Source organism: Pelobates fuscus, chromosome 10, assembly GCF_036172605.1.
Source record: "Pelobates fuscus isolate aPelFus1 chromosome 10, aPelFus1.pri, whole genome shotgun sequence".
Classification (NCBI taxonomy): domain Eukaryota; kingdom Metazoa; phylum Chordata; class Amphibia; order Anura; family Pelobatidae; genus Pelobates; species Pelobates fuscus.
This window is the reverse complement of record NC_086326.1, coordinates 122,281,807-122,570,164: the sequence shown is the minus strand read 5'-3', so window position 1 is coordinate 122,570,164 and position 288,358 is coordinate 122,281,807. Positions and strand designations below refer to the sequence as shown.

The 288,358-nt window shown below is 43.8% G+C and overlaps 1 protein-coding gene across 4 annotated transcripts; it reads left to right on the top strand.

The window, feature by feature from the left end:
* The first annotated feature begins 90,655 nt into the window (after positions 1-90,655).
* On the top strand, positions 90,656-285,685 carry LOC134575744 (rap1 GTPase-GDP dissociation stimulator 1-like). Of its 4 annotated transcripts, none has more exons than XM_063435133.1 (14): positions 90,656-90,745; positions 203,515-203,625; positions 206,933-207,050; positions 215,100-215,225; positions 237,971-238,099; positions 249,746-249,871; positions 252,581-252,724; positions 256,063-256,194; positions 259,583-259,717; positions 266,177-266,302; positions 273,285-273,424; positions 279,065-279,191; positions 281,064-281,192; positions 283,902-285,685. In XM_063435133.1, the coding sequence occupies exons 2-14, from the start codon at positions 203,566-203,568 to the stop codon at positions 284,051-284,053; spliced, it is 1,644 nt and encodes a 547-aa protein (XP_063291203.1). In that variant the 5' UTR covers positions 90,656-90,745; positions 203,515-203,565; the 3' UTR covers positions 284,054-285,685. The 4 variants fall into 4 exon arrangements, with proteins under 4 accessions (XP_063291203.1, XP_063291202.1, XP_063291205.1 ...); XM_063435132.1 differs by having other exon boundaries at positions 206,928-207,050; XM_063435134.1 differs by lacking the exon at positions 90,656-90,745 and adding an exon at positions 190,516-190,535.
* The last annotated feature ends 2,673 nt before the right edge of the window (positions 285,686-288,358 follow it).

Below are 288,358 nucleotides of genomic sequence, written 5' to 3'. Positions count from 1 at the left end.
GAGTATTATTGTGGATGAATAAAAGTAAAGTAGATGGTCATGTGATCGCGGGCTGCCGCGATCACATGGTACATCCCAATACCTATTGGGAAATGTAGTTAGGCAGTAAACGTTCAGGGAGACCGGAAGAGGGAGGAGAGGTGGAGAGCACGTGACCGCGATCGCCCGCGCCCACGTGACACGGCATAGAGCTAATGGGTGGACGGAGGCCGGCCTTGAAAGGCACGCCTCCGTCTAGTGTCAGCAAATGGGCGTGGAAAATACGTGAGCGCGGACACGCGCGATCACGTGACGCGGCAGAAAGCATCTTGGGAAATGTAGTGACTTGATTGCGGCCGGCTACAAGGGCACGCACCCCATCTAAGCGTAGTGAATGCGATCACTACGTAAAGAAAGGGTATAATAAAGGCATAAAGCCAGATATAAAAAATGAAAGAAAAATAAAGGGAAAGTAATATCGAAATAGTATGAAAACCAATAGGGGGGAAATCTCATCTTAAATATAAATAAAAAATAAAAGAAAGAAAAAGAATGAATGGGAAGTAAATATGAATAGCATATGAATAGTATGTTATGACAGATGTCATAGTAGAAGAAGAGAAATGTATTTATTATATAAGTATGTAAATGGCTGAGAGTACAGATGGAAAGGTGTAGGACAAAAGAGATATTAAAGGTATAGAACAGGAAAAGATATTTGTAAACACAAACATTTTATATTTGAATATAATAAATTGGTTAATGAAAAAGAAAAAAGTATATAATTATATAAAAAGACAAAAAATAGTAAACTTTACAAAAAAATGTAATGAATAAAAAATACAATGGTTATAAAAAATTAAAAAGGTCAAATTCGGCATTGAGTCCTTCTGGAGAGAGAGTTTTAATTTGGAATACCCAATACATTTCCCTTTTGCCTAAAATGTTAGTAATGTCTCCACCTCTCCAAGGAAGGGTAACCTGTTCAATCCCAATAGCTTTTAAAAGTGTCGGATCTTTATTGTGTCTTATGAAGTGTTTAGAGACTGAGTGATTATCATAGCCCCTCTTGATGTTATGGCAGTGTTCTGCCAGTCTTACTTTAAAGCGGCACTGTCATGCCGAATCCCGTTTTTTTTTTAACCCCCCTCCCGCCTCCACTACATCCAATCGACCCCCTAGTCAACCCCAAATGCCCCTAAGCCCCCCACATTACCTCTTTTTAATTCTTTATCTTCTGCCCCGATCTTTATTCAGGGCGCCGCCATCTTTGTGTGGGTAGGTGAAGTCCCTGTGGGACACGTCATCTACCCACACTACACAGACTGTGAGATTCCCGCACATGCCCAGTGAAACACCTGGACATGCGAACGGGAATTTCATCTATTCATTCATTCATCAGACAGACGAATGAATGAATAGAAAAAATCAGATGAACAAACTAACACTGAGTATCAGTGTTAGTTTGTTCGTTCAGTTTATTACAAGGAGGGAGCTACCGGCGTGCAGCTCCCTCCTTGTAATATGTAAAGACAGAAGCGGTGGGGAGCTGTGCTCCCCACCACTTCATAAGCCCCCAAGGTCCCCCCCTCACTCTATGGGGGTCAATATGACCCCCATAATAGCACAAGGGAGATTAAAATCTCCCCAATACCCCTACTCGCTATACCGCGAGTAGGGGCATGTCCACTAAGCAGTGAGCAGCCTGTGGCTGCTCACTGTAAAAAACAAAACAAAATGGTAATAAAGGGGGGACCTACTGTCCCCCCCCGGCCCCCACCCCTGCGCGGTGGGTGGGGGCCCTAATAAAACAATAAGGGGGGGGACCTTCTGTCCTCCCCCCCGGCCCCCACCCCTGAGCGGTGGGTGGGGGCCCTAATAAAACAATAAGGGGGGGGACCTATTGTCCTCCCCCCCTGGCCCCCACCCCTGCGCGGTGGGTGGGGGCCCTAATAAAACAATAAGGGGGGGGGGACCTATTGTCCTCCCCCCTGGCCCCCACCCATGCGCGGTGGGTGGGGACCCTAATAAAACAATAAGGGGGGGGACCTACTGTCCTCCCCCCCGGCCCCCACCCCTGAGCGGTGGGTGGGGGCCCTAATAAAACAATAAGGGGGGGGACCTATTGTCCTTCCCCCCCTGGCCCCCACCCCTGCGCGGTGGGTGGGGGCCCTAATCAAACAATAAGGGGGGGGGACCTATTGTCCTTCCCCCCCTGGCCCCCACCCCTGCGCGGTGGGTGGGGGCCCTAATAAAACAATAAGGGGGGGACCTATTGTCCTCCCCCCCGGCCCCCACCCCTGCGCGGTGGGTGGGGGCCCTAATAAAACAATAAGGGGGGGGGGACCTACTGTCCTCCCCCCCTGGCCCCCACCCCTGCACGGTGGGTGGGGGCCCTAATAAAACAATAAGGGGGGGGACCTACTGTCCTCCCCCCCTGGCCCCCACCCCTGCGCGGTGGGTGGGGGCCCTAATAAAACAATAAGGGGGGGGGACCTACTGTGAACCCCCCCATAAAGGTGACTAGGGGTCCCAAGCCCCTAGTCACCCCCCACCCAAAACATTCTATCCCCTACCTACACCCCTCACCCTAAAAATAGTGAGGGGGGAATAAAATAACTAACCTGTAAAAAAAAAAAAAAATTAAACTTACCATTTGACGTCTTCTTTTTTCTAAATTCTTCTTACTTCAGCCCCCCAAAAGGCCAAATAAAAATCCATAAACCCGTCGAACAAAATGGTAATAAAGGGGGGACCTACTGTCCCCCCCCGGCCCCCACCCCTGCGCGGTGGGTGGGGGCCCTAATAAAACAATAAGGGGGGGACCTTCTGTCCTCCCCCCCCGGCCCCCACCCCTGAGCGGTGGGTGGGGGCCCTAATAAAACAATAAGGGGGGGGACCTATTGTCCTCCCCCCCTGGCCCCCACCCCTGTGCGGTGGGTGGGGGCCCTAATAAAACAATAAGGGGGGGGACCTATTGTCCTCCCCCTGGCCCCCACCCATGCGCGGTGGGTGGGGACCCTAATAAAACAATAAGGGGGGGGACCTACTGTCCTCCCCCCCGGCCCCCACCCCTGAGCGGTGGGTGGGGGCCCTAATAAAACAATAAGGGGGGGGGACCTATTGTCCTTCCCCCCCTGGCCCCCACCCCTGCGCGGTGGGTGGGGGCCCTAATCAAACAATAAGGGGGGGGGACCTATTGTCCTTCCCCCCCTGGCCCCCACCCCTGCGCGGTGGGTGGGGGCCCTAATAAAACAATAAGGGGGGGACCTATTGTCCTCCCCCCTGGCCCCCACCCCTGCGCGGTGGGTGGGGGCCCTAATAAAACAATAAGGGGGGGGACCTACTGTCCTCCCCCCCTGGCCCCCACCCCTGTACGGTGGGTGGGGGCCCTAATAAAACAATAAGGGGGGGGACCTACTGTCCTCCCCCCCTAGCCCCCACCCCTGCGCGGTGGGTGGGGGCCCTAAATGAACCCCCCCATAAAGGTGACTAGGGGTCCCAAGCCCCTAGTCACCCCCCACCCAAAACATTCTATCCCCTACCTACACCCCTCACCCTAAAAATAGTGAGGGGGGAATAAAATAACTAACCTGTAAAAAAAAAAAAAAATTAAACTTACCATTTGACGTCTTCTTTTTTCTAAATTCTTCTTACTTCAGCCCCCCAAAAGGCCAAATAAAAATCCATAAACCCGTCGCACTTTAAAAAAAAAAAAAAAAAAAAAAACGAGCGCAAACAAAAATTAATCCATCTTCACCCATGGAGGGCACGCCGCGTACTGAGATCCGCAGGGCGGGTCAAGGCTTATAAAGCCTTGCCCCGCCCTGCAATTAGGCTTAGAACACAATGATTGGTTGGTGTTACAAAAACCTTATTGAACTATGTGCCTTTAAATGTTAGTTTCACTTGTCTGACTTATTTGCAGTCGTTGGTATGGTTCAGCACGAATCCTTTGTGTAAACGTATAGGTGGCCGCCATTTCAGGACTTTGCACGTGTTCGCGGCCATCTTACGCACGACCAGCGGTGTTTGCCAGCAATCGTCTGGAACTAAAAACGGAGACGCACCCAGGCGAACACCGCTGAGACCTCCAGGATAGTATAACTTCGTGCTGGACCTACCGAGCAGCTCACCGTTCGGTAGGACGATTAACCTTCGCAGGGGGAGTACAGCGACCCCCAGGATACCTATGGATGGCAATGGGTTCGTGGAGTTTCACCGTACGAACGGAGACCGACCGCAAGGCCTAAACGTGTGGAACCATTTTCGGCCAGGAAGTCTGTGCGGTCGGTCAAAACTTTGAAAACCCATAACTCTCGAACCCTTCATCCGAACGGGTTGGTTTTCGGATATGTTGCTCCCCTGAACAAGATCTGTACAGCGGTGTAGGATTTAAAGGGGTACCCCCTGGTTTTGGGGTACATCCAGAACTTGGTTAGAAATATGTACTGCATAATTATGTTAACTGTTTATCTGAGGGGAGGAGATGTGTGGGAGGTATCCAATATGTGATTGGTGATTTTATGCCTCCCCCTGGGAGTATCCTTTTTGTATGTAACCACAATAAAAAGCAGGCTGGTCAGCCCAGTCCTCAGTTCTTACTTGACCCTCAAATCGCAGCCTCGACTCGTTTTGTTGGGCAGAAAGGTATCCTAGCTATACTATAGCTAGTGGGATTGTTCTACACTTACAGGACTTACAGGATGGAATATTAAGGAAAGCCTCTCTCTCCTCTTCAGCAAATAGGAATCCAGACGACTAAGCGGTCCAGCTCTCAGCAAGCCTAAGGGTAACCGTAACATTTGGTGGCAGCGGTGGGATTATCCTGGATTTCCTAGGAGAGGTACGGAACGGATGGAGAGCACCTACACAAAATTGAAGCGTACCACCCTAAAAGATTTACTGGAAAGCAGAGGAGGGTACGCCAGCAACCGGCCAAGGAGAGAACTGATCGCAGAACTGACCGAACTGGATCAAAGCTTCACAATGGCGGAAGCACCAACCACGAATGGTGATGAAAAGGCAAGGATTGTTCGGGAGAGGCTCTCCCTATACGGGCCAAACCCACCTATAGAACTAGTACAGCAGTTGATGGCGGAGGCAGACGAGGATATACGAAAGGCCCGAGCCCACGCACTTGACCTAGTAAACGCACAACGCAATGCTGAAGCCCCGCAGGTAATCGTTCCTGTCGAAAACGCTGGGAAGCCCAAGATACCCTTTGCGGCATTTAGATCCTTCCTAGAGAGCGAGACGGGAATTGATGAATACTTGGCGGACTTCGAAAGGCAATGCGCCCTGCACCAGATTCCCATCAGAGAGTGGCCCACGATCCTGTCTGGGAAACTATCCGGGCGAGCCCTGGAAGCTTTTCGTACCTTGGGTACTGAGGAAGTGACACAGTATGAGCGAGTTAAAGAGACACTGCTAAGACGGTACGCTGTAACTCCAGACACGTATCGCCGGCAGTTTCGAGGCACGAAAAAGAAGCCTAACGATACCCATATGGAATGGGCGCACCGAATGCGGAGAGCGGCAAATCACTGGATGAGCGGGAGTAAAGCTGTGACTGGTGAGGAAATCTTACAATTGTTTCTCTTAGAACATTTTTATAATGGCATGGAACAGCAGGGGAAGGAGTGGCTGCGAGACAGGCGACCTTCCACCCTAGAAGAAGCAGCCAAATTAGCGGATGAACATTATGACTCACGTCTTCACGAGCCAACGAGCTACCGGGCTCCAGCACGGGTTGAGCCCAGAGAGGTTTACCGTGCACCTCCTCGTACGGAGTTCCGAGCCCCGGTACCCGCAGGGCCCACCCGACACTCAGGGCCACCCAATAACAACTCTGATCGTCCCAGACCAACTTGCCACCGGTGCAAGCAACCAGGGCATTTCATGGCTAACTGCCCTCTTAACACGCACCAGACACCCAGGAATTACAATTACCCCGCGGGGCCATACCGTTCTGCCTGCGCCCTCTGTGTTAACCAAGAGGCCTCGATGGAGGAATATTTGGGGCCGCTTCACGAGGCAGACCCTGTATATGCTGCTTCTGATAACCGCCAACACCATCGGCAGAAGGTATGGCTCGAAGGGCGATCTACCGAGGGGTTAAGGGACACAGGGGCTACCATCACACTGGTGCAGAGTCATTTGGTGCCAGAACACAAGCGGTCAGGGCAGACCGTGGCCGTTAGAGTGGCGGGGGGGGATGTGTACAAAATTCCGACCGCTAAAGTACACCTTGATTGGGGAGCGGGAAAGGGGGCTGTGAACGTGGGCATAATGGATAATTTACCTGCGGAAGTACTACTGGGTAACGATTTGGGCCCCATGACTTCTGCCTATGCTCCAGCGTACAACAACGAGGCGAACCCAGTGACTACCCGAGCACAAGCCCGGACGGACCGAGAACCCTCACCAGTGCGGGAGACCCAGGTAAGACCGACCCCGACTGTTCCTGACATGTTAGGTCCCATACCCTGGGACACCCCAGATACTTTCGAGACCGAGTCTAGGAATGATCCGACTTTACAAAAATACCGGGAACGAGCAGAGACCGGGGGGAGCGGGGCAGATAACGAAACTTTTCTATGGGAAAAAGGCAAACTATACCGCTTGACGGAGAAAAAGGGGCAACGTAGGCGACAGCTGGTAGTGCCCCACAAATACCGTCGAGAAATCCTCAAGATAGGACACGACATCCCCTTGGCAGGTCATCTAGCTGTGACCCGTACGCTACACCGCATTACCCACACATTCTTTTGGCCAGGAGTACACGCTGATGTTAGGACTTATTGTAATACTTGCGATGTGTGTCAACGAGTAGGAAGGCGAGGCGATCACCCTAAAGCCCATCTAGTCAATATGCCCATCGTAGAGGAACCCTTTAGCAGAGTTGCTATTGACATAGTAGGACCATTGGCCACCCCTAGTCCCTCCGGTAAGCGCTACATCCTTACCGTAGTAGACTACGCTACCAGGTACCCCGAGGCTGTCGCCCTGTCCAACATCCAAGCGGATACGGTAGCGAATGCACTGGTACAAGTGTTCTCCCGGGTAGGATTTCCAAAGGAAATCCTGTCTGACCGAGGCACCCAATTCACAGCCGAATTGACCCAACAACTCTGGCAGGTCTGCAAAATTAAATCCCTTCTGAGCTCCCCCTACCATCCCCAGACGAACGGACTTTGTGAGAGGTTCAACGGAACCCTCAAACAAATGCTCAAAACGTTCACTCAAGAATACCGAGATTGGGAACGCTTCCTGCCGCACCTCCTGTTTGCCTATCGGGAGGTGCCCCAGGAAACGACAGGGTTCTCTCCCTTTGAGTTGCTCTACGGAAGAAAGGTACGGGGCCCCCTAAACCTGATCCGGGAGCACTGGGAGGGAGAGACAGAAACTGACGGTGTCCCCATTGTGCCATACGTGCTGGAACTCAGAGACCGAATGGAGCAGCTAGCCAGATCCGTGCAGGCTAACCTCCAGTCGGCCCAGAGAAGACAGAGGGTATGGTACGATCGGGGGGCCCGAAGGAGAATCTTTACCATAGGACAAAAGGTGTTGGTACTTAAGCCGGTAAAGACAGACAAATTGCAAGCATCATGGCAGGGCCCCTACCAGATTGTAGAGAAACGGGGCGATACAACTTATGTCATAGCCAGTTGCCACGACAACAACCTTAGGAGGACGTTCCATGTAAACATGCTCAAAGAATACTTGGAGCGACCCGAGAACGTGACAGCCGTATGTTGTCCTCCCCAGGAAGACCCCGACAGTCTACCCATCCCCGACCTATTAGAAAAGAGTCCCCCCACAGGGATAGTACCCCAGGTTCAGATAGGAGACCGACTTAACCCCACTGAAAGGGAGCAGCTCAATACACTCCTCCAGGCCAAACACCTCACCTTCTCCCAGAAGCCAGGGTACACTACCCTAACTACCCACCAGGTCGACACCCCCGGGCAAACACCCTTACGCCAGCCCCCGTATCGCATCCCCGAGGCAGTTAGAACAGGAATGAAGCAGGAGATAGATGAGATGCTCCAACTCGGGGTGATTGAGCCCTCCGATAGTCCCTGGGCCTCCCCGGTTGTCCTGGTACCCAAGAAAGATGGGACGACCCGGTTCTGTGTAGATTACCGGAGGCTCAATGAAAAAACAGTGACGGACGCGTACCCGATGCCCAGGGTAGACGAGCTACTCGATCGTATAGCCAGGGGAAATTACCTGACCACTATCGACCTCTGCAAGGGTTACTGGCAGATTCCCCTGGCCCCGGAGGCTATCCCCAAGTCGGCATTCGTCACCCCATTCGGCTTATACCAGTTTAAGGTGATGCCGTTTGGGATGAAGAATGCCCCAGCTACATTCCAGCGCTTGGTGGATAGGCTCCTGGATGGCTTCCAGAGTTTTGCCTGTGCATACCTGGACGACATAGCGATTCACAGTGAGTCCTGGGAGGACCACTTAGCTCATGTAGGAATGGTTCTGGATCAGATCCGGGCTGCTGGCCTGACTCTGAAACCAGAAAAATGTCACTTTGGGATGGCCGAGGTACAGTACCTGGGTCACCGGGTGGGGTGCGGAAAACAGCGACCAGAGCCAGCCAAGATAGAAGCTGTTGCCAATTGGCCCACCCCCATCACTAAAACCCAGGTTCTGGCCTTTCTGGGCACGGCAGGGTACTACAGACGATTTGTACCCGACTACAGCACACTTGCCAAACCCCTGACTGACTTGACCAAGAAAAACTTACCTCGACAGGTCCTGTGGTCTCCCCACTGTGAAAAGGCTTTCCAGGCCCTCAAAAACGCTTTGGTTAATGCTCCTGTCTTGGCGGCTCCAGCTCTTAATAAACGTTTTATCGTCCATACAGACGCTTCCATGTTCGGGCTGGGAGCCGTCCTCAGCCAAGTAGGTGAAGATGGAGGGGAGCATCCAGTTGCCTACATCAGCCGGAAGCTCCTACCCCGCGAAGTCAGCTATGCAGCGGTCGAAAAGGAGTGTTTGGCCTTGGTGTGGGCATTAAAGAAATTGACTCCCTATTTATATGGACAAGAGTTCACTCTGGTCACCGACCATAACCCGTTGGTGTGGCTAAACCGGGTCTCTGGAGATAACGGCAGGTTATTACGTTGGAGTTTATCATTGCAACCCTTCAATTTTACCATTACCTACCGACCCGGGAAACAGAATGGCAACGCGGACGGGTTGTCCAGACAAACGGACCTCAGCCCAGCATAACCAGCGGTCTGGACAGCCTTAGTCTGCCCCGAAAAGGGGTCAGACGGTGTCTGCCAGAGTGTTCCACAAAAAGGGAGCACTGTTACAAAAACCTTATTGAACTATGTGCCTTTAAATGTTAGTTTCACTTGTCTGACTTATTTGCAGTCGTTGGTATGGTTCAGCACGAATCCTTTGTGTAAACGTATAGGTGGCCGCCATTTCAGGACTTTGCACGTGTTCGCGGCCATCTTACGCACGACCAGCGGTGTTTGCCAGCAATCGTCTGGAACTAAAAACGGAGACGCACCCAGGCGAACACCGCTGAGACCTCCAGGATAGTATAACTTCGTGCTGGACCTACCGAGCAGCTCACCGTTCGGTAGGACGATTAACCTTCGCAGGGGGAGTACAGCGACCCCCAGGATACCTATGGATGGCAATGGGTTCGTGGAGTTTCACCGTACGAACGGAGACCGACCGCAAGGCCTAAACGTGTGGAACCATTTTCGGCCAGGAAGTCTGTGCGGTCGGTCAAAACTTTGAAAACCCATAACTCTCGAACCCTTCATCCGAACGGGTTGGTTTTCGGATATGTTGCTCCCCTGAACAAGATCTGTACAGCGGTGTAGGATTTAAAGGGGTACCCCCTGGTTTTGGGGTACATCCAGAACTTGGTTAGAAATATGTACTGCATAATTATGTTAACTGTTTATCTGAGGGGAGGAGATGTGTGGGAGGTATCCAATATGTGATTGGTGATTTTATGCCTCCCCCTGGGAGTATCCTTTTTGTATGTAACCACAATAAAAAGCAGGCTGGTCAGCCCAGTCCTCAGTTCTTACTTGACCCTCAAATCGCAGCCTCGACTCGTTTTGTTGGGCAGAAAGGTATCCTAGCTATACTATAGCTAGTGGGATTGTTCTACACTTACAGGACTCTGATGGAATATTAAGGAAAGCCTCTCTCTCCTCTTCAGCAAATAGGAATCCAGACGACTAAGCGGTCCAGCTCTCAGCAAGCCTAAGGGTAACCGTAACAGTTGGTTTAAGCCAATCAGAGTGCTCTGTGTCATTTTACACAGCGTGGGAAAATTCAAAAGAACTTTCCCACGCTTGTAAAATGACACAGAGCAGTGTGATTGGATGGATTTCAAGCCATCCAATCACAGTGCTCTGTGTCATTTTACACAGCGTGGGAAAATTGAACTTTCCCACGCTGTGTAAAATGACACAGAGCACTGTGATTGGATGGTTTGAAATCCATCCAATCACAGTGCTCTGTGTCATTTTACAAGCGTGGGAAAGTTCTTTGGAATTTTCCCACGCTTGTAAAATGACACAGAGCACTGTGATTGGATGGTTTGAAAACCATCCAATCACAGTGATCTGTCATTTTACACAGCGTGGGAAAGTTCTTTTGAATTTTCCCACGCTGTGTAAAATGACACAGAGCACTCTGATTGGCTTAAACCAACCAATCATTGTGTTCTAAGCCTAATTGCAGGGCGGGGCAAGGCTTTATAAGCCGTGACCCGCCCTGCGGAGCTCAGTACACGGCGTGCCCTCCATGGGTGAAGATGGATTAATTTTTGTTTGCGCTCGGTTTTTTCTTTTTTTTTTTTTTTTTTTTAAAGTGCGACGGGTTTATGGATTTTTATTTGGCCTTTTGGGGGGCTGAAGTAAGAAGAATTTAGAAAAAAGAAGACGTCAAATGGCAAGTTTAATTTTTTTTTTTTTTACAGGTTAGTTATTTTATTCCCCCCTCACTATTTTTAGGGTGAGGGGGGTAGGTAGGGGATAGAATGTTTTGGGTGGGGGGTGACTAGGGGCTTGGGACCCCTAGTCACCTTGATGGGGGGGGGGTTCATTTAGGGCCCCCACCCACCGCGCAGGGGTGGGGGCTAGGGGGGGAGGACAGTAGGTCCCCCCCCCTTATTGTTTTATTAGGGCCCCCACCCACCGCGCAGGGGTGGGGGCCAGGGGGGGAGGACAGTAGGTCCCCCCCCCCTTATTGTTTTATTAGGGCCCCCACCCACCGCTCAGGGGTGGGGGCCGGGGGGGGGGACAGTAGGTCCCCCCCCCCTTATTGTTTTTATTAGGGCCCCCACCCACCGCGCAGGGGTGGGGGCCAGGGGGGGGAGGACAATAGGTCCCCCCCCTTATTGTTTTATTAGGGCCCCCACCCACCACTCAGGGGTGGGGGCCGGGGGGGAGGACAGTAGGTCCCCCCCCCTTATTGTTTTTATTAGGGCCCCCACCCACCGCGCAGGGGTGGGGGCCAGGGGGGGGAAGGACTATAGGTCCCCCCCCCTTATTGTTTTATTAGGGCCCCCACCCACCGCTCAGGGGTGGGGGCCGGGGGGGAGGACAATAGGTCCCCATCCTTATTGTTTTATTAGGGCCCCCACCCACCGCTCAGGGGTGGGGGCCGGGGGGGAGGACAGTAGGTCCCCCCCCCTTATTGTTTTATTAGGGCCCCCACCCACCGCGCAGGGGTGGGGGCCGGGGGGAGGACAGTAGGTCCCCCCCCTTATTGTTTTATTAGGGCCCCCACCCACCGCGCAGGGGTGGGGGCCAGGAGGGAAGGCAGTAGGTCCCCCCCCCCCAATCTTTAACCCCCGCGCAGGGGAGGGGGGGTGTTTATTAGTTTTTTTTTTGTTTGTTTTTTTTTTACAGTGAGCAGCCACAGGCTGCTCACTGCTTACTAGACATGCCCCTACTCGCGGTATAGCGAGTAGGGGCATATTATTTACTAATACTAAGTAATCTTTACTTAGTATTAGTAAAGTTGGCTGAAAGACCAATTTAGGTCTTTCAGCCTTTTAGTAGATAGCTCCCTGATACCGTGGGAATTAGGGAGTTATCTACTAAGCGGCTGCAAGATGCAGCCGCGGCAATGAATAGGATCGGAGTTTCATTCATTAGAATGAAATTCCGATACGATCAAAGTACCGAATTGCATCCTAACACGAATGGAGACACTCTTCTCATTCTGTTAGGATGCAATTCGGCAGTTTTGCCGGCGTTCTGTCTAAGTGACAGGACGTTCGGCAATACTGACAGGAAGCATTGTGGGAACAGGGAGGAAAGCTAGGGATCATGGGAAAATTGCTCTGACCAGCGGAAATGAAGCACACTTTGCTCCTCCGCTGGTCAGAGCTGGTCAAGCGGAGGAATCCCATAAGACAAAGAGTCCCTACTTTGTCTTATGGTTTTAAAGAAAACTAAAGAAGACAGGAAGAAAAGAAGAACAGATCCTGAGAGAGGGGGAGAAGAGGAAGAGATTGAGGAAAGGTAAGTTCGGCATGACAGTGCCGCTTTAAGGCATCTTTTTGTCATGCCCACGTACTGAAATCCACATGGGCATTCTAAAAGATATATGACACCTTTAGTATTACATCCAATGAAATCTTTGATCGGGTAAGAGGTTTTGGTTGTGGTAGAAGAAAAATGAGTAGATTTTGAATTTGTAATACCTTTTGTGGTTCTACAAACAATACAATTATTACACTTAAAAAACCCTTAAGGCCTAGATAAAAAATGTTCTTTTTGTTGTACATTGTTTTAAGTGTAATTTTTAGTTAGGATTGATCTAAAGTTGGGGGCTCCTCTAAATATAACATTAGGTTTGTCTGGAACTTGATCCTTAAGAAGGTCGTCCTGTTTCAGAATGTGCCAGTGTTTGTTTATGATTTTTCTTAAAGTTTTGTTCTTATTGTTAAAGTCTAAAATAATAGGGAGTTGTGGAGGGTCTGTTTTCTTAGCTTTATATTTTAAAACTGGTTTTATAGTTTGCTATTCACTTTTTACTAATTTGTAATAAAGTATATATATTTTTAAAACATATCCAGTCATCTCTTTTGTCCTCCTTCCTATTCATCATTGTTTTGCTGCTATACCTGGGTCCATTATATCCCAAGGTAGGGATTGTTCCACCTGAAACTCTTCAAACTAGAGCAGGTCCTTGCTCTAGTAAATGTAAGTAGGATTATCCACTTTACTATATTATTTTACATTTACATACTATACCATGTGGTGCATTCTATTTCTGTTTTACATATAACGAACATTTACACCTATAAGCCCACCAACGGTCCTGAACTCCAAGAAATCCATAGACGGGGATTATTCCATCCAGGCTTTTAACACCGAGCTGATATAGCTCTTAAAAGTGTGAGTGTGAATACAACACCTCTATTTTGTCTAGTTATATTGTTCATACATACTGTACCATTATTGTATTTCTGTTCCTTTTTTTAAGCTACTTCGTTGGCCAGTATTTCACTATACGTATGTATATTATCTGATTATTAGCGCTGTTCACCTTAATATTTTATCTGCTCTGGAAAAAGACGGTGTGGTTGTTGCAATTAGCACAATACGACGAACAAAAATGAGCTGCATGGTCGAGTTGCCAGAAACCAGCCTTTAATGCGCAATTACCACAAAAAAGCCTGGTTACAATATACCCATCAAATCCTTGACCCGCCTCACAGCTTCTGGCACACTGTAATTTGAAGTGACGAGACCAAAATAGGGCTTTATGGTCACAACCATAAGTGCTATGTTTGGAGAGGGGTCAACAAGGCCTATAATCAAAATAATGCCATCACCACTGTAAAGCATTTTTTTTGTTCAGGGGGATGTGAGTTCTAAAGGCATGGGGAATCTTGTGGAAATTGATAACAAGATGAATGCAGCATGTTATCAGAAAATACTGGCATACAATTTGCATTCTTCTGCACGAAAGGTGCGCATGCAACGCTCTTGCACTTTCCAGCATAACAATAACCCTAAGCACAAGGCAAAGTTAACCCTCCAGTGGTTACAGCAGGAAAAGGTGAAGGTTCTGGAGTGGCCATTACAGTCTCCTGACCTTAATATAATTGAGCCACTCTGGGGAGATCTCAAGCGTGCGGTTAATGCAAGACAACCAAAGACTTTGCATGACCTGGAGGCATTTTTCCAACACAAATTGGCAGCAATACCACCTGCAAGAATTAGAGGCCTCATAGACAATTACAAAAGACTGTACACTGTCATTAATACAGCAATCTCTTAACACACAAAGTGCAAGTGAGATGAGGTGTTCTGCGTAACTCTCCTTATAAGTGCGACATCCCCAGTGTACATTTGCGACCAGGCCGCTTTTTACACTTTTGTGGTGTTTGTGTTTAGCTGTAATTTTCCGCGCTCTCATTTACTGTTCCTATACAATTTATATATTGTTTTCAGGACAAAAAAGGCTTTCTTTACATACCATTATTTATATAATCTCATGTAATTTAATTTAAAAAAAAATAAAAATGATGAAAAATTGAAAAAAATACATGTTTTTTTACTTTTACTTGAAAAATCTTTTACTCATCTACAAAAGCAAGTAAAAAAAACTACTAAATAGATTCAAAATTTTGTCCTGCGTTTAAAAATACCCAGTGTTTACCTGCTTTTTTTTTGCAAGTTATAGGGCTATAGGTACAAGTAGGATATTGCGGTTTCAAAACATTTTTTTCAAATTTATCAATAGTGACATTGCAACACTATTATCTGTCATAAATCTCTGAATAACACCCAACATGTACATATTTTTTTTAAAGTAGACAGCCCAGGGTATTCAATATGGGGTATGTCCAGTTTTTTTTAGTAGCCACCTAGTCGCAAACACTGGCCAAAGTTAGCGTTCATATTTGTTTGTGTGTGAAAAAAGTAAAAAACTAAATTGAATGCTAATTTTGGCCAGTGTTTGTGACTAAGTGGCTACTAAAAAAGACTGGACATACCCCATTTGCAATACCTTGGATTGTCTTCTTTTGCAAATGGTATGCCATCATGGGGGTAATTCTCATTCCTGGGCTACCATACGCTCTCAAATACAACGTGACCAGCCTGGCCATTATAATGTAAAAATATTTGACCCATATATTTGACCCTGTAACTTTCAAAAACTCTATAAAATCTGTACATGGGGGGTACTGTTATACTCAGGAGACTTTGCTGAGCACAAATATTAGTGTTTCAAAACAGGAAAACGTATCAACAATTATATCATGAGTAAAAGTGCTGTTTGTCAGTGAAAAATGCGAAAAAAAAGTCACTTTCACCGACAATATCATCGCTGTGATATGTTTTACTGTTTTGAATCACTAATATTTGTATTCAGTGAAGTCTCCAGAGTAAAACGGTACCCCCCATGTACAGTTTTAGGGTGTCATAGAAAGTTACAGGGTAAAATACAGTGCTAGCAGATTAAATTATCTGGACTTTCGGCCTGGGTTGGCAGGCAGGTCCCTCAAATTGCAATTAATAAAATTACTTAATTATGTAATATTACATAAATACGTATGTAGAATTTAAATATATATGCATATTATATATTTGAAGTCTACGTGTATATTTATATAATTATTTATGTAATTGTGTATATGGACATATGTATATTTCATATTATTTTTATTTATTTATATATACATAGATATATATATACAATTTTATTCTAAGTGTATTTTGATATAAATATATATATTTATATCAAAATACAGTTAGAATAAAATTTCATATATATATATATATATATATATAATTTTTTTACATTTTTATTATTAGTTTGATTTTTTTTAATTTAATCTACTTATTATTTGTATTTTATAATAATATATATATAGTTATTATATATATATATATATATATATACACGTGTGTAATTTAACTATAAGTTTATTTTTATATTAATATATGTACATATTAATATAAAAATACACTTAGTATGACAATATATATATGGTATATAGACATATATTATATATATATATATATATATATATATATATATATATATATATATAAAAAATATGTCTATATATCATATATATATATATATATATAAACATATAGTTTTTTTTTTTATTAACATTAACTTTAATTTTTTTTATGATTTTACACTAGCAGGGAGACTGCCTGTCAGCACAGGCAGTCCCCCTGCAGGCAGACACATGGACACCTATTGTGACCATGTGACCGCTCTGTTTGGGCTGCAGGCAGTCTCCCCACACCGGGACCAACGCCAATCGCCGCCGGGGAAATGACGGTGATCGGGTAAGTACATAAGACCGTTAGGACGGTTCAGGACCATCACCGGTCGGCAAGGCAAAAATGCCGATGGCGGTCCTGAACCATCCTCTGTCGTTAAGGGGTTAAAAAACACTTTAAAAAACACAGTAATTCAAATGAATACAGATAGGGGGCGCTCTACAATATGTGTGTTACCAAAAGAGTAACAAAATTTATACTTATTCACACTCGTTCTTCATATTACTCCACCTAGATATAAAAGATAATGCATCGCATAATACTGTATGGCGCGTACACTCTTATTAGTGGTTTCAAATTTCCAACTCACAATTTTCAGAGCCACGTATAGTAGGCTCTGACTATGACAGCATATTCAAATATCCTTTCGGATGTACGTCCACTCCTTCGCTAATGCAATTATCCCGACTGGTACCAGGAATCAGCAAGAAAATAATTTGCAGGTCCGGAGTTTAAAGTGCTTAAAATTAGCTTTAATCAAACATGATAAAAAAAAAAAATGGATATAACAATAAAAAAGGTAACAATAACACTAACGCGTTTCGACCCGATGGTCTTTCAAAGTGGGGGGTACTGGGATTTAGTAGAGGGGGTGCTGTGGTTTAGTAGAGGGGAATGCTGTTTTTTTGTTTATACTGTACTTTTCAAAATAAACTTTTTTTTTGCGGCCCACATAAACTTAAACCTTGTTTATGTGGCCCATGCTAGACTTTGAATTTGACATGCTTGCTTTACACCCATATAGGCAGATTTTATGGTAACACCAGGGCACTCCCCCTAGAACTAGAATGCACAAGGACAATGCAATCGGTCAGGTCATACCTGTAAAATACTACAGCTATATAACTAACACCCTTACCATAGTAGAGGTTTAAAAAAAAACTAACCAGGTGTTTCTTCACCAATGCTGACCTTTAGCAAGTTTAGTCCTCCAAACATTTTTTTAATAAAGTTCCACATGTCTCCAATGCCACCACATATCTAGGCTATGGGGCTGTTATACGAAGATCTTTTATTAAATGGGCTGCTTACCATACAAATTGGCAGGGAGTAAAGAACGTACCCATCTAAACTAATTTAAAAAAAGATAATTCAAAAGATAGCCTGCTATATCACAAATGTTCACTCCACAATACATGAACTTGATTAACATAAAACATAAACGAAATGCATTATACAAAAGGAAATAAGTAAAATAATCTATGGCATAAAGAAATGGCATCTCAGCCTGAATCACTTTGGTTAAAGGTAAAAAAATAAAATCAATAGAAAATCCCCAAAAGATTGCTGTGGAATTGTCCAAACATTATTGATCTATACATAATCTTAATATAGACACGTCCACTGCATAATCAGTAGAGTCCATACCAATCTTTCTTAGAAGTAATAGAGGCTCAAACAATGTCACAACACTGGCCAATTTCCTGGAAGAAGAGGACCAAATCATATCAGATTTCTCAAAAAGGCAGGTTGCCTTGGCCTTGGCAGCCTTTAAAATTGCTACTATAAGAAATATTAAGATTACCTATTCACACTTGCATTGTATAACACTATGCTTTCCAACCAGGTAGTCTTCCATAATATGTTTAAGTTGTTATTATGATCACACTAAACCTGACAATCCTGATAGCTCTTGCAAAATGTTAAGACAGATGGCACTCCTCAACACTGATTGTTGAATTCAGCCTGTTGTTGAAACATTTGTACATACTCTGATAAAACCACTTATCCAGGCAGACATACGCATTGTTTTTACTGTAAATACCCTTTCCTTTGCAACCTCCTTTCTTCTAGTCTAAATGTGTGACCTTGTGTCCCAAGTATAGTCCCGTTTATGAATAGATTGATGAATAGAATAAATGGTTTGTGGGGGCGTGGCTTGCCGTGCATGGAGTGAGTCGCACACCACAGGAGCTCCGCCGCCTCGGACCACAAAGCCCCATATCAATGCCACACTACACCACAACGATGGGCAGAACGAAGCGCCAGGGCACCCCGGGACCATCTGGGTCCAGCCCGCAAAGAAAAACCGCAGGTCCGCTAGATGAATTCCTCTCCTTTTCTGATAGCACGAGACCCGCGAGACACGCGGACAAGATGGCGGCCGCTTCCCCAGGGGCGGAGAGTAACGCAAGCTCGGAGCCAGGGGCGACCGGCGGAGACCCTCTTGCGAGGATCACTGCCGAACTGGCAACCATCTCAGCTAACATGCTCTCAAAGTCCGATAAGACTGCCCTAGTAGCGGAGCTGCGGTCGGCGATACGAGAGGAGATACAGGAGGTACGGAGAGACCTTTCAGCACTAGAGGAGAGAGTCTCAGAACTAGAAGGGGAGAACCTCAGGGCCATACAACACTCCCAATCGGCAGACCATGCCACAGCGAGGCAAGGCTCTGTGCTGCTTGACCTCCGAAGACAAGTGGAGGACCTGGACAACAGGGGGAGACGCAATAATATTAGAATTGGAGGCCTACCAGAAACTGACCAAGAAAACCTGACCTCAGCCCTCACACAGTTATTTACCCACATCCTGGGCGAAAACGCCCCAGAGGACTTTCAAATAGAACGTGCTCACAGGGCCCTGCGCCCCCCCAGGAGTGACGGCCTACCGCGAGATGTGATCTGCTGCCTCCTGTCCTTTCAACTCAAGGACGCCATTATGAGAGCGGCGCGCCCTCAGACCATCACCTTCCAAGAGGCCACTATCTCGCTATATCAGGACCTATCCACCCTCACTCTAGATGCACGAAGGGCTCTGAGGCCTCTCACGCATGCACTCCAAGAAAAACGTATTCCCTATAAGTGGGGCTTTCCCTTCAGCCTCCAGGCCAAGCGAGGGAACACGTGGTGCACACTGAGGTGGCCCAACGACATACCCAGTTTCCTGAGGACAATGGACTTGCCACCGGTTTCCATCCGCAACTGGATCTTGGACCAACCTCCGGCCCGCCCGGACCATCCTGAAGTACCGGCTCCGCTACGTAACCAGGCACGGAGCGACACACAGCCCACGCGATGGGGAGGCCCTGATGAACCCGAAGAATAGACTGACCCACACAGGCCCCGGAGCTTCCCTGCCCTCCTGCACTGACTTAACCTGCTGAGGTTACCCCATGGCTTCGCGATACCAGATAAGTACTCACACTTTCATCCACTGGGGTGCTGCCACATTCCCCATCCTGCCAAGGGTAGGGGGGCCTGGGGCCTATAGTTCTAAACGCCACGGGTTATTGGGGTGGGCCTGCACTTCTTACGATCTGACTGTCTCTTGGGTGGGGTACGGGCGTGGGATTCACCGATGCCTCCCGGGTCAGCCGGGTAGCGGAACTCACCTTACCGGGGTTCCTGAGATGAGGTACCCTGGCTTTGCTTTCCCCTCATGACATGCCGTTGCCCTGGACCCTTCTCGCGGACCGACTTAATGGAGGTCTGCCTCCCCTCCTGCCCCGCCGACCACCTCACCAGTAACTGTCGACCCGCATGATAACCCATAAACTGGGGCCGAGTAGACACACACTGAACCAGGCTTGGGTGGTGGGGGCTTGGGAATATTGGGGGTTCTTTGCTTAGGCTGGAGTGTCACATGTTTTGTGAAATGTAACCTGCCCTGTTTATCACGCATGCTATCGGTTGATCTTATTGTTTGGGGCTCTTGGCACTTTGAGCAGATTTGATGGCCACACCGCTACGACACTCTAGCCAACGGGCACCAACTGCCCCCCACCCATACGATGGGACGCTCATATGATTCCTTAGCAGGGGGGGGGGGGGCTCCCTGGGGTGATCTGATCTAATCACGGTATTGTGTTGAACATGCTCGTCCCCCAGTCCTGTTATATGTCAGTTCACATGCCTCCACGCACCCATAAAGTTTGTTTTCCGTTAATTGCTTTTATGTTATGCTTGCCATGCTGCTGTCGTATTTTCGCTCCCGGGGCTGAGCGGGCCGCCCGTGCTGGTCACGGGACGGCCCGCGCTGCCTCGGGACGGGGGGTTCTGGGGGCGAGGGGACCTGGGCATGGTTTCATCTAATGGGAATGTCGAGAGCAACGTATGACTTTGCATGATAAGTACTGTTTGTGAAAACCCGAATAATCCTGCCTGTGTGTGAGACGATCCCTGGACTGGCTTGACTGACGTACCCTCCGGATCCCCTTGGCTGGGACGGTACCGGGTCGCCCCCCCCCCCGCCCTCCCCTCTTCTACTACCACCCCGGATGGCCCGGAGACGGCTCATGAACCGGGAAACGAATTCATTCACTACACCCGACCCCCACGGCATGGCTGGACAGCCCCTACCGTTGCTACCCCCCTAGAGACATAGCATAGGACATAGTGCCCCCTCCCCGGTGCCCGTCGCCCGGATGCTCTGACAAACCTGACGGTTTACGGTAGGACGCCCCTGGGGATACACGTTAATCCCGCCCGGACTAAATTCCCAGCCCGCCCACACCAGATTACTAACGAGACCCCCAGAAGACTTGCTGAACGATAACGTGGTCCGAGGGACCGCGGTCCCTGGTATATCCTGACAGACCACACCCGCTAGACTTCCTCTACGTCTCTTGGTTTGTCCGAATTAATGCCGTGAAGATGAATATACTCCCGCGCCTCCTGTACTTGTTTCAAGCCATCCCCATTACGATACCCAGGTCATTCTTCCAAACACTAGACACAGCGATACGGCAGTTTGTCTGGAACGGTAAGGCAAGCAGAATAAGCAGGAAGCTCCTAGATCGCCCTAAAAGTAAAGGAGGCGCGGGACTCCCATCCCTCCGGGGATACTATCATGCGGCACACTTACTCAGGGTTGTTGACTGGCACGCACGTCCCACGGCCAAACTGTGGGTCCCCATGGAGCGGACGCAGGCGGGAGGAACACTCCCCTCCCTCCTGTGGCTCAGTTCACTCACTCTAACAGCGCTACGAACAGGTAATCCCCTGACCGACGCCACACTGCGAGTCTGGTGTAAGTTACGGTTCCCACACCAACTCACCACCACCGACGGCCCCCTTACACCCATCACACATAACCCACGGGTGGGAGGGGGACTCACGCCTTCAGACTTACGCGCTTTCACAGACACTGGCTGGCTCAGCTTTCGGCAGTTGCTGCGGGGTACCCACCTCAGACCTCTCACCGATATACTGGGGGACAAGACACCAACTGGAGTAGATCACTTTCACTACGCCCAAATTCGAGCTTACTACGCGACCTTCCCTAATAAACATTGCCTGACCAGACCGCCCACGCAGTTCGAATCCCTTTGTATAGCACAAATCCATCCGGAAAGGGGGGTCTCGCAGCTATATGCGACCCTGCTCAACGGCGAACATCAGCCCCATCCAAGGTACATCGCGAGGTGGGAATCAGAGACAGGGTCCACGCTCACAGAGCAGGAATGGGACAAGATCCTAATACTGACTCACAAATGCTCCATCAGCTCTAAGCTTCAGGAGACTAGCTTTAAAATCCTCACACACTGGTATAGAACCCCGGACATCATACACCGTATAGACCCGAGTATACCAAACGAATGCTGGAGGTGCGGGGCCCCTGATGGCTCTTTTATTCATATCTGGTGGAGTTGCCCTGATATCACTCCCTTCTGGTCAGAGATCAGGGAGACCATCCGTCTCATAACGGATATTACCGTTCCTCTCCAACCCCTCGCTATGCTCCTTCACCACACAGACATGTCCATCTCCGCATACAAAAAATCACTACTCAAACACCTGTTGTCCGCGGCAGCGGCAATAATCCCAACTAGGTGGAAACAGAAGGATGCGCCTACCCTCTGGCAGTGGCTGGACAAGGTGGGAGAGATACACCATATGGAATCACTCACGGCAGCGCTTTACGGGAGGCTGGAGAAATGCGATCGTACCTGGGCGCCATGGTTGTGGTACCTTATGATGGATGGAGCGGGAAGCCGGAGGCCTCCACCCCCTTCCCCCCCCCCCTCTCCTCCCTCCCCCTCCTCCCCTGTCATGCCCCCCCTGACCGAACAATGGACACATAACCAGTCGACTGAGTAAGGACTAACCCTACCTTATAAACGCCCACCCTCACTAGACGTCCCCTGTGTTCATATGTTCCAATCTCCACCGTACCCCATGCCTACTGCTACATACTTGTATGGCCTTGAGATGACCGGACACTGACAATGTCAATGCTTACAATGCACGGGTCCAATGCCTGAGTGCCTCCCGCACAGATCCAGACGTGCGACTTGCTCCCAGACATGACCAGGTACCCGAAAAACGGACCTAAGAGACCGGAACTACCGATATAGTATACCCACACGTACTAACCTCAGACAGGAGGATAGCAATAACTTGACAAACAAGACGGTTCTCACTTACCATCTGACTGAAAAATTAATCTCACTGGTTATATGCAACTGGATAACCGTGCAACCCTCCTGCGGTACTGACCTCCTCATCTCGCCCGCGGACCGTCCTACCCGCTAGCGGGGGATAGCATCCTAAAGCGCCCCCTCTGGTAGAGACGCCCCGAGCTCCCGTTTCCCTGTACAATTGCTGTCACCCATATTTGATAGGAAGCAATCCCTGTTACAAGTTTTACCTTCTTTAGATGTTACTGTGCATATATAACAAATGAATAGTTGACTCTGTTGTCACTAAACCGATGTTAACTTTTTCATCCAATTAACCTGTTTTCAATGTCCATTGATATATGTACACTTGTATCACCCTTTTGATGTATGTCAAATATAAAACGAAAATAAAGATTGTCTAAAAAAAAAAAAAGAATAAATGGTTTGTATTGGCCCCAAACATATTTGCATAATGCTATCATATCCATTCTGAGGAGCCTTTTTTTTTCGAAGCAAAATATAATCTTTTATTTATTTTATTAGTTTGTAGCCTAACTCAGGCAAAATTATATTTTCATCCTAAAAATGAATGCCTCTTTTTATGCATGACAATACCTCACTGGCATTAGCAACTGCTGACTGAGATTGCACAATGTTCCATAATTTTTGTTGATAACAATTCCTAAATTGTTATTCCTAATTCAATACTGTTTAGGGTGTAAATTGTTTGTGTTTAGCTACATTAAATCCCATTTGCCAATTGAGTGCAACAAAGTAATGTCCTGCTAACATTGTATTACCTTACCTAGTTTTGTGTCACCTGCAAACACTCACACATGACTTTGGTCCCAGAACAGAACCCTGAGAGACATCACTTACTAATTTTGTCTAGCTTGAAAATGAAAATATTATTATTCATTTTCAATATGTATCTTTTCATTAAAGCTGTAATGACGTCATTTTGCCAGAAACATTCAGATTTTAATACAATCATTGTACCCTATATAAGGCCATATATGTCAGGTTCATGTTTGTACTATTTTCTACTTGAAGAAGCCTGTTGTATGCGAAACGCGTCTAGAAATAGTTTTTATTTTGTTATGATGAAGGAATTTCGGCTCTAAATACTTTGGTTGCCATATTCCTTTCCTATTTTAATCTATTTTATTATTTTATTTGTATTATTTTACTTTTAACCTGTCTACATTGATTTTTACCATCCATAGAGAAGCTCAAAGAATGCTTACGTGGGGATTGTACCACTCATACGCTGTACATCGAGCAGTGAGCCTGCTCAACACACTGTGAGTACATTTCATACTTTTTATTCCTCTACTACAGTAAGATACAGTGAGCAATATATATTTTATTCTTTTTACTTTCGGTTGGAATCATACCGCCGCTGGACCACTGCATTACGAGATACACTCCTTGTTTCTTTGAGTGGGGATTATTCAACTTCACACAATTCATACCAGAGCTGGATTTTGGCACTGGAAATTATGAGTAGTACCTACTTATAATTTTTAATATCCAAGTACATTTGCTTACTGCACCATTGAATTTTCGTATTTCTGCTTCTTTTCCATATGTTCTACTGAAATTACAAGCCTGCACCTGTGACGAATCACTGCTGCTCTACAAGAATTTTCCCTACCACTGTGGACTATACTACTTTGGACTAGTGTTAAGTTATTTGGACCATACTATTTTACTTGTACACAATATCTACATTAAAGGCGCATCCTTCTCCTGTTTTTTGCTCTATTTCTGTATATTTAGACAAATGGAGGTCATTTAGTTGCTCCAATGGCCATTGGAGGGAATGCCCGCCCATCCCATGTGTTCCCTATTAAGGGTTAATAAGTATAGGGGTGTATATATAAAAAATACCCCTTTCTGTCTCATTAGAGATATCTTTGCCAGAAAATCAAGGAAGCAAGGTGAAGGGTCAGTGTTAGGACCCGCTTAGGGGGGTCTGCCTTGACGTTGGCAGGCGGGCATTCCCTCCAATGGCCATTGGAGCAACTAAATGACCTCCATTTGTCTAAATATACATAGGGATTAAGGAGAAAGCGCAAGTAACATTTTCTTTTCTGTGGTTTTTACTATATATTGGGGCTGATGTGTATTGTAGTCGTTGCTGCTGGCCCAGCAGTAATGGGACTAAGCGCAGGACTTCTCTTTTTGTATTTGTATTTACTTTGTATCACACAGCCTGGTTACAATGCTGCTGCCCATCCCATGTGTTCCCTATTAAGGGTTAATAAGTATAGGGGTGTATATATAAAAAATACCCCTTTCTGTCTCATTAGAGATATCTTTGCCAGAAGCTCAAGGAAGCAAGGTGAAGGGTCAGTGTTAGGACCCGCTTAGGGGGGTCTGCCTTGACGTTGGCAAGCAGGCATTCCCTCCAATGGCCATTGGAGCAACTAAATGACCTCCATTTGTCTAAATATACATAGGGATTAAGGAGAAAGCGCAAGTAACATTTTCTTTTCTGTGGTTTTTACTATATATTGGGGCTGATGTGTATTGTAGTCGTTGCTGCTGGCCCAGCAGTAATGGGACTAAGCGCAGGACTTCTCTTTTTGTATTTCTATTTCTGTATATGTCTGAGCCTGTGTATGTGTGTATCTGTATTAGTGATGTCGCGAACATAGAATTTTCGGTTCGCGGACGGCAAACGCGAACTTCTGCAAACGTTCGCGTACCGGCGAACCGGGCAAACCGCCATAGACTTCAATGGGCAGGCGAATTTTAAAACCCACAGGGACTCTTTCGGCCACGATAGTGATGGAAAAGTTGTTTCAAGGGGACTAACACCTGGACTGTGGCATGCCGGAGGGGGATCCATGGCAAAACTCCCATGGAAAATTACACAGTTGATGCAGAGTCTGGTTTTAATCCATAAAGGGCATAAATCACCTAACATTCCTAAATCACAATGGATATGGATTGACACCTGACATATGACATATTGACACCTTGACATATGGATTGACACCTTGACATATGGATTGACACCTGTCCTCAGAGACCCTGATACACACTGACACAGAGCAGAATAGGGACTGTTCCCCCTACATAGGGCCACTTGGCAGATATGGATTGGCACCTGTCCTCAGGGACCCTGATACACACTAACACAGAGCAGAATAGGGACTGTCCCCCCTACATAGGGTCACTTGGCAGATATGGATTGACACCTATCCTAAGGAACCCTGAAACACACTGACACAGAGCAGAATAGGGACTGTTCCCCCTACATAGGGTCACTTGGCAGATATGGATTGACACCTGTCCTCAGAGACCCTGATACACACTGACACAGAGCAGAATAGGGACTGTTCCCCCTACACAGGGTCACTTGGCAAATATGGATTGACACCTGTCCTCAGAGACCCTGATACACACTGACACATAGCAGAATAGGGACTGTTCCCCCTACATAGGGTCACTTGGCAGATATGGATTGACACCTGTCCTCAGGGACCCTGATACACACTGACACAGAGCAGAATAGGGACTGTTCCTCCTACATAGCGTCACATGGCAGATATGGATTGACACCTGTCCTCAGAGACCCTGATACACACTGACACAGAGCAGAATAGTGACTGTTCCCCCTACATAGGGTCACTTGGCAGATATGTATTGACACCTGTCCTCAGAGACCCTGGTACACACTGACACAGAGCAGAATAGTGACTGTTCCCACTACATAGGGTCACTTGGCAGATATGGATTGACACCTGTCCTCAGGGACCCTGATACACACTGACACAGAGCAGAATAGGAACTGTTCCCACTACATAGGAACACTTGGCAGATATGGATTGACACCTATCCTAAGGATCCCTGGTACACACTGACACAGAGCAGAATAAGGACTGTTCCCCCTACATAGGGTCACTTGGCAGATATTTATTGACACCTGTCCTCAGAGACCCTGATACACTCTGACACAAAGCAGAATAGGGACTGTTCCCCCTACATAGGGTCACTTGGCAGATATGGATTGACACCTGTCCTCAGGGACCCTGATACACACTGACACAGAGCAGAATAGGGACTGTTCCTCCTACACAGGGTCACCATTTGTAGCCCAAGGCAGCTCATCTCATCAGGCCTTTTTTAGTCGAATGTATCGCCCAGTGTCAGTCCCTTCGGGATCCATCCCTCATTCATCTTAATAAAGGTGAGGTAATCTAGACTTTTTTGACCTAGGCGACTTCTCTTCTTAGTGACAATACCTCCTGCTGCACTGAAGGTCCTTTCTGACAGGACACTTGAAGCGGGGCAGGCCAGAAGTTCTATCGCAAATTGGGATAGCTCAGGCCACAGGTCAAGCCTGCACACCCAGTAGTCAAGGGGTTCATCGCTCCTCAGAGTGTTGATATCTGCAGTTGAGGCGAGGTAGTCTGCTTCCTGTCAGTCGAGTCGTTCTCTGAGGGTGGATCCCGAAGGGCTGTGGCGATGCATAGGACTTAAAAAGCTCAACATGTCCTCCATCAACAACATGTCTTTAAAGCGTCCAGGCCTTGCCGGTGTGGTCGTGGAAGGAGGAGGATTACTTTCACCTCTTCCCCTGTTAGATTCCCGTTGTGCTGTGACATCACCCTTATACGCTGTGTAAAGCATACTTTTACATTTATTTTGCAAACGCTGCATCCTTTCCGACTTGTTGTAATTTGGTAACATTTCAGCCACTTTCTGCTTATACCGGGGGTCTAGTAGCGTGGACACCCAGTACAGGTCGTTCTCCTTCAGCCTTTTTATACGAGGGTCCCTCAACAGGCACGACAGCATGAAAGACCCCATTTGCACAGGGTTGGATGCCGAGCTACTCATTTCCCGTTCCTCCTCCTCAGTGATCTCAATTAAGGTATGTTCTTCCCCCGAGCCACGTACAACAACACGGGTGAAAACAATCACCCTGGGATGCCTGTTGTGGTTAGTCTTCCTCCTCCTCCTCAAAGCCACATTCCTCCTCTGACTCATCTTCCTCACAATCCTCTTCCAGCGTTGCCGCAGGTCCAGCAAGCGATGCTGATAAGGCTGTTTCTGGTGGTGATGGTGACCACAACTCTTCCTCTTCACGCTCATCTACGGCCTGATCCAGCACTCTTCGCAGGGCATGCTACAGGAAGAAAACAAATGGTATGAAGTCGCTGATGGTGCCTTCGGTGCGACTGACTAGGTTTGTCACCTCCTCAAAAGGACGCATGAGCCTCCAGGCATTGCGCATGAGCGTCCAGTAACGTGGCAAAAAAATTCCCAGCTCCCCAGAGGCTGTCCTAGCACCCCGGTCATACAAATATTCATTAACGGCTTTTTCTTGTTGGAGCAGGCGGTCGAACATTAGGAGTGTTGAATTCCAACGTGTCGGGATGTCGCAAATCAAGCGCCTCACTGGCATGTTGTTTCACCGCTGGATATCTGCAAAGTGCACCATGGCCGTGTGGAATGCCTGAAATGGCCACACACCTTCCTGGCCTGCTTCAGGACGTCCTGTAAGCCTGTGTACTTATGCACAAAGCGTTGTACGATCAGATTACACACATGTGCCATGCACGGCACATGTGTCAACTTGCCCAACTTCAATGCCGCCAACAAAATGGTTCCGTTGTCACAAACCACTTTGCCGATATCCAGTTGCTGCGGAGTCAGACACTTTTCCACCTGTGCATTCAGGGCGGACAGGAGTGCTTGTCCGGTGTGACTCTCTGCTTTCAAGCAAGTCAAACCCAAGACGGCGTGACACTGCAATATCCGGGATTTGGAATAGTACCTGGGGAGCTGGGGGGGTGTCGTTGATGTGGAGCAAGACACAGCAGCAGAAGAGGACTCAGCCGAGGAGGTTATGGAAGAGGATGGAGTAGGAGGAGTAGAGGAGGTGGCAGCAGGCCTGCCTGCAAGTCGTTGGTGGCGGTGTCACCAACTCCTCTGCAGAGCCACGCATTCCATGCTTGGCAGCCGTCAGCAGGTTTACCCAATGTAGGTGATATACCTGCACTGACCATGCTTTGCAGACCAGGTATCAGTGGTCAGATGGACCCTTGCTCCAATACTGTGTGCCAGACATGCCATTACTTCCTTTTGCACAATTGAGTACAGGTTGGGGATTGCCTTTTGTGAAAAGAAATTTCGTCCGGGTACCTTCCACTGCGGTGTCCCAATAGCTACACATTTTTTGAACGCCTCAGACTCCACCAGCTTGTATGGTAAAAGCTGGCGGGCTAATAGTTCAGACAAGCCAGCTGTCAGACGTTGGGCAAGGGGGTGACTTTCTGACATTGGCTTCTTACGCTCAAACATGTCCTTGACAGACACCCGACTGTGGGCAGATGAGCGGGAACTGCTCAAGGCGAGAGACGGAGTGGCGGATGGTTGAGAGGGGGCAAGGAGGACAGCAGTGGTTGACGTGGCTGAAGATGCTGGACCAGGAGGAGGATGGCGGTTTTGAGTTTGTGTGCTGCTTGTACTCATGTGTTGATCCCATAGGCGTTTGTGATGTGAGATCATGTGCCTACGCAAAGCAGTTGTACCTAGGTGGGTGTTGGACTTCCCACGACTCAGTTTCTTTTGACACAGGTTGCAAATGGCATCGCTGTTGTGGTGGTGGACACAGCATGCGTTGATTGGCGTGCTGTCGGGCTGACCCCGGGTGCCGATGCATGCTGTCCACTAGCTCCTTGCGATGACCTCCCCCTGCTTCCAACTTGTCTCCTCCTCCTCTCTGTCTCCCCATCTGAACTTTCGCCCTGTTCTTCTTCTTGCCGAGCGGGCACCCACGTGACATCCATGGACGCATCGTCATCATCAACCGCTTCAATTGTATCTGACAACTCAGCAAAGGAAGCAGCAGCGGGTACAACATCATCATCATCACACCATACGTCTATGTGTGTAATGCTGCCTGACTGAGACATATCCCTGTTATCTACATCCTCTGGCAATAATGGTTGCGCATCACTCATTTCTTCAAACGGATGTGTAAATAACTCCTCTGACAGATAAAGTGAAGCGGCTGTGGTGCTAGTGTTGGTGGTGGCGGCAGGCGGGTGAGTGGTATCTTGAGAGGTGCCCGAAGCTAAGCTGGAGGAGGATGGTGCGTCAAGGTTCCGAGCGGAAGCTGTAGAAGATTGGGTGTCCTGTGTTAGCCAGTCAACTATGTCCTCTGATGTGGCCTCTGAAAATTGGGCATTATTCTAGGGCAAAAGGGAATCACAGCACCACGACCTGTGGGGTGGCCTGCCTCTGCCTGTCATTTTTTTTGGATTAGTGGTACTATGCGTGCAAGCTACTGTGAGACCAGATATGAGTGGCACTGTGCAGTGGCAGAGGTTGGCACAGAACACGCTGTAGGCCTGACACCCGCTTGAAGACAACTAACTGCTATTCAATCTATGACAGTGAAAAAAGTTTTTTGGTTTTAAATGCACGCTATTGTGACACCAGATATGAGTGGCAATGTGCACTGGCAGAGGTTGGCAGAATACACGCTGTAGGCCTGACACCCGCTTGCAGACAACTAACTGCTATTCAATCTATAACAGTGAAAAAACGTTTTTTGGTTTTAAAATGTACGCTATTGTGACACCAGATATGAGTGGCAGTGTGCACTGGCAGAGGTTGGCAGAGTACATGCTGTAGGCCTGAAACCCGCTTGCAAACAACTAACTGCTATTCAATCTATTACAGTAATTGTTTTTAAATGCAAGCTATTGTGACACCAGATATGAGTGGTGGCACTGGGCAACTGCAATTAGATTACACAGGAAAAAAAAGCAGACTGATGTTCTAGCCCTAAAAAGGGCTTTTTGGGGTGCTGTCCTTACAGCAGAGATCAGATGAGTCCTTCAGGATTGTAGTGGACACTGAATACCCTAGCCTAGCTATCAATTTCCCTATCTAATCAGCAGCAGCTAAACTTTCCCTCCTCTATCTAAGAATGCAGCTTCAGAATGCAACTGAAACGGAGTGCACTTGGCAAATAGGTAGTTGCTGCTGGATATAAATAGCCTCCATAATCATGTAAAACCTATCTGGAATTAAATTTAAATATGGCGCCTGAAAAAGAGTTGGAATGCAAGTGCAGACCAGGGAACAGAGCCTCCAGAGCCATAGCTCACTAACCCTGGTCCTGAAAGAAAAATAACAATGGGTAAACCCTGCTCTATCCACTCCAGAATTTACCCAAATGGTGACTAACCTGTGGTCTGCCTTTAGGGAAGTGTAGTCCCCTGCCAAAGTGCCTTCATTCTCTCAATATAAGTCATCCAAAACAGTGCCTCTTGTGAGATCACTCACCAACCATTTACCAGCCTCTCAGGAGGATTGGCAAAGACGTAGATGCACTGCTAGGGAGAGATGCTATGTCAGGAACATTGACAAACAGGTCTTGAAAGTAACATTGTGTATCTGCCCCAGATGATAAAGTGCAAGGTCTGCCATTCTGGAAAGTAATCTTGAATGGGTGCTGCCAAACATAACAAATATTATTTGCTTTTAATAGGTTCAATGGGTTTCCATTCTCTTTGGTGCTAAGGTGCTGTGGGTAAAAGTTCTTGGTAGACGATAATCTTTGTATCTTGATGTTGTATAGGCCCTTTTCTGCTGCGCCTTATCACTGCCTTCTTAGTCTGGAAATAATGAAACCTCACCTTGGCAGGTCTGAGTCAGTTTTGCAGACTTTAAGTGCCCTGTGCACTCGATCAGTTAGCCATAATTGGTCCAGAATGTCCGGCAGCAATGAGCAATGGATAGGTACTATGGCCTCACCTAGAGGTCCTTCCCTTTGCTCTTTCTGAGAGATCCACTAAGTTGTATGTTTTTTCTGTGAGACCAGTTAGCCAAATCTTCTAACGTAGCTTCTGCCATCTCCAGCTGGTTAATCAGGGTGTCATTGTGCTCTGTATTCACATAATGAACCATTATCACCTTTTAAAGCCTCTGCTCCAACTGTGCTGTTTCAACTGTGCTAAGGCCTGGATTTCAGTTGTGACTTACTCCTTGCGCCTCTCAATCTACTTTGCTAGGTAGGTTATAACATCAGATAGTTCACGAGGCTGTGAACAAGTCAGCCAAGGATCCTGCATCAGGCTATTTTTTTCTGCGGTTTACGGGATATTCTTTTGTTAATGTACTGCTTGCATAGCTTTTCGGTCAGTTTTAACTCATTGTAAATTATTTTGTAGGCTGTTAGCTAAGTGGCAGGAGCAAAGCTCTACTTACAAGTGTCCAGCTCACTCCAAAGTCAAGAAAAAAGAAAGAAAACCAAAGGTACAAATAATGTGAATCACCAAAGTGATAATATATAAATGAATATAATACAAACTGCAGATATGTAGAATTATACGAATTCGAAATAGTATCTGCAAAAGATATATAAACACTACATAGGGTAATATTGTAAGAGACCACTGAGAAATATGGGTGGTAGGTGGTAATACCACCCATATTTCTCAGTGGTCTCTTACAATATTACCCTATGTAGTGTTTATATATCTTTTGCAGATACTATTTCGAATTCGTATAATTCTACATATCTGCAGTTTGTATTATATTCATTTATATATTATCACTTTGGTGATTCGCATTATTTGTACCTTTGGTTTTCTTTCTTTTTTCTTGTCACTGTTTTTTGAATGTTTATAAGGGTACACTTGTAAACCTAGGGTACTGTGTGCTATACAGATACTGACGGTTAACCTTTTTGTTCTTTCACTCCAAAGTCAAGCCCCATGCAGTTGTGTTAATGGCAGATAGTCTTTTGGTGTCTGCAAGAATGGGAAAGAAGAATGAGTAAGGACATATTCTCATCACCACTTACCATCTGTTATCCATCCTGGGCTTTCACTTCATCCATTCTTGTTCATGTACTTACAGACACATATTACACCAAGCATGTCAAACTCGGGGCCCGCGGACCGCATGTGGCCCACAAGGACCATCTTTGCGGCCCAGCGAGCCGCGAGTGCATGCTCAGTGTTATAGCAGAGTAGTCACCTGCTTTCCCCATATTGCAGGTGCCTACTCTGCTTACATTTACCCGACCGGGGAGGAGGACCGCGAGGGAGCTCAGTGTTACAGCTCCTCACTGCTCCCGCGCACCTGCCATCTGAAGTGAAGCCAGGCGGCGGAATATGACATCATATTCCGGCACCCGGCATCACTAAACCACGCGAGGGAGCAGTGAGAAGCAGGAAGTAGATGTCCCACATCGGTTCCATAAGGTAAGGAGCAATAAAGAAAATAATGTGTGTGCCAGAATGTATAAGTGTGTGTGTGTGTCTGTTAGTGAGTATGTGTGTGTGTCTGTTGGTGAGTATATGTGTGTGTGTGTGTCTGTCAGTGTGTCTGATGTATGTGTCTGTCTGTGAGTATGTGTGTGTGTGTGTCTGTCAGTGTGTGTGTCTGTATGTATGTGTCTGTTAGTGAGTATGTGTGTGTGTCTGTGTCTGTATGTATGTGTCTGTTAATGAGTATGTGTGTGTGTGTGTCTCTGTTAGTGAGTATGTTAGTGAGTATGGTGAGTATATGTGTGTGTGTGTGTGTGTGTCTGTCAGTGTGCCTGGTGTGTGTGTGTCTGTCAGTGAGTATGTGTGTGTGTGTCTGTCAGTGTGTGTGTCTGTATGTATGTGTCTGTTAGTGAGTATGTGTGTGTGTCTGTCAATGAGTATGTGTGTGTGTGTGTCTCTGTTAGTGAGTATGTGTGTGTGTCTGTCAGTGTCTGTATGTGTGTGTCTGTCTGTGAGTATGTGTGTGTGTGTGTGTCTGTCAGTGAGTATGTGTGTCTGTCTGTCTGTGAGTATGTGTGTGTCTGTCTGTCTGTGAGTATGTGTGTGTCTGTGTGTTTGTGTCTCGGTCTGTGAGTGTGTGTCTGTCTGTGTGTATGTCTGTCTGTCAGGGTGTGTGTGTGTTTGTGAGTATGTGTGTGTATGTGTGTGTATGTGTGTGTCTGTCTGTGAGTATGTGTGTGTCTGTCTGTGAGTATGTGTGTGTCTATCTGTGATTATGTGTGTGTGTGTGTATGTGTATGTCTGCCAGTGAATATGTGTGTGTGTCAGCGCGAGGATCAGATTTGTCACAGGGTGGTAGTTTAGTTAACAGTATTAATAATTCACTTTAAAAAAAAAGTTAAATATCAATGCACATGTAATTCGAGCTTGGTTAATTAACCTATATAAATAGGATGTCATTACTTAAGTTATTGTTCAATTAAATAACACAATAAGATGCAAACAATAAGCAGTTTTTTTTTCATAAAGATGATAAACTCAATAGATACTTGATATGAATGATTGTTAAACAATTTAAACCTGATACAGCCATTTTGTGACATAAGAATGATTGATTGGTGTAATGAAATCATTTGTTTTAAATAACTTAATATACCTTTACAATCAGCTATCTTTGCATACAAGGTTATTATACAAATTCAATCAAATGTACCCATCTTAATATTAGTCTTACCGGTATCTATAAAGTGTTGGGAGAAAAAGACAATACAATATACGCAGACAAATACAAAAGGTAAAGTGGGCCATGACCGTGAGCTGATATATAGCCATTAAATCTATTTGATACAAAGTTCCTAACTAGATAGTCCCTGAGCTTACAATTTATAGGTCGGGGCATTGAGACAAGAGGTAGCAAGGGAAATTTGGACGTGATGATGGGAGATAATTAAAGCATAATGCAGCCGCTGGTAATAAGTAAAGGGAATGAGTGTGATTTCAAGCAGTTGGAGAAGGTACCAGAATGTTCAGGTGGGTAGTGCATAGTGAACAGTAGTAAAGATAAACACAATTATATGAAGGAGTTTATTACTAGGAAGAGTTAGGGATGGTGAAGGTAGAGCAAAAATTTTTGTACACATTTGAAACATTTGGCAAATTTCATCAGTCAAAATATTAATTACAGTATGCACATGAAATATTAGTGAAATACAATCACTAAAAATAATGAAAAACTGCATGTACAGAAATTTACAGTGGTCAACTACAGTTATAAATGATAACATGTGTTATAGTGAAAATTATAATATGGAGACAAAGGTAGTATAACTGAGGTGGACTATCTTCCAAGCTTCAGTCAGTACTTTAACCCCTTAAGGACCAAACTTCTGGAATAAAAGGGAATCTCGACATGTCACACATGTCATGTGTCCTTAAGGGGTTAAAGTTTCAGGGAGAGGTGGAAATTAACTGCTGTTGTTTCTTGAGGCATGCTGTAGAGTCTCTGAATACATCGACACCCTGTTGCAGCCCATAGTTGTGAAAAACCCATCACACCTTAAAGACACGATCCACATATTGCAAGTTTTAGACACAATCCAATGGGACATAAACTATCATTTAGTTACTAGCGATGTCACATCTCTGTATAGTATTATCCTTCATGACATAGGAATCAAAGCTGTTAAATATTTTTTAGCTAAAGCCGATTTTAAAGAAGAACAAATAGAGTTTATTTTAGAAGGAATTCATCTTATTTTAACCAATAATTTTTTCTAGTTCCACAACACTTTTTATCTCCAGATTAGAGGAAAGTCGATGGGCACCAAATTCGCACCTAGTTATGCGAACTTGTTCATGGCATATTGGTAGGAACATTTCATATACTCGGAACATCCCTGGTGTCCTATCGCTGTTACATATATATTTTTAATCTGGAATGGCACTACCAACCTTTTACAGATGTTCGAATCCTTTTTAAATGATAACGATTGGGGTATTATCCTTACCACAACTCACAGTCAAACAGACATAAATTTTTTAGACCTTCAAATTTTTATACAAAACAAACAGATTAAAACAAAAAATTTCTTTAAAGCAGTGTATGCAAACGGGTACATTCAGAAGAACAGCTGTCACTATAAACCATGGCTTAGCAATGCACCCAAAGGTAAATTCCTGAGGATTAGACGAAACTGTACTAACGATGAAGACTATATGCAACAAGCAATGAGAATAGAAGAACAGTTCCAAGAAAAGGGATATGAAGAGAGGAAATTTATTACAGCTATGATAGAAGTCAAAAGCACATCAAGAAGAGAATTATTGACCTATTAACCTGAGAATACTCAGCAAATACATACTAAGAAAGTACCTTTTGTATGTAATTTAAATGGGAATAATAAAAAAAATTAACAGAGCTATAAAAAAAAGTATTGGCATGTCATACAAGATGATCCAGTTTTAAAAGATATTCTACCAACACAACCACAAATTATATACAGAGGTGCTGCGAACCTCAAGAAGTCTCTAATTCAGAGTAGTGAAGGCCCAGCAATAACTACACATTTTTTAAATCAGAAGAGTGGCTTTTATGGTTGTGGTACCGGTCTTGCATGTAGGTCTACTAGAAGTAAAAAGAGGCATCTAACCAATATCCAGGGATACATTAATAGAGATTATACCGTTAGAGACCAATTAACATGTTTTTCGAAAGGGGTCATCTATGTATTAAAATGCCCTTGCAATTTGTTCTATATAGGTAGAACCATCAGATGTGTACACATTAGGATCTCAGAGCATGTACGCAATATCAAAAAAAGATTGGAGACCCACAGTGTCTCCAATCATTTTAAGATCCACCATAATCAGAATCCAGACAACTTGTTCTTTTGTCCTTTAAAGCGTATAAAAAGAGATTGGAGAGGGGGAGATTGATTATATTAAAAAAATAGGAACAGAAGAAATTAAGTGTATTTACAATATGAATACAATTATACCCCACGGCTTAAACTCAGATTTTGAGATTTGCCACTTTTTTTCAATAATCAAGAACACCTTCTATTATACCTCCATCCATATGCACTTATACCTATTTTCTTTCCCTCTCCTATTCACTAGTTTAGGAGGTTGGGATTCACAACTATTCATCCACCTATAATGAAAAGTCAATGCATATCTGTCTAGAAAGCCTATTGTTTGTATATCAAAGGTTTTATATTGTGGTTTTTATAAAAATGTATGGGAAAGTGCAATGCAGGACATTTTTAGATAACGTTTTTAAAAGCTCTCCCAATTTATGCTAATACTAATCAGCCCACCCTTATTCCTTTAAAAAAAAAATTCTTTATATTCAATAATTAGTTTTACCATCTGCAAAATCTATAAGATGGTTATTATATATTTATATATATATATATATATATATATATATATATATATATATATATATAGTTCTCCTATATTTGATTTAAAGGATTTATTATTTACTATGACTACACTAGCAGGATGAAGGCATTACTCATCACTCACAAAACATCATCTGTTTAAATAAACCATAGATTTTGCTCTAATGGTGATTTATACCACCTATTCAGATGGTTGAAAAGGACGCCAAGAAGCCTCTACATACCATTACCGACTGAGGAAGCCCCTGGCATGGGTCGAAACGCATTTCGAACACTATAGCCATTTGGCAGGACTTTACTTTTTTACTGATTCAGTCCTATTGTCAATTTTTATTCATTTATATTTTTATTGCACCTGATACACTTTACATTCATCTTGGATTAATAAAGTTCTTTCTGAAGAAAATCTGCTTGTGCAGCTCATCTCTATCATATTCATCCTGACAAGGCACAGGAACATCTGGAAGAAGGACAGGGACATCCTATTGAAAAGTCCCACTGCATCACTCATGATAGCCATATGTTATTATTTGGCTCCAGGCTTGTGAGTACTTAATCTCCATATCATCCATACATTATATATATTGGCAATATTGCACTATATTATTTTGTGTTTCTTTTAGATGCATCAAGATCCATCTATTGTGGGGGCGTGGTTTGACCGCCAAACGAGATGGCCGCCTAAAAACAGAGCTCTGCTCCTGAGACTCATAATATTGCCCTGCAAACAGCTACAACCACCGAGACACAACCTAAAACCTGATCCTGACACAACCCGAGCGGGACCCTAGTACCTATGCCGGATGCCCGGCTGTAAATCGGCCAAACACAGCCAAAGGGAGGCCATCTCAGTAGCAGACATGCAGACCTCTAAACTGCCGTTGGCAGATGACCAGTCAGGGATGAAAGGGACCCTGCCTGACACCTCTAACGACACCATACTGCAATCGCTAACGGAGGTGAAGGGATTCCTAGTGGCAGAAATAGCGCGCACAGCAGCGGAAGTCAAGGCCAAAATAGCCGCCATCGGGGCCCGCACCACGGTGGTCGAGCAGCGCGTGGCCCGCCTAGTCGCAACACAGAACAGTTCCGAGACTCTTCCTAACACCCTGAGGCACCGGATCACAGATCTGGAAATATAACTTGAGGACATCTCCAATAGAGCACGCCGCAACAACCTGCGTGTCCGCGGCCTACCTAAGACGGTAAGCGACGCAGACCTGGAAACTACCCTCGTGGACTGCCTCCGCCAAGATCTGCCCGATGTAGCTGCACACCTCTGGATGATCGACAGAGCCCACAGAGCTCTCCGGGCCAAGGGCCCTAATCACAGCCCTCCCAGAGATGTCATTATAAAATGGCACTATTTCAGGACAAAAGAAGCCATCCTCAGGCGCAGCAGGCTGCAACCCTATAAATGGGAAGGAAAGGAACTACAACTGTACCAAGATATCACCCCGGCAACACTGCAACGACAAAAAGATTGGAAACTGATTACAGACTCCTGCGTGAGAAAGGCCTTTGCTTTGCATGGGGCTATCCATTCAAAATCATCATAGTCAATGGTCCCAAACCCTCGATCCTGCTACCTTCGATGGACATAAAGGCTTTCCTTACAGGCCTTGACATCACGACTCCAGCAGATCTACAATTGCCCCCAGCTAACCATGAGGGACTAGCTCTACTACCTGAGGCCTGGGCAGACCATCCCTACAGCACAACCTGAGCCAGGTGATGGGGACCTGAGGCTGGGAACTGGCCGGGACTTGGACCTAGTTTCACAAGTTTTAATATGGTTTATGGTAACTGACTCCGCCGGCTAAACAGACACTCAGTACAGCTAGACTGGGGAAGGGTTCTAAAAGGGGCATGTAATATTGCAAATGGTGGGGGGGTGGGGGGGGAAGGTATCTATAAAAACCTGATGTACGTTAGTGTGTGTGTGGCGGCTGGGGGTGACGGGTCGTAAGCCGACTGAGGTTTGAGTACAGAATTGTTCACACAACGAGCCTGCAATTGACGATTGCCGCAGCTCTTGACATGCGCAGGCCCTGACTTTTTAACAAAGCACCGTCACCAAAGCACCAAGCGTGCAAACAGAGAATGTGCGCCGGGGGTGCTCCCCCGACTTCCAAAGGCCCTGACCCCGACCCGTGGCACCTACACAAAGCCTAAATGAGATTTGCTGACCCCACGATAGATGAACCTGACATACTGGACAGTGACACCTAGAAAAAAGACATACCGTGAGTCTAAAATTCCCAACAAACACCTATAACAAACAAAAAATAAAAAAACATAAAAAAAAATATATATATATATATATAAACAAAAAAATATATATAAATACTAAAAAAAAAAAAAAAAAAAAGGGAAGGTATTCATAAGAACCCGATGTATGTTAATGTATGTGTGATGGCGGGGTAGTGGCGGGTCGTGCCCCGAGTGAGGTTTGAGCACAGAATTGTACACATAAGGAGCACGCAGCTGACAATTGCTACAGCCCTTGACATGCACAGGCCCTGACTTCTTAACAAAGTGCCCGTCACCAAAGGGCCAAGCGTGCTAACAGAGAATGCGCGCCTGGGGGACACCCCCCCCTCGCACAGATCGTGGACCCGACCCATGACCCCCACGCGAAAGCCTAAATGAGATATACTGACCCCACATTAGCTGAACCCGACATACTGGACGGTGTACCCTGGAAAAGACATACCGCGAGACCACAATTTCTAAAAAGCACCTAATAAAAAAACAAACAAAAAAAACACTTGTAACAAACCCTCAGGACGCGGTAGCACGACAAGACGAGAGCCTTTCTTGGCTCCTCCCCCCTCCCCCCCACCCACAGATCAGCAAAGTCACAGTGTGAGTGTCTTTGAGATGGTTGTTTAGAAATGGTTGTTTTAAAATAAATCTGAGTCTTGTCAGGGTGCTTGGCAGCCGAGCCTCCGCCCCACTAGAGGAGATCCCCTCAGCGTGGTGGACGAGCGCCTCCATAGCTCCTGGCGACTAGTAAGACCCGGAATTATTGTCAAATAGACCCTCCACGGAGGTGCTCATTTTATTCACCTGTTCATTAGCACAGTACTAACTTGTATATTTGTACCTTGTCTTCTCTTAGGTAGTAGACAATCACCTCTCTTCCTCCCTCCTGCCCCCCCACCCTTCTCCCCCTCCCTCCAGCTCCCCTTGGAGGAACTGCTACACCACAGAAGAGGCGAACGAGGCAGACGCCAGTGACTGCACTTCAGACCCCTAACAGACAACACGAGTACAGTGTAAGTATATCTACAAACTATACAACAACGCAACATGTTCCTCCACTTGACTTCGCTGAACGTTAACGGACTCAATGCCATCAACAAACGTAGGCTTCTCCTACGGGAAATACACAGACAAAACGTTGATATAGCATTCATACAGGAATCCCACATCCCACACACCTCTAAGATGCAACTAACAAACCACATGTACACGAGAACATACGCTTCAAGAGCACCCTATTAAAAAAACGGAGTAGAAATACTCATACACAAAAGATGCCCCATCCAAATCACGGGGGTATCACGGGGGTTCAAACAGACACAGAAGGCCGGTATATGGCACTCTCGGGCACAATGCACCTTAACACTTACCACCTTATCAATGTGTACGCCCCAAACACCCCGTCCCCACAGTTCTGGCTGGACTTGGAGACTCTGATCGGGTCCCTTCCAAGGGGGATACTCATACTGGGGGGCAGATCTAAATGCCACACCCTGCCCAGTGTCAGACCGCAGCAGGGGACAACATCTCCCCCGCTCACACAATAGAGGGGGACAAGACAAATTATTTCACAAATTCATCCAAAACACGGGTCTATTGGATCCCTTGAGACTCCAGCACCCAGGAGAAAGGGACTACACATTTTTCTCAGCAGCACACAAAACTTACTCACGCATAGAATTATTCCTAACTACCAAACTTGGCATGACCTGGATAAGAACCTTGGTGATCCCTAGCAACCACACCCCCTGGAGATGAAGACTGAATGCCTCCCTCCTCAGGGATCCGCAGATCAAAGGGGATCTCCGGGAAGGAATCATACACTACTTCCAAACCAATAACACACCCGACATATCCCCAACGACCCTCTGGGCGGCCCATAAAACAGTGATACACGGACTCCTCATAAGGATAGCGTCCCAACAAAAACAAAAAAATACGAACAACAAGCAGACTTGCAAAAACAACTATGAAAAACAGAGCTACAACACAAACAGATGGTCACCCAGACCACGACTAGAGAATTAACAGAAATCAGACGACTACTGAGGGAACTAATGATAGACGACATCAGCAAAGAACTAGTGAGAACGAAACGGCTTTTCTACGAAAAGTCTAATAAAATGGACATGCTCCTTGCGAGAGCCCTTAGACCCAAAACTAATGCCCCATCACTGGCCGCGATAAGGAACAAACAGGGACAGATCCTCACAAGCCCCAAGGACATCAACGATGAATTCACAAACTTCTTTAGGGCGGTATACAACCACTCCCCCACACTTACCGAAGATAACACAGCATACGTGTCAGCAGTGACAACATTCTTGGATAGAACCCAGCTCCCAATACTTAAGGCAGACCTGACGGCACCCCTAGGAGACAGTATAGGTGCAGAGGAGGTGGACAGGGCGATAGCAGGACTCAAAGGGAACAAAGCCCCGGGCCCTGACGGCTTTGATGGGGCATATTATAAGACCTTTAAAGAAGACCTTACAACCCACCTGACCAACATGTATGCACGCTGGACGGCAGGAGAAGCCCCGACACCAGACCTTACGACTGCAAACATCATGCTCATCCCCAAACCAGATAGAGACGCAACCCTAATGGCCCATATCCCTCATAAACTTCGACATGAAGGTATATGCCAAGTTATTGGCAAATAGACTGAACCCCCTCCTTACGAAATACATACATGCAGACCAAGTGAGCTTTGTGCCCACCAGACAACTGTACGAAAACACGCAGAGGGCGACAGACCTCATGTGGTGGGCGGGACAGACCCGAGCGCCTTCTCTGGTCCTTTCCCTGGACGCGGAGAAGGCGTTTGATAGGGTCCAGTGGCACTACATGTTCGCCCTACTACGAAAACTACAAATGCCAGACCTCTTTATAACAGCAGTGAAAGCCCTATACACCGCCTGCGCCCCTATGAACACACAAACTGAACACGACAGGGCTGCCCCCTGTTGCCTCTTCTGTTCATACTGGCCCTAGAACCACTATTACACCTAATAATATCCCATCCGCAGATAACAGGTATAAAGATAGCAACAGAAGAATTCAAAGTCTCTGCGAACGCGGATGACATCCTGCTCATTCTCACTAACCCAACCCTCTCGATCCCGAACCTACTTACACTACTAGAAACGTACAACCAGGTCTTGGGTTTCAAGATTAACCTGGACAAATCGGTGGGCATGCCGATACATGGCTAAAACACAAGACTAACTTACACTTGGGCCCCCGACCCATCAAATATCTAGGCGTTAAACTGACAATAGACCCCAAAGATCTATACATGGAAAATAACCAACGCATCATAAATATCCTTTTGAAAGACTTGGACAAATGGCACGAAAAACCGATATCATGGATAGGGAGGTTACATAGCGTTAAAATGAACCTCCTTCCACGCCTCCTTTTTCTGTTCCAAGCACTACCTATAAAGGTCACTAAAGGAGACCTAAAAGTACTACAAACAGCGATAGACGACTTAATTTGGCCTAGAAAGAGACACAGAATAGCACGACAGACTCTATACACCCTGAAGTGCAGGGGAGGACTGGGACTCCCCAACCTTTACCTTTACTACCTCTCAGCCCAACTTGCCAAAATCATAGAATGGCACTCACCAACAGCCACAGGTGGGCAGACATAGAAACCCTCCTTATGAGCACAGATCTTCCACAATTCTGGATCTGGCTACCAAGAGCCGACCGACCAGAACTCCCCACAAGCTGCCCTGCCATCCTGAACTCGATCAGGATCTGGGACTCCGCAGCACACAAATACGCCCTGACACACCCAATCTCACCCATGGCCCCATATCTCCACAACAAAGCATTCACACCAGGGCTAGCTGCTAGGGACTTCCGAAACATAGAAAACACAGGCATACAACAATACCACCAACTATATCATGCAGGCAAAATCAAAACTTTTGACGACCTAAAATTAATGGCCCCACTAACCACAAAAGACGATTTTCGGCACATGCAACTGCGGGACTTTGCCACAAAACCGCAAATTCGTGCAGCAGCTATGGCCAAACCAACCTTTTACAAAACGCTGTGCGCCACAGAAGGGCCACGTACCGGCCTCATCACAATTCTATACACACAATTAAGCACACCAACAGATAAATCACAGACACCTACATATGTGGCGCAATGGGAGGCAGAACTACAACAATCACTAGAGAGCGGGGAATGGCAAGATATATGGGAAGCAGCAGCTAAAGCCTCCATTTGTGTACTACATCAGGAACAATGCTACAAAACCCTCATGAGGTGGTACACTACACCAGTTAAACAATGTAGGATGGGTAAAACAACTACAGACACCTGCTGGAGAGGATGCGGAGACAAGGGTACATACCTCCACATGTGGTGGACATGCCCTAGGACGAAAAGCTTCTGGGAAAACATAGCCAAACTCCAGTCAGAGATACTTCATAAAAATATCCAACCGGACCCATGGGCATTTCTAAAAGCGAGACCGCTAGACGACTTGATAAACAGAGAACAAAAGCTATTCAATAAGATAAACTTGGCCGCTAGAAGAGCCATGGCACAGACATGGTTACACACAGACATGCCACACATAGACAAGGTGACCCACAACATAATGGACGCTCACATCATGGACAAACTGACTGCACAAATCAGAGACACTTATCCAACGTTCCTTAAAATTTGGGAACCCTGGGAAGACTACACCAACCACTGAAAGAGACGAATCCATAGTGTTGCGACTCAAAAACTCCTGACTCGCTTAGCCCACACGCAACAACGGTCACTACCACCTCTGCAGATCCTCCTCCCTAACAACACCACTACCACCCCTTTCTCAATCCCCTATCTTACTATTATCTATTCTCTCCTTCTCAACTGTCCTTTCACAAAGTGGATAATACATGCAGAAGCTAAAAGCAACTCCTGATAAGATACAGGTGAAGAGAGGCATCTAACAAATGCAGGACACCACGCAATGATGACAGTTAATGCAAAGAAATGCTAATGCAACGGAAACGTCTCTATATAGACGTTCCTGTAATATAATCTGTAACCACTGGTATTGCATGATATGTTAACAGAATATATCCTTGTTTATATAAGTTGTGATGTTCTACGGTTCACTAGACTGTCTATACAGGGTGCTCCTTTCTCTGTGATGTAAATCTGCATTCACCGATACACAAAGAATTAAAAAACAAACAAGAAAACCACTACACGTCACACGACTCGGACAAAAGCAAGCATACAGGATATTTGTTTTGAATATTTTTATTGTTGTCACAATATAAACGCATATATCGAACTGAGTCTTAGTAAAGCAAATATTTGCCCACGCAGGGGCATAAGCATTGGTGAGTAAAGGTGTAAACAGTTTGTCGCTTATGCCGAAGCGAATTAGTCTTAGCCTGTATAACATGACATAACAGATTGGTTCATATTGTCAACTGGTCTATGTACTCAGATTAGTTTTACGGCTGTGTGTTTTAGTTTTTTGGATACTTATTGTTGCCGTAGCATATGTGCGTGTGGCTTCTTCGTGTATGAGTAAGCATGGGTTGCCCACGCAGGGGCGCATATATTCGGTGCATATGTCAGTATGCATTACGTCGCCTATGCAGAGGCCAGCTGGTTCATGTTGGTGTAATACAGTTTGCTTATGCTTGGTCAGTTGTTCGCACTTGACCCTGTTAGTGCTCGCGGCGCACCATTGTCTTGTCTACTCTGGTGATCTTTGGTAGAGTGTTTCTACCCAGTGCCTTCTCTTCTGAGGGGCATATATCTAACTTTTTACCGTGTATTGTGTTGCTCCAGTACGTGTTTTGGTATGTTGCCCGTGCTGCTGAGTATCCATTGCCTTGTGTCTTTTGTCGTGTTGTGGTCGTGTTTGGCTGAACCCTAATCTCGTTTGGTCTTGTAATAGGTGTAGTTTGTGTGTGTGTCTGGCTATGTTGCCCTACCTACGGCTATGAGTGTCTCGGTAGTTTGTGTGTTCTGGGCGCTGCGGGACTCTAGGTCCTGCTTCGTTATAGCTTGTTTGGGTATCTGGTTGTCGTTGCATGCTCTAGCCGAATTGGTATCTCCGCCGCTAAGGGTGGCTGCTTCAGTCCTGGGTGGCAATCTATTGTGGTGCGTCTATCTGTGTGGCTGATTCGGTTCCCGTGTGCTGTTCCCTGTTTGGCTAAGCCGAGGTCTTGTGCCTATTGGTGTTCGGTGAGTGGTGCCCGTTCCCGTATTCTGGAATCTCTCTTAGTTGAGTGTATGTGTGTGTGTATCTGTCAGGGTACCTGTGGTCTCTACCTCCGAAAGAGGTAGAGACTTAGCTGTTCCTCCATCCAGACGGTCTGATGGCTCCCTTCCCCGCGGTCTATCCGGTCATGCTAGGCCGGCCGCGAGGGAGTGACTGCCTTTTACAGCATCTAGGCAGGAAGTAGTCATCAGGACACTCCCCCGGAACGACCTGTCAGTCAATTGCTGCAGGACCAATCAAGACGCCTCGGAGGCGTGGTTACTGCTCTGAACAGGGTATTTAACAGAGCTTCTGTCTTTAGCTCATTGCCCTGTCGTGGTTCTAGCTTGTTCTAGTCACTCAGTGCTTGTGTATTCTATTATTCCCTTTTGGTTTTGACCCGGCTTGTTTACCTTACTCTGCTTATCTCTGTTACCCTTGACTCGGCTTGTCTCTCGCTTACCTGTCTTCTGTTACCCTCGACCTCGGCTTGTCTTTGACCATTCTATACTGTACTACTTACGTTAGTCCGGCCATTCTAAGGTCCGGTATACGTATCTGGCTACTGTTTGTACTCTGCGTGTTGGATCCCTGTCCCGATCCTGACATTACGACAGGGCCAATGGATCCTGCGAGTACAAACAGTCAGCTTGCCTCTCCTGATCCTAGGTTTGAAGCCATGGATCACAGAATGGATCAGATGGCGCTTGCGCTACAGGCTCTATTATCTCGTGCCAATAACCCACCAGAGGAGGGTAATACCCCTGTTTCTCCTGTCGGTTCAGGTCTAGAGGTAGCCACAGTGGGTGCTTCTTCTCACATTACCCCCCCAGTACGCTATGCTGGGGCTCCTGAGAAGTGTCGTGGTTTCTTAAACCAAATTAGTATCCATTTTTAATTGCAACCTCACCTTATCCTACAGATAGGGCAAAGGTAGGATTTATTATCACCCTACTTATTGAGAAAGCTCTGAGATGGGCCAACCCATTATGGGAGAACGATAACCCCTTAGTTTATAACTATAACGCCTTTGTAGTTGCTTTTAGAAGAACATTTGACCCTCCAGGTAGAAAGGTTAATGCAGCCAGATTACTGTTGCGTCTGAAACAGGAGAACCGAACACTGGTGGATTATGCACTAGAGTTCAGGTCTCTGGCGTCAGAGGTCAAGTGGAATGAGCAGGCGTATATGGATGTATTTTTGAATGGCTTATCTTAAGTAATCCTTGATGAGGTTGCTACCAGAGAACTCCCTGAGAATTTAGAGGATTTAATTTCGTTCATCTCTCGTATAGATGAACGTTTAAGAGAGAGACAGAACACTCGAGAGAGGAACCGGAGACCTTCTTTTAGGTTAGCCCCCGCTTTTCCAAGTCCTAACTCCACGGTATCTTTGCTTCCTAAACCTATGCAGATAGGGTATACCCGCCTCTCTGAGGAGGAAAGACAGTACAGGAGAAGAGAGGGTTTGTGTATGTATTGTGGAGTTAAGGGTCATTTACTCTCGAACTGTTCTAACCGCCCGGGAAACGCTCGCACCTAAGTCTCTCTAGAGGACAGGCCTTGGGTGTTTCTATTTTGTCCTCTACTCCTAATTATAAAGATCACAGGCTTCTGCTACCAGTTTCCTTAACTTGCGGGAGGGAAGTAGTAAGGGCTATGGCTTTGATAGATTCCGGTGCTGCTGAGAATTTTATCGACCAAGCCTTTGCTAGTAAAAACAATTTCCCATCCCAGCTAAGGGAGACACCCTTGGCCGTTGAGGCCATAGATGGTAGACCACTACTAGACCCTGTTATCTTTCGTGAGACCATACCCATTGAGTTAAATGTTGGTATCCTACACGTGGAGAATTTATCTCTTCTGCTCATTTCGTCTCCTTCCGTTTCCATAGTTCTGGGGTACCCATGGTTGAGAGAACATAACCCTATTATTGATTGGGAGTTAGGGGAGATACTCTCGTGGGGCCAGGGCTGCCAGGATCGGTGTTTGTGCAAGGTTTCTCCATTAGCTAATATTAACATACAGGAGAATCCTACTCAGTCCACAGAAAGACAAATACCAGATCTTTACCTAGACTTAAGGGCAGTGTTTGACAAGAAGAATGCCGATTCTTTGCCGCCACACAGGTCATTTGACTGTAAAATTAAGCTTCTACCCGGGACTATGCCTCCGAGGGGCCATGTATATCCTTTGTCTGTTCAGGAAAACTCGGTTCTAGAGGAGTATATTCAGGAGAATTTAGAAAAGGGATTCATCAGGAGGTCTTCTTCTCCAGCCGGGGCGGGGTTCTTTTTCATTAAGAAGAAGGATGGCACGCTGAGACCTTGTATCGATTACCGAGGCTTGAATAAAATAACTGTCAGAAATGCCTATCCTATCCCACTGATTACCGAGTTATTTGATCGTCTTAAGGGCTCCAAAGTCTTCACCAAGTTAGATCTCAGAGGGGCTTACAATTTGGTGAGAATCCAGCAAGGTCACGAGTGGATGACGGCATTCAATACTCGGTATGGCCATTACGAATACACTGTTATGCCATTTGGACTATGCAACGCTCCTGCAGTATTTCAAGAGTTGATTAATGAGGTACTTAGGGAGTTTCAGCATGATTGTGTTATTGTTTACCTGGACGACATACTAATACACTCTAAGGAGATTGAGACTCACCATAGACAGGTCAGAAAGATGTTACACAAACTTCTGCAACATGGTTTATACTGCAAATTGGAAAAGTGCAGTTTTGATCAGTCTCAGGTAGACTTTCTTGGGTACGTGATTTCTGGGGAAGGTTTTAAAATGGATCCTGGTAAACTCCAATCTATTTTAGACTGGCCTTTGCCCAAAGGACTCAAGGCTATCCAAAGGTTTATTGGTTTTTCCAACTACTATAGGCGCTTCATTAAGGGTTACTCCTCTATCATTGCACCTATTACCAATATGACCAAACAAGGGGCTGATACTAAGTTCTGGTCTGAGGAAGCTCTTGGTGCTTTTAAGACTCTCAAGGAACTTTTTGCCTCAGCTCCCATTCTAGTTCATCCTGATACGACTCTGCCTTTCTTGCTCGAGGTCGATGCTTCTGAGACAGGAGTTGGGGCTGTTCTGTCTCAAAGGTTAGGGGTGGATAAACCGTTACACCCTTGTGGTTTCTTCTCTAAAAAAATTTCTGGGCCTGAGAGCAGATATGACATCGGGGAGAGGGAACTGTTAGCGGTCATTAAGGCTTTAAAGGAGTGGAGACATTTACTGGAAGGGACACTACACCCTGTTACTATCCTAACGGATCATAAGAACTTGTCTTATATTGGGGAGGCTAAGCGCTTGTCCGCCAGGCAGGCTCGCTGGGCTTTGTTCCTCACTCACTTTAATTATGTACTTACGTATAGACCTGGTTCTAAGAACTCTAAAGCCGATGCTTTGTCTCGTCAATATGAACCATCCACTATAACTGAACCACTTCTGTCCTCCATAGTTCCTAAGGGGAATATCATCGCGAACACGAATCTCAGGATTCACTCTCCATTGCTTTCTGAGATCATGAAGTTTCAGCATTTGGCACCCAAACAGACTCCTGGGGATCGACACTTCGTTCCTGCCGCTCTCCAACTGGAGGTGCTACGCTGTCTCCATAACAGCAAGGTGGCTGGGCATCCTGGCATCCGCAAGACTTATGCGCTGGTCTCTAAAGATTTTTGGTGGCCTGACTTACGCAAGGATATTAAAGAATTCATCGGGGCATGTGAAGTTTGTACCAAGACCAAGCTACCCCATTCGCTTCCATGCGGATTTCTGCACCCTTTAGAGGTTCCTGAAAAGCCTTGGTCCTGCCTGGCAATGGACTTCATTGTTGATTTGCCTATCTCTAAAAAGCAGACTGTCATCCTCACTGTGGTAGACAGATTTACTAAAATGGCTCACTTCATTCCCTTACCTAAACTCCCATCTTCGCCCGAATTAGCGGAGATATTCGCCAGGGAGATTTTCCGTTTGCATGGGATACCTTCCCAAATTGTCTCTGACAGAGGCTCCCAATTTGTTTCCCGTTTTTGGAGATCATTCTGCTCCCAACTAGGCATCAAATTGAATTTCTCCTCTGCCTATCATCCTCAGTCCAATGGAGCTGCTGAACGCACTAACCAAAAAGTTGAACAATATCTACGTTGTTTCGTTTCAGAACACCAGGACGATTGGGTCGGTTTGATTCCTTGGGCGGAGTTTGCACACAACAATCTCGTTTGCGATTCTACTCATTCAAGCCCCTTCTTCATGAATTATGGTTTTCATCCGTCTATTCTTCCTTCGGATTCTCCTTCCCAGGGGGTGCCGTCGGTTGATGTTCATGTTGCCAATTTGAGGAAGTTGTGGGATCAAACTCGACAAATCCTTGTGCACAACTCTATGTTGGTTAAGAAACACGCTGATAAACGTAGAAGGGAGGCTCCGGTCTTTGTTCCAGGTGATAGGGTATGGCTGAGCACGAGGAACATCCGTTTAAAAGTGCCATCCATGAAGTTCGCTCCTCGTTATATTGGACCCTACAGGGTGCTGACCCGTATCAATCCAGTTGCGTATCGTTTAGCTCTTCCTAATACCTTACGCATCCCGAACTCGTTTCACGTTTCATTGCTGAAACCACTCATATGTAACAGATTTTCCTCCACAATAGCCCCTCCTCGCTCCGTTCAGGTGGAGGGTCAGGAGGAGTATGAGGTTAACTCTATTATTGATTCTCGAATCTCCCGGGGGAGAGTACAATATCTGGTTGATTGGAAGGGATATGGTCCTGAGGAGAGGAGTTGGGTACCTCAGGAGGATGTTCATGCTCCCCGTCTCCGCAGGGCGTATCACTCTCGCTTCCCATCTCGTCCCGGTTCATTCCGCCCGGTGGGCGTATCTGAGAGGGGGGGTACTGTCAGGGTACCTGTGGTCTCTACCTCCGAAAGAGGTAGAGACTTAGCTGTTCCTCCATCCAGACGGTCTGATGGCTCCCTTCCCCGCGGTCTATCCGGTCATGCTAGGCCGGCCGCGAGGGAGTGACTGCCTTTTACAGCATCTAGGCAGGAAGTAGTCATCAGGACACTCCCCCGGAACGACCTGTCAGTCAATTGCTGCAGGACCAATCAAGACGCCTCGGAGGCGTGGTTACTGCTCTGAACAGGGTATTTAACAGAGCTTCTGTCTTTAGCTCATTGCCCTGTCGTGGTTCTAGCTTGTTCTAGTCACTCAGTGCTTGTGTATTCTATTATTCCCTTTTGGTTTTGACCTGGCTTGTTTAACTTACTCTGCTTATCTCTGTTACCCTTGACTCGGCTTGTCTCTCGCTTACCTGTCTTCTGTTACCCTCGACCTCGGCTTGTCTTTGACCATTCTATACTGTACTACTTACGTTAGTCCGGCCATTCTAAGGTCCGGTATACGTATCTGGCTACTGTTTGTACTCTGCGTGTTGGATCCCTGTCCCGATCCTGACAGTATCGTTGTGAAGTGTTAGGTTTCTGTTCCCTGTGTGCTTTTTCCTCCCCTGGGTGGCTTACATTGGTGTCCCCCTCTGTGTCTCAGTAGTTTGTGTACTTACGTCGGGTAGGGGTCTTTTTGGCATTATGTAGGGTTGTGTCGTTCGTACGGTTTCTCCCGTCCGCCGTGTTGAGCGGGGGTGTCCTGTTTAGATCTGTCAGTCTAGATTTGCTTCTGTGTCCGTCTTGTGTGGTGCGTTAGCGGGTCTGGTCTGGTGTCGGTATGGGGGGGTAGGTAGTGTGGTTTGGGTGGGGGGGATTATGCGTGTCTCCATCCCCTGCTGCTGCCCCCCTTCGCCACATCTCTCCGCTCCCCGTCTGGTCCCCTGGTCGCCCTCTCCCACCTCTCGACCCGTCCGGCTATTGCGGGGCCAGGTGTCGTTGGAAGTCGTTTGATGTGGTTATTCTCAGCCAGTGGAACCAGCGTTTGGTGTATCTGTCTCTGAGTTTCGGGGTGTTTGCCTTTATATCTTCGTATTTCCTGGTGTTATCCACCTCCTCCGCCCATCTTGATATCGGTGGTATGCTTGCCTGCTTCCAATAGATAGGGATTATCGCTTTGGCTGCGTTCAGCAACCGCGGTATTATGGATCTGCCATATAACTGTGTGGCCATGTTGGTGTGATGGAGGAGAAAGGCTGCCGGGGATCTCTGGAGCATCTCGTATGTTACTTCGTGTATGATGCCTCTGACCGTGTCCCAGAATGGCTGTACCCGTGTGCATGACCACCAGACATGAAGGAATGTGCCCGCTTCCTCCCCGCATCTCCAGCAGGTGTCTGGTATGTCTGGGTTCCTGATGTGTAGTGCCGTTGGTGTCAGATACCATCTGGTAAGTATCTTGTAGGAGTTTTCCTGTAGGCGTGCTGAGCTAGGCGTTTTTTGTATCAGGGTGAGGCATTTGTCCCAGTCAGCTTCTGACATGGCCTCGTCGAGGTCTTCTTCCCAGTTCCTTATGCAGGGCGGTGCCAGTAGGTATCTACTGGTGATCAGTATAGTGTATATCTGTGAAATGGCTCTGGGTGTTTCGGGCGTTCGAATTGTGTCAGTTCCCTCATCAGGGATGGCTTTTGCGGGATCGATCTGGCGTATTGGGAGAGTTGTGCTCTGGCCAGTGTGTGTGAGAACGTGAGTGGTCTGTCCGGGAAGAGGTCTGTTAACTGCCGAATATTAAATGGGTGCACGAGGACGTCCACCATCAGGGGATTGCCGGGTGTCCTGCTGGGCTCGGTGTGGGGCCTAGGTCTCCCGCTGGGAAGTCCGGGTTGCCCCTTAGTGGCAGCAGCGGGCCCGGGTCAGTAGTCAGGTATTGTTTGTGGCCCTGTCTGTGCCAGATCCTCATGGTCGCTGCCACGAAGGGGTTGGTGATGCGTTTGCGTCTGTATGCCGCCGCGGGTATCCAGGGTAGTGTTCGGAGGTCACAGTTAATGGTGTCCGATTCCAGTTGGGTCCATGGCTTTGTGCCGCTGGCTATTGTCCAGCTGGCGACTCTCGTCAGGTGCGTTGCGTGATAGTATTTCTCAAAGTCGGGGAGTGCCAGGCCTCCTCGAAGCTTAGGTAGGATTAACTGGGTGTGTGCTATGCGTGGGGACTTGCCTTTCCAGACAAACGAGCGGACCTCTGCCTTTAGTGCCCTGAAGAATGTTTGTGGGGCATGTATCGGTACTGCTTGGAACACAAACAGCAGCTTGGGCAGTAGTGTCATCTTGACCGCATTTATCCTCCCCAGCCATGAGATGTATAAGGCGTTCCATCTATGTAGTTCCCCCGTCGCTTTTTTCAATATGGGAAGGTAGTTTTGCGTGTACATGTCTGCCGGGTTTGGGGTGAGCCAAACCCCTAGGTATCGCATGCGGTGGTCACACCAGCAGTATGGGTGTTGCCTCTGAAGAGTCAGTCTATCCGCGTGTTTGATGGTTAAGTTCAGTATCTCTGACTTTGAGTAATTAATTTTTACGTTTGACACCAGCGGTATGGGTGTTGCCTCTGAAGAGTCAGTCTATCCGCGTGTTTGATGGTTAAGTTCAGTATCTCTGACTTTGAGTAATTAATTTTTAAGTTTGACACCCGTAGTCCTCAAATTCTTTCTGTATCGCTGGTAGAGAGGTCTGTGGGTTCGTGACCACAAATAGCATGTCATCTGCGTACGCTAGTGTTTTGTGGTGTGTGCTCCCTATCTTGAGCCCCTGGATGTCTGCGTTGCGTCTGATCCTGTTTAGGAATGGCTCCAGCGTCAGCGCGAATAGTAACGGTGAAAGTGGGCAGCCTTGTCTGGTCCCATTGTGGATCCGAAACGCGTCCGTCAGTGCGCCGTTGATCCTGAGTCATGCCGTCGGGCAGGTGTACAGTGCCCTCACCCAAACACCGTATTTCGGCCCTATGCCTATGGTATGGAGGGTTTCTATTAGCATATCCCAGTCCACCCTGTCGAACGCCTTCTCAGCGTCTGTAGACAGGAGGAGGGTTCCGTGCTGTTGGGTTCTGACGTGTGCTATGATGTTTAGGGCCCGTATTGTATTGTCCCTCACCTCCCTGCCTCGGATGAATCCCGTTTGGTCCGGGTGGATCGTGGCTGGTAGTAAGGGCGCCAGTCGCGATGCCAGGACGCTGGCGAGGAGTTTGATGTCCATGTTTAGCACCGATATCGGGCGATAGCTTGGGCACAGTGTCGGGTCTTTTCCCTCCTTTGGGAGTAGGGTGATGTTCACCGAGGTGAACTGGGCTGTCGGCGTGGCCCCTTCTTGAATGGAATTCAGGGCTTGCAGTAGTTTCGGAACGATGTCTTGTGCAAATACTTTGTAGTATTGAAGGGGGAGCCAATCGGGTCCCGGCGCCCTGCCTGTTTTTGCCTTCTTAATTGCGAGTGCCAGTTCTTGCGGCGCGATGGGGGCTTCGAGTGCTTCTCGGTCGGCCTCCTGAATTTCTCGCATATGAGCCGAGTCCAGGTAACTACGTATGGCCCGAAGTTTGTGAGGTCGCGGGTCTCCCGGTTCATCTCGCCGGAGGTGGTATAGACCCTGGTAGTATGTGTTGAATTCCGTCGCAATCTGGTCTGGGAGGTGTTTAAGCCGTTGCTGTGCGTCTTTTATTTTGGGGATGTATAGTTGGGTTTTACGTTGTTTCAGTAGGCTCGCCAGCAATCTCCCGCATTTATCTCCATGTTCGTGTATCATGTGTCTGTAGTGTTGGTATGAGCGTTGGATTGCTCGGTTGAGAGGTGTGGTGAGTTGTGTTCGTTTGGCCGTTAGGTCTCTGTACGTTTGTCAGTCGAGGGTGCGTTTGTGTCTGGCCTCCAGGGCCGCTATGTCTTCGCCGAGTTCAAGCGTCTCCTGCACTGCTGCCTTCTTGCGGGTTGCGCATATGGCCATGATCTGGCCTCTGACCACCGTTTTATGCGCTTCCCAGCACGTCAGCGAGTCACGTCCCCCGTCTCGTTGTTGTGGAAGTAGTCCCTTATGGTGTTGCCTATCTTGTCCGTCTCCACCACGTCTGAAAGGATGAATTCGTTTAGTCTCCATGACATCTGCCTGGGTCTGTACAACGGCGATTTCAGCCGTATTCGTATCGGGTTGTGATCCGACCAAGTCATCGGCAGGATCTCCGCGTTTTTAAGCAGGTTTAGGTTGTAGTGGGACATCAGGAAGTAATCCAATCTCGTGTACGTCGAGTGTGTTTGTGAATAGAAGGTGTAGTCCCTGGTTGTTGGGTGTAGTGCTCGCCAGCAATCCGCTAATTGGTGGAGGTGTAGAAGGCGGAGAGTGTTGGCGTGTCTGTTGTGTGGTGTCGCTTCGTGCGGGGTCGTGGAGTCCTGGTCCGGGTGTAGTGCCAGGTTCAGATCCCCCCTGACGATCAGGGTACCTTCCGCGAATTTCATCAAGGTGCTTAGGGCGTCCCGAAGGAAGTGGTGTTGTTTCGTGTTCGGGGCATATACGTTGGCGAATGTGTAGAGTTGATCTGCAATTGTGCCTTTAGTGAAAATATACCTGCCTTGTTTGCACCTGAGTGTGGCTAGTTCTGTGTATGGGATTCTGCTTGAAAAAAGAATGCACACGCCTTGTGTGCGTTTATCCGGGTTGTTACTGAAGTACCCTGTTCGGAAGTTGCAGTCCTTCAGGGCTGGTGCCCTGCCTTCTTGGAAGTGCGTTTCTTGGATAAACGCCACTGATGCCCTGTAGTGTTTCAGGTCCCTCAGGAGTCTTGTGCGTTTTTCTCTGATGTTGAGGCCATGTACGTTGTAGGAGACTATGCTCAGGTCTTCCCGGGTGAGCCCGCTGGGGCCCGGAGCCGGCATCGTCTGGGCAGCCGCAGGGGGTGGATAGTCGAGTAGGAACAAGGAGGGCTGTGGGTAAGGCTGTGGGTCGTGAGCTTGTATAGCGTGGTGCTGTCCCGTGTCAGGCCTTGTCAGGGGCTAGTGTTGCTCGGGTCTGTGCGTTTTGTAGAGTAACTGTGCACTCTTGGTGAATGGACAATCGTCCCGGTGGATCGACCTGTCAGCCCAACCGATTGGTGGGTTCGGTTTGTTCCCGGGAGTTGTACGTCCCCTTTGTATCGGGGGCTACTGTGTCCTATACCTCTGGGGGTGTCGGGTATCTCGTCCGTGGTGGACTTTCCCTCCGCGTGGCGTAAATAGTAAGTTGTACTATTGGTAGTCTGTGGTCCTTCGTCTCCTAAGTGGCTTTGTAGCTGTAGCTTCCGTTTAGTCTCTCATTCTGTGTTGGGCTTTTGTCCGTGAGTGCGTGATGTGCTAGGCATTATATGTGTTTTCCCTGCCGCATTCCTACTTCTGCTCTGAGTTGAAGTTGTGTTGCCGTGGGCCGGTTGTGCCATGTGGGGTGGGTCTTGTGCACTGTGTGGCGAAACCAACCTCGCCACTGGGCCCTGGAGAAGCCTGTTTGCCCGCCTTCTACCTGCTGACTATGGCCCCTGGATTATTTGGGGCATATTGTAGTTTATTGTGCGACTGCTGTCCCTTTAAGTACAGTGAATGGTATTTTATTGTACTGCTGCTGGCCCTTTAAGAACTGTCTGGGGACATATTGAGACTTCGGGTAACAATACCCTTTAAGACCATGGCCCCTGAAAAGGAATGGACTTTTATTCGGTGTGTATGGCCCTTTAAGAACCGTCTGGGGACATCTTGTAACTTTGGTGAACTATGCCCCTTTAAGACTATGTCCCCAGACCTGTAAAATAACTTGCCCCTGGCTCTCTCCCACTTGGTTCAGTAAATAGGGCTTACTGAACCAAGTATCACACAGGCAGACCACCCAGAAGTTAAAGTGTGCAGGCAATTTACCTCCCAGGCTGTGAGGTTACTGCAGGTTAATTGCACGTGGCGGCGGCCATCTTTGTTCAGTCGAATGCGGTCAGCGGTGTATGCTAAAGATTCTGCGGAACTAAAATCGGCTACACATTTTACCGAACACCGCTGACCCTTACCTTCTTCCATACTGAACTTGCAGCTCCAGAGACTAAGTCCCGTTCGAAATGGGACTTAGTCGTTTTTTCGCATGAAATTGACCGGCCGCACAGCCCAAATCTATGGAACTGTTTTGGGCAGGAAAATGTGCTTGCGGTCGGTCATAAAGGGACCTCCAGCTAACTTTTGATCCACTGGAGGGATTTGTCTGATTTTTGGAAGGGTGTATGTTTAAAGTGTGCTGATTCTAAATATGTGGGATTTTTGGGAAGATTGGATGTATGGATTTAAAGTTATAGCACATGTATAAAAACTGTAGTTTTCCTGGCTGTAATAATTATGTTAACTAGTTATCTGAGGGGAGGGGATGTGTGGGTTGTACCATGTATGTGATTGGTTATTTTATGCCTCCCCCTGGGTGTGGCCTGTAAGTGTACAAGTGTAATAAAAGCCAGGCTGGATGAGCCAGTCCAGAGTTCCTGTTTTACCCTCAAAGTGAAGTGTCGTCTCATTATTGGGGGAAGGATTTATTGCATGCTGTTCCAGTTGACTGCTAGGAGTGCAAGCCTATTCGTATGGTTCCTATTCAGCTGTCTACAGCATTCAGAGGCTTGAGAGCATTCATATGCTTCTCAGATTCGGTGATTGTGGTGTCGGCTGCAGTGCTTGAAGTCCTCAGGAGCATCCATTAACGGAGGTACCAAGTCGGGGTGCCAGGTGATCCGTTACACACTGTTTAGCTGAAAATCAGTCTGGGCTGGGCTAATCATCATCATGGAGTAGGGGTATGTCGCTATTTGGCATTCAATGCTTGTGCGTGTCCTTTAGGGGCTATGGGGTGGGGCGTCATGCGGTGTGGGGGGGGGGCCTAATTAAATCTTTGACCATGTCTTGGCGCTGGCTGCCATTCGGCGTGTGGGTGGTCTGGTATCCCCATGTTGTGCCGCCTGGTATTGGCTTTTCCTCTGTTATAGCTGTGGTTGTGTTAAGTCTGGGCCTCTGAGCTTTGCGTATCATTGTGTTTGTCTCCCTAGACGTGTGTCGTGCTCTGCTATATCGTACGTCTGTGCGAGGCAGGTGCTCTGACTTATCTCAGTTCTGTCAGGGATAAAACATTTTGTGCAGTATATCATATTGCAATGACACATAATAGTTACATATAGTACATATTCAGTTTCTTGTTGCCCTTCTCCCGTTTGTGTATGTCTTGTGGCCCCGATTATACGGGTTGGGTGGCTAACCTGACCCCCTCTTGCCTCGACATGGGATCCCATCCGCTTTGCCTGACTTGTGTACCTTCATCTGGGGGGCTGAGGGTACGTATGTTAACTTCCTGTTTTTTTTTGTTGTTGTTGTGGTTTGTGTCTCCCCCTCCCCTCCCCTTCCCCCTTTTTCCACCCCCCTCTTAACATATATTGTTGTTTGCTCCCTACGCCGGCCCTCCCCCTCCCTCCTCTCTTCCCCCCCCTTTCTCCTCCCCCCCTCCCTCCCTTGCCTATCTGTCTTGAGTGTATCCCATCTGCCTGCCTTTACTGCGTCTCCTTCATTCCTTTCCCATAACTTGTCTCACTCTCTTCCCGGTGTTGCGGGTATGGTACCCCCCTCCCCCCTCCTCCTCAGGTGTCATCCCGTATATTTCACCCTTTCCCCCCACCTCTTTCCGGTTAAGTGTTGAAGCAGGAGTCCGCTTGGGAACTCAATTTCCTGTCCGAATTGCACCTCTGGTGGCAGTTCTGCATGGGTGCTATCGTGTCCGTTTATGCGTCCATTTGCCCCCCACGTTGCCCACCGTGGTGGTCCCCCTCCCCAAAGTTTCTTGTCTGCCCCCCATTCGCCTCAGTTGGCGGTTTATGCGTGTCCCTGGGGTTATCCTTGCGTGGAGTCCCCCGTGGTGTGCGGCTTATATGGCTGGTGTCCCCTGTGCCCCGTAGCCCACCTTCCCCCACCCCAATTCTTGTTGGTGCGTGCGGTATGAGTGGGATAATCCCCACTGTCAGTACTCACGGTTCCGATGTGCTGTGCGGTAGTGCTTAAGTCCCCCATCCCGTGCCCCGGCTGCGCTGCTTGGTGCTTGGTTACTGCTCCCTCCTCACTGGGCCCTGGTGCCCGTCACGTTGTTGCTGTTGCTGCGGTCTTTGCGGGCCAGCATTGGGTCTGCGTGGTTGTTGTGGTCCCGGTGGTTGTTGGAGGAACGATCTCGCCAACCAGTCTGGTACCTGTTGTGGCGGGAGGCCCAGGCTGCATAGGAATCCCGGGACGTCTCCTGGCTTTCTTACGAACAGTTGGTCTTGTCCGTGTCTTGCAGAAAGTGAGAACGGATAGCCCCAGCGGTACTGGATGCCCGCCTGTTGTAAGGCTGATGTCACTGGGCGTAGGGCTCTTCTGGCTTGTAGGGTATATCTGGACAAATCTTGGTATATGGAAATGGCTTGGCCTGCCATGCGGACAGTGCCCATGCGGCGGGCTGTGCGTAGTGTTTCTTCTTTGAGGTGGTGATTGTCTAGGCAGCATATTATATCTCTGGGTTGTTCTTCTGGAGCTGGTATCGGTCTCAGGGCCCTATGTGCTCGAACCAGGCCTATTCTGGGTATTTGTTGGCCGCCCAAGACTTGGGTGAAAATTTGCCTAAGGAGGTCTGGTATGTTCTCCGAGGGGCCACCCTCCCTTACTCCGCGGACCCGCAGGTTCATTCTGCGGCCACGGTTGTCTAGGTCGTCGACCCATGTGGTAAGGTAGGCTATATCTGCCTCCTGGCTCACCACAGCCGTGTTTGTCTGCTCCACGTCTGTCCTCAGTGCCCTGGTCTCAGTTTCCGTCACCGCCATTCGGGCCTCCATGTTTGCCATGTCTATGCGTAGTTGGGCCACTTCCTCGCGGACCACGCGGCCCAGTCGGTCTGAGAGGGCGTCAAAGTCTGACTTGGTAAGTAGGTTAGGTAGGATTTGTCTCCACTCACCATCTTGCTGCCTCTGCTGGGGTTCTGAGAGCATTGGGGAGAATCTGGCAGGTGTGGATGGGAGTGATTCATTGGACTGGCTTGCAGCCTCCATCTCCCGTTGCGGCGACTGTGCACGGGTCGCAGCTTGGAGGTATGACCGGATTGTGTGGTCTCCCCCGTGTCCTGAGGGTCTTGGGGTGCTGGCAGGGTCTGCCTGTCGTTTTGTGTGGCCCATCTGCGGTGTGTGTGAGAGCCGGTTTTGCCGATGTGCGGTTAATTATTGCGGGCGCCACGAGGAGCTCAGGATCTAAGCAGCCATCTTCTCCGGCTGCCGGACACGCCCCCCCCCCCATACAGGATATTTGAATTGTTACGTTGTATTGTTTTATCAGTTAACTCTTGACGACCCACAAGCGTGGTGGGCACAAGAGAAAAACTGCAGGAATGCAAGCCATAAACTGGGAAGCAGAAAGTAATTGGGGGCTACACTAATAACGCATACTACTTTGTAAACACAAAGCCATATGATTGTTTTAACCGATATTCTACCTTTCTGTAACTATTATGACAAAAAACAAATTATAGATGTGATCGGCTTCTGCGAAAGTCAAAATGTCATGCCAATGTGTTCCACGCAGTACAAAAATAAAGAATTTTAAAAAGATCCACCTATTGTATGTATTATACTACTCATTCTGTAAAAATTAGAAAATTGCTCCTGGCTTCATTAAGCGGTGCGTGAGGGAGCTGAGCAGGAAGAGCTCAGGTGAGCATGCTTCCTCACTGCCTGCCGCGATAGAAGCTACCACCTGCCTCAGGGGGCTCAAAAGTGGCCAGCCGGACAGCTCTTGAGCCCCCCCAGGGCACGAGGCAAACAAGGCATCAATCTGGGCATTTGGGGGCTGCTTTTTTTGCCACCCCCTGCAAAGTGCAGCCCAAGGCAAATGCCTTGTTTGCCTTGTGTAAGATACATCGCTGGCTGTAATCACACAGAGTACATGATGCCAGAAACGGATCATTCTTCACATAGTTAAATATTGTTATAGCTTTAGCTTTTGTTATATATGCACCATAGATCCACAATGCTTATCACAAAAAGATATTTAAAAATGGCTATTGCATCCTTTATCACTCTCTGGAATGCTATTGCAATGCTAATATATATATACATACACACTGCCTGGCCAAAAAAAGTGTCACCACCTGGATTTAACTAAGCAAATAGGAAAGAGCCTCCTATTGGATAGTTACTGCATGGGCGATTATCTTTCAGCTGGTAACAAATTATTTAATTCCAACTGATGCAATGAGTAGCTTCTCATTTCTTTAACAACCATGTTGAAAAGACACATCCCGTGGTCGTGGAAAAAATATTAGTTTATTTGATAAGGTTCAAATCAAGGTCATGCATCAAGCAGAGAAAACATCTAAGGATATTGCAGAAATTACTAAAATTGGGTTAATAACTGTCCAACGCATTATTAAAAACTGGAAGTATAGTGGGGAACCATCGTCTTCGAGGAAGAAATGTGGTTGGAAAAAGACCTGATTGATCGATATCGGCGAAAATCGGTGAAATCAAATCGTAGAAGAATAGCAGTAGAACTCAGGACTATGTTTAATAGTGAAAGTAAGTACATTTCCACAGGCACAATGTGAAGGAAACTCAAGGGATTGGGACTGAACAGCTGTGTAGCCTTATGAAAACTAATAATCAGTGAGGCTAATTGGAAAAAAAAGGCTTCAATTTGCTAGAGAGCATAAAGATTGGACTCTGGGGCAATGGAAGAAGGTCATGAGTCCTGATGAGTCCAGATTTACCCTGAGGCAGATAAAGTAATGCACCCATCATGCCTAGTGCCTACTGTACAAGCCTTTGGGGGCAGTGCTATGATCTGAGGTTGCTGCAGTTGGTCAAAGAATGAGGTCAACTGACTACCTGAATATAGTGAATGACCAGGTTACTCCATCAATGCATTCTTTCTTCCCTGATGGTACGGGCATTTTCCAAGAGGACAATGCCAGGATTCATCGGGCTCAAATTGTGAAAGAGTGGTTCAGGGAGCATGAGATATAATTTTCACACATGGATTGGCCACCACAGACCTTAACCCAATTGAGAATCTTTGGGATGTGCTGGAGAAGGCTTTGCGCAGTGGTCCGACTCTCCCATCATCAATATAAGATCTTGGTGAAAAATTAATGCAACACTGGATGGAAATAAATCTTGTAACATTGCAGAAGTTTATCGAAACAATGCCACAGCTAATGCGCTAAAGGCGGTCCAACGAAATATTAGAGTATGTGACCTTTTTTTGGGTGACAACTTCTTTTTTGGCCAGGTAGTGTATTTATACATATATATACACATTTACTTGTATTAGACACCACTAGGTGGCATTGTGCTTTTTTAAAAGTCTAAAAAAAAAGTAACAAGATTTAAAAATATTTGTATAACTTTACTGAATATATTAAGTATTATAATATATAATTCACACATCCATTGTATATATCAACAATATATCAAAATAAGGGGGATAATCGCAGAAAAATTAGCAATGAAAAAAAGGAAATTAATGAAGAATAAAGCTTAAAAGAAATACTATTTGCTTCATGTAGCGATCTAAAAGGTTATTACAGACGGATGCTGGATGTCAGATTTAGTAATTGAATCTATTTAAATCTTGAAGATGACGGGGGGGGGCGTGGCCTGGACGAGCATGGTGCAGGACGCTCAGTGAACCAGCTCCGCACCCCTGGCCGAAATTAAGCTTACATACAGCACTACAACGGGTTCCAATGGTCCGGACAAAGAAGCTCCAAGCCCCGGAGACATCGGGGGTTAACTCCCCGAGACGGTGCACGGGCCCGATGGACGACTTCGTCGCAACACCGTCGGACTTTAGGGAGCCGCAGCATGCAGCCAAGATGGCGCCCGCATCTCCGGGCTTGGAGAGTGCGGAAGACCTGCAGACGGAGGACTCCCAGGCAAGTGAACTCGCCGAAATCAGAACTGAACTCACCCAAATCTCAGCTAACATGCTCTCCAAAGCTGACAAGGGAGCCCTAGTCCTTGAACTACGCACAGCATTACGGGAGGAACTAGCTAGCCTCCGCACAGACCTCACAACGCTAGAGCACCGGGTTGACGAAATGGAGACGGCTGTGCGAGATAGCGATGATCAGCACAGGGCCACAGAAGTTGCAGTGACAAGGCAAGGCAATATGCTCCTCGCCATCCGCAGGCATCCGTAGTGCTCTTACCCAAACTACTCATAGGCCTAAACTCCATACTAGATGGCGGCACCTTACCCAGAGATGCCCTTGCGGCAACAATTGCAGTTATCCATAAGGAGGGTAAGGATCCTTCTAACTGCGCAAGCTACCGGCCAATCTCGCTCCTGAATGCGGATCTAAAACTCTTCACGAAAGTCCTAGCGACTCGAATGAGAGGAGTTGTGCCAGATCTAGTCCACCCGGACCAAGTTGGGTTCATCCCTGGACGGGAGGCGAGAGATAATACCACACGGGCCCTAAATGTCATCCACGCGGCACGACGTTCCACACTGAAGGTCCTCCTCCTTTCCACGGACGCGGAGAAGGCCTTTGACCGCGTGGACTGGCGTTTCATGCTAGCGACACTTCAAGCGATGGGCTTTGGCCCCCACCTCATTACATGGATTTCATCACTATACACGATACCCTCCGCTAGGATACGGATTAATGGCGCTCTTTCTGATCCAGTACAAATTCACAACGGAACGAGACAGGGATGCCCACTGTCCCCCCTCCTGTTTGCCCTCTCCCTGGAACCGTTCCTGGGGGCGGTCAGACGGGATGGGGGCATAAGGGGGTTTACCCTAGGTGGACAGGAGCATAAGGTGGCAGCATATGCGGACGATATGTTGTTCTTCGTCAGCGAACCTCTGGCCACCCTCCCGAACCTCCTGAAGGCCTTTGCTGAGTATGGGCAGGTTTCTAACATGAAGCTGAACACCGATAAATCGGAGGTCCTCCCCGTTACGACTGGTGAGAGAATGACTACACATCTAAAGACCCAATATGCATTCAAGTGGTGCCCCGTCAAAATCAAGTATCTGGGGATCTGGCTGGCTATCGACCTGACCCGGATGTACGCTCACAACTTCGAGCCCATGATGCGCAGACTACGGACGGACCTGGATCACTGGTCGGGTCTGTGCATATCATGGTTTGGCCGGATGAACGCAGTGAAAATGAACCTTCTACCACGACTGCTGTACCTGTTCCAGGCCATCCCCATAGGCATACCAAAGAGTTTCTTCCGCACAATGGACACAGCCATTACCAAGTTTGTGTGGCAATCAAAGACCCCCAGACTGAAAAAGCAACACCTCCGCTTGCCCAAGGCACATGGGGGCGTGGGGCTCCCCTCACTTTTGGATTACTACAGGGCAACACACCTCCAACGAATAGTGGATTGGCATGTACCCAAAACCAATAAGCGATGGATACAAATGGAAAAGTCCCAGATGGCAGGTACGCTCCCGGCCGCAGTATGGCTAGGGGACCCCTTGGCAAATGAACACCTACGTGGTCACCCGCTCGTTGGAGCGACCCTACGAACCTGGTATTACATCAGGATCACCCTCACGCTGACCACCACCCCGGGTCCACTGACGCCGATAACGCACAACCTGGACCTGGCTGGAGGACTCTCCCCACAAGACATTCGGACTCTCGGATTGGACGTACATGCGACAATGGTGCGCAGAGGAAGAGCTGAAACAGCTACTGGATTTGATGCCGGAACGTATCCCCACGGGCCTCGACAGGTTTAGGTACTTTCAGACTAAAACCTACTACCTGGCTCAACAGGGGAGGCACCTGTTCCATAGACCCCTCACAGAATTCGAACAGCTCTGCACGAAACGCATACATCTGAGCAGAGGAATCTCCATCCTCTATGCAATGCTCTTGTCATCGCAACAGCCGATACACCTCAATCATACAACGCGCTGGGAGGTGGGCACGGGAGTAAAGTTGACGGACCCTCAATTGTTGAAAATCCACGTCTTAACGCACCAGAGCTCACTATGTTCCAAACAGCAGGAACTCAATTTTAAACTGCTGACCAACTGGTACAGGACCCCCGCAAGGATCCACAGGATGATACCAACGGTCCCCGCGACTTGCTGGCGCTGCGTAGAAGGTGACGGCACGGATCTACATATATGGTGGTCCTGTAGACACATAGTCCCATACTGGCAACAAATACACCAGCGGATTACAAACATCACCGACTCGGATCTTCCGTTCCAACCGCTCCAGATGCTTCTCCACCACACGCCGATACCCCTATCGAAATACAAAAAATCGCTAACTAAACATCTGCTGAACGCGGCTAAATCACTCATCCCCATAAAGTGGAGAACAACCACAGTACCCACTCAACAGGAATGGATGGCCAAAGTGGAGGAGATCCGCGGGATGGAACAGCTGACGGCCTCCCTGCACGGAACCACAGAACGCTATATACAAACCTGGACACCCTGGTTAATGTACATATCTGGAAGGTAGATAGGTAAAATGAGAACCTACGGCCTACAGCGAAGACAGGCCGAGAGACAATGAGAGATATTAGGACCCCCACGACTGGTTTGGGAGCCTTCGGCTCGCTTGGCCGGACACTCGGGGGGAGCGCGGAGACGAGCTCTCGCCCTTCATCACCACAGATCAGGAAAACCCCTCCCCTCCCCTCCTCCCCCACCCCCTCCCTTTCCCCACCTCTTGCACCTATAAGTTTTCACACGCCACGGTAAGATAGATCCGCTATAGCCCACAACCACACATGATGCTGTGCATCACAAACTCCACAGCCCACATTACCCTCGACCACGACTGAGCCGCTAGCTCAGCCACACGGCAAACATACTCATTTGGACGAGAGCGCACTGGCTGAAACGGAGAGGCATGTCGAGGACTTAGACCTCGAGGACCGCAGACACTCTGCTGACCAATACATATGACTACCCCACAAAGACTCCATACGACCACGGACCTGACAGAAACCTCCCAGACGAACGGCCACCCCCTCGGAAACCAAAACTAGACGACTTCAGTACCAAGAGACGCTATGGCCTAGCTCCTTATACACCCGGGAACTTAGCCGCCAATTAATATATAGAGACTGGAGAAGGAAGAAAAAGTAGCAAGACCTGACTTGACTCTGGCAACTTTGCCAGCGGTAGAAGCTGACCTCTTCAGGCCCCTGAGCTACAGAACCGGTTTATAATATAGGTTTATTAAGTTGTATTTCATGTTGCTCTGTTTAGCAGTACAGATATATAATTAAAATACCTCTAGCTAGATACCGAATCTATGTAATTACCCTGTAAACCCTGACAAACTTATGTGCTAGCATACCACGTATACCTAGACGGAAGGGCTGCCCCAGAAACGTACCCTCCCACCTTTCTGATCAACTACACGCATTCCATGATCAGACGTTATTAACTTTCCTTCGTTACCCCAAACCCTACACAAAGACAGCAGCCCCTGAACGTTAGTATAGGGTTAAGGGTGAATCACTCTAGCAAGTATCCCTAAAAACCGAACTTGACACAACACGATAATCTCGCACGGAGGATGGGGATAGAGATATATACTGTCTAACAAGAATATCAACCATGCCTCCAAGACAAAAATGGCGTAGGAACTAGAGCGAGCAAACTGGGATCTTAAAGGTAACTTACGGAGCATGGACAGACAGGGTAACCCTAGCTACGTTAGATGGACTGAGCCCGATCCAGGGTCGGACATATAAGACTGCAGCCCATAAGATTCATATCAATGGACACATATAGTATAATCTGATGCGTTTCTGTACTGAATATTTACCTGATCAATGTTGGCAATGTTTTGTCTCTATAATGTGTATCGATATGCACCTCCCTCCCTTTATTCTGTACCCCTTAAAACTCTTTAATAAAAGAAAGATTGACTATAAATCTTGAAGATGACGTTTGATTTTGGTGCTTAGACTGTCGCTTTAAAATAGTAGAGTGTTTTTTTTTTTTTTTTAACAAATCCCATCATCTCAATTGATGATCACATCAGTCACAATTTGTCAATTTTACTCTAAATATTGCAATTAGGTTAAGAATTCATTGTTTAATAAATAAATATATTATTTAAACTCTAATCTTCCTTTTCAGTTCAATTAAAGCAATTAAGCATAATTGTAAAAATGGCATCATTTTTATTTTATCACCAGATCAAAATTATACCACATTTCATAATCATAAATCGTACTGTAATTTGTGTACAAACAAAATGACACATTTTGACATTTTTGGAGCAAATACCAAAAGAACGAACAAGTTACAATTGACAAAAAATATATATATATGTTCTCAACTCGTTGGCTAAAACCACATGCACTGTCTCTCCATAATGTATTCGAGTATGCTCAGACATATGATGTTGCCTAATGCCCTGATTCCAATAGGTCAAGTAAAACCCACAATACTGATGAGACTGAGTAGGATTAATGAAAGCAACCGGATTAAGTTACATCCTTAGATTCCAGATGGTCGCAATGCGTATTCATTTCCATTTGGCACAAAAATAACAAATCTGTCAATTCTACAAAATATGATTTCCTAGGAAAGAAACACTTCAATATCATGTTGCCTAATACCTGAAAAGCTTCTACAATGTGCCTTTATATTTTATAATTTATATTATATATTACTTTTTTATTATTTAGTATTAAAGCATCTTCATTAATAAATATAAGCTTAGAAAATGTGAGTGATATTATGGGTTAATATTTGCAATGTTTGCAAATTTCTCAATGCAAACAGTTCCACGGATGTCAGTAAAGCATAAACCATGGGCTGCAGTTGTAAGTGCCGTGATTGCAAATTGATGTTATATGTTAAAAGGTTTTTTTTTAACATAATGGGTATATCAGATGCCTAGGGGCACCATTCATTTATGAAACAATCATATATTATTCAATAATTTTTTTACAATTTCCCAGCCACTTAATCAGTTGAGCATGTAATTACATTTTAGATAGAGCTTTCATGGCCAGTATGTATCAAAACATGCAGTGTTTAAATTTAGTAGCAGACGTAGGCAGGTCACTAGGTACCTGGTCATTGGTAAACCACCAGTACGACAACCAGAAGCATATATTCAAGTGAAATGACTAGATGAGAATGCTTGTGGATCTAGATGGAGACAATTAGAATCATCACAACTGTGGACAGTGATCTCTCTGTACACACAAACATACACAAACACAACTGTGAAATGGATTTCTGCCCACAGATGGCACTGTGCAACACAAAAGTAAAAAAAAAAAAAAAAAACGACATGTAAAATTGATAACACAAAAAATATGCATGTATACTATGCAAACCAAAGTTCAGTGATGTTTAAAGGAACATCAGGCACCATAATACAACCCAATACAACATACAAACATTTTGGAATGATTGATGCTGTAAAAAGTCCTCAATAAAAGTCCTTTAAAAATGGCGTTTCACTCTCAAATAGAGCTTCTTCAGTCAACTGTAATGTTGGTCCTCTGAATCTTCCATTTTAAATGTCTCTTGGGTCTTTCCCTTTAATGAGCTAAATACATTTTGTCCAATCATAGTCAAGTTTACATCTTTTTATGTAGGAGGATATGTGTGTGTGCCTTTAATGGGTTGTGACTATTGCTTAGCTTTTTATATTGATTGTATACCAATACATTTCTTATTTTTACTTAAGACCTCACTCAAGTCCTTTTTTGGAGCCTCTAAGGAATCTTCATAGGGGTAGTGCCATCCCCATCCAAATTGGCACAAAACCTATATACCTAGAGCCGGGATCCATAGGCTCAGAACCAGGTGAGCACCACATTTACTAACACATACCTGTGTTTTTATTGCTACAAATCTACACATTGGTCTGCTCTCTTTTTATATTTTTGAGAATTTCTCCAAGTCGAAGTAGAAGGGTGGTGCTACCATAAAAAGCACACAAGCCTCAATACGGAGCCTGTGTTTTCTATATACAGGCTCCCTGAAATGTGAGTGTACAATCCATCACGATATTATTGTAATCATTGCAAAGCCACTTTAAGTACCATCTGCACTATATTGTATCTCTCTGTATTTTATTTGACATGTACCCCACATTGTACCATTGAATGAGACAACGTTTGGTAAGCTATATATGTGTTTGAGCGCTCCACTTATAGGTGTAGGTCTCCGTCACTTACACCGCACTAATATCTACATTTAATTTTTTATTAAGAAAAATAAAGTTCACCAAAAAAAAAATATATATATATATATATATATATATAAAGTTCACAATTCAAAATAAAATAAAGGGAGAATTCCTTTCTGGAGATCACTGATGCCATTCATAGCCCTCATCAGGAAACACATAGCTTCTGAAAGGTCATGGACCATGTTGTGTTTCCTGAATAACCAAATAAAAATTGCTCCCAGGCACTGGACGGCACTCAGTCCTGGGAACTTAAGTCCTTACCAGGACTTTCCCCATTGCATGCTCCACCAGCTGCAGCAAGCTGGCACAGTGATTCTCTTCCCCCCCAGTAACTGCACGATGACACAATTCTGGGAGTCTAACTCTGACTGTTTTTTTCATCACACAAGGTTTGACATACATGGGGCCTCCAACACAATCCACCAGGGGTTTCAACCCAAGAAGCTGATGGGGGGATGGAAGAGGGACAAAGCAGCCACTGCAAACTGAGCTGGCAGTGTCCCTGTGACCACCTCCTGCTGTGACAAGAAAAGGGAGGGGGACAGGTACAGGCAAACAATACATTCACAAAATGAAGTGGGAGGGGGAGAGGCACAGAGCAATACATTTCACTTAACTCTACTTTACAGAACTGCTGCCCCCCACCCCCTTTGTTGACCCACAGCTGCATATACAGACACATGTAGGACAGTCACAAAAATGGCACCTCAAGCTTGTGGCCTGTGCCAAATAAAGCATGCCATCCATCACGTATCTCTCCCCATAGAAATACACAGCAGGCACATGAGGAAATGGCACTCAGTGACAGTGTTCCGTCACACATCTCCCCCTTGTCCACCTCCGACAGCCACAGCATGATCCACACGGATCAGCTCGCTGCTGTCTGGAGTGGACACAGTCTGTGAGGGCAATGCCCACACAGCAAGTGTCCTCAGCCAGCCCCTACAGTCCTGGGGTCTGGCCGGCTTTGCACCCTGCACCCTCCTAGGTACAGGGTGACTTAAACATAAAGTACCTTTAGCCCTGGAGGCAATCCATCCCAGGAACCCCCCACCCAAACAAGTGTGATCCCCGGCCCTCTGAGCCCGTAGCAACCCCCACCCAAACAATTGTGCCCCCTCTCCCCCGGCCTTTCCATCACTTGGGTCTCTTTGGTTTTCCCGACTGGCCGAGAATGATGGGAGTTGTCGGCTGAGTCCGTTGCGGCTCTGCTTCCCGGGAATCGATGGGGTCGTGGCTGGCCTCTGTGGGGGAGAGCCGGCTGTCCTCTTCCCCTGGATCGCACTCAGCTGCTGGGGAGTGGGAGGGATGTCACCTGCGCCCGGTGACCATCACTTCCTATTTGCCCTCTGCCCGGAGTCCTCCTGCGCCACCATTCTTATCCGCTTTTGGGGCCCTGCACGGCTGCCAGGGCTCAGCTGGGGTATCAGGGGTGGGCAGAGGCTACCTGCCCTCTGCCCGGAGGCCCGCGCCTCCACGCCAACTCACTCCTGGGGAAGGGGAAAGCAGAGGCTGGCTGCGCAGACACATGTAGGACAGTCACAAAAATGGCACCGAAACCCATCCCGATTGTGGGTATACAATGACAGCATGAACCCCCGAAGGAAGAAACCGGACAAGTTTCCCTGCCTGGGAAGGTCTACTCCCTTAACTCCCCCCCTACAAACACCCCACTTCTTTATTACTGAACGTAGAGCGAAGTACTTTGTTACGCATAACGATTTGTGATATGCATAGCTAAAAAAATTGTTCGCCATAGGTTAACTCACAGATGATGTGTGGGTATGACACACTGTCAAACAGGAAAGTTACTAATTATAATGGTCTCCAGTACAACACAGATGTCAACAGGTGTTCGGACAAAGGAGTAATTACTATATGCAACTTTCAAATGTACCATCTGTATACTGCAGATTGCAAAACCTTCAGTTCTAAAATGTATATCTTGTACGCTTTCTGTCAATAAAGAGCTATTAAAAAAAAAAAAAAAGAATCTTAAATAGAGATATAAAAAAAAAAAAAAAAATGGCACCTCAAGCTTGTGGCCCGCGCCAAATAAATCAAGCCATCCATCACGTATCTCTCCCCATAGAAATAGACAGCGGGCACATGAGAATATGAAACTCAGTGATGGCGTTCCATCACATCCCAGATGTATATAGCTTAGCATTATATGCAGGACATAATGAAAAACGAAAAGATAACTCAGTTCATAGCGTGTAAGTAGGTGTAGGCTCTTGACTATTGAGGTGGGTTTTTTTTTTTTTTTTTTTTTATATGAGCTTATCCTTAATCTTATTACAGTGACAAATCTGTACCTATAAATTGACCCAAAAATGAATGTCAAAAAAAAAAAAGGGAGAATTTCTATTAAACACACTTATGTTTCTATAAAGTCTGAACTGCAGTCAGATTCAGCCTGCAAGAGATGAAATCAGTCTTGCAAAACTTTAAATTGTATTAAGACAGCAAATTTATGTTAGCGAATCTCCTCTGCAAGAGAATAAAACTAATCTATCATAACTTTAAATCATGTGTATGTATGTAGAATGTCTCGCTTTTAAATTTGGTCCGTTTTAGTGGTTACTATGGTAACACGATCGTGGACATTTAAATTTCAGGAGACAAATTATTTTGTATCATTCTTAAGGTTATTAACATAATCAAGACTAGTTAAACTCCAAAAGACTGGTTTTATTTTGTTCGTTGGTTTACATTATTTAAATACCTTTGTTTCCACGAATAAATATATACTTAACTCATTTCATGAGTTGCGTATATGTTATTCAAAAGTATGGATGGACATTGAAATTATATCCAAATTGTATGAGACGGTAATAAAATTTAAACATTTATTGTTATGAAAATAATATATGTTATTTAATTTATTTGTAATATAAGTAATATGTCAAGAAAGAAAAACTGAACTTGAAGATTTTGAATGCAAGAGGGATTTGGATCAATATAAAGCACTATATATATATGTGCACAAGCAAACTTTATTGTAAGCACTTTGAAAAAGCCTTATTGCGAAACGCGCCAGTGTTTTAAGATTATTATTTTGTATTGTGGAATAAATCACCACTATACTGTTTAATAGTCTTTTAATAATTGAAAGAAGATCCCATACTTATTGAGCTAGACTGTTTGCTGGGGACAAAAAAAAAAAAAACCCCACACCGAATACCATGTAACCTTGAGCAAGGCTATTTGCACAAAAAACTGTCAGTATATAAACTATGATGTATATCACTTATCACTTACTAGTAAACAGAGTTACACTATTGTAGCCTCTTTTTCTCCCTCTGTAAACTGGATTGAAGTAAGGCACTGCAAAGTAAGGCTCTGACAAAAATCAACTGCAAGGTATCACAAAGCACTACATTTTCCTGCAGGGAGAACTGTATTTTGCAAAGAATCCCGGTACATCTCTAAGATTCATAGCAGGGATTGAAACCGCAGCAGACAGACTGACTAAGAGATTGGCTTAAAAGCTCTTCTTCATGTGAGTTTGATAACTATACATAAGTTTGTATTTAAGTTGTATAAAATGCCGTTAAACTATATTTCTGTTTCTTTCCTTTGAGGAGAGAAAGAACACTACTAGCATCAGTGAAATATTATTAGAACTAATTTGAAACAAAGCTTGAAAAGAACTCAGTTTAGTAATAGGTGGCAACCATTAATAAACAAAGCACTGTATCTTTAATTAACTATGTCCTGGATGGGAATGTTAGCTGATCAGCCACAACAATAAATCCGTACAAATGCAAAAAGTGCTCTGTGCAAATTAAGGCGCTTATAAAATATTTAAAGTCCAAAAGTAAATATATATAGCAACTACGACATAGGTGCAAGTTCCCTCAATCTTCACATGTATACACGTATACATGCAAATAGACCCACTCACAAATGTAGCTCTCCACTGGGATTTTGTGAGTAGGTAACAAACCCACTCTATTTACTCTGTTTTGTACACAACATTAAAACCACCTGCATCATACTGTGTATGCCCACCTCGTGCAGCCAAAACAGCTCTGATGTGTCAACTGCTTGCAGTGTGTTGTTATGTATAGGTTGCTGCTTGTAGTGATGATGTGTATGTCAAACTATACTAAATATTTTTGAAGTTGATTCACTAGAGCGGCTTTAGTGAATATGCCTGAAAATGTTTTATGTAGTTTGAAAATACACCTAATTATATACCTTAATGTCTATTTAAAAGTCACTGTGAATGTAAGTTGAGCCCTATGCTTTTACAGCATAGTTATGCCAAAAACGCTATTTACTAACGGTCATAATTTTACTGCAATGCCAATTAGTAGAGTTCTCCAAATAGAGCACCAGCTCTCGGTAGGAAACCACAGAAACATTGAATGGCCAATGGCGTTGACATTTAAGCCAGACTTCACTCCCTGAAGACCACACAGAAGACCACAGAAAAATCTGTAAATTTTCAAACACTATTGGACCCAAGGTTATGCGAACTAGGCATTCACCTAGGGCTCCGGCCTGCTGGGGGCGCCCACCTGGATGCTTCCTGGTGGGATGCCCCTGTCTGGGGCCGCAGTGCAGAGCAAGTGGCTCTTCAGTGCCGGGCCGATCCTCAAAGGTGGGGGCACCGAGAGGAGCCCTGTCACATGAGGGCCAGGAGATGGCCATCTGGCCACCTTAAGGTGCCCCCAAAAGCTGTGCCAGTTAAGGCAGAGCAGGCACCTGCTTACCTTGATGGCAGGTTCCTGCTCTGCCAACAAATGCCAGTGACTGGAGGAGACGGCTAAGGAGTAGCAAGGCGGCGAGGGGGGCTGTTCTTGCAGCCTCTCACTACTCCCACGTGCGCCCTCTGTGATGCCGGGAGCCGGAATATGACGTCATTCCGTCCCCGGAATACTAAACAGCATGCTGGAGGAGTGAGGAGCTACCCCACGGAGGTAGAGAGGCTACCTTTTAATTCACCCTGAATTCTCACTTTAGTGAATAATCCTGAATAATTTTAATAGCAGTCACATGCTAAACTACCACACCGATGTATTTGTTTTGCTGAATGTTTTAGGGTATTTATCTAAGAGCATTTTGACACTTTTCATTGAGCCTATAACCAACCTCTCCCAGATCTAAAGTTTATTTTTATTACTTTGTATTTTTCCTACATGTTTAATTCTCATGGGGAATTTCATTGACCGTGTTTGTCCTGCTACTTTAAAGACCTCATATTTGAATGCTGCGATTGCTGTTGAGAAAATCAATATACCCCTCATGTGAACATTTGCTGGATTTCTGAGAAGCAATAGGGTTAAATTTCAGATTTGCCAATTTCAGCATTCAAATTTTCAGTTTTCATTTACTAGGTCCATGTGACTATTGTACCTGTACTTTTCCACTAGCAAGGCATCCCATTGCAAGAAGACACTTTGAGCTATTTAATACGGGGGATTCTTGAGTCTTTTCACTTGGCATTTTTCAGCACTAACTCCTGAATATTTTCAGTAAATGTAATTTATTTTCACATACATACCCTGTACATCACCATGTCTCATGCCTACGTTTTCTCTGAATTATTACATGGTGGTTATCCAAGCATGACTACATAGCCCAAACATTCACTCTGCTTTGTAAAACTAGATTTAATAGCATGAGCATTATGAGATATGAACATTTTTCAATTTCTTCATGTATATGCTTAAAGGGACACTCCAGGCACCCAGACCACTTCTGCCCATTGGAGTGGTCTGGGTGCCAACTCACACTACTCTTAACCCTGCAAGTGTAATTAATGCAGTTTTTTATAAACTGCAATAATTACCTTGCAGGGTTAACTCCTTCATAGCACAGAAAACCTGTGCTAGAGCGTCGCTGGACGTCCTCACGCTGTATGAGGACCTCCAGCGTCGCTCAATTCCCCATAGGAAAGCATTGAAAAGCATTTTCAATGCTTTTCTATGGGGAGCTCCAATGCGCATGCGCCGCATTGCCCCGGGATCAGTCTCGCCCACCGGCCGACGTAATGCAGAGGAGAAGCGGCGGCGGAGGGAGAAGCAGCGATGTGGGACATGTTTTCACCCCTTCAGCAACCGGGGATTGGGGGGTGGAAGGGAGAGGGGACCTGCAGTCCCAGGAAAATTGATTGTTTTCCTGGCACGGGAGTTTCCCTTTAAATGCCTTTGTGAATAAGTATATATTGGTGAAACAATACCAAACTTATAAAGGTTTTGTAACATTGTTTAACAAAAGAAATTAAAAGAAATTAAAAAGCTTCAAACTTAAACTTATGAACAGGGCGTGTAATCTATGCCCTTTCTTAGAAAGACTCTAAAATCTTCATAAAATTTAATCCCTGGAACAACAGTTTGCCTTATCATTGTGACTGTGCCGGTCATCCTTGGGAGGTGGGGGGAGAATACATTCTTACTGACAAAAAGTTAATAACAATAAAAGCAATACGTATTTATTTGGAGAATTTTCTCCCGTTCAGCATTGATAATATCCCAATAGCTGCTCCTTTCAAAGTTAGCATATCTATTCATGTTATTTTTTTTAAATATATTGAGTTTATGCAAATGAGAACAGAAGGGCATTAAGGGTCGGACTTTACCCTGCATTTGTTCTATGCGTTGTTGGTCTAGGGTCCACAGACACTGAAATACTGGGCACATGCCATGATTAGTCAGAGGACCCTCAGCAAGAAGAGAGGCAGCAATCCTAAAAAGGCAAAGAATAAAAAAGACAAAATAGACATATTACTAAACCTTACTTAACGGGCTTAACATACAGCAGGAACCAGGAAATAAACGAGGACTAAACTAGATAAAGCTTCAGGGCAGAGAAAAACACAAAAAAATAATGTACAGGACAAAAAAATAATGGCTGGTACAGGAACAGCAAAAATAGTTATGTAAGTCAAAGTCAGGAATATGGACTGGAACAGGTCAATGACCGGGTCTGGTGTACAAATAGGGTAGTCATACAAGCCAGATCTGATTCACAAATAGGAGATCAAGAATAGTCAAAGGATAAGCCGGATTAAAAACAGGGACAATACAGAACAAACAAAATAAAGAGTTCAGAAACCATGCAAAGGCCCAGAGAAGTCAGAAAGCCCCTCGTTGTATAGGAAAGTCCTGATCTTGATTGGCTCTGCTTCCTGGGAGCAATCAGCACAGAACGGTAGTACCAATGTTACCCATAGATGCTCTACAAAAAAAAAAGTTGGATCCAGGAAGTTCAGAATTAACCAGTAAACTTTCTGGATTTGTCCCAGGATAGCAGGTTTCACAGTGGCACCAAAAGCAGTGTGCAGAGGCAGAAAGTGGAAAGCAATGGTCCAAGATCCACCAGAGGTAGGTTTCAGCACTTCAGGGAGTCATACTATGTATATGGAGGAAGCAAACTTTAGGTACGGTAAGTATAATTGCCAGCAGGGGAGGGCTGGCAGCCTTAGGCCTGGGGGGGCAAATCCAGTCAAGTGGCCCATTGCACCAAGAGGAGAGTAAAAACACCTTTCCCATGTGATTGAAAGTGTGTGTGTGGGGTTGGGAGGGGGGTGGGGGTGGTGGGGGGAGCGAGCAGTCACCTAAACAGACAATCAATGACAGGCACATACTGTCGCACACACACACTGACATACTGACTGACACAGACATACTGACACACACAGACATACTCATACACACAGACATACTCATACACACACACCCAAACATTACACTTTTAAAACCAGTGGACAGGGGCTGAGTAAGGGGCCAGGGCTGTTGTGGGGGACAGGGGGTGGTAGTGGAGGGTATAAGCTGTAATTGGGGGTTTAGGAAATGTACGGGGGGATAGGGACTGAAGCAAGTTGATGGCTACAATTTGGAAAAGGGGCTGTGGTGTGGGTAATATGGGTTGCAATTGGGGGAGAGGAGCTGTAGTGGGGATGTTATGGGGCTGTGGTGGGGGGCATGGGGCTGAGGAAGGGGGCAGGAGCTGAGAGGGGGGAAAGGAGCAGGGAAAGGGTGGGACATGGGCTGACCAAGGGGACAGGGGCTGAGGAGGGGAGACAGGGGCTGAGGTAGGGGACAGGGGCTGAGGTAGGAGCTGACTAAGGGGACAGGGGCTGACGAAGGGGAGGTGGGGACAGGGGCTGAGGTGGGGACAGGGGCTGACTAAGGCTGAGGTGGGGACAGGGGCTGAGGTGGGGACAGGGGCTGACTAAGGCTGAGGTGGGGACAGGGGCTGAGGTGGGGACAGGGGCTGAGATGGGGACAGGGGCTGACTAAGGCTGAGGTGGGGACAGGGGCTGACTAAGGGGACAGGGGCTGAAGAGGGGGACAGGGGCTGAAGAGGGGGGACAGGGGCTGAGGAGGGGGGCAGGGGCTGAGGAGGGGACAGGGGCTGAGGAGGGGGCAGGGGCTGACTAAGGGGACAGGGCTGAGGAGGGGGGACAGGGGCTGACTAAGGGGACAGGGGCTGAGGAGGGGGGACAGAGGCTGACTAAGGGGACAGGGCTGAAGAAGGGTGACAGGGGCTGAGGAAGGGTGACAGGGGCTGAAGAAAGGGTGTCAGGGGCTGAGGAGGGGACAGGGGCTGAGGAAGGGGCAGGGGCTGACTAAGGGGACAGGGCTGAGGAGGGAGGACAGGGGCTGACTAAGGGGACTGGGCTGAGGAAGGGTGACAGGGGCTGAGGAGGAGACAGGGGGCTGAGGAGGGGACGGGGGCTGAGGAGGGGACGGGGGCTGAGGAGGGGGCAAATGCTGACTAAGTGGACAGGGGCTGAGGAGGGGGGGCAGGGGCTGACTAAGGAGACTGGGCTGAGGAAGGGTGACAGGGGCTGAAGAAGGGTGACAGGGGCTGAAGAAAGGGTGACAGGGGCTGAGGAGGGGGCAGGGGCTGACTAAGGGGACAGGGCTGAGGAGGGGAATAAAAAAAAACACTAAAGTGTATTTCCCCCTTCCCTGAGTCTTACCTTAGGCCAGGGAGGGGTAGACAGCAGCCAACAAGAGCAGCAAACAGCAGCAGCCAGTGAAGTCGGCCTCTCCTGATGATGTCAGGAGATGGGGCCGTGACTTCCTCTGCTCTTCTCCCAGACTCCCCAGCGGTCCTGTGAGAAGAGCAGTGGAAGTCACGCCCCCTCCTCCTGACATCATCAGGAGAGGCCGGCCGACTCCACTGACTGCAGGAAGAGTGAGGTAAGTTGAAAAATCTGACTCCTCAGCCAGAAGCAGGGGATTCAGATTTTTCCTTTTTTTGCTGGGTGTGGGCAGCCCTGGGTTTAGGGCGGCCTGGGGGGCAATTGCCTCCCTGCCCCCCTTCCCAGCCCGCCCCTGATTGCCAGTGATTTCACTAGTATAGGGTATAGATTGTACATTATGGGTAACCTCCATTCTTTAAACCTTTCCTCCTCTCATAATAATGGCTTGCTTTCAATATTGTTTTTAAGGTTTTGTTAGCTAATCTCTAAAATAATTGTCCCTAATGTTACAGACTATTGATTTATTCTAAACTAGATAATACCAATTGCAGTTCGTAATTCCCAACTATTTGCTGGTACCTTTTCATATGGAAATCTAACGTGGGTACTCTCCAATAATTTGTAGGTCTTAAAGTATGCATGTCCTGTGGCTTATATGTGAGTTTTGCTGCTTTCAGGTGCCAAATGGAAAGGGTGGAGTTTAAGATAGCTACTGAGCCTGGTCTTCCATAGATAAGGGTTAGGTAATATTTAAGCATGGGTGTTTTTTTCTCTTTTAGATGTTTAGAAGAACTATAGTTGTGCTGAGTTGAGGAAGTCTTATTGCTAGATTTAAAGGGAACTTGACACCCCTTACAGTAAGGGGAAAAGTATTTGATCCACTGCTGATTTTGAATGTTTGCCCACTGACAAAGAAATGATCAGTCTATAATTTTAATGGTAGGTGTATTATAAACATTGAGAGACAGAATTTAAAAAAAATTAAAAATCCAGAAAAACACGTCAAAAAAGGTATAAATTGATTTGCATGTCAATAAGTGAAATAAGTAATGATCCCCTATCAATCAGCAAGATTTCTGTCTCCCAGGTGTCTTTTATACAGATAACGAACTATGATTAGGAGCAATCTCTTAAAGGGAGTGCTCCTAATCTCAGCTTGTTAGCTGTATAAAAGACACCTGTCCACAGAAGCAATCTATCAGATTCCAAACTCTCCACCATGGCCAAGATCAAAGAGCTTCCAAGGACGTCAGGGACAAGATTGTAGACCTACACCAGGCTGGAATTGGCTACAAGACTATAACCAAGCAGCTTGGTGAGAAGGTGACAACAATTGGTGCTATTATTCATAAATGGATGAAACACAAAATAACTGTCAGTCTCCCTCAGTCTGGTGCTCCATGCAAGATCTCACCTCGTGGAGTTTCAATGATCATGAGAATAGTGAGGAATCAGCCCAGAACTACACGGGTGGATCTTGTTAATGATCTCAAGGCAGCTGGGACCATAGTCACCAAGAAAACAATTGGTAACACATTACACCGTGAAGGACTGAAATGCTGCAGTGCCCACAAGGCCCTCAAGAAAGCACATGTACAGGCCCGACTGAAGTTTGCCAATGAATATCTGAATGATTCAGAGGAGAACTGGGTGAAAGTGTTCAGATGAGACCAAAATCGAACTCTTTGGCATCAACTCAACTCGCCGTGTTAGGAGGAGGAAGAATACTGCCTATGACCACGAGAACATCATCCCCATCATGAAACATGGAGGTGGAAACATTATGCATTTGGAGTGTTTATCTGCTAAGGGGACAGGACAAATGCACCTCATCAAAGGGACGATGGACTATCAAATCTTCGGTGAGAACCTCCTTCTCTCAGCCAGGTCATTGAAAATGGGTCGTGGATGATATTCCAGCTGACAATGACCCAAAACACAGCAAAGGCAACAAAGGAGTGGCTCAAAAATAAGCACATTAAGGTCCTGAAGTGGCCTAGCCAGTCTTGAGATCCTATAGAAAATCTGTGGAGGGAGCTGAAGGTTAGCGTTGCCAAACGTCAGCCTTGAAATCTTAATGACTTAGAGAGGAAGAGGAGTGGGACAAAATACCTACTGAGATGTGAGCAAACCTGGTGGCCAACTACAAGAAACGTCTGACCTTTGTGATTGCCAAAAAGGGTTTTGCCACCAAGTACTAAGTCGAAGGGATCAAATACTTATTTCACTCATACATGCAAATCAATTTATAACTTTTTTTAAATAAATTTTTCTGGATTTTTTTTTTGTTATTCTGTCTCTCACTGTTAAAATACACCTACCATTGAAATTATAGACTGATCCTTTCTTTGTCAGTGGGCAAACATTCAAAATCAGCAGGGGATCAAATAATTTTTCCCTCACTGTACTTCAACCTCTGCTACTCAAAGCGATCTCATTACAGAGGAGAATGTAACGTCTGTAACACAACTCTGGTTTGCCCTTGTTTCTCCTGCTCTCATCACTTATTTTCCTCGGTTTGGGACATTTCCCCATACAGGGTAAACCTATTTTATGACGCCAATGTACTGTCTTTGTTGCCACCATCTGAAAAGAGTGAAGTCAGCAAGCAACGTCGGCTAGAGAGTTACCATCGGACCACAGCACACGCTATGGATGGAGAGCAGAAGGATCGCCTGTGGATGGTCTCTTCTGCTCTCCTTTAGAAATCAATTCCTTGGTATAGATCCAAAGAATTTAATAACAGGCATGAGAAACTTATTTTTAGCTTTTTCTCACAATCTATACACCTGCTAGCAAAACTGCTAACACAATGTAAAGATGCTCTTTAAAAAGAGCTAATTTAGATTTGAGCATGACAGGTGCCCTTTATAAAGCTGCTAAACTGCGGCAGACATAGAATTGTTCATTCATAGGGATTTGTTGGAGAACAAAATGACTGACAGCAATGTTTAATCCATTACCAGCAATGTGGGGTTAAATTCTGGGGCAGCTTTACTGGGGCTAACTGCAGCTATGCTCACTATTGGCATTATTTAAGTGTTGTGATGAGAATGTACTTTTATGGCCGTTGTGGGCCTCCTGTCCAGTTACCATTTCGGTACCTCTCGCTTTCAATACTGCTATCGAAAACTTCTTCAAATAAAGATTGTCAAAAAAAGAATAGTTCTGTGGCAGGTATTTTTGCAGATTTAATATAATAGCCTAATATGTTGGCATTCATGTTTTTCAGTTTGCCACAATGTATTAATAAATAAACCTCTACGTAACTAGATGTTAGCATTTTGTATTTGCAGACCTGAACTGAAATGTTCTAAAAACCACAGTAAATGGAAAAGTGCAGAACACATTTAGAGAAACACTCTAATAAGAATGATACTCCTCTTTTTCTTAATGAATTATTAAAAAAAAAAAAATACCTAAACATACACATGAAACACACATTTTTTTAAAATTACAAAAACATTTTCTTCGGAGGACAAAGTCCATCAACTTCCATCACATATTTTGTCAGATGCATGATTGCAGTTTGTTGTCTGAATTATCTCTATAAGGATAAACCTAATTGATGGTGAAATAATGTGTTCTACATTACTCATTAAACCTAGAGAGAGAGACTCATTACATTGCCTTCACCAAGTAGGATGTGTATTATAAACTAATATGACCATCAATAAAGAGCCTCTCTAGAGCAAGAGTTCTGCATGTCTCCTCGCAACCGCATATTACTGGTGAAAATCAATTCCACAATTTCTGTGGTTAACTGTTTTTGATTACACCTTAATAAGAAAATATTCCATGGATATGCCAATAATCAGGCCCGTCGCTACCGGACAGGCAAACCAAGCAACTGCTTGGGGCCCCGAGCTGGCCCTGCTGACACCCTCTGGCCCTGCTGACACCCGGCGGGCGCGCGAGAGAGCACTCTCCCTGGCTGAGTGCTTCCTCTTCAGCTCCCTCGCGCACTGTACTGATGCCGGAGCCGGAAGATGACGTCATCTTCCGGCTCCGGCATCAGTACGCGGCGCTCGAGGGAGCTGAAGAGGAAGCACTCAGCCAGGGAGAGTGCTCCCTCGCGCGCGCGCCGGGTGTCAGGGACAGGGAGGACATTTCAGTGAGTGGGGGTGGGGGAGAGGGAGGGAGGAAATTTGAGGGGGGAGGGGGGAAATTTGAGGGGGGAGGGAGGGAGGGAGGAAATTTGAGGGGGAGGGGGGAGGGAGGAAATTTGAGGGGGAGGGGGGGAGGGAGGAAATTTGAGGGGGAGGGGAGGAGGGAGGAAATTTGAGGGAGGAGGGAGGAAATTTGAGGGAGGAGGGAGGAAATTTGAGGGGGGAGGGGGGGGAAATTTGAGGGGGGAGGGGGGAGGGAGGAAATTTGAGGGGGGTGGGGGGAGGGAGGAAATTTGAGGGGGTGGGGGGGAGGGAGGAAATTTGAGGGGGTGGGGGGGAGGGAGGAAATTTGAGGGGGGTGGGGGGAGGGAGGAAATTTGAGGGGGGAGGGGGGAGGGAGGAAATTTGAGGGGGAGGGGAGGAGGGAGGAAATTTGAGGGGGGAGGGGAAGAGGGAGGACATTTTACAGGGAGGGGAGGAAGGAGGAAATTTGAGGGGGGAGGGAGGAAATTTGAGGGGGGAGGGAGGAAATTTGAGGGGGGGAGGGAGGAAATTTGAGGGGGGAGGGGGAGGGAGGAAATTTGAGGGGGAGGGGAGGAGGGAGGAAATTTGAGGGGGGAGGGGAGGAGGGAGGAAATTTGAGGGGGGAGGGGAAGAGGGAGGAAATTTGAGGGGGGAGGGGAGGAGGGAGGAAATTTGAGGGGGGAGGGAGGAAATTTGAGGGGGGAGGGAGGAAATTTGAGGGGGGAGGGAGGAAATTTGAGGGGGGAGGGGAGGAGGGAGGAAATTTGAGGGGGGAGGGGGTAGGGAGGACATTTGAGGGGGAGGGAGGAAATTTGAGGGGGAGGGGGAGGGAGGAAATTTGAGGGGGAAGGGGGAGGGGAGGAGGGAGGAAATTTGAGGGGGGAGGGGGGAGGGAGGACATTTGAGGGGGGAGTGGACGAGGGAGGAAATTTGAGGGGGAGGGGGGAAATTGGAGGGGGAGGGAGGAAATTGGAGGGGGGGGAGGGAGGAAATTTGAGGGGGGAGGGAGGAAATTGGAGGGGGAGGGAGGAAATTTGAGGGGGGAGGGAGGAAATTTGAGTGGGTGGGGGGGAGAGGGAGGAAATTTGAGGGGGGAGGGAGGAAATTTGAGGGGGGAGGGAGGAAATTTGAGGGGGGAGGGGAGGAGGGAGGAAATTTGAGGGGGGAGGGGGGTAGGGAGGACATTTGAGGGGGAGGGAGGAAATTTGAGGGGGAGGGGGAGGGAGGAAATTTGAGGGGGAAGGGGGGAGGGGAGGAGGGAGGAAATTTGAGGGGGGAGGGGGGAGGGAGGACATTTGAGGGGGAGTGGACGAGGGAGGAAATTTGAGGGGGAGGGGGGAAATTGGAGGGAGGAAATTGGAGGGGGGAAATTGGAGGGGGGGAGGGAGGAAATTTGAGGGGGGAGGGAGGAAATTGGAGGGGGAGGGAGGAAATTTGAGGGGGGAGGGAGGAAATTTGAGTGGGTGGGGGGGAGAGGGAGGAAATTTGAGGGAGTGGGGGGAGAGGGAGGGAGGAAATTTGAGGAAGTGGGGGGGAGAGGGAGGGAGGAAATTTGAGGGAGTGGGGGGGAGAGGGAGGGAGGAAATTTGAGGGAGTGGGGGGGAGAGGGATGGAGGAAATTTGGGGGGGAGAGGGAGGGAGGAAATTTGGGGGGGAGAGGAAGGGAGGACATTTGAGGGGGGAGAGGAAGGGAGGAAATTTGAGGGAGGGGGAGAGGAAGGACATTTGAGGGAGGGGGAGAGGAAGGACATTTGAGGGAGGGGGAGAGGAAGGACATTTGAGGGAGGGGGGAGGAAGGAAATTGGAGGGGGAGAGGAAGGAAATTGGAGGGGGGAGAGGAAGGAAATTGGAGGGGGGAGGAAGGAAATTGGAGGGGGGAGGAAGGAAATTGGAGGGGGGAGGAAGGAAATTGGAGGGAGGGGGGAAGGAAATTGGAGGGAGGGGGGAGGAAGGAAATGAGAGGGAGGGGGATAAGAAGGAAATTGGAGAGGGGGGGAGAAGAAGGAAATTGACGGGGGTAGGGGGAGAGATTGACATCCATCACACACACACACAATGCACCCCTTGCACACAGAAAAACACACAATGCATTACACAAGCAATGCATCCCTTACACACAGCAACACACAATGCACCCCTTCCACACACTCAGTGCATCCCTTACAGCAGTGTTTCCCAACCCAGTCCTCAAGGCACACCTACCAGTCCAGGATTTAGGGGTGACCCAGTTGTGTCTAAGGTGTTTTTTCTTTTTTTTCTAAAAACACCTTAGACAAAACTGGGTAATCCTTAAATCCTGGACTGGTAGGTGTGCCTTGAGGACTGGGTTGGGAAACACTGCCTTACAGACACACACACACTGCATCCCATACATACACAAACTCACCTTGCAGCCCTTACACATACAAACACAGATTCACACAATGCATTCCTTACACACATCGGGACATCCCCCCTACCCCCCCCCCCCCCCCCCACACACACCCCTGTGAACAAACTCATTGGTGGAACATGAAGGTGGACCCTGGGACCCAGACCTTGAGCTGTGTAAATGGCCCTCAAAAAATGGAGCTGCTTCCCGTTCTCCCAGAACATTGATTTTTGTGACCACAGTTACAAACCGCCTCCAGAGAGCCTGTTCTACACCAGACCAGTGGAGCCAGACGGCAGCTGAAGCCCATCATCATCCTCATCTGGTTGTAAGTAGGCAATCTAGTATATTATTCATGGCACTAATCTCTAATTTACCTCACATTAACCACTGCAGCTTAATGTAGTGGTTCTGGTGTCTATAGCCTGTCCCTGCAGGCCTTTTATTGTAAACACGGCGGCACTGCAGCACTGTGTTAGTTAACATGGCAGATCATATGGGTGGGGCACTGTGATGTCACATGGGGGGCGGCAAACTTTACTTTTGCCTAGGGCGGCAAAAATCCTTGCACCGGCCCTGCAGACACTGCATCCCTGTGGGCGGACTCGGGGGAAGGACCCGGGTGCAGGCGCCGGGGGGCCCAGACCTTGAGCGTGCATGTGGGGGGTGGGGGGGTTGGAGTTTGGGGGGGCCTCCATGTCCGTTTTGCTTGGGGCCCCCAAATTCCTTCAAACGGCCCTGCCAAAAATTGACTAAAAGAAACACTACAACCATTGGTTTAGATAAGTAAACGAGCATCTCAAAAAGCTCAGAACAGAGGAGGTATGTAATATTGATAATTCACAAAAAGTACAAATGACTGATGATTAAATGTATGCTTACTAATGCAAGGAGCCTATATAACATAATGGGGGAACTAGATGAAATAGCATACACTAAACAATATGATATAATAGGCATAACAGAAACATGGTGGGATGAGACAGATGACTGGGCAGTTAACTTAAATGGGTACACGTTATTTAGGAAGGATAGGAAAAACAAGAAGGGTGGTGGGGTATGTTTGTATGTCAACCATGAGTTAAAGTCAAATCTTAAGCATGTGGAGATTGACGAGGAAAATGTGGAAGCTTTATGGGTAGATATCTGCTTGAGGCAAACAAAGGGAAATCAATTATTGGTTGGGATATGTTATAAACCACCTAATGTAAATATTAATGAGGAAGAACAGCAGTTAGAGCAAATTGGGAAAGCTGCAAATCGGGGTAAGACGTTAATTCTGTGTGTGCACCTTCCTATCACTCCGGCCGGGCACCGTGGACCAGAGAGGAGCTCGGCCACGCTACAGGGGAGGGGAGGTGAGGAGGGGGATTAAGAAGAACAGGGGGGGTTAAGAAGAAGGGGGAGGGGTGGGGGAATTAAGAAGAACAGGGGGGGGCGGGGGGATTAAGAAGAACAGGGGGAGTGGGGAGATTAAGAAGAACAGGGGGAGTGGGGAGATTAAGAAGAACAGGGGGAGTGGGGAGATTAAGAAGAACAGGGGGAGTGGGGAGATTAAGAAGAACAGGGGGGGTGGGGGATTAAGAAGAACAGGGGGGTGGGGGATTAAGAAGAACAGGTGGGGAATTAAGAAAGTATCCTGCAATCCATGAACCAGTTTAGTAGCCCTTCTCTGAACTCTCTCTAAGGTATCAATATCCTTCTGAAGATACAGTCTCCAGTACTGCGTACAATACTCCAAGTGAGGTCTCACCAGTGTTCTGTACAATGGCATGAGCACTTCCCTCTTTCTACTGCTAATACCTCTCCCTATACAACCAAGCATTCTGCTAGCATTTCCTGCTGCTCTATTACATTGCCTGCCTACCTTTAAGTCATCAGAAATAATCACCCCTAAATCCCTTTCCTCAGATGTTGAGGTTAGGACTCTATCAAATATTCTGTACTCTGCCCTTGGGTTTTTACGTCCAAAATGCATTATCTTGCACTTATCCACATTAAATGTCAGTTTTCACAACTCTGACCATTTTTCTAGTTTACCTAAATCATTAGCCATTTGGCTTATCCCTCCTGGAACATCAACCCTGTTACATATCTTAGTATCATCAGCAAAAAGACATACCTTACCATCAAGACCTTCTGCAATATCACTAATAAAAATATTAAAGAGAATGGGTCCAAGTACAGATCCCTGAGGTACCCCACTGGTGACAAGCCCAAGCTTCGAATATACTCCATTGACTACAACCCTCTGTTGCCTGTCACTCAGCCACTGCCTTACCCATTCAACAATATTGGAATCCAAACTCAAAGATTGCAGTTTATTGATAAGCCTTCTATGTGCAACAGTGTCAAAAGCCTTACTGAAATCTAGGTAAGCAATGTCTACTGCACCACCCTGATCTATAATTTTAGTTACCCAATCATCAAAAAAATCAATAAGATTAGTTTGGCATGATCTCCCTGAAGTAAACCCATGTTGTCTCTGATCTTGAAATCCATGTGTTTTTAGATGTTCAACAATCCTATCCTTTAACATGGTTTCCATCACTTTCCCCACTACTGAAGTAAGGCTTACTGGCCTATAGTTGCCCGACTCCTCCCTATTACCTTTCTTGTGAATGGGCACACCATTCACCAACACCAACTTCCAATCTTCTGGGACTACTCCTGTTATCAATGATTGGTTAAATAAATGTGTTAATGGTTTTTCTAGTACACCACTAAGCTCTTTTAATCGCTTTGGGTGTATTCCATCAGGTCCCACTGACTTATTTGTCTTTACTTTTGACAGTTGAAATAGAACCTCTTCCTCTGTAAACTCACGTGTAATAAATGACTCATTTATCCTTTTTCTTAACTGAGGTCCCTTTCCTTCATTTTCATCTGTAAATACCGAACAAAAATATTCATTGAGGCAGTCAGCTAGACCTTTATCCTCTTCTACATACCTTCCGTCTTTTGTTTTTAATCTAACTAATCCTTTTTTTACTTTTCTTTTCTCATTTATTTATCTAAAAAAAGTTTTGTCCCCCTTTTTTACTGACTGTGCTATTTTCTCTTCTGTGTGTGATTTGGAAGCTCTTATAACTTCCTTACCCTCTTTCTGCCTAATCTTATAGATCATTCTGTCTTCCTCACTCTGGGTTTTTTTATAATTACTAAATGCTAACTTTTAGTCTTTTACTATTTTGGCCACATCTGCGGAGTACCACAGTGGTTTCTTGAATTTTTTGCTTTTACTGACAAGCCTAATACAATTTTCTGTTGCCTTCAGTAATGCAACTTTTAAATAATCCCATTTCTCTTGGACTCCATTTAAATTGCCCCAGTCTGATAATGACTCCTTTACACATATTCTAATTTTAGAAAAGTCTGTTTTTCTAAAGTCTAAAACGTTTTTGTGTGGTGTGACTCAGTCACTGTTCCTATAATAAACCACACTGACTGATGATCACTGGATCCTAAACGTTCACCTACAGTAATATCGGATACCAAATCTCCATTTGTTAACACTAAATCTAGTATGGCCTCTTTACGAGTTGGCTCCTCAACGACTTGTTTTAGAGACAATCCCAGTAGGGAGTTTAGAATATGTGTGCTCCTGGCACAAGCAGCTATTTTTGTTTTCCAATTCACATCAGGAAGATTAAAGTCACCCATGATGATAACTTCCCCCTTCATTGTCATTTTAGCTATTTCCTCAACTAGTAGATTATCTAACTCTTCAATTTGTCCTGGGGGCCTATAAATCACACCTACACGAGTTACTGTGTGATTACCAAATTCTAATGTAAACCAAACGGACTCTAGGTTCGCCTCATTAACTTTTATTAGGCTTGATTTTATGCTATCCTTCCCATACAGGGCCACCCCTCCTCCTTTCCTGCCTTCCCTGTCTTTTATATATAAAGAGTTTATATATAAAGAGTTTTTTTTCAACACACTTGCTACAGGCACCTTCTGTCCTTGTTTTGGGGGACAATTGGATTGATGTTTTATCACCCTTTTGCCCCCCCCCTCCCCTCCTAGTTTGAATACATTCTAGCAAAACCTCTGAACTGCTCACTGAGAACATTTGTTCCCTTTTGAGAAAGATGAATTTCCATTCCAAACAGAGCTACCATGAGAAATAAAGCCAAATCCTTGCTCCCAACACCATTCACCAAGCCACAAGTTAGGAGTCCCTAATACGCATCCGCCTGTCATTCTGAGTGTTATGCACAGGCAGAACTTCAGAGAATGACAGTGTGGAAGCAACCTGGCGTATATCATTGGCAAAAACACTAAAAACTTCCTTAACCTCTGAAACCTCATTGCAAGCCAAGTCATTTGTCCCTAGATGGACAAGTACATCCAATTCTCCTTCCTGCTTTGCTCGCTTAACAATATTACAGATACGTCTCCTGTCTCTGTGAGCAGTAGCTCTGGGAAGACACCTCACAAGACCACCATTGTCCATCTCCACACCGCTTATGATGGAATCCCCCAACAACAACTGCTTTCTATTGGGCCTCACCATAGTCTCCAAGCCTCTCTCCACAATACCACTAGCCTCAGTGCCTCTTTCCACAACACCACAAGCCTCAGTGCCTCTCTTCACAACACCACTAGCCTCAATGCCTCTCTCCACAACACCACTAGCCTCAGTGCTTCTCTCCACAACACCACTAGCCTCAGTGCCTCTCTCCACAACACCACTAGCCTCAGTGCCTCTCTCCACAACACCACTAGCCTCAGTGCCTCTCTCCACAACACCACTAGCCTCAGTGCCTCTCTCCACAACACCACTAGCCTCAGTGCCTCTCTCCACAACACCATTACACTCTGAAAGTGCAGAAAATGAATTATGTAGAGCAATAGACTGTGCAATATGCCTTTTATCCACAACTCTAAGTCTACCAAATCCTACAGTAATCCATCTGCCATTCCTAGTATGTCTCTGCGGCAGTGGCTTTGCAGCAGTTCCAGCCTGAGTTTGTTTACCAGATAATTTACAAATCTCAGACTTCAAAAATACAATCTCCTGCCGCAAGATAGAGAACTGTCTACAGATTAGACAACAACCAAACCTCCAAAAAGTGGAACGTGAAAAAAATGCATAGCAACTACTGTATATACTCTAGTATAAGCCGAGGCCCCTAATTCTACCCCCAAAAAACTGGGAAAACTTATTGACTCGAGTATAAGACTAGGGTGGGTAATGCAGCAGCTACTGATAAATTTCTAAATAAAATTAGATCCTAAAAAAATTATATTAATTGAATTTTTATTTACAGTGTGTGGATATAATGAATGCAGTGTGTGTGTGTATGAATGCAGTGTGTATGTATGAGTGCAGTGTGTGTGTGTGTGAATGCAGTGTGTGTGAATGCAGTGTGTGTGAGTGCAGTGTGTATATGAGTGCAGTGTTTATATGAGTGCAGTGTTTATATGAGTGCAGTGTTTATATGAGTGCAGTGTTTATATGAGTGCAGTGTGTGTGATGCAGAGCCTTGGTGGGGGGGTGGGCATTTGTATTATTATTTTTTTAATTATAATAATTTAATTTTTTTATTATTATTTTTATTTATGTTTTAATATTATTATTTTTAATATTTTATTTTATTATTGTTATTTTTTTTCGTCCCCCCTCCCTGCTTGATACATGGCAGGGAGGAGGGCTCTCACTCCCTGGTGGTCCAGTGGCATTGGCAGTTCAGTGGGGGAGGTGGGGGGCTGTCAGAGAGCACTTACCTCTCCTGCAGCTCCTGTCAGCTCCCTTCTCCTCCGCGCCAGTCCGGTCAGCTCCTCTGTCAGCTCACACTGTAAGTCTCGCGAGAGCCGCACTATGACCCCGCGGCTCTCGCGAGACTTACACTGGGAGCTGACAGAGGTGCTGAAAGGACCGGCGCGGAGGAGAAGGGAGCTGACAGGAGCTGCAGGAGAGGTAAGCGCTCGCTGCCAGCCCCCAGTCTGTATTATGGCAATGTAAGTTGCCATAATACAGACTATTGACTCGAGTATAAGCCGAGTTGGGGTTTTTCAGCACAAAAAATGCTCGAGTATATACGGTATTACATTGAACTAAGTCTGCCATTCCAATGAGGTGAATAATTTAAATCAAACGAATCTTAACTTTTTATTTATCCTCCTGAATATCTCAGATTACCTCCAGGTTATGTCCAGAATATCGCCAACCACACACTTAGAAGCAACACTTAGATGAAGCAACCAAGCTTACATTCTATGTTTCTATGTACTGTATATTAAAATAAAACATGCATGGCACAGAATATAGAGAGAACTCAAGAGGTTAAACATCATTGACCAATTCTGAGAATAAAAAAAAGCAATAAAAATAATGTCAAAATCCAATTACTGTGTCATGTTTCTCCCCTTATGTTTATTATTACTCGATTGTAGCAGTCCCCTACTCACCCACATTCAAAAGGATTCTATTTATAGTGCAGTACAAAGAACGAAGTACCAATTCCTCTGTAAATGTGTCTACCTAAATGATATCTCGCCTGCTGAGATCAAAATAGAAAAAAAAAAGCTAGAAAAACCCAGTATCTGTGCTACCCTGTAATTTCAATGTTTGCATTACTGTTTATAATAATTCTAAACTTGTCATGTAAGCTGCTGTGAGGGATTAAGTAATTAGGATGTATTAAATGCATTTGAGGAGCTGGGTCACTGAAAGAGAGAGGGAGGGGGAATAGAAGCAGAGAGAGACAGAGAGTCAGAGAGATATATAAAAAAAAAATCTCTTACTCACAGCCTGATAGCTGTAAGGGACAGACCATCTCTAAAGATATTTCCTATTTTCAGATCGTCCCCTTTGATATTTACAACTGCAATGGGTGAGTAGAGATTGTGCATTGACAGAACGATGTATCAGGCATACGGAGGAGGATGCTCAGAACATATAGCGTATGGTATTCTAAATATACTTTAGAGATTAAAAGGTGGCAGAGGGGCCATTTTTATTTAGGAAGGTTTGTGTCTAACCTACTGGCTTTAGGATGGACTGCACAACAATCACAAAGCATAGAACTATATCCTGCACAATATTGATTGTGAATATTGTCTATATATTGTGATATGTTGTCTGTCCAATTAATGTGTTGTTATAGATTAACACATTAGGTGCTGAGCAGAGATCATTGGTTAAATAAACTCCATGCATTTATAATTATATTACCCTCTAGACTTGTGTTGGTTTATATTAGGGATAGCAAAGTCTTCAAAGGCCACATATACACCATAACACCATTATTTCCAGATATTATGTTGAGCTTGGCTGAGTGACGCAACAATTTCGTTATCTGATTACCTTAAAATTGGAGAAACCCCAAAACGCTGGCAGAACTACAAGCTTCGAAGTTGTGTTTAACGTTTATTTTTAGCTGTAAATAGAAAAATAGGATAAATTGGTAGGCATTGAGGGAAGCGGTCTGTTATTCAGGAAATGTGTTCTTATTTTATTATAGATATTTTGATCAAATATATTTTTGCGAAAGTAGACACTTTGCTGTCATTTATATGACGCCAATAAAATCAAACAGGGTTATTCACTAAAGTGAGATTTGTCAACAATTCAAGTGAATTTACAGTAAATTTTATTCCAAGTTGGCCAAATTGGAAACATAACGGACTTGGAGAATTTTTTCAATTCAGCTATTTTGGCCTTAAATGTGAAATCCAAATCCCTGGCCCTGCTCACTGTCAGGGTTAGTTGGCTAAAGGCTCAACTGTAATTGGAAACAAGGATCGTTTCAGTCAAAGGTCCTTTATGGCACGTTAGGTGAGAGATGGAGATTAAATGTCTTTGGTCAACATCTGACTTTTACACTTTGGCAAAATGACAATAATGTGAGCTATTTTAGGGGTTAGTACAATAATAAATTGTGATAGATTTAAGATCCATTTGTCTTACATTCTATTGTAACAGCTGATTTTCTGTAATACACAAATAAACTGTGCAGTATTTGTATTATAATATATTGTATGACCCTTGTGGATTTACAAAATATGAACTAGCTTTTGGGTCCTTATTTAATTTCCTTTTCATAGCATGTTTTTAATGCTATAATTAAGCTATTCTTGAGTTTCTCTGCCGCATCAAGTTTGACTATAAATAGTATCCAAAACAAGAAATTATCTTGGATGCAGCAGCAAAGTTCTAGGATCATCATGTATGTAGTCTACAATAGCCTATTGAATGCCAAAAAGAAAAAAAAATATTATTTCAAACATGGGATGCACAGTTAGCATATAACAATACAACAAAACAACATTTTGTGCATACATTTCTGTTAAAGTTTATTTTCTTAAAATGTAGTTTAATACTTTTCAGAAGTATACTTGTTCATGAAATATTACAGATGTTATCAAGTCGCTATTTAAAAATATGTAAAGAGTAATCACAATTCTTAGATATCTGTATCTTTAATAAGTGAAAACTACCATATTGACCAAAATGTGAAGCTATGTAGAAGTGCTTTGTCATCACTATATGCTCACGGCATGCTGTCAGATGGCATTGGCTCCATGATGGGCACTCAATTAATCTGTGATTTTATTAGGGGCAAAGCTAAGGAAAACAGCTAAGGAATTCAAGGAAGGATTACATTATCATCCATGCCAGTATAAAGAACTATACAATATTAGCTGTTTACATTATAATGTGGTAGAGGTTAAACAAAATGTATTTCTAATCGTAATTTTAAAGTCAAGAAGATTCTGTTCCCTTCTTGCAGTACAATTGGAAATTGATTGAAGATGCTGTCTTTGTCTTTTGAAATGAACGGTTAAACGTGATAATGTTATGTCTGTTATCAGTCTGTCATACCTTGCAGTACTGTACCTATCAAAAAGGCTTAATTGCATCAGATTCAACATTGTATATATACCTGTTTCTACAATATTCTAAAGAAGCTACATGCCAAAAAAAAGGTTGACCCCCAAAAAGTGGAGAAAAATATTGGTAGTCAGATTTCTCCCTTTTCCTTAAAATCTAAAGGAGCACTATAGGTCAGGAACACAAACATGTATTCCTGATCCTATAGTGTTAAAACCACCATTTAGATGGCTTGCCCACATTAGCCCCTTAGAAAGGGTTAAAACGTACCCTTTTCCCAGCATGACACGGGTCGGCTGGTGCTGCCCCCGCCTCTGACCCATCTCTTTGGCTGATTTCACCACAATTGATGATCTCAGCCAATTCAATGCTTTCCCATATCAATACAATTGATATAATACAATTGAATCAATACATCTCAATAAGGAACGTTCATCGTCTCCATGCAGAGTGTGGAGACACAGAATGGCAGTGCTACACACTGTGCAGCACTGCACCAGGAAGCACATTCTGTGGCCATCTGAGGAGTGGCCAATGGAGGTGTCCTTAGGCTATAATGTAAACACTGCCTTTTCTCTGAAAAGACAGTGTTTGCATAAAATGCCTGCAGGGACTGTCTACACTCACCAGAACAACTACAATAAAATGTAGTTGTTTTCATGAATATAGTGCCCCTTTGAAGTAAGCAGGATAGACTTACACAAAAGGTAAACTTTTTAATGATCAAAGTAAAAAATAATTGCTAGGGATATTAACAATATTGTCCTATAAACATATGATTTAAACAGAAGAGACATAGATGTTAGTAATAGTGTGGAAAGAGAGATGGGTTAACGGAAATAATTTTCCTGGTTAGTTGATATTTTCTAAATAAGTGATTTTTTTAAGCAGCGGTCTTACTTTTGAGAAAGGGTTCTAATTTAATTTAAGAGTGCCATGGAATTCCATTCAAGAGAGCAAAGAGTAGAAACTAGACTAAAGAGAATCAACTCTCAACCACCACTTTTGTTCAAACGCAATGTCCCCCTTCAGAAATTGATTTCTGTCAACTGGTGTGCATTTCTTGAAATATCTCAACTAACTTTCTAGTATGAAAAATAAAATAAAAAACACTTTTTCCAGTGCCACAGGTTCCTTTGATATGTGCCTGTTAGTAACAAGCAGTCAAAATATTGATTTTATCTGCAAATCAGGAATGTTATAATGGCTTATCTGGACGAAGGTGGTGACATTGAGGCAGATTGGTCTGGAGGGGCTCATACAATAAATACATTGTATAAAAAGATAAGACCTTATGGAGCCTGTGATTTATAAGCCATCAGGTAGGAATGTCATAAAGATTGAGAGTAGTGAAGCTAGTTTAATTGCCTTGGAAAGGCCCATAATATGTAGGTTTTTTTCTGTAGGGTCCTAACTGAATGTGACAGTGTGATAAGATTGTTGAGCATTTACAGGGGTTCAGATTTGTATTGGTTTGTCTTGAAGGTTACTGTGTTGTTTTTCAAAGCTAGTTACTCAAGTAGTGTTGGGCTGCAGATGTAAACAGAATGTAGAGACCTTGAGTTCTTGATGATACTGGTATTCCAAAAAGGTGCATAAACAGTCAAATGTCTTTGCCATTGGTGTAGCTTGCCATGAGAACGAAGATGCAGAAAGAGTGAAAAATAAATAAAAGTTCTGAGGAGTGGGCTGGACACATTCCTGTTCTTGTTATCCTTTCCAAATGCTTCACTTTATGTTTTTTTGTGTCATTATTGTATAATAGGAATATAGCCAGCCACCTTGCAGAGTGGGTCCCAATGGTCTAGGCCTCAAATGCGAAGACTTCACTCAGTCGGTCATGTTGATGTGAGCTGTAAAAACAATAAAATCAAGGTAGACAAGTAAATAAAAATAAATAACTAAAAAATAAAACAAGGACTCCAATCCAATGGCACAAAACACCACGGACTCAAATCACTCTTAAATCACCTGTTGAAGGATGGAAGAAGCTCAACAGAACTCTAATCCAGAGAAACTTCAAAAAACCTCTGATTGTGAAGCCTCCAGAAAGAGCATCTGGTGAAATTCTCTTTGGGTCACCTCAGCCTTCAGCCTTGAGATGGCTCCATCAGCCAAAATGGTCCAGGCAGGGTTACTGCCATGGTTTCTCTGCTGTTTTAAACATAAACCATTCCTTTCTCTGTGCCTGGGCTATTCAGCTGCTTTTAACAAACAGCTCCTTCATTACTTTTTCCACGGTTACTCACCTGGTTGTTAGTAGCCAGACCTGTTGCTAATCAGTGCTGCCTATTTAAGCAGCAAGTCCCAGTACCTCCTTACCCTTGCGTGGTTTCCTGTTTCCCAGAATACTTCTGTTTCCTGTGTATTCCTGGTTCCTGACGTTGCTGCTCTCTGTTCTCCTGATTCCGTCTCGCCTGACTACCCGCTTTGGTGCCTGACCCCTGCTTGCCTCCTGGACTTTGCTGTTGTTTTATTTAATTGTTTTACTATTTTTTATTAAAGGTGTTTTGCATCTGTCTGGTTCCTGGTCCCAAACAATTACATAGGATGGAAAAGATGGTGGCTCAACTTTTGATCTATGCTCCCGGTTGGTGGAATTGAAGGCTTCCTGACCTGATTCAGGCATTTATAATGAATAGTAAACTGATGATCTAGTTGTGCATGGATTCCTCATCAATGGCACTATTTGCATCAAATAAAAAGATGATGTGGCCATCTAACCATGAGCCACAACTGCAAGTTGTATTCAACACTACATGCATGGCTGTTCATATATGTTGTTAGCAGTAGTGTAAGTATCGGTAGGGGGAGGGGGGTAACTGAGCGCAAAAATTGGGGGAACTGTGCGGGTCCGGCAAGATACTAAAGCAGTTGCGTGAGTCAATGTCCACATCAAGCCACACACTGGAGTTTTCCCCATCTCTTTTTTCTGCTCAGGTTCTGAGAATATTCACAAGCTCAAGGGGCCCATCGGTGTCCCATGCACTTATGGACACCTGATGGTCATCTTTGATCAGGGGTCCGGTCAGGTATTATGACCCTTTAACAGGGAAGTTACCTTCCTAAATTTGTTTTGCCCCAGGCAACTGTAACTCTAGTGATTCCACTGGTTGCTGGTAGCAAAGAAATTAAAGTTGAACCAAACTTCTCTTCTTTTTATTTATTTAATATATTTTATTCTGTTTGCTGTATTCTGATGGTAAAATTGATAGATACCCATTTTGTGGCCTCCTTAGCTTTATCTGTACATTCTAGCAAAATGTTTTAATGAAATATATATAAACTTAGAATAACTACAAATTAATCTTCTCTGTCTCTATATGTTATATTAATAAACTGAACAGATACCGTATTTTTCGCTCCATAAGACGCACTTTTTTTCCCCTCAAAAGTGAGGGGAAATGTCTGTGCGTCTTATGGAGCGAATATGAAGCTTTACTTACCTGTCTTGCAGCGTTGGCCGGCAGCACAGGGCGCACCGCGGTAGTGGAACTTGAATTTCATGTTCCGGTTTCCGGCGGGACTGAAAGGAAGTGCGCACAAGCTGAGTGCGCACTTCCTTTCAGTCCCGCCGGAAACCGGAACATGAAATTCAAGTTCCACTACCGCGGTGCGCCCTGTGCTGCCGGCCAACGCTGCAAGACAGGTAAGTAATTATAGGACAAGGGGAGGGGGACAGTATGGGAGGGGGATAAAGTCTATGGGGAGGGAGGGGGGGAGATGGAAGTCTGTGGGGAGGGGGGCAGATGGAAGTCTGTGGGGAGGGGGGCAGATGGAAGTCTGTGGGGAGGGGGGCAGATGGAAGTCTGTGGGGAGGGGGGCAGATGGAAGTCTGTGGGGAGGGGGGCAGATGGAAGTCTGTGGGGAGGGGGGCAGATGAAGTCTGTGGGGAGGGGGGCAGATGAAGTCTGTGGGGAGGGGGGCAGATGAAGTCTGTGGGGAGGGGGGGAGATGAAGTCTGTGGGGAGGGGGGAGATGAAGTCTGTGGGAGAGAGGAGAAGACTATGGAAGGGGGGGACACTATGGGACAGGGGAGAAAAAAAATATTCTGTACAAACTGTCCCATAGTAAGAAACACTATGGGACAGTTTGATCAGAATATTTTTTTTCTGGGTTTCTTCCTCTAAAAACTAGGTGCGTCTTATGGTGAGGTGCGTCTTATGGAGCGAAAAATACGGTACTTCTTGTTTTAAAGCCAATTATATTACAAACATGAAAATAAATTCATGCATAAAATCTGAAAAAATGTCTCTGTAGAACTTGGAACTTGTAAAAAAATATGGCATAGTTTGCAGAGATGTCCGTTAGTGGTAAATATCCACTTATTAGTTTTGATCATGTATGAGTGGCTTCTATTGCATAAAAAGATGCAATATTTTCCTGAACATCATCAACAGGTTATGGGCAGTGATAACTCACCCAGACATATATCAAAACGATACCAAATATATTTCACCTTTGAATTACTTAAGTTGATTGCTTACATGACTAGACATTTATTATAGCCTGATTACCAGTAGTCCAAGATTATTACTCATCTTTGCTGATATTTAATCAGAAAGTAAATAAAGTTTTATGCTCTATTTTGGGACACATTACTACAGCAGCACCAATATAAAAAGTTTTACCCAACTGCAGATTATTAAATCTTACAGATAAAAGTAGTATAGTATAAGTGTAAGGTACATGGTGGTTTATAATATTTCTGGACAAAATCGCCAAACTTTTTTCCATTAACATAATTTATTGTTGTGCTTTGCTACTAATGTAATTATTTTAAAGTAACACTATAGTCACATTTAGATTAATTAAGTGGTTTTGGTGTATAGTTCATGCCCCTGCCATCTCACTGCTCAATTCTCTGCCATTCAGCATTTAAATTGCTTTGTTTATACAGCCCTAGTCACACCTCCTTGCATGTGACTTACACAGCCTTCCTAAACACTTCCTGTAAAGAGACATTTAATTTTTACACTTCATTTATTGCAAATTGTGTTTAATTTAGCATTTCTTACCTCCTGCTCTGTTAGTAGCTTACAAGGTCCTGCAAGAGCCTCCTGTGTGTAAGTAAAGTTCAAGTTACAGAGCAGAAGATAAAAATGTTTAAAGTAAGTCACGTCTAATTGAAAATGAAACCATTTTGTTTTCATGCAGGCTGTGTCAGTCACAGCCAGGGGAGGTGTGGCTAGAACTGCATAAACAGAAACAAAAACGTGTTTTCACGCGTAAATGGCAGAGAATTGAGCAGTGAGACTGCAGGGGCATTTTCTATACACAATTACACAAAAACTGCTCCATTAAGATAAAGTTGTTTTGGTGACTAAAATGTCCCTTTAACTCCACATTGTTTTGTATGCATGCAGTATATCACCATTTATCCAACAGCATACTGTAGTGTTGGATAAGTGACAATGATTTAAAGGACAAATCCCCTGATATTTTATTATTCAATATTTTAGTAATAAAATTATTTTATTTTATATTTAAAATAAAATGTTCCATGCACTATAGCTTCTGTGTGTATTAATGTGTGCTGCATACAGATTAGTAAATATCTATTCAATGCATCTCCTGGCCTACCCCTATTCTATAGGCATAGCCATTTTTAAGTCCTCTTTAGCCAGAAGCAGAGCTTATTCAGCCAAACTGTGCAGATTATCAAAAGCTAGTGTGCATTCACAAATACAGGCCAGATGGATCACTTATAAAACAGGATATCAACAAATCTTGCAAAAGAGCAACTAGATGCACCAAACTATAAAATGAAACACAGATAGCCAAAGGGAGCAAGACAAAACACACAGAGTTTTAACCCCTTAAGGACACACGACGTGTGTGACATGTCATGATTCCCTTTTATTCCAGAAGTTTGGTCCTTAAGGGGTTAAAAAAAATATAACATTCTGCTCAATGCAGAATGGCCTGTGTTACAGATACCCATAGATTACATTTTGATGTAGAAAGCGATTTGTTTGAAACAGTATCTGACCTTTTAACTGCACTTTGAGACTGTATTTCTCTTTAAAATGTAATACAATTTTGATTCCCAAAAATATGTATTTGAAAAAAAAAAATGGTTAAAGCATTAAAATCAGATATTGGTGTGTTACTAAATGAGAGCTATGAAAATACAAACATTTTAAATACTTTAAATATTTGTTTATAGCAAAAAATAAATTATGTCTGTAGATATCCAAATCACTACTAAAATAAAGTAAAAAACCTTACAGCAAATATGTGCTTGGATGATGGAGGATAAAATTCTAGCACAGTTAAATATAGTTAATGTAAACAAAGCCCGAGGCCAGATGGTATTTACCCATGGGTACGATAGGAGTTATAGAAATAGCAAAACCACTATTTCAAAAGCTTTCAGGATTCTTTTCTTTCAGGAATTTTACAAAATGATTGCAGAAAAGCAGACATAGTGCTTGCATTTAAAATTGATCAAAATCTCTGCCAGTAATTACAAACATGTGAGCTTAACATATGTAGTTAGGAAATAATTTGATGAGTTATTAATGGATTCATTTATTCCATTATTAATGGAAACATTTATTCTAGTTCAATAACATCCTTGTTTAAAATGTGTTCAAAAACTATTTGGCAAAAAAAAAAATCACTGCACCTTTAAAGCAGTTGTGTTATTTAATTATAATGAGGTTAAATTGTATTTATTATATTTTCATCCGGGGCATTAATACTACTTTTTAGACAAGAAAATGCTCTACTGATCTAGACACGTATCTCTTTTCAGCCTATGTAACTATGTAATGTGCAAACATTACATAGTTACATAGGCTGAAAGGAGATGTGAGAAAGGCTGAACTTTGACACATCTGTTTTTGCTGTTGATCCAAAAGAAGGCAAAACAAAATCAAAAAACAGTTTGAAACACGCAAAAAAAAATTGTAAAAAACATTGCATATGTCCAACTTTAACTATTTTCCTTTTATGGACCACTATAGTGCCAGGAAAAAACACTTGTTTTCCTGGCACTATAGTGCCCTGAGGGTGCCCCCATCCTCAGGGCCCTCCTCCCGCCGGGCTCTAGGGGGTAGAAGGGGTTAAACTTATCTCATCCCCAGCGCCGGGCAAAGAACTCTCCTCCTCCTCGGCTGAATGCGCCTGACGCACGCGCATTCAGCCAGTCCATAGGAAAGCATTCACAATGCTTTCCTATGGACGCTGGCGTCTTCTCACTGTGATTTTCACAGTGAGAAGCGCGGAAGCCCTCTAGCGGCTGTCAATGAGACAGCCACTAGAGGCTGGATTAACCCAAATATAAACATAGCAGTTTCGCTATGTTTATAGAAAAAAGGGTTAACCCTAGCTGGACCTGGCACTCAGACCACTTCATTAAGCTGAAGTGGTCTGGGTGCCTATAGTGGTCCTTTAATCTCTTCACTACCAAGCAGTTTGTAGAAAAAAACACTCCCAGAATTTTGGTTATTATGGAAAGTAATATTTAACCCCTTCAGGACGGAGTCAATAGTGCACGTTCTGATCAAAACAAAATGTAAACAAAAACTGGAATTTGCGCTATATGTCTGTTCAACCGTAGTTCCCCTCTTTCAAATTATATGCACCCACACTTATTATATATCATTTTGTTCAGGAGAAACAGGGCTTTAATCTATCATTAACTATTCATATATGGAACATAATTTATTATGAATAAAATAAAAAAAAAGGTGAGAAAATATTTTTTTTTAATTTGTATTTCCGTCTGCCATTTTAGCTGTGAATGTCATAATACTGTTAGGTTTTACTGCAAAAAAATGCACATATTTGTAATCAGCGATGTCTCACGAGTACAACAGTACCCCCCATTAACAGGTTTTATGGTGTTTTGAAAAGTTACAGGGTCAAATATAGAACATTCCATTTTCAAATTGAAATTTTCCAGATTAGTAATGTTACCTTTGAGACGGTGTGGTAGCCCAGGAAAGCGAATTACCCCCATAATGGCATACCATTTGAAAAATTAGACAAGCCAAGGTATTGAAAGTGGGGTATGTTTAGTCTTTTTTAGTAGCCACTTAGTCACAAACACTGGCCAAAATTAGCGTTCATATTTGTTTTTGTGTGAAAAAAGCAAAAAACTAATATTTGGCCAGTGTTTGTGACTAAGTGGCTACTAAGAAAGACTGGACATACCCCACTTGCAATACCTCGGGTTGTCTACTTTTGCAAATGGTATGCCATCATGGGGGTAATTCTCATTCCTGGGCTACCATACGCTCTCAAAGGCAACATAACCAATCTGGCAAATTTCAATGTGGAAAAAAATGACATGCAAGCCTTATATGTGACTCTCTAACTTTCCAAAACACCATAAAACCTGTACATGGGGGGTACTGTTATTCTCGGGAGACTTCACTAAACACAAATATTAGTGTTTTAAAACCGTAAAACATATTGCAACAATAATATAGACCATAAAAGTGCCGTTCGCTTGTAAAAAATGCGAAAAACGTCACTTTTACTTAAAATATCATTGTTGTAATACAATTTACCAGTTTGAAACACTAATATTTGAGTTCAGTGAAGTCTCCCGAGTAAAACAGTACCCCCTATGTACAGGTTTTATGGTGTCTTGGAGAGTTACAGGGTCAAATATAGTGCTTGCGAATTAAATTCTCTGCACTTTCTCCCTGTGTTGTCAGGCATGTCAATCAAATTTTAATTAATCAAATCACATAATTACGTTAAAAGATTATTTAAATATACACGTAGAATTTTAATATATATGCATTTATAGGTATTTAAATTCTACGTGTATACTAATGTAATCTTTTATGTAATTATATGTATTTATCTATATATATATATTTGCGGTTATTTGTATTTTATACATAGATAGATATATATAGAATGTCATTCTAAGTGTATTTTGTTACCGATATATATATATTAATAACAAAATACAGTTAGAATGAAATTACATATGCATATATAATTTATATTAAATTTTGTTTCAATATTTTATTTATTTATTTTATTATTTTATTTATTTATTATTTTAATTATACGTATTTATATATAATATATATATGTACATCTATTATATATATAATATATATACATATTATATATATGTAACGTCATTCTAAGTGTATTTTAATATTAATTTATATACTTATATTAATATTAAAATACACTTTACATGACGTTACATATATATAATATGTATATATATTATATATATAATATATATACATATTATATATATATTAAAATATATTTAATTTATTTTTAAACATGTTTATTTTATTTTTTTTACACCTCCTACCAGCAGGGGGACTGTCTGATATTTCAAACAGTCCCCCTGCTGGCAGATCCATAGCCAGCTATAGGGGGCCATGTGATCGCTCTTTGAGAGCGATCACATGGCCCCCGGGGGCCTCATTTGCCGGAGGGGGGCTGCCTGGGCTCTCAGGCAGCCCCCCAGAAGAGGATCGCGGCGGAGGTGAGTAGTTGCTGGCTCCTGGGGGCTTAAACCGTTACGGCGTTCCATGCCGCCGCAACGGCTTTAAAGCCCATTTAAAGCGCGACGGCATGGAACGCCGTAACGGCGTTAAGGGGTTAAATGTATTTTTAATTTCAGTATGCCTAGATAGCACATTATTTAATGAAAACAGAAATGGAAATTTTGTCTAGAGAGAATTTTTTTTTTTTTAAATCATTTATCGATAATGACATTACAGAAAGGAAAACAAAGATGTAAATAAAGAACATTTCTCAATATGTAACAGACTTTTTTTTCTAACATAATATATTCCTAACTGCCACAACAGTAATATATAATCCTCTCACCTATTCATTGTCCAATATTCATTCAGTTCTCAGTTGTGTGAGGATAGATAAGACAGATAAGACAGATAAGGCAGATAAGACAGATAAATAGGCTAAATAGGATCCTGGAATGAGACACCTGTGACAGGGAGGGGTGCAAAACCCAGGGGTTGGCCTAGAGTCTAGGCATAGGCAACCTTCGGCTCTGCAGATGTTTTGGACTACACCTCCCATGATGCTTTGCCAGCATTATGTGTGTAAGAGCATTATGGGGGATGTAGTCCACAACATCTGGAGAGCCGAAGGTTGCCTATCCCTGGCCTAGACCCACACAATTCTAAACATATGCATGTTTAGGTGAGTGCAGCCCTCCTGACTTTGTTTATAATTGTGGTCGTCTAGGCCAACCCCTGTGTTTTGCACCCCTCCCTGTCACAGGTGTCTCATTCCAGGATCCTATTTAGCCTTGACTTGCAGAGAGTCCCAGTAAGGAAGCATTTCCCAAGTAAGTGGATTAATCTCATAAGAGCAAGCATTAGGCTGCTAGAGTTGGACCTGCCAAGAATGGGGTACTTTGATGCAGTTGGCAGGCTTATGCAATGTATGATCATATAATGTAACCAAACCCCCATTATTTTTTACCTAGGTGAGGTGTTTTTAAATAGTACTATTTAGGATTTAAAATCACTGTTTAGTTGCTAAGCGAGTGCACTGGTTTGTATATTTTATTTATAGATATGTGTATATTTTACATGTTGTCACATTACCATGATATTACTCATACCATATCACCCTCACATTGCAGCCATATTGCCATATACTGGATACACACACAATACAAATGCTTATGATGGTTACTGTCTGTGGGTTGGTGCCTGCACCTAAGGATGCCTGTGTGTTTATGAGGCTGACTGTGGCAGGGTGGTTGTGGCAGAGTGAGTGTGACAGGGGGACATTGTCAAAGTGACTGTGTGTGAGGGGTAAGTGTTGGGAGTTAATCTGACATGGTGACTGTGCATGAGGGGTTAGTATGGGGGTAATGTGACATTATGACTGTGTGTGAGGAGGTAGCATGGTGGGTGACTTGACATAGTGACTGAGTGTGTGGGGAGTGAATGTGACATGGTTACTGTGGGAGGTGACTGTGGCCTGGTGACTGTGGGAGGGTTTAGTTTGATGTGACATGGTAACTGAGTGGGAGTGGGGGATAGGAGGATGTGACAGGGTGACTAAGTGTATGAGTGGGGGAGCAGTCATGTGACACAATGACAGTGTGTGTTAAGGGGATATTTGACAGTATGAATGAGTGTGTGTTGGGGCAATGATGTGACCGGGTGAGTGTGTGTGGGGGGGGGGTCTATTTTTTTTTATGTGGGCAGGCTGTATTCCCGGTTCATCCTTCCAACACAATGCTCATTTTTTTTAAGTTGCACCCCACACCTACTTACCTTTTAACAGTGAGGGGGCTCTGATCCACATTTCCTTGTAGTGCAGAGGTTCCTTGGTGGTCCAGTGGACAGAGAGCAGACCTCTCGGAATGCCCCCTTCTGGTCTCTAACTGGCAGGGAGCACTTACAGAGAGCTGTTCTGAGTCAGAGGGGTATTAGTGCAGACCCTGGCAATTGTGTGCATGACTGCTGCTTTGAAATGGTTAACAATAACTGTAGTCTCTGTATTTTGAAGCCAATGTGCAGTCTAATAATTAGTCTTTGCATGTAAATCAAATGACTAGTAAAAATCCAAATAAATCACATCAGCTGCGAGACCATGATCTATATTTCTACTGACTGTTTCATAGAATGCAAACTTAATTTGACATGTTCTGTTTTTCATAAAGTCACGTTGATTCCTACTAATAAAGTCCTGAATATTATACCTTAATAACCCTTCAAATAATTTCCCAACCACAAATGTTAAACTCCCAGGTCTGTAATTAATCACTGTTGCACTTTATCCTGTGACATTCAATCACATTAGCTGTAAGGTTTTTATAAATGTGATTTATGCCATCAGACATGGTTTCTTCTTTGTTACTGAAAAATCATATGTAAAATCTCTGCCTTTTCTGGATACACTTTTTCTATACGCATCCATTTCTGGGGTTTAACCGTTCATTATTATTATCATCATTAATTTTCTTACAATTAAAATATACAAAAAACATTTTGTTGACCCACCTGACTTAATACTCATTCTTATTTTTTGTATTTACCTTGCTACTTATCCACATTATTTTTATTTTCTTTTGTATTTTTATGGGTTTTAAAGCATTTGATAATTAGATGTTTGTCTCTTTGAAATATCTCACTTCATAACAATTTCTATTTCCCACAATATTATGATCACAAGTTATTTTTGTCAAATGAATGCAGCATGCGTTATTGAGTGACATGTGAGTGCTATATGTGCCATCATTCAAGTTTGAGCTGTGTTGTGTTATTGTTTATACTGCTTTTTAGAACATGACAGGTGCATAGTCATATGGGCAGGGGAGGGATCATGAACCTAAACCCAGCCAACCCAAGACACCGACACTCATGGGTATGGGTCAAAAATGTCAACAGCTTTAATGAAGAAAAATAATAATAACTTACAAAATACAACTAAAATAAAGGTCATTACCTGCCACACCCCCAACATTATATCCCATATTTAAATCAAAGCAATGACCCACAACATAACACAATTCACAATATATAACAACCATATAAATATAACGTGTAAAGTGTCCAACATTCATCAGTTTCACCTGGTAGGGGTATACACCGAACGTTCTGAGCCACCAACGGACTCGAAACCTACCAAAACTTGTACGAACAGTGTACCCTTTAACCAATAAACTAACTGCCCTTACTCTTATATTAACTAAGGCCCATTTTCCTTAATGCTCCTTACCCAACCCCGCCGCTGTGGCCAAACAGGAAAAAATGGCTACAAAAAAGGGAAGGAGGGACTAACTTTGCAAGGTAAGGAATTAGAATAATGGATCCAAAATGGCTGACCCTTTATCAGCCAACCCCCAAACACTAACCCACCAATCCCCACTATTGCTCCTGCTCCTAGCCCGCCTCCTAGCCCTGTCAGCGGGCCCTATTCCCTAAACTGCACTTTCTCCATGGGCTTTTTAATCATCTAATAAAAACATTACTGTTTCTGCACAGCGCCCCTTTAATATCTCTCTCTATATATAAATGAAAAGATAAAATATACTCTCAGGTGCTAAAAACCAAGCATCCTAAACACAGGTTTTTCCTGTACCCAGATCTTTTTCTGCATCACCAAACCCCTCCCCCCCCCCCCCCCTCCTCCTGCATTTTCTGGACTAAATAAAGTTTGATGGTGATCTGTCATAAATGAAACATGGAGGGTATATTTTTGTGCACATTTGTGAAAAACAAGAAAATGTGTGGCTTAAACTAATTAAGTGATAGTTGTGAAACTATATATATATATATATATATATCTCACATGACCTATTTTTAGATTAGAGCAAATCAATTAGCCATGTTGTTTGGTAGCCATTACTGTAATGATAAAAAATATTAAAATGTGTTTGTCTATAAAAGCTACATTTCTTGACAAACACGCTTAAAAATGGAGTGATGTGCTCTGCCATTTGTAAAATGTAGACCATAATCAGCTGGTCAAATTTTGAATATTTTTCATAAAAATACATGTTTTTAATTTACTTCTGTATTTTCTCTATGCCATTGTATTCACTATATCCATGCTTTTATGCCTCTAGCACAACTTGCAGTTTTTTTTTTTTCTTTTGCTGAACCTTATTCACTTCACTGAACAAAAACCTCGCAAGAGCTGTCAGACAGATTCAATTTGTGGTTCCTTGGCTGTGAATTCTAATTAGGTTCTCCACTACTGACACTTGCACAGGCTAAATGTAGGATGGTAACAACCTAGGCCTGAAATAGACCCATGATGCACTCCTTAATTGCATTTAAACAGAATTAAAACGAACTGCAACATTGATTTAAAATGGGCATTCCAGCTCTTTAGTGGCATAATGTAGTGTTTTTCAATTCCAGGCCTTCAAAACCACAAACAAATAGCGTTTCTGACAGAGCACAGGTGTGCTATAATAATTGAACTACTAATTAACCGACTCTTTCCAAATAAAAGGAAATGTCACCAGCAAAATATTTTGTAAATGTGGAATGAAGTGAAGGTGAATTTGCTCCGTTCTAATTTTAGTTCAGTGTGCTCGTCAATCTTCTCTGCTCATTTATTGTATATCTATGTGGTACTGCTCTCCTTTCCTTGAAACAAAGACTAGTCACTCGACTCTTAAGGCCCTACCATAATAGACATTCTCTGCAGATAATTCATTCATTAACATCTCTTTAGTGACTCTGTCTACATTATTTGTTTGTGTGGAGGGGAGGGGGGGGGGGTTGTTATGGGGGTTATTATATCCTGGCTAGAGTGTAGCATAACAAAAACCATTGCATGAGTTAGTGGAGTGGATTGTTCTCTACACATATACCATTAAGGCAGCAAAGAGTTGTAAAATACACTGCTCTTTCCTGTGGTGCTGAAAAGGCAAAACAAATTATATGGACACTATAGTCACCCGGACTACTTCATCTCAATGAAGAACTTTGAAGGCCGAAGTGGAGAAGGGTTCCATGTGAACAGCAGTTGAACATGGGTCAGTCGGTTCTAAGTCTCAATGAAGTGGTCTGGGTGCAGTGGTCCTGTCATTTTAACCCTGCAATGGAAACAATTTAGTTTATTATAAAATGCAATTTTTACAATGCAGGGTTAAGTCTATATCTCAGTACGACAGCCACTAGAAGTGCATCAGTTACACTGTAAAACTCGGTCACATGATGCGGTAACTCATAGGAAAGTATTGAAGTCAATGATTTACTATGAGAAGTATTGAATGCACATGCGGCACTTGCCCTGCATTTGCATCGGATCCTTAATGCATTGGATTAGACCAGGCTTTCCCAAACTCCGGCCCTCCAAATGTTGCTGAACTACAACTCCCATGATTCTTAGCCTATTTCATTCATAGAATCATAGGAGTTGTAGTTCAGCACCATCTGGAGGGCCGAAGTTTGGGGAAGCCTGGATTAGACCATCAGCAGAGGTGGCCATGGTACCTCAATGACGTTGCAGGAGACATAGAGGTAAGTAGTGCTGAGGGAGTGCTGGAAAAAGTGAGTATATATTTTTTTTTATATATTTTTACTGCAAATGGGCAGAGGCACTATAGATACAGGTTTATATTCCTAACGCACTCACAAGAGTAAAGCATTGAGGACTAAGGAGGATCCCACAAGACACAGGGATCCTCCAAAGCAAGAGCTTAATTTTTCTACAGCTGGGTTACAAATGGTAACTTTAAGTCTGCTTGCTAATGCAAGAAGTTTGTATAGGAAAATAGGGGAGCTTAAGATATTGATATACAAGGAACAGTATAACATAATTTACAGATTTTACTATTAACATGACATAAAGTCATGATTTTATTAATGACATGGAGGCGAGTATTATGCTGCACTCTTTCTTTATTTACCTCAGCAGCAAAGAAAAATAACATTAAATCAGTATAAAAGAAACCAGTAAATAACATGAGGTATATCTTCCTAGCAACAGGAACAGCCAATCAGCATCCTCTTTGTAGCATAATAGGCAGTGTCCAGTATACAACTTCCTCTTTCTTGCGATCCCGAACAAGGACAACAAATCCAAATAAAAAGTGGGCTCCAATTAGAGGGTATACGAGCCTTAAACGGGATCTCAAAGTCAAGCTGGAAGAGAAAGGAGAATATGGTAATATCCAAGTATAAAACTGGATTCATGCATAAATTCGCATTACATGGAATATCATATATATATATATAACATGAAATTCAGTTTAGTCAAACCTTAAGCTCTTGACTGTCATTAACAAGGATAAAACCCAGTAATCAAAAAAGACTTACCATGAAGTCAACTTACCCAGAGAAGACCAAACCTCCAGGGATGGGAGGGAGGGATAATACTCGCCTCCGTGTCATTAATAAAATCATGACTTTACGTCATGTTAATAGTAAAATCTGTAAATTTTATTAAGACACGGAGGCTCCTATTATGCTAGTTCAAAGCTGTGAAATTATGTCTCCAGTGAAGTGTTGAATAGGTCTAAAGTAGAAATCATGGAATGTAGACTCCGAAGACCAGCCGCTCTCATAATATCCTCCAAGCGACAACCAATCGAGGAAGCCTTAGAAGCCATTGCCCATCGAACCGAATGAGGCACAGACACATAGGTATCAATACCTGCTAGAGACATAACGTATTTGACCCACCAGGCTAGAGTAGACACCAGACGATGCGACTTTTGGAAGGAGATGAAGAGTTCCTGTTTCAAAGGATTCCGTAATGTAGTGGAACGATGTTCACACACCCATTAGTATGCAACAGGGCAAAGGAGAGATCTATTAGGGAAAACTCGGTAAAATTGATTTTAGAGGAGGTTTTTGTCCTCCGTGAAATGTCAAAGAGGACACCTTCTGGAGTAAAGGAACGAGCAACCACCTCAAGAGTTCGTACGTCAGAAAAACCTCCTGCAAGAAAAAAAAATCAAGACAATAGAGACGTCCCACAAGACAGAGTATCGTGGTAAGGGTGGATGAGCAAACCATATTCCTCAGAGAAGTCAATATATGACAGGATGTCAACCGACAGGCATCCAATTGAAACTTTGATGGCCAGCAGAAGTGGACGATCGGTAAGGTCCACAGTGCGATAGGCTTTACCTTCATCATAGAAGTCAGAAAAATGGAGGACAGACATAAAAGGAGCCGATCTGGGATTTAAATTTAATTTCATGCACCAACTATGCCATCTGCTCCAAGCATATTTATAAGCCTGTCTCGTGTTGGGTGCACCCTTGATAAGTTGGGGAGTTGATTGCGAAACTCCCTTGACCGACCAAGGTTCCCTGAAATAGACTACACTATGAGATGCAAGAGACCTTGGAGAACAAGGGGATGAGGTACACCGTCCCGATCCTGAAGAAGGCACTTGAGAAATGGAAGGTCGATAACCCTCTTCGTAAGAGGAGAGAACTATGGTTGGGACGGCGATAGAGGAGCCACGATCAGCAGGTGTCGGACTGGTGATATCGATGGAAAGGCAACAGGGAATCAGTGCAAAGGGCAAAAAATCGTAATTCCTTGGAGAAAACATTCATAGCCAGTGTTATCGGATCTGGTCTCCAACTGAAAAAACTGGAAAGTTGAGCATTCAAACGAGAAGCGAAAAGATCTATTTGCAATAGACCACATAGGTTCCAGATGTATTGGAAGACCATGGAATCCAAGTGCCAGTGGCTGGAATCTCTGAGTTGGCGTGAATACCAGTTCGCCGTAGTGTTGGAGAGACCTTGAATATATTCTGCCGTGACTGAAATGCTGTGTCTCAGGCAAAATTGCCAGCAATCACGAGGCATGTAGGTCAGAATTTTGTATTTTGTGCCTCCAAGTGATTGATGTAGCGGACTGCTGACACGTTGTCCATCTTCAGAATGATAGCGCATTGGGCTTGAGTTGGGGAGAAACTGTGGACTGCAAAGGAACCGGACAAATGTTCCAAACAATTGATGTGGAGTGTCGATTCCAGGTTTGATTATCTGCCCTTGGTGGAAATATTTCCGCATTGAGCACCTGTCAGGGTACCTGCGGTCTCTACCTCCGAAAGAGGTAGAGACTTAGCTGTTCCTCCATCCAGACGGCCTGATGGCTCCCTTCCCCACGGTCTATCCGGTCATGCAAGGCCGGCCGCGAGGGAGTGACTGCCTTTTACATCATCTAGGCAGGAAGTTGTCATCAGGACACTCCTCCGGAATGACCTGTCACTCAATTGCTGCAGGACCAATCAGGACGCCTCGGAGGCGTGGTTACTGCTCTGAACAGGGTATTTAACAGAGCTTCGTTCATTAGCTCATTGCCCTGTCGTGGTTCTAGCTTGTTCTAGTCACTCAGTGCTTGTGTATTCTATTATCCCTTTTGGTTTTGACCCGGCTTGTTTACCTTACTCTGCTTATCTCTGTTACCCTTGATTCGGCTTGTCTCTCGCTTACCTGTCTTCTGTTTCCCTCGACCTCGGCTTGTCTTTGACCATTCTATACTGTACTACTTACGTTAGTCCGGCCATTCTAAGGTCCGGTATACGTATCTGGCTACTGTTTGTACTCTGCGTGTTTGATCCCTGTCCCGATCCTGACATTACGACAGGGCCAATGGATCCTGCAAGTACAAACAGTCAGCTTGCTTCTCCTGATCCTAGGTTTGAAGCCATGGATCACAGAATGGATCAGATGGCGCTTGCGCTACAGGCTCTATTATCTCGTGCCAATAACCCACCAGAGGAGATACGTAATACCCCTGTTTCTCCTGTCGGTTCAGGTCTAGAGGTAGCCACAGTGGGTGGTTCTTCTCGCATTACCCCCCCAGTACGCTATGGTGGGGCTCCTGAGAAGTGTTGCGGTTTCTTAAACCAAATTAGTATCCATTTTGAATTGCAACCTCGCTCTTATCCTACAGATAGGGCAAAGGTAGGATTTATTATCACCCTACTTATTGAGAAAGCTCTGAGATGGGCCAACCCATTATAGGAGAACGATAACCCATTAGTTTATAACTATAACGCCTTTGTAGCTGCTTTTAGAAGAACATTTGACCCTCCAGGTAGAAAGGTTAATGCAGCCAGATTACTGTTGCGTCTGAAACAGGAGAACCGAACACTGGTGGATTATGCACTAGAGTTCAGGTCTCTGGCGTCAGAGGTCAAGTGGAATGAGCAGGCGTATATGGATGTATTTTTGAATGGCTTATCTGAAGTAATCCTTGATGAGGTTGCTACCAGAGAACTCCCTGAGAATTTAGAGGATTTAATTTCGTTCATCTCTCGTATAGATGAACGTTTAAGAGAGAGACAGAACACTCGAGAGAGGAACCGGAGACCTTCTTTTAGGTTAGCCCCCGCTTTTCCAAGTCCTGACTCCACGGTATCTTTGCTTCCTGAACCTATGCAGATAGGGTATACCCGCCTCTCTGAGGAGGAAAGACAGTACAGGAGAAGAGAGGGTTTGTGTATGTATTGTGGAGCTAAGGGTCATTTACTCTCAAACTGTTCTAACCGCCCGGGAAACGCTCGCACCTAAGTCTCTCTAGAGGACAGGCCTTGGGTGTTTCTATTTTGTCCTCTACTCCTAATTATAAAGATCACAGGCTTCTGCTACCAGTTTCCTTAACTTGCGGGAGGGAAGTAGTAAGGGCTATGGCTTTGATAGATTCCGGTGCTGCTGAGAATTTTATCGACCAAGCCTTTGCTAGTGAAAACAATTTCCCATCCCAGCTAAGGGAGACACCCTTGGCCGTTGAGGCCATAGATGGTAGACCACTACTAGACCCTGTTATCTTTCGTGAGACCATACCCATTGAGTTAAATGTTGGTATCCTACACGTGGAGAATTTATCTCTTCTGCTCATTTCGTCCCCTTCCGTTCCCATAGTTCTGGGGTACCCATGGTTTAAAGAACATAACCCTATTATTGATTGGGAGTTAGGGGAGATACTCTCGTGGGGCCAGGGCTGCCAGGATCGGTGTTTGGGCAAGGTTTCTCCATTAGCTAATATTAACATACAGGAGAATCCTACTCAGTCCACAGAAAGACAAATACCAGACCTTTACCTAGACTTAAGGGCAGTGTTTGACAAGAAGAATGCCGATTCTTTGCCGCCACACAGGTCATTTGACTGTAAAATTAAGCTTCTACCCGGGACTATGCCTCCGAGGGGACATGTATATCCTTTGTCTGTTCAGGAAAACTCGGTTCTAGAGGAGTATATTCAGGAGAATTTAGAAAAGGGATTCATCAGGAGGTCTTCTTCTCCGGCCGGGGCGGGGTTCTTTTTCATTAAGAAGAAGGATGGCACGCTGAGACCTTGTATCGATTACCGAGGCTTGAATAAAATAACTGTCAGAAATGCCTATCCCATCCCACTGATTACCGAGTTATTTGATCGTCTTAAGGGTTCCAAAATCTTCACCAAGTTAGATCTCAGAGGGGCTTACAATTTGGTGAGAATCCAGCAAGGTCACGAGTGGATGACGGCATTCAATACCCGGTATGGCCATTACGAATACACTGTTATGCCATTTGGACTATGCAATGCTCCTGCAGTATTTCAAGAGTTGATTAATGAGGTACTTAGGGAGTTTCAGCATGATTGTGTTATTGTTTACCTGGACGACATACTAATACACTCTAAGGAGATTGAGACTCACCATAGACAGGTCAGAAAGGTGTTACACAAACTTCTGCAACATGGTCTATACTGCAAACTGGAGAAGTGCAGTTTTGATCAGTCTCAGGTAGACTTTCTTGGGTACGTGATTTCTGGGGAAGGTTTTAAAATGGATCCTGGTAAACTCCAATCTATTTTAGACTGGACTTTGCCCAAAGGACTCAAGGCTATCCAAAGGTTTATTGGTTTTTCCAACTACTATAGGCGCTTCATTAAGGGTTACTCCTCTATCATTGCGCCTATTACCAATATGACCAAACAAGGGGCTGATACTAAGTTCTGGTCTGAGGAAGCTCTTGGTGCTTTTAAGACTCTCAAGGAACTTTTTGCCTCAGCTCCCATTCTAGTTCATCCTGATACGACTCTGCCTTTCTTGCTCGAGGTCGATGCTTCTGAGACAGGAGTTGGGGCTGTTCTGTCTCAAAGGTTAGGGGTGGATAAACCGTTACACCCTTGTGGTTTCTTCTCTAAAAAAATTTCTGGGCCTGAGAGCAGATATGACATCGGGGAGAGGGAACTGTTAGCGGTCATTAAGGCTTTAAAGGAGTGGAGACATTTACTGGAAGGGACACTACACCCTGTTACTATCCTAACGGATCATAAGAACTTGTCTTATATTGGGGAGGCTAAGCGCTTGTCTGCCAGGCAGGCTTGCTGGGCTTTGTTCCTCACTCACTTTAATTATGTACTTACGTATAGACCTGGTTCTAAGAACTCTAAAGCCGATGCTTTGTCTCGTCAATATGAACCATCCACTATAACTGAACCACTTCTGTCCTCCATAGTTCCTAAGGGGAATATCATTGCGAACACGAATCTCAGGATTCACTCTCCATTGCTTTCTGAGATCATGAAGTTTCAGCATTTGGCACCCAAACAGACTCCTGGGGATCGACACTTCGTTCCTGCCGCTCTCCAACTGGAGGTGCTACGCTGTCTCCATAACAGCAAGGTGGCTGGGCATCCTGGCATCCGCAAGACTTATGCGCTGGTCTCTAAAGATTTTTGGTGGCCTGACTTACGCAAGGATATTAAAGAATTCATCGGGGCATGTGAAGTTTGTACCAAGACCAAGCTACCCCATTCGCTTCCATGCGGATTTCTGCACCCTTTAGAGGTTCCTGAAAACCCTTGGTCCTGTCTGGCAATGGACTTCATTGTTGATTTGCCTATCTCTAAAAAGCAGACTGTCATCCTCACTGCGGTAGACAGATTTACTAAAATGGCTCACTTCATTCCCTTACCTAAACTCCCATCTTCGCCCGAATTAGCGGAGATATTCGCCAGGGAGATTTTCCGTTTGCATGGGATACCTTCCCAAATTGTCTCTGACAGAGGCTCCCAATTTGTTTCCCGTTTTTGGAGATCATTCTGCTCCCAACTAGGCATCAAATTGAATTTCTCCTCTGCCTATCATCCTCAGTCCAATGGAGCTGCTGAACGCACTAACCAAAAAGTTGAACAATATTTACGTTGTTTCGTTTCAGAACACCAGGACGATTGGGTCGGTTTGATTCCTTGGGCGGAGTTTGCACATAACAATCTCATTTGTGATTCTACGCATTCTAGCCCTTTTTTCTTGAATTATGGCTTTCATCCTTCCATCCTTCCTTCGGAGTCTTCTTCTCAAGGGATACCATCGGTGGATGTTCATGTTGCCAATTTAAGAGAGTTGTGGGATCAAACTCGACAAATCCTTCTGCACAATTCTACGCTGGTTAAAAAACACGCTGACAAACGTAGAAGGGCAGCACCGGTGTTTGTTCCAGGCGATAGAGTATGGTTAAGTACTAGAAACATTCGGTTAAAAGTGCCGTCCATGAAGTTTGCTCCTCGATATATTGGACCTTACAGGGTACTGTCTCAAATTAACCCAGTTGCGTATCGTTTAGCGTTGCCTAATGCCTTACGCATTCCTAATTCATTTCATGTTTCCTTGCTAAAACCATTAATATGTAACAGGTTCTCCTCCACGATCGCCCCTCCCCGCTCAGTTCAGGTGGAGGGTCAGGAGGAGTATGAGGTCAATTCCATCGTTGATTCTCGAATCTCCCGGGGGAAACTGCAATATCTGGTCGATTGGAAGGGTTATGGTCCTGAGGAGAGAAGTTGGGTACCTCAGGAGGAGGTGCATGCTCCCCGTCTCCGCAGGGCGTTTCACTCTCGATTCCCTTCTCGCCCTGGTGTATTCCGCCCGGTGGGCGTATCTGAGAGGGGGGGTACTGTCAGGGTACCTGCGGTCTCTACCTCCGAAAGAGGTAGAGACTTAGCTGTTCCTCCATCCAGACGGCCTGATGGCTCCCTTCCCCACGGTCTATCCGGTCATGCAAGGCCGGCCGCGAGGGAGTGACTGCCTTTTACAGCATCTAGGCAGGAAGTTGTCATCAGGACACTCCTCCGGAATGACCTGTCACTCAATTGCTGCAGGACCAATCAGGACGCCTCGGAGGCCTGGTTACTGCTCTGAACAGGGTATTTAACAGAGCTTCGTTCATTAGCTCATTGCCCTGTCATGGTTCTAGCTTGTTCTAGTCACTCAGTGCTTGTGTATTCTATTATCCCTTTTGGTTTTGACCCGGCTTGTTTACCTTACTCTGCTTATCTCTGTTACCCTTGATTCGGCTTGTCTCTCGCTTACCTGTCTTCTGTTTCCCTCGACCTCGGCTTGTCTTTGACCATTCTATACTGTACTACTTACGCTAGTCCGGCCATTCTAAGGTCCGGTATACGTATCTGGCTACTGTTTGTACTCTGCGTGTTGGATCCCTGTCCTGATCCTGACAGCACCCTAACCATGCAAACTTGCGTCGGATTTGATTATCAAATCTGGAGCTGTTCAAAATATGGTGTGCTTATTCCAAGCTTCTATGTGAAGAAGCCACCATTGGTGTTCACCCTCCGCTTCTGAGTCCAGAGTTACCATATCTGTGTATGATGCGCTGCCCTTGAGATAAAGTTTGTAATCGTTGTAGGGCTCGATAGCCAAGAAGACCTGGAAAAATGGCCTGTATAGATGCCGGTAGAAGGCCTAACATTCTCAACAGTTGTTTGAGAGAGAGTTGAGAGGTTGCTAGTGTTCGCCTATCTCCTTCTCGATATTGGCTAATTTTGCCAGTTTGTAGAGTTTGAAGGGTAGAATCTACAATAATCCAATATAACCCAGAAATTTGATTTGTTGCGTGGGAACGATAATGGATTTCTCCCAATTGATCAGGAAGCATAGGTTCTCTAACAGAGTCAAAGTCCATGCAAGGTATGTCCGGATTAATTGAATAGACTGAGCCAGAATGAAAATGCCGTCTAAATATATTATAAGACGTGAGCTTGGTGAAGCACCATGGAGCCGAAGACAGTCCACATGGGAGGCACCTGAACCTCTATTTACTGCCCTACCATGTAAATTGCAGGAAGTTCCCGATCTTGATGTTGTACTGGGATAGGCACTGTGAGATATGCATCCTGCAGATCCAATTTGCCCATCGAATCTGCTGGTTGGAGAAGATCCCGTAAACAATGCCCTTCTTCCATCTTGTAAGTGCGGATATGCTCATAACTATGGAGCTGTCTCAAATTTATCACTGGACGGATACCTTTGCCTTTTTTGGGAAACAAGAAAAAGTTGCTTACGTAACCCAGGGTATGTACCGGAATCTCTACGATTGATTGTCCACTGAGTCTGCGTCTCATTGGGAAAAAACAATTTCCCTTGATGGGGAACATTGAACAGGTAGATAAAGGAAGTCTATGCAATACCCTTTCACATTGTGAAGAACCTAAGCATCTGGTGAAATGAGGGATCATACGTGGGAAAAATGTGTGAGCCTGCCCCCCACTATCAGTAAGGAAGAATGGAAATTGTGAAGACTTCTTAGGAGCACCTCTTAGGCCACTAACAACCCAGGGTCTACCACTTTGTGGGAAGGAGGTTGGTATAGTGCATTGTTCAAAGAAATCGGCTCGGCAAGTATAAGAGCCTTGGTTCTGTCTAAAAGAACTTCTGTTTGTTTAGCAGGACAAAGGAGCCCAATTCTTTTACACAGTTGTCCCCAAAGAGAAAACCTTTTGCCTGTGTTATCTGGCTTGTTCAGAGCCATAGTTAAACGTTTGGGCTCAATCTTGAGCAAGATCGATTTGTGGCGTTCTGTGACAACCGCATTGTTGGCGTTGCCAACTTAAATCACTCTCTGGATCTAACCACATAAGATGGCGCAATCTAATTCTAGATCATCCTCTACTGCTTCAAAGATCTTGGCTGCTGAGCCCAAGATGCCCAGGATTTTATCCCGACCCTTTTGCAATGAGAATCTAAGCCTTTAGATGGCTTCCATCCTGTCTTACTCAGGATTTGAATGATCTTAGGATCGACTGATAGCGTTTTACATGAGTCATCAGGGACTGTTCGGCATGGCCATTCAGCCCGCCATTTATTTCACTTTGCCTGCTCAAAAGGCTTGCGTACTCTGGATGCAATATACTTGGCTACATGGTCTGAGGAGACCAGTGGGTGACATAGGTCGTCAGGTTCGAATAGGGGTTCACATTGAGTGTCCAAGATCCTATTGGTGTCCCTGAGTCCACATAATCTACCTAAATCTTGGTAGGTTTAACAGGACATGTATCCCAAACGGGATTAGCATCCTCTTCATCAGTAATTTCATAATCAGGATCAGAAATATCCTCTGAATCCTCCATATAGGACTCAGGGAACTCATCCTCAATATCACTGAGCTCAGATTCGTTGGGCTTTTTCCCTTTTCCAAAGTCTAGTCGATTTTGCCCGACTAGTAGCTCTTTTGCGCGGTGGTAAATTAATTGCGCCATCCGTGACAGGTATGGTACTGTCCATCTCTATTGTTTTGGAGGAGTGTTTAGCCTTATATGAGGCCTTGCGGGCAGGCTGAAGCAGAGCCAGTGTGAGTACAGATACACCTCCATATAGTACTCGGGAAACTCCTCCTCAATATCCCATAGCTCAGATTTAGAGTTCAATTGGGCTTTTGCCCTTCTTCAAAGTCTAGTCGATTTTGCCCGACTAGTAGCTCTTTTGCGCGGTGGTAAATTAATCGCGCCATCCGTGACAGGTATGGTACTGTCCATCTCTATTGTTTTGGAGGAGTGTTTAGCCTTATATGAGGCCTTGCGGCCAGGCTGAAGCAGAGCAGGTGTGAGTACAGGTACACCTCAATACAGAACGTGGGGAACTCCTCCTCAATATCACTGAGCTTGGATTCAGAGTTCAATTGGGCTTTTGCCCTTTTCCAAAGTCTAGTCGATTTTGCCCGACTAGTGGCTCTTTTGCGCGGTGATAAATTAATCGCGCCATCTGTGACAGGTATGGTACGGTCCATCTCTATTGTTTTGGAGGAGTGTTTAGCCTTATATGAGGCATTGCAGCCTGACACCAGGGCCTAGTCATGGCTTTTGCCATGGAAGTGTCAATTAAAGCCTGCATGTCAGCAGGATCAGTAAAGCAGAAATTCAGCCTCATCTCCAGAGATACCTGGAGAGGCTTCTACATTAATCTGCATGTTTGCTGTAGACCCAGAAAGATCCTGTCAGACTGCATCATAAATATACAAACAAACCTAAGGGGATGAATAAAGTAAAATAATACCAAAAGGAAAGGGTTGAGTAACCCTCAAGTAAAAAATAAATAACTAAACAGGATAAAGAAATTAAAGTACTCACAATAGTGAGAAAAAAAAATAGCAATTGTAATATAAACACAGGAGCTGCCACTATACCTAAACCCCAACTTGGATTTCTGGCAGTTGGTGGCAGAGTAACAGCCACACAGATAAATGAAGGGAAAAAAACAGCACAATAGCACTGTGCAGGGGCTAAAGATCCTCAAAGACGCCCCTGAGCCACAATTGATGGTAATTTTGGGGCCAGGGCGGTCAGAGGGGAAATAAATTATCAAAGGATATACAATAAAGCATATAACTGAAGCAAATGAAGTAAATACATCAAATTAAGTTAAAATGAAGTAACTAAATATATTTCTAAACATGAAAATATTATAATTAAAATGTAATAACTATATTAACCACAGTGTGGTGGAATCTCGGTAAAAATAAATTTAGTAGGCCGAGATTACCACGTGGCATGTGTACGTGCATATGCTGACGTATCGATCAGTTGGTTGCACGAGGCAAGATACGATCAGTAGTGTACGGAGCATGTGCAAGAATACAGGATATAGTATTCCCCTCCTCCATTGTGCTGGACAAGCCATGCGGTCAAACAGGAAGTTAATTCTTATTTGTGTTGATTGGTTAAGAGAATGTGCGGGTGGAGCTTAATATGGGAGGAGTTATATGCCTATATAAGGAGCCTGCACTATTGTCCGGGGCTCAGAACTTGCTGTATTTTGGTGACATTAGTCCCTCTGAGTCCCGATCGGTGATCCAATAAAGAATCTCTTCCTTCCTGAAGAAACCTGTGTCCATCTCTCTGTGCTTGGCTTCCGTCAGTTTCTCCGGTATCATTTGGTGCATTGGCCGGGAAGCTCATCGTTCAACGGTAGCTGAGAGGCAGAGGCGTGAGACGGTCTATCTTTGCCCACGTTCTCTACGGCTGCACCCCTGAACTTCTGCGTGGACCTCCCTTCGTCTCGGCGCCACTGGTCTGTTGTCCAGGAGATCATCGGCCTCTACGTGAGAAGTGCTGGGGTGTCCCCGTCGATGAGTGTGAACTCAGGTTCAGGAACGAGGAGGTAAGACAACTGCTGTTTTAGACGGCAGGACCCACTAGGGGTATACCGATTGTGCGGTAGGCCCAAAGGGGTTTTGAATCTGTGTATCTGCCCCCTCTGTCGGAGGGAAGGAGCGAAGGCGCACAGCTCGATCGAACGCTCTTTAGTCAGACCGTTTGATTTGGTTAGTCAGGCGGGGTTCTGGTGTAAATAGCCCTAGCCGGACACCGGTGTCTTGTCTAGACTAGCGTTCTAGGGTGTATATTACGTTCGCTAGGTCGGAGGGACCGGGAGACTAAGCGGCGCCTGTGTAAATTCGGTTCGCTAGTTCTCATCCTATCTGGGCTAAGTGGGAAGGCGTGTAAATTTGGAACCCACTAGACTTTTGATAGTGCGACTAAGAGGCGCCTGTGTAAATTCGGTTCTCTAGCTCGCTATATATGTGGTGATTGGGCAGTGTGGCTAACCAAAACGGGTGTATATAGTTTTAGGTAGTCCATTCAAGGTACTGGCCAATAGTTTAGTTGGGAATTGTAAATGTGTTAACGATTGTTTTAGTAAAGTGTATATCTTGTTAGATAGCGCGAGCTCAGCCGTCTAGCGAGAGTGTTAATAGTGTGTTGCTGTATTATAGTGCACGGTACCATAACCCTGTATATTTACTGACATTGTATATAAGTACTAATCATTGTCGTCTATTGCATGTTTAACACCATAACCACTAATAATTGTATTGTGACCTTAAATTGTGCTTTGACCTATGCTAACCGTACTGTAACCGCTATTTGTAAAAGACGATGTTACTGGGGTGTGTTATAGACGGGTAATTCGTATATAGAGAATTATAGCGTGGGTGACTGTATAGTTACGCCAAAGGGCATAATATTGATTATATAGTGACTGGTGTAACAGCTGTGTGTGTACGGGAATTCCCTGAGTGTTTATTGTGTTATTGTGTACGTTTCACTTGGTAACCGTACCACGTGGTGCTGTTGCCAGGGGAAACGGGTGTGATTGTTGAATAGTACGCGTGTATAGTATTCGTTGTCAACGACGTTCCATTGTTAAGTATGGGTGCGTCGCAGTCAACGATTCCGGATCCCTTAGGTTGTATGGTGAAGAATTTTAAAAAGGGATTCAAAACTTGTGATTTTGGGGTTAAGATGTCTTCTGTGCATTTAGTTACTTTGTGCACTAGGGAGTGGCCTACTTTGGTTGCGGCATGGCCGCCACGTGGCAGTTTGGATCTAACTCTGGTACAGCGCTTACACGTGGCTGTATCAGGTAGGCCTGAACTTTACGGCCAGTTTCCTTATATTGACTGTTGGAGACAGGCCGTAAATGACTCGCCAAAATGGCTCCAGACATGCCACGAGGAGCAGTGTCGCCTCATGGTAGCTAGGACTTGTTCGTCCACTAGGACTGGTGTTAGGCCCATTTTGGACACGCCCCCTGAGTCCGAGATCCCTTTGCCGCCCCCTTACTTTCCGTTAAGAAGAAGTGACGCAAACGCAGGAAGTCCTGCACCCCTCCCCTCATTACCCTCATCCACTTCCGCTTCCTCCTCCAGTACAGGATCCACCCCCCCTCGTACTAAATCTCCCCTTCCGGAACCAGAACCCACCCCCATTAGAAACGAATATCCTGATTTGGCGCCACTTCAGACTTCCGGTCAAGCTTCATCTAGCTCGGCTCGAAGTGTTTTATTTACGACCTTTTCCCAAAACCAACCTCCCACATCCCCATACCCTATCTCTCCCCGACCGGAACCCATGACTGACGCCTCTCTACGTAGCCCCATCCAAACCCGACAGTTGACTGGTGCCCAACAATTAAAGCACTATCAGATGCCTCTTCGCCTGAATCCCGGGTCAGCTTATATCGATGCCGCAGGTCAAATGGCACACGCTGACCCAGTCTTCGTATATGTCCCATTTACCACTACCGACCTTTTAAACTGGAAGACCCATAATTCCTCGTATACTGAGAAACCACAAGCCATGACTGATCTGTTCACCTCAATAGTACAGACGCATAATCCGACATGGGCTGATTGCCAGCAGTTACTAATGACTTTATTTAACAATGAGGAAAGGACAAGAATAAATCAAGCAGCCATAAAAGCACTAGAGGATAGAGCCCGTGTTTTGAACCAAGCTAATCCAGCAGCATGGGCCGCAACACATTATCCCAACACTGATCCCGATTGGAACGTAAATGGTGCTGATATGGTTCAACTCAGAGCCTATAGAGACGCTATAATTGCTGGCATGAAAGCAGGAGGAAAGAAAGCCATTAACATGTCGAAGACAGTTGAGGTGATTCAGAAAAGCGATGAAGCGCCCAGTGTCTTTTATGACCGATTATTGGAGGCATACCGCTTGTATACCCCCTTTAATCCGGAAGACGCAGACAATTCCCGAATGGTTAACTCCGCCTTTGTCAGCCAAGCATACGGAGATATTAAGCGCAAGCTACAAAAGTTAGAAGGGTTTGCAGGTATGTCCATCACCCAACTAATGGAGGTTGCAAATAAGGTCTATATGAACAGGGATACAGAAAGTAAGAAAGAGGAAGAGCGCAAGATGCGTAAAAAGGCTGATATGCTAGCGGTAGCGATCGCAGGCGTAGATAAACGGGGCCCAGATAGAGGCAATAATAGATGGAGTAGGGAGCCTTTGAGTAGGGATCAGTGCGCGTATTGCAGGGAAGAAGGGCATTGGAGGAACGAATGTCCGCAAAGAGAGCAGTACGAGAGAGACCAACCCAGGGCAGGCTACGGAAACTTTAGAGGCAGAGCGAGAGGTAGAGGAGGCCCCGGAGGGAGTAATGGTTATAGAGGGAGTAATGGGAACAGAGGAAGTGTTAGGGAAGACAGGTATATTCCAGCAGCGCAAAGGTCCCGCGATAGAGAAGGTAGGGACTTCGTAGGATTGGCTGACACGGTCATGGAGGACTATTGATACCGACCGGGCTCCATCCCCCTTGGTCGAGCGGAGCCTAAGGTCGATGTATCAATAGGGGGAAAAAGGAGTGCGTTCATGATCGACACTGGTGCTGAACATTCAGTGGTGACTAATCTAGTTGCTCCTCCATCTGGAAGGACTATTACTGTGATAGGAGCAACTGGAAGAAGTGCTGAAAGACCGGTTCTTAAAAGTCGACTCTGTACATTGGGAGGCCACGTAGTAAAACACCAATTCCTTTATATGCCTGAATGTCCAGTCCAATTGCTGGGACGTGATATGCTATCAAAATTACAAGCGCAGATTACGTTCCTACCAAATGGAACAACATCTTTAAAGTTTAATGGACCTTCAGGTATTATGACTTTATCCGTACCAAAGGAAGAAGAGTGGCGACTTTATACAGTGTTGACTAGCCAAAACCCTAGGAGTGATGAGACATTATTTAACATACCAGGAGTTTGGGCAGAGAACAACCCACCAGGACTGGCCCGCAATATTCCACCTATAAAAATTGAACTGAAACTTGGGGTTTATCCAGTAAGCCTAAGACAATACCACATCCCACAGAAGGCTAAGAAGAACATCCAATCCTATCTGGATAAGTTCATACGGTATGGTATCCTAAAATTCTGTACTTCCCCCTGGAACACCCCATTGCTGCCTGTTCAAAAGCCCGGTACAGATGAGTATCGACCTGTGCAGGACTTGAGAGCAGTCAATGATGCGGTTGTTAGTATACATCCAGTTGTACCCAATCCATATAACCTGCTTGCTTTAATTCCGGGCGGGGCTACTTACTTCACAGTCTTAGATCTCAAAGATGCCTTCTTTTGCCTCCGAATTGCCGCAGAAAGTCAATGTATTTTCGCTTTCCAATGGGAGAACGCTGTAACGGGCTCAAAACGCCAAATGACTTGGACAAGACTGCCCCAAGGGTTTAAAAATTCACCTACCCTATTTGGTTCAGCTCTAAGTCAAGATCTACTGGATTTCGAGTCTATCCCAGGAGAATGTGTATTGTTACAATATGTAGATGACTTGTTGATAGCAGCAGTTACAAAAGAAAAATGTCAGCAAGCAACGCACGATCTACTACATATTCTCTGGAAGGCAGGATACAAGGTGTCTAGAAAGAAGGCTCAGTTGTGTTTGCCAACTGTCAAATATCTGGGATTCCATATCTCTGAAGGTCAAAGGATTATGGGGCCAGAGAGAAAAGAAGCTGTCTGCCAAATACCAATACCCAAGAATAGAAGACAAGTGCGAGAATTCTTGGGGGCAGCGGGCTTCTGTAGGATATGGATTCCCAGCTATGCGATACTAGCAAAACCTCTGTACGCAGCCATCAAAGGTACAGAGCACGATCCCTTCTTATGGACCCAAGAACAGCAAACGGCATTTGAAGATGTGAAGAAGGCTTTGATGAGTGCCCCAGCATTAGGTCTACCTGATCACACACGACCATTCTACTTATATGTACACGAGCAAAGAAGAATGGCTGTGGGAGTATTGACACAGTACTTGGGATCATGGCAAAGACCTGTTGCCTACATGTCTAAGCAACTGGATGCAGTGGCCAGCGGACTTCCACCTTGTCTAAGAGCCGTAGCTGCAGCCGCCCTGCTAGTAGCTGAAGCCGATAAACTCACTCTGGGTCAAGAACTTTATGTACGAGTCCCACATGCAGTACAGACGTTGTTGGATTACAAAGGAAATCATTGGTTTAGTAACAGCCGTATGACCAAGTATCAAGCAATGTTGTGTGAAAACCCAAGAGTGCATTTAGAGACTGTAAACACCTTAAATCCAGCTACCCTTTTGCCACAACCTACTGAAAGTCAACATGATTGTTTGGAAGTAATGGATGAAGTATTCTCAAGTAGACCAGATCTTCGTGATTTTCCCATCCAGAACCCCGATGTTCAATATTATACCGACGGCAGTAGTTATGTGAAAGAAGGGATCCGCTATGCAGGATATGCAGTAACAACAATAGACAAGGTGATAGAAGCTCGGCCACTGGCGAAAGGAACATCAGCACAAAAGGCAGAATTGATAGCACTAACACGAGCGTTACAATTGGCTGAAGGTTTAAGAGTAAATATCTATACGGACTCTAAGTATGCGTTTTTAACCACTCATGCCCACGGAGCTTTGTATAAAGAAAGAGGACTACTGAATTCAGAAGGCAAAGAAATCAAGTACGCAGCTGAAATCCTACAACTATTGGAAGCAGTGTGGGAGCCGAAAGAAGTCGGTATTATACATTGTCGAGCGCATCTGAGAGGAGATGGTGATGTAACCAAGGGAAATCGGATGGCAGATAGTGCAGCTAAGCGTGCTGCTGAATCAGGAAGACAGGAGTATGTGGGGCATATAGCTGCTCTAATACCAACCCCACTGTCTCAATGGACTCCAGTTTATACAACTCAAGAAGAGGAGTGGTTAAAGACTGAACCGGGAAAGTATTTGGAGAACAAGTGGTATCAGCTAGAAGATGGAAGAATAGTCATACCAGCATCACTAGCAGTAGAAATTGTCCAAAATTATCACAACGGGACACATTCTGGGAGAGACAGTACTGAAGAATCTCTCAGGAAACATTTCTACATACCAAGATTGTCCAACTTGACTCAGGCCATTGTACGCAGATGTGTAACGTGTGCTAAGAATAATGCAAGACAAGGACCAGTAAAGCCACCAGGAGTCCAGTTTATGGGGGGACTCCCCATGTCCGATCTACAAATAGACTTTACAGTGATGCCTAAATCGGGTGGACATCGTTACCTGCTGGTAATTGTGTGCACCTATTCAGGCTGGGTAGAAGCATGTCCTACTCGTACAGAGAAAGCAGGAGAAGTTGTGAGATTCCTGCTACGAGAAATAATACCCCGATATGGACTACCCTGTTCTATAGGATCGGACAATGGTCCAGCTTTTGTTCACCAGTGCCTACAACAACTGACTCATATGCTTGGTATAAAGTGGAGGCTTCATACTGCATATAGACCCCAGAGTTCTGGTAAGGTAGAGAGAATGAATAGAACTATTAAGAACCAGTTGGCTAAAATGTGTCAGGAAACCCAACTTAAGTGGAACGTTCTCTTACCTATAGCTCTATTGCGAATCCGCAGTACCCCTACCAGAAGGATGGGCCTCTCTCCTTTTGAAATTATGTATGGGCGACCACCTCCCGTACTTGGTAACTTAAGGGGGGATTTGAGTCAGTTGGGAGAAGGAATTACTCGGCAGCAGGTTGTAGAGTTGGGTAAGACTATGGAGGAGGTACAGAAATGGGTACAAGATAGATTACCTGTGAATATTTATCCCCCTGTTCATAGTTACCATCCAGGAGACCAAGTGTGGATTAAAGAGTGGAATAATGTACCGTTAGGGCCCAAGTGGAGAGGTCCTTATGTTGTTCTTTTGTCTACCCCTACAGCGATAAAAGTAGCAGAAGTGACTCCGTGGATACATCACTCCAGGGTTAAGCCAGCAGCAGTTGATTCTTGGCAAGTTACAGCAGATCCAGAGAATCCCTGCAAGATCCGGTTGAAACGCACTACTCAGTCGGAGTAACGAGGAATTATTGTGGATTACAAATTTTATTGTTACAGGTGTGAGTGAGAAGGCCATAATAAAGCCTGTCCGCTTACCAACACATAGTGTATAAGCCAGGAAAGTCTCGAAGGGACACCTGTGAAGACGAGCAGAACTCCATTCCCTGCAGCCCTCACATCCTGGAAGCTGAGGTTCCATCGCACGGACGAAGACTGAGGATGACGGCGAAAGATGTGCTTTTGATTGTGTTTATTTACATGTGTTTTTATATTCAGGAAGGTAGAGGTACCGACACTCCTAGCTGTGAGGTATGCATTAAGACTACGAGAACAGGTAACCATATTTCCCAAACCCTAATTTGGCATTCACAATACGAGTGTAAAGGAGATGTATCGAGATGTAGATACTTAAATATAGACTATAGTGTGTGCCATTTAGGAGTAGGAGAACCTAAGTGCTTCAGTCCAGAGTATCAACCTCGTACAATTTGGTTGACTCTCAGGAATGGAGATCCTCAGGGGACCCTAATTAATAAGACGGTGTTAGAATCCGTACATTCTTCGGGTGTTCTGCTATTTGATGCGTGTAAAGCGATATCGAGTGGTAGAAAGCCGTGGAATGTATGTGGGGATCTTAGATGGGAGAGGACGTATGGGTCTAATGATAAATATATTTGTCCCAGTAGTAAAAATAAATATGTAAGTCCTAGATGCCCAAATAAAGACTATAACTTTTGCCCATATTGGTCTTGTGTGGGGTGGGCGACTTGGGGACAGACAGTAGATAAAGACATGATAGTGACTAAGTTGCCGACTAGCCCTTATTGTAAGTCTATGGAATGCAACCCAGTCCATATACTTATTAATAACCCCGACAAGTTCCTAGATAAGTATGGCAATTTATTTGGGTTTCAGATATACGGGACGGGTTTAGATCCTGGGACATTATTGTTTATAGGGATAGAGACTGATACGGTATCCTCCCAGACTCATCAAGTATATCATTCCTTTTATGAAGAGATGAGTATAGATAATAAGATCCCCCATAACGCTAAAAACCTGTTCATTGACCTAGCTGAAAGTATTGCCGGTAGTCTTAATGTTACCAACTGCTATGTGTGTGGAGGTACTAACATGGGAGACCAATGGCCTTGGGAAGCAAAGGAGGTAATGTCCGGTTCTGAGGCAGTTGACCAACTAATATCTACACAAGCCGATTATCATATGAGTGTTAGAGGTAAATCTGAGTGGAGATTAAAGACCTCCATCATAGGTTATGTTTGCATAGCAAGGAAAGGAATAATGTATAACACTTCTGTAGGAGAATTAACTTGTCTAGGGCAAAAAGCTTATGATGATGATACAAAGAATACAACTTGGTGGTCGGCTTCAAATGTCTCAGAACCATCTAACCCGTTTGCTAGATACGCCAATTTAAAGGATGTGTGGTTTGATCTATCTATCACATCTACCTGGAGAGCCCCAGCCAATTTGTACTGGATCTGTGGTAAGAAAGCCTATTCGGAGCTGCCACAGGACTGGGAAGGGGCATGTGTGTTGGGTATGCTCAAACCATCCTTCTTCTTGTTACCGATTGAAACAGGTGAGACTTTAGGTGTTAAAGTGTATGATGTGAATCATAGGAAGAAAAGGGGACCCATAGAGATAGGCACCTGGGAAGATAATGAATGGCCTCCCCAGCGTATTATAGACTATTATGGGCCAGCCACGTGGGCTGAGGATGGTACCTTTGGTTATAGAACCCCTATTTATATGCTCAACCGTATTATAAGATTACAGGCGGTGGTTGAGATTATCACAAATGAGACATCACAAGCGCTCAATCTTCTAGCGAAGCATAACACCAGGATGAGGACAGCAGTCTACCAAAATAGATTAGCCTTGGATTACCTATTGGCAGTAGAGGGAGGTGTATGTGGGAAGTTTAACCTAAGCAATTGCTGTCTTCAAATAGACGACGAAGGGCAAGCAATAGCTGAGCTTACTAGCCATATGGTTAAACTAGCGCATGTGCCTACTCAGGTATGGAAAGGGTACAATCCAAGTAGTTGGTTTGGTAGCTGGTATGAGTGGTTTGGAGGGCTTAAGGCAGTGGTAGGTGGAGTCCTACTGATTTTACTGTTGTGTCTACTCCTACCGTGTCTTATACCCCTAGTAGTTAGGTCTGTGCAAAGCCTGATAGGAAGTATAGCAGAGAGGAAGGCTGCTGCACAGATAATGGCGATATATAAATATAAGGCTCTAGATCAGGGAGAACCAATGCAAGAAGATGAATGTTGAAGATTCACATCATAAGATAAGTCTGGTCTGGTTCAAGGTAACTTGCGGTGTAAGCAAAACTAAGGTTATGTGATGCCTCAAGTAATTGTAAAATATCAAGAGGCATCAAAGGGGGGAATGTGGTGGAATCTCGGTAAAAATAAATTTAGTAGGCCGAGATTACCACGTGGCATGTGTACGTGCATATGCTGACGTATCGATCAGTTGGTTGCACGAGGCAAGATACGATCAGTAGTGTACGGAGCATGTGCAAGAATACAGGATATAGTATTCCCCTCCTCCATTGTGCTGGACAAGCCATGCGGTCAAACAGGAAGTTAATTCTTATTTGTGTTGATTGGTTAAGAGAATGTGCGGGTGGAGCTTAATATGGGAGGAGTTATATGCCTATATAAGGAGCCTGCACTATTGTCCGGGGCTCAGAACTTGCTGTATTTTGGTGACATTAGTCCCTCTGAGTCCCGATCGGTGATCCAATAAAGAATCTCTTCCTTCCTGAAGAAACCTGTGTCCATCTCTCTGTGCTTGGCTTCCGTCAGTTTCTCCGGTATCAACAGTAATGATATGAATAGAGTAAAAGATCCCACAGTTAAGAACCATGGGACCCAGTGTCACTTAACTGAGGTAGCAGCAAAGAAAGAGGAAGTAGTATACTGGACACTGCCTATTATGCTACAAAGAGGATGCTGATTGGCTGTTCCTGTTGCTAGGAAGATATACCTCATGTTATTTACTGGTTTCTTTTATACTGATTTAATGTTATTTTTCTTTGCTGCTGAGGTAAATAAAGAAAGAGTGCAGCATAATAGGAGCCTCCGTGTCTTAATAAAATTGGGATTACTGAGACTTGGTGGGATGAAACACTTGATTGGGCTATTAATTTAAATGGATATACATTATTTAGAAAGGATAGAAAAATAAAAATGGGGGTGGGTTAAGTCTTTAAATTAAACCCGATATGAAGGCAAGTGTTAAAGAAATTGTATGTGATGATACAGGTAAGGTTGTGGAAGCCTTATTGGCATAATTATGCATAGGGGGAAATAGGGCCGCCATCAGGGGGTGACAACCATAACCCCCACGTGGAGCGGCGAAACTGCCGCAGGTGCATCTGCACCAGGGCCCATCAGGTGGCTCAAGCATTAAGGGCCACCCTATGAGCCCTATATCTTCAGGGGCTCGGTCAACGCTGCGGCTGTGTAATAGCGTGACCAGGCACCTTTAAAAAAAAAAAAAATTGCGGCTGCACCACAAGTGCTGCTGGGAGGAAGTGATGGCCGATCACTTACTCCCAACTTACTCCGTGCAGGGGGAGAGACAGCTGAGGAGAGGCAAGGCATCCACTCTCATCATCCCCAGCCACCCTCCTGCAACGAAAAGGTAAGGAAGAGGAGGGTGGCTGATAAATGAAGTGTGTGTGTATATATGTCTGCATGTATGTCTGTGTGTGTGTGTGTATGTATATATGTCAGTATGTATGTATGTATGTGTGTGAATGTCAGTATGTGTGTATGTATGTCAGTGTGTATGTAAGCATGTCTGCATGTATCTGTGTATGTATATATCTATCTGTATGTGTGTGTATGTATATATGTATGTCAGTATGTATTTATGTATGTATGTATGTCTGTCTGTCAGTATGTATGTACGTCAGTGTGTGTGTCTGTATCTCCTTATGCATTTATATGTGTGTGTGTCAATATGCCTGTATGTGTGTATGTCTGTTTCAGTATTTGTGTCTGTTAGTATGTGTGTATCTTTCTGTGTGTGTGTGTGTGTGTGTGTCCTTTTGTGTCGGTGTGTGTGTATTCCTGTCGGCGGGATTTGGAAGTGGGGCTTGGAGGCGGGCACCTGGGAGCCCTGACCTTGAGCTGTGTTAGGGCCCCACAATTTCTGATGGCAGCCCTGGGGGAAACAATATGTTACAACCCCCAAAAGATTAATGCTGATGGGGATGAGCAACTGCTATCTCAAAGAACACTATAGTCACCAGAACAACCACAGCATATTGAATTTTGTTCTGGTAGAATAATTTCCTTCAGGCTTTTTGCAGTAAACACTGTGTTTTCAGAGAAAATGCAGTGTTTACATTACAGCTTAGGTATACCTACACTGTCCACTCCTTAAATAGCTGCTAGAGATGCTTCCTGTTGCAGTGCTGCCTACTGTTTTAGCACTGCTATTCCATGTCGACACCCTCTGCAAAGAGACACTGAACTTTCCTCATAGATATGCATTGATTCAATGCATCTCTATAAGGAGATACTGATTGGACAGGGCTATGATTGACTTGTGCTGGCTCTGCTGGCTCTGCCTCCTTGACTAGCTCAGCCAATACAATGCTTTCCTAAGAGAAAGCATTGTGATTGGCTCAGATCACCACTTCTGATTATGTCAGCCAGGCAGGCAGGCAGATCAGGGGCAGAGTCAGCACCAGCAGATTGGAGTAAAGGTACGTTTATACTTTATTTAGGGAGGGCAAGAAAGGCCCACAGGGGCTAAATAGAGTTTTTAACACTACAGGGTCAGGAATATATATTTGTGTTCTTGACCCTAAAGTGTTCCTTTAAATCAATAAGGATGCCGAACTGGGTCATTTGTTAATCATGAAATATTTTAATTATCCACACAATGATTGAGCCAGAGTGTCTAGTAGTACAGTTAAAGGAAACCTGATAAACGATAATTGAATGTCTCAATTAGTAGAAGTGCCAAGTAGAAGAGATGCTTGTCCAGAATATCTTGTCCTAACAAATAATGCTGACTTATAGTTACTATAATATGGTATCATTTGAGATTAACTCAAAAAAACTAAATTATATGGGCTGTACAAAAACACTTAATTTTAAAAAGCCTAAATTCAAGAGGAGAAGCGCATCTTTTTACAACTAATTAACTGACAGGAAAAAATCACTGGCAAAAGCACAGAGAATAAATGGAACGCTTTTAAACAAATTCTACGAGAGTAAATTTCTCATTACACACTATTGGGAAACAAATATAAAAGAAGCAAATAAAACCAATGTGGCTTAGTACAAGGGTCATTTAAGTGGAAAAAAACATAAGAAAAGGCATTCAAAACATTTAAATAAGAGGGGTCGATTGCAACCTATTACAAATATAAGCATGAAAATAGGGCTTGCAAACATGTGATTAGTTGGGCTAAACTAGAAAATAAAAAACTTATAGCCAAAGAGAGCAAGACCAACCTAAAAAGGTTTTTTTTTTTTAAGTGCAAAAAGTGTTGGTCCATTGTAAAGTGAGATGGATAAGTTACTCAAGGAGCATCAGGAAATTTGAAATAATTATTTTTCTTCAACGTATAGGGACAGTCTATGACTGTAAAGCAAACAGGTGATTGACTAATACAGGATAGAAATTAAATAAAGTTAATCTAAACACAATCCAAGGGCCAGATGGTATTTACGCATGCGTACTTAGGGAGCTTAGTGCAGAAATATCCATACCACTGTTATTAATTTTTCAAGATACTTTTCTTTCAAGAATTGTACCAGAGGATATATTAAAAGCAGATGTGTGGACTATATTTAAAAATGGTTTAAAGGCTCAACCAGTGAACTACACATCCATGGGCTTAAAGGGACACTTTACTCTACTACTGTATTTTGTACTTGCTGTTGCATGTAGTTATTAATAATCTGGCTGATAGGTTTTTGCTTAGCAAATATTTACTTGTTTATAACAAATGGCTAGCCTGCTCCATTCCTCCTCCTCCTCATGCTTGCCACTCCCAACTGTAAATTAATTTTACGTAACTGTTTTATCTCTCTTCCTTAGCCCCAAATCAACATTAATCCCTGCAACAAGACCCTTGAATTTTACTCGGCTCTACCCACCCTGGTTTCTTTATTATTATTATTAGAATAATATTTATATAGCATTCATTATAGACTTCAATAGGGCAAGATGGGAGCATGTAAGACCACTGAGGAGTGGAGTGCAGTAGTCAAGGCGAGAGAGGACAGTGGCATGGACCAGCACCTTAGCCACATCTTGCGTTAAGTAAGGGTGGATGCGCGCAATGTTTTTGAGATGGAAGCGGCAGGATTTGGCAATAGACTGGACATGAAGGAGAGGTCAGAGTAAAAAAAAAAACACCTAGGCAGCGAGCCTGTGTGGTGGAGCTGATGGTAACACCATTAACGTGGAGGGAGACAGAAACTGGAGTAGCAACACTTGAGGGAGGAAAGACCAGAAGTTCTGTTTTGGACAAGTTTAGCTTAAGGAAGTGGGCAGCCATCCAGTTAGAAATAGCAGAGAGGCAGTCAAAGACACTAGTCAAGAGGGGCCGGGAGAGATCAGGGGATGAGAGATTTGCGTGTCATCTGCATAGAAGTGATATTGGAAGCCAAAGGAGCTGATGAGTTTACCAAGGGAGACAGTATAGATTGAGAACAGTAATGGACCAAGGACTGAACCTTGGGGGACCCCAACAGAGAGAGGTTGTTAGGAAGAGGCAGAGCCAGAGTAAGAAACACTAAAAAAGCACTGGGTGAGGTAGGAGGAGCACCAGGAGAGAGAGCAGTATCTCATAGACCGAGATTACGGAGGATGAGAAGAAGCTGTTCATGATCAACAGTATCAAAAGCAGCGGAAAGGTCAAGGAGAATTAGGCTAGAGTAGTGACCATGAAATTTTGCAGCGAGTTGATCGTTTGAAACTTTGTTCAGAGTGCTGAGCGCGGAAACTAGACTGAAGTGAGTCAAGCAGAGAATTGGAGTCTGTCAATCTCAAATACACAAGTCTTTCAAGGATCTTGGACACAAAAAGCAGTAGCGAGCTAGGGCGGTAGTTGGACGGGGAGTTAGGGTCAAGGTTAGGCTTTTTTAGAATCAGGGTTACAGTTGCATGTTTAGAGGGTAATGGAAATATGCCAGAGGAGAGGGAGAAATTGAGAATTTTAGAGAGAGGCAAAGCAAGAGAAGGAGACAGAGTACGGATGAGATGCAAGGGAATTGGATCTAGGGAGCAGGTGGTGGGGTGGGAGGACTGGAGCAGATCAGAAACCTCTTCCGCCATAGCGGGTGCGAATGAGCATAGAACAGCAAAGGTTGGGGAAGTATTGTAAGGGGAAGGAGAGAGATGAGAGATCTCTTACCTGATTGTAGAGATCTTGTCAGTGAAGTGAGTTGCAAAGTTTGTGGTGGTTAAGTCGGTATGAGGAGGAGGAGAAGAGGACGAAGGAGAGAGTTAAAATTGTGAAATAGTCGTTTGGGTTGGCGGGAGAGTGTGGTTATGAGGGTTTTGTAATTAACTTTTGCAGAGGAAAGAGCCAAGCTGTAAGAGTGCAGCATAAATTTATAGTGGAACAAGTCAGATGCGGAGTGAGACTTTCTCCAGCAGCATTCAGCAGTTCTGGAGCATTTTTGGAGGTATCAAGTCAGCTTGGTGTGCCAAGGTTGTATTTGGGGGCGCTTGCTGCGTTAAGTGTAGGAGGTACCATGATGTCTAGTTGATAGGAGAGGGTTGAATTGTAGAAGGAGATTGCTGAATTGGGTAGGTGAGGTTTGAGATAGGTAAAAGGAGAGTTTGGAGGTCAGTGGAGAAGTTCTCTAGGTCAAGATATTGGAGTTTTCTGTGATAATGATGTACATCAGACTTTCTTGCAGCAGTATTGGGGCTGGAAAGTTTGAAATCAGGCTGTGGAAGAAAGATATGTGAGGGTCAGGAAGGCCTGCAATAAAGCTAAGGAAGGGGGATATGCATCTAAGCACAGAGATGAGGGGATGGTTATTCAAACAAAAATATTTGAGTTGATATCAATAAAAAAAGGGAGGCGTCAAAGGGCAGACATCAGAGGGGAAATAGAGATATGCATATATGTGAATAAAAACAATTAAATACAAAGCTAATAAAACTACACTTTAGCATTACATACAAGACATAAATGTAAGGAAATATGCAATGCACCAAGAACGTATAAAATAAAGTAAACTTACAGGGTGGTTAAATTATAATTAAATGATACTGTGCAGGAAAGTCTCAGTGCGGTTCTCCACAAGGCTACCTTTGCTTATTGCAGATGGAGCACTAACTTTCTTGCTGCAGAAATGGGGCTTGATAGTTTTGAATTCAGGCTTTGCTTATTGCAGACGATCAGCTGATGGAGAACTGACTTTCTTGCAGCAGTATTGGGACTGGAAAGTTTAAAATCAGGCTTTGCTTATTGCAGATGATCAGCTGATGGAGCACTGACTTTCTTGCAGCAGTAATGGGCTGGAAAGTTTGAAATCAGGCTGTGGATGAAAGATCGAACTATATAGCATGCTCTTCTAGCTGATTGGAACCACAGTAACTCACCTCCTTATCAGCTGCTGCAGTTATACAATTATCTCTCTCTGCCATCACATACAAATTTCTCTGCTACCTCTTTTCTTATCTCCCCAGTTTAACCTTTAGATTGGAAGCTCATGAGCAGGGCCCAATGTCGTTCCCAATTGTACAGTGCTGCCGAATATGTTGGCGCTTTATAAATGCCAGTAATGAATTAATAAAATAATTAAATGAAGTATTGAATGAAATTGAATTAAACAGCTTGGGTGCATAGATCATGTCCCTGAAGTCTTATTGCTCAATTATCTGCCATTTAGGAGTTAAATCACTTTATTTATGTAGCCTTAGGCACACCTCCCTGCATGTGACTTACAGTGTGTCAGGATTACTATTTGATGACGCAGAATTGTATCACACCTAAGACTAAGGATATAGTCTAACCGGACCTTAGAATGGCCGGACTTAACATATCCAAGAATAGTCAGAATACTAGCCGATGTCAGGCATAGAGAATCAGACACAGCGATGAGAAAAAGCCAAAAGTCAAGGATACCAGAAATCAGGGAAGTCAGAATGAAGCCAAAGACAAATACCAAAAAATCAAGATCAGGAACACACTCTCGGATTTCCATCAGGCAGAAACCATGACAGGTCTATGAGAAAATGTAAAAATATGTTTAAATAACACTACTGTTATTCTGATTGGCTGCAATCGGCCTTTGACCCCAAAACGTGTGTGCGCGTGACATCACGTGCACGCCGACGTCATCCTTATATGGGTGGTCATGGGGCTATAAGGTGGCATAGATCCGCAGCGGCCAGCATCCCTAGACATGCTGCGTTTATCAGGTATCTGGGCGCACGGCTGTAGATGGCCACAACTATTCCTGTCAGGAAGGTAAATATCATTAAACACATTACCATAAGCAGATTAATTCATTACACAGTTGTGCTCAAAAGTTGCATTCCCTGGAAGAAATTGTGACAATTTGACATTGATTTGAAAATATGACTGATCATGCAAAGAAAATGTATTTTATTGAAGGATCATATGAAGCCTTTTATTATCACATAGTTCTTTGACTCCTTTTTAAATCAAAATTATAACTGAAATCACTCAAATCGCCCTCAAAACTTTACATACCATTGAATGTTTGGCCTTGTTACAGATACACAAGGTGAGATGCACAGGTTAAAATGGCAATTAATGGTTAATTTTCCACACCTGTGGCTTTTTAAATTGCAATTAGTGTCTGTGTATAAATAGTCAATGTGGTTGTTAGCTCTCACGTGGATGCACTGAGCAGGCTAGATACTGAGCCATGGGTAGCAGAAAAGAACTGTCAAAAGAACTGCGTAGCAAGGTAATGGAACTTTATAAAGATGGAACAGGATATAAAAAGATATCCAAAGCCTTGAAAATGTCAGTCAGTACTGTTCAATCACTTATTAAGAAGTGGAACATTCAGGAATCTCTTAATATTAAGCTAAGGTCAGGTAGACCAAGAACGATTTCAGCAACAACTGCCAGAAGAATTGTTCAGTATACAAAGAAAAATTTACAGATAACCTCAGGAAAAATACATGTTGGGAGAAGACAGTGTTGTTTCAAGGAGGGGAGGGTGAGCTCTAAAGGCACGGGAAATCTTGTGAAAATTGATGGCAAAATGTATGCAGCATGTTATCAGAAAATACTGCCAGGCTGCGCATGGGACTCTCTTGGACTTTCCATCATGACAATAACCCTAAGCACAAGGCCAAGTTGACCCTCCAGTGGTTACAGCAGAAAAAAGGTGAAGGTTCTGGAGTGGCCATCACAGTCTCCTGACTTTAATATCACTGAGCCACTCTGGGGAGATCTCAAAAATGCGGTTCATGCAAGACGACTTTACATTACCTGGAGGCCTTTTGCCAAGATGAATGTGCAGCTATACCACCTGCAAGAATTTGGGGCCTCATAGACAATTATTACAAAAGACTGCATGCTGTCATTGATGCTAAAGGTGGCAATACACAGTATTAAGAACTAAAAGTAATCAGACTTTTTAACAGGGGTCATTTTATTTTTTTTCTTTGTTGCCATGTTTTATTTTATGATTGTGCCATCTGTTATAACCTACAGTTGAATATGAATCCCATAAGAAAGAAAATAAATGTGTTTTGCCTGCTCACTCATGTTTTCTTTAAAATTGTACATTTCTCCAAGGGTATGCAAACTTTTTAGCACAACTGTACACAACTTTCCTAAACACTTCCTGTACAGTCATCTAATGTTTACACTTTACCCTTTATTGTAAATTCTGTTTAATTTAGAATCTCTTGTCTCCTGCTCTGTTAATAGCTTGTTGACCATGCAGAAGTGTCCTTTATAAAGTTAAAGGGACACTCTAGGCACCCAGACCACTTCTGCTCATTGGAGTGGTCTGGGTGCCAACTCCCACTACCCTTAACCCTGCAAGTGTAATTATTGCAGTTTTTCATAAACTGCAATAATTACCTTGCAGGGTTAACTCCACCTCTACTAGACAGCCACTAGAGGTCACTTCCTGGGTTCTAGCACAGGAAACCTGTGCTAGAGCGTCGCTGGACGTCCTCACGCTGTGTGAGGACCTCCAGCGTCGCTCAAAACCCCATAGGAAAGCATTGAAATGATTTTTCAATGCTTGCCTATGGGGAGACGTAATGCGCATGCGCGGCATTTCCGCGCATGCGCATTACGCCCCCATCGGCCGGTGGGCGAGATCAGTCTCGCCCACCGGCCGACACAATCACTGGGAGGAGCGTCGCGGAGGCAGAGACAGCGGCGAGGGACATCACCGCTGTCCCAGGTAAGTGACTGAAGGGGTTTTCACCCCTTCAGTAACTGGGGATTGGTGGATGGGAGGGAGAGGGACCCTCCAGTGCCAGAAAAACTGATCGTTTTTCTGGCACTGGAGTTTCCCTTTAAAGCTCAATTTACAGAGCAAGATATACAAACCTTTAAAATAAGTTACATCTGATTGAAAATGAAACATTTTTTTTTCATGCAGGCTGTGTCAGTCACAGCCAGGGGAGGTGTGGCCAAGGCTGCAAAAACAAAAGTTATTTAACTCCTAAATGGCAGAGAATTGAGCAGTGATGCATGATCTATACACCAGAACTGCTTCATTAAGCTAAAGTTTCTTTAGTGACTATAGTGTCCTTTGAACATCTGTTAATATTGAAGGGATTTTAAGGGATAATATACAAACATTTGAACAATAATATAATTAGCAGGAATCAACATGATTTTACGAAAGACAAGTCATGCCAAACTAACCTAATTGCATTCTATAAAGAAGTTAGTAGATAAAATAAATCAGAATGATCCAGTAGATGAGACCTACTTGAATTTTACTAAGCCATTAGATATTGTTCCACGAAAAAGGTAGTTGTAAATGGAAAATGTTCAATTTGGACAAAAGTGGCAAGTGGAGTCCCTCAGTATTAGTGATGTCGCGAACACAAAATTTTCGGTTCGCGAACTTCCGCAAATGTTCGCGAACTGGTGAACCGCCATAGACTTCAATGGGGAGGCAAATTTTAAAACCCACAGGGACTCTTTCTGGCCACAATAGTGATGGAAAAGTTTTTCAAGGGGACTAACACCTGGACTGTGGCATGCCGGAGGGGGATCCATGGCAAAACTCCCATGGAAAATTACACAGTTGATGCAGAGTCTGGTTTTAATCCATAAAGGGCATAAATCACCTAACATTCCTAAATCACAATGGATATGGATTGACACCTGATGTGGTGGAATCTCGGTAAAAATAAATTTAGTAGGCCGAGATTACCACGTGGCATGTGTACGTGCATATGCTGAAGTATCGATCAGTTGGTTGCACGAGGCAAGATACGAACAGTAGTGTACGGAGCATGTGCAAGAATACAGGATATAGTATTCCCCTCCTCCATTGTGCTGGACAGGCCATGCGGTCAAACAGGAAGTTAATTCTTATTTGTGTTGATTGGTTAAGAGAATGTGCGGGTGGAGCTTAATATGGGAGGAGTTATATGCCTATATAAGGAGCCTGCACTATTGTCCGGGGCTCAGAACTTGTTGTATTTTGGTGACATTAGTCCCTCTGAGTCCCGATCGGTGATCCAATAAAGAATCTCTTCCTTCCTGAAGAAACCTGTGTCCATCTCTCTGTGCTTGGCTTCCGTCAGTTTCTCCGGTATCATTTGGTGCATTGGCCGGGAAGCTCATCGTTCAACGGTAGCTGAGAGGCAGAGGCGTGAGACGGTCTATCTTTGCCCACGTTCTCTACGGCTGCACCCCTGAACTTCTGCGTGGACCTCCCTTCGTCTCGGCGCCACTGGGCCGTTGTCCAGGAGATCATCGGCCTCTACGTGAGAAGTGCTGGGGTGTCCCCGTCGATGAGTGTGAACTCAGGTTCAGGAACGAGGAGGTAAGACAACTGCTGTTTTAGACGGCAGGACCCACTAGGGGTATACCGATTGTGCGGTAGGCCCAAAGGGGTTTTGAATCTGTGTATCTGCCCCCTCTGTCGGAGGGAAGGAGCGAAGGCGCACCGCTCGATCGAACGCTCTTTAGTCAGACCGTTTGATTTTGTTAGTCAGGCGGGGTCCTGGTGTAAATAGCCCTAGCCGGACACCGGTGTCTTGTCTAGACTAGCGTTCTAGGGTGTATATTACGTTCGCTAGGTCGGAGGGACCGGGAGACTAAGCGGCGCCTGTGTAAATTCGGTTCGCTAGCTCTCAACCTATCTGGGCTAAGTGGGAAGGCGTGTAAATTTGGAACCCACTAGACTTTTGATAGTGGGACTAAGAGGCGCCTGTGTAAATTCGGTTCTCTAGCTCGCTATATGTGGTGATTGGGCAGTGTGGCTAACCAAAACGGGTGTATATAGTTTTAGGTAGTCCATTCAAGGTACTGGCCAATAGTTTAGTTGGGAATTGTAAATGTGATAAAGATTGTTTAGTAAAGTGTATATCTTGTTAGATAGCGCGAGCTCAGCCGTCTAGCGAGAGTGTTAATAGTGTGTTGCTGTATTATAGTGCACGGTACCATAACCCTGTATATTTACTGACACTGTATATAAGTACTAATCATTGTCGTCAATTGCATGTTTTAACACCATAACCACTAATAATTGTATTGTGACCTTAACTTGTGCTTTGACCTATGCTAACCGTACTGTAACCGCTATTTGTAAAAGACGATGTTACTGGGGTGTGTTATAGACGGGTAATTCGTATATAGAGAATTATAGCGTGGGTGACTGTATAGTTTCGCCAAAGGGCATAATATTGATTATCTAGTGACTGGTGTAACAGCTGTGTGTGTACGGGAATTCCCTGAGTGTTTATTGTTATTGTGTACGTTTCACTTGGTAACTGTACCACGTGGTGCTGTTGCCAGAGGAAACGGGTGTGACTGTTGAATAGTACGCGTGTATAGTATTCGTTGTCGACGACGTTCCATTGTTAAGTATGGGTGCGTCGCAGTCAACGATTCCGGATCCCTTAGGTTGTATGGTGAAGAATTTTAAAAAGGGATTCAAAACTTGTGATTTGGGGGTTAAAATGTCTCCTGTACGTTTGGTCACTTTGTGTACTAGGGAGTGGCCTACTTTGGTTGCGGCATGGCCGCCACGTGGCAGTTTGGATCCAACTCTGGTACAGCGCTTACACGTGGCTGTATCAGGTAGGCCTGAACTTTACGGCCAGTTTCCTTATATTGACTGTTGGAGACAGGCCGTAAATGACTCGCCAAAATGGCTTCAGACATGCCACGAGGAGCAATGTCGCCTCATGGTAGCTAGGACTTGTTTGTCCACTAGGACTGGTGTTAGGCCCATTTTGGACACGCCCCCTGAGTCAGAGATCCCTTTGCCGCCCCCTTACTTTCCTTTAAGAGGAAGTGACGCAAATGCAGGAAGTCCTGCACCCCTCCCCTCATTACCCTCATCCACTTCCGCTTCCTCCTCCAGTACAGGATCCACCCCCTCTCGTACTAAATCTCCCCTTCCGGAATCAGAACCAACCCCCATTAAATCCGAATATCCTGATTTGGCGCCACTTCAGACTTCCGGTCAAGCTTCATCTAGCTCGACTCGAAGTGTTTTATTCACTACCTTTTCCCAAAACCAAGTTCCCACATCCCCATACCCTATCTCTCCCCGACCGGAACCCATGACTGACGCCCCTTTACGTAGCCCCATCCAAACCCGACAACTGACTGGTACCCAACAATTAAAGCACTATCAGATGCCTCTTCGCCTGAATCCCGGGTCAGCCTATATCGATGCCGCAGGTCAAATGGCACATGCTGACCCAGTCTTCGTATATGTCCCATTCCCTACAACCGATCTCTTAAACTGGAAGACCCACAATTCCTCGTATACTGAGAAACCACAAGCTATGACTGATCTGTTCACCTCAATAGTACAGACGCATAATCCGACATGGGCTGATTGCCAGCAGTTATTAATGACTTTGTTTAATAATGAGGAAAGGACAAGAATTAATCAAGCAGCCATTAAAGCACTAGAGGATAGAGCCCGTGCTTTGAACCAAGCTAATCCAGCAGCATGGGCCGCAAGACATTATCCCAACACCGATCCCGATTGGAACGTAAATGGTGCTGATATGGTTCAACTCAGAGCCTATAGAGACGCTATAATTGCTGGCATGAAAGCAGGAGGAAAGAAAGCTATTAACATGTCGAAGACAGTTGAGGTGATTCAGAAAAGCGATGAAGCGCCCAGTGTCTTTTATGACCGATTATTGGAGGCATACCGCTTGTATACCCCCTTTAATCCGGAAGACGCAGATAATTCCCGAATGGTGAACTCCGCCTTTGTCAGCCAAGCTTACGGAGATATTAAGCGCAAGCTACAAAAGTTAGAAGGGTTTGCAGGTATGTCCATCACCCAACTAATGGAGGTAGCGAATAAGGTTTATATGAATAGGGATACAGAAAGTAAGAAAGAGGAAGAGCGCAAGATGCGTAAAAAGGCTGATATGCTAGTGGTAGCGATCGCAGGCGTAGATAGACGGGGCCCGGATAGAGGCGATAGTAGATGGAATAGGGAGCCTTTGAGTAGGAATCAGTGCGCGTATTGCAAGGAAGAAGGGCATTGGAGGAACAAATGTCCACAAAGAGAGCAGTACGAGAGAGACCAACCCAGGGCAGGTTACGGAAACTTTAGAGGCAGAGCGAGAGGTAGAGGAGGCCCCGGAGGGAGTAATGGTAATAGAGGGAGTAATGGGAACAGAGGAAGTGTTAGGGAAGACAGGTATATTCCAGCAGCGCAAAGGTCCCGCGATAGAGAAGGTAGGGACTTTGTAGGATTGGCTGACACGGTCATGGAGGACTATTGATACCGACCGGGCTCCATCCCCCTTGGTCGAGCGGAGCCTATGGTCGATGTATCAATAGGGGGAAAAAGGAGTGCGTTCATGATCGACACTGGTGCTGAACATTCAGTGGTGACTAATCTAGTTGCTCCTCCATCTGGAAGGACTATTACTGTAATAGGAGCAACTGGAAGAAGTGCTGAAAAACCGGTTCTTAAAAGTCGACTCTGTACATTGGGAGGCCACATAGTAAAACATCAATTCCTTTATATGCCTGAATGTCCAGTCCAATTGCTGGGACGTGATATGCTATCTAAATTACAAGCGCAGATTACGTTCCTACCAAATGGAACAACATCCTTAAAGTTTAATGGACCTTCAGGTATCATGACATTATCCGTACCAAAGGAAGAAGAGTGGCGACTTTATACAGCGTTGACTATCCAAAACCCTAGGAGTGATGAATCCTTATTCAACATACCAGGAGTTTGGGCAGAGAACAACCCACCAGGACTGGCCCGCAATATTCCACCTATTAAAATCGAACTAAAACTTGGGGTTTATCCAGTGAGCCTAAGACAATACCACATTCCGCAGAAGGCTAAGAAGAACATACAATCTTATCTGGATAAGTTCATACGGTATGGTATCCTAAAATTCTGTACTTCCCCCTGGAACACCCCATTGCTGCCTGTTCAAAAGCCCGGTACAGATGAGTATCAACCTGTGCAGGACTTGAGAGCAGTCAATGATGCGGTTGTTAGTATACATCCAGTCGTGCCCAATCCATATAACCTGCTTGCTTTAATTCCGGGCGGGGCTACCTATTTTACAGTCTTAGACCTCAAAGATGCCTTCTTTTGCCTCCGAATTGCCGCAGAAAGTCAATGTATCTTCGCTTTCCAATGGGAGAACGCTGTAACGGGCTCAAAACGCCAAATGACCTGGACAAGACTGCCCCAAGGGTTTAAAAATTCACCTACCCTATTTGGTTCAGCTCAAGATCTACTGGATTTCGAGTCCATCCCAGGAGAGTGTGTATTGTTACAGTATGTAGATGACTTGTTGATAGCAGCAGTTACAAAAGAAAAATGTCAGCAAGCAACGCACGATCTACTACACATTCTCTGGAAGGCAGGATACAAGGTGTCTAGAAAGAAGGCTCAGTTGTGTTTGCCAACTGTCAAATATCTGGGATTCTATATCTCTGAAGGTCAAAGAATTATGGGGCCAGAGAGAAAAGAAGCTGTCTGCCAAATACCAATACCCAAGAATAGAAGACAAGTGCGAGAATTCTTGGGGGCAGCAGGCTTCTGTAGGATATGGATTCCTAGCTACGCGATACTGGCAAAACCTCTGTACGCAGCTATCAAAGGTACAGAGCACGACCCCTTCTTATGGACTCAAGAACAGCAAACGGCATTTGAAGATGTGAAGAAGGCTTTGATGAGTGCCCCAGCATTAGGTCTACCTGATCACACACGACCATTCTACCTGTATGTACATGAGCAAAGAAGAATGGCTGTGGGAGTATTGACACAGTACTTGGGATCATGGCAAAGACCTGTTGCCTACATGTCTAAGCAACTGGATGCAGTGGCCAGCGGACTTCCACCTTGTCTAAGAGCCGTAGCTGCAGCCGCCCTGCTAGTAGCTGAAGCCGATAAACTCACTCTGGGTCAAGAACTTTATGTACGAGTCCCGCATGCAGTACAGACGTTGTTGGATTACAAAGGAAATCATTGGTTTAGTAACAGCCGTATGACCAAGTATCAAGCAATGTTGTGTGAAAACCCAAGAGTGCATTTAGAGACTGTAAACACCTTAAATCCAGCTACCCTTTTGCCACAACCTACTGAAAGTCAACATGATTGTTTGGAAGTAATGGATGAAGTATTTTCAAGTAGACCAGATCTTCGTGATTTTCCCATCCAGAACCCCGATGTTCAATATTACACCGACGGCAGTAGTTATGTGAAAGAAGGGATCCGCTATGCAGGATATGCAGTAACAACAATAGACAAGGTGATAGAAGCTCGGCCACTGGCGAAAGGAACATCAGCACAAAAGGCAGAATTGATAGCACTGACACGAGCGTTACAATTGGCTGAAGGTTTAAGAGTGAACATCTATACGGACTCCAAGTATGCGTTTTTAACCACTCATGCCCACGGAGCTTTGTATAAAGAAAGAGGACTACTGAATTCAGAAGGCAAAGAAATCAAGTACGCAGCTGAAATCCTACAACTATTGGAAGCAGTGTGGGAGCCGAAAGAAGTCGGTATTATACATTGTCGAGCGCATCTGAGAGGAGATGGTGATGTAACCAAGGGAAATCGGATGGCAGACAGTACAGCTAAGCGTGCCGCTGAATCAGGAAGACAGGAGTATGTGGGGCATATAGCTGCTCTAATACCAACTCCACTGTCTCAATGGACTCCAGTTTATACAGCTCAAGAAGAGGAGTGGTTAAAGACTGAACCAGGAAAGTATTTGGAGAACAAGTGGTATCAGCTAGAAGATGGAAGAATAGTTATACCAGCATCACTAGCGGTAGAAATTGTCCAAAACTATCACAACGGGACACATTCTGGGAGAGACAGTACAGAAGAATCTCTCAGAAAACATTTCTACATACCAAGATTGTCCAACTTGACTCAGGCCATTGTACGCAGATGTGTAACGTGTGCTAAAAATAATGCAAGACAAGGACCAGTAAAGCCACCAGGAGTCCAGTTTATGGGGGGACTCCCCATGTCCGATCTACAAATAGACTTTACAGTGATGCCTAAATCGGGTGGACATCGTTACCTGCTGGTAATTGTGTGCACCTATTCAGGCTGGGTAGAAGCATGTCCTACTCGTACAGAGAAAGCAGGAGAAGTTGTGAGATTCCTGCTACGAGAAATAATACCCCGATATGGACTACCCTGTTCTATAGGATCGGACAATGGTCCAGCTTTTGTTCACCAGTGCCTACAGCAACTGACTCATATGCTTGGTATAAAGTGGAGGCTTCATACTGCATATAGACCCCAGAGTTCTGGTAAGGTAGAGAGAATGAATAGAACTATTAAGAACCAGTTGGCTAAAATGTGTCAGGAAACCCAACTTAAGTGGAACGTTCTCTTACCCATAGCTCTATTGCGAATCCGCAGTACCCCTACCAGAAGGATGGGCCTCTCTCCTTTTGAAATCATGTATGGGCGACCACCTCCCGTACTTGGTAACTTAAGGGGGGACTTGAGTCAGTTGGGAGAAGGAATTACCCGGCAGCAGGTTGTAGAGTTGGGTAAGACTATGGAGGAGGTACAGAAATGGGTACAAGATAGATTACCTGTGAATATTTATCCCCCAGTTCATAGTTACCATCCAGGAGACCAAGTGTGGATTAAAGAGTGGAATAATGTACCGTTAGGGCCCAAGTGGAGAGGTCCTTATGTTGTTCTTTTGTCTACCCCTACAGCGATAAAAGTAGCCGAAGTGACTCCGTGGATACATCACTCCAGGGTTAAACCAGCAGCAGTCGATTCTTGGCAAGTTACAGCAGATCCAGAGAATCCCTGCAAGATCCGGTTAAAACGCACTACTCAGTCGGAGTAACGAGGAATTATTGTGGATTATAAATTTTATTATTTTTGGGATTTGGTGCGTGAGTGAGAAGGCCATAATAAAGCCTGTCCGCCCACCGACGTATAGTTTATAAGCCAGGAAAGTCTCGAAGGGACACCTGTGAAGACGAGCAGAACTCCATTCCCTGCAGCCCTCACATCCTGGAAGCTGAGGTGCCTTCGCACGGACGAAGACTGAGGATGACGGCGAAAGATGTGTTTTTGATAGTGTTTATTTATGTGTGTTTTTATATTCAGGAAGGTAGAGGTACCGACACTCCTAGCTGTGAGGTATGCATTAAGACTACGAGAACAGGTAACCATATTTCCCAAACCCTAATTTGGCATTCACAATACGAGTGTAAAGGAGATGTATCGAGATGTAGATACCTAAATATAGACTATAGTGTGTGCCATTTAGGAGTAGGAGAACCTAAGTGCTTCAGTCCAGAGTATCAACCCCGTACAATTTGGTTGACTCTCAGGAATGGAGATCCTCAGGGGACCCTAATTAATAAGACGGTGTTAGAATCCGTACATTCTTCGGGTGTTCTGCTATTTGATGCATGTAAGGCGATATCAAGTGGTAGAAAGCCGTGGAATGTATGTGGGGATCTTAGATGGGAGAGGACGTATGGGTCTAACGATAAATATATTTGTCCCAGTAGTAAAAATAAATATGTGAGTCCTAGATGCCCAAATAGAGAGTATAACTTTTGCCCATATTGGTCTTGTGTGGGGTGGGCAACTTGGGGACAGACAGTAGACAAGGACATGATAGTGACTAAGTTGCCGACTAGCCCATATTGTAAGTCTATGGAATGCAACCCGGTCCATATACTTATAAATAACCCCGACAAGTTCTTAGACAAATATGGCAGTTTATTTGGGTTTCAAATATACGGGACGGGTTTAGATCCTGGGACAATATTGTTTATAGGGATAGAGACTGATACGGTATCCTCCCAGACTCATCAAGTATACCATTCCTTTTATGAAGAGATGAGTATAGATAATAAGATCCCCCATAATGCTAAAAACCTGTTCATTGATTTAGCCGAAAGTATTGCCGGTAGTCTTAATGTTACCAACTGCTATGTGTGTGGAGGTACTAACATGGGAGACCAATGGCCTTGGGAAGCAAAGGAGGTAATGTCCGGTTCTGAGGCAGTTGACCAACTAATATCTACACAAGCCGATTATCATATGAGTGTTAGAGGTAAATCTGAGTGGAGATTAAAGACCTCCATCATAGGTTATGTTTGCATAGCAAGGAAAGGAATAATGTATAATACTTCTGTAGGAGAATTAACTTGTCTAGGGCAAAAAGCTTATGATGATGATACTAAAAATACAACTTGGTGGTCGGCTTCAAATGTCTCAGAACCATCTAACCCGTTTGCTAGATACGCCAATTTAAAGGATGTGTGGTTTGACCTATCTATCACATCTACCTGGAGAGCCCCAGCAAATTTGTACTGGATCTGTGGTAAGAAAGCCTATTCGGAGTTGCCACAGGACTGGGAAGGGGCATGTGTGTTGGGTATGCTCAAACCATCCTTCTTCTTGTTACCTATTGAAACAGGTGAGACTTTAGGTGTTAAAGTGTATGATGTGAATCATAGAAAGAAAAGGGGACCCATAGAGATAGGCGCCTGGGAAGATAATGAATGGCCTCCCCAGCGTATTATAGATTATTATGGGCCAGCCACGTGGGCAGAAGATGGTACCTTTGGTTATAGAACCCCTATTTATATGCTCAACCGTATTATAAGATTACAGGCGGTGGTTGAGATTATTACTAACGAAACATCACAAGCGCTCAATCTCCTAGCGAAGCATAATACCAGGATGAGGACAGCAGTATACCAGAATAGATTAGCCTTGGATTACCTTTTGGCAGTAGAGGGAGGTGTATGTGGGAAGTTTAACCTAAGCAATTGCTGTCTTCAAATAGATGACGAAGGGCAAGCAATAGCTGAGCTTACTAGCCATATGGTTAAACTAGCGCATGTGCCTACTCAGGTATGGAAAGGGTACAATCCAAGTAGTTGGTTTGGTAGCTGGTATGAGTGGTTTGGAGGGCTTAAGGCAGTGGTAGGTGGAGTCCTACTGATTTTAATGTTGTGTCTACTCCTACCGTGTCTTATACCCTTAGTAGTTAGATCTGTGCAAAGCCTGATAGAAAATATAGCAGAGAGGAAGGCTGCTGCACAGATAATGGCAATATATAAATATAAGGCTCTAGATCAGGGAGAACCAATGCAGGAAGATGAATGTTGAAGATTCACATCATAAGATAAGTCTGGTCTGGTTCAAGGTAACTTGCGGTGTAAGCAAACTAAGGTTAAGTGATGCCTCAAGTAATTGTAAAATATCAAGAGGCATCAAAGGGGGGAATGTGGTGGAATCTCGGTAAAAATAAATTTAGTAGGCCGAGATTACCACGTGGCACGTGTACGTGCATATGCTGAAGTATCGATCAGTTGGTTGCACGAGGCAAGATACGAACAGTAGTGTACGGAGCATGTGCAAGAATACAGGATATAGTATTCCCCATCTCCATTGTGCTGGACAGGCCATGCGGTCAAACAGGAAGTTAATTCTTATTTGTGTTGATTGGTTAAGAGAATGTGCGGGTGGAGCTTAATATGGGAGGAGTTATATGCCTATATAAGGAGCCTGCACTATTGTCCGGGGCTCAGAACTTGTTGTATTTTGGTGACATTAGTCCCTCTGAGTCCCGATCGGTGATCCAATAAAGAATCTCTTCCTTCCTGAAGAAACCTGTGTCCATCTCTCTGTGCTTGGCTTCCGTCAGTTTCTCCGGTATCACTGACATATGACACCTTGACATATGGATTGACACCTGTCCTCAGAGACCCTGATACACACTGACACAGAGCAGAATAGGGACTGTTCCCCCTACATAGGGTCACTTGGCAGATATGGATTGACACCTATCCTAAGGATCCCTGATACACACTGACACAGAGCAGAATAGGGACTGTTCCCCCTACATAGGGTCACTTGGCAGATATGGATTGACACCTATCCAAAGGATCCCTGATACACACTGACACAGAGCAGAATAGGGACTGTTCCCCCTACATAGGGTCACTTGGCAGATATGGATTGACACCTATCCTAAGGATCCCTGATACACACTGATACAGAGCAGAATAGGGACTGTTCCCCCTACATAGGGTCACTTGGCAGATATGGATTGACACCTGTCCTCAGGGACCCTGATACACACTGGGGGGACCTACTATCCTCCCCCTGCCCCACCCCTGCGTGATGGGTGGGGGCCATAAAAATAATGAGGGGGGACCTACTGCCCGCCCCTCACCCCTGTGTGGTGGGTGGGGGCCATAAATCACAATGGGGGGAGGACCTACTGTCCTCTCCCCACCCCTGCGTGGTGGGTGGGGGCCATAAAAATAATGAGGGGGGGACCTACTGTCCTCCCCCCGGCCCTCACCCCTGCACGGTGGGTGGGGGCCATAAATCACAATGGGGAGGACCTACTGTCCTCCCCCCGCCCCCACCCCTGCGCGGTGGGTGGGGGCCATAAAAATAATGAGGTGGGAGGACCTACTGTCCTCCCCCCCAGCCCCCACCCCTGAGCGGGGGAAAAATTCCACCCCCAAAAAGGTACCCCCTACCTACCCCCCTCACCCTAAAAAATAGTGAAGGGGGAATAACTAACCTGTAAAGAAAAATTCAACTTACCATTTGACGTCTTCTTTTTTCTAAAATCTTGTTTTTCAGCCCCAAAAAAGGCCAAATAAAAAGCCATGAGAACCCACGCAATAAAAAAAAAAAAAAAACGAGCGCAAAAAAAAATCCATCTTCACCCATGGAGGGCTCCGCGCAGACTGAGCTCTGCAGGGCGGGGAAGGCTTATGAAGCCTTGCCACGCCCTGCAATTAGGCTAAGAACACTCTAATTGGCTGGTTTAAGCCAATCAGAGTGCTCTTTGTCATTTTACATAGCGTGGGAAAGTTCTTTGGAATTTTCCCACGCTGTGTAAAATGACAAAGAGAACTGATTGGTGGGCTTGGAATCTAACCAATCAGAGTGTTCTGTGTCATTTTACACAGCGTGGGAAAGTTCTTTGGAATTTTCCCACGCTGTGTAAAATGACAAAGAGCACTCTGATTGGCTTAAACCAGCCAATCAGAGTGTTCTTAGCCTAATTGCAGGGCGTGGCAAGGCATTATAAGCCTTCTCCGCCCTGCAGAGCTCAGTCTGCGCGGAGCCCTCCATGGGTGAAGATGGATTAAAAAAAATTCCACTCATTTTTTTTTTTTTTTTTTAAATTGCGTCGGTTCTTGTGGCTTTTTATTTGGCCTTTTTTGGGGCTGAAAAAAGAAGATTTTAGAAAAAAGAAGACGTCAAATGGTAAGTTGAATTTTTCTTTACAGGTTAGTTATTTTATTCCCCCTTCACTATTTTTTAGGGTGAGGGGGTTAGGTTGGGGGTAACTTCTTTTTGGGTGGGGGGGTAGGTGACTAGGGGCTTGGGGACCCCTAGTCACCTTTGATTGTGGGGGGGGATTTTTATTTAGGGCCCCCACCCACCACTCAGGGGTGGGGGCTGGGGGAGACAGCAGGTCACCCCCTTATTTATTTTTTTAGGGCCCCCACCCACCGCTCAGGGGTGGGGGCCAGGCGGGAGGACAGTAGGTTCCCCCCTCATTGTTTTTATGGCCCCCACCCACCGCGCAGGGGTGGGGGCCAGGGGGGGAGGACAGTAGGTCCCCCCCTCATTATTTGTATGGCCCCCCACCCACCGCGCAGGGGTGGGGGCCAGGGGGGGAGGACAGTAGGCCCCCCCTCATTATTTTTATGGCCTCCACCCACCGCGCAGGGGTGGGGGCCAGGGGGGGAGGACAGTAGGTCCCCCCCCTCATTATGTTTATGGCCCCCACCCACCGCGCAGGGGTGGGGGCGGGGGGAGGACAGTAGGTCCCCCCATTGTGATTTATGGCCCCCACCCACCGTGCAGGGGTGGGGGCGGGGGAAGGACAGTAGGTGCCCCCCCCGTGTGTATCAGGGTCCCTGAGGACAGGTGTCAATCCATATCTGCCAAGTGACCCTATGTAAGGAAACAGCCCCTATTCTGCTCTGTGTCAGTGTGTATCAGAGATCCTTAGGATAGGTGTCAATCCATATCTGCCAAGTGACCCTATGTAGGGGGAACAGTCCCTATTCTGCTCTGTGTCAGTGTCAGTGTCTGGAGGGAGTATCTGCAGTAATACAGAGTGTCTGGAGGGAGTATCTGCAGTAATACAGGGTGTCTGGAGGGAGTATCTGCAGTAACACAGGGTGTCTGGAGGGAGTATCTGCAGTAACACAGAGTGTCTGGAGGGAGTATCTGTAGTAACACAGGGTGTCTGGAGGGAGTATCTACAGTAACACAGGGTGTCTGGACGGAGTATCTACAGTAACACAGAGTGTCTGGACGGAGTATCTGCAGTAACACAGAGTGTCTGGGGGGGAGTATCTGCAGTAATACAGTGTCTGGGGGGAGCATCTGCTTGTAACATTTATATGCACAAAAAAAAATGGTTGCAGCTTCCGAATGAATCTAAAATGGATGCTGTCCAGTAGGTGGGAGGGTCTGCTAGGGAGGGAGTGCTGCTGATTGGCTGGAATGTGTCTGCTGACTGTGAGGTACAGGGTCAAAGTTTACTCAATGATAAAGAATAGGGGGCGGACCGAACATCGCATGTGTTCGCCCGCGGTGGCAAACGCGAGCACGCTATGCTCGCCAGGAACTATTCGCCAGCGAACCGTTCGGGACATCACTACTCAGTATAACTTCTCCAAGAGGGATTTGGATGAATTGGGGGACTGGGCAGGCAAATGGCAGAAGAGATTCAATTCAGATAAATGTGACAGCAGATAAGAACCATTTGGCCCATATAGTCTGCCCAATTTTCTAAATACTTTCATTAGTCCCTGGCCTTATCTTATATCTAGGAGAGCCTTATGCCTATCCCATGCATGCTTAAACTCCCTTGCTGTGTTAACCCTATACAATATACGGTTAATACAGACATCAGCAAAGATTCAAGAATAAAGGACAACTCCAAGCAGCGTAGCCTCTAAAGCTTATTGTAGTGGTTATGGTGCCAGGAGTGCCCTGGTGCCCTGGTGTCCTCCAACAGTAAGCAGTCATAGTGCTTCTGCCTCCTCTGATGTCAGATGCTCGTGTACTAATCTAAACCAATGGTTGTAGTGTTTATTTAAGTCAATTATTGGCATATCCATGGCATATTTTCTTATTATGTATAATCAAAAACAGTTAACCACAGACATTGTGGAATTGATTTTCACCAGTAATATGCGGTTGCGAGGAGACATGCAGAACTCTTGCTCTAGAGAGGCTCTTTATTGATGGTCATATTAGTTTATAATACACATCATACTTGGTGAAGGCAATGTAATGAGTCTCTCTCTCTAGGTTTAAAGGACCACTCTAGTGCCAGGAAAGCATACTCGTTTTCCTGGCACTAGAGTGCCCTGAGGGTGCCCCCACCCTCAGGGACCCCCTCCCGCCCGGCTCTGGAAAGGGGAAAAGGGTTAAAACTTACCTTTTTCCAGCGCTGGGCGGGGAGCTCTCCTCCTCCTCTCCGCCTCCGTTCCTCCCATTCGGCTGAATGCGCACGCGCGGCAAGAGCTGCGCGCGCATTCAGCCGGTCGCATAGGAAAGCATTCATAATGCTTTCCTATGGACGCTTGCGTGCTCTCACTGTGATTTTCACAGTGAGAATCACGCAAGCGCCTTTAGCGGCTGTCAGTGAGACAGCCACTAGAGGAAAAAGGGGAAGGCTTAACTAATTGATAAACATAGCAGTTTCTCTGAAACTGCTATGTTTATAAAACAATTAGTTAACCCTAGCTGGACCTGGCACCCAGACCACTTCATTAAGCTGAAGTGGTCTGGGTGCCTAGAGTGGTCCTTTAATGAGTAATGTAGAACAAATTATTTCACCATCAATTAGGTTTATCCTTATAGAGATAATTCAGACAACAAACTGCAATAATGCATCTGACAAAATACGTGATGGAAGTTGATGGACTTTGTCCCCCAAAGAAAATGTTTTTGTAATTTTAAATTAAATTTATATTTCATGTGTATGTTTATGTATTTTTTTTAAATAATAATTAAGGATAGAAAAAGAGGAGTATCATTCTTATTAGAGTGTAGAGTCTACAAATAAAAAATGCTAACATCTAGTTACGTGGTTTATTTATTAATGCATTGTCACAAACTGAAAAACATGAATGCCAACATATTAGGCTATTATATTAAATCTACAAAAATACCTGCCACAGAACTATTCTTTTTTTACAATCTTTATTTGAACAAGTTTTCAATAGCAGTATTGAAAGCAAGAGGTACAGAAATGGTAACTGGACAGGAGGCCCACAACGGCCATAAAAGTACATTCTCATCACTACTTCAGCTGGAAGGCTATTGCATGCATCCACTACCCTCTTAGTAAAGTCATACTTCCTAATATTTTTTTTAAATCTTTGCCCCTCTAATTTAAAACTATGTCCTCTTGTTGTGGTTGTTTTTTCGTAATAAGGAACCCACAAGCCATTTATACATTAAGTGGGGTAGAGTTAGGTATAATATTAAACGAAAATGACTTGGGAACCTTTATAGATCACAAATTAGGCAACAGTATGCAATGCCTTGCATACGCTAGTAAGGTATTTTTGTGTATAATATTATATAATAATATTGATGTACCGAACTGTTCGCTGGCGAATAGTTCCCGGCGGACATAGCGTGTTCACGTTCGCCACGGCGGGCGAACACATGCGCAGTTCGATACGCCCCCTATTCGTCATCATTGAGCAAACTTTGACCCTGTGCCTCACGGTCAGCAGACACAGTCCAGCAATTAGCAGCAGACCCTCCCTTCCAGACCCTCCCACCTTCTGTACAGCATCCATTTTAGATTAATTCTGAAGCTGCCTTCTTAGAGGAGGAAAAGTGTAGCTGCTGCTCATTAGATAGGGAAATTGATAGCTAGGCTAGGGTATTCAGTGTCCACTACAGTCCTGAAGGACTCATCTGATCTCTGCTGTAAGAACAGCACCCCAAAAAGCCCTTTTTAGGGCTAGAACATCAGTCTGCTTTTTTTCCCTGTGTAATCTAATTGCAGTTGCCTGCCTGCCTGCCTGCCAGCTTCTGTGTCAGGCTCACAGTGGATACTGTGCCCACTTGCCCAGTGCCACCACTCATATCTGGTGTCACAATAGCTTAAACTTGACATTTAAAAACAAAAACTTTTTTCACTGTTATAGATTGAATAGCAGTTAGTTGTCTTCAAGCAAGTGTCTGGCCTTCAAAGTGCACTTTGCCACTCATATCTGGTGTGACTATAGCGTGCCTTTAAAAACAAAAAACGTTTTTCACTATAAGCTAATAGCAGTTAGTTGTCTGCAAGCATCTGGGTGTCAGGCCTTCAGCGTGTACTCTGCCAACCTCAGCATCAGCAAGTGCATTTTGCCACTCATATCTGGTGTGACTATAGCGTGCCTTTAAAAAGAAAATACGTTTTTTTTTCAAGCGAGTGTCAGGCCTTCAGCATGTACTCTGCCAACCTCTGCCAGTCCACTTTGCCACTCATATCTGGTGTCACAATAGCGTGCATTTAAAAACAAAAAAAAAATGTCACTGTTATAGATTGAATAGCAGTTAGTTGTCTTCAAGCGGGTGTGTCAGGCCAACAGCGTGTACTCTGCCAACTTCTGCCAGTGTACATTGCCACTCATATCTGGTGTCACAATAGCGTGCATTTAAAAACAAAAACAAATTTTCACTGTTATAGATTGAATAGCAGTTAGTTGTCTTCAAGCGGGTGTCAGGCCTTCAGCGTGTACTCTGCCAACCTCTGCAAGTGTACTTTGCCACTCATATCTGGAGTCTCTATAGCGTGCCTTTACAAAGAAAAATAAGTTTTTCACTGTAAGCTAATAGCAGTTAGTTGTCTGCAAGCGTCTGGGTGTCAGGCCTTCAGCGTGTACTCTGCCAACCTCAGCAAGTGCACTTTGCCACTCATATCTGGTGTCTCTATAGCGTGCCTTTACAAAGAAAAAACTTTTTTCACTGTTATAGATTGAATAGCAGTTAGTTGTCTTCAAGCGGGTGTGTCAGGCCAACAGCGTGTACTCTGCCAACTTCTGCCAGTGCACATTGCCACTCATATCTGGTGTCACAATAGCGTGCATTTAAAAACAAAAACAAATTTTCACTGTTATAGATTGAATAGCAGTTAGTTGTCTTCAAGCGGGTGTCAGGCCTTCAGCGTGTACTCTGCCAACCTCTGCAAGTGTACTTTGCCACTCATATCTGGAGTCTCTATAGCGTGCCTTTACAAAGAAAAAAAAGTTTTTCACTGTAAGCTAATAGCAGTTAGTTGTCTGCAAGCGTCTGGGTGTCAGGCCTTCAGCGTGTACTCTGCCAACCTCAGCAAGTGCACTTTGCCACTCATATCTGGTGTCTCTATAGCGTGCCTTTACAAAGAAAAAACTTTTTTTCACTGTTATAGATTGAATAGCAGTTAGTTGTCTTCAAGCGGGTGTGTCAGGCCTACAGCGTGTACTCTGCCAACCTCTGCCACTGCACAGTGCCACTCATATCTGGTCCCACAGTAGCTTGCACGCATAGTACCACTAATCCAAAAAAAAATGACAGACAGAGGCAGGCCACCCCGCAGGGGCCATCGTGGTTGTGGTGCTGTGATTCCCTTTGGCCCTAGAATAATGCCCAGTTTTCAGAGGCCACGTACCCTGAACTTGAAAAGTTCTGAGGACATAGTTGAGTGGCTAACACAGGACACCCAATCTTCTACAGCTTCCGCTCGGAACCTTGACGCACCATCCTCCTCCAGCTTAGCTTCGGGCACCTCTCAAGATACCACTCACCCGCCTGCCGCCACCACCAAAACTAGCACCACAGCCGCTTCACTTGGTATGTCAGAGGAGTTATTCACACATCCGTTTGAAGAAATGAGTGATGCGCAACCATTATTGCCAGAGGATGTAGATAACAGGGATATGTCTCAGGCAGGCAGCATTACACACATGGACGTACAGTGTGATGATGATGATGTTGTACCCGCTGCTGCTTCCTTTGCTGAGTTGTCAGATACAAGTGAAGAGGTTGATGATGACGATGCGTCCATGGATGTGACGTGGTTGCCCGCTCGGCAAGAAGAAGAACAGGATGAAAGTTCAGATGGGGAGACAGAGAGGAGGAGAAGGAGACGAGTTGGAAGCAGGGGGAGGTAGTCGCAAGGAGCTAGGGGCACAGTCGGACAGCATGCATTGGCAGCCCGACAGCACACCAATCAACGCATGCTGTGTCCACCACCAGAATGCCGTCATTGCAGAGCTCAGCAGTGTGGCATTTTTTTTGTGTGTCTGCCTCTGACAACAGCGATGCCATTTGCAACCTGTGCCAAAAGAAACTGAGTCGTGGGAAGTCCAACACCCACCTAGGTACAACTGCTTTGCGTAGGCACATGATCGCACATCACAAACGCCTATGGGATCAACACATGAGTACAAGCAGCACACAAACTCAAAGCCGCCATCCTCCTCCTGGTCCAGCATCTTCAGCCACGTCAACCACTGCTGTCCTCCTTGCCCCCTCTCAACCATCCGCCACTCCGTCTCTCGCCTTGAGCAGTTCCCGCTCATCTGCCCACAGTCAGGTGTCTGTCAAGGATAAGTTTGAGTGTAAGAAGCCAATGTCAGAAAGTCACCCCCTTGCCCAGCATCTGACAGCTGGTTTGTCTGAACTATTAGCCCGCCAGCTTTTACCATACAAGCTGGTGGAGTCTGAGGCATTCAAAAAATTTGTGGCTATTGGGATACCACAGTGGAAGGTACCCGGACGAAATTAATTTGCACAAAAGGCAATCCCCAACCTGTACTCGATTGTGCAAAAGGAAGTAATGGCATGTCTGGCACACAGTGTTGGGGCAAGGGTCCATCTGACCACTGATACCTGGTCTGCAAAGCATGGTCAGGGCAGGTATATCACCTACACTGCGCATTGGGTAAACCTGCTGACGGCTGCCAAGCATGGAATGCGTGGCTCTGCAGAGGAGTTGGTGACACCGCCACGACTTGCAGGCAGGACTGCTGCCACCTCCTCTACTCCTCCTACTTCATCCTCTTCCATAACCTCCTCGGCTGAGTCCTCTTGTGCTGCTGCGTCTTGCTCCACATCAACGGCACCCCCCAGCTCCCCAGGTACTATTCCACACAGGGCCGCCATCAGGGGGTGACAACCATAACGGTTGTCACGGGCCCGGCGGCCCTGGGGGGCCCGGCCGCCCGGGCCCCACGTGTAGCGCATGCTGATGGGGCCCATCGGGTGGCCCACTCACTTAGGGCCACCCCATGGGCCCTGTATCTTCAGGGGCACGGTCAGCGCTGCGGCCGTGCAATAGCGCGACCGGGCCCCTTTAAAAAAAATCCCAACCGCAAAGTACTGCTGGGAGGAAGTGGCCGTCACTTCCTCCCAGCTCCCTCCCTTCCCCTCCCCTCAGCACCACGCGGGAGGCAAGAAAGACAGGCCGCAGCCCGCAGGAGCCACGCCGACTCCCATCAGCCACAGCCTTCCACCTGCAAAAAAATGTAAGAAAAATTAGCTGTATTTGTGTATGTATGTCTGTGTGTATGTCAGAATGTCTGTATGTATGTTAGAATGTCTGTGTGTATGTTAGAATGTCTGTGTGTATGTCAGAATGTCTGTATGTATGTTAGAATGTCTGTGTGTATGTTAGAATGTCTGTGTGTATGTTAGAATGTCTGTATGTATGTTAGAATGTCTGTGTGTATGTTAGAATGTCTGTGTGTATGTTAGAATGTCTGTGTGTATGTCAGAATGTCTGTATGTATGTTAGAATGTCTGTGTGTATGTTAGAATGTCTGTGTGTATGTCAGAATGTCTGTATGTATGTTAGAATGTCTGTGTGTATGTTAGAATGTCTGTGTGTATGTTAGAATGTCTGTATGTGTGTTAGAATGTCTGTGTGTATGTCAGAATGTCTGTATGTATGTTAGAATGTCTGTATGCATGTTAGAATGTCTGTGTGTATGTTAGAATGTCTGTGTGTATGTTAGAATGTCTGTGTGTATGTCAGAATGTCTGTATGTATATTAGAATGTCTGTATGTATGTTAGAATGTCTGTGTGTATGTCAGAATGTCTGTATGTATGTTAGAATGTCTGTGTGTATGTTAGAATGTCTGTGTGTATGTTAGAATGTCTGTGTGTATGTCAGAATGTCTGTATGTATGTTAGAATGTCTGTGTGTATGTTAGAATGTCTGTGTGTATGTCAGAATGTCTGTATGTATGTTAGAATGTCTGTATGTATGTTAGAATGTCTGTGTGTATGTTAGAATGTCTGTATGTATGTTAGAATGTCTGTGTGTATGTTAGAATGTCTGTGTGTATGTTAGAATGTCTGTATGTATGTTAGAATGTCTGTATGTATGTTAGAATGTCTGTGTGTATGTCAGAATGTCTGTATGTATGTTAGAATGTCTGTGTGTATGTTAGAATGTCTGTGTGTATGTTAGAATGTCTGTATGTATGTTAGAATGTCTGTGTGTATGTTAGAATGTCTGTGTGTATGTTAGAATGTCTGTGTGTATGTTAGAATGTCTGTGTATGTTAGAATGTCTGTGTGTATGTCAGTATGTCTGTGTGTATGTCAGAATGTCTGTGTGTATGTCAGAATGTCTGTGTGTATGTCAGTATGTCTGTGTGTGTTAGAATGTATGTATGTATGTTAGAATGTCTGTACGTATGTTAGAATGTCTGTACGTATGTCAGTATGTCTGTACGTATGTCAGTATGTCTGTGTGTATGTTAGTATGTCTGTATGTATGTTAGAATGTCTGTACGTATGTTAGAATGTCTGTACGTATGTTAGAATGTCTGTGTGTATGTTAGAATGTCTGTATGTATGTTAGAATGTCTGTGTGTATGTTAGAATGTCTGTATGTATGTTAGAATGTCTGTATGTATGTTAGAATGTCTGTATGTATGTTAGAATGTCTGTACGTATGTCAGAATGTCTGTGTGTATGTCAGAATGTCTGTACGTATGTCAGAATGTCTGTGTGTATGTCAGAATGTCTGTGTGTATGTCAGAATGTCTGTGTGTATGTCAGAATGTCTGTACGTATGTCAGTATGTCTGTGTGTGTATGTTAGTATGTCTGTATGTATGTCAGAATGTCTGTGTGTATGTCAGAATGTCTGTGACTGTCTGTGTGTGTATGTCAGTATGTCAGTATGTCTATATGTATGTATGCCAGTATGAATTAATGTATGTCTGTGTGTATGTATGTGATGTCGGTGTATGTGTGTGTAAGTCCTCATGCATGTGTGTCTGTATGTATGTATGTTAGTATGTGTCTATCTGTCACTATGTATGCCTGTGTGTCTGTATATGTGTGTATGTCTCAGTATGTGTGTGTCAGTACGTATGCCTATATGCGTGTATTTCTGTTTCAGTATGTGTGTCTGTTAGTATGTATTTTGTGTGTGTGTGTGTGTGTCTGTGTCCTTTTGTATCAGTGTGTGTTTTTGTGTCTGTGTGTATTCCTGTGGGCGGGATTTGGAGGCGGACCCTGTGGGCGGGATTGGAGGCGGGCCCCAGGGGGCCCAGACCCTGAGCTGAGTTAGGGGCCCCAAAATTTCTGGTGGCGGCCCTGATTCCACATCCCGGATACGGCAGTGTCACGCCGTCTTGGGTTTGACTTGCTTGAAAGCAGAGAGTCACACCGGACAAGCACTCCTGTCCACCCTGAATGCACAGGTGGAAAAGTGGCTGACTCCGCAGCAACTGGATATCGGCAAAGTGGTTTGTGACAACGGAACAAATTTGTTGGCGGCATTGAAGTTGGGCAAGTTGACACATGTGCCGTGCATGGAACATGTGTGTAATCTGATCGTACAACGCTTTGTGCATAAGTACACAGGCTTACAGGACGTCCTGAAGCAGGCCAGGAAGGTGTGTTGCCATTTCAGGCGTTCCTACACGGCCATGGCGCACTTTGCAGATACCCAGCGGCGAAACAACATGCCAGTAAGGCGCTTGATTTGCGACAGCCCGACACGTTGGAATTCAACACTCCTAATGTTCGACCGCCTGCTCCAATAAGAAAAAGCCGTTAATGAATATTTGTATGACCGGGGTGCTAGGACAGCCTCTGGGGAGCTGGGAATTTTTTTGCCACGTTACTGGACACTCATGCGCAATGCCTGTAGGCTCATGCGTCCTTTTGAGGAGGTGACAAACCTAGTCAGTCGCACCAAAGGCACCGAAGGCACCATCAGCGACATCATACCATTTGTTTTCTTCCTGGAGCGTGCCCTGCGAAGAGTGCTGGATCAGGCCGTAGATGAGCGTGAAGAGGAAGAGTTGTGGTCACCATCACCACCAGAAATAGCCTTATCAGCATCGCTTGCTGGACCTGCGGCAACGCTGGAAGTGGATTGTGAGGATGAGGAGTCAGATGAGGAATGTGGCTTTGAGGAGGAGGAGGAAGACCAACCACAACAGGCATCCCAGGGTGCTCGTTGTCACCTATCTGGTACCCGTGGTGTTGTACGTGGCTGGGGGAAGAACATACCTTCATTGAGATCACCGAGGAGGAGGAACGGGAAATGAGTAGCTCGGCATCCAACCTTGTGCAAATGGGGTCTTTCATGCTGTTGTGCCTGTTGAGGGACCCTCGTATGAAAAGGCTGAAGGAGAACGACCTGTACTGGGTGTCCACAATACTAGACCCCCGGTATAAGCAGAAAGTGGCTGAAATGTTACCAAATTACAACAAGTCGGAAAGGATGCAGCATTTAAAAAAAAAATTAAAAAGTATGCTTTACACAGCGTATAAGGGTGATGTCACAGCACAACGGGAATCTAACAGGGGAAGAGGTGGAAGTCATCCTCCTCCTCCCACGACCACGCCGGCAAGTACAGGATGCTTTAAAGACGTGTTGTTGATGGAGGACATGCAGAGCTTTTTAAGTCCTACGCATCGCCACAGCCCTTCGGGTTCCACCCTCAGAGAACGACCGATGGGTAGCAGACTACCTCGCCTTAACTGCAGATATCGACACTCTGAGGAGCGATGAACCCCTTGACTACTGGGTGTGCAGGCTTGACCTGTGGCCTGAGCTATCCCAATTTGCTATAGAACTTCTGGCCTGCCCCGCTTCAAGTGTCCTGTCAGAAAGGACTTTCAGTGCAGCAGGAGGTATTGTCACTGAGAAGAGAAGTCGCCTAGGTCAAAAAAGTCTAGATTAAGATGAATGAGGGATGGATCCCGAAGGGACTGACAGTGGGCGATACATTCAACTAAAAAAGGCCTGAAGAAATGAGCTGCCTTGGGCTAAAAATGGTCTACATGCTGCTGTATTTTAGCTCTGAATGCCGGTTGACTTGCGTGACTTATCCGCCACCAACTAGGGTTTAAGCCGCAATGTTTTAGGGCACTTTCTGCCTGGGAAACAAACATCAATTTTTCTGGCCGCTGCTACAGCAGCGGCTGCAACAATACCTAATTTTTCAGGCATGTGTACATGCCTAATTTTTCGGGCCTCTAGTGCTGCACTGTGGCTTCAAAATCCAAACCAAAAAAAAGGCACATAACCAGGATTAAACTGATAGGAATAGTACTACTTAACACACCACTCCTATCTGGTGGCACATTAGATTGCACGTGCAGTGCCCCAAATTTGAAGTAGGAGGACCGACCAAGCATCTTTTTCCATCTCCCGGTTCCTAAAATCTATGCCATATACACGTCCCCTGATAGGGCGCCAGCTCGTTATTCTCTTGGGCGCCAGCTCGTTATTCTCTTTTTCACTTCACTAGGGACACTTAGACCCACTCTTTGTCTTGCACAGTGTTATTCCTAGCCAGCATCTATGATGGGAAATCAGCCAGTCATCTAAACGTTTAGATTGAACTTTAGCTTAGAACACCCTTGAAGGTGTTTAATGAGATTAGGGCTAGTTTAGAGGATTCTTCTTAGACCTCTCTGAGTCTTTATAGCCCTTCTACCTATCCAGCATTTCTGAAAACTAGCTAAGAGAAAGGGTGTCTGTGTGTCTGTGATACATTTAACTTTATATCATCTTATTGACACTTTATCACTCCGGTCTCCATACTCTCTGCCTATACCCATCTATTTAGAGGGAATTTCCTTGCCCCTGCCAATATTATATAATAGGTAATAGTATTACCATTATTACACAATTAGCCACTATAGGGGAATGAGTATAGTATCCCTTTGTTATTTATAAATGATACAATAAAGACTTTTGTCCATTACTCAATTTACTTTAACAAAGGGTACTAACCATGGTATTAGGAAGCATTACTCTGCTTTCCCTCTCTCCCTCTATTATACACCTATGCTCACTAGGATTTATAGGTATCACTTTATTATAGTTGTCTAACCTTTTCCTATGCCAGTTTTAAATCTCCTTCTTGGGAGATTTTTTCTTTTTTCAGTTTATTAGCATACTTTCAGGGACCCTTGGTGTTGTACGTGGCTGGGTGGAGGAAGAGACCTTCAATGACATCAGTGAGGACAAGGAATGGACATGGCTAGCTTGCTATCCAACCTTGTGCAAATGGGGAGTTTGCGGTTGTGCAAATGGACTGTTTGCGGTTGTTTGCAGTGCGTTAAACGGGGAGTTTGGTCTGTCACTGTGAAGCGGGCGTAACCCTTACACTACCTGATCAATACAACATCATACAGTAGGTCCCCCCCTCATTATTTTTATGGACCCCACCCACCGCTCACAGGTGCGGGGGGGTAGGACAGTAGGTCCCCCCCACCCCACTTATTCTTATTTACTGAATATTCCCCTGTATAACAATGTTTGGCATTTAGTGAATATTCCCTATTCTGCTCTGTGTCAGTGTGTATCAGGGTCCCTGAGGACAGGTGTCAATCCATATCTGCCAAGTGACCCTATGTAGGGGGAACAGTTCCTATTCTGCTCTGTGTCAGTGTGTATCAGGGATCCTTAGGACAGGTGTCAATCCATATCTGCCAATTGACCCTATGTAGGGGGAACAGTTCCTATTCTGCTCTGTGTCAGTGTGTATCAGGGGTTTTGAGGACAGGTGTCAATCCATATCTGCCAAGTGACCCTATGTAGGGGGAACAGTCCCTATTCTGCTCTGTGTCAGTGTGTATCAGGGATCCTTAGGATTGGTGTCAATCCATATCTGCCAAGTGACCCTATGTAGGGGGAACAGTCCCTATTCTGCTCTGTGTCAGTGTGTGTCAGGGATCCTTAGGATAGGTGTCAATCCATATCTGCCAAGTGCCCCTATGTAGGAGGAACAGTCCCTATTCTGCTCTGTGTCAGTGTGTATCAGGGTCCCTGAGGACAGGTGTCAATCCATATCTCCCAAGTGACCATATGTAGGGGGAACAGTCCCTATTCTGCTCTGTGTCAGTGTGTATCAGGGATCCTTAGGATAGGTGTCAATCCATATCTGCCAAGTGACTCTATGTAGGGGGAACAGTCCCTATTCTGCTCTGTGTCAGTGTGTATCAGGGTCACTGAGGACAGGTGTCAATCCATATCTGCCAAGTGACCCTATGTAGGGGGAACAGTCCCTATTCTGCTCTGTGTCAGTGTGTACCAGGGTCTCTGAGGACAGGTGTCAATCCATATCTGCCAAGTGACCCTATGTAGGGGGAACAGTCCCTATTCTGCTCTGTGTCAGTGTGTATCAGGGTCTCTGAGGACAGGTGTCAATCCATATGTCAAGGTGTCAATATGTCATATGTCAGGTGTCAATCCATATCCATTGTGATTTAGGAATGTTAGGTGATTTATGCCCTTTATGGATTAAAACCAGACTCTGCATCAACTGTGTAATTTTCCATGGGAGTTTTGCCATGGATCCCCCTCCGGCATGCCACAATCCAGGTGTTAGTAGGATTGAAACAACTTTTCCATCACTATTGTGGCCAGAAAGAGTCCCTGTGGGTTTTAAAATTCACCTGGCCATTGAAGTCTATGGCGGTTCGCCCGGTTCGCGAACTTTCGCCACATCACTATAAATTAATTTCTATGAGACATCCATCCTCCTTATAAAGAGTCTGCTAGTAGACTCAGCCATGAATAAAAATAAATAAATGAAGATGTGTGGGAGATAATTTTACTTAAACTAGTAGATGTATTCATGTTTTGTTTTGGTTTTTTTTATGAATGAACATACTCAGAGTTATTCATTCAAGTTAGAATTGGCAGGAATTCATACTGAATTAAAAATTAATTTCTAATTTAAACCAAAATAGTCATTCTGAAAATAGAATTGAAATGGAAATTTTGATTAGTGAATAATCCTGTCAGTGATTGTTGAACAAAATATCCTACAAACATGTTAGAGGTTTATAGGATGTGGAGCATACTCCCCCTAAAGTAGAAGAACTAATATTGAGGAAGCAAACTCATCTGCAGGTTTTCAATAAATGAGAGAATTGATTAGAAACATAGAAACATAGAAACATAGAATGTGACGGCAGATAAGAACCATTCGGCCCATCTAGTCTGACCAGTTTTCTAAATACTTTCATTAGTCCCTGGCCTTATCTTATAGTTAGGATAGCCTTATGCCTATCCCACGCATGCTTAAACTCCTTTACTGTGTTAACCTCTACCACTTCAGCTGGAAGGCTATTCCATGCATCCACTACCCTCTCAGTAAAGTAATACTTCCTGATATTATTTTTAAACCTTTGTCCCTCTAATTTAAGACTATGTCCTCTTGTTGTGGTAGTTTTTCTTCTTTTAAATATAGTCTCCTCCTTTACTGTGTTGATTCCCTTTATGTATTTAAATGTTTCTATCATATCCTCCCTGTCTCGTCTTTCCTCCATGCTATACATGTTAAGATCCTTTAACCTTTCCTGGTAAGTTTTATCCTGCAATCCATGAACCAGTTTAGTAGCCCTTCTTTGAACTCTCTCTAAGGTATCAATATCCTTCTGAAGATAGGGTCTCCAGTACTGTGTACAGTACTCCAAGTGAGGTCTCACCAGTGTTCTGTACAATGGCATGAGCACTTCCCTCTTTCTACTGCTAATACCTCTCCCTATACAACCAAGCATTCTGCTAGCATTTCCTGCTGCTCTATTACATTGTCTGCCTACCTTTAAGTCATCAGAAATAATCACCCCTAAATCCCTTTCCTCAGATGTTGAGGTTAGGACTCTATCAAATATTCTGTACTCTGCCCTTGGGTTTTTACGTCCAAGATGCATTATCTTGCACTTATCCACATTAAATGTCAGTTGCCACAACTCTGACCATTTTTCTAGTTTACCTAAATCATTTTCCATTTGGCTTATCCCTCCTGGAACATCAACCCTGTTACATATCTTAGTATCATCCGCAAAAAGACACACCTTACCATCAAGACCTTCTGCAATATCACTAATAAAAATATTAAAGAGAATGGGTCCAAGTACAGATCCCTGAGGTACCCCACTGGTGACAAGCCCAAGCTTCGAATATACTCCATTGACTACAACCCTCTGTTGCCTGTCACTCAGCCACTGCCTTACCCATTCAACAATATTGGAATCCAAACTCAAAGATTGTAGTATGTTGATAAGCCTTCTATGTGCAACAGTGTCAAAAGCCTTACTGAAATCGAGGTAAGCAATGTCTACTGCACCACCCTGATCTATAATTTTAGTTACCCAATCAAAAAAATCAATAAGATTAGTTTGGCATGATCTCCCTGAAGTAAACCCATGTTGTCTCTGATCTTGAAATCCATGTGTTTTTAGATGTTCAACAATCCTATCATTTAACATGGTTTCCATCACTTTCCCCGCTACTGAAGTAAGGCTTACTGGCCTATAGTTGCCCGACTCCTCCCTATTACCTTTCTTGTGAATGGGCACAACATTCGCTAACTTCCAATCTTCTGGGACTACTCCTGTTATCAATGATTGGTTAAATAAATCTGTTAATGGTTTTGCTAGTACACCACTAAGCTCTTTTAATAGCTTTGGGTGTATTCCATCAGGTCCCATTGACTTATTTGTCTTTACTTTTGACAGTTGAAATAGAACCTCTTCCTCTGTAAACTCACGTGTAATAAATGACTCATTTATCCTTTTTCTTAACTGAGGTCCCTTTCCTTCATTTTCATCTGTAAATACCGAACAAAAATATTCATTGAGGCAGTCAGCTAGACCTTTATCCTCATCTACATACCTTCCTTCTTTTGTTTTTAATCTAACTAATCCTTGTTTTACTTTTCTTTTCTCATTTATGTATCTAAAAAAGGTTTTGTCCCCCTTTTTTACTGACTGTGCTATTTTCTCTTCTGTGTGTGATTTGGAAGCTCCTATAACTTGCTTAGCCTCTTTCTGCCTAATCTTATAGGTCATTCTGTCTTCCTCACTCTGGGTTTTTTTATAATTACTAAATGCTAACTTTTTGTTTTTTACTATTTTGGCTACATCTGTGGAGTACCACAGTGGTTTCTTGATTTTTTTGCTTTTACTGACAAGCCTAATGCAATTTTCTGTTGCCTTCAGTAGTGCAACTTTTAAATAATCCCATTTCTTTTGGACTCCATTTAAATTGCTCCAGTCTGATAATGACTCCTTTACACATATTCTAATTTTGGAAAAGTCTGTTTTTCTAAAGTCTAAAACTTTTGTTTTTGTGTGGTGTGACTCAGTCACTGTTCTTATATTAAACCACACTGACTGATGATCACTGGATCCTAAACTTTCACCTACAGTAATATCTGATACCAAATCTCCATTTGTTAACACTAAATCTAGTATGGCCTCTTTACGAGTTGGCTCCTCAACGACTTGTTTTAGAGACAATCCCAGTAGGGAGTTTAGAATATGTGTGCTCCTGGCACAAGTAGCTATTTTTGTTTTCCAATTTATATCAGGAAGATTAAAGTCACCCATGATGATAACTTCCCTCTTCATTGTCATTTTAGCTATTTCTTCAACTAGTAGATTATCTAACTCTTCAATTTGTCCTGGGGGCCTATAAATCACACCTACACGAGTTACTGTGTGATTACCAAATTCTAACGTAACCCAAACTGACTCTATGTTCGCCTCACTAACCTTTATTAGGCTAGATTTTATGCTATTCTTTACATACACGGCCACCCCTCCCCCTTTCTTGCCTTCCCTGTCTTTTCTATATAAAGAGTACCCTGGTATTGCTATGTCCCAGTCATTTTTCTCATTATACCATGTCTCAGTAACAGCGACTAAATCTACACTATCAGTTGCCATTATTGCCACAAGTTCATGGATCTTATTCCCTAAACTGCGAGCATTTGTAGACATGACTCTAAGCTTATCATTTTTTAACACACTTGCTACAGGCACCTTCTGTCCTTGTTTTATATATATTTTAATTTTTTAATATGGCTAATGCAATAGTTAAAGGACCACTCTAGTGCCAGGAAAACATACTCGTTTTCCTGGCACTAGAGTGCCCTGAGGGTGTCCCCACCCTCAGGGACCCCCTCCCGCCCGGCTCTGGAAAGGGGAAAAGGGGTAAAACTTACCTTTTTCCAGTGCTGGGCGGGGAGCTCTCCTCCTCCTCTCCGCCTCCTCTCCGCCCCGTCGGCTGAATGCGCACGCGCGGCAAGAGCTGCGCGCGCATTCAGCCGGTCGCATAGGAAAGCATTTACAATGCTTTCCTATGGACGCTTGCATGCTCTCACTGTGATTTTCACAGTGAGAATCACGCAAGCGCCTCTAGCGGCTGTCAATGAGACAGCCACTAGAGGATTAGGGGGAAGGCTTAACCCATTTATAAACATAGCATTTTCTCTGAAACTGCTATGTTTATAAAAAAATGGGTTAACCCTAGCTGGACCTGGCACCCAGACCACTTCATTAAGCTGAAGTGGTCTGGGTGCCTAGAGTGGTCCTTTAATGTGCAAGTTACACAATAAAGCAAAACGTGTGGGGGATTACATACCAGTTGGATTAACCCCTAAAATTAAATCCAATCATAGTAAGTATTGGAATTATAGCCATGAAACATAGACTATTTACATAGTCTATTTCTAAGTACATAGATAAACTCAGGGCCAGCCGTAGGGGTGTGCGAGTTGTGTGGCCACGCAGGATGCAATGGCAACAGGGGCGCCGGCCGGCCGACACAGCTCACACATGCAGGACCGGTGTTCTGTCAAATTTCCCTCAGTGGAAGAATTACCAACCACAAATAAGGGAGGAAGGACTGAACTAACTATGCAATGGGGGGATGTAACTGTTTGTGTTTGTGTGTGACTGTCTGTCTGACGGTGTGTGACTGTCTGCCTGTTTCTTTAATAATTATTCATTTAATAAAGCTCCTATATAAACATTACACCCATATACACACTATACATGGCATGGGTGAGTGGATGTGACCAAGGAGGGGCAATGTGAACATTATTCACACAGGGTGTCTAAAGGCCTAATGTCGGCCCTGGATCTAAATTTGGCTATAGACCAAATTTTGGCCTCAATAGAAATGTTGAAATTTCAGATCTTTGCTATTAAAAATATACATCATAAAAAGACCTGCACAAAAATGTATTCTGCTCACTCTCAGTAATTGTCCTTGGGCACCAAATAATATACATTATATAGATCAGGCATAGGCAACCTTCAGCACTCCAAATGTTTTGGACTACACCTCCCATGATGCTTTGCCAGCATTATGGGCGTGAGAGCATTATGGGAGATGTAGTCCACAACATCTGGAGTGCCGAAGGTTGCCTATTCCTGATATAGATTGTAAGCTTGTTTGAGCAGAGCCTTCTTCATTTCACATTGCTGTGGAATAGTTTGGTGCTATATAAAACAAAACTGTTCAATGCTTAAAATAGAACAAAAATATTATATTGTCTGCTAAATCTTGCCCCGAGGGTACTCTAGATCTAAGCTTTAATAATCCTTTAAAATAAGCTTTTTGCAGTTGTGAATTTTAAACATCTGGTCACCTTAAATGCCATAATAGAGTAAAGATATATCTAACAAAGTGTAGAGTAGCTCCTTTCTCTGCAAAAGGTTTAGATAATAACACCTTTGATTCATTGCAATGCCGCAGGGCTGACCTTCTACAAAGATTAGGGAGGGAGCATTTTTTCTTTAAATTTTTCTGGGCACTGCAACCCTTAAGCATTAAGACAGGTTTGGAGATATGCTATATATAGAGGTCACAATGATTCTACAGGTAATGTTCTATTTCATTCACTTACACCAAATTAGCAAGTACGGAGACTGAAACAGCATGTAATTTCCTGCAAAAGAGGCCGTGTTAACATGCTATTTAGGATATGCTAAATGGTAGGTTTATTCAAGTTGTGGAGAATAAAATACTATTTTATTATTTATTATTTTTACAGTAAGAATAGTTGAGAAATAAAAAAAAAAATAGACTTTGAAGAAAAAAGAGAATATTTGGGGAAATATTCATTCTGAGCCACTGAGTACAGTCAGTGCCAGAATTGCACATTTCAGTCCCAAATATTAAGGCCTCAATTTAATATTTTTGGATAAACGTTTCAAATGACTTTGTTTTCAAATGACTTTTTCAAAACACATTATATAAAAAAAAAAATAGACCAATATTGTGACGAGACCAATCTCGCCACATTGCATTGGAGGAGCCTGGTTGCCCGCCTGTTGCCTCTGGACTATGACCCTGGGAGATTGGGCCCTTTAAAAACAGTATTCAGCCATACCAGAGTGTATGTCACTCCTTCTGGCCCTTTAAATACTGTTGGGGAAGGTTTGGCCCTTTTTATATGGCACTTCGGATGCAGCCGAAGTGTCGAAGTCGTCGAAGTGGCCGCCATTCGACAAAGGAACACGTGGCGGCGGCCATTTTAATTTAGTCGAACGCGGTCAGCGGTGTATGTTAAAGAATCTGTGGAACTAAAATTGGCTACGCAAATACACGAACACCGCTGACCCTTACTTCAACACTTCGGTAAAAGTCGAAGTACGTTCGACAATTCGAACATCCTGTTGTAATGTGCTATTCGTGCCTTCGAATGGGACTTAGCCGTTTTTCTACAGGAAATTGACCGACCGCACAGTCCAAATCTATGGAACTGTTTTGGGCAGGAAAATGTGCTTGCGGTCATAAAGGACTTCCGGCTATCTTTTTATCCACTGGAGGGATTGGTATGAATGTTTATGTTTAAAGAATGCTGAGTTTAAATATGTAACTTTTATGGAGATTGGATGTATGATTTTAAAGTTACAGGGTATGTGGAAAAACTGTATTTTTACTGTCTGTGATAATTATGTTAAACCCTTGTGTAACATAATTGTATCACAGGTAGAGGGGAGGATTTTGTGTGTAAATGCTGGGAGTGTCTTCTGTAATGTACGTGTATGATTGGTTATTTTGTAATACCCTGTGGGTGGTCCTACCTAAGGGAAACTGTCATAAACGAAGGTTCTTTTGGTGCCATTAAACAGACCACTGCTTGACCCTCAATACGGAGCTCTGTCTCGTTCTTGGTGGGATTCACTGTATGCTGTTAGAGATTGATTGCCAGGTGTGTAAACTGATTGTCTGTTTTTCCTGTTCGTCTGCTAGCAGCTATTTGAGGTTCCAGTTCGGGAGTTGGAGTGCTACTTGGTATTCTGTTCGGGAGTTTGGGGTTCTGCAGTAGCTGTGCCTGTGTCTCTGGAAGGGGAAGATCTACTAAACGGCTGTTTAACCCTTTTATGCCTGGGGGTGCCGTTACAAGTATATAAAAAAAATCATTTTACAATTTTTTAATATTTTTCATAAAATGAAATCATTTTAAAGGTTTATCCAACAATAATAAATAATTTGGAAAACTTATCCAACAACATTAAATTAAGGACTTAGGCCTCAATTTAATACTGTAGGATAACATTTAAAAATGATTTAATATGTTTGGATAATCTTTTAGAATTATTTTTTCAAAACATTAAAATATCAAAAATATCATATATATTAGGGCAGGATGCCTGTAGTTGTAGTAGGGGTGTGTTACCGGCCTATATATACTCCCTCCTCCCAGCGCCCTCCTGATTGAACCCACCCAGCTCTCCCTTTTTTTTCTCATTCAATAGGTGGGCCCTCTTTTTCAGTCCTACCTCATTCATCATTCACAACCAACTTGCTACGACTGGTATTGATACCGGAGAAACTGACGGAAGCAAAGCACAGAGAGATGGACACAGGTTTCTTCAGGAAGGAAGAGATTCTTTATTGGATCACCGATCGGGACTCATGTCACCAAAATACAGCAAGTTCTGAGCCCCGGACAATAGTGCAGGCTCCTTATATAGGCACATAACTCCACCCATATTAAGCTCCACCCGCACATTCTCTTAACCAATCAATACAAATAAGAATTAACTTCCTGCTTGACCGCATGGCCTGTCCAGCACAATGGAGGAGGGGAATACTACATCCTGTATTCTTGCACATGCTCCGTACACTACTGATCGTATCTTGCCTCGTGCAACCAACTGATCGATACGTCAGCATATGCACGTACACATGCCACGTGGTAATCTCGGCCTACTAAATTTATTTTTACCGAGATTCCACCACATTCCCCCCTTTGATGCCTCTTGATATTTCACAATTACTTGAGGCATCACTTAACCTTGGTTTGCATATACCGCAAGTTACCTTGAACCAGACCAGACTTATCTTATGATGTGAATCTTCAACACTCATCTTCCTGCATTGGTTCTCCCTGATCTAGAGCCTTATATTTATATATTGCCATTATCTGTGCAGCAGCCTTCCTCTCTGCTATATTTTCTATCAGACTTTGCACAGACTTAACTACTAAGCGTATAAGTCACGGCAGGAGTAGACACAACATTAAAATCAGTAGGACTCCACCTACCACTGCCTTAAGCCCTCCAAACCACTCATACCAGCTACCAAACCAACTGCTTGGATTATACCCTTTCCATACCTGAGTAGGCACATGCGCTAGTTTAACCATATGGCTAGTAAGCTCAGCTATTGCTTGCCCTTCGTCATCTATTTGAAGACAGCAATTGCTCAGGTTAAACTTCCCACATACACCTCCCTCTACTGCCAAAAGGTAATCCAAGGCTAATCTATTTTGGTAGACTGCTGTCCTCATCCTGGTATTATGCTTCACTAGAAGATTGAGCGCTTGTGATGTCTCGTTAGTAATGATCTCAACCACCGCCTGTAATCGTATAATACGGTTGAGCATATAAATAGGGGTTCTATAACCAAAAGTACCATCTTCTGCCCACGTGGCTGGCCCATAATAATCTATAATACGCTGGGGAGGCCATTCATTATCTTCCCAGGCGCCTATCTCTATGGGTCCCCTTTTCTTCCTATGATTCACATCATACACTTTAACACCTAAAGTCTCACCTGTTTCAATAGGTAACAAGAAGAAGGATGGTTTGAGCATACCCAACACACATGCCCCTTCCCAGTCCTGTGGCAACTCCGAATAGGCTTTCTTACCACAGATCCAGTACAAATTTGCTGGGGCTCTCCAGGTAGATGTGATGGATAGGTCAAACCACACATCCTTTAAATTGGCGTATCTAGCAAACGGGTTAAATGGTTCTGAGACATTTGAAGCCGACCACCAAGTTGTATTCTTTGTATCATCATCATAAGCTTTTTGCCCTAGACAAGTTAATTCTCCTACAGAAGTATTATACATCATTCCTTTCCTTGCTATGCAAACATAACCTATGATGGAGGTCTTTAATCTCCACTCAGATTTACCTCTAACACTCATATGATAATCGGCTTGTGTAGATATTAATTGGTCAACTGCCTCAGAACCGGACATTACCTCCTTTGCTTCCCAAGGCCATTGGACTCCCATGTTAGTACCTCCACACACATAGCAGTTGGTAACATTAAGACTACCGGCAATACTTTCGGCTAAATCAATGAACAGGTTTTTAGCATTATGGGGGATCTTATTATCTATACTCATCTCTTCATAAAAGGAATGGTATACTTGATGAGTCTGGGAGGATACCGTATCAGTCTCTATCCCTATAAACAATACTGTCCCAGGATCTAAACCCGTCCCATATATTTGAAACCCAAATAAATTACCATACTTGTCTAAGAACTTGTCGGGGTTATTTATAAGTATATATTGCATTCCATAGACTTACAATATGGGCTGGTAGGCAACTTAGTCACCATCATGTCCTTGTCTACTGTCTGTCCCCAAGTTGCCCACCCCACACAAGACCAATATGGGCAAAAGTTATAATCTCTATTTGGGCATCTAGGACTCACATATTTATTTTTACTACTGGGACAAATATATTTATCGTTAGACCCATACGTCCTCTCCCATCTAAGATCCCCACATACATTCCACGGCTTTCTACCACTTGATATCGCCTTACACGCATCAAATAGCAGAACACCCGAAGAATGTACGGATTCTAATACTGTCTTGTTAATTAGGGTCCCCTGAGGATCTCCATTCCTGAGAGTCAACCAAATTGTACGAGGTTGATACTCCGGACTGAAGCACTTAGGTTCTCCTACTCCTAAATGGCACACACTATATTCTATATTTAGGTATCTACATCTTGATACGTCTCCTTTACACTCGTATTGTGAATGCCAAATTAGGGTTTGGGAAATATGGTTACCTGTTCTTGTAGTCTTAATGCATACCTCACAGCTAGGAGTGTCGGTACCTCTACCTTCCTGAATATAAAAATACACATAAATAAACATTATCAAGAACACATCTTTTGTCGTCATCCTCAGTCTTCGTCCGTGCGAAGGCACCTCAGCTTCCAGGATGTAAGGGCTGCAGGGAATGGAGTTCTGCTCGTCTTCACAGGAGTCCCTTCGAGACTTTCCTGGCTTATATACTATACGTCGGTGGGCGGACAGGCTTTATTATGGCCTTCTCACTCACGTACCAAGTCTCTGAAACAAATCAAATTTTGTAATCCACAAAGTTCCTCGTCACTCCGACTGAGTCGTGCGTTTTAGCCAGATCTTGCAGGGATTCTCTGGATCTGCTGTAACTTGCCAAGAATCGACTGCTGCTGGTTTAACCCTGGAGTGATGTATCCACGGAGTCACTTCGGCTACTTTTATCGCTGTAGGGGTAGACAAAAGAACAACATAAGGACCTCTCCACTTGGGCCCTAACGGTACATTATTCCACTCTTTAATCCACACTTGGTCTCCTGGGTGGTAACTATGAACTGGGGGATAAATATTCACAGGTAATCTATCTTGTACCCATTTCTGTACCTCCTCCATAGTCTTACCCAACTCTACAACCTGCTGCCGGGTAATTCCTTCTCCCAACTGACTCAAATCCCCCCTTAAGTTACCAAGTACGGGAGGTGGTCGCCCATACATAATTTCAAAAGGAGAGAGGCCCATCCTTCTGGTAGGGGTACTGCGGATTCGCAATAGAGCTATGGGTAAGAGAACGTTCCACTTAAGTTGGGTTTCCTGACACATTTTAGCCAACTGATTCTTAATAGTTCTATTCATTCTCTCTACCTTACCAGAACTCTGGGGTCTATATGCCGTATGAAGCCTCCACTTTATACCAAGCATATGAGTCAGTTGTTGTAGGCACTGATGAACAAAAGCTGGACCATTGTCCGATCCTATAGAGCAGGGTAGTCCATATCGGGGTATTATTTCTCGTAGCAGGAATCTCACAACTTCTCCTGCTTTCTCTGTACGAGTAGGACATGCTTCTACCCAGCCTGAATAGGTGCACACAATTACCAGCAGGTAACGATGTCCACCCGATTTAGGCATCACTGTATAGTCAATTTGTAAATCGGACATGGGGAGTCCCCCCATAAACTGGACTCCTGGTGGCTTTACTGGTCCTTGCCTTGCATTATTTTTAGCACACGTTACACATCTTCGTACAATGGCCTGAGTCAAGTTGGACAATCTTGGTATGTAGAAATGTTTTCTGAGAGATTCCTCTGTGCTGTCTCTCCCAGAATGTGTCCCGTTGTGATAATTTTGGACAATTTCTACCGCTAGTGATGCTGGAATGACTATTCTTCCATCTTCTAACTGATACCATTTGTTCTCCAAATACTTTCCAGATTCAGTCTTTAACCACTCCTCTTCTTGAGCTGTATAAACTGGAGTCCATTGAGACAGTGGAGTTGGTATAAGAGCAGCTATATGCCCCACATATTCCTGTCTTCCCGATTCAGCGGCATGCTTAGCTGCACTATCTGCCATCCGATTTCCTTTGGTTACATCACCATCTCCTCTCAGATGCGCTCGACAATGTATAATACCGACTTCTTTCGGCTCCCACACTGCTTCCAATAGTTGTAGGATTTCAGCTGCATACTTGATTTCTTTGCCTTCTGAATTCAATAGTCCTCTTTCTTTATACAAAGCTCCGTGGGCATGAGTGGTTAAAAATGCATACTTGGAGTCCATGTAGATGTTCACTCTTAAACCTTCAGCCAATTGTAACGCTCGTGTCAGTGCTATCAATTCTGCCTTTTGTGCTGATGTTCCTTTTGCCAGTGGCCGAGCTTCTATCACCTTGTCTATTGTTGTTACTGCATATCCTGCATAGCGGATCCCTTCTTTCTAGACACCTTGTATCCTGCCTTCCAGAGAATGTGTAGTAGATCGTGCGTTGCTTGCTGACATATTTCCTTTGTAACTGCTGCTATCAACAAGTCATCTACATACTGTAACAATACACACTCTCCTGGGATGGACTCGAAATCCAGTAGATCTTGACTTAGAGCTGAACCAAATAGGGTAGGTGAATTTTTAAACCCTTGAGGCAGTCTTGTCCAGGTCATTTGGCGTTTTGAGCCCGTTACAGCGTTTTCCCATTGGAAAGCGAAGATACATTGACTTTCTGCGGCAATTCGGAGGCAAAAGAAGGCATCTTTGAGGTCTAAGACTGTAAAGTAAGTAGCCCCGCCCGGAATTAAAGCAAGCAGGTTATATGGATTGGGTACAACTGGATGTATACTAACAACCGCATCATTGACTGCTCTCAAGTCTTGCACAGGTCGATACTCATCTGTACCGGGCTTTTGAACAGGCAGCAATGGGGTGTTCCAGGGGGAAGTACAGAATTTTAGGATACCATACCGTATGAACTTATCCAGATAAGACTGGATGTTCTTCTTAGCCTTCTGCGGGATGTGATATTGTCTTAGGCTCACTGGATAAACCCCAAGTTTTAGTTCGATTTTAATAGGTGGAATATTGCGGGCCAGTCCTGGTGGGTTGTTCTCTGCCCAAACTCCTGGTATGTTGAATAAGGATTCATCACTCCTAGGGTTTTGGCTAGTCAACGCTGTATAAAGTCGCCACTCTTCTTCCTTTGGTACAGATAATGTCATAATACCTGAAGGTCCATTAAACTTTAAGGATGTTGTTCCATTTGGTAGGAACGTAATCTGCGCTTGTAATTTAGATAGCATATCACGTCCCAGCAATTGGACTGGACATTCAGGCATATAAAGGAATTGATGTTTTACTACGTGGCCTCCCAATGTACAGAGTCGACTTTTAAGAACCGGTTTTTCAGCACTTCTTCCAGTTGCTCCTATTACAGTAATAGTCCTTCCAGATGGAGGAGCAACTAGATTAGTCACCACTGAATGTTCAGCACCAGTGTCGATCATGAACGCACTCCTTTTTCCCCCTATTGATACATCGACCATAGGCTCCGCTCGACCAAGGGGGATGGAGCCCGGTCGGTATCAATAGTCCTCCATGACCGTGTCAGCCAATCCTACAAAGTCCCTACCTTCTCTATCGCGGGACCTTTGCGCTGCTGGAAAATACCTATCTTCCCTAACACTTCCTCTGTTCCCATTGCTCCCTCTATTACCATTACTCCCTCCGGGGCCTCCTCTACCTCTCGCTCTGCCTCTAAAGTTTCCGTAACCTGCCCTGGGTTGGTCTCTCTCGTACTGCTCTCTTTGTGGACACTCGTTCCTCCAATGCCCTTCTTCCTTGCAATACGCGCACTGATTCCTACTCAAAGGCTCCCTATTCCATCTACTATCGCCTCTATCTGGGCCCCGTCTATCTACGCCTGCGATCGCTACCGCTAACATATCTGCCTTTTTACGCATCTTGCGCTCTTCCTCTTTCTTACTTTCTGTTTCCCTATTCATATACACTTTATTCGCTACCTCCATTAGTTGGGTGATAGACATTCCTGCAAACCCTTCTAACTTCTGTAGCTTGCGCTTAATATCTCCGTAAGCATGGCTGACAAAGGCGGAGTTCACCATTCGGGAATTATCTGCGTCTTCCGGATTAAAGGGGGTATACAAACGGTATGCCTCCAATAATCGGTCATAAAAGACACTGGGCGCTTCATCACTTTTCTGAATCACCTCAACTGTCTTCGACATATTAATGGCTTTCTTTCCTCCGGCTTTCATGCCAGCAATTATAGCGTCTCTATAGGCTCTGAGTTGAACCATATCAGCACCATTTACATTCCAGTCGGGATCGGTGTTAGGATAATGTGTTGCGGCCCATGCTGCTGGATTGGCTTGATTCAAAGCACGGGCTCTATCCTCTAGCGCTTTAATGGCCGCTTGATTAATCCTTGTCCTTTCCTCATTGTTAAACAAAGTCATTAATAACTGCTGGCAATCAGCCCATGTCGGGTTATGTGTCTGAACTATTGAGGTGAACAGATCAGTCATAGCTTGTGGTTTCTCAGTATACGAGGAATTGTGGGTCTTCCAATTCAAGAGATCGGTAGTCGTGAACGGGACATATACGAAGACTGGGTCAGCATGTGCCATTTGACCTGCGGCATCGATATAGGCTGACCCGAGATTCAGACGAAGAGGCATCTGATAATGTTTTAATTGTTGGGTGTCAGGGTACCTGAGGCCTCTACCTCTAAGGGAGGTAGAGACTTGGTGGTTTATCCGTCCAGGCGAGCTGTTTCCTCCGTTCCTCGCGGTTCATCCAGCCACTTAAACACCGGCCGCGAGGAATCCACATCCTTTTCTAGCAGGACGCTCAATACGTGACGTCATGACGCTATCACGAGCGACCTGTCACTCAACTGTCCGATATCCAATCGGCACTTGTCAGAGGCGTGCTTACCATCCGGAGCCAGGGTATTTAAGCTTACTTCTCTCTTCAGCTCATTGCCCTGTCGTGGTTCTAGCTTGTCTAGTCACTCAGTGCTCTGGTATTCTAGTTTGCTCTATTTGGTTTTGACTCGGCTTGTTGTACTTCCCTGCTTCTCTGTTCTCCCTTGACCCGGCTTGTCTCTCGCTTATCTGTCTTCCCGTTCCCTCGACCTCGGCTTGTCTCTGACTATTCTCTATTACTCTCGGTACGTTAGTCCGGCCATTCTAAGGCCCGGTATACGTACCTTTCCACTCTTTGTACTCTGCGTGTTGGATCCCTGTCCCGATCCTGACATTACGACAGGGCCAATGGATCCTGCAGGTACAAACAGTCAGCTTGGTTCTTCTGATCCCAGGTTTGACGCCATGGAGCATAGGATGGATCAGATGGCTCTAGCACTACAGGCACTTTTGTCTCGTGCTAGCAACCCACCTGAGGAGACACGTACTCCTTCTATTTCTCCTGCAGTCTCAGGTCTAGAGGTAGCCACTGTAGGTGCTTCTTCCCGTATTACCCCACCAGTACGTTATGGCGGGTCACCGGAGAAGTGCCGTGGTTTTCTGAACCAGATTAGCATCCATTTCGAATTACAACCCCGCTCTTATCCTACAGATAGAGCGAAGGTTGGATTTGTTATTACTTTACTCATTGAGAAAGCTCTGAGATGGGCCAATCCTTTATGGGAGAATGATAATCCACTAGTCTATAATTATAATGCCTTTGTAGCTGCGTTTAGAAGAACTTTTGACCCTCCTGGTAGAAAGGTCAATGCAGCTAGATTACTGTTGCGCCTTAGACAGGACAATCGAACACTTGTGGACTATGCACTAGAGTTCAGGTCCTTGGCGGCAGAAGTTAAGTGGAACGAACAGGCTTATATAGATGTGTTTCTGAATGGGTTATCAGATGTAATTCTTGACGAGGTCGCTACTAGAGAACTCCCTGAGAATTTGGAGGATTTAATTTCTTTTATATCTCGTATTGATGAACGCATAAGAGAGAGGCAGAACACTCGAGATAGGACCCGTAGACCCTCCTTTAAACTAGCGCCTACCTTTCAAAATTCTGAGTTCGAGGACTTACGTATTTCTGAACCTATGCAGATAGGCAGTACTCATCTCACAGAGAGAGAGAGACAGTACAGAAGAAGGGAGGGTTTATGTATGTATTGTGGAGTCAGAGGACATTTACGCCTAAATTGTCCTAATCGTTCGGGAAACGCTCGCACCTAAGTTTCTCTAGAGGACAGGCCTTGGGTGTTTCTACTTTGTCCTCTATTCACAACTACAAAGAGTTCAGGCTTCTGTTACCCGTTTCTTTGAGGTGGGAGAAGGGAGTAGTAAAGACTATGGCACTAATCGATTCTGGAGCTGCTGAGAGCTTTATAGATCAGGGTTTTGTTGCCAAGCATGCTATCCCATCCCAGTTAAAAGAGACACCACTGGCTGTTGAGGCCATCGATGGTAGACCGTTACTTGAGCCTGTTATTTTCCATGAGACCATACCGATTAACTTAACTGTTGGCATCCTACATAAAGAGGATATATCCTTAATGCTCATTTCTTCTCCGTCTATTCCCATAGTCCTGGGGTACTCCTGGTTGAGGAGACACAACCCTATTATTAATTGGGAGTCAGGGGAGATAGTTTCGTGGGGAAAGAATTGTCAAGAAAAATGCTTGCGGAAGGTCTTACCTCTCGGATTAACTAACACATCGACTACCTCTGACAATCCTAAAGAGACACAAATTCCGCCTCAGTATCTAGATTTAAAGGCAGTATTTGACAAAAAGAAAGCCGATACCTTACCCCCACACAGGTCCTTTGATTGCAAAATTAACCTACTCCCTGGTACCATGCCTCCCAGAGGTCATGTATACCCATTATCTACAAAAGAGAACTCAGTTCTAGAGGAGTATATTCACGAGAATTTAGACAAGGGATTCATCAGGAGGTCCTCCTCCCCTGCCGGGGCTGGATTTTTTTTTGTTAAAAAGAAAGATGGTTCTTTGAGACCTTGTATTGATTATCGAGGCTTGAATAAGATAACCATTAAAAATGCCTACCCGATTCCCTTGATCACCGAACTCTTCGATCGTTTGAAGGGCTCTACAATTTTCACCAAGTTAGACCTCAGAGGGGCATATAACTTGGTGAGAATCCAGCAGGGACATGAGTGGATGACGGCATTCAATACTCGATATGGTCACTATGAATATACTGTTATGCCTTTTGGGTTATGCAATGCGCCAGCTGTATTCCAGGATCTGATAAATGAGGTTCTTAGGGAATTTCAGCAAGATTGCGTCATTGTATACCTAGATGATATACTCATTCATTCTAGTGAGATTGAGACTCATCACAAGCAAGTCAGGAGGGTTTTGCACAAGCTTCTCCAGCATGGCTTGTACTGCAAGTTGGAGAAATGTAGCTTTGATCAAACCCAGGTAACCTTTCTCGGCTATGTGATCTCTGGGGAGGGATTTAAGATGGATCCGGATAAGCTCCAATCCATTCTAGAGTGGCCTTTACCCAAAGGTCTTAAAGCCGTACAGAGATTTATTGGTTTTTCTAATTATTATAGGCGCTTTATTAAGGGCTATTCTTCCATTATCGCACCTATCACTAATATGACCAAACAGGGGGCTGATACTAAGAATTGGACTACTGAAGCTCTCCTTGCGTTCAAAACTCTCAAGGAGCTTTTCGCTTCCGCTCCAATTTTAGTTCACCCCGACACTTCTCTGCCTTTTCTACTTGAGGTAGACGCATCGGAGACTGGTTTAGGTGCTGTCCTATCTCAAAGGTTGGGGGTTGATAAACCATTACATCCATGTGGATTTTTCTCTAAAAAATTGACCGGCACTGAAAGCAGATATGACATTGGTGACAGAGAATTACTAGCGGTTATCAAGGCTTTGAAAGAGTGGAGACATTTATTGGAAGGTACATTACATCCTGTTACCATTCTAACTGACCACAAAAATTTGTCTTATATCGGAGAGGCTAAGCGGTTGTCCTCCAGGCAGGCTCGTTGGTCGTTGTTTCTTACCCATTTCAATTACGTTCTGACTTACAGACCTGGGTCAAAGAATTCTAAAGCCGATGCGCTATCTCGCCAATATGAGCCCTCTGCTTCAGTTGAACCACTTATGTCCTCCATTGTACCCAAATGCAATATTATTGCTAATACCAGTCTCAAAATTCATTCTCCGCTACTTGACCAGATCTTGAAGTCTCAACATCTAGCTCCCGGAAACACTCCTGAGAGAAGAAACTTTGTTCCTCCTGAACTTCAACTGGAGCTCTTACAATGTTTTCACGAAAGTAAAATAGCTGGTCATCCTGGTATTCGCAAGACATACTCTTTGATATCCAAGGATTTCTGGTGGCATTCACTTCGAAAAGATATTGAGGAGTTCGTCGCAGCTTGTGAGACTTGTGCCAAGACTAAACTACCTCATGCGTCTCCATGTGGCCTGTTACACCCCTTGGACATTCCTGAGAAACCTTGGTCCTGTTTGTCCATAGACTTTATCGTTGATTTGCCTGCTTCCAAGAGACAGACTGTTATTCTCACGGTGGTGGATAGATTTACTAAGATGGCCCATTTCGTGCCATTACCTAAACTTCCGACTTCTCCTGAATTGGCGGAGATTTTTGCAAAAGAGGTTTTTCGCCTACATGGGATTCCTTCGGAGATTGTTTCTGATAGAGGCTCTCAATTTGTCTCACGTTTCTGGAGATCCTTTTGTTCTCAAATGGGCATCAAATTGAACTTCTCCTCGGCCTATCACCCTCAGTCTAACGGAGCTGCTGAACGTACCAATCAAAAGATCGAACAGTATCTGCGTTGCTTTGTTTCCGAACACCAGGACGATTGGGTCGGTCTGATTCCTTGGGCGGAGTTCGCACACAATAACCTTGTTTGCGATTCAACTCACTCTAGCCCTTTCTTCATGAACTATGGCTTTCATCCTTCGATTTTTCCTTCGGTTTCCTCTTCTCAGGGGATACCGTCGGTTGATGATCATGTCGCCAACCTGAAGAAATTATGGGATCAGACTCGGCAAATTCTGTTACATAGTTCCTCGTTGTTCAAGAAACACGCTGACAAGCATAGAAGAGCGGCTCCTGTTTTTGTTCCTGGGGATAGGGTATGGTTAAGTACTAAGAATATTCGACTAAAAGTTCCATCTATGAAATTTGCTCCTCGCTACATAGGCCCTTACAGGGTTCTCACTCGTATCAATCCGGTTGCGTATCGCCTTGCTCTGCCACCTGCCTTACGCATTCCTAACTCTTTTCATGTCTCCTTGTTGAAACCTCTTATTTGCAACAAATTCTCCTCTAAGGTCTCCTCGCCTCGTCCTGTTCAGGTGGAGGGTCGGGAGGAGTACGAGGTAAGCTCCATCGTTGATTCCAGAATTTCAAGGGGAAAATTGCAATATCTGGTCAACTGGAGGGGATATGGTCCTGAGGAGAGGAGTTGGGTACCTCAGGAGGACGTTCATGCTTCTCGCCTTCGCAGAGCATTTCACCTCCGCTTCCCATCTCGCCCCGGTTCCTTCCGCCCGGTGGGCGTATCTGAGAGGGGGGGTACTGTCAGGGTACCTGAGGCCTCTACCTCTAAGGGAGGTAGAGACTTGGTGGTTTATCCGTCCAGGCGAGCTGTTTCCTCCGTTCCTCGCGGTTCATCCAGCCACTTAAACACCGGCCGCGAGGAATCCACATCCTTTTCTAGCAGGACGCTCAATACGTGACGTCATGACGCTATCACGAGCGACCTGTCACTCAACTGTCCGATATCCAATCGGCACTTGTCAGAGGCGTGCTTACCATCCGGAGCCAGGGTATTTAAGCTTACTTCTCTCTTCAGCTCATTGCCCTGTCGTGGTTCTAGCTTGTCTAGTCACTCAGTGCTCTGGTATTCTAGTTTGCTCTATTTGGTTTTGACTCGGCTTGTTGTACTTCCCTGCTTCTCTGTTCTCCCTTGACCCGGCTTGTCTCTCGCTTATCTGTCTTCCCGTTCCCTCGACCTCGGCTTGTCTCTGACTATTCTCTATTACTCTCGGTACGTTAGTCCGGCCATTCTAAGGCCCGGTATACGTACCTTTCCACTCTTTGTACTCTGCGTGTTGGATCCCTGTCCCGATCCTGACATTGGGTACCGGTCAGTTGTCGGGTTAGTATGGGGCTACGTAGAGGGGCGTAAGTTAGAGGTTCCGGTCGGGGGGTAATAAAGCATGAGGATGTGGGAGCTTGGTTTTGGGAAAAATTAGTAAATAAAACACTTCGAGCCGAGCTAGAAGAAGCTTGACCGGAAGTCTGAAGTGGCGCCAAATCAGGATATTCAGATCTAATGGGGGTTGGTTCTGGTTCCGGAAGGGGAGATTTAGTACGAGAGGGGGTGGATTCTGTACTGGAGGAGGAAGCGGAAGTGGATGGGGGCAATGGGGGAAGGGGTGCAGGACTTCCTGCATTCGCGTCACTTCCTCTTAAAGGAAAGTAAGGGGGCGGCAAAGGGATCTCGGACTCAGGGGGCGTGGCCAAAATGGGCCTAACACCAGTCCTAGTGGACAAACAAGTCCTAGCCACCATGAGGCGACATTGCTCCTCGTGGCATGTCTGAATCCATTTTGGCGAGTCATTTACGGCCTGTCTCCAACAATCAATATAAGGAAACTGCCCGTAAAGTTCAGGCCTACCCGATACAGCCACGTGTAAGCGCTGTACCAGAGTTGGATCCAAACTGCCACGTGGCGGCCATGCCGCAACCAAAGTAGGCCACTCCCTAGTACACAAAGTGACCAAACGTACAGGAGACATTTTAACCCCAAAATCACATGTTTTGAATCCCTTTTTAAAATTCTTCACCATACAACCTAAGGGATCCGGAATCGTTGACTCCGACGCGCCCATACTTATCAATGGAACGTCGTTGACAACGAATACTATATGCACGCGTACTATTCAACAGTCACACCCGTTTCCTCTGGCAACAGCACCACGTGGTACGGTTACCAAGTGAAACGTACACAATAACACAATAAACACTCAGGGAATTCCCGTACACACACAGCTGTTACACCAGTCACTAGATAATCAATATTATGCCCTTTGGCGAAACTATACAGTCACCCACGCTATAATTCTCTATATACGAATTACCCGTCTATAACACACCCCAGTAACATCGTCTTTTACAAATAGCGGTTACAGTACGGTTAGCATAGGTCAAAGCACAATTTAAGGTCACAATACAATTATTAGTGGTTATGGTGTTAAACATGCAATAGACGACAATGATTAGTACTTATATACAGTGTCAGTAAATATACAGGGTTATGGTACCGTGCACTATAATACAGCAACACACTATTAACACTCTCGCTAGACGGCTGAGCTCGCGCTATCTAACAAGATATACACTTTACTAAACAATCTTTATCACATTTACAATTCCCAACTAAACTATTGGCCAGTACCTTGAATGGACTACCTAAAACTATCTACATCCGTTTTGGTTAGCCACACTGCCCAAGCACCACATATAGCGAGCTAGAGGACCGAATTTACACAGACGCCTCTTAGTCGATTACTATCAAAAATCTAGTGGGTTCCAAATTTACACGCCTTCCCACTTAGCCAAGATAGGTTGAGAGCTAGCGAACCGAATTTACACAGACGCCGCTTAGTCTCCCGGTCCCTCCGACCTAGCGAACAAAATATACACCCTAGAACGCTAGTCTAGACAAGACACCGGTGTCCGGCTAGGGCTATTTACACCAGAACCCCGCCTGACTAACCAAATCAAACGGTCTGACTAAAGAGCGTTCGATTGAGCGGTGCGCCTTCGCTCCTTCCCTCCGACAGAGGGGGCAGATTCCATACACAAATAACCCCTTATGGGCCTACCGCACAATCGGTATACCCCTAGTGGGTCTGCCATCTAAAACAGCAGTTGTCTTACCTCCTCGTTCCTGAACCTGAGTTCACACTCATCGACGGGGACACCCCAGCACTTCTTACGTAGAGGCCGATGATCTCCTGGACAACAGACCAGTGGCACCGAGACGAAGGGAGGTCCACGCAGAAGTTCAGGGGTGCAGCCATAGAGAACGTGGGCAAAGATAGACCGTCTCACGCCTCTGCCTCTCAGCTACCGTTGAACGATGAGCTTCCCGGCCAATGCACCAAATGATACCGGAGAAACTGACGGAAGCAAAGCACAGAGAGATGGACACAGGTTTCCTCAGGAAGGAAGAGATTCTTTATTGGATAACCGATCGGGACTCAGAGGGACTAATGTCACCAAAATACAGCAAGTTCTGAGCCCCGGACAATAGTGCAGGCTCCTTATATAGGCACATAACTCCACCCATATTAAGCTCCACCCGCACATTCTCTTAACCAATCAATACAAATAAGAATTAACTTCCTGCTTGACCGCATGGCCTGTCCAGCACAATGGAGGAGGGGAATACTACATCCTGTATTCTTGCACATGCTCCGTACACTACTGATCGTATCTTGCCTCGTGCAACCAACTGATCGATACGTCAGCATATGCACGTACACATGCCACGTGGTAATCTCGGCCTACTAAATTTATTTTTACCGAGATTCCACCACAGTATAACTCAATCATTATTGTATGCCTCTGCCTTTTGATCTCGACCACAAATAAAAATATATATCATCAGAATATTGCAAATTTTAAATATGTTTTATGTTACATAATTCTAAAAGTTTATCCAACAATATATTGGATCAATTTAAAAGCTTATCTGATAATATTAAATCAAGGCCTGACTTTGAAAAGTAGATAAGATGGGGAAATTTTCTAATTATGTTATTGTAGACTAAAATATAAAAATCCTTTGCAAGTTCCCAAAATTCATTTATTTGTGATAAACAGTGTAATTTTTTTCTTTCTTTACATTTTTTTTTTTTTTTTAAATCATAAAACACAGATGACATAGGAATATCAAGCTTTCAGTAGGCTAGTGGATAACTCCCTAATTTGGAATCGTTATGTGGGATTGCCATATATAAGGATACCAATTACAGTGGGACCTCGGTTTATAAACGCCTCGGTTAACAGAAGTTTCGGTTTAAAAATGAAAATCCATTGAAAATAATGCCTCGGGTTTACAATTTTTTTTCGCAATACAAAGCAAGTTTTCCCAGGATGCATTGCACCTGGGAGGTTTATAGCACTGCCCCCTGCATGCTGGAGCCTGTGGGTAGCACGTGGCATAGAGTGTGGAGGTGCTGGAGCGGATTTTGCATCGAGTTTTGGAGCCATTCTGGAAATTGTTTGCAGTTGTTTTGGGACTTTTTGGTGCATTTCTCAAGCTGTGGAAAGGTAGGGAGCTGAGCTTCGTTGTTTGCATGCCTTTTATTGTGTGTTCTGCATTGTGGGTTGGTTTCCATGCAAGCTGATTTTGACTTTTTTCTGACATTCGGAACAGATTAATTGGTTTTCAATGCATTCTTATGGGAAACCGCGTTTCGGTTTACAAATGTTTCACAATAAGAAATGTCCCGGTGAACGCATTAAATTCGTAAACCGAGGTCCCACTGTACAGTGTTTTCTAATAAACAGCTGAAATATCAAAGTTAAGATTTTAAAGCTTACAGGTCCGTGGATGACTCTAATTTGGTATCCTTACATGGAATTGCCATATTTTAGAATAACAAACTAGAGAGTTATATTATTAAAGACACTATAATGCAAAAATACATACACATTCTCACACACACACACACACACACACGTACACATACTATTTATTTTCATCCAGCCTTCCTACCTTTCCTTGTGAGAGCTGTAGTGGATCATCTCCCTGGAGTACAGTCATTGCAACTGGGTGTCTTCCTGCAAAGGTACCATGTGCACCCTGTGGTGATACCAGTGCCAGGGTGATATCACATGCCAGCTTCTAGCATGCTACAGGACAGTAAACGAGCTGTGCAGAAAAATCATAGTAAGTACATAGCTCCCTCACCACACAAGATCATAGTACTCTCAGAAATCTTTAAATTAAGTAAATGGTTTGACTTTTTCATTGACTCACATGTGTGCACACATTAGCACTGTGATATGCAGATACACCCTTAAACACATACACTCAGCGACACATATACACACTAAGTGACTTATAGACACGGACACTGAACCATGCACACACATACTCAGTGACCCAGAAAGACATACACTAGCCCATGTACACAATCACATTCGGTAAATGCCCACACATACATTCGTGATCTGTACATATGCGCTTAGTGACCCATGCACTCACTCCTTTATGCAAACATATACTCACACTTACCTTCAGTAGCCCATGCAGACATACTCATTGACCCATACAGACAAACACTCACACTTAATGAACCCTCACAAACACATACTTTCAGTAACACACCCATGCAGACACTCCCACCCACACGCACTCTCCGATGCAGACACTCACACAGATACAGTGACCAACACACTGATCCATAAATATACTTGACGGACCCCCCCGAACAAACACACACACTGACCCATGCAGACACTCACACTGCACTCTCGCGGCCTTCATCTCTCTGTATAGCAAGGAGCAACTTGTAGCCATCACTTCTTTGTACATTTTCACCGATGCAGCCTTCCTCAGCTACACTGGTTGTAGATGCTCTAAGCCCGTCTTCTTCTTGCCTTAGGCATTTGTACCATGCATACAGGCAGAAACCACAACCTAGCAATGCTGTGAGACTCAGATGTGTTTTATAGTGTCATTCGGTTAGTGGGTTTATTATTTTTGGACATATGCGTTAATCCAACAGTTGGTGTTAGGCAGAGTCATTTTGCACCCCTGGCATGATTGCTGCTTGAAGTAAGAAACATGTGGTCTCGACACCTGTGAGTATGATTGATCATGTGTGAGTGTGGTAAGCAGGGCTGGCTTAACATAGGGGCTGATGGAGATGCAGCTCCAGGCCCATGCTTATGGAATAGGCCCATTGATAAAAAAAAACTACTCTTCACATGCTCTTGCTCAAGTATGGAAACTTAAGCGGGATGTAGGGGAACAAAACGTGTGTTTGCAATGGATGACAATAAAAATGAAAATCCAGCGCACTCACTTATCTACTAAACAGTTATTTTAGTGCTGAACAATTTTGTTAGTTTTATTAAAAACACCTAATCTAGGCAAAAAATAATGGGGGTTTAGTTACAGTATATGATCATACATTGCATAAGCCTGCCACAACGCCAATGTACCCCATCTTTGGCAGGTCCTACTCTGTCTGCTAAATGAGCTACTCACTTGGGGAAATCCTTCCATCTCGAGTTCTCTGCAGTACAAGGCTTAAGTAGTGTCCTGAGTTGAGGTACCAGTAACAGGGAGGGGTGCAAAACCAGGTAGCTGGCTAGACTCCTAAATATATACATATAGGAGAAAACCTATGGCTGCACTCACCTAAACATACTTAAATGGGGTGCTTCTTGGGGTCAATAAGTACAGTAAAAATGAAATAAAATTAGTTAAGGTAGAGCTGACTTTGCACACTATGCACTATTGCTGTTTCAGTCTCTCTAACACTGTGGCATATTCCTTTTCTTTTATACTCAGTACATAAATCTTTTCTCTGTCCCAGACAGTATAACAGGAGCTTCTGCCTGCTAGTAAGAAGGTAAGGAGAGGAGTGGACCAGCGAGTGCTAGGGGACAGTCCTTAGAAAGCATGAAGCAAGCACATCATTAGACGCGTGTATGCCATCCTCAGGGTGCTGTGTGCACAATATGCCCTTGGTTGGTCATCCTGCATGATTGGGAGGAAGCCTGATGTGCATTCACGCTAGGCTGAGCATCTAATTCTTCATGCACACATGCCCCCTTCATGGGCATGCGTGTCCCTCTGGGCGGTTCTGGTTGCATGATTCACATCGGTGGCACACCCTTTTATCCTGCCCACCGAAATCCTGCTTCACCTGACACTGCTGTTAGGGGATATGGATTTACTTGAAAGATGAAAGTGAGAGATTAGCGTAGGGTATGTGTTTTCTGATAGCTATATCCTGTGAGTTTCCCTCCAGCACCACCTCCACCAGATACATGACGCTTGGGAGGTATAACTTTTTTAGTCTTTCCTGCCGATAAGATTCTGTAATTAGACCCGTCATAATTGTCAGCAACAGGCCCAATGCTCTTAATCCAGCACTGGGGGTAAGTGTATGTGTGTCATATAGGGCTGGATGTTTGATGGGAGTTGTATGTGGTTGATTGTGGGGGTCTTTATGCATGTTTTGGATGGGTAGGTGCATGTGATTGGATGTATGTAATAGGAGGTGTGTGGTGAGAGTTGTGTATATCAATAAAATAATTGCACTTCACACAGGAAACCGTGAAGATAAAGGCATCTGCATGAGGTTGAGCTCATTTCAAAAGAGTAACTTATCCCTCAAACAATCCATGCATTAAAAAAAATGGGCTTTATACTCATAAGTATTTTTTTTATAAAATGTGGCAATTCTAATACATCCTGCCCTCTTCTGTTAGCTGTGTTTTATGAACATACAACTCGTGCAATGCAATGTGCAATAAACACATTTTCTGTACTGGGGGTGACGTCAGGTGAAACTGAACAGAAATTTGCTGAATATGCAGCAGAATCGCAACTTGCACAAGCTGGGGTCCTTAGCCCAGCAAAGTGTCTGCAAAAAAGCTCTGTTGTCCAATTGGCTCCAATCCGTACTGACGTTGTACTGGGCCAGAGATGCAGATGCTCTCACTGAGAATGACCAATGGTAGTCATAAAAGGACGTACCACCGTATTTGTTGGCCAGGTCAACCAGCTTGTGCATATAGAGGTCCAGCTCTTCCCTTCTATGTGGGTGAACCGAACATAAAACATCCCTATAGATACCAAACGCGATAACAAAACCTGGGATCGCCAGCTTCTTGCTGAGTCTAGGGTCTCTTGATTTCAGAACTACGGAGAAATCCCCATATGCGTAAGTGCGATTCTCAACAGCATCTTGGGAGGCAATCAGAAGGGAGATGAGATTAATGTCTTTGCCTTTCAGGATGTCCTTTTTCAGATTCGCTGGTACCATGTGGGCTGTTAACCTGTTACACCTGGGCCGTGTTTGGAAGTACATCCGTGAAGGGTGCAATGTTGTTGTTGGGTGCAATGTGAACGTGGGAACCAAGGTGAGCAGCTAGCCACCTTCTGTGGGTTCCACAGGACCTAAGATCCAGGCGACCGGACTACCCTACCTCCCCCTAGCCCCCCCCCCCTGCCACCCACCCGCTGGGTAATGTGTCTGAGGTCCTAGGACACAGAGGCTCTATACTGCCATAGTGCCTGTTTAACTGCCCGACTGAGCGACCTCGTTGTGTGATTTAGCTCCACCCAACGACATATTGAAGGAGGCGTATGGTGCCGGTGCGGGCCGAGCTGCTCATGTAATCTATTATTTACCCGACCACGAGCCGACCGGAGCGATGTCACCGGGAGCAGGGAGAGCGAGCAGGGCGAGGAGCTAGTAGAAACCACCAGGGTTACCAGGATAGCGGAATACCAGCGTTTACTTGGCGGGAAAGGGCGGTCTGTGGCAGCAGATCGTCGGACCAATCACGGTAAGTTAGGGAAGGGGGGAGTTAAATGTTCATACATCCCTCCCACCACTTTAGGCCAAGCCTTTATATATATATATATGTAGTTAGTTAATATATTGCTAACCCCAAATACACACTCCAAGTCAAGCCATGAGACTTGCTTTTCCCACAGAAATCTCACTTTAACCATGCTCTCACTACTGCAAGGGATTCTGGGTAGGTGTATGCAAATTATCTCAACAAAGAACCACATTTTTGCCTCATAATTCCACTTTATACATGGATTCCCTGGAGTATGTGTCTGCTGTGTATAACAGCTTTGAAACACAACTCAGGAAGAGGAGCAAAGCCAGTGAACTACTCATGTTGGTATGTGCATATATATATATATATATATCTCAACTGTAAATAGTATACAGAATAACACTAATGACTTAAGAATATAACAAATGTAACCCTGTGAAGTTACACAGACTGCATTATCTGAAATGCCCAGTAGATGGCACATGGCCCCAGTATGTTGTTAATAAAACATTGAGCATTGATCACATGACTTGCTGAAATCAGTGGGAGGAGTGTGGCATCATCAGTTCCTGAGAGGTTTTCCTGCACAGCTCTGGGGAAGGAGGGCCTAAAAGGATTCTAGAAGGATGACATGCTGAGCTGAAATGGAGGACATGTGAGAGACTGTAAAAAGAGATGCAACCTGGCAGAGAGAACTTGTTTCACCCAAGATCACACCAGATGAGAGAGGGACCTGCTGGCAAAGACAAGTATTGAGCCCAGACGTTTGGTGAATCCAGTGAGAGGAGACTGCTACTGACTACCTGGTTAATTGTGTTGTGAGGGTAAGCCAAACCTCTCCCTGTATCACCACAGGGCACCTGTCTTCTCACTCACAGTAAAGACTCGGAGGTCCCGTACAGACATTACACATCTGAGGCTGTGTCAGTGACTCTGTGGAGCAGGACTTATTAGGGCCCCAACTCTCCTATGTGCACCAACGGCCGCTAGGGTGAAGATAAGGGGGTGGGACACAGGTGTGCTGGTGGGTGAGTGGGGAAAATCCACATTTGCATTGTTATCTGTTACGCCATTGTATTATTATGTGTGTCGGTTCAATTGCTATTTACCATATAAAGTTAGTTCCAGTTAGGCTGTGTCAGTCTTATTGCACCAAGTATGTTCCCAGTGGGACCCCACATCCCTACCCCGGATGTTCCACTGGGTGGAGGCGCTGCCGCAGACATGTACCCCAGCTCCCAGATAGCGGAGGCTCAGGATCCGCCTGTCAGGCATAGTGAATTAACTAGGTTTAAGGACCCCAAAGACACTAGGGGGCATCCCCAAAACCCCGTTACACAAATATCCTCTATTGGTCAAGCCATTTACTGACACCTGTCACTTTGTCTTAATTACTTATATGTAATGTTTGCCCCCTCTCCGGCACTGAAACATATAAACACTTTATAATAATAATGGTTAATTATTAACAATACCTAAAAATAAAATGGTTGTCACGTTGAATCAAATATGCATGTTTAGTATACAACATTTGCACCAAAGTAAAAGGTTTGTTACATTGATTAAGGTAAGGGCTTGGAACCGAGTCATCATATAACTGGTCACATCAGATTATTTTTCTGTAATTATATAATGCAGCTTTCTGTAAACAGATGGAACCTTTTCAAGGACTTTTACATGTCATGTTACATATGGTATGAAACAGCTGATGTGTCCTCAGGGAATCACAAAGCACCTGCAATTCTAAGCTTGTTATCACTGCACAATGTTTTCCTTCATCTGTATGCCAGCATTTTGACAAGCAGTGTCCTTTTTGACTTCATAAGTGGGTACATTACCCATAATAAGCATACTGACTTCAAACCAATAAGTCAGTGTTACAATGATGAATATTGTCACGCTCCATCCTAGTAGCCATTTTCCTTCCCACAGCCATATTTTAATTCACTCCACAGATCAGGTCAGACAGGTACTCTCCAGATTTCTAGAAAATTATCTAATCAGCAAGATGGAGAACTGCATTTCTGAACAAACACAAATTCTATTCCACTCCTTAATTATGTCATTTTATCTGTGGCTTTTAGATGGGTGCCATAGAAGACTGTCTTCTTTGCCAAATGTTTCAAGGTTAACCAAAAAGGGTCCCTACGTTTGGAATCCTAGTCTTGGTCATACCTGTAAGACACTAAGAAAGCTTTTATTTCCACTCTAGTCCTCATTCATCCTGATCCTAGCAAATATTTCATCCTAGAGATACATTTCGAGTTGGGAACTAATATCTTGCTCTCAAGCATCTTCTCCATGCATTTCTTCTCTATAAAACTTAGTAAGCAAACTATGATATAGGGAATGGATAGGCAACCTTCGGCACTCCAGATTTTGTGCTCTTACATCCATAATGCTGTCAAAGCATCATGGGAGGTGTAGTCCAAAACATCTGGAGTGTTGAAGGTTGCCTATGCCTGATTTAGGGGATGGAGAACTGCTGGCTATAACTTTAGCACTGAAATAATTGCGATGTTTGCTTGAAGGGACACGCTTAAGCATCAAAACAACTTTAGCGTAATGAAGAGGCCTGCAGTCTCACTGCTCAATTCTCTGCCATTTTAGAGTTGAATCACTTTGTTTCTGCAGTTCTAGTCACACATCCCCTATAATGAAAGAGTGTAAAGTATTTTGTTTCCCTTATTGTACAGTGTATTTCATTTATAATATCTAATCACCTACTATGTACATAGCCTGCTAGAGCCTGCAACAACTTTGTGTATGTGTGTGCGTAAAGTTCAATTATAAGAGCAGGAGATAAGAACTTCTCAAGTAAACACAATATGCTGTAAGATCTGACTGAAAATAAATTAAAGGTTACCCTGACCAAAATAAAATCAATACAATTAAAACTTAACCTATATTGAGAAAAAATTAAAATAAAACACTGATGCATATTATACAAGGAAGGTATCAAGTAATGTGGTCAATCTACTAAAGTATTTACAAGTATAAACAAAAATATTTACAGGGGGTGTTCCCCTAAGAGATACAAAAACATGAAGATGTACAATAGACAGACATATAGTCTAAAAAATAATAGAAAATAATAATGATAGTGAAAACAGTGCTAACTAAAGTATATACACAGGGTAATGTGAGGACGAGCCACAGCAACAGTATACAATATTATCTGTAAACTGCTGTGGTATGGCAATGTCCTAAATAATCATGAATTCCCCTTAGTATTGACTGAAGTGGGATATAAAGCTCAAAATCCCAGAGTCGGCTGTGTAAATGTCTCAATACAGCAGCCTAGGGCGCTACTTAGTAACTTTAGAGCAAATTGTATCCCAAAACTAACTTTGTCAAAGAAGGGGGAACCTTCAATAGTCAGTGTTTAGACATCAGGAGACTATCAGTAAGTCAATATTGTAAAATAAAACATACAATATAAATGAATATTGCAAGAGAAAGGTGTGAGCACATAATGTAAATGAAATGCTATTTTTGTCAATATAAGATTCTGCATTGTGCCTTCGAGGGCACCTCTGTTCGTTATCCAAGCAAATCTAACTAACATAAATTGTCGAACGGCTGACAGGAATAGCTATGCTGTGCCTTTGTGAGCACCTCGGCTTTACTTAAAATCCAGATCTGTGAATCAATAGTTGGCGAACACATCTTGGTCCTGTAATTCCAGGACCATATGTTGACAAGAGAGGAAGAAAATATCTTGACTTCCAAGGATAAATATCAAATGTTAAACTTATCAGTAGGATGAAAAGGTGTAAGTGTGGTCACCGGTATAGAGGAAGCCCCAACACGCGTTTCGCCAGTTGGGCAGCTCTTCAGGGGGAAACTAACTTCCCGAACAAGAGGTTTAAATATGTGATGAAGGTGCATCATTGGTGGAGCAAGACCTCCAATAGATGGACTATACTTGTTACTCCTATGATAATGTTCGGAAAGGTTTAGGGTAATCTGATGTCCGGGAGGGGCCTTGTTATTGGTCAATAGTCGTGGATTCACCGATCAGAAGGGAACCTCTGACGTCATAAAGGTATCAAGCCAAATAACTTATATTGTAAACGTAAACTTGCTTTTATGAATGACATGCTCAAGAATGCATTGCCCCAAAATAATAGGTTACAAAATTAGTGTTTGTGACATATATAGTGTGTATGTAATATCGATGAATAATTCTGAAAGGTAGAGAAATTGAAGATTCTACACTGCTGATGTGCCAAAACGTATATGGATGATGAAAGATTAATGGGTTGAAATGCTAGAATTCAACATTTGTCTAATGAGAGAAAACGAGTAGGAGTAGGAGTTTAAAGCTGAAGTTTCCTTTGAGTGAATTCATAATTCATTGTTCAATAGCTTGAAAACAAGTGTTGTCCAGATTTGCATTATGAAAATTCACAATGTGTTTGGCAATTGGTATAGGGGTTTCTGGGCTAGTAATAGATCCCACATGTTGGCGGATTCTCCGTCTAAACTGGTGATAAGTTTTTCCTATATTTTATTTTCCTCCGGTGCAGCTTATCAGGTATGCAATGCTTGTGGTGCTGCAATTAATGAATGCATTGGTGTCAAGACAGTTCCATTTGATTGGATATCACCATTTTAGATGGTAATATGTATTTGCAGGCCTAACATTGGCCGCATTTAAAGGTTCCTTTGGTGACGGTTAGCCAAGTGGGATCTATATTGGTTGTTTCAAGGTGGCTAAGTACCAGTAAGTCATGTCGTTTCTTAGATCTACAAGCGGTTAGGACTGGGTAGGTGGTTAGAGATTTCTTTAGTTCCTGATTATGTATTAAGATTGGCCAATTCTTTTTTAAGGTGTCTGTCATTGTGGACCATCCGCCATCAAAGGTAGCAATGCATCTGATAGATTTAGTGTTGGATTGAGGTCTTTTGGTTCTGACACTGGTAGATCTATCAATATGAAAAGCTTTTTGAAAGGCTCATTTAAGAATACTATTTGGGTAACCCAGAGCTCGGAATCTGGTGTGACGTTCTTGGCATTCTTGAAGGAAAGTAATATCTTCTGAGCAATTACGACAGGCTCGTAAATATTGTACATATGGAATGGAGGACAGGTGATGTACAGGTGATGGCTACCTCAATGGAGAAAGCTGTTGGTAGAGGTGGATTTGCAATATAATTGAATCTAATAGTTGCATCTAATAATAGCTTGATTTTATGGTCTAAAAATGCCATGTATCACATGGGTGAGCTTTAGATTAAGATTGTTTTGGTTAAGGAGGCAGGCAAACTGTAGAAGTAGGTCCTGTCCATAGGAGCATGACTGACTGAATATTAAACATTTTGTAACACGGAAGCTGAGGGAGTCACAGTCAGGGGAGGTGTGGCTGTGGTTGTATAAACAGAACTAAAAGTTATTTATCTCATACATTTCACCAACTTGATCAGTTATACACCAATATTGCTTAATTAAAGGGACACTCCAGACCCCTAAAGCACTTTAGCTTGCTGATGAGCTTTATGTGTAAAGATCGTGTCCTCTTTTTTTTCATTTTGCATCATTTTTTTTATAAATTAACCTTACTACACCCCCCTCCGTGCTTTCAAGCACACCAGGTCCAGTTACTTCCTGGTTTGGTAAGCTCAGTGGAGCTAAACTCAAAGGGCAGGTAATTGCTCAGAGGATGTGCTTTGCAAGGACTTCTCATTTAGCTGCATTGGTTTGCCTGTGATTGGACTGCCAGAGAGTCTGGGATGGAAATGAAGGGGAGGGTTTGAAAAAGTAGCAGACTAGAGAATTGCATGTTTTGCGAAGTGTTTTTAGTGTCCCTTTAATGTAAAGTTGTTTTGGTGCATGCAGTTATTTCAGCCCTTAAAGAATATATTTGCTTGTTACTATGATTTTCTCTTTTTTTGTTTTCTAATTTTGTTAGTATCTCACAGTTTCTCACAGTATCTCACATTGACAGGGAAAGTATCTATGCTTTATGCAGGGATCTGTCAGTTTTGACATAGAGAAAGCAGTAATGCCAACTAGCCATTAAGAGACACATTTTACTAATAACTACTTATTTTACTAATACAACTTTTTCACTTAAGATATATTGTCAAAAATGTTTTGTTTTGTTTTTATAGAAATTATATATTTTAAAATGAATAATTTGCAGGAGGTGGGGGACATGGCTGACTAAACACTAAACTAGATGTGAAAAGAGATGAGAGCAGCAAGAATAAGAGACCACCAGGCAAAAAAACAAACCACTCCACCAGATGACTATATGGGGCGCTAAATAAAAAGAATCATCGCCCAGTGCAGGGGCGGGCTGGGCCGGCGGGCAGGGAGGCAATTGCCCCCCAGGCCGCCCAAAATTATTTTAGGACTGGCCGCGGCGGGCCGGCCCTTTAAATGCTGCAGCAGCCGAGCTACAGAGCGCTCAGACGGCTGCAGCTGCTTTCCCCCCTCCCCTGTAGGTGGCCGAGCTGCACTCCAGTCCGCGGTCCCGGCCGGAGTGATAGGAAGGTGCTCACTGAGTGTGCACTTCCTGTCAGTCCGGCCGGGTACAGGAAACAGAAACAACTGTTCCGCGCGGAACAGGAGTTTCTGTTTCCTGTACCCGGCCGGACTGACAGGAAGGTGCTCACTGAGCACCTTCCTATCACTCCGGCCGGGACCGCGGACTGGAGTGCAACTCGGCCACCTACAGGGGAGGGGGTAAGAAGAAGGGGGGGAGAGTAAGAAGAGGTGAGGGGGAGAGTAAAAAGAGGGGAGGGGGAGAGAGTAAGAAGAGGTTGGGGGGGAGAGTAAGAAGAGGGGAGGGGGGGAGAGTAAGAAGAGGGGAGGGGGGAGAGTAAGAAGAGGGGAGGGGGGGAGAGTAAGAAGAGGGGAGGGGGGAGAGTAAGAAGAGGGGAGGGGGGAGAGTAAGAAGAGGGGAGGGGGGAGAGTAATAAGAGGGGAGGGGGGGAGAGTAAGAGGAGGGGAGGGGGGAGAGTAAGAAGAGGGAAGGGGGAGAGTAAGAAGAGGGGAGGGGGGAGAGTAAGAAGAGGGGAGGGGGGAGTAAGAAGAGGGGAGGGGGGAGTAAGAAGAGGGAAGAGAGGGAGTTTCTGTTTCCTGTACCCGGCCGGACTGACAGGAAGGTGCACACTGAGCACCTTCCTATCACTCCGGCCGGGACCGCGGACTGGAGTGCAGCTCGGCCACCTACAGGGGAGGGGGTAAGAAGAAGGGGGGGAGAGTAAGAAGAGGGGAGGGGGAGAGTAAAAAGAGGGGAGGGGGAGAGAGTAAGAAGAGGTTGGGGGGGAGAGTAAGAAGAGGGGAGGGGGGGAGAGTAAGAAGAGGGGAGGGGGGAGAGTAAGAAGAGGGGAGGGGGGGAGAGTAAGAAGAGGGGAGGGGGGAGAGTAAGAAGAGGGGAGGGGGGGAGAGTAAGAAGAGGGGAGGGGGGAGAGTAAGAAGAGGGGAGGGGGGAGAGTAATAAGAGGGGAGGGGGGAGAGTAAGAGGAGGGGAGGGGGGAGAGTAAGAAGAGGGAAGGGGGAGAGTAAGAAGAGGGGAGGGGGGAGGGGGGAGAGTAAGAAGAGGGGAGGGGGGAGTAAGAAGAGGGGAGGGGGGAGTAAGAAGAGGGAAGAGAGGGAGTAAGAAGAGGGAAGAGAGGGAGTAAGAAGAGGGGAGGGGGGATAATAAGAGGGGGGAGTAAGAAGAAGGGGGAAGTAAGAAGGAGGGGAGATAAGAAAAAGAGGGGGGTAAGAAGAAGAAGGGGGGAGTAAGAACAAGAGTAATTAGAAGAAGGGGTAAGAAGAAGAGGGGGGTAAGAAGAAGAGGGGGAGTAAGAAGAAGAGGGGGGAGTAAGAAGAAGAAGGGGGTAAGAAGAAGAAGGAGGGGGTAAGAAGAAGAAGGAGGGGGTAAGAAGAAGAAGGAGGGGGTAAGAAGAAGTAGGAGGGTTAAGAAGAAGAAGGGGGGTAAGAAGAAGGGGGTAAGAAGAACAAGGGGGGGTAAGAAGAACACAGGGAGGAGGGGGGTAAGAAGAACACAGGGGGGTGAGAACACACAGAGGGAGGAGTGAGAAGAACACAGGGAGGGTGGAGGGGGGATGAGAAGAGCACAGGGAGGGTGGGTGAGTGTGAGAAGAGACCGCTAGGGGAGGGTGGGGGAGAGGAGAGACCACTAAGGGTCAGGGGAGAGCTCTAAGGGACAGAAGGGACAGCTCTATAGGACAGGGGGCAAGACAGGGAGCTCTTTAACACTACGCGCACGCACACACACACAATAACACACAATGCACCCCTATACATACACAGAAACACACAATGCATCCCTATACATACACAGAAACAGAACATGCTTCCCTTACACACAGAGAAACACACAATGCATCCATTACACACACACACAATGCAACCCTTACACACAAAGACAATGCATCATTTGCACACATACACAGAAACATACAATGCAAACCCTTACACACACATGCAAACACACACACTGTTTTCTTACATATACACAGAAACACAATGCATCTCTTACACTCAATGCACACAAATACAGACACACACCTTGCATCCCTTATGCATACAAACACAGATTCACACAATGCATCCCTCACACACAACCAGAAACACATAATACATCCCTTATACACAAATACACACTGCTTCCACTACACACAAACACACTGCATCACCTGCACAAACTGGTATCCCTATACACTACATACCATAAGCACACATATTCGATAACACATAACACATCCCCTACACACTCCACTCCCTGTGAGTGAGCTCATGGGTGGGTGGAACATATAAGTGGACTTATGAGTGGGCATACTCACCGTCAGGCACTGGGGCCCAGACCTTGAGCTGTGTAAGAGGCCACCCAAAAATGGAGCTGCTTCCCATTCTCCCAGAACGTTGAATTTTGTGACCACAGTTGCAAACATCCTCCAGAGGTCCTGTTCTACACCAGACCAGTGGAGCCAAACTGCAGCCCATCATCATCCTCATCTAATTGTAAGTAGGCAATCTAGTATATTATTAGTGACACTAATCTATAATTTACCTCACATTAAAGGGACACTATAGCTTAATGAAGTGGTTCTGGTGTCTATAGCTGGTCCCTGCAGGCTTTTTAATGTAAACACACACTGTGTGCAGCACTGGCGTTAGTTCATATGGCAGATCATATGGGTGGGGCATTGTGATGTCACATGGGGGGGGGGGCGGCAAATTTATATTTTGTCTAGGGCGGCAAAAATCCTTGCACCGGCTCTGATCCTGGGCAGGTGCACCAGTCTACTGGTGACCCACAGGAGGGGAGTGCACTGATTGCACTGCACTCTCCTCCTGCCCAGACCCGTCTTGACCGCAGTGCAAGTGCCCTCTGCCCCTAATTTACAGTGGCTCACACTCACAACAAGCCTGGAGCCCTTTGCAGAGACGGAAACAAAGAGGTTCTGCGGCAGCTGGCCGTCCTGCAAGCATTACATTAAACAGCTGTTCCCCATGCAGCCACAGGTGGCGTTGTGCTGGGAGACTGTGATTACTCTTCACTTCCTCCCAGCCTACAGAGCAGCGCATGGGGGAGAGAGGAGGAGGCATTTAATCTTGAATAAATCCTCTAAGCAAACCTTTATAAATTGGGGGGGATCAGCTCTGTTTCCACAGTTTATTGGTGTTTACTCTCATCTCTGTATTAATATTGAGGGATGTCTAAGTAGTAACATCAGTGTGTGTCAGCAGGGCCAGCCGTTGGGGTGGGCAAGCTGTGCGGTCACGCAGGGTGCCATGACAACAGAGGCGCCCGGCGGCCAACACAGCTCACAAGTTGGGTACACCAGCATATTTAATTTAAACGATTCGCTGGTGGTCCACTGGTGCGCACCAGCAGTAGGTGCAGTCAGATCATATCCTCTCCCTTGTGGTTCCGGCGCTCAGTTAGTGAGTCAGAGCACAGGCTCAGAGATTCTCAGCCTGTGCTCTGACAACATTGGAAGTCAGAGCCGTGAAGGAGCGGGTATGGCAAAGAGCTACTGATTAGCATAACATCAATATCCGTTATAAAACCAGAAAAAGGTGGGCATGGATGGTGAACTGATTTGGTGGCGCAATGGGCCACTTGACTGGTTTTGCCCCCCAGGCCTAAGGCTGCCAGCCCTCCCCTAGCCCAGTGGTTCCCCACTTGCAAGCTATTAGAATCTCATTTGAGAGGGCTGTACTGCAGATACCATCAAAGATAGCACCGAAGGCCCAAAGTGAACTGGAGGCCTCAGATTACTTCCAGGATGGAGAGGAATCTCTTCTCTTACCTGGACCAGGAGAAGTTTACCAAACCTCTAATTGGGACGAGGATTTGTCACCTTTAACAAAGAGGGACATAAAGAAGGTGTTAATAGACCTAAGGAGGGGGTTGTTATAAGGACCTGTTGGAGGCACAATCAGAAATGGGCATAATCCACCAAAAGGTGACAACAGTGGAAGAGAGGTTACAAGAGACAGTCAAGTTCAGGAAACCCAGAGTCAAATAAATGGACTCACTTCACGGGTCCAGCAGTTAAGCCAAATTGTGACATTGCTGGAAAGCGCGACACTGATGTGTAATATACACATCCAAGGTATACCAGCGCCTGTGGGAGGTGAGGCGCTGCTACAGTATGTACAGAGCCTGATTACCTCCATGCGTGTTAAAGGATGCACATACTCTTCACTGATTACTACAGTGTTCAGAGTCAGGAAATCCACTACAGCACCTATTGGTCCCCCCAATCGGACACTATCGCAACTACAAGACATGCGATCATAAACAGTTCCAGAGTGATTGGGAACATACATTTCAAGGGCAATACGCTGGCAATCTTTGGGGATATACCATTCACAGTCCTAGGTGAGAAGAGGAGATTGGCACGGTGGCAAGGGGGTTGAGAGAAAACTCAATTAAATATTGCTGGGGTGTGGAGGAGTCCCCCTGGCTAAATTTAGGGATGGGTTTATCACCCTCACCTCATCTGAGAACCCAGAGACGTTCTTCGAGAAACTAGACCTACTGGCCGAACCACAGGGGGAGATTTCATCCACAGCTAAGAAACGCAGAAACTCCACAGAGAAAAACATGTAAGTGCAGTCTACCTCCACTGGTGGTGCTGCCCAATGGCAATGAACGAGACTGGGGGCACCCATCTTTGGTCTCCTCTCATGTGTCTATCTTATTTATATTTGTTTATATCCTTTTTTTTCTTTTTCCCTTTGCTGCACTGGCTTCATAAAGATGCAAAACAAGAAAAATAGAAAACAGAAAATGAATCTTATAGTAGTTCTGATACACAGGCTGATAAAAAAGAGACACTAATAGATACTAAAATAAATGTATAGCCAAATCTGTTTATGAGAGAGGAGATGTTATACTTGGTTATTTCATGTAATGTTTCAGGCAAATATCCATGATTATCATTTGCCGACTTACCTATGTTATAACCATAAATTGGAAATGATGTATACTTTGTATACAAACTTAAATAAAATACAGATTGAAAAAAAAAATCCATACATAAATAATTTGCTAATTAATGATGGCCAAAAAAGTTTTCTTATTACTGTGTTTCTATAATATTATATACATATCAGAATATCTCTGCTTAAAAAAAGTATCCGGAAAACATACAGGGTTTAGACTTTTAAAAAATAAGTGCATTTTATATTGATTCAGGAAGAAATACAGAAATTGTAAAGAAATACAAGAATCTGCCCCAGGCATTTTTTTATCACAGCGACCCAGTGAAAGGGGGCAGTGCCAGAGGGGCTGTTGTGTCATTAAAAATGAAATGCTTGCTTGTGACTTGTCTCTGGTGTAACCAGAGTACAAATGGGCCAGCGGATGCGGTGGTTGTGCTCATAGGGGCTGTAGTGTATAGGTGATGTTGTGTTAATAGGGGCTGTAGGAAGTTGTGTTTGCATACAGGGGAGTGTAGGTAGATGGTGTAGTGTGTGTATAAAGAACGTAGTGCCTATAGAGGAACTAGTGTGTGAGGGGTGCAGTGTGTGCAAGGGGTTCAGTATATATAGAGATGTAGTGTGTGTGTGTGTGTGTGTGTGTGTGAAGGGTGCAGTGTGTGTATGTGTTGTGTGGTAGAGGGTCTATATTATGTACATATTTGCTGAATAAAAGCACTTATTTGAAAATTCATACAAGTCCTTTGAGTGCACTCTTTCGGGAATATATATATATATATATAATAAAAAAGGTATTTGAGAACAACACACACCTTTCTTTTTCTTTCTTTTCTTTGCATGTATATATATATATTTATAATTATTAAAAAAAGAAGAAAAAAAAAACATTGTATCCACCCCACCTCCCTTCTTACCTTTTCCCAGGGAGGGGGGCATTGCCAGCCCTGGTAGTCCAGTGGGGGTGAATGACTGTAGCCTGCAGCCTCTCGCACTGCAGGCTGTGATCACTCCAAGGTGCTGTGTTGGAGTGTTGCCATGGTAAACTGCGGCAACGTTTAGATCTGCTGGATCGTGGGTGGAACATTGAACTTCTTCTCCCTTACTTTATTCCCAATGGGTCGGTTAGCACGATCTTTGATCTCTGCACCGGCCTGCGAAGGCATACAGGAAGGCCCTTGCTTTGATAGACCTGGGTCTCCATGGACCGGCAGGGAGAACCTTTGGCCTCAGCCCATGACCATCACAGCCCACTGGGCATTTGTCCGGTTTGCCCAATGGCTAGTATGGACTTGTACAAGACACTACAGTAGCATACATGTTTGTGTGTGTTATATTTTTTTTCAATAGGTAATATAGTGAACAGATTCCATATGTTTGGTATATATTTAGAACCGTTCTAATAAATCTGTGATAGGCAGAGTATACCATGAGAGATTGTATAGAGATTTTGAGGACATATCCAGACTTATTTACTTTAGTGAGTAACCTCTATTATGTTACAAAGAAAAAAAAGTGATCAAAACCAACAAAACTTACAGAAAATATTTTTGTCCCATACAGAGACTCTAATTCACCATTTGGAATGTCTCAAACTTTGTGGAGAGGACACCGATGATGAGAAGCAGATTCTCCAGAGCCTCAACATGGTTTTGCTGGCACTTGATGAAGACAGTTAAGTATTTTATAAATTTATTTTTGTTTAATGCACAATGCTCTTACAATCATCTTCCACGAATTGAAGATATCGATGTTACCTACTGTTATATTATCACAGTTATTATTTATTTCACAGTGATTAACAATTAAATAGTACATTCTATGCATCAAAACCACTAAAATGTATTGCAATTCCACACATTCTAAAAATAAAAAAAAAGGTTCTCCCCTGAACTTACCTGCTCTCTCCTACCCGACCCCATGTCCTTGGCTGTTTGCATCAATTTTAAGCACTTCAACCATTTCAATAGGAAATCACTGGAAGGCTAGTGTGCATGCGCAGAAAAACTGAGACCATGTGATTGAACTCCTCTATTTCTGCAGAAGCACCTCTAGTGGCTGCAATATAAACACTGTAGGGTTAAAACGAGAGGGACATAGAATCTACCCAGACAATTTAATTGAGATAAAGTGGTTTGGATACCTATAGGATCCCTTTTAACCCCTTTAGGACACATGACATGTGTGACATGTCATGATTCCCTTTTATTCCAGGCATTTGGTTCTTAAGGGGTTAAGGTAATTGATTTGAGTAAAAATAAAAGATTTATTGTGTGAATTATGACTTATGTTAAGTACTATGATTCGATACTCAAGAAAGTAACTGAGGTCAATAACTCATAAGGTGTGAATAGAAAGGTAAATGAGTGATTAACCTATTCACAAGGTGGTTGAATTGCATGGAATAAGTTAGCGGACGTCAGGTTTTCTGGGAAATTATCACAGGAAATTATTTTGGTTTTGTAAGTACTAATTTATAGGGAAATAGAAAAACTTGTGATTATTACTTAATGAGTGGAATGAACAGATGGGTGGTGGTTAGTAGTTATTGCATGTGACAGAGTTGATGAAAGAAAATTGCGTGAGTTTAAAGTAAATGAATAAAAAAAGAATATAAGTGAACTATTAATAAAATGGAAACTCTAGTGCTAGGAATACACTATAGTACCTTATATTATTATTATTATTATTATTGTAATATATATATATATATATATATATATAGCGCCAACAAATTCCGTAGCGCTTTACAATGGACTAACAAACATGTAATTGTAACAAGATAAGTTTGACGCACAGGAAAAGAGGGGTTGAGTTCTCTGCTCAATGAGCTTACATGCTAAAGGAGGGTGGTACAGTGACACAAAAGGTAAGGGAAGTGCCCCTCTTCCTCGAACCCTACCCCCCATTGTCACTTACCTGATTCCAGCACCATGTCCCTTAGCGCTGGGTCAGTGTCTGTCATTGCCTTGTCCTCATAGGAAAACTTTTAATCAGTTTTATAAAAACACTTGTTTTTGGTTGAAGTAATCCTTTAATTCACAGATTAGCATAAAGTTGGCTAACCTATCAGCTGTGAATCAGGTTATATATTAAACTTTTAAACACCAATAACAAGCAACGCATGTCAGAATTATAAGAAGATGGCCTTTACAGTGGATGGACATGTGCTCCATCAACTCCGAGACAGAGAGAGAGATTTTGGATTATTTACAGCAATTTAACACCTCACATCGAGGAAAAACTGATCTAACTTTGCCCTAACAAAAATGGGTCACAAATCTAAGAAAGCCAAACCGGACAAACCCAGGTTTGGAGGCGATATTGGTGACCTTTTTCACCTGGTCAGAAGCGTGGATGGGCCTACTGCAAACTCTCACCTGGGCTGCTCAGACTCCTTGGAAGAGCTATTTAGGGACGCAGAGTATCTTCCACTGCGGCCTAAAGCTGCTAACGCTCCACAGCAGATGTATCTTCACCGGTCACTACGGCCGTATTGTAGGCACTACTAGGTGAACTGCAATCCACAAAACAGTTGGACGTGGCGGCACTCCAGTCCGACCTTTCCGACCTAACCAGTGGGCTCCAAGCAGTGAAACATATAGCAAATGGCTAATGACCCTTGAGCAAACATCCAAAGAGATACAGCACATTCTGGGGCTCCAGGAGCGATGAACAGCCACCTTCCAGGACGCCCACCGCAGAAACAACCTCAAGATTAGATGCATTTCTGAAGATATCAGGTCGGCTGAACTACCTAATTTCCTAAGAAGACTCTTTACTGCATTACTAACCCCAAAACAGGCCAAGAAAATACAGCTGGAGGGCTTTTTCAGGCTCCCAAAGCCAACCAAAGCACCCGCAGCAGCTGCATGTGATGTGGTAGCTCAGTTTGAATCAGGCAGCGATAAAGCCGCAGTCGCAGCAGCTGTTGGGGAGAAATCACCTTACTCATTTGAGCCTACGCAGTTTACCTTCTTTGCCAACCTTTCCGCTGGTACGTTGGCTTGGAGAAGTTCTATGACCTTTTACTGCTGTCCTACGGACACATATCATCCGCTACAGATGGACTCTATCTCATACACTATATGTGTCCCACGGCAGCTCACAGTACCCGTCCGGTACTTCACTGCCACGGAAGCCATACTGGGGACTTTGGGCCTACCACAGGCTTCGCTCCTACAGCAGCTACTCAACGCTGGGATCCATCCACGGTGGCTACATTCATCCTACGACGGGTCAATGTTGAACCCATATGTTGCCGCAAAGACCTAGGCCTACAGCAGAGGGGATGTCCACTGGCCTTGTGGATCACGTGGACACTTTTGTTGTTTGTTGTTGTCTTTAATTTCTTTCTTTATCTTCTATACACAGTCGAAATCTCTTGCTTTTTTTTTTTTTTGCATGATAAAGCCATGTAGAGCTCCCATATACCCCCACGTCTTCAAGTTCCCAGTGTATACTACATAATGTATACTACTAAATGTACCTCCTTGTTTGGTTGCCTCCATAGCTTCTGTTCCAGCCATAATGTACAGTAAGAAATTGACAAATTAGAGGTTCAGTTTTGCTCCTAGCAGTATTATTTCATCCATAGTAACAGAAGCTAACACCTAGTTCACCCTTTTATTTTCTTTCTATACACTTGTTTTCATTATTTATATGTACTATTTCTGTGATATACTGCTGATACCATCTGCTATTACCCTTAGATGTACATAATGTGACCTGTGAAAAATAACGAATGATAAGAAGAGACTAGTCCCCAGGCCTTAAGGGGTTAATATTTATCTAATAAACCATTCTTTAGCTCGTTCTATTGCTCAGGTTTCAAGTGAGTCTCATAAATTAGTGATGAATGCAACAGTAATGTCAATTCACATATTTATGCAGACTTTGCAAACTTCATACAGTACAGAATGTTCCATAATCTTTGTGGCAAAATGTGAATTGCTTCCTTTATGCTTTCTCAACAGTGCAGAAATCAGCCAAACTGCTTACAGACTATAATGTTTTACCATCCCTAGCAAAAATCCTTAAAGCCAGCCCAACTTGTGCAGAGAAAGCAGCCCAGGTCCTGGCAGAACTAGCAAAGAATGGTAAGTACCTCTCAACATTTTATCTTTTCCCTACAGCTCTTAAAGGACCACTATAGTGCCAGGAAAACATACTCATTTTCCTGGCACTATAGTGTCCTGAGGGTGCCCCCACCCTCAGGGACCCCCTCCCGCCGGGCTCTGGAGAGAGAAAGGGGTTAAACACTTACCTTTCTCCAGCGCCGGGCGGGGAGCTTTCCTTCTCCTCTCCTCCTTCCTAGCGACGTCATCGGCTGAATGCGCATGCGCGGCAGGATCCGCGCGCGCATTCAGCCGGTCTAATAGGAAAGCATTATCAATGCTTTCCTATGGACGCTGGCGTCTTCTCCCTGTGATTTTCACAGTGAGAAGCACGCAAGCGCCTCTAGCGGCTGTCAATGAGACAGCCACTAGAGGCTCTAGAGGCTGGATTAACCCTCAGTATAAACATAGCAGTTTCTCTTAACCCCTTAAGGACCAAACTTCTGGAATAAAAGGGAATCATGACGTGTCACACACGTCATGTGTCCTTAAGGGGTTAAACTATGTTTATAAAAAAAAAAGGGTTAATCCTAGATGGACCAGGCACCCAGACCACTTCATTAAGCTGAAGTGGTCTGGGTGCCTATAGTGGTCCTTTAACATAGTGAATTTGCTTTGAGATTCAAATGTGTGCTGTGTCAGTGGCAGAACTACCAGGGTTGCAACAAAGATTGGGTCCACTGAGTTTCACCTGTTTGGGGTCCTAGGAAGCAGATCATTTTATTGTGTGTTTTCTGGTAAGGTTCCTGGCTCAAACATAAAGTCATGGACTCACAGACGGGAACTTAACACATTCACCTTCCTTTTCTTTATAAGTCAGCCATGCAGACCTTTCGGAGATATTTCCAAACTAAGGCTGCACAAGGTAAAAGGCACCTTGCCATGTGGGGTAGCTACTGATTTAGTGGCAGCCATGCATACCTCGAGGGAGAAGAAAGATAGACAGGATGACCCAGTGCTAAGTAAACATGAGGTAAGAGAAAGTGATTTAGGTTGTTAGTGGAAGCAGTCATACGGTAAAAGAGATAAATCATGCTGAAGGGCAAAAACGTAGAGAGGGTGACATTTGGGGACTAAAATGGAGGAAAATTGAAGAGGCAGCAAAGGGTATTATATAACTAGAGAGAGAGAGACAGAGATTGTATAGAAAAAGAGAGATGGTCCAAAACCTAACATAAGCCTTAATTTAATATTGTTGGATAAACATTTCAGATGATTTAATATTTTAAAAAATATTTCCATTTTTTATATATTTTTGAATATTTTAATATTTTGAAAAGAAAATCCTTCTAAAAACATATGCAAAAATGTTAAATCATTTGAAAAGCGTACACAAAAATATGAAATCAAGTTTATAATAAGAAATATTAGCTGCATATTCAATACAAACTTCATTCACACACATTTGAGCCTATGCATACCCTTGCACTCACACCCACTTATCTTTCACACAAATACACCCGAACAATTACAAACATACTGACACACAATGCAAGTACAACCATGCATTCCAAAACATACAGTGTCAGGAATACAATACAAATATACTCCTGCATTCACACACTAACATGTAGCACACATATATAGCTACATTCTGACACACAGGTTTATTTACTAAATTCTCTCTAAGGTATCTGAGCTACAGAATCTTTCCATATATTTTTACCTAATCCTTTTCCATTGTGATTTTAATTCAGTATAGTTCCAAGATTAGTGAATAAATCCGACCGTGACACCTCACACTAATACAATACATGTCTGCATTCACACACTAACATTTATCACAGACATATACCAACATTCACATACACAGTGACACTCCACATAAATACATACAGCATATAATAATATTGCTATATGGAAATATACACATATATACAGTGACCCTCCAAACAAATACATACAGCATATTGTGTAGGGTTGTGTGAAAGCTAATCATCGTGCACTTGTGCCTTTTTTACTACCTATATTGTTATTGTTGCCATTTATAAAGGCCAACGCATTGTGCAGCACAATACAATGTTTTAAGGGAGGAAATTTAACAATAAAATAGACAAACTATTTTACAATAACAAACAGGTTGATGAGAACCCTCACCTCTAGAGGAAGTGGGGTAAAAAACACAATAGGAAGGACAGTGCGGGGTATAGTATCCAAGTGACAGGGTGGAAAAGTAGCATAAGATGGAAGGTGAGAGAGAAGTGGACAATTGTCCCACTAATTTAGTTGCAAGAATAATGGTAGTCAACTTTGGAGTCTATAGGCCATTGTAAAAAGGTGTGTTTTAGTGACTTCTTAAAGGTTTGGAGACTTAGGGAGAGTCTGAAGGGGAGACATGATGTTGCATGATATTGGAGCCACCCATGAGAAGTCCTAGAAGTGTAAGTTAGCAGTCTGAGTACCAGTAGCAAACAGGAGAGGGTTACTGGCAGAGCGGAGCAGCCAACAAGGGGCATACAAATGAATTACCGTATATACTCGAGTATAAGCCGACCCGAATATAAGCCGAGGCCCCTAATTTTACCCCAAAAAACTGGGAAAACGTATTGACTCGAGTATAAGACTAGGGTGGGAAATGCAGCAGCTACTGGTAAATTTCTAAATAAAATTAGATCCTAAAAAAAATATATTAATTGAATATTTATTTACAGTGTGTGTATAATGAATGCAGTGTGTGTGTATGAATGCAGCGTGAGTGTATGAATGCAGCGTGAGTGTATGAATGCAGCGTGAGTGTATGAGTGCAGCGTGTGTGTATGAGTGCAGCGTGTGTGTATGAATGCAGTGTGTGTGTACGAGTGCAGTGTGTGTGTACGAGTGCAGTGTGTGTATGAGTGCAGTGTGTGTGTGTGTGTGTGTGTGTGTGTGTGTGTGTGTTGCAGAGCCTTGGTGGGGGTTGGGCAATTTTTTTTAATTTTTTTTATTATCTTAATTTTTTTTTATTATTTATTATTATTTGTATTTAATTTCATTATTATTTGTTTTTTATTATTTAACCCCTTAAGGACACATGACATGTGTGACATGTCACGATTCCCTTTTATTCCAGAAGTTTGGTCCTTAAGGGGTTAATGTAATTATTATTAATATTTTTTTTTTCGGCCCCCCTCCCTGCTTGATATATGGCAGGGAGGGGGGCTCTCCTTCCCTGGTGGTCCAGCATTGGCAGTTCAGTGGGGGCTGTGGGGACTGGGGGCTGTGGGGACTCCTCCTCCGCGCCGTCCGGTCAGCTCTTCTGTCAGCTCCCACTGTAAGTCTCGCGAGAGCCACGGCTCTCGCGAGACTTACACTGGGAGCTGACCGAGGTGCTGAACGGACGGCGCGGAGGAGGAGAGAGCTGACAGGAGCTGTAGGAGTGGTAAGTAACGCTCTCTGCAGCCCCCACAGCCCCTGTCTGTATTATGGCAATGCAAATTGCCATAATACAGACTATTGACTCGAGTATAAGCCGAGTTGGGGTTTTTCAGCACAAAAAATGTGCTGAAAAACTCGGCTTATACTCGAGTATATACGGTAGTTAAGAAATATAGCAGGGGTAGAGTGTTTGCGAGCTTTGTAGATAAGAGTTAATATTTTGAATTAAATCATTTAGGGTACAAGAAGCCAGTGTAAAAACTGACGTGTGAGAGGAGCGATAGGAGAGAAAAATCAGATTGGCAGCAGCAGCATTCATTAAGGACTGAAAAGAGACAGTATGGTTTCTGGAGACACCAATTAGGAGAGAATTACAGTAGTCAATGCAAAACAAAAATTACAAAAGCATGAACAGGCTCCTTAGTAGCATAAGAAATGAGCAGATGCAGCAATGTTTGTTGGAGGAATTGGCAGGATTTGGCCATAGACTGGATATAAGGTGTATAGCTCATGACATTATCAAAGATAACACAAAGGCAGCGAACTTGCAAGGACAGGCTGATACACATACCATTAACTTGAAGGGAGAGAGACTGAGGAGGAATTTTATTATAAGTAGGGAAAATAAGCATCTCAGTTTTAAACAGGTTGAGTTTTAGAAAGAGGGAGGGCCTCGAATTGGAGATTGAAGAGAGGCAACTGGAGACTCGTTCTAGGACAGCAAAATAGATTTGTGGATATATCTGTGTGTCACTGGCAACTAGGGGGTATTGGAACCCAAAATAATTAATATATTTTCCAAGAGAGGCAGTATAGAGAGCAAACAGAAGGAGACCAAGGCTCTCTCCTGCCGTCTCTGCAGGTCCGGAGGGGAGATCAGAGATGATCAAATGTGTAAAGAGTTTGAAGAAGGATGATCAACAGTGTCAAAGGCAGCAGAAAGAAAGGTCTACAAGAATTAGTATATAGTAGTGGCCTTTTGAATTACACTGAACAAAATTATGAATGCAACACTTTTTTTTTTGCCCCCATTTTTCATGAGCTGAACTGAAAGATCTAAGACTTTTTCTATGCACACAAAAGGCATATCTCTCTCAAATATTGTTCACAAATCTGTCTAAATCTGTGTTAGTGAGCACTTCTCCATTGCCGAGATAATCCATCCACCTCACAGGCCTTTTGTGTACATAGAAAAAGTCTTAGCTCTTTGAGTTCAGCTCATGAAAAATGGGGGCAAAAACAAAAGTGTTGCATTTATAATTTTGTTTATAATTTTGTTCAGTGTAGTAGTGATTAGATTGTTACTTTAGTCAGAGCAGTTTGAGTAGAATGGGGGTGACAGAAGCCAGGTTTCAGGAGTTAAAGTTGAGAAAGCATGACAAATAGACAAGTGGTTCCAGAAGCTTTGAGGAAAAAGGGGAAGAGATTTGGAATGGTAATTGGATGGGAAAACAGGTCAACAGTAGCATGTTTAAGGGGAGTAGGGACTAGAGATACCAGTTGAAAATGCATGGCATGAGGCAAGGAGAAAGAGATTGAATAATGTGAGAGGGAATGGGATTAAAAGGACAAGTGGTGGGGTAAGAGCAAAGAGGAAGCACATACACCTACTGTATAGCAACTGGGGAGAAGACCTGAAGCAAAGGAGAGGCACAGTCAAATTCGGGTTGAGAGAATTGATATTGATATATAAAAAAGAAGAAAAAAAGTGTATGCTTACTATCTAAAGGACAGATTAGAGGGGGTAACCCTTCACAAAAGTGAAATATAAAAAGAGAGAGAACATAATCTGTCCTAATTAACTGGGATCCTAAATAAATGAAACACTTAATATCTAACGTTTAATAGATATAATTAAAAAAGGTAAAGTAATCTTAAATCTCAGGGATGTAGGGGATAGGGAAAATATATACAAGGGATAATGATATATACAAACAAAAGATAATATAAAGTAGTGAATGCCTTTCACAGAGTTAAACAAAAAGATACTTAGACATGAAGTAATAACTCCAAAAAAGTAACTGTCTGAAAGTATTTAATGTGATAGTAGCAGTTATAGGAATGGTAGATATATATTTAGTAGCAAAGATTTAGTTCATAGACGGATAGGGGGGAGATCACCTAAATGTCTAGTTCAGTGAAACTGAACTTGTAGTGAATTCCTATCTCAAATCTCTAATAGCAAATGAAATAAAGAAAAGCAGTTCATATAGTAATAGTATAAGATCTGTAGTATATACTTATAGTGTTAAAGTTTAGAGTTATGAGGGTTAGCAAGAGAAAATCACTTGTTCTGATCAGTAAGTGTCATGCAATGAAGCCCCAATCTGTCTAACGGTTGATTGCTTAATACTAAAAGTTTAGCAGAAATCTATGCCAGTTCTAACCGTACTTGCTATAACCCTAAAGCTGTGCCTAATTCCAAACTGAGCTAAGAGTTAACAAAAATACTGATAACTAAGATGCACTGTCTGAACATAACCCTCGCATAACCTCTGGAATAAAGACTGCCTGACCCCACAAAAATAAATATCGTCAGCAAATCCAAGGTAAGTATTTACCCCCTGAAGAGCCGCCTTACCGGCGAAACGCGCATGGGGCTCAGCTGAACTACTCACCCTTAGCTCTAAACTATTCCTCTTTGACTCCCACCTACTTACCTTGGATTTGCTGACAATATTTCTTTTTGTGGGGTTAGGCGGTCTTTATTTCAGAGGTTATGCCAGGGTTATGTTTTATATAAAAAATATAACATCTATAATAAAATATATATCAATATATCAAAACATATCAATATATCACAAATCAAATAGTTTTCATTATATTAAATATTGTTAAAAGTTTATCCAATAATATTAAATTATTTGTAAAGTTTATCCAACAATATTAAATTAAGGCCTATGTAAGTAATAAAGCAAATATTATTTTAATTTGATTTAGTGGCCAAGGTAGGGAAAATATTTATCAATTAATATTTACTAAATCATTCAATATTTAATGACAAGGTGACACGGGTATGGAGGTTCAAACAAGTTCGAGAACTGGCAATCCTCTCTCCAGTGTTTATGGGAAGAGATTCATGGTATAACGACAAGTGTACTACAGTATTCCGCAAACCTCATAAACAGAGTCTGGATACAAGCTATCCTGTCAAGTACATGTGAATATCCTCACCCACAGTAAACACATATTATGCCATTGCACATTTAGGTAAATTGCCAAATGCTTTTATACGGGTATACAAACACCGGCGCTGAGTTTAACTGGTTAATCAGTAACTGTGAAGGACTCCTACTTGTAATCTTTAATACAACTAAACCCTCTAGCACCTGGCCCTAAGTCATAGGGTTTTCTAACCCTAACCGTTGTCTTACTTCAGATGTCCAAACCCTATGTTTCCTAACCCTGAAACTCACTATCCTTAAAGAGTCAAGGCTGAACACTGAATCCTACTCTCAATTGCAGGATTGCTCTATGTTGCATTAGGGAAAATATAGTAATAGCCATTTGTGAACCTGTTTGGAAATATGTTTTACATTTTGTCATTTTGGTGAGTACAATTTTTGAAACAATATTATTGTTAGGGTGACATTCTGAAGCTTAGGAGTCATTTTAGTAAAATGGGTAGCTAGGCATTTATTATTCCTATGGAATAGCCTGCCTACCGCCATCAGACTCTCCCCTAGTCTTCAATCGTTTAAGAAGTGCCTTAAAACCCATCTCTTTAGGAAAGCTTATGGTCTCCCAGAGTAACCTCTACCTCACATACCTGTCTCTTGCTCTCTCCTAAAGGGCAGAACTCTCCTCTCCTCCAGCTCTGCTTCTCTTCCACCTTATTTGATTGCTATTTCCTGACCTAATGTGTTTTATACCCCACCTCCTATAGACTGTAAGCTTGTTTGAGCAGGGTCCTCTTGAACCTATCATTCCTGGAATTTTTCTTGTAATTGTCCTATTTATAGTTAAATCCCCCCTCTCATAATACTGTAAAGCCCTATGGAATCTGTTGGCGCTATATAAATGGCAATAATAATAATCATTTGTGCAATCTAACTGAAAACTAAGAAGGTTAATTACTAAAGTCTAAATGGCCCCATACGAAATGGGGCACAACCATCCGACTGGGTATAGGGCCATAGGTCTTCAAAATCCAGACATCGTTCACACTATTCAACAATGCCTGGATTTTAAAGCTGGTATTAAGGTGATTTTTTTTTTTTTATAAGCTTTTCTTACAGTAATATGGGGATCTTATGGAACCCCGTGGGTTTTTTACATTCATTTTGTACATTTTTATTGTACTATCTATAGGGTTCAGATCTGAAAGCATTCATTTTATTCTGGATACCGAATGTATCCAAGAGATTGATGCAAATCAACTTGGGCTGACTGAATTCCGACCATATTTGTCTGTTGTAAAGATGAGTATTGCCATTGCGGTCAGACTTTGGTTGTTTTTCACTGGATTTTAAATAACTAGTGAAAAACCCTGTAAGTAAACAGGTATCTTAAGACATAATAATGTACACACAAGCAAACTAGTACCAGCTCTTCCTTTGCTTAGCGGCTAACCGGCAACAAAAATAAAAAGGAAATAAGGATAGAATTATATTCAGAATATTCTGCATTACTGCACACTGAGTAACATGCATTTTCTATGTTGTATCCTGGGCATAGAAGAAACAAGAAGGCTTTGCATTGATGCAGGCTTGGTTTTGGCATTGGTACCTCTGCTGGAGAGTTCTGACCAGGAGATTCTACTTCATGCTGGCAGGGCCATCGGTCGCATCTGTTATGAAAACAGTAAGTGGCAGATTTAAATGCAAATTAGGGATGAAATGAATCTATGTTTTAGGATTAGTCCAAATATCTATGTCAACACACTTGGCAGTGAACCAAATCCTTTACAAATTTATAGAAAACAAACTGACTAGGAAAGATGCTGCAGAGCTCAGATTACCATAAGGAATGGGTGACTGAGTAAATTCCCAACTGTAGAAGGCCAGAGGAGAGATGCGTCTCTGGCATCCGAATGATCTATATAAGGTTCAGCAAACATCTGTTCGTTTCTAAATTTGGCTAAGATAGATTTGGTTAATTACAGAAAGTCAGAAATGTAAAGTGAAAAATTATTATTGGCATGGTGTTAGAAAATGGTAGTAATACATTAACAAAAGAAATGCATTAATGTATGGCAAGATAATAATAATTTAGTGAGGTGTTAGGTAAAACAAAAATATATACTTAATTTTATATATATATATATTAAAATTATATATATTGCTGAAACGTTTAACTAAAAAAAAGACACCGTAAAGCATGAATGTATTAGGTATGAAAGCAAGATGTTTCGATGTGATTATATGCTACATATGCATATATAAATATGGGATACCTGTTGAAAGTTTACATTAAAAGTATCAAACGCTCGTCAATATTAAGCTCTTTACGCAAGACATGATCTTCACATATTCCTCCCTGGTGGATTCATGATACCATGAGGCCTGGCTTACCCAATTGGGCACATGACTCAAGTGTACCCTTTCAGGCCATGGGTGCACTTGACTCTCAGGTACTCTTTTCCTGGTGATGTTTGATTTTCCAACTAGGTTTGCTTCTTGTTTGACCTGGGTCCTTTTTTTCTGTTACACTCCCCTAACAAGCCTTCTTTTCCACTGATGCTTGTTTGTTGTGGTCTGGTCTGCTTTCTGGTCTAGCTTTTTTTCCCCTTGCGTGTTTTCTCTCCTCTAATTTAGGCTAATTTATCATTTTTTAATTTTGGTATTTTGAGTAAAAATGAAATAGAGAAAGAAAAGCAGAATAGCAGAATACATTCACTCAGAAAAATATAAACAGCATAAAAAAAGGAAAACGTGAAACCAGAGTCTCCTTTCATAGTCTCTGTTGTCTTTGGTTCTGTAATGGAAAATTGATACATCTTTCCTCAGCTACTAGTTTCCATCTTACTGATTATGGTATTAAAATGTAGGATATTCACAGCCTTAATACTTGCTTATTGCTATTTGATCTTCATTTATTTTTTTCTCACTTCATAGACACAGCGTTGGAGTCTGCAACGTGCCACTCTTATAGTTTTCTAGAGTTCAGCATATAGATTTGCGATTTTTATTCTTTAATATATTAACCCATTACTGTTTCTGTGTATCGATATTTAGTACTTAGCAGGCATTTAGTGACTAGATAAAGATGCCGTTGGAGTTATAGGGAACATTATCAACATAGCACTTGGAATATGCTAGTGGGCTTCCATCCTATTCTCCCTTCTAGATACAATTTGTATCGAATACCTTATCGTTACAACTTAATAGATATAATCTGTGGCAGACTATACAATAGATAACCGATTTGTTAAGATCATATCGATATCTTCTGCCTAGTGCCACCAAGACTTATCAGATACTCTTCCATATTCAACAATTATAATTGACATCAGGCTTTCCAGATTATGGACATTTGAACTTAATAGTTGACATATATTTGAACATATTGAATCATCTGGGATCTGTTTTGCCGATTCTGTGAAGATCGAGATTCTTTTCCACAGTTTATTTATACCAATAGTTCTTTCATAGCCCTATTAAGTACCTATTGGGCTTAGAAGGCTATTCTTGCTGAGTGGCTCTAGATTGCAACTAAGAATAGATTGGTGCACCTGCATCTTTTCAATACACTTATTCTAGTGTTCTTGCATACAGTTATCTAGTACCCCTCGCACTAATTAGATGACTTGGATCTCTCTATATGCAGTGATTGTAAGGGAGGTTATACCAGCAGAGACAGTCTGTGGGAATTGATATATATAAAAAAATCTTTTTGTTTATCTTTAACAGTAGATTTCATACGCAGTGCTAAACGGACAATTTTAGTCTGTGCTATTGCAATATTTTGTCTCTATAGCATTTAGGCTACTCTTATCATAAGTAACGGTTCTTTTAGCACCTATTTTTAGACTCACGTATTTCTTTTGTTTGTACATTAGCACTCTTGGTTTTCTCTGTAATTATATGTGTCAATAAAATGTAATTATTTTATTAGTAGAATTCTTTGTCTGATCGACCTCTCTTTGTAGACTTAGACATTAATTTGGTGTACTTACAGTGCATCACTCCCCCAGGTACACTACTTCTTGCCTTTCAAAGTCAAATCTTAGGCATGTGGAGTATGACGAGGAAAATGTGGAAGCTTTATGGGTAGATATCTGCTTGGGGCAAACATTGGGAAATCAATTATTGGTTGGGATATGTTATAAACCACCTAATGTAAATATTAATGAGGAAGAACAGCTGTTAGAGAAAATAGGGAAAGCTGCAAATCGGGGTAACACGTTAATTATTGGAGATTTTAATTACCCGGACATATATTGGGATAGAAGGACTAGTACTTTAGCAAGGGGAATCAGGTTTTTAAATGTGTTAAATGACACCTTTATGTCACAACTGGTATAAGCACCAAATAGAAAGGATGCATGTCTGGATCTCGTTATAACAAACAATGTTGATCTTTTGACCAACATTCAAGTAGGGGAGCATTTGGGAAATAGTGATCAAAATATGGTAATTTTTGAAATAAACTCAAAAAAGCAAAACCATGTGGGGTATACTAAAATGTATAATTTTTAAAAAGCCCATTAGTAGAGAAGTAAAACAAGAGATTAGAAATAAGAAAAGGGCATTTAAAGCATTTAAATTGGAAAAAATCAGAGGAATCCTATATTAGATATAAGGAAGCCAATAATGCTTGAAAAAAGGCAATGAAAGTGGCTAAACTAGAAAATGAGAAATTGATAGCCAAAGAAAGCAAAACCAACCCCAAATTTTTTTTCAAGTACATCAATTCTAAAAAAAACACAAAATAAAGGGTGTAGGTACATTGGAAACAGAGATGGGTTTGTTAGCTAATGAAGACCAGGAAAAAGCAGAAATTTTAAATAACTATTTTTCTTCAGTATATATTTATGATGATCCTATGGCAAGATATATGCATATGATTGCAGCAAAAAAAATGCAGATAACTTGTGATTGGATAACTCGAGACAAGGTGCTACAGCTATTAAATACAATTAATGTAAATAAAGCTTCGGGGCCTGACGGTATTCACCCATGAGTACTTAAGGAGCTAAGTGGGGAAATAAGTGAATCTCTGTATTTAATTTTTCAAGATTATTTTGTTTCAGGTATTGTACCAGAGGATTGGAGGAAGGCAGATGTTGTTCCTATATTTAAAAAGGGTTCAAAATTCTTGCCTGGAAATTATAGACCTGTGAGCTTAACTTCTGTGACTTATAAAATATTTCAAGGGCTATTAAGGGATAATATTCAGAAATTCATTGGGAAGAACTTTGTTATTAGCAATAATCAGCATGGTTTTATCAAACATAGGTCATGTCAAACTAACCTAATTGCATTCTACAAAGAAGTAAGTAGAAATATAGATCAGGGTGTTGCAGTGGATGTGATCTACTTGGATTTTGCCAAGGCATTTGATACGGTTCTTCACAATAGGTTAGTCTTCAAACTAAAAGAAATAGGTCTAGATGAATATTCTTGTTCTTGGGTAGAACATTGGCTTAAGGATAGAGTACAACGAGTTGTCATTAATGGTAAATTTTCAGGCTGGACAAAAGTGGTAAGTGGTGTCCCTCAGGGTTCTGTTTTGGGACCGCTTTTATTTAAAGGATCACTATAGTGTCAGGAAAACAAATCGGTTTTCCTGACACTATAGTACCCTGAGGGTGCCCTCACCCTCAGAGCCCCGCTGCCGTGGTGCTGAAGGTTAAAACCCCTTCAGTTACTCACCTTATTCCACCGCCGGGCTCCCTTACCTATCCTCCCCGCCGACATCAGCGGAGCGGCATGTGCATGCACGGCAGTGCCGCGTGCGCATTCAAAGTTTTCATAGGCAAGCATTTTTCAATGCTTTTCTATGGACGCTCTGCGTCATGGAGGCATTAAATGCCTCCAGCGTCGCAGATGCGCCTCTAGTGGCTGTCCGGAAGACAGCCACTAGAGGCTGGCTTTACCCCAAATGTAAACATAGCAGTTTCTCTGAAACTGCTATGTTTACAGCAGGCAGGGTTAACCCTAGAGGGACCTGGCACCCAGACCACTTCATTGAGCTGAAGTGGTCTGGGTGACTATAGTGTCCCTTTAACATATTTATAAATTATCTTCAAATAGGCATTTAAAGGGGGGCGGGGCCTGACAGCCAAGATGGCCGGTCGTGCTCTCTAAGAGCTCTTGCACTGGAGGGTACAAAAATCGACAATCCTGGTAAAACCTACCAAGCCAACAACCCACGGTGCCCAGAAAACGACACAGAACCACATGAGGAACAAAACGGTACCTGTCATGCACCGCAACGATACACGAGCACACGAACTGGCCATGCGGCCTATCTTGCAGCGGAGCCTGAAACTTGGGGGAAGCGGCCGATCGCCCGGCACGGGACCCGCTGCCAAGCGAGAAATACATGTTGCCCAGCTACCCCCCCCCCCTCTGGACCGGCGGGGGATATCCCGGTCCTCACAGGGGACAACTACCCCCACAACAAGGTACGAACAAGCGACAATACTTACCGAAAAACGAGGCTGTCAAGGTCCAAACAAGATGGCGCCACGGGTGCAACCAGCGTCAAACAGCTCCCCTGCAAAACCACCTGATAGCACACTGGACTTCTTTGACCAGCTCTGCACTAACCTGTGGGCTAAACTCTACGATAGGGGTCGGATCTTCAAGCTGGCGAGGAAAGAGGCGGCGGCATGGATTCGCCCTGCCACCCGACGCCTCCTGTGCGGATGCCCGCTCCGAGCCCCCAGAGCGGCCCTCAGACAGAGACAAGGTGGGAAACCGGAGTGGCGGGGAGCGGAGACGGACCTCCCGGGCACCATCACCAGCCCTCGCACAAGGCAGCACAGGACCACCGGGTTCACCCGACCCGCTCAATGCTCAGCGGCTACCGAAGTCACCGACCAACAGAGAACGTCCCAGCACATACGGACTCACGCTGCAGGCCCGTATCACACACCCACTATATCTGGGGCAACACCAACACCAGCAACAAGGTACGACCAACCAACCCACTTACCGATCCCGAACGGGGACCCAGAGACACTCTATAGGGGCACCAGGACTTTGCCTGACTGGCGTGGGCTGAACAAAGAATGCCTTACAAACTGTCTGCCTTGAGGACTAGAACCATTTGTGCCGATCAACCCACTATCACCCAGCGGAATTACCCTTACTTCAAATGACTCTTGTTTGTTTTCTCCGGCGTCTAGCCTCAATAGACTATTCATTATCAAAGTTTATTATGTTACCTATGTTTAATGGGTACAGGCGTAACTTTACCTAAGCACTCCGGGTAGATTGATGAGCGAAGGATCTAAATCCACACAGACACCCATGTGATGACTGTTACTCATTACCCACTGCCTACAGGCACAGTTTACTTTATGGTTTCTTTCAGGCCGTTAGCTACCTTTACTTTTCCTTTAACAGGTATAGTGAGGCATTCAGCCAAGGCACTTGCCGCCACCCTAACCTGAGAGGATACTAGATTGCCCTTTTTGATCTGGCGGCCGCCTGTAAGGTGACTGCAATCTATTCAACTACAATACTTTAAGTTTTTATTGTTCGATTTGTTAATTATCACTTTTATGCTCCACATGCTCCCAGACAGCTGATTTACACGAGCCCATACACCGCAACAGAGGTCCAATGGGGCCTGAACTCAGCCCCTCAACCCCCCCCACCTTTCCCCTCTACAACCTAGATGACCAACCAACAACCCCTAGCAACACACAGAGGCGTTAAATAATCGACACTATTAACCAACTCTCCCACATCCTAAGACACACGCCTAGTCATGGAGACTACTTATTGAGAACGGCAGGCTACACAAGCTTGCACACTGTTAATATGTCTTAACATGTTCTCAGCCTAATGTTACCTTTTTAACCTGCTATACCGAAGCTGGACTAGCCAGACCTGCTTGATTATTGTTGCTTACCCCACACTAACTGCACGTATTCGGCAGGTTTACTTTCCTTTACGGAGAGGCAGTTTAGCAGGTGTCTCAAAACTCAACAAACTAAGCTAGCCAATATTCTAATCGACCTACGTAGCTTAATACAATAATCAGTATATAGTACTGACTCTGGACCAGACGAGCACGATTAGCCTGCTTTTTGCTATACACTTATCTTACCAGTTAAGCTCGCCTTCATGCTGATTGATCTATTCCTATAGTACATAGTGCTTCCTAATCTAACCTATTCTATTAACACTCTCAGGTCTGCCGTTTCCTAAGAATGATTCACCAGTCCAGTTTCCTGTATTATAAGCATGTAACATTAACTACTCGGCAATTACTGTTTTTACCCAGACTTGTAGGTTAAAGCTTATACTATACGGTGATAGTACATAGTAACTTCATTTTAACTCACTTGCATGCTAGACTACAGTGTAGTAACTGTTAACCATTGTTCAGCCTGTTATATCGAATTTGTTTATACCCAAAAAAATGTGCACTTACTAATGCCACGAACAAACCTGTATGCATATCTATATGAACGCTGTTGTGGCGTATGGAAATGTCATGTACCTACCTGCACAATAGGCATTTAAAGTCATGTATCAGTGTTTGCAGATGACACAAAACTTTGTAAAGTAATAAAATGTGAGCAGGATATTGCTTTGCTGCAGAGGGATTTGGATAGATTGGGGGTCTGGGCACTAAAATGGCAGATTAAATTTAACGTAGAGAAATGCAAAGTTATGCACTTCGGGGTTAAGAATGCACAAGAAATTTACACCCTGTATGGTAGTGAATTAGGGATAACCACACACGAGAAGGATTTGGGAATTGTTATAGACAACAAATTAAACAGCAATATGCAATGTCAATCTGCACTTGCTAAGACCAGTAAGGTTTTGTCATGTATAAATAGGGGCATACATTCTCGGGATGAAAATATAATTTTGCCTCTTTATAAATCGCTGGTAAGACCACACCTTAAATATGCTGTGCAATTTTGGGCACCTTGTAACGGATCACCTGGCACCCCGACTGAGTACCTCCGTTAATGGATGCTCCTAGTGCTTCCTGAGAACTCCAAGCACTCTGGCAGACACCACAATCACCGAATCCGAGAAACCTTTTAAATTCTCCCAAGCATTTGAATGCTGTAGACCATTGAATAGGAACCATACGAATAGGCTTGTACTCCTAGCAGTCAACTGGAACAGCATGCAATAAATCCTTCCCCCCAATAATGAGACGACACATCACTTTGAGGGTAAAACAGGAACTCTGGACTGGCTCATCCAGCCTGGCTTTTATTACACTAATCCACATACAGGCCACACCCAGGGGGAGGCATAAAATAACCAATCACATACATGGTTCAGCCCACACATCCCCTCCCCTCAGATAACATTAAACTCAACTATCCGGTACACTTTTTCAGCCAAGTTCTGGATGTACCCCAAAACCCGGGGGTACACCTTTAAATCCAGCATCGCTGGATAGCCCTTATTCAGGGGGACAACATATCCAAAATTCAAGTAATTCGGATGAATGGTTCGTGAGATATGGGGTTCCAAAGATTTGACCGACCGCATGGGTAAAGTATCCGAAAACAGTTCCATGCATTTTGGCCCTGCGGTCGGTCACAAACAAGGGAATGAAAACAGGCGAATTGCCTGTGTTATAGAGCCTGGAGAGGGTTTGAATGAATTCCCTTGTTTATGGGGTTCTTTCTACCGAACGGCGGGTCATTCGGTAGTTTCCATACGAATTTCTGGAAGTATGGAGGTCTCAGCGGTGTTTGCCTAGTCAAGTGTCCGATTTTAGTTCCAGACACTCGACGGCAAAACACCGCTGTTCGGTAGTTTAAGATGGCCGCCGCCACGTGTTTGTTTCCCGAATGGCGGCCACCCAGAGGACAAAGAATACATTACACTGATTGCCAATTACCCGTTTGCAACATTGTTGCAAACTGTAATTGGAGGCACACTTATTCCTGGGTGGTCTGGTTGTTCGGTAGTTTCACTCAATATAATAAATGGAGTGATTCTACCGAACAATCAGATGAATGCTGCATACATATCCCAGGTTAAACTTAATACACATATAATATTACAGGCAGTACACTAGAATATGTATCACAGTCTTAAAGGGACAGTAGTCCCAAAAGTCCCAATATGTCCATAGATGCTGTTAAAAGGGCCAGTAGCAGCAATATACAGTACAATATGCCCCAAATAACCCAGGGGCCATAGTCAGCAGGTAGGAGGCTAGCAAACAGGCTTCTCCAGGGCCCAGTGGCGAGGTTGATTTCGCCACATTTCTCCCCTTTTCCAAACAGACTAACAGGGTACCTGACCTCTTGCCGGTCAGTGCCCTTGTTAGTCCAGCAGCCCACCCACAAAACAGAAACAGCAGTACAGCCCACCCACAATAAATGGTTACTACACCTGAGTAAGAGAAAAACTTGTCCATGTCCAGGTGCCTCACCATGGCTGTGTGGGGGACTGGTAGGCTGTTTTGGTGGGTTGCTGAGTGGGCAGAGCCCAGCGGTACTCTGCCCTGGTGCCAGCACTACCCCGGGAGTAGTCTGGTTGGAGCCTTGCTGGAGACCGACTGCCTCCCCTTTAGTTACACAGCTCTGCTGCTGGAGACAGACTGTCTCCCCTTTGGCTAAACAGCCCTGTTGTGGGGGGCAGGACCGACCGTCCCTACCCCCTGTGCTGGAAGTGCAGAGACCACGGTCCCATCTGCACAGGTGTGGGGCTTACAGTCTCCCCCTGGTACATTAAGCTGTCGCTGGGGAGAGGTGGTAACCAGCTCCTCTCCCATTAGAACACTCTGCCCATCGATGATCCGTCGCTGGGGAGAGGTGGTAACAATCTCCTCTCCCATGCCTACTTTCAGTCTTTGTGGAGGGAGACCGACTGTCTCTCCTCCCAATTCAGTGTCCTGCTGCTGGGGAATAGAGACTGGTCTCTCTATTCCCAAACAATCATGCTGCTGCTGGGGGGTAGGACCAACTACCTCTGCCCCCTGTAACTCAGCCTTCCGCTGGGGAGGGAGGACGCTGCTCTCCTCTCCCTGCACTTCACACTGCCTTCCCGGCATATCACTCTGCTGCTGGGGGGAAGGACCAACTACCTCTGCCCCCTGTAACTCAGCCTGCCGCTGGGGAATGGAGACTGGGCTCCCAATTCCCTGTGATTCACACTGCCGCTGGGGAATGGAGACTGGGCTCCCAATTCCCAACAAATCACACTGCCGCTGGGGAGGGAGGACGGCCCCTTCAGCTCCCTGTAACTTGGGCGCAGAGACCACGGTCCCATCTGCGCTGGTGAGGGGTTTTCTGTCTCCCCTTGGTGGGTTAGGTTGTCGGTGGGGAGAGGGGGTATCAGGCGCCTCTCCCTGCACTGTAGACTGCCGCTGGGGATCAGGGCTGACCCTCTGTACTCCCTGTAGGCAGGGCGCAGAGACCACAGTCCCATCTGCGCTGGTGAGGGGCTTACTGTCTCCCCTTGGTGAGCTGTGCTGCCGCTGGGGAGAGGTAATAACAGGCTCCTCTCCCTGAACCGTAGACTGCCGCTGGGGATCTGGGCCAACTGCCCAGCATCCCTGTAGGGCCGGTAGAGAGATCTCGGTCCCATCTTCACCTGCCATCTGTGGGTCTCTCCAGGACCAGTCTATGAGGTCCCCAACTTCTGCAGCTGGTAGTGAAGCAGGGGGTACCTCAGCCACCTTTTCCCAGCTGTAGGCTAGCAGGTCTGGGTCTGCCACCCAGTTTTCCCGGTCTGCGTCCCTGCTCTGCGGCTGGCAGGAATTTAATAGTTCTACATAGTCCATCTCCAGCTCTCGTTCCATGGCAGCGAAACGGCGGAGGTCTTGTCCCAGTCCAATAGATCTCGGGCCCTGTATCATCTCACCTCGGTAATGAAAGATAGCCCAGTACCGTGACTCTGCTGGACTGCCGAAGTCGACATCCTCCACTAAGGCTTTCCACAACAGGCCAGGGCTCGTGTAGTTCTCCCCCTCTGGCTGGATGCCCTCTGCCCTCCACGTCTCTGGCTGGACAGTGCACCACCACAGTGCCCGGTATGAGGTGTCCAAGCTCAGTTCCCTTTCCACGAGGTACTCGAGTTGTCTTACCCGCTGCCCTCCAGGTTGGTCTCCCAGAAGCGGCATCCGCCAGGCCATTTGTTCCTCCAACCGGTATGCGACACCAGGAAGGCGCTGCTGCCGTTGATACTGGACTTCCTCCAGGGCATCGTACCATAATTCTATCCGGGCATTATCTCTCCATTCTAATTCACTCTCTTCCTCAGGTGTGTGTGTTGCCCAGGGGTCTACGAACCCCATTTTCCCAAATCTTTATGTAAACAGGGACGCTGTATGCACACCAGCGTCGCCCTCAATTGTAAATCCAAACGCACTGTGTCTCCGAGCTGCTTTACCTCGCACTAGGACGCCATCCCACCGCTGCCACCAATGTAACGGATCACCTGGCACCCCGACTGAGTACCTCCGTTAATGGATGCTCCTAGTGCTTCCTGAGAACTCCAAGCACTCTGGCAGACACCACAATCACCGAATCCGAGAAACCTTTTAAATTCTCCCAAGCATTTGAATGCTGTAGACCATTGAATAGGAACCATACGAATAGGCTTGTACTCCTAGCAGTCAACTGGAACAGCATGCAATAAATCCTTCCCCCCAATAATGAGACGACACATCACTTTGAGGGTAAAACAGGAACTCTGGACTGGCTCATCCAGCCTGGCTTTTATTACACTAATCCACATACAGGCCACACCCAGGGGGAGGCATAAAATAACCAATCACATACATGGTTCAGCCCACACATCCCCTCCCCTCAGATAACATTAAACTCAACTATCCGGTACACTTTTTCAGCCAAGTTCTGGATGTACCCCAAAACCCGGGGGTACACCTTTAAATCCAGCATCGCTGGATAGCCCTTATTCAGGGGGACAACATATCCAAAATTCAAGTAATTCGGATGAATGGTTCGTGAGATATGGGGTTCCAAAGATTTGACCGACCGCATGGGTAAAGTATCCGAAAACAGTTCCATGCATTTTGGCCCTGCGGTCGGTCACAAACAAGGGAATGAAAACAGGCGAATTGCCTGTGTTATAGAGCCTGGAGAGGGTTTGAATGAATTCCCTTGTTTATGGGGTTCTTTCTACCGAACGGCGGGTCATTCGGTAGTTTCCATACGAATTTCTGGAAGTATGGAGGTCTCAGCGGTGTTTGCCTAGTCAAGTGTCCGATTTTAGTTCCAGACACTCGACGGCAAAACACCGCTGTTCGGTAGTTTAAGATGGCCGCCGCCACGTGTTTGTTTCCCGAATGGCGGCCACCCAGAGGACAAAGAATACATTACACTGATTGCCAATTACCCGTTTGCAACATTGTTGCAAACTGTAATTGGAGGCACACTTATTCCTGGGTGGTCTGGTTGTTCGGTAGTTTCACTCAATATAATAAATGGAGTGATTCTACCGAACAATCAGTGGAATGCTGCATACATATCCCAGGTTAAACTTAATACACATATAATATTACAGGCAGTACACTAGAATATGTATCACAGTCTTAAAGGGACAGTAGTCCCAAAAGTCCCAATATGTCCATAGATGCTGTTAAAAGGGCCAGTAGCAGCAATATACAGTACAATATGCCCCAAATAACCCAGGGGCCATAGTCAGCAGGTAGGAGGCTAGCAAACAGGCTTCTCCAGGGCCCAGTGGCGAGGTTGGTTTCGCCACACACCTGTTCTAACGAAAGATATCATGGCACTAGAAAAAGTGCAGAGACGAGCTACAAAATTGATAAAAGGAATGGAGCATTTTAGTTACGAAGAAAGGTAAAAAAAATGAAATCTGTTTAGTTTGGAAAAACGGTGCCTGAGAGGGGATATATTAACATTATACAAATATATTCTGGGCCAGTACAAACCTTTATCTGGAAATCTATTCATAAACAGGGCTATACATACGACACAAGGTCACACATTTAGGCTGGAAGAAAGGAGATTTCATCTGAGGCAAAGAAAAGGTTTTTTCACAGTAAGAGCAATAAGGAAATGGAATTCTCTGCCTGAAGAGGTGGTTTTGTCAGAGTCTATACAGATGTTTATACTGCAAACATAACATACAGGGATATAATTTCTTATTAGTGTTGTAATAGCTGCTTGATCCAAGGAGACATCTGACTGCTATTTTGGGGTCAAGAAGGATTTTTTTCCTAGTTTGTTGCAAAATTTGATCTTTTGGATCAACCACAAAAACATATGTGAGGAAGGCTGAACTTGATTGACGCAAGTCTCTTTTCAGCTATGAAACTATGTAATATATATATATATATATATATATATATATATATACATATATATATATATATATATTTATATAAAAATTAACTCTTTATTAAATAAACACATAAATCACATATTAAATGGAAGTTTAAATTACTCATTAAAAGTAGATATATATAATTAGGATTTTATCTGAAAAGGGAGAGAAATAAGTTAGTGACTGAATAGGAGAAACAAGAATAAAATAAGGGAATGCATTCCCTAAAATTACATAATAAATAAACATACATTGCAAACTCATTTAAAATTATATATAAAAAATAAATTAAATTAAAACAGCCATTTCGAAGTCCACATTGAGCCCATTTGGAGACAAAGTATCTAGATCAAATATCCACTTCATCTCACATTTGCTCAATGTGGACTCCAAGTTACCACCTCTCCAATGTCTCTGTACAATCTGAATTCCACAGAATTGTAAATTGGTAGGGTCACTATTATGGCATGTTAGAAAATGCTGAGACATATTATTGTTGAGATAACCCCTCTTAATGTTGTAGATATGCTCAAGTATCCTTGTTTTAATGCATCTTGAAGTCTTGCCTACATATTGCAAGCCACAAGGACACGTGAGCATATATACCACATTCTATTAATGACAGGTAATAAAAGATCTAATCTGAAATTCGTCTTTTCCTGAAGATGATTTAAAATTATCAATTCTTTTAATTTTTTGTTTAACATTTTTGCATCCCATACAGCTTTCACAATAGTGGAATCCTGACATTTGGTCTCTATGAGTACTAATCAAATCTGTATTTTTAACATCAATAAAACTGGAAGTTAAAATTTGTTTCAGATTACGTATCCCTCTAAAAATAACCTTAGGTTTATCTTCTAAAAACTGTATTATTCTGAGTCTTGTTTTAAGATATGCCATTTTTTCTTGATAATGTGTCTAATTTCCTTAGGATTATTGTTGTAAGTTTTTAATTGTCTTTTAATCCTCTGACACATTTAAGCATATTGCTGATGCATAATGCTTTTGTTGCCTTTTCTTTGGTGTTTCTTTTTATTATTTATTGTGGCGGACCTCCATAAACTAAGTACCATGTCTACTGCTTATTTGTATGTTTTTCCTGTGTATTGTGTGGTCCATGGATTTGTATGCGTTACTTTTAGTGATGTCGCGAACATAACATTTTCGGTTTGCGAATGGTGAACGCGAACTTCCGCAAATGTTCGCGAACCGGCGAACCGGGCGAACCGCCATAGACTTCAATGGGCAGGCAAATTTTAAAACCCACAGGGACTCTTTCTGGCCACAATAGTGATGGAAAAGTTGTTTCAAGGGGACTAACACCTGGACTGTGGCATGCCGGAGGGGGATCCATGGCAAAACTCCCATGGAAAATTACACAGTTAATGCAGAGTCTGGTTTTAATCCATAAAGTGCATAAATCACCTAACATTCCTAAATCACAATGGATATGGATTGACACCTGACATATTGACACCTTGACATATGGATTGACACCTGTCCTCAGAGACCCTGATACACACTGACACAGAGCAGAATAGGGACTGTTCCCCCTACATAGGGTCACTTGGCAGATATGGATTGACACCTGTCCTCAGAGACCATGATACACACTGACACAGAGCAGAATAGGGAATATTCAATAAATGCCAAACATTGTTATACAGGGGAATATTCAGTAAATAAGGAAAAGGGGGGGGACCTACTGTCCTCTCCCCCCGGCCCCCACCCCTGCGCGGTGGGTGGGGACCATAAATCACAATGGGGGGGGGGACCTACTGTCCTCCCACCTGCCCCCACCCGTGAGCCATAAAAATAATGAGGTGGGGACCTACTGTATGATGTTGTATCAATCAGGTAGTGTAAGGGTTACGCCCGCTTCACAGTGACAGACCAAACTCCCAGTTTAACGCACCGCAACCAACCGCAAACAGTCCATTTGCACAACCGCAAACTCCCCATTTGCACAAGGCTGGATACCAAGCTAGCCATGTCCCGTTCCTTGTCCTCACTGATGTCATTGAAGGTCTCTTCCTCCACCCAGCCACGTACAACACCAAGGGTCCCCGAAAGGTGACAACAAGCCCCCTGGGACGCCTGCTGTGTTTGGCCTTCCACCTCCTCAAAGCCACCTTCCTCCTCTGACTCCTCTTCTTCAGACTCCTCCTCTCTCTGCGTTATGATGAGGTGTGTTAAGTAGTACTATTCTTATCAGTTTAATCCCTGTTACGAGTAGAGGACTATTTCCTTGTTTCGCCAAACCCCTTCAAAGATGGAAAAAGCGGTATGAGTGGAAGAAACTAGTTAATGTGGTCAGGTGGTGGTGCCAGCCCCACCGAGGGCTTGTACCCAGGTATGCTAATAAACTGAAAAAAGAAAAAAGCTCCCAACAAGGAGATCTAAAACTGGCATAGGAAAAGGTTAAACAACTATAATAAAGTGATACCTACAAATCCTAGTGAGCATAGGTGTATAATAGAGGGAGAAAGGAAAAGCAGAGTAATGCTTCCTAATACCGTGGTTAGTACCCTTTGTTAAAGTAAATTGAGTACTGGACAAAAGTCTTTATTGTATCATTTATAAATAACAAAGGGATACTTTACTCATTCCCCATTTAGTGGCTAATTGTGTAATAATGGTAATACTATTACCTATTATATAATATTGCCAGGGGCAAGGAAATTCCCTCTAAATAGATGGGTATAGGCAGAGAGTATGGAGACTGGAGTGATGCTGTCATAAAAAGTGTCAATAAGGTGATATAAAGTTAAAAATATCACAGACACACAGCCACCCTTTCTCTTAGCTAGTTTCCAGAAATGCTGGATAGGTAGAAGGGCTATAAAGACTCAGAGGTCTAAGAAGAATCCTCTAAACTAGCCCTAATCTCCTTAAACACCTTCAAGGGTGTTCTAAGCTAAAGCTCAATCTAAACGTTTAGATGACTGCCTGATTTCCCATCACAGATGCTGGCTAGGAATAACACTGTGCAAGACAAAGAGTGGGTCTAAGTGCCCATAGTGCAGTAAAGTGTCCCTAGTGAAGTGAAAATGAGAATAACGAGCTGGCGCCCAAGAGAATAACGAGCTGGCGCCCAAGAGAATAACGAGCTGGCGCCCATCAGGGGACGTGTATATGGCATCGATTTTAGGAACCGGGAGATGGAAAAAGATGCTTGGTCGGTCCTCCTACTTCAAATTTGGGGCACTGCGTGTGCAATCTAATGTGCCACCAGATAGGAGTGGTGTGTTAAGTAGTACTATTCCCATCAGTTTAATCCCTGTTATGTGCCTTTTTTTGGGGTTTGGTTTTTGAAGCCACAGTGCAGCACCAGAGGCCCGAAAAATTAGGCATGTACACTTGCCTGAAAAATTAGGTATTGTTGCAGCCGCTGCTGTAGCATTGCGGCTTGAACTCTAGTTGGTGGCGGATAAGTCAACCGGCATTCAGAGCTAAAATACAGCAGCGTGTGGACCATTTTTAGCCCAAGGCAGCTCATCTCAGCAGGCCTTTTTTAGTCGAATGTATCGCCCACTGTCAGTCCCTTCGGGATCCATCCCTCATTCATCTTAATAAAGGTGAGGTAATCTAGACTTTTTTGACCTAGGCGACTTCTCTTCTCAGTGACAATACCTCCTGCTGCACTGAAGGTCCTTTCTGACAGGACACTTGAAGCGGGGCAGGCCAGAAGTTCTATCGCAAATTGGGATAGCTCAGGCCAAGCCTGCACACCCAGTAGTCAAGGGGTTCATCGCTCCTCAGAGTTTCGATATCTGCAGTTAAGGCGAGGTAGTCTGCAACCTGTCGGTCGAGTCGTTCTCTGAGGGTGGATGCGTGGGTCTTAAAAAGCTACGCATGTCCTCCATCAACAACACGTCTGTAAAGCGTCCTGTCCTTGCCGGCGTGGTCGTGGAAGGAGGAGGAGGACTTTCACCTCTTCCCCTGTTAGATTCCTGTTGTGCTGTGACATCACCCTTTTCAAACATACTTTTTAATTTATTTTGCAAATGCTGCATCCTTTACGACTTGTTGTAATTTGGTAACATTTCAGCCACTTTCTGCTTATACCAGGGGTCTAGTAGCGTGGACACCCAGTACAGGTCGTTTTCCTTCAGCCTTTTAATATGAGGGTCCCTCAACAGGCACGACAGCATGAAAGACCCCATTTGCACAAGGTTGGATGCCGAACTACTCATTTCCCATTCCTCATCCTCAGTGATCTCAATGAAGGTATGTTCTTCCCCCCAGCCACATACAACACCACGGGTACCAGATAGGTGACAACGAGCACCCTGGGATGCCTGTTTTGGTTGGTCTTCCTCCAACTCCTCAAAGCCACATTCCTCCTCTGACTCCTCTTCCTCACAATCCTCTTCCAGCGTTGCCGCAGGTCCAGCAAGCGATGCTGATAAGGCTGTTTCTGGTGGTGATGGTGACCACAACTCTTCCTCTTCCACTTCACGCTCATCTACGGCCTGATCCAGCACTCTTCGCAGGGCACGCTCCAGGAAGAAAACTAATGGTATGATGTCACTGATGGTGCCTTCGGTGCGACTGACTAGGTTTGTCACCTCCTCAAAAGGACGCATTAACCTAAAGGCATTGCGCATGAGCGTCCAGTAATGTGGCAAAAAAAATCCCAGCTCCCCAGAGGCTGTCCTAGCACCCCGGTCATACAAATATTCATTAACGGCTTTTTCATGTTGGAGCAGGCGGTCGAACATTAGGAGTGTTGAATTCCAATGTGTCGGGCTGTCGCAAATCAAGCGCCTCACTGGCATGTTGTTTCGCTACTGGATATCTGCAAAGTGCGAGATGGCCGTGTAGGAACGCCTGAAATGGCTACACATCTTCCTGGCCTGCTTCAGGACGTCCTGTAAGCCTGTGTACTTATGTACAAAGCGTTGAACAATCAGATTACACACATGTGCCATGCACGGCACATGTGTCAACCTGCCCAACTTCAATGCCGCCAACAAATTTGTTCCGTTGTCACAAACCACTTTGCCGATCTCCAGTTGCTGCGGAGTCAGCCACTTTTCCACCTGTGCGTTCAGGGCGGACAGGAGTGCTTGTCCGGTGTGACTCTCTGCTTTCAAGCAAGTCAAACCCAAGACGGCGTGACACTGCCGTATCCGGGATGTGGAATAGTACCTGGGGAGCTGGGGGGTTGCCGTTGATGTGGAGCAAGACGCAGCAGCAAAAGAGGATTCAGCCGAGGAGGTTATGGAAGAGGATGAAGTAGGAGGAGTAGAGGAGGTGGCAGCAGGCCTGCCTGCAAGTCGTGGCGGTGTCACCAACTCCTCTGAAGAGCCACGCATTCCATGCTTGGCAGCCGTCAGCAGGTTTACCAAATGCGCAGTGTAGGTGATATACCTGCCCTGACCATGCTTTGCAGACCAGGTATCAGCGGTCAGATGGACCCTTGCCCCAACACTGTGTGCCAGACATGCCATTAGTTAATTTTGCACAATCGAGTACAGGTTGGGAATTGCCTTTTGTGAAAAGAAATTTTGTCCGGGTACCTTACATTGCGGTGTCCCAATAGCTACAAATTTTTTGAACGCCTCAGACTACACCAGCTGGTATGGTAAAAGCTGGCAGGCTAATAGTTCAGACAAGCCAGCTGTCAGACGCCGGGCAAGGGGGTGACTTTCTGACATTGGCTTCTTATACTCAAACATGTCCTTGACAGACACCTGACTGTGGACAGATGAGCGGGAACTGCTCAAGGCGAGAGACGGAGTGGCGGATGGTTGAGAGGGGGCAAGGAGGACAGCAGTGGTTGATGTGTCTGAAGATGCTGGACCAGGAGGAGGATGGCGGCTTTGAGTTTGTGTGCTGCTTGTACTCATGTTTTGATCCCATAGGCGTTTGTGATGTGCGATCATGTGCCTACGCAAAGCAGTTGTATCTAGGTGGGTGTTGGACTTACCACGACTCAGTTTCTTTTGGTACAGGTTGCAAATGGCATCAGAGGCAGACACACAAAAAAAATGCCACACTGCTGAGCTCTGCAATGACGGCATTCTGGTGGTGGACACAGCATGCGTTGATTGGCGTGCTGTCGGGCTGACCCGGGTGCCGATGCATGCTGTCTGACTGTGCCACTAGCTCCTTGCGACGACCTCCCCCTGCTTCCAACTCATCTCCTCCTCCTCTCTGTCTCCCCATCTGAACTTTCGCCCTGTTCTTCTTCTTGCCGAGCGGGCACCCACGTGACATCCATGGACGCATCATCATCATCAACCGCTTCACTTGTATCTGACAACTCAGCAAAGGAAGCAGCAGCGGGTACAACCTCATCATCATCACACCGTACGTCCATGTGTGTAATGCTGCCTGCCTGAGACATATCCCTGTTATCTACATCCTCTGGCAATAATGGTTGCGCATCACTCATTTCTTCAAACGGATGTGAAAATAACTCCTCTGACAGATAAAGTGAAGCGGCTGTGGTGCTAGTGTTGGTGGTGGCGGCAGGTGGGTGAGTCGCATCTTGAGAGGTGCCCGAAGCTAAGCTGGAGGAGGATGGTGCGTCAAGGTTCCGAGCGGAAGCTGTAGAAGATTGGGTGTCCTGTGTTAGCCAGTCAACTATGTCCTCAGAACTTTTCAAGTTCAGGGTACGTGGCCTCTGAAAACTGGGCATTATTCTAGGGCAAAAGGGAATCACAGCACCACGACGGCCCCTGCAGGGTGGCCTGCCTCTGCCTGTCATTTTTGGGGGGGATTAGTGGTACTATGCGTGCACGCAACTGTGAGACCAGATATGAGTGGCACTGTGCAGTGGCAGAGGTTGGCAGATTACACGCTGTAGGCCTGACACACCCGCTTGAAGACAACTAACTGCTATTCAATCTATAACAGTGAAAAAAAATGTTTTGTTTTTAAATGCACGCTATTGGGACACCAGATATGAGTGGCAATGTTCACTGGCAGAGGTTGGCAGAGTACACGCTGTAGGCCTGACACACTCGCTTGAAGACAACTAACTGCTATTCAATCTATAACAGTGAAAAAAGTTTTTGGGTTTTTAAATTCACGCTATTGTGACACCAGATATGAGTGGCATTGTGCACTGGCAGAGGTTGGCAGAGTACACGCTGTAGGCCTGACTCCCGCTTGAAGGACACTGACTGCTATTATATTACATTCCAAAAGTTTTTTTGTTTTTAAATGCAAGCTATTGTGACACCAGATATGAGTGGCATTGTGCACTGGCAGAGGTTGGCAGAGTACACGCTGTAGGCCTGACACACACTTGAAGGACACTGACTGCTATTATATTACAGTCAAAAATTTTTGTTTTTAAATGCACGCTATTGTGACTCCAGATATGAGTGGCACTGTGCACTGGCAGAGGTTGGCAGAGTAGAGGATGTAGGCCTTACACACCAGCTTGAAGACAACTAACTACTATTCAATCTATAACAGTGAAAAAAAGTTTTGGGGTTTTTAAATGCACGCTATTGTGACACAAGATATGAGTGGCACTCTGCACTGGCAGAGGTTGGCAGAGTAAACGCTGTAGGCCTGACACCCGCTTGCAGACAACTGCTATTCAATCTATAACAGTGAAAAAACTTTTTTTGTTTTTAAATGCACGCTATTGTGACACCAGATATGAGTGGCACTGTGCACTAGCAGAGGTTGGCAGAGTACACGCTGTAGGCCTGACACACAGACGCTTGCAGACAACTAACTGCTATTCAATCTATTACAGTGAAAAAAAATTTTTTTTTAAATGTTTTTAAATGCAAGCTATTGTGACACCAGATATGAGTGGTGGCACTGGGCAAGTGGGCACAGTATCCACTGTGAGCCTGACACAGAAGCTGGCAGGCAGGCAACTGCAATTAGATTACACAGGGAAAAAAAAGCAGCCTGATGTTCTAGCCTAAAAAGGGCTTTTTGGGGTGCTGTCCTTACAGCAAAGATCAGATGAGTCCTTCAGGACTGTAGTGGACACTGAATACACTAGCCTAGCTATCAATTTCCCTATCAAATCAGCAGCAGCTACACTGTCCCTCCTCTCACTAAGAATGCAGCTTCACAATGAGTGTAAAATGGATGCTGTACAGGAGGTGGGAGGGTCTGGAAGGGAGGGTCTGCTGCTGATTGGCTGGAATTTGTCTGCTGACTGTGAGGCACAGGGTCAAAGTTTACTCAATGAGGACGAATAGGGGGCAGATCGAACCGCGCATATGTTCGCCCGCCGTGGCGAACGCGAACACGCTATGTTCGCCAGGAACTATTCGCCAGCGAACCGTTCGGTACATCACTAGTTACTTGTATTTTGCCTGTTCCCCATTCGGGAAAGCTCATACGAACAAAACCTGTTAGTCTCCCAAACGGGAACCACCCTGAGTTCCCATTTAGAACGCTCATTAAAACGTTCTAAAACAGCAAGGGAAACCATTAACAAATGCTCCCATGGGTGGCCGCCAGTTCATATAGCCAAATGCCAAACAGGGGAGGAAATTATATCCCAAACGGGCCTGCCCGCACTGTCTCGGATCCCCTTATCGGGGATCGTCCTACCTGCTCCTTATGGAGCTATAATCACTTCTTCCCCAACCCGGGAGCTGCGAGGCCAGGCTGCAAGGCCAGGCCGTGAGGCCAGGCACTCTCCCCGGTGCTGCCTAAGTGGAGGTAGCCCCAGAGAGAGGTGCCCATAGGGATGGGGAGGCCTGAAATGGTCTTGTTGGTTTGAAAGCATTTGATTAGGGGTTACAAGGCTAGGATGAACATTAGTGGCGAATGTGGGCAACCTTGGCGGGTGCCATTCCAGAGACCAAACTTCTTAGAGAGGAAATCCATGTTTATAACCTTTGTCGATGGGGTTGAGTATATAGCCCTACATATGCCTGGGGGGAAGCCAAATTTGCGGAGGATCGTTGACATATAACCCCAATAGAGTCGGTCAAAGGCCTTCTCCACTTCAAGGGCCAGGAGAAGACCTGGTTCTTGTTCTTTGGATAGTGTTGCTATGAGGTCTAAAAACATTCTGGTGTTATCTCCTGCCTGGCGTGGTTTTTCTTCTTTATGTATTCATTCTTTATTGCATCTGCATATTGTATTTTAAAAGTGTGTCTTTCAGTCGAGATGTTGGCATCTCTAAGATATCGTTGTTGTGTTCAGAGTGTTGGGTAGATGAGATAAGTCTCTGACCAGATGATAGTACAATGGAGTGCACTAATTGTATGCATTGTTCTGGAAGGATTATTAATACAATGTAATCTTTTCACTAATGCTGTAGCTTATTGTTTGCAGGCAGCAGCAGAGCTTAAAACGACAGTAATACAAGATGTTTTACCACAGTATGTTTTTAATAATGTGGTCTCCATAAAAAAATAGTGTTGTAAAACAGTTTAAAACCAAGAAGCAATAATTAGTAATTATGCCAACTACTGATTTAGCAGATAAAGGGGAGACCTAAAAGCAAAAAATTACATTACTACGACCATATTGATTTAAAATGCTATATATTAAAGGGACACTATAGTTACCTGAACAACTTTAGCTTAATGAAGCAGTTTTGGTGTATAGAACATGCCCCTGCAGCCTCACTGCTCAATCCTCTGCCATTTAGGAGTTAAATCCCTTTGTTTATGAACCCTAGTCACACCTCCCTGCATGTGACTTGCACAGCCTTCCATAAACAATTCCTGTAAAGAGAGCCCTATTTAGGCTTTCTTTATTGCAAGTTCTGTTTAATTAAGATTTTCTTATTCCCTGCTATGTTAATAGCTTGCTAGACCCTGCAAGAGCCGCCTGTATGTGATTAAAGTTCAATTTAGAGATTGAGATACAATTATTTAAGGTAAATTACATCTGTTTGAAAGTGAAACCAGTTTTTTTTTTCATGCAGGCTGTGTCAATCATAGCCAGGGGAGGTGTGGCTAGGGCTGCATAAACAGAAACAAAGTGATTTAACTCCTAAATGACAGTGAATTGAGCAGTGAAATTGCAGGGGAATGATCTATACACTAAAACTGCTTTATTTAGCTAAAGTAATTTAGGTGACTATAGTGTTCCTTTAACCATATGCATGAAAGATCTAGTTATAATATATATATAATATTATATCTTATATCTTATAGTTTGTTTTTCTTTTCTTTTCAGATGATCTACAGGAACAACTAGTCGAACTTGATGTAATCTCATCTTTGGTCAGAATATTAACAGATTTCCCGGACAATGATACGTTGGTGCGTGTAGATCTTTTGGCCCTGTCCAATCTGGCAGATCTAGGTTAGAATCTTCAATCAATTTACAATCTGAGGTTTTACCATACATGGTGATAAGCATGCTTACAGCACTCTTGTTTGGTGTAAATGACTTACTGTCAATTAAAGGGATGCATCCTGCAAGGAATGAACAACTGCAATGTTTACCCTGGCAATCCAATCTTATATTTGAATGGTTACTAAACAAAAGTTACGCAACTGCTTGTTTTCAACAATTCGCTTATTTTAATGAATAACTGTTTTGTGTGATTTTATTTCCACGACCTAGAAAGTTGATGGGTTGTAAACTGTATATTTGGTATTATTCCCTGGATGTAGAGCTAGGTTTGGGTTTGAATAAGACTTCCTCATCATGTTAATAATATAATTAAGTCAGCAATAAGACTACTAATCGTAAAAACCCATATATGTTTGATAGGGCTTCAGAACTGCATCTTGGTAAGTGTGTACCAGGTGTTCCTTGATATCACGTTGTTGTGTTGTCTTGTTATTTTTGTAAGCATATTCAACTGTTTTGTTCCTTAAATAGGGAAAACACTTGTATTGTGACAGTCCTTATATGTTGGTGCTGGAGGAGTTACACATTTTGAGAACAAAGAACATTATATCAGCATTTTAACAACTGGAATCAGCCCTTGATCACAGGAACACACTTAAACTCTCCTTTTACCTATCTCAAACCTCACCTGTCCTAGTTCTGCAACCTCCTTCTACAATTCCACCCTCTCCTCTCAACTAGACATCATGGCACCTTGTACATTTAAATGCCGCAGGCCCCCCCAACAACAACCCTGGTACACCAAGCTCACTCGATACCTCCAAAAATGCTCCAGAACTGCTGAACGCTGTTGGAGAAAGTCTCACTGTGCATCTGACTTTCTCCACTATAAATTTATGCTGAGCTCATACAGCTTGGCTCTTTCCTCTGCAAAAGTTAATTACTTCAATACCCTCATAACCACACTCTCCCGCGAACCCAAATTACTATTTCACACATTTAACTCTCTTCTTCGCCCTGCTGTACCTCCTTCACCTACTAACTTGACTGCCTCAGACTTTGCAACTCACTTCACTGACAAGATCTCTACAATCAGAGAAGAGATCTCTCATCTTTCTCCTCCCCTTGCAATTCTTCCCCTAGCTTCACTCCCTCTGCTGTTCTATGTTCATTCACACCCGCTACATTGGAAGAGGTTTCTGCTCTGCTCCAGTCCTCCCGCCCCACCACCTGCTCCCTAGATCCAATTCCCTTGCATCTCATCCGTACTCTGTCTTCTTCTCTTTCTCCACCTCTCACTAAAATTCTCAATCTCTCTCTCTCCTCTGGTATATTTCCATCGCCCTTCAAACATGCAACTGTAACCCCAATTCTAAAGAAGCCCAATCTTGACCCTAACTCCCCATCCAACTATCATCCTATCTCGCTACTGCCTTTTGCATCCAAGGTCCTAGAAAGAATTGTGTATGCGAGATTGACAGACTTCCTCGAATCAAACTCTCTGCTAGACCCGCTTCAGTCTGGTTTCCGCGCTAAGCACTCTGTGGAAACGGCACTGACCAAAGTATCCAATGATCTACTCGCTGCAAAATCTCGTGGTCACTACTCTATCCTAATTCTCCTTGACCTGTCTGCGGCTTTTGACACTGTTGATCATCAACAGCTTCTTCTCATCCTTAGCAATATCGGATTACAAGATATTGCTCACTCCTGGTGCTCCTCCTACCTCTCCCAGCGCTCTTTCAGTGTTTCTTTCTCTGGCTCTGCTTCTTCTCCCCAACTCCTCTCTGTTGGTGTCACTCAAGGTTCAGCCCTTGGTCCCCTACTGTTCTCCATCTATACTGCCTCCCTTGGTAAACTCATTAGCTCCTTTGGCTTCCAATATCATTTCTATGCAGATGACACACAAATCTACCTGTCCTCTCCTGATCTCTCCCCGTCCCTCTTGACTAGTGTCTCTGACTGCCTCTCTGCTGTTTCTAACTGGATGGCTGCCCACTTCCTTAAACTAAACTTGACCAAAACTGAAATTCTGGTCTTTCCTCCCTCAAGTGTTGTTACTCCTGTGTCTGTCTCCCTCCAAGTCAATGGTGCTACCATCAGCGCCACCACGCAGGCTCGTTGCCTAGGTGTTCTCTTTGACTCCGACCTCTCCTTCAAGCCTCATGTTCACTCTATCGCCAAATCCTGTCATTTCCATCTCAAAAACATTGCGCGCATCCGTCCCTACTTAACGCCAGATGCGACTAAGGTGTTGGTCCATTCCACTGTACTTTCTCGCCTTGACTACTGTAATCCGCTTCTCAGTGGTCTTACGTGCTCCCAACTTGCGCCGTTACAGTCTATAATGAATGCGGCGGCGAGGCTCATCTTCCTGTCCGCCCGCACCTCCCATGCTTCACCCTTCTGTCAGTCCCTACATTGGCTTCCTTTAAAATATAGAGTTCAATTTAAAATTCTGGTTCTTGCTTTCAAATGTCTACATAATGCTGCTCCCACCTATCTATCCTCCCTTATACACAAGTATGTCCCGTCTAGGCCCTTACGATCTGCTGAAGACTTACGTCTATCTTCTGTCCGTACTCCCACCCCTGATGTTCGCCTTCAAGACTTCTCGAGGGCTGCACCATTCCTGTGGAACTCACTTCCCTCCTCCGTTAGATGCTCACCCAGTCTCCACTCCTTCAAAAAATCATTAAAAACCCACTTCTTCATAAAAGCGTATCAATTAAACTCTTAATAGCTCCCAACTGATTCCTCTTCTGCAACTGTCACTAGTCTAATACTATCCCTACCTTTTGTGTCATTTTACCCCACTCCCTCTAGCATGTAAGCTCATTGAGCAGGGCCCTCAACCCCTCTGTTTCTGTGTGTCCAACTTGTCTGGTTACAACTACATGTCTGTTCGTCCACCCATTGTAAAGCGCTGCGGAATTTGACGGCGCTCTATAAATAATATAATAATAATAATAATAGGGAAACATAATCTATGGTATTAATTAGAGTTGAGCGAACCCGAACTGAAATGTTCAGGTTCGTACTGAACATTAAGTTTTTTGGACCCCGGATCCGAACATGGACATATCACTGTATGTTTGGGTTGGAGTTCGGTGTTCGGCGATTAAGGGACGCGTTTTGAAAGGCTGCAGGTCAGCCAATCAACAAGCGTTTGACTTGTGTGCCCTTAGAAGCCATCACAGCCATGCCTACTAATGGCATGGCTGTGATTGGCCAGTGCAGCATGTGACCCAGCTAGTAGGGGCATGTCTATTAAACAGTGAGCAGCCGCGCGTGGGGGGCTTTTAAACTAAAGTGGGGGACCTATTGCCCCCACCCCTGAGCGGCGGGTGGGGGCCCTAAATACCAATAAGGGGGGACCTATTGTCCCCCCTGGCCCACACCACTGTGCTGTGGGTGGGGGCCCTAAATAACAATAAGGGGGGGGACCTACTGTCCTCCCCCCCGGCCCCACCCCAAATTCTTATTTATGGCCCCCACCCACCACGCAGGGGTGGGGGCTGGGGGGCAGGACAGTAGGTCCCCCCCAAATTCTTATTTATGGCCCCACCGACCGCTCAGGGGTGGGGGCCGGGCGGAGGACAGTAGGACCCTCCCTTATTGTTATTTAGGGCCCCCATCCGCCGCACAGGGGTGGGGGCCAGGGGGGGACAGTAGGTCCGCCCCCCAAGTTCTTTTTTATGGCCCCCACCCACGGCTCAGGGGTGGGGGACGGGGGAGGACAGTAGGTCCCTCCTTATTGTTATTTAGGGCCCCCACCTGCCGCAGTAGGTCCCTCCTTATTGTTATTTAGGGCCCCCACCTGTTTGGTGGTTCTGGGGCTGAGAACGACCTCAATGTATTTTGACCTGACCACTGCAACGCTGCAGATCTAGAGTTCCAGGAGATTTGCTCCCGTTTAGGCATTCTGTCCCTCTGCGGGTCCCCTGCTGTTCCCTGAGATTTCCTGGACCGCTGAATAGATGTGCCAGGTCAGGAGGCATGTTTTGGAAGGGGTGTAGATGTATGATCATAGTCCTTTCTTGAGAAGGTGGTGGCTGGGAGACATGTTCAAGTCGTGGGTGACTGGGTGGTCTGTCATACATATGATGTTATAAAAGTGCTTTGGTGGATGGACAATAGATCCATAATGCAATAGATGACTATGTGTTGTCACTCATCAAGGCAGTCAGTGTGGCTATCTAACTGGTACACAGTCGCCTCATTTCACATCAAGCAGTGGTGAGTGTAGGTAGGTTGTGGAAGTTCCCTTTGTAAGCAAATTAAATAAATATCATTCTCATATATTCCCTTGGCCTATTGTTCTTTTCCATTGCAAAAAAAGGGGAATTGTATACATCTTGTGTGCACATATAAAGTGACTGATTGACTGAAGTGTTGAAAAGGTATCTTTATGCAGATGACACAACATCCAGAAAATTCTAACTATAATACTGTCACCATTAGTTTTGATCAGCTAATTACACATGGCACTTACATACCCACCACTATACGTGTATTAAATTTACATATTACTGCAATGGAACATGACATGAGACATTTATCAGATCAGTTCCTGTAAGATCTATTGTCACTCCTCATTCATACTCTGACACCTAGGGATTTATTCACTAAACTCTGAATACCTCCAGTCTGATTTATGAAAAATAAGCAGGTAGTATATCCAGGGGCACTGAGACACTGAGACACAAAAATCCAGACACTCATCAAGATTTATCAGTGTCCAGATTTAAATAAAAGATTCTGAATAAACTTAAATATGGTCTGGATCAAATGTCTGAAATCCAAAAGAGAATTATTGAAATATACAACCAAATGTTTGAAATCCAAAACAGAATGATCGAAATATACAACCAAATGCCCATAATCTGTAGTAATTCATCAGAATTGTCTACTATGTGACAGCAAATTTGATTCATAATTAATTTACATAATATGTAGGCAGATAGTGGCTGATTCTAATACAAAATAATGCGTTGGAAAAATCTGATATCAGCACCACTTAGATTACGAACTCCTAGGTTGAAAGGATTAACTCCATTAGTTTAAATACTTATTATGTGGTTATTGCATAAATATATATATATTTTTAAATATAAAAGTTAAACTATAGTGCCAGGAAAACAAACTTTTTTTCCTGGAACTATAGCTTCCCCATCCGTCAAGGTCCCCCATCCCTACCCCTTCTGTCACTTACCTAGGTCCAGCGCTGATGTTTCTCGGTGCTGGCTTGGGTCCGCCTTTACTCCTCACCTGCCGTCAGCCTGCGGGAGAGACCTAAAGCGCATGCATGGCAGTGGCTGCACTCCCATTACGATTTCCCCATAGGAATGCATTATTCAACGCTGGATGTTTTTATGCATGCACAGGCAAAAGTCGCCTAACCACCTGGAAATCACACCAGTGGCCTAGGGTAAAATGCGGACAGCGGTTTCCTCGGTTCTCCTGGTGAAGTCGGGGTGGGCAGCCTCTGCGTGTCAAATGGGGACCAGAACAACCCCCACTGTTCCAGGGGGGCAGGAGTGCGGAGAGTGGCTGTCTCTCTCTGGCTCGGTCCCCAGTAGGCCACAGCAGAGTATCTCGGTCGGGTCATCAGTAGGTGACACGAACACAGTAAGTTGTGGTGTGGGCACGGAAGAATCCCTCACGAAATGAGAGCCGTGAAGAGTATGTGGCTTCTGTGCAATCAGGTTTCGCACCCCAAAATCGACTCAGTGTGCAGGAGCTCATGTGAAGCATGTCTGCCCTGCATTAAATTCAGACTCTGCCCCCCACATTAAATTCAGACTACTGCACCACCCTGTCTCAAAATCCAGCAATCCATTTGTGGATATAGATCTCTTAGACCAGGACTGGGCAAATGGTAGCTCCTCATACAGTAGAACTACAATTGTGAAGATACTTTGCAAGACTTCATTGAAATAGCAGTTTTACTTTTTACCCACTCCTGTCCTAAAGTTTACACTACAAAAACATAAGGGAGGTTTAGCACTTCTGTTTATGAAAAAAATATTATATGTCATCACATCTATTGAATTGGAGCATCAATAAATATTCCAAGTATTGGGTATCTCTGGATCTTTGATCCTTCACATGGTTGGGTCTGGGAAAGAGTTTTGCAGTGACATGTGCAAATTCCTTCCATATTTGCCATTTTTCATGCATGGCACCAATTCAGCAGGCTATTTCTTACCACAGATCCCAACCCATTGCTCCATCTATAGAACAACCCCTAGTTCTTTGCAGGTGCCAGGGTGCATCCTCCAGGACAGACAAAACAATACCTTTGAGCTAAAAATGTAATGAATGGTCCTAAATCTATGGTCTCTGTTATCTGACATGACATCAGTGTTTCTTCACTCTCTAATGCACAGACAGATACAATACTAATTATCTGCTATATCTGACCAATATTACACATTCACTTACCACATTTGAATTCTTATGCAAGGTTGATAGTGCACCACTAAATTTATCACAAATATATATTTTATGCTAATGGACCACTAGCCTGAAATGGAAGGAGGAACTTTGACTATTGGGCCAAAATGATGCTATTAACAAACAAATGAATGACTTCTACATACCTTGAAGAGGTATTGCTGTTACAGGTTCCTACTTCAGTCATTTCACGTCTTGATGTTTCACGCATCATATTTGTGCTGGTGCTGGTGATGCTCTCAACAAAAAGGAAACCTTCTACATATATGAATGGAAATGTACTAAGATGATGAGCTTTTGGAAAGATATACATAAGATTTTACACAAACTTTTAAACCCCCATAATTCAGCTCGGCTGAAATACTACTGCATTTTTCTCCTTCCCCGGTTCAGTACATTGAAGCTGTTGAGTAAATTAGGCAATATGAAAGTATGCCCTCTGTCGAACTGGCAGAAAGAGAGCAGTATACCAAGTGTTGGTACTGTTGGCTAAACTACTTATCTTTCCAGAGGTGCACATGTGTCTTAACCTAAACTGATGTCCTAGGAATTATGACCAGTCCTTCCATTTACCTGTGTATGTATACTATCTGGCTTCTGCTCAAAGCCTGGTCTTTCATAGAAACATAGAATGTGATGGCAGATAAAAACCATTTGGCCCATCTAGTCTGCCCAATTTTCTAAATACTTTCATTAGTCCCTGGCCTTATCTTATAGTTAGAATAGCCTTATGCCTATCCCTCACATGCTTAAACTCCTTCACTGTGTTAACCTCTACCACTTAAGCTGGAAGGCTATTCCATGCATCCACTACCCTCTCAGTAAAGTAATACTTCCTGATATTATTTTCAAACCTTTGCCCCTCTAATTTAAGACTATGTTCTCTTGTTGTGGTAGTTTTTCTACTTTTATACATAGTCTTCTCCTTTACTGTTTTAATTCCCTTTAGGAATTTAAATGTTTCAGTCATGTCCCCCCTGCCTTGTCTTTCCTCCAAGCTAAACATGTTATACTTTAACCTTTCCTTGTAAGTTTCATCCTGCAATCCATGAACCAGTTTAGTAGCCCTTCTCTGAACTCTCTCTAAAGTATCAATATCTTTTTGGGGATACGGTCTCCAGTACTGCATACAATACTCCAAGTGACGTCTTACCAGTGTTCTGTACAATGGCATGAGCACTTCCCTCTTTCTACTGTGAATACCTCTCCCTATACAACCAAGCATTCTGCTAGTATTTCCTGCTGCTCTATTACATTGTCTGCCTACCTTTAAGTCATCTGAAATAATTACCCCATAATCCCTTTCCTCCGATGTTGAGGTTAAGACTCTATCAAATATTCTGTACTCTGCCCTTGGGTTTTTACGTCCAAAATGCATTATTTTGCACTTATCCACATTAAAGGTCAGCAGCCACAACTCTGACCATTTTTCTAGTTTACCTAAATCATTTGCAATTTGGCTTCTCTCTCCTGGAACATCAACCCTGTTACATAGCTTAGTATCATCATCAAAAAGACATACCTTACCATCAAGACCTTCTGCAATATCACTAATAAAAACAGTAAAGAGAATGGGTCCAAGTACAGATCCCTGAGGCACACCACTGGTGACAAGACCATACTTTAAATTTACTCCATTGACTACAACCCTCTGTTGCCTGTCACTCAGCCACTGCCTTACCCATTGATCAATAATGGAATCTAAACTTAAATATTGCAGTTTATTGATAAGCCTTCTATGTGCAACAGTGTCAAAAGCCTTACTGAAATCTAGGTAAGCAATGTCTACTGCACCACCCTATTTTAGTTACCCAATCAAAAAAATGAATACGATTAGTTTGGCATGATCTCCCTGAAGTAAACCCATATTGTCTCTGATCTTGAAATCCATGTGTTTTTAGATGTTCAACAATCCTATCCTTTAACATGGTTTCCCTTACTTTCCCCACTACTGAAGTAAGGCTTACTGGCCTATAGTTGCCCGACTCCTCCCTACAACCTTTCTTGTGAATGGACACAACATTCGCTAACTTCCAATCTTCTGGGACTACTCCTGTTATCAATGATTGGTTAAATAAATTTGTTAATGGTTTTGCTAGTACACCACTAAGCTCTTTTAATAGCTTTGGATGTATTACATGCGGTACCATTGACTAATTTGTCTTTACTTTTGACATTTGAAATAGAACCTCTTTCTCTTTAAACTCACATGTAACAAATTACTCATTTGTCCTTTTTCCTAACTGAGGCCCCTTTCCTTCATTTTCATCTGTAAATACTGAAAAAAATATTCATTTAGGCAGTCAGCTAGACCTTCATCCTTTTTTATATACCTTCCTTCTTTTGTTTTTAATCTAACTAATCCGTGTTTTACTTTCCTTTTCTCAGTTATGTATCTAAAAAATGATTTGTCACCCTCTTAGCCCCTTTCTGTATAATCTTATAGATCTGTCTATCTTCCTGACTCTGTTTTTTTTTTTTAATATAATTACTAAATGCTTACTTTTAGTTTTTTACTATTTTGGCCACATCTGCGGAGTACCACAGTGGTTTCTTGATTTTTTTGCTTTTACTGAGAAGCCTAAAGCAATTTTCTGTTGCCTTCAGCAGTGCAACTTTTAAATAATCCCATTCTTTTGGACTCCATTTAAACTGATCCGGTCTGATAATGACTCCTTTACACATATTCTAATTTTAGAAAAGTCTGTTTTTCTAAAATCTAAAACTTTTGTTTTTGTGTGGTGTGACTCAGTCACTGTTCTTATATTAAACCACACTCACTGATGATCACTGAATCCTAAACTTTCACCTACAGTAATATCGGATACCAAATCTCCATTTGTTAACACGAAATCTAGTATGGCCTCCTTACGAGTTGGCTCCTCATCGACTTGTTTTAGAGACAATCCCAGTAGGGAGTTTAGAATATGTGTGCTCCTGGCACAAGCAGCTATTTTTGTTTTCCAGTTCACATCAGAAGATTTAAGTCACCCATGATGATCACTTCCCCCTTCATTGTCATTTTAGCTATTTCCTCAACTAGTAGATTATCTAACTCTTCAATTTGTCCTGGGGGCCTATAAATCACACCTACACGAGTTACTGTGTGATTCTAACGTAACCCAAACGGACTCTATGTTTGCCTCACTAACTTTTATTAGGCTAGATTTTATACCATCTTTCACATACAGGGCCACCCCTCCCCCTTTCTTGCCTTCCCTGTCTTTTCTATATAAAGAGTACCCTGGTATTGCTATGTCCCAGTCATTTTTCTCATTATACCATGTCTCACTAACAGCGATTAAATCTACATTATCAGTTGCCATTATTGCCACAAGTTCATGGATCTTATTCACTTAACTGCGAGCAGTTATAGGCATGACTCTAAGCTCATAATTATGTAACACACTTGCTACAGGCACCTTCTGTCCTTGTTTTGAGGGGCAAATGGATTGATGTTTTATCACCCTTTTTGCACCCCACTCCTAGTTTAAATTCATCCTTGCAAAACCTCTGAACTGCTCACTAAGAACATTTGTTCCCTTTTGAGAAAGATGCAAACCATCTTTTTTGTACAGTTTATGTCCATTCCAAACAGAGCTACCATGAGAAATGAAGCCAAATCCTTACTCCCAACACCATTCACCAAGCCACAAGTTCCCTAATACACATCTGCCTGTCGTTCTAAGTGTTATGCACAGGCAGACTGACAGTGTGGAAGCAACCTGCTGTATATCATTAGCCAAAACACTAAAAACTTCATTTACCTCTGAAACCTCATTGCAAGCCAAGTCAAGACAAGTACATCCAATTCCCCTTCCTGCTTTGCTCACTTAACAATAATACAAATATGTCTCCAGTCTCTGTGAGCAGTAGCTCCAGGAAGACCTCTCACAAGACCACTATTGTCCAGCTCCAAACCTCTTATGATAGAATCCCCCACCAACAACTGCTTTCTATGAGGCCTCACCATAGTCTCTAAAATACCACTACAGTCGGTGCCTGAGCCTGTCTCCACAACACCACTACACTCAGTGCCTGAGCCAGTCACCACAACACCACTACCCTCCGTGCCTGAGCCAGTCTCCACAACACCACTACACTCGGTGCCTGAGCCTGTCTCCATAACACCACTACACTCAGTGCCTGAGCCAGTCTCCACAACACCACTACACTCAGTGCCTGAGCCTGTCTCTACAACACCACTACACTCAGTGCCTGAGCTTGTCTCCACAACACCACTACACTCAGTGCCTGAGCTTGTCTCCACAACACCACTACACTCAGTGCCTGAGCTTGTCTCCACAACACCACTACACTCAGTGCCTGAGCCAGTCTCCACAACACCACTACACTCAGTGCCTGAGCCAGTCTCCACAACACCACTACACTCAGGGCCTGAGCCAGTCTCCACAACACCACTACACTCGGTGCCTGAGCTTGTCTCCACAACACCACTACACTCAGTGCCTGAGCCAGTCTCCACAACACCACTACACTCAGTGCCTGAGCCAGTCTCCACAACACCACTACACTCAGTGCCTGAGCCAGTCTCCACAACACCACTACCCTCAGTACCTGAGCCAGTCTCCACAACACCACTACACTCAGTGCCTGAGCCTGTCTCCATAACACCACTACACTCAGTGCCTGAGCCAGTCTCCACAACACCACTACACTCGGTGCCTGAGCCTGTCTCCAGCTCTCTCTCTTCTACCTACCTATTCAGCCTCCCCTTTGTTTTCTCTTTCCCAATTATCTTTTTACTATGTTTGAAATACAAACGGCAATGGACATAAAAAAAAAGTTTGTGTCTTTCCTTTTCCATTATCATTTGTTTACTTTAATTCCATATTTCATTAGCACTGAGCATGCAGTCTCCTGGCACCAATTATGTTCTGCAACACAAGCGTTCCCTTATACTATGTTCATAAAGTGTAAACTACCATAATACGCATGTCATACTGCTAGCCATAATTGCCCCTTGATACTGGAGTTTTTATATCTTCTCTAGAAATGCTTGTAAAACGTCTTCTCACACGTCGTTATCTTACTACACTTTAGTATTTTCTATTTCTTTCCTAACAAGCAACTGATCTAAAACGAAATATGTAAAAAGATATAAAAATGTGAATGTGAATTCGTTTTCTAGGCTGTATGGTTAAAAGATGTGCTTTTTGTGTGTCTTTGTAGAAAGTGCTAAGGAAGCTTTAAGTAAAACTACGGTTGTCGGGCAGCTGGTAAAACAGCTGAAGAAAGCAGAAAGCCATGAAAGAATTGAAATTATCATCGAGGTTCTCCAGATGCTGGCAGAGAATGGTATGTTTGCATAGCAGTCATTTCAGTGTAACTAACGCTCCAGCTTTAAAGCTCACGGTCTATGTAATGAGCACAGAAATGAAACTAGCTGTTGTGGGTCTTTCAGGAAACCATGTGCATCAGAACAGAACAGAGTGGGATGGATAGATGAATACAATTTTGAGCTTTATGGAGGAATCATTTTATGGGGAATTTGCAGAATAGAATATAATGGTTAAATTGCACAGGGTTTCTCTTATGGTCTTGATCTTGGCCACCATTGTAAAAGCAGCAAAGGCAACACTAAAGTCACTTTAAAAGCTACTGTGGTGTCAGGGCGTTTAAATATTATTATTATAACAATTATGATTTTTTTTTTATTTTTTTTAGCAAATAAGTACAACTAACATAATAATAATCAACAGTTCTACAGGTATGCTGATGCTTAAAAAAAGAAAAAAGAAAAATAAAGTATAATAATAATGCACTCCAATGTTTTAGAACTGCGTGTAGTGTTGTAAAAATGTTGTGATGTAATTTTAAAGTGTTCCAGTAGTGGAATAATAATGAGTTCCAATGGATAAATAAGGAGACCAGTATTACTACAGGAGTTTCCAAAGCCTCTGCATTAAGTACCAATGTTGCTTTCCTGGTCTTCCTAATTTCATAGGACCAACTGAGCGGACAAACACAAATTACTGGCAAATAAAAAAGGTATCTTCAATTTTGTCACTAGATCACCCTAATATTTCAGTCCACCACAATTGAAGAAAATGTGATGAGTTGCTCACAAGTAATGTTAAACGACTTTATAGTTACAAGATGAGATACAGAATGCAAATTATAACAGCCACGATTAATAGCACAAATCCTTTATTAGAACAACTAAAATAATCAATACATAAAAAGATCAAGCAGCAACAAAAGGTAAACAGTAAACCTCACAATAATTACCCAAATATCACAAGCCTCAAGACAGAAACACGAGCCACCAATCCCCCCCAACGTTTCAGCACCTACTGGCTGCCTTTATCAAGGGTGTCACAGACACAGGCTGTCTAGAGGCTTGTGATATGTGGGTAATTATTGTGAGGTTTACTGTTTGCCTTATGTTGCAGCTTGATCTTTTTATGTATTGATTATTTTAGGATTTGTACTATTAATCGTGGCTGTTATAATGTGCATTCTGTATCTTGTATATATTGATTTTTTTTTAGGCATATTAGGGAGGGCCTATATGGTTTGCTGTTGTATACATATTTTGTCTCTCCATGTATTTTGTGTCATTAAACGACTTTATAGTAAAACATGGCACTGATAAAAACAGGCAATGCACCCATGTGCTTAAAGGGAAACTATAATGAAAAAGATCTCAGGCACTCACTGTAATTGGTTCCAGGCAGATTTATTACAATGTTTCGACCTATACAGGTCTTTATCAAGCTTGATAAAGACCTGTATAGGTCGAAACATTGTAATAAATCTGCCTGGAACCAATTACAGTGAGTGCCTGAGATCTTTTTCATTACTACGTATTTCTTGGAGTTTGCTGACCTTTGCTCAGTAGCACCCTGTGTTATTATATTGCTATAGTCACCAGAACTACTACAGCTTAATGTAGTGGTTCTCGGGCATATAGCCTGTGCCTGGAGGATTAGCACAGGGACAGATTTACCTGGCATGCTTCTCCAAGGCCAGTATATATTATATATTATATATATATACACACACACACACACACACACACTTGGAGTATTCGATTACATGCATTCATGCATTTACAGGATTAGTTTGGGGGTCTGATTAATTGGTGAATGTGACTAGGTAGGTGGATGGATACGTAGGACAGAGCTGGGAGAGGGGTGTGTTTGTGTGTGGAGGCTGCGTGTGGGGTTGCTTATAGGGGTATATGGGGAATAGGGGTTTTAGTTGGTAGTTAGTGGTTATAGCGGGGATATAGGGGGTGTAGTGGAAAAATAGTGGCTGTAGTTGGAGGATTAGGGCTATAGTGATGGGATAGTGTCTAAGGTGGGGGGGGGATAGTTGCTTTGGTGGGGAGATAGTGAGTCAACAGTTTAGTAGTAGGGAGCATAGTGGGTCAGGGTGAATCCAGTTCTCAGGAGGTCTGCTGGCACCCCCAGTGGTTGCAGACAGCTCCTTCTGGCCTGTGTCAGGAAATGTATCCAAGCTTTTCTTCACTTACCTGCAGCAACTCTCTAATATAGTACAGGCGAGGTAGAGATTCTCTCCCTCTATTTAGCACCAAACCTGCAGGTGCCGGCCGGGGAAATCTCCCCTGTTGACATAAGCCACACACTGCAAAAGAATGGCTGTGATCCCGCTCCTGCCTGCAGCCATGAAGCTATGGCCTCTTTGGCCTTGTGGCAAATCCACCCCTGAGTATGAAAATGGTAATGTTGACTGAATTCTTCTCTATGAGGAGATGCTGACAGATGGAGCAATGTGATTTGCAGATCTTGCACACCAGCCTCCCAATGCTTCCCTGTGTGGTAGAATTGAATTGGCCGAGATCATGAAGAATGATGATTTTGTCCAATGAGTTGGGGCAACCGCTGTGAGATAGTCACAGTGAGGGCAAAATGGTACACAAAAACAATTTATTTAAGTGCACATCCAAAAAGAAGAACACTATAGGTTTAGAAATACTTGTTTGTATTCCTAACACTATATGTATTTTCATATAGTTACTGTCTTTTATTAATTCTTTAGATGCTCTAAAGCTCCAGCTGGTGGACTCCTGCGTGCAGGAGATACTATGTAGCATACTTCAACGATTACAGGAAAGCTCACAGGCAGAGGATATGTGCACAATGAAATCGTCATCGGACCTTATTGTATCTCTGCTTCTCGGTGGTAAGCCTTGAAACACACACATTACTGTTTGCTATTGAATGGACAAGATTATAAGGGATTATGCTGAATTATATATTGCTGATTGAGAATATATGCTACCATTTATGATAGTCATATGTGTATTTTATTATACATTTCTTATTTAAGATATTCCAGATGGCAAAGGGTTACAACAAGAAAAATATTTGGATACTGTTAACATAAAAATATTGAACAATCTCAACACACGTAAGATTGAAGTGCGTGCCAAAAAACATTCCTGGCCAGGCTCTGCAATGATACTGATTATATAAAAGGTAGACAAAGGAAAAGCAGACAAATTAGAAAAAAATAAAGCATAAATGGATCTTGGAAAAGTATGTAGTGCCAATTTGGCAGCTACCCCAAAACTCCAGAGTGAAAGAGGATCCATTTTGGTCAAGGTTCTGTTTGGGAGTCTTGCCATGGCAACCAATGCTTAAATTTATATTATAAACGTTAACTATGCATAATTGTACTTTAGATCTATATCTCATCTAACTGCTAATTTTACATGCAAATTTATGCAGTTTACATTTTTTTAGAATAAAACTTGTGATTATTCCAACCAGAATAGCAATTCTCACTTCATTCCAGTCGGAATTTGGTCAACCCAACTGAACTGGCAACAATCGGCCAATGACATTCGGTGTCTGATTTAAAAATCAGTGCTTTTTACATCTGAACCTTATACAAAGTATAGGATTTGTAATATGTAGAAAGCACACATTTTAAACTAATAAAGGACTGAATGCATCATACAGGATGACCCTTTCACAAATTATTGTTCACTTTATATCAAGTGAACAATAAAATGAAGTAATATATTTGCCTTCTAGCAGTGCTAGCAACCATCGGGCAAATAAAAACATATAGCAGTCCAAGATTTAGACCCTGCACTACTGAGCACTTTCTAAATGAGAAAATATTAGCAGAACACGGATTTGAAGCAAGTAATGCATAGCTAAAACACACACACATATAAATATATATATATATATATATATAAAATAAACAAGCACTTTTGTATGTAAATTGCTTTGCAATTTGGCCTAAATCCCCATGTACATTTAAACAAAATGGAGGCTCTTTAGTTTTATTCCAATGGCCATTTGAATACAAGCTCACCTGCCGCGTCAAGGCAAGCCTCAATAGGTGAGTTCCTACACTAGCCATTAGATATGCTGATATCAGCCAGGAATCTCCAGTGAGACAGGGAGGGGTATTTCATAAACCCTTTCACATTTAACCCTTTAGAGGGCTTCTACACATACAATAAACTTTGCTGGTATCAGACAAAGTGTAAACATCTCGAATGAGACAGGAAGGGGTGTTTTATAAACCCCTACATACTTATTAACCCTGAATAGGGATATAACACATACGAATCACCTTGCTGGTATCAGCTAAAAAGCAAATTTATCTGTTTCTTGCTGTTATCAGCTAAAAGGCAAATTTCTTTAGAAAAATATTGAGTAATAAAAAGCTTTAAAGGTGTACTTTATCTTGCAATATTTTACACAGTGTTAGGCAGCAAAATTTACAGGGCCTGTAACCCTTACACTGCCATGTATACCATTATATTATTATATCATGCTCAACCATGTTATAATGTATTTATGTAAACATCTTTGTATGTTTTAGAGAGGAGGGTTCCCCTCATATAACGCACATTGTCTTAGATTTATTTTTAACTTTTATTTAACAATTGCATATATGCCGATTACACCGGCCATACAGGGTCTGCACCCCATCGATATTTTATTCCTCAGATTATGCTAGTTCAACCTTAATCAGGTGACACAGAACTGTCGTCCTTTGCAATTTATCTGGCCTCAGAAATTCAACATCTTTAAAGCTATGCCATGATAATGGTCTGGCTACCGTTGAATTGACCGGTCAAAGTTGAATAACCAAGTGTCAAACAAAAGCAGAAGACACCGTTATGCGTGATTAACTGATCCAGACTACAAGCCTGACCAAAACCACAAAACCCCACACAACTGGAGTCTACAGTTGTGGTAACAAGGAATAAAAAAAAAACAAATCAAAGAAATCTCCTTCAATATTTTAATATACTATTACAATTTTAATAGAACACAGTAAATGAGAGATGCATTAGTGATAAAACTTTTTACAACCCAAGAGGGTTCATTCACTTAAAGCTGAATCATCTGAAATGGGGAGTTAGTACTGTGGCACTTAAATTACCACTGGGTCTATGGTCAATTTAACCACTTAAGTGCCTGTCAGTAAGAGGACAGACTGGCTGCTAAGAATATCAGTCAGTTCCTGTGGAAGAGAGTAAACACACACCCCGCTGTGGTGCAAGGTGAAAAATGCACCGTTATGTGGTTCATTGATGGGGGTGGTCAATATGAGGACAAAGGGTGAATACACAGTAGTGCCTCCCAGAAAGAAAAAAAAAACACTAATCTGGTCCGTACCATGGCCATTTTCCCTTTGTGACCCATGCACAAGCCTTCTATCATTAAAACATGCTCTGGGTCCAAGCCTCCTTTTCTGGGAAAAAGGTTACTGCCTTGCATCCCCTCAGTGTAACCTGTTAGATTATTTAACAAGGGTCCACATAATAATCCCCTGCATTTCTTTGTATAGACTATTTAGGGGTCTCATTTAGGTATGGCTTGGGGACTGTCCCCCCTTTGTTTAATTTGACACGACTGTTTAGAATGTCTCTGCCCCATCCTAATCTAAGGAGGGTGCGTTGACACTAAATAGTTATACATAGATGTCTATAACTTTGTATGTTTGTTATTCTGTACTTTGGCACTAATAAAGGTTGGCCAGTAGGATCAACTTTGAATTACCTTAGGAATTCATGGTCCAGAGCTGTGTTGCTGAAAAGTTGAGACTATATAAAAGTGTGTAATTAATATAGTTATTTTCTATTAAAAAAATGTTTTAAAAAGTCTGCTGGCCTGTTAGAGCGCTTAACCACTTTGGCCTGTGAGTCAAAACAGTGTCTTTGTAAAAAGACGGTGTTGCTAAATGTCTTGGGAAAGGGGACAGATTCTGCTACTCTAGTGGGTAGAGAGCAAGACCGTAATCTGAAGCATTACTTTGTCCCAAATGGTCCCTGCTGATGTTGAAGGGATAGTCATCCCTACTCCCATTTAAACGTAAAAGCTACACTATAGTAATACATGGTAAACAAATATAATTTCACTCAAGATCATTAAAATTGTGAATGAAATATATATTCAAAATTGGCTATGTTAAAATATATTGTTTATAATTGTATTCTAGTAAATATCATAACTCTATGATACTGATACTTATATTTATTATATTTTCAGATGAGTCAATGCAAAAACTCTTTGACAGTGGGAGAGGCATAGTGTACCAGAATATTCCTTCTTGGTTAACCTCACAACACACCCTTCTTCAGATGACTGGAGCACTAGCCATTGCTAATTTCGCTAGAAATGGTAAATATGACAACACCACCTTTTGTGATCACTTGTTGCAGTATCACCCATCTAATCAGCAAGCTTGAATTGTACTCAGACTAATTGTTCAGAAATGTTTTGGTAGAGCAAACACTTCAGAAGTGCAATAGTTCATAAGATCTGGATCAATATTATGGCTCAATGCTGCAACATATAGTCTGGTAAAAGTCCAGTGTAAAATGTTATAATCAAATGTGGAAAATCAATGGAAAAATCAGCATTGTGTCATATACTTACAATATATATTATATATATTATACAAATGCCTGAAACATTGTGGAAACTGCAGTGTATTATGGAAAACGAATACTTTAAAAATATGAATATATTGGAGATTGTTGGTTAACTCTAGGGCATACAAAACAACGATGAAAGAAGTGTTGGTGCTTCTTATAGGTATATAGTGTGCACGGTGGTATATTAAAAAGTGTTTCCCAACACCTGTGACAGAGATAATATAAAACGACAGGAAATTATGCATCAAAGTGTTAATTACTTTTAAATCAGGAACCCATTAGTCTCCAATAACGATAACTGAATCTCAGGGGCAAAAAGTATCTAAAAAGATAACACAATACATTTAGCACAAAAACAAATAGTAATAGGGTAAAATAAAACTCACAAGCTGAAGAGCAATGTCAGGTGCTATATTGTGTGCCACGGGTACCTATCCAGGCTGCAAGGATCCCAAATCAAGGAAGCCAGCAGGTATCTGGTGAATAAGGAATTTACTTAGTATATTTTAGGACATAGTTATAGAAATAAAGGTATTGGAAATTGATAGAATACATCTAATTATTTAGCATCAGGCTTCAGTTTTTAATGAATATGACTTTTTTTTTCTAAATTGCAACTGCAACCGTGTTTACAGGGACAGATTCTCCATAAGGCCTTGGTCAGGATTCTCCAGGGGCCTTGGTCAGTATCCTCTGTAGTTCAGTCAGCCTCATATGCTTTTGAAACAGTGTTGCAGGGACAGTTATAGATGGTGTAAAACTCAATGCTGTCCCAGCTCCTCCAGTGTCGGGGTGTGAAGCTGGACAGGAAGTGGAAGGGATCACTTCCTATTCTGCCACTAATAACCTCTCACACGGGAATGTATTACAGGAGGAGCATTCAGTGATCCACACTATGTAACAGCTCCTACAGTTCTACAATAAATAATAGATAACAAATAAATAACAAACTTTGCAAATCACATTTAAACCCTCATATTCAGAACACCCCTTTTCTCAAACACCTAACTAGATATCATAATTCATTTTAGAGGGAACATTGCCACAACCTGCAGCACTGCCAATTCAGGGCAAACTATAAAATTCACTTTGAATTCAAAACAATTGACACTTTGGCAATTACTCTGATAGTGTTGTAGCACTATAAAGGCAACCCTGGGATGTTTGTTGGGATGTCACTGAAAGAAAAAACACATAGAAGTGGTCTGAATGCAGTGCCCTGCTATGTTAAGACAATAAAAGTAAAATAGGTCGCGCCACAATAAACTGTGAAATAATATAGACTGCAGTAGTGTACTTACATGTATTAAACAGAGCAAAATTTTACAATAGTCCTGATACTGAGTGGACCGGTAGAGAGTCAAATTAACCTGAAGGATAAAAGAAAATAAAAATAAAATAGGTCGCGCCACAATAAATTATTATTTTTTTTGATGGTTTTTTGATGGTTTGTGAGGTTGCAGCCCTACACTCATCTTAGCTTCAAGTTGATCATATAGCGCTGATCCAACATTCATCCGTTTCCCTGCTATATTAACCCTGCAATGTTAATTTTTTTTTGCAGTTTTGTAGGACTGATAATGTTTTCACTGTAGAGTCTTCTTGACAGTCAGTAGAGGTGCTTCCCATGTAAGAACCAAGTCAGAATCGGTTCTAAATCAAATATTACTCAGAGAGCATTTGATTGGCACAATTTACCACAAATAATCTCTAGCCTCAAATCTTGACAATCTCAGACAGGGAGGTGGGGTGTGGCAGCAAGACCAGCGTGGTAAGAGATTAAAGGTAATTGAAATTCATCTTTTAAACCCTTATGGGGGGGACATATCAAACTTAGTAGGGTAAAAATATAAAGTTTGGAATACATATTTGTATTCTTAACACTAAGTGTTCCTTTAACCCTAGTCCTTTTAGATTTATTTGTCATGAATTACAGCAATGAGAATATACTTTGATGGAGGTTCTGTAGTTTCAGCAGCTAAAGCAAGGTCTTTCTTCAGTGGTTGCCAACCAAGTCCTCAAGTAACGCCTAACAGTCCAGAATTTAGGCATTACCCAGTTGTGTCTAAGGTGTTTTTAGAAGAAAAAAAAAACACTTTAGACACAAGGTAATTCCACATCCTGGACTAGTAGAGGGTACTTGAGGACTGGGTTGGGAATCCCTGATCTAGAGCATGGTTTAATGGATCCTTAAGATCTGTCTGAAGAAAGTAATCTTTAAGGTGCCTGTGTTCCACTGTGCCCACTCCATTTGGTCTGTGGAAGATTGAGTACACAAGGAAATCATTACACATATTGCATTGAATGTTTCTCAATTTTAATATTGTTCCATGATTTGTTTGGGTGATCCGACAAAAGATTGGATGGAGAATAGAAGAATGCTCCTCTGTTGCAATGGAGGCAGTTGGCTCTTCTGAAATCTATTAGAAAAAAAAACAAAAAAAAAAACTAATTTAGATAATATGGAAATTGATGGCTACAATATGTTCCTCCTGCGCCGCGGGGAAGCTTTTTGGTTTCATGCTGAGGTTGAATAGGCTGAATATTGTGAAATCTCAATAACCTTTAATGTTGGGTGTGCTGTAATATTGATGCTTCAGTTCACCTTCTTGGGTGTCTCAAATAATAGAAATTGCATATTATTGCAGGATATATAAAGAGACAAAGTATTCCCTATTTGTCTCAGTATATCTCTTGACTGTGTTGGAATTTCACTGAATTCTATCTTTATGAAATACTCTTGTATGGTGGTGGGGGGTTACAGTGCCACTTTAATTGTTTAACTGTATGTGCAATTCCCTTAGCCAGAAATCTGCTTCTATACCTGAATAATGTTTATTATAGGATCAAAACATGTAAAAGATAAACTACAAATGTAGGCTGGGGAGTTGTGCCACAGCACGGTATACATCATGACATAGGGTATGCGGCCTTATGGAAGAAGTGTCATCCCTGAATCCGATGTGCCTGATGCCTTTAAATAGCTCTTCTCAGGTTTTCCTAGTTAGTTGAGAAATATATCACAAAGCCATATATCACAAACTGAAAACAAACTCTCTGTGTTGTAAGGACATAATGTAAAGGCCCATATACCAGTTTGATAATCATGGTGTATTGCACTTTCTCCATAGACAGTAACTGTGTGCGAATGGTGCAACTCGGAGTGGTACACCAACTGTTAGATCTGTTGGAGCTACATGTAGAGAATGGTGATGTTGCTGTTCAACATGCGGCACTCAGCGCTCTCCGGAACCTTGCGATACCAGGTAAGAAAACACAACAGTAAGGATTCTCCCAGATCATTAGAATATCTTTATATAGAATATCTTTATGCATTAATAGCATATTGTAGAAGGCATAATTATTTATTTTACTTCAATCACTGCATTATTGAGGTTCTTTAAATCAGAGATTGTATTGTGTACAGCTTGCAGCCAGTGCCCACAAGTACATAGATGATTCTAGGCTCATTTGTAAAGACCAGTATCAGCTATCAATCAGCCCTGTAGATAGCAGGTCGACATGGTGTACCACTGCTGGAGGCATGTCCTCCTTGAGGTGTCTGCTTGGAGTGGGGCTGCAGATTTCAGGGCAGAAGTGAGGGTAGTGTTATACAAGGAGATAACCAGAGAGGGACACAAGAAGGTAGGGATGGATGAACGTTCAGATTGGATATCAGCTGAGAGTTGCTGGAGGACAAGAGAATTCAGGTTCCTTCTGAGTTGAGGGGGGTTAGGCTGAGAATATTGGTTGAGGGGCCCTCAAGAACAAATGATAGGAAGTGGCTGTCTGAGAGAGGAAACAGAATCTAGGAAACGTTATTTCTGGCTGTCAGGTAGGGCAAATTGATGTTTTTCCCCCACTGAGTCCTAAAATGCCTGCATCCAAGTACACATACAGGAGAAAGAGGGCATTTCATTGATTTGTCAGGAAGGAATCAGAGCATCATTACCAGTGTCAGACACTGTATGCATAAATGTGCAAGTGTTTGTCACTGTATGCATATTTGTAAACTTGTGCATTTGTATGTGTCCACCTTTTAAAAGACCCTTTCAGGGGTTGAAATGCTGTGGAGTCTTACTTGTCCAAATAAATATATTTGAAGATGCTTGGAGTGTCTGGATCTTCTTTCTACCACTTATATCTACTCCCTGGGGCTGGTGCTGGCCCATGGTCCAGTTTAGCACCCTAATCTTCATGTGATTCATGTGAGTCCGATCAGTTTTTTTTCTCTTTTTTGCACCTTTTAAAATGCTCATAAAATTCAGCAGTGCCCCTCCAGAGTTTGGGCTGTTGGTTAACCATAGGTAAAATAAATAAATAAATAAATTTTGTAAAAGACTATCAACGTTTCAGTCCTGCATAGCATCAAAGATGGTGTTTTATCCTGATGAAAGTCCTCTATGCAGGACTGAAACGTTGATCGTCTTTTACATTTTTGTATTAATACATTTTAGACTTTTAATCCGTGATGCTGCTGCATACTTTGGACAAATGGATAATACTAGCCATGGCATGCTAGCACCCGACTTCTAAAGGGACTTTTAAGCTTGAGTGCAGGAGGATTCTGTGTTTTATATATATATATATATATATATATATATATATATATATATATATATATATATATATACACACACACACAGTTGCAAGAAAAAGTATGTGAACCCTTTGGAATGATATGGGTTTCTGCACAAATTGGTCATAAAATGTGATCTGATCATCATCTAAGTCACAACAATAGACAATCACAGTCTGCTTAAACTAATAACACACAAATAATGAAATGTTGCCATGTTTTTATTGAACAGACCATGTAAACATTCACAGTGCAGGTGGAAAAAGTATGTGAACCCCTAGACTAATGACATCTCCAAGAGCTAATTGGAGTGAGATGTCAGCCAATTGGAGTCCAATCAATGAGATGAGATTGGAGGTGGTGGATACAGCTGCCCTGCCCTATAAAAAACACACACCAGTTCTGGGTTTGCTTTTCACAAGAAGCATTGCCTGATGTGAATGATGCCTCGCACAAAAGAGCTCTCAGAAGACCTACGATTAAGGATTGTAGACTTGCATAAAGCTGGAAAGGGTTATAAAAGTATATCCAAAAGCCTTGATTTTCATCAGTCCATGGTAAGACAAATTGTCTATAAATGGAGAAAGTTCAGCACTGCTGCTACTCTCCCTAGGAGTGTCCGTCCTGTAAAGATGACTGCAAGAGCACAGCGCAGACTGCTCAATGAGGTGAAGAAGAATCCTAGAGTGTCAGCTAAAGACTTACAAAAGTCACTGGCAAATGCCAACATCCCTGTTAGCGAATCTACAATACGTAAAACACTAAACAAGAATGGATTTTATGGGAGGATACCACAGAAGAAGCCACTGCTGTCCAAACAAAACATTGCTGCACGTTTACAGTTTGCACAAGAGCACGTGGATATTCCACAGCAGTACTGGCAAAATATTCTGTGGACAGATTAAACCAAAGTTGAGTTGTTTGGAAGAAACACACAACACTATGTGTGGCGAAAAAGAGGCACAGCACACCAACATCAAAACCTCATCCCAACTGTGAATTATTGTGGTGGGGGCATCATGGTTTGGGGCTGCTTTGCTGCGTCAGGGACTGGACGGATTGCTATCATCGAAGAAAAAATGAATTCCCAAGTTTATCAAGACATTTTGCAGGAGAACTTAAAGGACCACTCTAGTGCCAGGAAAGCATACTCGTTTTCCTGGCACTAGAGTGCCCTGAGGGTGCCCCCACCCTCAGGGACCCCCTCCCGCCGGGCTCTGGAAAGGGGAAAAGGGGTAAAACTTACCTTTTTCCAGCGCTGGGCGGGGAGCTCTCCTCCTCCTCTCCGCCTCCGTTCCTCCCCGTCGGCTGAATGCGCACGCGCGGCAAGAGCTGCGCGCGCATTCAGCCAGTCACATAGGAAAGCATTCATAATGCTTTCCTATGGACGCTTGCGTGCTCTCACTGTGATTTTCACAGTGAGAATCACGCAAGCGCCTCTAGCGGCTGTCAGTGAGACAGCCACTAGAGGAAATAGGGGAAGGCTTAACTAATTGATAAACATAGCAGTTTCTCTGAAACTGCTATGTTTATAAAACAATTAGTTAACCCTAGCTGGACCTGGCACCCAGACCACTTCATTAAGCTGAAGTGGTCTGGGTGCCTAGAGTGGTCCTTTAAGGCCATCTGTCTATCAGCTGAAGCTCAACCGAAGATGGGTGTTGCAACAGGACAATGACCCAAAGCATAGAAGTAAATCAACAACAGAATGGCTTAAACAGAAGAAAATACGCCTTCTGAAGTGGCCCAGTCAGAGTCCTGACCTCAACCCGATTGAGATGCTGTGGCATGACCTCAAGAAAGCGTTTCACACCAGACATCCCAAGAATATTGCTGAACTGAAACAGTTCTGTAAAGAGGAATGATCAAGAATTACTCCTAACCGTTGTGCACATCTGATCTGTAACTACAGGAAACATTTGGTTGAAGTTATTGCTGTCAAAGGAGGTTCAACCAGTTATTAAATCCAAGGGTTCACATACTTTTTGCACCTGCACTGTGAATGTTTACATGGTGTGTTCAATAAAAACATGGCAACATTTCATTATTTGTGTGTTATTAGTTTAAGCAGACTGTGATTGTCTATTGTTGTGGCTTAGATGATGATCAGATCACATTTTATGACCAATTTGTGCTGAAATCCATATCATTCCAAAGGGTTCACATACCGGTACTTTCCCTTGCAACTGTATATATATCTATATATATATATATATATATATATGATGAGTGTGTAGTAAGGTACCATTAGACTTGGCTGGTTTTCTGTCTCTTGGATCCTTATGCCACCATTTCACTATATTAAAACCGATGACAATAATGTAAAAGTCCATTATGAGACTATCACTGGAGAATATACCGACATCTTAAATTGCTTAGATTGCGAATTAGCATATTCAGTAGATTTGCATATTGCTAATTCTGCAGGCAGGAGAGATATGTTCTGTTAATTAATGTCTTCAACACCCTTTTATAAATTATTAGTATTTTATTATTTATATAGTGCCAGTAAATTTCATAGCTCTGTTACAATGGGATAAATGTTATTATGCGCGTATGGGCTAGTCCCAAGTGAGATAAAGTATTGTATGTTAGTTCCATTTGGAAATGTGTCCTGTGTGGATTTTTAGGGATCCCAGCCACAGAGTTGTCATACCTGTTGGCTGGCTGCATGATCCCTCTAGCCCTGGGATAAATCAAGAGAGCTAGGCCCGAGAGCCGCAAGTGCCTTTGTAAAGGCAATATAAATCACATTGCAGGCAGAGGTGGATACCTGCCTGGAAGGAGGGCTGCAGCGGAATAGGCAGAGGGGACGATACCTGCCTGGAATAAGGACTGCAGCGGAATAGGCAGAGGGGACGATACCTGCCCGCTAGAAGAACTGCAGTGGAATAGGCAGAGGGGACAATACCTGCCTGGAAGAAGTACTGCAGCACAATAGGCAGAGGGAACGATACCTGCCTGGAAGGAGAGCTGCAGCGAAATAGACAGAGGGGACTCTACCTGCCTGGAAGAAGAGCTGCAGCCTGGTTGGGTGGAAAAGCTCCGCAGTCAAGCCATGGAGACTGGGGCAGAGAAGCGTCAGTTTTTGCCTGTTCCAGATAGGAAGCGAACCTGCGCGGAGATACCTAGCCGGGGTACAAGAAGCTCGGCTACAAGGTATTCCTAGGCAGCAATGTAAACACTGCCTTTTCTATGAAAAGGCAGCATTTTCATTGCTCAGCTTGCAAGGACAGGCTATAGACATCAGGACTACTAGAGTAAGCTTTAGTTGTTCTGGTGACTAAAGTGTCCCTTTGAGATACACAGGTTGTAATATTGGAAATTGAATTGTGTTATCCTTGAGGTTATATATGAGTATAAAGTACGTAGGTGCATACTCGTATATTATCTTAACAAGTACCCAAATTATCAATAGAATACATACCAAGCTCATTAAATACAAATCTGAACATAATTTATGGTGACAATTGAAGACAATTGAATTGCCTGCATTCCCAGCCACCAAAATCAGTTTGCTGTTTTCTGACATTTAGAATTGTTTACCACTATGCGGTTTCAGAATGAATTATTAGGCAACTGCCCAAGTAGAGGGGAACATCACTCATGTAGGAGTTTCCAACTCACAATACAGGCTTCACATGATAAATATGAGTGGTGTGCAGTAATGGGATTCCTGACAGATCATCCAACACCTTATTATCTGGTGTATAATCCTATGGTTTTCACAGTTCTCTATGGGCTTAATTCCTGTATAGAGAAAAACACTAACATTTCCCAAAATTGTTATAGTCCGTTTTCTCTTTGCTATAATAAATAAATCATCTATACCTTTGATTTTAAAATATTTCCTTTATTTATAATTATCTCGGCAATGTCCTCAATTCTCTTAGGACTTTTAGGAGACAGGAGAGGGGAGGAATCACTAGAGGAGATGTTTCTTCTTCTAATTAGAAAATTTTGTAAGTTAAGAGAATCATTCATTAAATTATATAGCAGAAGGGCACTTGGAATGTAATTAGGCAATTACTTTATATTGCGTGCAAGATAATTGCCACATCTGTAACATTTATTCTTTTATTATGAGTATATTGAGATAAAAGTACTTTTTTAGTATTTTGTCCTGGAATCAGTCCAAACCGTGGCTTATTCCTTAAACTCGAAACTGTAGCAAATTCAACTGGGAAAATAAAGATGTGGCTAAAGTGAAGGTGCAGAATTTTTCCAAATCAGCGTGCATACATTTTGCCATTTTTGGATAATTCAGACAATATGGAAAGTGCCCCATATGAAAGATGTCTTCTTTTGCGAATGGTATGCCATAATGGAATTAGTTTAGGAACCAAGGAAAATTTGAGAGTAACAGCCTTCCCTTAACCCCTTAAGGACACATGACGTGTGTGACACGTCATGATTCCCTTTTATTCCAGATGTTTGGTCCTTAAGGGGTTAATCCCAATCCCATTTAGGGACCACACATCCATTCAATTTTCTACAGGCAAAGCAATATATTATTATCACCAAGGAGTCTATTAGCAGCATGGGACTTACATAAGTTATGTTTGTATTAACTTTTTTTAAGCCATGATACATATGAACTACTCCCAGGCTAACCTATAATATAAAAAATAAAAATCTGGGTACATGTGGGGGCAGTAGCAAAATGCAAAAAAAATTTCTTATGGTGGAGGGGGTGGGACGTACATTGACTTCAGAGCTGTAAATGGGTGAAAGCAGTCCTTTAGTATGTGTTTTAATAAGTGTCGGAAATAAAACTGTGATTACCATCTGACAATCATTAAATAAGTTAATTATTCAGTTAAGGTAGAGGTTTGAGCAATACATGTTACTAACCTTTCTAGTAAGGCTGCAATTAAATGTGACATTTATAAGGCTCCAATAATGGTAAAATATAAAGCAGCCATGAATTGAAAATATTTTCTGTTTTTGAAGTGCAAATCGGTTCAGTAAAGGTTGGGTATACCTTACCTACCATAAGTTATCGGTTTGACATACATTTTTGGGGTGGTTTAATGGTTTCCTTTAAAAAAAATTATTGTTGACTTTTAAATGTGAAACACATGCTAATTATAACGTTTATATATTTAGGATATACAACATCACAACTGTTTTGTTCTATTTTCAGTGATGAACAAAGTACAGATGCTGGCAGAAGGAGTGGCGGACAGAATCCAAATGTTACTTAGGTCAGAAATGCCTCCGGTTCAGTTTAAACTCCTGGGAACTCTACGGATGCTGACAGATGGGCAAGGTACAGCGCAAGAGCCTGGATTAAACACTGCTATCTCAGCAATCTGCAGCATCTTGAAATCTGTGTATACTGCATGAAGTTCATACAAGTGGAATACTAGCATGTGGTTAAAAAAAAAATAATCTATCAGTCTCATCTCTTAAATAAAAAAATACAAAACGAAAAAGCAGGTTACACAGATTAATTTGTATACTACTCATAGGTGCCAGTAATCCCGAATTTGCCAGCAAGACCCCTCAATGCCTGCTCTCTCCCCCTGCCCACCTCTGTCCTGGAAAGTGAGCAGAAAAGGCTGGCACTTATAACTATTGTGTAAGATGTCATATTAAAATATATATATATATATATATATATATATATATATATATATATATATATATATATATATATACACACACAAAGTGTAAATATTAGCTAGCCAATATTTACACTTTGTATATTATTTTTGGTTGTGGCTATTCATTGCACCCGGCAATTACATCTGCAGAATACTGCTGTGTATATATCTGAGTGCAAGGACTGGATATTTTTATATTATATATATATATATATATATATATAGATATATATATATATATATATATACATACATATATATGCCCCCCAATTGCCAATTGCCTCCCCCCCCCCGAGATTCTCCCCTGCCGGCTAATGCTGGGCTGGCATTGCCCAAGTGCCAGCCCTGCAATGTGCCTGCAGACTGTGGAGATCAGAGATCTCCCTCCCCGGTCCGCAGGCACTGTGCTGGCAGCCGGCAGGGGAGGGAGAGAGGACCCGGGAGCTCTTACCAGCAGATCTTCCGGGTCCTCCTCTCACGAGCATGGAGCGTTGCCGCAGTTACCACGGCAACGCTCCAAATCTCGTGAGAGTGAACTCTGGCCCTGGAAGCCACTGGAACCACCAGGGAATCCCACTGGCACCACCAGGGAACAAAATATGTCCCCCTCCTCCCAGTAAAGGTAAGAAGGGAGAGGGGGCATAAAGTATATATTTATTTTAATTAAATAAATTAAAAAGAAAGCCTCCCTACCCTCCTTCCCCCCATGCACACACTACACACACACTGCCCCACAAACACTGCCCCCCCATACATACACTATACACACTGCCCCACAAACCCTGCCCCCATACATACACTATACACACTGCCCCACAAACCCTGCCCCCATACATACACTATACACACTGCCCCACAAACCCTGCCCCCCATACATGCACTATACACACTGCCCCACAAACACTGCCTCCCATACACACACTGCCCCACAAACAATGCCCTCCCATACATACACTATACACACTGCCCCACAAACACTGCCCCCCATACACACACTGCCCCCCCATACATACACTATACACCCTGCCCCACAAACACTGCCCCCATACATACACTGCCCCCCATACACACACTATACACACTGCCCCACAAACACTGCCCCATACATACACTACACACACTGCCCCACAAACACTGCCCCCCATACACACACTACACACACTGCCCCACAAACACTGCCCCCATACACACACTACACACACTGCCCCACAAACACTGCCCCCCATACACACACTGCCCCACATACATACACTATACACACTGCCCCCCATACATACACTATACACACTGCCCCACAAACACTGCCCTCATACATACACTATACACACTGCCCCACAAACACTGCCCCCCATACATACACTGCCCCCATACATACACTATACACACTGCCCCACAAACACTGCCCCCCATACATGCACTATACACACTGCCCCACAAACACTGCCCCCCATACATACACTATACACACTGCCCCCCATACATACACTATACACACTGCCCCACAAACCCTGCCCCCATACATACACTATACACACTGCCCCACAAACCCTGCCCCCATACATACACTATACACACTGCCCCACAAACCCTGCCCCCCATACATGCACTATACACACTGCCCCACAAACACGGCCTCCCATACACACACTGCCCCACAAACAATGCCCTCCCATACATACACTATACACACTGCCCCACAAACACTGCCCCCCATACACACACTGCCCCCCCATACATACACTATACACCCTGCCCCACAAACACTGCCCCCATACATACACTGCCCCCCATACACACACTATACACACTGCCCCACAAACACTGCCCCACAAACACTGCCCCCCATACACACACTACACACACTGCCCCACAAACACTGCCCCCATACACACACTACACACACTGCCCCACAAACACTGCCCCCCATACACACACTGCCCCACATACATACACTATACACACTGCCCCCCATACATACACTATACACACTGAACCACAAACACTGCCCCCATACATACACTATACACACTGCCCCCCATACATACACTATACACACTGCCCCACAAACACTGCCCCCATACATACACTATACACACTGCCCCCCCATACATACACTATACACACTGCCCCACAAACACTGCCCCCATACATACACTATACACACTGCCCCACAAACACTGCCCCCCATACATACACTATACACACTGCCCCACAAACACTGCCCCCCATACATACACTATACACACTGCCCCACAAACACTGCCCCCCATACACACACTGCCCCCCCATACATACACTATACACCCTGCCCCACAAACACTGCCCCCATACATACACTGCCCCCCATACACACACTATACACACTGCCCCACAAACACTGCCCCATACATACACTACACACACTGCCCCACAAACACTGCCCCCCATACACACACTACACACACTGCCCCACAAACACTGCCCCCATACACACACTACACACACTGCCCCACAAACACTGCCCCCCATACACACACTGCCCCACATACATACACTATACACACTGAACCATAAACACTGCCCCCATACATACACTATACACACTGCCCCCCATACATACACTATACACACTGCCCCACAAACACTGCCCCCATACATACACTATACACACTGCCCCCCCATACATACACTATACACACTGCCCCACAAACACTGCCCCCATACATACACTATACACACTGCCCCACAAACACTGCCCCCATACATACACTATACACACTGCCCCACAAACACTGCCCCCCATACATACACTATACACACTGCCCCACAAACCCTGCCCCCCATACATGCACTATACACACTGCCCCACAAACACTGCCTCCCATACACACACTGCCCCACAAACAATGCCCTCCCATACATACACTATACACACTGCCCCACAAACACTGCCCCCCATACACACACTGCCCCCCCATACATACACTATACACCCTGCCCCACAAACACTGCCCCCATACATACACTGCCCCCCATACACACACTATACACACTGCCCCACAAACACTGCCCCCCATACACACACTACACACACTGCCCCACAAACACTGCCCCCATACACACACTACACACACTGCTCCACAAACACTGCCCCCCATACACACACTGCCCCACACTGCTCCACAAACACTGCCCCCCATACACACACTGCCCCACATACATACACTATACACACTGCCCCCCATACATACACTATACACACTGAACCACAAACACTGCCCCCATACATACACTATACACACTGCCCCCCATACATACACTATACACACTGCCCCACAAACACTGCCCCCATACATACACTATACACACTGCCCCCCCATACATACACTATACACACTGCCCCACAAACACTGCCCCCATACATACACTATACACACTGCCCCACAAACACTGCCCCCCATACATACACTATACACACTGCCCCACAAACACTGCCCCCCATACACACACTGCCCCCCCATACATACACTATACACCCTGCCCCACAAACACTGCCCCCATACATACACTGCCCCCCATACACACACTATACACACTGCCCCACAAACACTGCCCCATACATACACTACACACACTGCCCCACAAACACTGCCCCCCATACACACACTACACACACTGCCCCACAAACACTGCCCCCATACACACACTACACACACTGCCCCCCATACACACACTGCCCCACATACATACACTATACACACTGCCCCCCATACATACACTATACACACTGAACCACAAACACTGCCCCCATACATACACTATACACACTGCCCCCCATACATACACTATACACACTGCCCCACAAACACTGCCCCCATACATACACTATACACACTGCCCCCCCCATACATACACTATACACACTGCCCCACAAACACTGCCCCCATACATACACTATACACACTGCCCCACAAACACTGCCCCCCATACATACACTATACACACTGCCCCACAAACACTGCCCCCCATACATACACTATACACACTGCCCCACAAACACTGCCCCCCATACATACACTATACACACTGCCCCACAAACACTGCCCCCCATACACACACTACACACACTGCCCCACAAACACTGCCCCCATACACACACTACACACACTGCCCCCATACACACACTGCCCCACATACATACACTATACACACTGCCCCCCATGCATACACTATACACACTGAACCACAAACACTGCCCCCATACATACACTATACACACTGCCCCCCATACATACACTATACACACTGCCCCACAAACACTGCCCCCATACATACACTATACACACTGCCCCCCATACATACACTATACACACTGCCCCACAAACACTGCCCCCATACATACACTATACACACTGCCCCACAAACACTGCCCCCCATACATACACTATACACACTGCCCCACAAACACTGCCCCCCATACATACACTATACACACTGCCCCACAAACACTGCCCCCCCATACATACACTATACACACTGCCCCACAAACACTGCCCCCCCATACATACACTATACACACTGCCCCACAAACACTGCCCCCATACACACACTACACACACTGCCCCACAAACACTGCCCCCCATACACACACTGCCACTCTCACATACACACTGCACCGCACACAAACACACTTCACCCCTAACACATACCACTGCTCCTATGCCCCACACATACACTGCCCCCTAACACACACACTGCAACCCTGACATACACTTACGCCCTCACGCACTCGCGCACACACACTTCACCACTCACACACATACCACTGCTCCTATGCCCTATATCCCAGCAGACCCCAGGTAAGTTGTCAAACTGTTCTTAAATGGTTTGACGACTTACTCTAGGATAGGGATCCTGGCACTACTGGCGCCATATCTACTACACTGAGCTGTAGTGGTTATTGTGCCTGGATTATTTATTTAAATAATCTACCAGTGCCCCTCCCGAGATCAGGCTCTGGATCTGCCACTGTATAGATATATATTTTTATTCTTAATGTATTCGTGCATAGATGATACAGGTAACATTTTAGCTAGCAATGCCACAAAAGCTATCGCAAGAGATTCAATTGACAAATAAAAACAACTGTGCACATTTTTAAAAGTAAGAAGAGTAGACAGTAGTATGGTGCGAGTCATATCGTGTGTGTAAGAGGCTGTAATGCATAATCAAGATTTTGTGTACAAGAGTTGTTTAGGCACGGTCTATCATGGCCTATGTAAGTAATATGGAATAAGCTAGTATGGAAATACCTATCACTGTGTAAAGATCGTTAACATGCTTAATTGTTGCTTCAAACTTATGAACAGGTATTTTATCTAAACTTTCAAGATTGTGTTAGCCTAATGAATGTAGACTAGGTAGTGGATTCAGGAGTTAAGCAGAGAGTATTACGTTAAATGAGAAGTTAGCTAGCAAGCAAACCAACAGTTGATCAAATGTATAGTTCTCACGGTATGTACGTGGGCAAAGAATGTAAGTAGCACATGCCTAGCCGATGCCCAATCTGGAGGCCTTGGCTGGACATCTGTGTTGCTTCCTTGCTCAACTCCGGCACCCCGCGCCCATGCGTGTTCTTCGCAGCGACGTCCAGCTGAGTCACCGCCCCGGGATCTAACAGGGGCCTGTGCCATCTTGTGGCCGAGGCCTTCACCGATGTGGGTCTGTGTAGGGTTGCATTCCACAATTTCCGCCTGTGTTTTGCCCCGTGTGGCTCTGTTCCCGGGTGGACCAGCATTCAAGACTGGTGCGGTTGTTGCTTTGCTCAGTTGGGGCCTTTCCAGCAGCACTCCCGTGTGTTGTCCTTTGCGGGAAGATGTTCTGGCTGGCAGTCGTGCAGTTGGTGCTTTGGGCTGGTTACTATTTGGAGTTGGTGCAGGAGGCTGTCGCTTGCTCTCCAGACGCTCCCAGAATCGCCTACATTTGGCGTCAAATTTTTCCTAAAAGGCTGCTGCCCAAATGCTAAGAGTCAGTCGCTCTTTGTGGACCGTGGTGCTGTCGCCCATTTTTGTGCGGTCTCATGGCTCCCGTCCGTCAGAGTTGCTCCCTGTTCTAGACCACTGCAGTATCCAATGCAAGAATTACTGAAATAGTAATGTAAAAACAGAACGTAAATATTGTAACAAAGTTCAATATTCAAATGCTAATGCTTATTTTCAGTGCAAACGCCCTTCAACCTGGGAATGTTAAACTTTTCCATGATCAAATCATCTGTTAACAGAATTAAAAAAATAAACTGTTACCTTGACAAGGAACACTGTCACTAAATTGGTCAGGTTTTCTAGAAAATCAAGGCGATTGGCTCTCTATTCTGGCTGTTTACTGGGGTCCTTTACATAATAGTGTAGTAGTACAGGGGTAGGCAACCGGCACTCCAGATGTTGTGGACTACACCGCCCATGATGCTTTGCTAGCATTGTGGTTGTAAGAGCATTATGGGCAATGTAGTCCAAAATATCTGGAGTGCCGAAGGTTGCCTACCCCTGGTGTACTATATAATAAAACAGAATTGGCCAGGATAAATGATGCCGCACCTATACTCTAGACCCAAAACTATGGTTCTAAGTTTCCAATTAGTAAAATGTATTTACTCTATTTTTCATTAAGCTGACACTGCTAGAATACTGGGACAGGATTCCAAACTTCTGAACAGATTAGTGCAATGGTGTGAAGCCAAAGATCACACCGGGGTACGAGGAGAGGCAAACAGGCTACTAGCATCTCTTCTGCGTCACAGCAAGTCTCAGGTAATTAACAATTTATTGTTGACATTTTGTGTATGTATGTATTTTTTTGTTACTTTTTATTCATAATTTATAGGGTTAAGCCCTGCAGACACAGCTGGAGTGTCTTTACTGGTGCACAGATCCTAAGTGGTGTTCCCTTAGCTATCTGATTAATTGTTTGGATTATATAAGTAAAATACCCTGAAATTGAGAACATCACCATCGTAATTAATTATTTTATTATTTCCATGCAATACATGACAGCATGGGTTAGATCCTCCTCTTTCACTTTAAAAAACAATAATTCAAATAAAAAGCTGACTCACCCACACACACAATTTATCTCATGTCTAAGATAGGAAAACAGGTCAACCAATTTGTGGCCTCTAGCATTTATCATTTCTTGCTTACCTAGTTGTTTTTCGAAAGCAGAGGTTAAGGGAGTTCAGCTTCTTTTCTCCAGGGTATATATTCATTAGGGTGATCCAGTGGGGGCTATTTTTAGTACTAGACATGTGCAATTCGTTTCGGTCCGAATAGGAATTCGGACATTCGGGTACTTCCGAATGTCCGAATTGCCGATGTCCCGAAGTGTCAAAGTGCCGAAGTTCCGAAGCACAGTATTGCCTAAGTACTAATATACTTACCCAGTGAAAGAAGAAGAATGTTACATTGTATACAATTTTAAATTAAAAGTATACAAACATAGCCAGGATTCACCTGTAAGCATTTGCAAGTTACTTTATAAGCCTTCCCCCGCCCTTCAGAGCTCAGTCTGCGCGGAGCCATCCATGGGTGAAGATGGATTTTGTTTTTTTGCGCTTTTTTTTTTTTAAATAATTGCGTCGGTTATTATGGTTTTTTATTTGCCCTTTTTTGGGGCTGAAAAAATAAGATTTTAGAAGAAAGAAAACATCGAATGGTAAGTTTTATTTATTTTTTTTAAAGGTACTTAGTTGTTTTTTTAGGGCCCCCACCCGCCGCTCAGGGGTGGGGACCAGGGGGGAGGACCTTAGGTCCCCCCCACCCCCTTATTAGTATTTAGGGCCCCCACTCGCCGCTGAGGGGTGGGGGCCAGGGGGGAGGAAACTAGGTCCCCCCTTATTCTTGTTTAGGGCCCCCACCCATCGCTCAGGGGTGGGGGCCAGAGGGGAGGACATTAGGTCCCCCCCTTATTAGTTTTTAGGGCCCCCACCTGCCGCTCAGGGGTGGGGGCCAGGGGGGAGGACATTAGGTCCCCCCCCTTATTAGTATTTAGGGCCCCCACCCGCTGCTCAGGGGTGAGGGCCAGGGGGGAGGATCTTAGGTCCCCCCCTTATTAGTATTTAAGGCCCCCACCCATTGCTGAGGGGTGGGGGCCAGGGGGGAGGAAACTAGGTCCCCCCTTATTCTTGTTTAGGGCCCCCACCCATCGCTCAGGGGTGGGGGCCAGGGGGGGAGGACACTAGGTCCCCCCTTATTACAATTTAGGGCCCCCACCCGCCGCTCAGGGGTGGGGGCCAGGGGGAGGACATTAGGTCCCCCCCTTATTTGTATTTAGGGCCCCCACCCATTGCTGAGGGGTGGGGGCCAGGGGGGAGGAAACTAGGTCCCCCCTTATTCTTGTTTAGGGCCCCCACCCATCGCTCAGGGGTGGGGGCCAGGGGGGAGGGCATTAGGTCCCCCCCCTTATTAGTTTTTAGGGCCCCCACCCGCCGACCAATTTAGGTCTTTCAGCCTTTTGGTAGATAACTCCCTGATACCGTGGGAATTAGGGAGTTATCTACCAAACAGCTGCAAGAGAAGTCCCAAAGTGCCGAAGTGCCGAAATTCCAAAGTTCTGAAGTTGCTGAATTTACGAAGTGCCGAAGTCTTGAAGTGCCGAATTGCGAAAATCCCGAATTTCGGAATGCCGAACCGAACCGAATTTTTTTCCCATGCACATGCCTATTTAGTAACATTTAGCACATGAAGATGTTATCATTTCCAAAAAACATTCTATGGTGATGGATGCTTTCTCCAGTAATTTTAGTTTGGCTATCTTTATGTGAACCTTCATAACCTTTATTTTATTTTTTAAGCAGGCCATGCTTGGCTTTTCCAGATTTCAAATGAATACTCTTCATGGAAGAATACAGGAAGTCCCCAGATGCATTAATAGTAATAATGCATTGAATGGGAAAAGGCTGTTGTGCTTGTTTTAGAATGTCAGCCTCATGGACTTCATCATCACTGGCTTCTATGGCACCTTGCTCTAGATATTTTGACATGATTCTGGTATTTAGTGAGCTAGGTATTCAACAGGCTTCCTTTGGATAGAAAAAGTGGAGACTCTGGTTAGATGATTCTCCTTCAATGTCAGAATTAAACTTTTTCTCTCTGTAGACAAATGACCAATAAACTGGTTCCAACGAGGAAACCCTGAGCTCAGAGTCACTGGATGCCCAGCCGGTTTCCGATTTAATTCCGACAGTGAGATCTGATCTAGATGATGTGTGGAGAAAGCTATCGAAGAGTGATAGTTTTTTGGACACGTTCAAGAAGAGGACTTACTCTACCCTATATTCCAATGCCCTGCTAATTAACAAAACTGAATATAAAAAAAACTCAAAAGGCAGACAAGTTGTGTAATTTTAAGGAAGTGCATTTGAGATTTTCCAGGGTCTTAAGAATGTGGATTTCAGACATTTCGAGTGACTTATATTCAGAAATCAGAAGAGATACATAGTTACATAGCTGAAAAGAGATTGTGTCCACCAAGTTCAGCCTTCAAGTTCAGATAGGATCTTCATTAACCATTTAATTTATTGGGGTCCTGGATTTCTTTTCAGAAACATCACGAGGCTTGATTCATTAATTGCTTCTTGGCAAGATCCATAGCCCTTAGATCCAGGAATTCTGGTGGCCCATTTAAGAAAAGCCATTGTGCCCTCTGGCTCCAAATGAATTGCTGCTTCATCATTATCAAAGGATGGCACTTTTAAACTGAATGACAACCAAGGAGGTTTTCTTTTACTTTCGTTGGCTCCACAAGCTAACAAGAGTGGCAAGTGAGCTTGACTAGAGCTTGCCTGTCTGCCTGCCCTCCTTCTCAATGAGCTCACTGAAAAGCGAACATGCACTAACTTGCATCTTTAGAAAAGAGGCTTCTTAATGCTCCAGCACAGACTGAAGCATGTGCTGGGTAAGGAGGGGAGGTTTTGCAAAAGCAGCACACAGCTGATCTGCTGCTTTTTCAAGTCTTTTTTTTTTTTCATGTAACCCTAAAGAAAAAACACACCAATAAATACATGCATTGAGTTTTCTATATTACAATGGAGTGTTCCTTCAGCTGCAAAGAAATGCATAAGGTCAAAAGGTTTTTTCCTCATTAAAGATGTTTCCACTGTCTTTAAAATCAGTACTCTGCTAAAATAGCGCTTATAACCAAGGTGTCATATAAGGAATAAACATAGTATAAAAACAGGAAGTGGTGGAGTTGTTGACAAGCTCTCACCTACAAATCCATTTATCATTTTTACTTTCAGTGCTTCCTTTTTGTCCTCAAGTATATGATTTAGAAGGCATCTTAGTTGGGTAGCAGCATATTTATTTGGGGTACATGTATTCTCCTATCTTTCTAGTTTGGAAGCTTTAAGTACTAAGTGTTCACAAATAATTTTAAATTCTAGAACTCTCTTCTATTGTGTCAGTGGAAATGCTAGGGGGATTAAATGACCCCAGACCTTTGGGATGGCTGCTTCCAGTTTGAGCCCCTTCACTAGGCTTGCAACACCTGTTAATGAGGGATTTCCATTATTCCATTAGCTACTATTCTGATGGGTTCTATCCAGTGGGCTCTATATTTGGTTCTATACCCAAATTTGGTACCTGTCTAAGCCAGGATGTTCTCTGTGTTCTCACTGCATAATATTTTACCAAACAGGAGCCTCGATTTAATAGTGTTGGATGAGCTTTTCAAATTACTTTATATGTATCCAATGATATTAAATCATTTAGAAATCTTATCTAACAATGTTATATCAAGTCCATGGTTCCTTGGGCTCAACTGCATTTCTGAGCCCAAAGAATCAGTTTTATTGGACCTGAATCCTTGATGCATAGATTGTATTTAGTCTATGTTTCTTGTGCCTTGAACCTGTTAATGCGGTCTTGCAATCGTATGCTGATTTTCCTCTCTAAGATAGATTTGTACTTTGTGACCACAGATGTGCTAAGTCTTGGTGCCCTGTTTAAACACTTTCGTGCCCCAGGAATTTATGCAATGGAGAATGCCACTTCAAACATGGACCTTGAGGTGGTCATGCTGATTTCCAGTCTTTGATAATGGTGATTTGTTTAAGGGTGGATATACTTTCTTATAAGAGAGACGTCAGGCCATACTCATATCAATAGTCAAAAGTCATTATGAAAACAGCCCACACCACTAATAGACTTACAGCAGTAGATCTCCTTTCTTTTCAGGAGCAAAGATCTCTGAATATGGATGTCCTGTGAAAAGGATCATCCATTAATGTGTTGTACTTGTTCTCAACCTACCTCTGTAATGAGCACTGCGCTCAGGAATGTAATAAAGGAAAGGGTGGGGGTGAAGGCAGTGATTCTCTTTTGATGTGTCTGGTTTACTGTGAAGCTGGCGAACTTCTTTGGAGAATTCTGCTCAAGAGAAGCTAGAAATTAAGCAGAATTGTTTAGTCAATTTAGGATTTTCTGGAGCGGTAATCTTTTATAATTACTTGAATGCAATATTTCCTTGATTTTCTCCAAATCAAATTAGCACAAAAACACATTAATTGTTCATGTTGCTATTGTAATAGTGGGGTAATGCAAATTATGCTGGGCATGGAAAATTATCTGGATTTTTTTTTTGTATTACCTTAGCCTTAGCTAGTATAATTTTTTTTTTTTTTTTTATATATACCATTTTTCAATTGTAGTAGATTGCAATGCTTCTTACAAAGGACTTAGAGGTCATCATTACGATTTATCATATACTTAAATTGTTTAAACCAGGGGTGCCCAAAAGGTAGATCCCCAGATGTTGTAGAACTAGAACTCCCATGATGCTTTGCATGCTTTTAGACTGCCTTTAGAATGACAAAGCATCATGAAAGCTGTAGTTTTAAAAGATCTGGGGATCTACTTTTTGGACATCTCTGGTTTAAACAGTTAATCAAACCAAAATATAGTGTTTTAAGATTTTCTATATGCCTCCCCACCAAAAAAAAATAAAGTTAAGGAAAAAGCTAAAACTTACCTCCGTTCTAGCGTCAAAGTTCACTGAAGAAAACAAATGTCAGAAAGGGTGGGCTGATGCGAGGAAATGGGCAGCATGGAGGGTGGATCATACAACCATTGGCACCAACATGCTGGTATCAGATGCCAAATTTGCACAGAATTCACATTAGCCACTGGAACCCTTGTAAAAGGCTGGCTAACTGAGCCCTAATGATGCTGCAGGTGGAGTTATACCTTTAGCAGCAGAGGGGATAATCTTCATAGCGAAACACTGCACATACAGACTCCAGACACCATGACCACTTCAAATCACTTAAGTGGTCATGGTGCTTGGACATATCCTTAATGTGCCAATCATTTCCCATTTTAATATACACTTTGTTGATTAAGATATTGTACCCTCTAAATGTTAACTGTACCCATAAACACTCTTGCTGTTTGCAGGATGTAGTGAAAGCTGTTCAGCAAGCAGAAGGGATGAAACACCTGGTGTCCATGACGACAAGCGAACATGCTATAATGCAAAACGAAGCCCTTATCGCACTGGCCATCGCATCAGCAATTAACCTTGGTATCTAAATATTTATCTTTGGCACACAAACCATCCATGAGCTAAAACATATATTCTGTTATCTTACATATATGCATTAAAACATCAACACATCAGCATCTAACAAAAACACACAAAATTTAACCCAGCGATCAAACTTCTACTTCTGGGGCGACAGCAATGGCTACGCCCAAAATACATAGAACAAAATTCCAAAACGTTACCAACGCACTATCCAAATCCCTATGCACATTTAAATAACTAGATTATTTTTGTATCACTCCAATGGCCATTAATGTATGGTCACCTGCCACATCAAGGCAAGTCATTTATGTATGCTAAAGCCGGTGCTGCCACCAGGAGCAGTGGGCTATTTTTGTGTGTTTGTATTTGGTTTTGTATTGCACAGCCATGTTACAGTACTGTGGCCTACTCTATGTGTTCCCTATCAAGGATTAGAAAAGGGTATTTTTCTGATTCCCTACACACTTATTGTCTAAATAGAGATTTTGCCTTTTGACTTAAATGGACACTATAGTCACCAGAACAACTACAGCTTATTGGATTTGTTCTGGTGAGTAGAATCATTACCTTCAGGCTTTTTGCTGTAAACACTGTCTTTTCAGAGAAAATGCAGTGTTTACATTACAGCCTAGTGATAACTTCACTGGCACTCCTCAGATTGCTGTTAGAGATCCTTCCTGGGTCATTGCTGCCTAAAATGAATCCAAACATTCAGTGTCTCCTCCCTCTGCATGCAGACACTGAACTTCCCTCATAGAGATTCATTGATTCAATTCATCTCTATGAGGAGATGCTGATTGGCCAGGGCTGTGTTTGAATCACGCTGGCTCTGCCTCCTTGTCAGTCTCAGCCAATCCTATGGAGAAGCACTGTGATTGGATCAGGCTACCACTTCTGATGATGTCAGCAGACTGCTTGTTTTTTTTCTGAGGCAAACAGCATGCAGATTTACAGTTCCAGGCTTGAATACAGTAAGATTTTGCTATATTTATGGAGGCATGAGGGGCTAGATGGTGGTTTTAATACTATAGGGTCAGGAATACATGTTTGTGTTCCTGACCCTATAGTGATCCTTTAACCCCTTAAGGACCAAACTTCTGGAATAAAAGGGAATCATGACATGTCACACGTCATGTGTCCTTAAGGGGTTAAGTGAACTGCAATACCTATTTTCAAAATCAAAGGAATGTTATATGACTATTCCTTCTCCTCTTCTTTCTGCACTGCATGTTTTTAAATTATTAAAAGGGTCATTCCATGCACTATAACCACTACAGCCCACTGTAGTGGTTATGGTGCAAGGAGTGCCATGCTGCCATCCCACAATAAGATTTCAAACTGTTTACCGCTACACACACAGGTAGACAATCACGTAAGAAATCATTGGACTTTATTTATAGCGAGTTACTGAGACATTTTACTCAAGGACCGGTTAGAATACAGGCAGTAAACTGATGCCTCAAACATTTGGAACTTTTCAGACCTCTGACTGAAATATCTATTTACTGTCTGCATTCTGATATACCCTGAATAAATATCAACACGTTTAAGTTCCATTAGCTGCTCATTTATTAGATCAGATCAGATTATAAAACTCTACACAGTGGGTGACATCACCATGTGCATTGTACACGGTGTGACTGATTCAATGTGGGAAAATTCTACAATTTTGTTTCCCCCACAACTGTTTTATGATCCCTAAATTCTGTCAGACCAGCAAACAATATAGTCCAATTTACTGCAATTGTCCATGATTTTCTCACACAGTAGTTCAATAGATACACGCATGTCAATATACATTATTTTTTGAGACTTTTCCTTTCCATTTGATTCTGGCTCTTGCACATACTAACGCTCTTTCAATTCCAGCCATAGTTGAAGAGACTTTCAAGGAGTCAGAGTTGGTTTCAATTTTGCAGAAAATATTGGAGGATGAAGCCATGGGTCCAGAGGTGAAATACAATTCATTGGGCCTGCTGTGCAGCATTGTCGACTCAGGTATTGCAATGAAAGTCTGTTATCACAGTTATCAGTTATCTGTCAGAGATTAATGGCGGAACTTTGTGGTTTTCTCCTGAAGCTTAATGGAAACTATGAGATAAAAAATACACAGTATTTTTGTAATATATTATAAAGAGAACAGATTAAAAATAATACAAACAACAAATTAAAAAAAAATTCTCTAGGTTTCTAGATTCTCTAGGTGCACAGCTAGACAGGAAACGGACTAACAGGAGCTACATACCAGCAAATAATTTAAAATATTCTAACCTAAATTTGTCTGTAGCAGACAGCAAAAATTGCAGGGACATAGAGGCTCCAAACTGCCTGGGACTTTTTCTCCACATCTGGGGGTTCAATGCATGGTAGGACCTGCTGCCCTATTTTCTTATAATTATACTCCTGTTTTTTGTAATTATCCCATGGGAATTAAAGGGTAACTACTCCAAGCATCAAAACATCTGCAGCCTGCTAGTAATATGGGCAAACTGTTTAGCTCCTGGTCTGTTTTGAAGCAGGATTTATAACATCCGGCTTTGCAGAGGTGCAGAAGCCGGATCCCGATCCTCCAGGCAATCTTTGGCTGAGAGCGTCAATACTTGCAATTCTGTAAATTTGCACAGACACTCTAGTGCCGGGCTGGTTGAGGACACCCCAGTGTTGCTGCCAGAGATGGAATTACACCTCCATCAGCAGAGTGGTTGATCTCCAAAAGTGCAGAGTGCCATACCGAATCGCTGTACATGCAAACTCCAGGCACCATGACCACTTTAAATCACTGAAGTGTTCATGGTGCACAATGTAACTTTAAGCCAATCTGTTTAATTGCCAGGATCCATAGCATTAAAATGAACCTTTTGGCCAAAATAATGGGTCTTTTTTTAAAGCTTTACTTCTGGTGGTTAAAAACCTTGCTGAATTGCAAAACAATATCAATAATTTTATATGGAATAACAAAAGGCACAGAATAGCAATAAGCTTAATGCACAGACCCAGATATGTGGGGGCCTGGGTCTATCAAACTTATTTTTTTTACATTTAATGCTGAACACATTCGATTCGGGATATGCCTGTGTCTTGGTATCCACTCGCCTCTCCCCCCCACCAGCTACTAGAGTTGTTACTCCACCTCCAGCAGCATTATTAGCCAGCCCAGAACAAAGTAGCTCTCGCTCTTACAGTCTCAATGCTCAATTCTCTGCTATTTTGGCGTTAAATTACTTTTCTTTCGTTTATGGAGCCCTAGCCATGAGCTCCCCTAACTGTGACTGGTACGCACGGGGGAGGGGGGAATGGTTTCACTGTTAACTTATTTTGTTTTTATCTCCTGCTTTGTAAATTAATTTAACCTCAAACAGGAGGCTCCTGCAGGGTCTAGCAAACTATTAACAGAGCAGGAGATAAATTCTAAATTAAAGAAAGTGCAATAAAGAAAGTGTAAACATTAGATCTCTCGCGGAAATGTTTAGGAAGGCTAAAGAATTAACTCCTAAATGGCAGAGAATTGAGCAGTAAGACTGCAGAGGCATTCACAAAAAAGGTGAGTAATAGAAAACCTATAACATATGCATAAGTAATGATAAATAATTATATTTAGTCTAGAGTCTGCTCAATGCAATGTTAATTAACCATTTTAGTTAAAGTTTAACGGGGTTATTCACTGAAACCTGAATGTTCGCAAATAATTTCTGAATTGTGAAACAGACAAAAATACACAAGGTGACTTATTTTAACCTCAATTTTACACTTTGGATATATTTTGCTACAATTAGTAAATAATCTTGATAATATTCACAAAAGATAAATTAATTTACATGCATCAGATATATTAATATCTTTCATGGGTCATAATAAATGTTTTAGATTTTTTCTAATTAGCTTTCTTAAAAATAATTTAAGCCAATAGTGGCAGATATCTGTTTAATGACTATATTTCCAATGGGAGTTCGATAATCAGTCTTACTATGGGGTGCCTTTTGAGGATAGATAATCCACTCCCTTTTCCTGCATGCTACATTTCAGTAACAAAAACACTCCAAGCACTTTAGCTGTTTGGTGTTAGGAGTGCCCTGTCTTCACCCCCCTACCAACATGGATGTCCCTGCTTAGGATCTTCTATTATTTCTTCGAAACTCGCCATGCTTCCGACTCTCTATAGGAAGTTGTGGAGACAGGGAACAGGGCCTGGAAGACCCAGTAAGAGTCAAACCATTCTACTACTTACTAGTGGACACTCCTGGTACCTTAATCACTTTGGTCCTTTACATGTATTTTTTTTATTTCAGTATGCATAGACAGCACATTACTGAACGGAGACAAAAACGAAAATTTTGTCTGGACAGAAAAGCTTATAAAGCAGCTCTGTCACTGTCTGGGGACTTTACAGAATTCACAAAGACCCCTGACGGTGACAACGCTGCTGGGGGTCCAGTGGGGATAGGTAAAGTTGAGTTCTACTTACCTGAACATGTCTAGCGCAGGTGCAGCCATCTTCCTTCAGCAGGACCGCTTCAGCGCCAGGATCCGACCTCAGTGATGTACCCACGGCCATGTGAAGGGTAATTTTTGTGTTGCGGAATTGTGCCATCGATAAAAGCTACGTTGTATTGCATGTCACACATTAACAGAATAAATCTAGTTAATCATCCTTGAGCCTATATTGATGAAATTGAAAGACTGACATTTTTTGGTTGTTGTTTCCACCAGATGATCTGCGAAAAGAAATGACAGTGGTCAACATAAAAGAAACTCTGGAGAAGCTCTGTGGACACATCAACAATAATGTAGCAAAACAGGCCAACACTGTCCTGCAAATACTGGCAAACTGCAGCCAGAACAGTGGCCATTTTTTTGCCTAGTGATTGCTATGATCTTTTTGCTGTATGAGCGACATATTACACTATATTTTGATATAGCAACACAATCAATACTTTGGCATTGGTCTCTCCTGAAATTCACTTAGGCGTAGATAACAGTATTTTTTTGCATGACTCTGAATGAGAACATCAGTCAGAAGATAAATAGTTAGACTTGAACAACAAAAATCCTGGCATGCAATAAAGGAACCTGATGATTAAAGAGATAACATAATCGTCTATTTAAACTGAAATCTTGGCAATGGTGAGCATACTGCAACTGGGTTTCCTGTAGGAAGTAATTAAATGTTATAATGAATTTATCTATTTACACAAAGGGCAGTTAAGTCCAATTAAACCACTTAGTGCCAAACCATCTAGGATATTAGGAAAATTATGATGTGATGCAAAAAAATCCCCACGTGTTAGACACATCTTCTTTAGTAACATTGACCCTAATGGCTTGTAATGGTCTACGGGGGGAGAACGAACTAGTATGACCAAAAAGAGAATGCGTATTTATCCAAGTACCTGATTTTCAGCCATCTGCATCAGTATTAAGATTATTGATCACCACCTAGATTTGGGGGTGTTTAAAAGTGTACTAAGCTGGAAAAAAAAAAAGTACGGTAATTTGAAAATCAAGTTCTCTTTTGACCGGTCAAGAACAGAAATGTAGGTAAGATGACGCAGAGCAGTTTCAAACCATGCAACAATTAGATGTTCAGGCCTATAGATCTTCAATATATTTATCAATTGCAGATAATCTGCATTTTCTGTATATATTTTTCAAAAAACAGGAATTATAATCAGATACATACATGTCTGCATAGAAACCATATGTAAACCTTATTGTATTTATTTTTTTCATATCTAGAATTAAGGAGACTTATTCAATATTTTGTTAACTGAGATTTAAAGTTTCAGTAGACTTCACACTCTCAAATACAAGGTATATAAATATATGGCAGGATAAATAAAAAGCTAAAGGATATCTCTTGGTCCCAATCTCCTCAATAGTATAGGTGAAATTAAAAGAGAAAGAAAAACAAAATAGAGCTCACGAAAATAAAACAATGGGCATAAGATATAATATAATACCCACTTTTCTTTGAGCAGTTAGAATTCTTAGTACTTCCAGTATTGGTGGTATAACCTCCAACAAGGATAGATGTCTAGATTCAACTGGCGAGTGCTGGAAATAGAGGTAAAAAAATATAAGAAGAAGTATCATTGTTATAACATAAAAACAATAAATTAAAATAATCCACATCGTTTATCATCCTATTCTTAGGCTTTTTTTCAAGTGAATTATAGTGCATGGTAAACAGGAATACATAGGGGGAAGACAAATTTGAAATCTGCGGTAAAATGACTGTCATGTGAGAGCAGTCACGTGACCATGTGAATAGAAACTATACGTACATACAGTGTTAATAAAAAAATATATTTTGTAACATAAGGGCATTGAATAAAAAGGCAAAGATATGTCAACTAAATGAAAAAGTTATAGAAGCAATATTACTAGATCGGAAGGTCAGATCGAGTCCGTGCTTCATGTGACTAAATCCTACATACAATGCCGGTAGTGTTACTGTTAGGAGCAGAAGTTTTAGGAACAAAAGACATTATTAAAGCCCCTTAGATATTGGTAGGCCGCAATGAAGTAGTATTGTTGGCCATATTAGCTATGAGTGGGCTTTTCCTTTACATGTACCCACGGATAAAGAATAAAGGCTAAAGGAAGCAAGGCCATTTGGTGAATAACTCATAGTTTTGGACTGTGTCCTTTTGACTCTTTTATATTTAATATAATTTTTCTATTAGGTGCAACCTGTTTTTTTTCTTGTATTTTGGTTTCTATTCTTCAAGGTTTTGAGGGAATTGCTTGTTTTCAGCGTTTGCAGATAAAAGCAATCTGCTGGTTAAATTATTGGCACTTAACCATCTAAGTGTATACCACAATTGCATATGGAAATTAGTTAAGTTTAGCAAAAAGCTTGTTTACTGAAAAATGACAACTTTAGATGTATGTCTAATTTATAAAACTAGAACATATTTAACTCTTTGCTTGTATTACCAATTCACTCGCCAGCTTTTCAATTTCATTTTACGTACTGAGACATCGTCTACTTGTCTGGCTTTCCGAAACTCATTGTCTGCTTGGGTAGTCCAGGACTCCCAAATTGTTTTTAACCTAACTTTTTACATGCTTTTAAATAAAGTGGTGTTTCCTTGAGAACTGTGTGTGAAATACTTGATATTGCAATATGAAACTGCACTTTCATACATATGTTTACTTGATCCCATTTAAAATTGACAAAAATATAAAACTAAAATAAATAAATTTGATTAAAATAAAAACAATAAATAAAGCAAAAAAAATTAATAAATAAATAAACTATTTTTGATCAGGTAAGAGGTATTTTAATATGGAAATATTGGTCTCAATTTAAACAGATGCATCTGGTATTTTCCCATACCACTGGGGGTCAGGGATTTTACATTTAAGGAAATAAAATTTAAAAACAAGCTGCTGATTCACAAACCTGTGTAACTGGGATATTGTCTGCAAAGTACTCCTTCGGCAAAACTTCTAATTCCCAAGATCAGTTGGAATAATCCCAAATTCATGATTCAGTCTCACCATCCTGCAAGTGTTCTCTGATATTCTGCACGTGTTGACAAAAAAAAAAAAAATGCCCCAATCCGCAAAGTGCGAGGGCATCAATAGACACAACGTCACTGAACCGAACACCCCCCCTCACCCTTACTGGGTAAACCCATTCCTTTACCAGGTGGTCGCACACATTTTCACTGCCCACCGTAGCTTCCCGGATCCAGTACTTGCCGCCGCTTGTGGTATGCTTCAGATGCAAATCATTAAGCAGATAAGCAGAGGGAAGGTATTGTAAAAATTGGTTTCCGAGGCAAATATAAATGATGCACATGACAAAATGTTTTTTAAAAATAATTGCATGTTTTATTTTATAAATTTTCTTAAGTGTAGTATTACAGTTTTTTTTTTTTTTTTTTAGCAGGAACAACATATTACATTTACACTATGGGTGTCTTTATTTAACACATGTTAAGTGTATTTACCAAGGAATTCCACTGTTTAACCCCTTAAGGACCAAACTTCTGGAATAAAAGGGAATCATGACATGTCACACCTTAATGGGTTAAGTAACCTTTCAAAATAATCAGAGTGTGTGTGTTGTAAAATAACACCACTCAGTGTGAAGGCCATATTAATTTACATGAAGATAACATTTACTTAATATCCATTCCAAATAGGATATCTCCTGAATTTATATGCTCAGGAATAAACGCTGAAATAACATGAATGGCATAGAGCACTTGTTCAACAGGTGCACCAATTACAAAATCACTAACAATTTTATTTAACAAACAGCATAAAAAGCTGAATTACAAGCAAACTTGTGTAAATTAAAAAGAAAATGAGGTTGTGAAAAATAAATGGCTCTGCATCACCATATGGCAGAATATATATAACAAATCACATCTGTACATGACAATGTTACATGATGATGCAAGGGTTCAGTACGAAGTTATTTTTTACTTCTTGATCTATACAATCGCTAGCAACTTTGCTTGCACAACGTATACATAGTACTTTAAGGCCTATATGCAGTATGAACATTTTTTTTCCAAAAAAAAAAAAAAAAATCCCTTTTGGGTATTGAGTTACACCACTGTTTAACACATTGAAATGTAAAATGACACATATGTATGAAAACACTGGGACACTGGTAATTGCACAGAACATGCTTAAAGCCAGCAGCACCATTGCTATGATCGAACACTACAACAATACATAGTCAGAAGAAATGTAAACACACTACATAGATGCACATTTTTTTTTTTTTAAAGAACCTGCATATGCACTGTTTAAACAGGAAAAATACAAAAACTATACAAACTCACTAGAAAATAACACACTATTTTAGTACAAAATGTGAAACTTTACTTTTTTTTTTTTTAAACATAATATACAATTTCATATAATAAGTTTTAATACATAATCTATAGTAATTAGAATAACCACAAGGAGTCACCATAAGAATGTATGATAAAATAGCATTTCCCTAAAAATAATTAAAGGAGAAAAAAAAAAAAACGAAAATCATCTGAACTCAGCATTTTATTTGTTGGTCTGGCAAGCATTACACTCTATAAATTATGAACCCAGCGGCAGACCGATCTGAAACATGGTAGTCCTCATTCTGGGGCAAATTCATTAAAATACTATCTGAAAAGCTGATGTGCAAGGAATCACTTCTACAT

Excerpts from the sequence above, each read along its gene's own strand:
- LOC134575744 (XM_063435132.1), top strand. Across the intron at positions 207,051-215,099 it reads GGCAGAACTAGCAAAGAATG|AAGAAACAAGAAGGCTTTGC; the intron begins GTAAGTACCTCT and ends TCCTGGGCATAG. Across the intron at positions 238,100-249,745 it reads GTCCAATCTGGCAGATCTAG|AAAGTGCTAAGGAAGCTTTA; the intron begins GTTAGAATCTTC and ends GTGTCTTTGTAG.